This window comes from Erpetoichthys calabaricus, chromosome 2 (genome assembly GCF_900747795.2).
Source record: "Erpetoichthys calabaricus chromosome 2, fErpCal1.3, whole genome shotgun sequence".
NCBI lineage: Eukaryota > Metazoa > Chordata > Cladistia > Polypteriformes > Polypteridae > Erpetoichthys > Erpetoichthys calabaricus.
The window spans coordinates 86,417,135-86,671,259 of NC_041395.2; the positions used below are offsets into that span (position 1 = coordinate 86,417,135).

The following is a 254,125-nucleotide window of genomic DNA, read 5'->3' on the forward strand; positions in this document are numbered from 1 at the left end:
GACGCCTAGGAGGACCGGAGGAGGGCTTGCGCCTCCTCCAGACCACAAGGGGGTGACCACCCTGGTTGCTTTGGGGACCGTGGTCACCGCCAGGGGGCGCCCCAATGCCTTGGTAGCCCTGGACCTCAGCACCTCCGCCACACCTGGAAGTGTTGGGGGGAAGAGGATCAGGGACATTCCAGGTGTGCAACCGGCACTTCTGCCACACTTGGGAGTGCCAGCGGAAGATTGTCGGAAGTCACCTGGAGCACATCCGGGTGGCTATAAAAGGGGCCACCTCCCTCCATTCGATACCTGGAGTCAGGTGGAAGAGGACGGAAGTCGAAGGAGAGGAGTGGAGGTGGTTCAAAGATAGAGAAGGCAATGTATTGAGGGCCTGGACTGGGGTGATTGGTGCTGTGGCACTGGGGTTTGTGCGTGTTCTACTTGTAAATAGTTGTAAATAAACATGTGTTGGGTGACAAAACATGTATGCCTGTCTGCGTCCTGGCCAGGTTCCACAACATTTATGTAGGTAGTTGTTCTTAGCTATAAAAAGAGGAAAAATCATTCCACAGCAAAGGCTTTTTTGTTGAATTCAAATTTTACCTCTGTCATTTGAGTGAGTAAAACCATGTGAAGTAAACAGTTTAAGTTCATTTTCATAGCAGCCATCATTATCCTAAAAAACTCTTTTTCCTGTATATTACATGCACAGTTGATCATGGCAGGTTAAAACTGATCACAATCTTAACTCTGTAGTTAAAATGCTGCATAGTGTCTTTAATATGCCTATCAATCAGTCTTCTATTCCACGTTCATATCTACTCTGCTTCCCCATCCTGTCCACTTTAGGGGACACTCATTTTCTGCAGCTAAGCCTTTGTTGTTGAAATGCTCTTCTGTTTACAAAATGAACAACAGGCAGCTAAAGTTGAGCTAAGTCTATTTAAAAGAATCTACGAAATCTGTTATCACTTTTTTTCTCTACTGTGCACTTTAATCCTATCTACTGGGAGAAACTCCACCTGGAGTAGAGCTGTAAAAATGCATGTATCCTGTCTGCTGCTTAAATAGTGAACATTGGGCAGCTAAAATTCAAAATGTATTTAAACGATTGTAAAATGCTTTTTTACCACTTTCATGTCTACTGTGGCCTTTTGCCTCATCCCCTGTCTTCTTTGATTTTGCTTCATATTGTAGCAGCTATTGACAGTTGTGTTCTCACAATCACGGGGATATCAGACAGACCATTAAGGAATGGAAAGTTGAAGGAGTTTCTGCAGCACACTGGGCTAGAATCACTTGCTTAGCATAAAAATGTGGTGCCCCAGGATAACACCCAGATCTCACACAGACTGAAAACTAAAAAACAGGGAAAGTAAGCGAGTACTACCAACACAGACATTACCTTTCAGAATTCCAAATCAAAGGTGCAAGTCTCACCTACTTTAGAGATAACCTTTGTGACGGATGGCCAGAACCCTTTCATGAAAAGACCAGGGGAGAGACTGTGAAAGCGCAACCCCATCAGAAGGAGCATCCTGTATGTGAACTACTTTCACTGTTTGGAGTTATTTATTTAACAATATTTTAGTAGGAAATAAATGTGTTTTGCGCATTGTGAGCATATGACTGAATGACTTGGCAAGTGGATTATGTGACACGATGTGAGATTTTTTCATGGAAGTTTTTCTTATTGTTTGCTATTTGTCCTGTATTGGTCACTATAGGGTCTCATTCTATTTGAAACTTTACTATGTCCATTCTCCACAAAAACAAGAGATTAAACATTTTTCCTGGCCATCACTACACTACACTATCACTACATATAAAAATATCTTTTTTGGGTGGAGTATTTCTTTAATTTATTGTCTCAGATTTCTCAAAAAAATAAATCATGGTCTGCATATTTAGAAGAGATGAGTAGGTCATTACTGGTCATCATGACTTCCCTATCAAGACAGCCAAGTCACACTGTGACATCATGTTTCATTTTGAAACACTAAAGTTTCTGAGAAGTACAGTATATGGGAGATATTTTCTGCAAAAAAAGGAAATGAAAATGAACATTATAAAATACAATCTCTCTTTTTCCATTTATTTTTCAAAGTCTACACGCAAAGAGGTGTCCAAAATTAAAAATAAAATGAAGTAATACTTGCAAGTTCATTTTCCACATACATAAGAGTCATTTGTGAAAACTTTTGTCATTTTATTTTCCATCCCATCTGGGTGTGTCAGTGTCATAATTAAAATGAAAATGCAATCCCCACTTTAGATTTGCTTTTCCTTCATGACATGCCCCATAGGAAACTTATAGTGCTCAAAGGTTGAACTTAAAACAATTTTTCATTTATGTTTCATTTATGAATCAACTTTGTCACAAATGTTTCTCTTAAAATTCCTTAGAAGAAATAGCATTAGACAAAAAGGAGACATGAGATACAACTGAGGTAAAAAGAACTCAAAACTGAGAAATTGACTTGAAAAGCATGTTATACTTTGTGTAACCTCTTGTTTTAATCTTTTTCAAGACTTCCTATTTTTTACTTATTATTGGACTGATGCCATTATACACTGTGACTTACAACATTTGAGATACAATCAGTTACATTTCATTTGTTTTTCCAAGGTAAGTAACAGATAAAAAAATATTAGCTACGTTCTGATAGGAATTTTTCATGAGATGTGCTTTCCCTTAGATCAATTGATCCAGTTTAAAATTAAGTAAGAAATCAAATTTGTCATTCATTAACATATTCGTCTTATCTTTAACTTTTCTAATCTGAAGACATCATTATTATCTGAATCTGGAGTGAATACTGATAAGAGAATAATCTCGGGGATTATACTTCACAGTTTCAGTTGGACAACTTTTTGATGCTATGCATCAGCCTAGGTTTGTTTCCTGGCTTATGTTTATTTTCAATTTTTTTATGTCAATTTCATGTGTTTTTTGTTTTAATGTAATGTTTGCAAATATTGTTTTATGTAAAGATTATTTAACTCTTATGTGTTGTATATTGCTGCATGTAGGCTTCATTCCTTGTGCTTTATCGGTGGAACCTCAAATTATATGTAATAGTCTATATTTATGTGTATTTAATGTTGTTAGTTTTCATATCTGTATATATTTACTGTCACAGTAAACTTTTAATTATGTCCTGTTCCTTTAATTCCACCTCTTTTCCTTGTAACTTGTGGATGGTGCCCACAGGAGGCCGGGGCCACATGGACACTACCAATCCTGAGCCCTTCTTCTGGCTGTTTAGCAAAGATTGAAGGTCCATGTTTTCATTTTATAATTTCTTAAGGATCAGGCAGTAATAATATACAGCTTAATGCCCTATCCAGAAGGTCTGACGGAACCAAATCACAACCCAGGAAAAGTTCTTGGCAGTAAACAGTACTGAATATTCTGTAGACTTGTTGACAACTATACAAGGAATAATTTCATTAGTGTTTTCTAGAATGGCACATTTGGGGGTCTAAACATCAGGATGGCAGCTTTCCCATAAACCCTGTTTTTCTCTTCTGAATTATTTTGATCATTTCTCATATTAATGGTTTCATTTTTCTTAATGTTTATTGTTATTGCTTATTATTAAAGTCACCTTTTTATTATATCACCGCAACATCATTTTGTATGTGTGTTTTAAGTAGCGTTTGCCACCATTTTAATGCTTGAAGTTAAAACTGCCATGCTTTTTACAAGTCTGTGTTCAATGTACAGTAGCTGCTGAACAACACAAATAACGTGTAATGGCATACAACATATATGAGGTATTTTGAATTTTTCCAAACATTTTGAAAACAATTTTGTATATACAAAATGTTTCATCTTTTCTGTAATTGTAAATATAAAGCCTGTGAAATGAGAATATGCTATTCAAAAAAAGGGTTCAACAATGAAGTCAGCTAACATTAACTTGATCACCAATAGCTTGTGCCCACTTGTTAGAAGTAAATGTAAAGATCTGTGGTATATGCTAGGTGCTTGGATCTAAACTTAAATGTTTAAATGTCTATGTACCCAGGGCCTATAAACAACTCTGTTGATTATCAGTGTATTTTAATTCTTCTGATTTTGTTAACTTTTAAACCTTAATCTAATTGAGGATGCATGTTAAATCTGACTCTAACCGCCCAAGAAACAGAGAAGAGAATGGGAATGCATTATTAAGAGGCAGAGACAATATGACAAATGACAGCATTGACAAACAATGGATGGAAGAGAATACTACAGCAACGCCTGGGGCATCATGTATAAACGGTGCGTACGCACAGAAATGTTGCATATGAACGTTTCCACATTCAAATCGCGATGTATAAAACCTACACTTGGCGTAAAGCCACGCACTTTTCCACGGTACCTTATACCCTGTCGTACGCAAGTTCTCCGCTCGGTTTTGCTGACTGGCGGCACCCAGCATCAAAGCAGTGCTACTGTTCCTGTGTGGTTACCCTTCCTTAGATCCACATCCACGACGGCGGCTTTATCAAAAACACTGAAATTAACCGTATATCGTTCATAAATTTAATACATCTGATTGTAATTAACCTGTAACAATATAATGGTCCACAGAATGGTCAGACTATTCTAAATACCATAACTGCTTTAGCGTTGTTACTGTCACTGCACCTTCTACTCCTTCTGTCAGCTGTTCCCATTAGGGGTTGCCACAGCGGATCATCTTTTTCCATATTACTCGTACTGCACCACTCGGAGTATTTATATCACTGTATCTGAATGTGAATCACAGATCTACAGCGATTGGAAAGAGAATTATCGGTATACAGCATCAAGCACTCGCTGCCTCAGCCATTCGCTATTTGAACTGCTCTCATCTGACCAACGCTTCACAGCCTTTCCTGTTTGGACCTCGCGGTTCACAAACAGTTTCATCCCAAGAACTATACACACACTCAATCAGTCCATCAAGTGCTCCTTGTAGAACTGTTTGTACTTGCAAGTTACCGTGAGGTAATTGTATTTATGATACAGTTATAATATTGCACAATCTGAGCCACTTTATAAAGTGCATATTTACATATGATGGGGATATCATTTTTAAGATGAAATGCAGCAAAATATGTTGATTATACAGTATTATACAGATAAAACTTTAACTTTAACTACACGGTGCCGCAGCACTAGCGAGCTTGAGCTTCGTTCACGGTTTGTTCCTGCCTCGCGCTGTATTCATGCTGTGGCTGGTGTGACACTGGAAGGAAAGATGGATAGAATAATTAAACATTACGAAGATATTTCGATGTTCCTTAAAAGTTTTGAAGAATCGGTGTTCTAAGCTTACAGATGGCTTAACGTCTATTACAGAGCTGATTGTGTGACGATTGGGTATTTGGAGAAAGAAAAGTAAGGAAAGGAAAATAACGGAACAGTGAAAAGAAATCGAATATATTGTACAGATTTAAATGGAGATTTGTTGATCGTCTAATTCGTGTTGCCATCAGGGAAAATAGTGTTTATTCCCAATGAAAACTTGTATAAGGTATCATTTTATTTATTATTGTTTATACCATAAAGCCATTTTGTTTGTTTCCTTATGAGCACAACCAATTTGTTGTTATGCATGTTGCCATCATGCGGCCAACGTTGGCATCACATATTTGCATCATTTCACCAAGCATATAAAAGATGGCAGCATGCACTATTAAGTGTTCTAATCAATGGACTTAGAATCTCAAACACCTCTGTCAAAACAAAAGACTTTTTAATTGAACCTTTGCTTAGTGAATACAAACCTGTTTTGATATCAACTTTCTTTAACACTTGTGTTTTGTGTCTCACTCTGCCTTCCTTTCTGATTATTTTTCCTAAAATAATGGAGGTACAGTTTTTGGGGTTTTAGAAGTCAAGAAATTTAATGAGCTGGTCTGTTTTTTGATTTATGACGTTTTTGAAGATGTTTATTTTGAAATATGTATTCCCTATATTTATGTAATGCAAGGTGGCCAGGCTGATGTTAGACAAGATGTCAGAGAGTGTGTGACGCATGAATTAATTACAGTGATGGTATAAAAGTCAGTATCAAACACTACTTTATTGTCTTGAGTTTGTAACTTTTTACATGAAACTCACGCTATTGTTTTAAAAATCTCTCTTGCTATGAATTGATTTCTGTTCTTCAACTTTATGTCTTCTTACGTCTTTGGTGTTTTGGCTTGGGTTACTTAAAATACTCTGGTTCTTGACACTTTCTCTATGTCTACCTACTTAAAGATTTTGTGTCACGTCCTGGCCATTGTTTATTTATATCACATTCTCCCATCTTTGACGTCGGCGTGTTATTACTATCACATTCTATCTACTGATTCCATCTTACTTAAAACTGCTGCCGCCCTGTGCAGTCACAATTTGAAACAACACTGAATAACAAAGTGAAAAAATGCCATTGTATCAGAATCTTAACAATATAAAGAAATGCAAAGCAATAGAAGACTTTGACCAAACTTAAACAAATACTCCATCTAAAAATAACATTTTTTAAAATGTTTTTACCACATCTGGTTTGTAGCAATGGCCAAGTATAAATTTAACCCGATATTTTCATGGAAAAATATGTATCTCTGGAGACCAACACTGAATAGCAGCAAGCAATTTCAAAATGTTCATAAGCAGAAACAAATATCAAAAACATTCATGAAAAAATCTCACAATGATCAAAGCAAGTCATCCAGTCATATGCTTACAAAATGGGAAAATATCTATCTACTATATAATAAAACACTAAGGTCTGTGTGTCCAGTCCCTGTGAGCAATCTTTTTGGTTATTTTAACTTTGGTGACACAACGAGAAGGAAGTCCAAGAATTAGACAAGAATAGGAGTAAAGGTGTATGAAGCATCCTGAGAGAGAGAGAAGACAAGTATAAAACCAGACAGGAGGTGAGGAAGGTGCCTCAAAAATAATGTCAGAGTCCGAGAAGCAGGCCTTACGGGAGCTTACTCAAGAGAGTGAGCACCGGGTAACCGACACACACAACAGAGAAAAGGCACTGACATTACACAAGTGGTAAGAGATAGCAAATATTTTGAAATTATTCTGTTACCTGTCTTCAACAGGTACTGTAGCTAGTCATTAAATAAATACTTTTGGAATATCAGAGAAGTGCATGAATAGCCCATTTATATGGGATTGTTCTTTTGAATTGAAGACCTACAACTATCAAAATTATAGGTCAGGAGTCCTGTCTTCAATTCAAAATTTCAAGCCCATTTTAAGGTGTTCTCTGACTGTATAATACTTTTATCTTCCAGATGTGTCTATTTAACAGTTAATGCATGTGTTTTGCATGTTTTGAGCATAAGACTGGAGAACTTCACATGTGGATTATGTGATATAATTAATGTGACATTTTTTCATGGATTTTTTTTTTTTATATATATATTTGCCATTGTACTTTTTCAGGTATAGGTATGCTGAAGTCAGAATCCATCTTAGAAGTGTTATCAGCAAGCCACAAACTGGGAACAAACCATGCAGACTCACACACTACATGACATTCAACTATCTCTAGCCAATTCAGCAATGCCACTTAACCAATCATGTGTGTTTTGGATAAAGCGGAGAAGTGAAATGCCCAGAAGGAAAGTCCACATACACTCTAACAGTACATGCACATTACGCACAAGTTTTTTCTTCTTGTTTGACAATACAGTATAACCCAGGTCTGTGGAGCTGTGAGAAAGAAGCCATACCACAATGTCATAAAGCTAACTTCAATGATAAAGGTCTCTGTATCCATTTTACAATCCACCTCTTACTCCAATTAGTCATGGAGCATCAGGGCTTCTCCAGTAGTATACTTTATATCAGCAATGTATCCAGGGCTGGATGCCAGTCTTTTGCAGAGAGGCAAAAAGATACAATATAAAACTGAACTTAATCAGTGACTGTGTAATTAAACATTTTATTAATAAACAGTATTCTGTTATTCTGAAGGCATAAAAATAAAGGATAACACTACTGTGTAATATTAATACTAACAGTTGTTTCTGTGCATTAGTTGTTGTAGTGATATGTTTAAACAGAGGCAGATTCTGCATATCTGTGTATTTCTCATTAAGAAAACATATGACCAACTAATCATTCTGTCATTAAACATTGTTATTAGAAATAGAGCCGAATTTACATTTTTAATAAATGATATTGTCACAATTATCATTTGGAACATCAGAATAGAAACAGATTGCATTTTCTTGAAACGCTTCAATAGCTGTAATGTAAAATATAATATAACGGTTCAAAGTTCAGTGAAGGGCATTTAATATCCACAGGTCCCTGGGATTTGCAATTTTATCAGAGCCTGAAAGCAAAATAAAGTTTACTTACTAACAGAACAAATGTTCCCAGAAACTCTGCTAAGCATTCCTTCAGAAGTTTGTTCTTCAGTCTGAGAAGATGTCTTAGTTTCTGCATTCTCTAAATCCACAGAAAGAATAGACCTCACAGTGGTGCAGAAGCCACGCTTCTTTGCTTTATATCCTGGAGAAAGTCACTATCGAATCAATAACAGAGGGGGAGCTAATAGAGCAATAGCATGCAAACTTTACACACCAATAAAAAACAAGCAAATTCCTTGTTTTTGATAATGGAAAGAGCCTTCATAAAATACAGAAGTGATTTCACAAGGCTGTGGTCTGCTTATCTTAGTTTAAATGAATTTACATTTTCTGACTAGCAAACTCATTTGAAACCAAAATAGACTGGAGTTGTGCAAAAGTAAGACTGGATTTGTCATCCAAAATTTAGACTTTGCAGGATGATCGCCTACTTGCATGACTTTGCAGAATATGGACAGGAATGGTCAGCATGTTGAAAGGTTTCACAAGTGCACAAAAAAGACCTTTCACACAGATACAATACAAGGTCAATATTTGCCTAGCAGCTTTTGTCCATTTACACGTTGGGGTATAATCTGCTGTTAACCGTTTCTATTTCAAGTTCAATATCTTGAAATTTTTGGACCTAGATCTGTAACACTATGAATAGGTAAGTAATTACAAATCAGAGTAGACAAATATGTACTGAAAACAATAATTATACATTTCTTGCAAGAAGAATTACTTTGCAGTTCCCATAATTCCCTTTTGTGAAAGTAGAACCTTTTAAAACAAGCCGATTGCTATAAAATAATGGGAAACAATCCGAGAAAAAGAATCTTTTAAATTTTATGTAGTCATTTACACTACAGCAAGCGTAGAGTACTGCTTAAATTCAAAGATGTTTTCTGGATTTCTTGATCATTGAAGTGGAACACCCACAGAAAATGTGCCTGTATTAAATTTACTCCTAAAGTGTTAAAGTAACCCTTTAAAATCTCTATTTCTTTTTATATATACAATTCAAGTGTTAATATTTTAACATGTGTAAATGTTTGTCCTCAGTTGTAGTACATTCCTCTCAAAGGTATTTTAAATGTCTAATGGCAAAATGGAGGTTATCATATCATTGGCAGCAATGGGCATTTCATTGTCATGTTATTCTGCTATTGACCCCACTGAGAATTTAGCACTACATAAAAATTATGAATAAGATGTTCAAAATAGTATGACAGGCAAAAGTGTTGAGTGAGTCAAAAATCCTGAAAAAGTCTGTTTAATCACCAAATGGCCTGCAAGCATGCACAATTAAAAAAATTTTTTTACAAAGAAACTTAACTTCCAGATGAGAGATGCTCACATGCCAATTTACATGAATATGTACATGGGGTTACAAGACCAACTCCTCTCAGCATGAATTCCTTGCTCACACGTCCCATTTGAAAAATAAATGTTTCAGGTCAAAGACCTATTTCTCTTTTAAACACTGATGTCAAGGTTCTAACAAATACACTCACAAAGCCATCAAAAATGAAGGTTTTCAATTTTCTTTTTCTACCAGAAGTTATTAAGCACTAGAGCAGGACAAAATTCACTAAAACTATTTTAAAAATCTATACCACCAATGAACATTTATATTAAATATATTTATTAAACTAAATTGAATACAAACAAATTATCACAGGTTAATCAACAAAATTACAAAGGACAAGGGCAAACAGAAACAAGCAAACCAAGAAGATAAGAAAATACTCTTAATTAACACAGCCAAAATGATGTCCAAAGGAGGACTCTAAAGAAGAAATCTAACAAAATATTACTATCCAAAATCCAACATGACAAAAATCTAAAAGGAGGAAATTTTATATAAATCAAAAAGTAATCAAAAAGGCAAAACCAGAAAACACACAACTTCAACAACACATCCCTACACTGGGAGTTGAGAGCTGAAGGCAATGTGATAACATGGAGCTGAGAACAATTAAGACTGTTTTTAGTTTTCTTAGGTGACTGCAGCAGTTATTGATGAAGCACACTGATTTCCCTGTTTCTTTTGTCTCTACATTAAATTTGAAACAATTAATAATTACAATGGAAAGGAACTTGGGAAAAACAAAAAAGGAAAATGTGTTGTGCTTTTCTGGCTCAGCTATACAAAATATACAAAATAGATGCAACACTAAGGCCTAAATTTCCAAAATGAAGCCTCCGATTTTCCTACCTGGAGGCTTCAAGCATAGAATGCCAAATTGAGCCTTTGCCTCACAAATCTAGCTCCCTTTTCCAAGATCAGAAGACACAGAAAGGGGGAATTTCAGACTTAAAACAATCCTTTACAATCCTCAATGAATATTTAAAGTAAGAGACAAAACCATAATAATCTCTGGTTCAAAAAATTAATAAAGATATTTGGAAATCATGAAGGTGAATTGCAATGAATATGCCTAAAAAGCAACCCAGCGCAAATTCAAACCAGTCCATTATTCAAATCCTTAATCCTCAAAACACAGCCAAATAATCAGAAAAGGCAGAAAAATCAATTACTTACAAAGTGATGTAAAGAATATCCAACTCAATGCGGATCTGGAGGCCTGAACCTGTGAATGGAGTTAAAAAGCAGAGGGCAGTCCAAGAGGCATGGTGGCCATGCCCCTTAAAATTCTACACTAAAAACACTAAAGCATAGCACATAAATAAACAAAAAAATATTAAAACATAACACACAAAAGGGCAAAAAGATGAAAGAAAATTAAAATACACATAACAAAATGGTGGAGGCAGGCATGAAGCAGATGAGATACCAACACAGCAAGAAAATCATCCTTTAATATTTGCCATCTATGTAACATAAATTATACCTCATCAGTGATAAGGAATCACTCTGTCCTGACAGATAAACGTTTGGAGTAGCACCTGAAAATCAAAATTAGAAAATGAAGCCAATACATGAGACATAATGAAAGTCAAAAGAACAAGCAATTGGTCAAAATGAATCACACAAGAATATTCAGAGCAAGTCTTTTTTTTTTTTTTTTTTGTAGAATTTTGGTATCTGCAGATTGGATAAGGAAATGAACCCCTAGCTGTCCTTTTATCCTGTCGCACCAATTATGAACTGGTCACGACCTTTGAGGCCACGCCCCTAAAATGCAGGGAAGGGAAAATATAGACAGCAACTCAAAATGGTAAAAAAATGACAGAAACAGAATCCTTGAACTCCCAATTCAAGTGTTAGATGATATGTAATACCAAATCCTGACACTATCTATTTTAGCATTCAGTGGGACTTCTAATTTGCCTCACTGTGGAAGTTTGTAGTTGGCCTTAATATCAGAGCCAGACTGAAATTATTGCACTGTAATCCTAGTGCTTCAATTCATTCAAATAATAAAATACAGTATATACAGTAACATAAATTTAAACATATGTGCTCTTAAGTCAGTGTTTCTCTATCCATGTGTCATTGGATGTCCTAGATGGGTCGTCAGCTTAAGCTAAAAAGAACTTTAATGTTTTAATGGGGCCACTGATTGAATATTTCAGTTCTGCATCCGAAGGGACATTTTGCTAATGAACACTGAGGAACTGAAACAACTGGCATAATAGTTCAGGTATGAGCAGTTGACAACCTATATATACCACATACTGCATGCTTCATTAAAAAAGATAACAAACATGGACAAGTTCCTCAAATGCCCCATAGCATCACCTACTCCAAAATCTTCCAATTCCATAACAACCTCACAATATTCAACCCAAAAACCTGAACCAAACAGGAATGTTAAAAGAACATACAACCCAGATTTTCTGAGGTATAGATTTACTTTTACTGTGGAGCATGAAGAGCATCAGCCATTGTGCAATATCTGCAGTGTGGTACCACAAGAGGAAAGCATGAAGCTTTCTCAACTTTAAAGATATTTAGGAAAAAAGTGTTCTACTTATAGAAATAAACAGTTCAAGTTTTTTAAATGAAAAAATTCAAATGTTGAGTCTTCACAAGAAATATTCTAGCAGAGAGGTGGGCAAGTGCGGCCTTCGAGGTCTTTTTTTGTGGCCGTCATGAAGGTATCAATGAAACAAGTGATTGCGGCCTTTTGTCTTGTTCACACTAGCTGAAAATGTTCAACGAAACAAACAACGTAAACGAAGATTCGTTTGGTCTCTGCGTTCATACCTGACGGAATGGTCAATGACAGCTAACAAAATACAGCCAAACTGAATGCAAGTTATGCCAATAGCAGTCAAGCTAGATATTTACTGCGGATAGAGTGCATGCGCACTGTAGATTTTCGCGAGTACCGTGGTAACTAAAGTGGCCAATCAAATGGCACCGAGAAGGTTAAAGTTCAGCATGCATAAATTTCAACAAAAGTAGTCAGCTCCATCTTTTCCTCATCTGATAATTATCGTTGTGTTTTACTGGCCATATAATGTAGTTACCGCCGTCAAAGAAATCCAGACATGTAGACGATGAAAATCGACAGTTCAACAGTGAATGGGAGTTGGATTTCTTCATGTTAAACCAAGGAAACTCCATGATGTGCCTAAGATGCAAGACGCAAATAAGAACATTAAAGAGATCAAATGCAAAACGGCACTATGACAGTTGTAAGTCACACATGAAGTACATCAATTTAAAAGATGAGGCCAGAAAGCAAGCGTATGATTCCTTGAACAAGAGCCATACAAAAGAAACATCCATGTTCGCAAAATTCAAATCATCCTCTCACAATCCGGAAGTTGAGGCAATATTTCGAGTTGCCTTCAAATTGGGTGCCGCTGGAAAACCATATACTGATGTAGAGCTATTCAAATCATGCATGCTTGAAGTTGTTCAGTGTCTCGAACCATCTCATCTTCAAAAATTTAAAGATTAATCACGAAGGACAATTCTGAGGCGCCAAGGTGAGATAACGGTTGACTTAAAAAATCAACTGAACAAAATATGTCTAGAGTCCAATACTTTGTATTCTGTAGCGTTGGATGAATCCTGTGATACAACAGATACGGCACAACTGCTTATTTTCATCAGAAAAATGTCACCAACATTTGACATCCATGAAGAGTTGTTGTCCCTAATCAGTCTCAAATCAACAACAAAGGCACAAGATATTCTCACAGCATTTAACAACACTCGTGTAGAGAAGAAATTGGATCTAAAGAGACTTGTTGCTGTGTGTACAGATGGAGCTCCTGCAATGGTAGGAACAACGGGCAGTTTTGTGACTCTACTTAAACAACAAATACACTCTCAATATTCGGAATCTCCCACATTATTGTCACTGCATTGTATTATACACCAACAAGCTCTATGTGCCAAGTCTGCAACCTTGAACAGCACATTGGAAGATGCCGTTGGTATTGTGAATTTCATTCGAGCTTGAGCCCTCGATCATCGCCAGTTTAGAGAACTCCTCCAAAATGATGATTCAGCTGAGAAAGAGGACGTTTTATATTACTCAAACGCTCATTGGTTGTCAAGAGGATCTGTTATAAATAGAATTTATGAACTGCAAGGCGCTATCAAAGAGTTCTATGCATCCAAAGGAGTGGTTTGTAAACTCGATGACATCAACTTTTACATGAACCTGGCTTTTCTCAGCGATCTTTTGAGTGAACTCAACAGTCTGAATAAGCAACTCCAAGGCAGAAATCAAAGTGTCTGTGATCTCTGGCGGAGTATAAAAATTTTTCAGCGCAAGTTGAAATTGTTTCACGGCAAGTTCCAAAAGCAGCAGCTCTCAGAATTCTTTCCATGTCTGAGTAATTTTGCCAGTGACAACCCATCTGTAAAAATACATTTTGATGAGTTCTGTGAAGTGCTCGGTTCACTAGTCGCTGAATTTGAGGCTCGATTCTCCGATATCCGTGTCAATGACTATGATTTACAGCTGGTTTCAGAACCACACCTGATGGAACCTGACAATGTGCTAGAGAAGTTCCAAATGGTATTGTTGGAACTTAGTGAAGATCCAAATACTCAACACAAGCTATCCCAAAATTCTGTGGATTTGATTTCATTTTGGCATGATGCTCACATCTACCCCATTCTGCGCGAACACGCTCAACGGGTGTTAACATGCTTTGGAAGCACGTACATTTGTGAATGTACATTCTCTCATATGAAGTACATTAAAAATCGATATTGCACAGTCCTGAAAGATGACCATTTGGAAGGCCAGTTACGTTTAAGAACAACAACTTTTGAGCCAAGTTTTAATGAATTGTCAACCAACAAACATACTCAAAAAAGTCATTGAAAATTACAGAATTAATTTGTGTTATGGATTATTCTTACACTTTTACACACCTTGGGGTCAGTATAAAGTTTACTAATAAATAATTAATAAATGCACACCTATATATGTTGTTAATGACTTCATAATGGTGCAGCCTTGTTCGAGTTAAAGCAGTCGTCAGTGGCCTTAGTGCGACAAAAGGTTGCCCACCACTGTTCTAGCAGGTTTATACAGCAAGCCAACTGGAACTCTGAGAATCATCTCATTTTACATTGAATTTCCAAATATATGAAAGTACAAGCAATTAAAGAACAGCTCATCTTGCCTTGTGCAATAGATGTGTGCACTGAAATTCTAGATGAGTCAGCCACCTGCAAACTTAAACACATTGCTTTCTGCACTCATTTAATGCTTAATTACAACAAACTGGTGAAAATCAAACAGGTTACCAATTAAATTCAAAAGGACACTAAATTTCATTCAGCATTAAGTACACATGTATCAAGTTATATTTGAATAAACACCATGCATATTTTATCCTAAAAACATTTTCATTTTAAATATGCATATAATGTTATTTTGTTAATATGTGCCATTCTGGGAAAAATGCTGGCTAATTCACATATAAATTATTGCTTACAAGGAATCATCACTAATATACATATATATTATCTATATATATAATTCACTAAGCCACCGACAAGTAGACACCCATGGAAAGCACGCAAGACAGCCACGCCCACCAACTCTAAGACCATTGGATACGACGACAACTCGCAGAGCCACGCCCACCAACTCGGACGCGACGCCTCGGAAAACACACCGTCATTTCTGTTCGTCTGTGCTACAGTCCACTGCACCTCTGAGCCACGTTGACTTTTCGGTTACGACGCACAACCGCACGCACCATCGCAAACTGTTTTACACGTTACATACAGCAATTCGCATCCGCGACAAACATGAGTCTTCTTAGATGGTCCTGCAGGAACACGGAAAACGTTTCCCCGCCCACCAACACTCCTTATTCCCCGGCCCGCGTCCACCCTCGCTCTCTAGGCATTCAAACTGCCTGCTCATGTGCCCGGACAAAACAACTCACCGACCACCCCGTAAGTCGCTTTTGTCTGTGCTAGGAGTCCACATACACCTCTGAGCACATGTTGACTTTTCATTATTCTTTTTGGTTACGACACCTGACCGCGTCCACCATCGAAAACCATGGGAAAGGAACAACGAAGCCCCACCCAGAAACTCTACCCCTCCTCCCACGTGATAGGGAACGCACCTCAGAGCACTGCCCGCCAACTCGAACAGCTCATCAAACACATACTCACTCGCTTTGGTCTGCGCTGCGGTCCAAATCCAGCTGTGAGCCACGTTGACTGTTCATTTGCCCTCCATGGCTACCGCTTCAAATGTATTTCATGGAAACAACACTTCTTTCAATGTTATAGAAATTCCTGCATCAGGTAACTGTTTGTTTCTATCAGTCGGGTTTTTCTGGAAAAATGTCATTGACGAAACTGTTGCTCTCAAACTTCGCAACATGGCTGTTGCCAAAAACACAACACTAACTGAATGATGCAATGTGAACATTGCCAGCAATGCTTCAAAACAACTCACGCTCTTAAGAAACAGTTACGAACTCATTCCACTCTCACCTTCAATTGCACTTTTTGTAACGAGGACTTCACAGGTGAGATGGATCTCCACAACCATATGCCGATCCATTCAACACAAACATTTGTATGCAAACTTTGCAACAAACACTTTCACGCACGCAGATACCTTACTAACCATCTCAAACCACATTCCCTGATGAATTCTTTTCAGTGTCAACACTGCTCCAAAACCTTCACGCGCCAGAAATCTCTCAAAGCACATTTAAACACACACTCCACTGAAGCAACGCATTCCAAACAGATCTTCCAATGCGCGATTTGTTCAAAAACGTTCCGAGTGCAGAGATGTCTCAACATGCATTTAAAAACACACTCCACTGAACGAATTATGCAATGTGAACATTGCCAGCAATGCTTTGAAACAACTCATTCCAATTCCCTTCAGTGTCAACACAGCACTAAATCATTCATGCACAAACATCGCATTCAGTTTTCTGCAGCTTTTCAAGAAGATACCGCCATTCACGTCCAAGAACATAACATTGGCCTACCTACCGTACTATGTGCTTCTTGCAATGCTCTTCATTGGCCAGCAGAGGTCAACAAATCCGGACATTACACTAAGTGTTGTCATGACGGTAAGGTGTCTTTGCCACCACTATCCAAACCCCCTCTTTTTTTAGAAGACCTCTTGACTGGCATGAACCCGCTGTCCCGAAATTACTGTGATCATATCAGGGAATACAACTCTGCTTTAGCTTTCATGTCAATGGGCACACACATCGCTCAACCATCTGGACAAGGACTGTATGCTTTCAGAATCCACGGTCAAATTTATCACCAGATCTCTCCTTTATATACCAATCCTGACACGTCACCACAATACGGTCAGCTATATATCTTCGATTCTGCTGAGGCTACCAGTCAACATTTGCAAAAGGAATGTAATAGCGCTTGCAGTGACATTTTGTTGCTTCAACTAGACAACATGATACGACAGGTTAATCCCTTCGCAAAGTCTTACATGCAAATGCATGACATTATCACTCATGGTAACCATGTTACTGCTGTACTAATGGTGTTCATGGAAAATCCAAGTCTGGTTATGAGAAGGTATAACGCCCCATCCTATCAAACTGATGTTGCTGCTATCTTTGTAGGTGAAGACGGGGAACCTCCTGCACAACGTGACATTTGCATATATCCAAGGGGAGATGCTTGCAAGCGTATCTCTGTTCTCAATATGAACTGTGACCCCATGGTTTATCCACTGCTATTCCCTTACGGAGATCCAGGCTGGCACATACAATTGACCCATGTTGAGGAAATGCGAACCGCGAAAAGAATGCGAGTCACACAGCTCCAATTTTATGCTTTCAGGCTTGCCATGAGATCTTCATTTACTGGACACGCACTACACTGAATGGATCAACGTGTGTCTACCCGGCACAGAGAGGCGTGGGTAAGCCATTAAACCCCATTCGTGCTGGAAACCGGGGCTTGCAATTGTTCCCCACGAACGAGGAATTCCCAGTAAGTGCGGGTCATATGCTCGCACTGATTAAGTCCCTGCCCTTTGTACACACCCCCCCACTACCATGGTCGGGTGACTTGGTGGATTATATATAGAAAAGAAGCCAGAACTGCAAAGAACAATGAAAAGTCTACGTGACTCACAGGTGCATGTGGACTGTGCAAAGACGAAAACGACTCAGGTGACGAGTTGGGGGTGGGCACATCAGCAGGAAGTGCATACTGAACGGAATGTGCGTCCTTCCCCTCTCCTCCCGTTCCACCCTCCGCGCCCGAGCGCCGTCCACCCCCGTCCCTTGCTCTGGGAGGAGAAGGCGCGACAGCGGTCCTCCAGTTGTCAGTCACGGACAATTGTATGTTGGTTCGTACCGTGAATTGTTGCAATGTTACTTTTCTTGGTGGTTTATTAAATTACAGATTTTTCAAATGTTAATTTTTTTCCCTGTGCTTAAAAATCATTAAAAAAGCGGCCTGATTATGCGGCGTGCTAGTATATATATATATTATCACAAAAGCACTTGGAAGGCAGTCTCAGGGCTTAACTGGGAGAAAGACACAGAGACTGGGGTTGTTAAATGGTGCTAATACCTTTTCTCCCTCTTCAACAGACCAGCAGAAGGAAAGCTTGCCTAACACTCCACCTACTTCCGCCTCCAGTGAGACCTTACATCCTGCCGTGATCCCACTCCTTCATGTCATCTCTCTTTATAACCAGAAGCTTTAATCCTCTTATTTAGTCCGATTGTGACTCAGTCTTGAATTACTACTTTTTTTTGTGGTTTCCACAGTTTATGGGTTGGAGTTCCCAAATCTTTATATTTGTTCCTTGTGCTTTTTGTCACAATATATATATGTATTATGTATATTAAACTGGGTCCCAAGGCCTAAAAGGTTCAGAACCACTGTTCTAGATAATTGTAAAAGACAATGGTGTCATGTCACCTCTGCTTTTTACCATGCCATCCAAAACTGCTGTTCATCACTTTACACAATAGTGTGTATTCGTACAATGCACTCAAAGGTTTCTAAGTGTGCTACACTCAGTTGGTGATCATCAAAAATTAACACTAATAAAGCATATTATTACTATTGCAATTTGAAGGGTTTATTTTCATAGGAAATGCTATAGTGTCTCATGTATTGGTTTTTAGTTAAATAGAAAGACAATAATTCATACTTTGTTTGTTGAAAATATGAATTACAACTCTTCTCTGATATCATTTAGCACAAACATGCATCTGTTTAATGTTAACAAGTCAGGTCTTTATGCGAGACACTTACTCTAATCCAGTAAATACACACAATCTCTGAATGTTAGCTAAACTCATGATGACATCCCTGCCATTATTATCTTTATCATATAAGTATTGTCCATATTTTGGTATTTGCCCATTATTTTATTTTTATTACATAATATCTATATAAATGTTCAGATTCACAAAAGCAAACATTACTCAAGTTCTGTTACAGAAGACATATTACTACCAAATTTTCAATTATTCAACAGAAATATTGCCTTTAATGACTGTGCAAAGCACATGGTGGATTTCAGTGTGCATAGATATTTCACCCATTTCTACACTCTCTGGGTACTAATAATGAAGACCTTCCTTTTCTTGACTTTGAAGAACTTTGGATTGCTTTCAAAAATGATAACTAAATGCATTGCTATTAAAGGTAGGATTCTCATTGATAAGATTTATGACCAGAGGACATGGAAACCTGGTCAATCAAAGGTATGTAACTTCAGCAATTAAAGTTAGCAAAACTGTAAGCAAGGTAGAATATAGTAAAAATGATAGGCTTTAAAGTCAAAAACAATTATATCAAAGAAAAAACATTAGGCAGCATATAGTGGAGCAATGTAACAAAACCCAATAAAAACAATAATTAATAGACTGAAACTACAAAACGGCACTCTGAATCCATGAGAGATTTAATGACTAAGCCAAGAGTGAAGGTCAAGATTCTGTTTACACATACAGTATCAACTGATAAGAAAAATGGCTTCAGGTAACTGACAGATAACCGTGTGTGCAATGGGACTGGGCAAAGCATTATAATGATATACTGTGTTTTTAAATAGTAAAATAAGGTGTACTGCATGTATACTGTAAGTGATCTTTAAAAACAGAAACAGTTCAGGCTACTGACTACCATGGAAAATGATTCTAGCGGTTTAATGAATGTGTCATGTTTCAGCCAGGATTTTACCCACTGGCTGAGGTACAAATGCTGTTATGTTTATTTTGTTCATATTCTCTGTTAACAATATTATTATTTAATTGCTTTATGTCCAGGTGTATTCTGTTGAGTTCTGTGTGTGATGTAGGTGGTTCCCCAAAGGTTGTGCCACATGCCAATCATTGTTAAGGGACTGCCCTCAACCCTATAAAGGCAGGGACAACCCATAGTCACTTACAGTTCATTGAATATGCACATGATGGTGGTGTGATATTGACTTTGTATTCTGGATTTGTGATTGGTACTTGTTTGCCATGGATTGCCATTGCCTTTTCAGGCATTCCATACTATATTTTCTGTGCTCTTCAGAACTTTACTGCTTAACCTTCACATTCAGGAATAAAGAACGTCATCTACATCCTAAATCAACTGAAACTTTGATAACATCAAACTGTTTCTACTAAACGGGTTGCCTAGGTAAAATGTAGATACATACTACAGTGGAACCTCGGTTCACAAACACACACACAGGCAGCGCGCGCAAGAGAGAGAGAGACGCGCGCACACACACAGGCAGCGAGAGAGAGGGGGCTGGACGCTTAAGGTAGGAAGGCAGTTAAAGAATGCACTGGGCTTGATTTTGTTTTCACTTCTGTTTACAGCAATCGGTTCGTAGTATGCATTGTTGCAATGTTACTTTTGTTGGTGGTTTATTAAATTACGGATTTTTTCAAATGTACATTTTTCCCTGTGCTTAAAACTCATTAAAAAAAAGTGTTTTTAGCCAGCGGTTGGTAGCGCTATAGCACGAACTATTGCAGTGTTAGTTTTCTCTGTTGTTCAAGGTTTTCTCAGTGTTATTCAATGTTTTTACATTTAGTTTACTATTACGCTGTGCATTCTATGGTTTAATTAACTATATTTGTGCTTAAAAACTTAAAAAATATATATATTTACATACAGTTTGTATGGTCTGGAACGGATTAATTGTATTTACATACAATCCTAGGGTGGCACGGTGGTGCAGTGGGTAGCGCTGCTGCCTCACAGTTGGGACACCTGGGGACCTGGGTTCGCTTCCCGGGTCCTCCCTGCGTGGAGTTTGCCTGTTCTCCCCGTGTCTGCGTGGGTTTCCTCCGGGCGCTCCGGTTTCCTCCCACAGTCCAAAGACATGCAGGTTCGGTGGATTGGCGATTCTAAATTGGCCCTAGTTGTGTGCTTGGTGTGTGGGTGTGTTTGTGTGTGTCCTGCGGTGGGTTGGAACCCTGCCCAGGATTGGTTTCTGCTTTGTGCCCTGTGTTGGCTGAGATTGGCTCCAGCAAACCCCCGTGACCCTGTGTTTGGATTCAGCGGGTTGGAAAATGGATGGATGGATACAATCCTATGGGGGAAATTGCTTCGGTTCACGACCAAATTGGTTTACGACCAGAGTTTTGGAACGAATTATGGTCGTGAACCGAGGTTCCACTGTATATGTATTTATTTATATATTAATTAGATCTGGTTGTTCTTTTGTCAACCTTAATGTATAAATGTAGAAATATTTTAATTAGAAAACCTTTTTCTGATAAGAGTAAAGGTTTGTTTTGCACTTTAGTGGTTACATTTTGCTTAACAATACCTGGTTGATTTTGTACTTAGTATACTTACGTTTATTAGAAATTATCATAGTATTAATTAATTATAATAATCCAAGTAAATGTGGTATATCTTTGCTTTTCTTGATTAATCTGTGGAAAGCCCCTTGAGTTGCATGTAAATGTATGATAAGGTGTGTGATAAGAATGAGTCGGAGACAACATAAAGAGTTGGGATAGCCACCCGTATATTATTTTCTCGGCTGCTAAAGTTGCTTTTGTTTAGTAGCACGATGTGCTTAGGTCAGAGTTCAGAACAGAACTGCCTGTATGGAGACAAGATGACGGTTTTAACAGCTTGTAAAGGAAATGACATCGTCGGTGCAGGAACTGGAAGTAGCGTCCTCGTGCCCAGAAGTGACGTCATTCTTGGGGCTGGCAACAGGCGGGATTTCCCGGGAAAGGTCTGCAAGGGACCGAGAGAGCTAATCAGTACAATCTGCTGCCCCCTGGCCTGGCATAGAATTACTAGTGTTTAGACCCTTCAGCTGTTTCCCATGCGAACGTGTGTGACAGGTGCTATATAAATAAAGTTATTATTATTATTATTATTATTATCATCATTATCATTATTAACAGAGCCTTTTCTTAAAATAAATCTTTTATTTATAAAGATTCTACATTTGTTGTGAACTTCAGTATTTCTAAAACAGAAAGTCCCAAAATACTTCCAAAAATGCCCACTAGAGGGGAAAACCATCAAAACCAGCTGTCATTCTTCACAAGAATGCATTGTAACAAAAGAAGTTCTGTGGAGCACAAAAGGCAAAAAAAATTGCCTGAAAAGGCAAAGGCAATCCAAGGCAAACAAGCCCAAATCACAAATCCAAGAATAGTCAAAATACTATTCAAACAAACTGCAAGGAACTGTGGGTTGGCCCCGCATTTATAGGAGAGATGGCAGTCTCTTGCGTTGATGGTCAGGTGTCCCTGCCTCATGGGGGACCACTCATAAAACATAACACATATAACAAAGGCATAATGGGGATGCATAAAAAGCAAAATTAACATAAACAAGGGAATCACAATTAAACCAGAAAGGCATAAAAATAGCACTTGAACTCCATACAACAACATTGCCCCTTGTGTGACTAGCCGGGTTTTTGATAGTATTTCACACTCTAATGTGCATTTAATGTATTTTTGAGACTTTCGTGTTTAGAAACTCTCTAGGACATAACAACAAGGTGAGGGAACAAAAGTTGGAAGGATATGCTTTCAAGAAACTACTGTGAGCAGAGTGGGATTTAATCAGATTTTGCTTGTCACCCTGGATTATTGTGAGTTTTGCTGGGAGGTTCAGAATGCTTTGCCAGAGAATCATCAAAAGGAATGAGCAATAAATCAGAAGCCAAAAAGCCAGTGGAATACCCATTGACCAAAACAAAAAATTAAAATGGAGAGTTGTAAATTGGAAATCAAAAGAACTGATCACCACCTAACTACCTGATTTTCTAACTTGAACTGACTACAGATTAAGGAATAAAGGCTTGTTTTATCCACCAAGGGATGTTGCACGTTGCTGGCACAGTAGTATTTAACCCACAGGTAGATAGCTTGATCCCTGGGTTGACCCATGAAATGCAAAAGATTCCACCAATTGGGGAATGTGATGCACTGTGGCGCCACTGTAACCATGAGTCAAAAATGGATCATTTAACATGCATTCTGTTACATGACATGTAAACTCCAAAAAACCAAACCTAAAAAAATACCTTTAAAAACCTCATAGATGCATTTGATATATAGACTAACAGATATATTTTCTCAAGCACACCCCAAAAGTTGCCAGATGTTTCTTCAAATGAAGAGAGAACATTTTCAAGTGAAGTATCACTGGTGATGCTTCTGCCATTAGCAATTTAATTTAAGTCACCATCCACAGGAGCTTAAAACTTTCATTGGCATGTGTAGGGAGAAGGCAGAAAGACAGAGAGATACTTGCAGTAAGGTAGTCAGAGGCCTAAGGTGCTCAGACAATCAAAGAAGAAACATTCCTCCTTCTGACACAGAGGCCCTGGGTTTGTGGCTAATCTCTCCATCGAATGTAAAAAAGAGACGGCCAATACCCTGTGAGATTCCTCACTGGTAACAACATAACTGCTAATGTTAAGCTGACTAATGCTAAACTCACTAGACATTAGACATTTTAGCAAGCCTCTACACTGATATTAGGTTAAAATAGGCCAAGGCAGAGTGGACAGTTATACAGTAATTTAGAAGAGTAGCAGAGATCAATCAACCAACCTACTTAGGGAAAGAACTGTTATTAGCACAGAATGTTATTACATTTTACCAGAATCAAAAAGATGAAAACAGAGTTGTCTAAACTAAAAAAAGTAAACAACAAAATGTGTTTCTTTTTAAATAAATATTTATTAATACACAATTGTTTAGTTAATTAAGCAATGGCGGTCTCTTGTGAAGCTATTACCCTAATAATCTTGGAATTTGATGCTTCTCCCAGCTTGTGTCCATCTTGTATACCAGAAGCACCATGACGTCGTCATGAGTTGAGAAGCTGCAAAGGAAACATATTATTAGGAGTGAAACTGTGTGATGGTGAAAAAAAAATTATGAAAGCATTCTTGCAGATGAGATAACCTGATGCTAAAGTGGAGTCACAGTCTCCCTGTTTTCAATCATCACTCTATTTTGAAGTAACACTTCATAGAGATGACTTGTAGTCTAAGTACTTGCAATGTTCAATAGATACAGTGTTCATTAAATTGGTCTTCTACTGACTTACTTGTATAAGTGAATCTTTCTTTTGTGATTAAACAGTAGTAAGTAATAGTAAGCTGATTGCTCCAGATCAGCTGCCTTAGTGTAGCTGTGATAATATTTTTCAGGTTGTGCCTTAGGAGACATGTGCGGCTCTTTAAATGTAAAATGTAATTTTTCAGATATCTATTGGCTATTTGTTACAATAGTATTAAGTGAGTCTTGAGATAGTGGACGATCAGAAGAACTGATCAAATGTTACCTTGGCATATGTTGTTATCCAAAACAGAATGAAAAGGCATTTCATCAAAAATGTGTTATTGTTATTAGGGGCTCAAGCTATTTAAAGTGTCAGTTATTATCATAGATTTATGAAATTAAATAATCACCAGGAAGCTAATGGGGTGGTAAAAGATAGATAGATAGATAGATAGATAGATAGATAGATAGATAGATAGATAGATAGATAGATAGATAGATAGATAGATAGATAGATAGATAGATAGATAGATAGATAGATAGATAGATAGATAGATACTTTATTAAGAGGAAATTCACATTCTCCAGCAGCAGCATACTGATACAAAAAAAAATATTAAATTAAAGATTGATAATAATGCAGGTAAAAACAGACAATAACTTTGTATGATGTTAACGTTTGCAATTGAAGAGTCGCATAGTTTGGGGGAGGAACGATCCAAAAGGCTTAGTTTGCAGTATTGTTCCTTTTTGGTTTTGTTTTCTTGTTAGTACTGTTGTGGGTTTTTTCTTTCTTTTTTTATTTAAACTGATTAAACTATGGAATCCCCTATTATACTGTTTGCTTTGATTTGAAATATTGATGTTTATTAACAGTCGTGATTTTGCATTTGTAGTAAAGGACTGGTAATTCATTTGTGCTGCTGTTCTGTTACAGGCAAAGGAAGTTTCATTCCAGGATTAGAAAGTCTGTGACATTCTTTTATCATATATATTAACCTGTAAAGAAGAATATGCACACTACAGCAAGAAAGGCTGAGAAAAAAGCGACACTATGATAACAGTCTGTGTACACATTTTAGTGAGGCACTTGAACAGCAGTTAGCAGAAGCGATGTGCTTGAGCACATTCATTGAAGGGCAGATATAACTCTGAACCAAATACCCCAGTGTCATACAATGTTCTTTACTATGTGTCAGGAGACAGAGGACACAAGGGCAAGTAATAAGGACGGGAAGACGAAGATATTGTAAGTCTGAACTCTAGCAGTAGTCAAAACTGGGAATCTTAATACATGAAAGCTATTATGTCAATTACCAATAATCCTTTTGAAAGTGCAAGAGAAAACTCTTTAGATTTTATTTATTTATTTATTTTAAATAACAAATGCCACAGTACCAATCTAAATAGCATCTTCTTTATGATGTCACAAACCATGATTTTTGGGAAGCATGTTGTTAGCAATGGACATTAGTATAATATCAATTGTTGGTTAAAATAAGCCAACTGGTGATGAAAAATAACAAAATGATAATAGCAAAATTAAATTTAAAAAAGCCAAAGTCCAAATGAAGAATCAAAGCAAAAATCTCCACAAATTATAGTTCCATAAAACAATTAACAGAGCTCAGAAAAAAATGTGATTTTTTTTCCAAAACAAAACTACCAAAAAGAACAGAAACTTGACATTCAGTAGATGAAACATTTCTCTCATGATTAGCAAACAAATATTTATGGCATCTGCATAACTTGATAAGAGAAGAGTCAAGAAGATGCAGACAAACCTATGATTGACTCTTGATCCTGCTCTCTCATTTAAAAAAAAGACATTTGCAATACTCATCAAATTACATATTTATTTGAGCACTGTAACAAAATAGATGAGAAATCAAAATAAAGAGTTGGTGTACCAGCTTGATAACCATGTTCTGTTGCCATCAGTCATGGGATCTTAATAAACCAGTTCTTCTGCTAGCCTTCAGATCTTTATAGTGGACTCCCAGAAGGAGCAGGACTTCTTGGGCAAAGCAGAAGTGATGTTAGTTGTCCTTCAGTCATTGTCCCTATGACATGTGGGTGTAAAAGGAGAGGTTGTTAGTGACAGCGCCCCCTCTCCACTCAGTGTGGTATTGCTCATCTCACTGGAACCCTAAAGATACTGCCTAAGAGTTTGTGTGTGACAACACATTTCCAATATGTATCCTAAAAGTCAGGAAATAGTTTTGGATAGAATGCTATTTGACCACATGACACATATGCATATCCCTTTGCTCACTAATATTTGCCACAATTAAGTTGAATGTGATATGGCTAGCTCTTAGACTTGTTCATTATGAGATTCTTGGCTTAAATTACATTTAAAAGTAACTGGTGCAAAGTTTGAGAAACACAAAGATTAGATAGATAGATAGATAGATAGATAGATAGATAGATAGATAGATAGATAGATAGATAGATAGATAGATAGATAGATAGATAGATAGATAGATAGATAGATAGATAGATAGATAGATAGATAGATAGATAGATAGATACTTTATTAATCCTAATGATTAGACTCCAAGGCAAAGAATATGTGCTAAAGAGCAGCTGTCAGAGTAATGGGCTCCGGTGTGTGGAAAATTAATCAACCAATGGACAATCAGCCGAAAGCACAATGCATACAACTCTGTTCTTCACAACCAGAAAGTGTGGTTTTCTCCAGGCTATTCAATGTATCTTCTTGTCACAGACAAAAGCTGGTGTTTGGTTGTTCCTTAAGTTGTTTGTTTGCTTTTTCACGGGTCACCAATTCTTATTCCAGTTTGCTCCACACTGATTGGCTGCCAAAAAGTGTCAACCTCATGAGACTTTGGAAATTGCAATAGGAAATTTGAAACTGTGCTGAGAAACTGTGAGAGTGCCATGTAATCTATCATTCCCCACGATTTCAAGTTAGTGATCCAGAAGGCAATGAGATCCAGGAAGTGCATTCACTGTTCTGTCATAGATTAAATTTGGAAGGGGACAATAGCAAGAGGATAAAGATTCAGGACAAGAAATCTTAACTAAAGAAGCAACATGGTTCAAAACTAGGATAAAAACTGTGTTAGAGACAAAGCTCAATATGGAAACTAAAAATCTAATTTTTGATATCTACCCTGGAATTAAATAACTGACTCAGAAGCACCTGCAAAGTGTTTCAGAATGTATCCACAAACTTGGACACTGATCACCTTGCAATGCCAGATAAAATAATGCTGTGTTAATGAAATCCTACAACATGACTGCTGGTCTAGATGACAGATAGCCATGTCTTATTACAAAAGATGGCACCCAATAACAAGTAAGATGGCATCATAGTAAACAAAAATATAACATCACATATAAATGTGGCTTAAAACAAAACAAGAGCACAAAATGAAAGCAACACTAAAAACAACACAATTCCAAACATAATAAAATATACTAGTCTTTAAAGGATTTATTAAGCCAACAAAAATTAACAAAGTCAAAAAATTTACAACACAGCTTACATCCTAAGGTGTAAACTTCAGGCATTGGGAGGATTACGATGGAATTAAACTCATTAAAATATATTATTTTCATTTACAATGTCATATTAATAGTGATTCTCATTTCTTGTAACTCTTCAGTATATAAAAAGCCCAGAGTTATAGTTTTCACATAATCATATATTATAATAGCTCTGTCCCATCAACAACTTGCCACTAACTCCTCTTCTGACATAACCCTTTATGTACTGTGTTGATTTAGGAAGAGCTGCCTACTGTCCAACATTAATAATCTATTTAACATCTATCACTTCAACTTCCTTGACAATAATCTCTGGAAATAAAGATGAAAAAGAAATCTGTTTGAATTGTACTAAAGTTTTGAGGGCAAGCAAAATGGTTTGAAGGTCTCAGAACTTCTGAGGGAAAACCACCAGGCAATCCAGGATGAGTCTCAATGTCTAATATGCCAGCTGTTGGCAAAAGGAACATATGATTCATATCATGAGTCCAGCTGAAACAGTGAAATACCAGTATGACCCTAAAATCTTGAAATAATTCTTTCACAGATAAATTAGAGGGAGGTGGCTATAAACAGTTCAAGATGTTTTCTTAAACATCACTCCATTAGCATTAATTGGCAATGTTGAATGTTTCTTTACTGCGTAAATGTAAATATCACAGAGGAAGTGGATTGAGGTCTATTATTAAACGGCAAGTACTGTTGGTTGCCTGAACGCAGGTATTAAGACATCAACAACAGATGAAGTGGTAAATGACAAAGCAAAAGAAACTTCTTGCTATTAAGAAAAGCAGTCTGTGAGTGTAATGGCAAAGTGGCTGCCTGCAGATATGATTTCAAAAAATCTTTGCACCTCAATCACCACTTTCTGACATGGACTGTGTGGTTATGACATGAGTTCTAAAGGTGCAGTACATACTTTTGCCATTTTATTTTTTGATTGGTAGGGGTGATAGGATTTGATTTAGGCAATGATAAGATCATCTATTTTTGGCCACCAACCAGTACTCTTTTTCCTTGGGACTCTCATGTGCTTGGTCCACTATAGCTTGTCTCAGTTTAACTAACACAATTATTTGATCCTAACCTTTGAAAACAAAGTCATCTTTGACAAATGGGTTACACCTACTGACAGAATGAGGCAAAAACACACAGAGGAGACTAGTTTGATATATACAGGCCATCTTGTCTGAATGAGATCCTGAAAAGCAGTCAGCTCTGGACATAATGCAGAATTAGCTGCAAAATCTGCAGCAGTTGCTTCCTTTGTGACTGACGAGAGTAGGGAGACATGGTCTGGCCCTAAGTCATATGGTGTATCAGGACTAAATAAGAGGAAGTGAAATGAACAATGTGCTATTTAAATTCTGAGCCACCTGGTTGAGGCAGTAAATCATACTTGGAGAAAATTCTACAGATTACGAGATTTCACATGGTTTGTGAGACTATCATGGTTTACCTAGGTAAAGGCATTAACAGATTCAAAGTTAAGTTAAGTAGCACAGTTCAGGAAAACAGCCATCTTCAATGAAACTGGCAAGCACCTCAACCTCTTTAGTACTGCTGGGATTTCAGACTGAATACTCACCTTCTGCACAAAACCTTTATCTCACCCTATCACTGTGCAGGGAGATGGAGAGAACTGTAGAATTGAGACTGGTGGATCAGATTGAAGAGTAAGCTTTGTGTTGCCCGTGATGCTCAATATTAATATTAGAAGCCAATGCCCAGTTATGGGGCAACAGCTTGCATGATAAAGTATCAGACACTGTGATAGGTTTAGCTTTAAAAAGGGCATTTAAGTATTTGAATTAAACATTGCAGACAATGTAAAAGTGCCCAAATATGTTCTACATAACCTGCTGGGTACAATGGATACAGATAGGTCAGTATCTACAAGGAGTCACAGAAGAAATATTAACAGGCATCATTGTTTTTACAAATATTTTGATCATGTTGCACATACTGTACTTGCAGTTTCTGGAATAGCAGTCCTTTGGTCTTGTTGTGTGACACAATGACACATTCATACATATGCAAAATGTTCAGGTTGTCCACAGATTTTCTACATGGCTGATAAGGTAAGACATTTAGAAGCATTTGGAAGATATGCAATGGACACAGAAAAAAAACACGAGCGAGTCCTCCTGGATTTGACAGCATTTCTGGGTATCGTGTCATGTAGATAATTCCATCTTTTGGACTCTGTTGTTTAAAGCCAAGCAAAAATCAGCAAAACACTCCAACTGATTCTTAGCAGCCTCCCTTTGCTAATTGAGTGTTCTTGTCCAAATAATTGCTCGACGCAGACACATGAGCAAACAGATTTTTCTGCTTAGTGGTCCCCAAACATTTCATCAGCTTTATCTTTGAACTTTCAGTTATAAGCAAGAACAAATAATGCAGAAATGTATTGAGATAGAGCTTCATCCAGTCACTGAGGATTTGCTATGAAGTTTGGCACTCAACAACTGCAATATACTTGTGCAGGAAATGCAGCTTCCACTTCAGTGTTTGTGTTGCTTGAGGTTGGTAATGTGTAGAAAGATTTGTGCCCCCTCAGTTCCCAAGCAGTGCTTATTTTCTTGCTTGTTCTGTCCAGTTGTCCTCACTGGTACCAGTAGCTCACATTCTAAAAGTTCCATCCATGTATCAAACAGAAAGGTAAGTTCTACTGAGTAAGAAAGAAAAGCAGCCAACAGTTTGACAGAAGATACATCCATCCTCAGGAAAAAGACTGCTCATTTCTAGTTTGTGGTATTGCCTCAGTTTATTAAAAAAAACACATGGATTTGTTGTGTTCTTTATTATAACAAGTCTCAAACAAGTTGTTATTCAACACCACACCACTAGCTCCTTCACAGCAGCACCCATCTTTCATATGTTCATTTAAGCAGTGCCACCTACTGCCCAATATTAATAACTCTCTTTAACGTCTTTATCTTGCTTGATAAACATTTTCAAGACAGGCCTTGTTTTTTGATAAAGACACACAGACGTAGCTGACACTGAATAAAATGTTTCTCCTTTTGTTTTTCAACATTCATTATATTTAATTTCCCAATTGTATCATAATTACTTTACAAATAAATCCAATATTGGTTAAATTTAGGATCTATAAGGTTAAACTGGACTTTCAAGTAATAACAAAATGTAATCATTATAAAACTACATTATATGTGGTGAACAGAAAACATCCTGAAAAGAGTGTGAAGATATCACAACAATGCAGTTACTCACCATTAAACTATGGGCTGGAAGACTGGCTGATGGTCAAAAGTAAAAGAAAGTGAAAATGTTGCAATAATGTGAAGAGAGTTAGCCGATGTGTTGTGTATGAAGTAAAGTAAACTATCTAGCTATACAAAGCTGTGCTTCTTAGCTTGAAGATTTACTCTCTTTGACTTTTTTTTAGACCTATAATAATCCCAAAAGCCAAGGAAACCCCTTCTACCATCCCATATGCACAAAAAACATTTTGCAAGTCATGTGGAGATGTTGCTGTCCCACCTTCAATTTTTTGCTTCTGTGATTTTTACTACATAGAATCCCCTTGTCATTTAATTTGTCATTTCAGATCAGATGAGATGAAGCCAGTAAAAGAGAACTACCAGTGGTTAACTAATAATCCTTTATTGCCTTCTATGGAAAATTACAGCCTTCTACTGAAATCAGAATTACGGAGAAATACACAAGTTGGAAATGCAAAGCCTGTTTAACGTCAGCAGTGCAGCATGAAACTTTAAAGCAGAAGTGTGCAGCCGCAATGGTGTAAGGAGTTATGTACAGAGAGACACATTACTATCTACAGCAGTGTTTCTCAACCCTTTTGCTGTTATGACCCACTTTTTCCCATGTAAGTGTTGTGGACGCTAGGTGGCCTATTTCCCCTTTAAACCCAACAGACAGACATGCAGGACCTTAGGCACCAATAAGATATTTTCATTATTTTCTTCTTTAACAGTGCTTTTTAAGCACTACAGCCACAATACACAGGCGCGTAAATCAATCACAATACACAATATTCTTCTCTCCTTTCTCCTCCAGACCACCCAGCAAACATTGTCCACCTCCTCCCAACTCAGGCTCCCTGCTGGGTTCCCAACAGTCCTTTTAAATAGTCCTTGATCCTGAAGTGCTTCTGTTCTTCCTCCCATGTGACTTGCTAGCACTTCTGGGTCAGATGGAGAACCCAATTTCTTTAATCAGCCAGGAAGTACTTTGGGGCTTCCGTCCTCGTGACTTCCTAGTTTTTCCGGGCTATAAGGGAAGCATGACCCCCCAGATCCTTTCACAGCACCCCCTGGTGGCACCTACGCCATCCAACAGGGCTGAGAAACCGAACTCCAGGTCCCAGGATGCCCTGTGGGAATCTGGGTCACTGTTACACTACAGGGGAGCAGCCATCTAGCATTTTGAGGGAAGCAGTGTCCAAAAGTCATTGCCTTCCCCCATCCTTCCATTACAGGGGCATACCGGCAGGGCAGAGCTGCCGGGCAATCTCTCACAGTGTCTTCACAATCCACCGGAAGGTGGAATGGAGGTATGTCATCAGAGCATGGTCGAGGAATTGTGGTCCCCCCCTTGGTGAATATAGTGTGTGATGGGAGGGGGGCATCTGGGGGCTCCATTGTTATCTTCACAGCAGCGACCCACTGAATGACCCACTGTGACCCACTACCATTATAAACAATAGAAACTGAGGTCACTATAGTGGTTAAGAAACACTGCTCTACAGTATATCTAGTGTAAGGTATGCAATATGATTTTATAAGAGTAAGTATTTATGTGTTTATTTATGTGTGTAATAAAATTGATTAATCAAAAATTAAACATAATCAAAATGAAAATAAAATTTCAAAATGTGTGTAAAATTGCATAAAGCATTAGAAGCTTCAAGAAGTCTAAACAAAGGAAGAACCACACTTGTAAACTGAATGAAGCCTTAGTCAATATCAGTAATAAGCTCCATAATTTTTGTTTCTTGTTTTCCAATGCTGCTGTCATAATCTCCAACAAATTACATTTTTTTAGCATTTAGAATTGGTGTCCTTTCCTGGTCTTTTACAAATCATTTTTATTTATATTTCATGTCTGTTTGTGTCTTGTCTAGATGAGGTCAATCAGATTTGTTTCTCACTTGACATGGGCATCTCTTTCACTTCAGGGCTGACAGTGCACATGCATCAATTTTGGATGCCAGTGGACAATGCCTGATCTTCACTTAAAAATAAAGTTTCACAAAAGAACAAAACATGTTTAAAAAAATAATTCAAATTTTTGTTTAAGGTGTACTCTTCATTACAGTTCTTATTTTTAGATATTGGTTCTGACAGAAAATGAAAAAACAGCATTCTTCTCTTGTCAGAAAGGCATTCTCATCGGTCACAGCTAACACCAGATTTTTTTGCTTTTCTTTCTAAACACTGTAATTCAATGTTGGATCTTTTCTTTGTTTAAATAAGAAGACACAATAACCCACACACTTTTGTACAACATGGCACATGTGATGTTATGTGCCATCAGCACTCTAATAGTCATAATAGAGTGGCACCCATCCAATAATGTCATTTGTGGGCAATGCTCTAAGTACAGAATGGGCACAGATCAATCAAACAGCACAAAACATTGTAGTACTCTCAAAGCCTGTTAAAGACCACTCATCCGATGTCATGGTAAGCACACTTATTACGAGAGAAGGTCTATGGACCTGATGCAGCTAAATTTGGACATGATGTTCCCCCAAAGGGCCTGAGAAGCAATCATCATAACACCTCAACAAGGCACTACAAAACGAGCACAAAACCTCAGTTCAATGAGGATCTATCTATCTATCTATCTATCTATCTATCTATCTATCTATCTATCTATCTATCTATCTATCTATCTATCTATCTATCTATCTATCTATCTAAAATCCACTAGAAACCATGAGTTTCCATCTAGAAATTTGAAAATGAGGGTCCTAAGTTTCAATGGCCAATGCACCTAAGGGCTAGCTTCTTCAGTGTCATCTTTTGTTTTAAAATTTAATTAAAGACCAGACTCTTGAACAATTTGAAATTGTAGATAGCTGTGGCAATTTTTGTGTCAAAACATTTATAAGTCACTATAACCCAGTGCATTTGACCACCAGTTGCCTAGTCAAAAGTAAAATTGTATGCCACTAGGCTGATCATATACCAGCTAGTCTAATTCTTTGATTAAAAAGAATAGAACTACACCAGAGTGTACCTTGAACATTTATTCTGATATTTGCTACAGGTACATTAATATTATAAAGGCTTAGATCAGTGTTTCCCAACCTCGGTCCTGGGGACCCACTGTGGCTGCAGGTTTTTGTTCTAACCAGATTCCTGATCAGTGACAACACCTGATAACACTGATCTCATTTAATTAGCTGGTATTATTTTTCTTTTATTCTACATTCAGAAAAGCACAGCAGCATGACTTTTACATTTATAAGACATTTATAAATATTTTTGTTTTTGCTATAGATTTAAATGCTTAACTCTCTTTTGTTGATTTCATTATATTATAATCTCAACACGTGTACAGGAACATCGCAACGCCGTCAGAAGAAAGGACGCACTATCTTTGATCTATGCACATACTAAATCGACAGGACACACATTCAACTGGGACAATGTAAAAGTAAAATTTAAGGCCAGTACTAAAAGTGCCAGAGAGTTGGCCGAGTCTTGGCTATCAGATGAAAACGCCATCAACAGACACCTGGACATAAATCCAGCATATGCTAACTTAAGAAGAACATGTACATAATAAATAAACTATACAAACCCCCCCCCCCCCCCCTTGATAATATGGACTTAGTCACCTCCATCCAAACCCCCACTTAATGTGTTGCTATATATTGCCTTTGATTCTTGTAAGTCTAAGCATTATCCTCTGATGAAGACCCCTGGTAGGGGTTGAAAGCTCAGGAATAAAAACTACTTTATGATACGTAATTCATTTTTTCTACCTTCGTAGATCTCCAGCTGCAAATATGCAAACCGTATCACAGACCTTCTCTTCCATATATATATATATATATATATATATATATATATCTATATATATATAATTTTTTTTACTAAACTTAGTTTTCTAATTTCTATATTGTTCTCAAAACACAAAACTTGGGAAATATCACATCACTTAATTAGCCCAGGAGTCAAAAACAGAAGCTGGTTGGAACAAAAACCTGCAGCCACTGGGGGGCCAAAGGACCAAGGCTGGGAAACACTGGCTTAGACAATACAATATGTTGATATGAGTGTGGTTTACAAACAAAAATAAATAAATTCATTAAACATATAAATAGAAATGTGGTGCAATATAGCTGCATACATGAAAAATGAACATGTCAAAACAGATAAACATTAAAAGTCACCCAGGAACAGTGATTATAAAAAATAATTTCACATAAAACAAAATATCACTGAAGTCACCCAGTAGGTGGCATTATTTGTACTGAGAGCAAGATAGCAGTATGAGGTTTTCTTTGAAGAAAAGGGTCAGAAAAGGGCCACACAGTGTTAAAGCCAAAACAAGAAGCAAAATTTAACCCAAAAATACACAAACAAGAGTCAAAACCAAAATAATGATAATAATAATAAACAGAGGGAATAACTAACCACAAAATCGAGTGTCAAAAAGTTTTTTTGGAAGCCGAAAACTAAGATAGGGACATGGATGATGTTGTGATGTGAGATTTTACATATAACTTGATGAATATTTTGTACTGTATATCTTTATTTGTAATTTAGACAAAGCAGTGTAATTTAGTGTTTAACCCCTCCACCCCCCCACCCCCTTAGGAATGGGTCTGTTTGAATTTTACGACAGGATTTGGGGGATGTGTGTTTTAAACCAGTTTGGCAAGCGTTTCCTTGCTAAAGTCATTTCTACCCCCGCAAATGGGCTAAGGTGTACTTTAACATATGGTTTGGGGGCAGGTGTTAAGATGTTCTATTTCCCCCATTGGTCTGAAGTATGGCTGTTTGGAATTGGCTTGGTTCAGAGGCCTTTAAGTACCATGATGTCCTATTGGCTCTCGGGATTGGACAGAACATCTATAAATGTATGTGTTTAGCCTCACACTCTCTCTCTTACCAACCAACATATGATGAAGAAGCATCTCTCTTGCTAACCTGAAGAGAACACAATGAACAGCACAGCTCAGCAGCCATTTTGAACAGACATGTGGCTGAAAGCTGAGCATCAATGATGCCTTAACTAGAGACATTTAAGTAACCAGAAGACTGTGTGCCACCTGAACTACATATCATCATTTAATCAGGTTGTATGGTTGCCAATATTCAAATGTACTTTGCATTTTGTTATTATTTATGAATATTATCAATAATACTAATACATTGTTTAAACTGTAACTTAACTTCTGCTTGTCTTTTACTATTTCTAATTGCCTAAGGTTATAGATATAGAAGGGAAGGTGGGGATAAGTTATATACAATAATACCTTATAAACAGTGGTAAGTCTGTGAGATTAGGCATTCTAAGGCTACATATTAATAATACAATAGGGGAAAGTAGAGCAATATATATTACTCTACCAAGACAAAACAATTGGCGTAGTCCGGCAGGATTTTGCGGTAACCATTGTTTTGCACCTTGTCAGACAAAACAGATTACCTTTGAAAACACTGTCAAATTATTAACACAGGTCATGACCTCAGAGGACACACCCCTAACAACACCGGAGCTACCCTAACAACTGGAAGTAGTGATCGTAAATAACCAACATGGCCCTGGAAACCGCAGAAAATAATTCATAACAACAAAAGTAAATCATAAATTTAAAAAAACTAATAGAAGATTCAGGATCTAAGGTACAGGAACAAGTGCTCAGCTTTGTAAATTGAGGAGAAAAATGAATACAAAGTTAATAATGGACCCATTTATAACACTCTTAAAACAGGATTCAGAATTCAGCCACTGCTTGAGGCTCAAAACTGTGTTCTCATAATTTTCTTTTTATCCCCAATAGCCATTCTATTATTTTTGTACTACCTTAGTAGTTACTTGCTTGTTGCACATACTTCCCCTTGTATTCCACTTTCTGTCTGTTGTGAATCTTGGTTTTGTCCTCCAAAGATTTATATTTATGTTTTAATGATTATTTGATTGACTTTTTTCTTAAAAATATTTAATTTTTCGACAGTAATTTACTCATCTTACCATTTTGTGATGTCATTGCTATTTTAATTGACTTGCAGAACAGTTACCACCAAATTGTTTATAGCAACAAGTCCCATTTGCTTGTCATGCATCTTCGATGTTCCACTTTGAAAATGGCTGATCCTTTTTCCTGTATCCAAGCTTTGAGTTTAATAATTAAGTTCCCTACAAAATTCTCACAAATACACATTACATAGGGAATGGACACAGCCAGAGACTAAGATTTTAGGCATTTTGGCTATTGATGTTCCATGTATTATTTTAGGTTTTGATTTTAGCCTATATTTCTGATGACAGTCCCTCATAAATTCCCTCAGAACATCACTTGCTGGCTTTTTTAGCTATTATCTTTGGCAGGAAATTCCTATGGTCACAACGCTATCATGGTGAAATTTCTATTCCCTGCCATTGCCTATTTCTGCATCACAGAAGCAATGCGTGGTTACTAAATCTGAAAAAAAATATGATGATCCCTCAAGGCTGTATCTAAAAATTACATGAATTGATATTGCAAATTGTTCCCCAGACATCCATTAAAGTGCCATCAATTTTGCTGATGCAACATAAAATGTGAAGTCGTGTATCCTTTAGCTACAGCCAAAGTACAGCAGTGGTGCCAGGAATTGTCTGATTATGAATGAGGGATTCTTCAGTTGTGTCTTAAATTACACTATAAATAAGAAAAGAGTATAACAGGCTTACTTCTTCTCATATTAAACTGTAAGTCTTGGGCCTTTGTGTGATGTCTTGGCGCTTAGAATGCTTCAGACAGAGCTGTGAATACTTGCTGCATGCTTGTACTTCAAGTTCAGCTTTACAGTCATGTGTACACAGTACTGCCATTACAGCAATAATATATGTGTCCAAAAACACATACAGTATTTGTTCAGTAACCTTACAGCCTTGAAGAAGAAACTCTTTCTGAATTGACTGAGGCAATTATGAATGAACTTGTGTCATCTGACAGATGGAAGAAGTGAGAATAGCAACTGTCCAGAATGGCTGACATTCGATTACAACATGAATCACATCATAAAATTTGCAGACGACACAACAGTAGTGGGCCTCATCAGTAATGACGATGACTACGCATACAGAGAGGAAGTTAATCAACTCATTGCCTGGTGTGGAAAAAACAACCTGGCACTGAATGCCAGCAAAACAAAAGAGATCATCATTGATTTCAGGAGAAAGCACATGCCACACCGGCCACTTACAATTCATGGAAACAGTGTGGAGTCAGTGAGAAGCACCAAGTTTCTGGGAGTGCACATCACAGATGACTTGATATGGACCACAAATACCATTTCTCTTGTCAAGAGGGCACAACAGCGACTTCATTTTCTCCAAAGGCTGAAAAGGGCAAACCTCCCCTCTCCTGTCCTCACAACTTTCTACAGAGGCACTATAGAAAGTATATTGACCAGCAGCATCTCAGTTTGGTATGGTAGCTGCACTGCCGCTTAACAGAAGATACTTCAAAGAGTGGTGAGGACAACGGAGAAAATCATCGGGTCCTCACTCCCATCTGTTCAAGAATTACACTACTCACGTTGGCAGAGCAGGTCCATTAAGATCATTAAAGATCCCACACACCCGGCACATGGGCTGTTTGAACTTGTGCCCTCTGGAAAACGTTACCGCAGTATGCACTGGAAAATGACCAGATTTAACAGGAGCTTCTTCCCCCAGGCCATCAGAATACTAAACTCTGTTAAATAACCCTTGACCTTTTGCTTTCTTACTTACTGTGCATTTTATTACCACAAATAGGTCTTAAGTTTACATTAAATTGTATTGTAATATTGTACAATATTATATTGTATATATTGCATATATTATGTATAAATATTGTATCCATATAGTGCAATAACACAATCACTGTGAAATGATGTGCAATATTTTCACTCATATTTTATTTTACCCACTGACTGGCTTACATTTATATATATCTTTTGTATTTATTGTTTGTACTGTGCTGCCTTGTGCTGTCTTACGCTGTTTTACCTACTTTCTGTGTAAGAAGTGAAATGTTTGTAATGTCCATATGTTGTCTTGCGTGCACTTGTCTTTATGCACTGTCTTTTATGTCTACACATTGAGCCTGGAGAAACGCAATTTCGTTCAGCTATGCATCCATAGTTGTACTGTTGTATGGTATGAATGACAATAAAGTTCACTTACTTACTTACTTACTTCAATAGTACGTTTGCCTTTCTAAGGCAGTGTGCGTTAAATATGTCCTGAAGAGAAGGCTGATGGTTGTTAGTAATGCCACCACCAAGATGTAATTTATCTAATAAGAAAGGACTCCAGAGCAAACTGCACTCTTAAAGATGCTGGTTCTTTAATGGCACTTTGTAGTTCTTTACTGGGTTGTGTGGTTCTTCGAAAAACTATAGCTTGACAAAACACCCTTTTAATTCTTGGCAGGTTTCTTTGCATTTGAAGTTGGTTATTGTACTTTGAAAAACTTCCTAATATGCAGAAAAAAACTGAAATCTTTAAGATACTAGAGGGCTTTGCCCCCTGCTAGCTTTGCTTACTCCCCCCTTCCCCCCACCGCGCCTGCACTACGTGCCAACCACTTTGCTTCTCTGCTGCTCGCATTGTGAAGGGGGGGGCTGAACGCACCCCAAGGAGACGCAATCACACCCCCTCTTAAACAGTGATAAATTGGGAAACACATACAGTTTTTTTTGCCTCCTCTTTGCTCGATCAGCTGCTGGATTGCTGCTGTTGCCGTGCCACGTGATCTGCATTTCACACGGCACACTTCTGTCATATCACCTATGTCCATATATTCGATCTCTTTTCACTTTTACCTTTTCATCAACATCACATTGAATTTTGATTCCGTGTTTAGAATTACATCATTACAATGCAACGTATAACTGCCTGTGAGTGAATATCATTTCTTTCCCTCTCCAAGAAATGTGTCTGACATAACCACACAGGACTTTTCCAAATCTCTTTGCATAAGCTCTTGTCTCGCGGGGCTTGGACGTGATTACATCACTTGGCACGAAGACTTGTCTCACAGGACAGGAAAGTGTCTCTGAGACAATCATGTCTCGTCTCCTTCCAAGATTTTTTTTATAATAAAGAGATGTTAGACTACCTAGCGGGACACTAACAGATGAAGAAAACCTGAACTTAACCTGGACGATTGTATGTAGCAAGAGACATTTTAAAATCATGACCCATGACTTCACAAATCTGTCACCATCTATTCCTGGTTGTTTACTATAAGGAGCCAGTTACATATTTAAATAAATTAAGGTTTTTCTGGGGCCATTCATGTGATCTTTGGATACCAAAAATGGTTCCTCTCTGTCACCTTCTTGTTTTAAGAGTGTGGTAGAACTTTGTGAGAACTGATGGAGAAATCTAAGCTTTACTGAGGCATCTGATGAAGCAAAGACACTGAGCAGCCTTCTTGAGAACAGCCAACATGTATTGTGCCCACTTCAGATCATCAGTAAAGATCACACCAAGAAGTTTAAAGCTGCTTACCCTTTCAACAACTCCCTCTCTGATGTACATGGTCTACTTTCAGCTCCCTTATTTTTATTTCAACATCAAATGAAATCTTGGAAGAAGAACGAAAACAGTTCTTTTTTAGAAAAGAACAAGAAAAGGCTTAGAAAAGAGAATGCACTCTAACAACAGAGCAAATGAGAAAATTGTCAGTCTCCTCCACTCAAGTTAAAATGGGCAAAACCACCATTAAAATACATAAACAAACAAGCTTACAAACAGCATGTTTCCTTTATTTTAATATCATTAATGGTATTTGTGTCCTTTTTTTGTGATGATGACTGACTTATAAGGTGATTTAGGTGTCCTACAGCCATCCCCTTGGAGTTGTATACTGAATTAGAGCCTGTGTTTGATGACCTGTGGAAGAGATGGAGTATTAGGCTGGAACGGGAGAACCAGCAAGATGCAGGTCTACTCCTGTCTTGATTAAGGACCCTGTCCACAATAGGAGAAGGATTTCCTCAATGAAAGAAGAAACTCCTCATTCTGAGTGCTTCATTACAGAAGTCAACCTCATCACCGCAGAGGCGGTGTAGTGTATGGAACTGTGAAGAGTTTTTAGTTTTTTTTAGTAGAGAATTTAACTGTGTGAGTCAGTTCACTTGTAATATGCAGAAGTCCCAGAAAGCTGTTAGCTGATATCTAGAAATAGCAGAGCTGTGATGAAAAAGTCAACTGTAAACCTAAGAGATGGACAAAAACTAGTAAAATCATGAATTAACACATGTATCAAGAGGCAATACCAACACAATCATCAATATATCTATTGTACAGGTTCGGTACAAAGCCAAGGTAGGAAGAAAACAAACACTCTTCCAATCAGTTGACAAAGATGTTGGCATAAATGTAGTGAATAGCAAAAATCCATTCAGTCAGCCCAGTGCTACAATATCATTTTCATCAACAATTATTTTTATTAGATTTAGAGGGTTTTGTGCAATGGTTACCTGACAGCTCTAGTGTCAAGGGGTTTGAATTCTGTTCTAAAATTTAAACTGTCCCTATATGAGTGAGTATGCCAAGCAATGAACTGGTTCCCAGTGTTGACAGAATAGACTTCCCAGGACTCTAAGCAGAATAAGTGAGTCAGAAAATGGATGGATCTTTCCTTATTTGGAAGAAATGTTTAGATTCACTGTAACGTCAAATCTTGTAATCAACTTACAGGTTAGTCTTCTCTCACTTAGTATCTGTTGTGATATTTTATAACATACTTATTGTCTTTTAATCCTTCAAAACTCAGGGAGAGTGTCTTATCTGATTAAAATCAGGGGAAAATAATAATTTTTTAACGGTCTAAAGCATTTTGTAAATTTGATAAGAATTTAATAATACTGTTCCAAAATAAACTCCAGCACCTGAGATTTTTGGTGTGTCGGTATCTACTGTATAATTAACTACTGATCACATAGATCTCCGAAAATGAGAAGGTTGGGTGATATTAAACATAAAAGTATAGGATGTGGTACTCTTTGTATTCTTGAGTTGAGACACGATGACTATAATGCCATTTATAAAGTCAAAAAATAAACAAAATAGATGAATCGATAATTTAAATACAATACAACAATACATTAAACATTTCAATAAAGATACAAAACAATTTTCTTTGCATAAGTGTTGATTTCAGTTTCATGTTTTATTCTCGTGTTTATTCACTTTGCAAGACTTGCAATAAGTATAATACAAGACTTTTGACCACATAATACATAATAGCAAATTCAGCTTCAACACACACCAAATCAGTGAATCCATTTTGGTGTTTTCTCTGAACGATAATGAAAGGTTAACAGAGGCTCAGCCTGCTTACGGAAAGACATATTGAATAAACTCTTGCCACGCTCTGTTGCCTCGTCTTTCTTTTTTTGCCATGTATTTTAGCTGATGCACTATGTGACTATTCAGTGAATGTTTAGCTGATAAAAATGGAGAGATGATTTCCATGCAGCAATTTTTTGACAAGAGTTGAACAGTTCATTCGTGTTATGCTGCATATAGCATCTTGATTAAGTGACAGATTTTCCCAGAACATTAACAGTCTGAGAATGAGGAGTAGACTTATTATACTTTTAAATATTTGAAAAAAAAGTTTTTACAATAAAAATCAAACACTGAAAGCTGAAGGAGCAGCCAGTGCTGAGCAACCAAATCCTCCAGCTGATTTTCTATGGCTGAGGCAGTATGATGGCACCGTGGTTAGCACACAACTCCAGTAGTCTGGTTTTCAATCCCGTGTCGGGTTACTACCTGTGTGTCTTGTAAAGTCTGCAGAGGTTTCTCTTCAGGCAATTTACAACCAGGCAGTGAAGCAAAATAATTTAAGAGGGTTTCATAGTGCTGATTGTGTCAACAGTTATTACAATTAAGATGTGTAGTGCACTGGAGAGGCCAGAGCTGCATACAGGTACATTCTGCTTATTTGAATAAGGCTATAAAAAGGAAAAAAATGTGCAGCTATCACATATATTCACAGACTGTGGCATAGCGGCTATAGGAAAAGATTGAAGCAGTTGAATGTTTTTAGTTTAGACCATTAACAAAAAGATGCAAATGTTTTAAATGCAATGCCTATAAACAGTATAAATCCCCTTGTAAATTTTCACATTTTGTTGTTATACAACATTGAATGACAATGGACTTAATTTGGCTTTTCTGATACCGATCAACAGAAAATGACTCTTTAATGTCAAAGTGAAAGCAGACATCTGTAAATTGGTCTAAATTAATTACAAATATAAAACAGAAGAACAGATTGCATGAGTATCACTTCCTTCTAGTTTGTATTTAGCAGATGCACCTTTGGCAGCCATGACAGCCTTGGGTCTGTGTGCACATTTCTCTATCAGCTTTACACATCTGGACATTGCCATTTTTTCCCATTTCTTTGTAAAACTTTGCAAGTTCGGTCAGGATGCATGGGAATTTTTCATGTTCTTCAAGCCAAGCCACAAATAAACAATGGATTGAAATCTTTACTCTGGCTCAGCCACCCCAGGACATTAACATTATTGTTTTTAGGCCATTCCAGTGTAGCTTTGGCTATATGCTTGGCATCATTGTCTTGCTGGAACACAAATTTTTGCCCACGGCATAGGTTTCCTTACAGACTGCGATGGGTTTTCCTTGTATTTTGCTGTATTCATTTTATCTTCACAAGCCGTCCAGGCAGTGCTGCAGTGAAGTGCCTTCACAACGTGACGTTGCTATCACCATGCTTCATGGTGGAGATGGCGTGTTTCTTGCATAATGCTCAGTGTTCAGAAAAGATCTTTTAGTCAAATGGCCAAAAAGCTCAATTCTGGTCTCATCACCCCATTGAACCTTCTTCCATCTGACTTCAGAATCTCCCTTGTGCTTACTGGTAATCTCTAGATGAGATGTTATGTGCATTTTTTTTCTATTTGCCATTCCTCCATAAAGTTGAGACTGGTGAAGCACACTGGTAGCAACTGTAGTCTCATAGTCACTCCAACCTCATCCACTGTAGTCCTTCAGTTCTCATTGGTCTTTTGGTGGCATCCCTCTTTAGTAGTCTTCTTGAATGATCACTCAGATAGTCTGCTCTTGGCAGATTCGCGGCTGTGTCATACTCTTTCCATTTCTTAATGGCTTATTTAACTGGACTCCAAGAGATATTCAGTGTCTTGGATTTTTACTTGGCTTCATCCCCTGACTTATGATTTTATATCACCTTTTCATAAAGTTGCATGGAAAGTTCTTTTGTTATTGTGTAGGTTAGGCATTGATTCTGACTCAGTTCAAGTTGGACTGAGTAGATGTATTTATACTAAAATCAGTTGAAACAAAGGACAGGTGATCTCCTTTTAAATTAGTATGTGACTTTTAAAACCAGTTGGCTGCACCAGTGATGGGGGTGAATATGGGGGTGAAAGGGGGTGAATATTTATATGATTGATTAATTTTCTGTGTTGTATGTGTAATTAATTTTGACCTCTTTTGGAAAAATCCGTTTTTACTTTGACATTAAAAATATTTTTTCTGTTGACCAGTGTCAGAAATGCCAAATTCAATCCTCTGTGAATCAATGTTGTATAATAATAAAATGTGAAAATAGGTAAATAGTTTTTACAGGCACTACACGCTATTTTAAGATATATCCATCAACAAGAATAATGAGAAGCATGGTTTTGGGTACATTTTGCACAAATGTTTAAAAATATTTCTTGAAACAAATAAATTATGAATGCAAGAAACAAACTACTAAGTAGTGAGATGAAAAGTCCAACATATATTTGCAAGGCCCAAGTAAGCAAGGGTTGACATGCTCTGTTAGGCTAACCTCTCCATCCTTGTCACATTTACGTTTCATATTTTCCAACAGAAGGAGCCTGCAGGCTCACATAGGAAGTGGAATGCAGCTTGATGACCAAAATGTACTGATAAAACAGCCTCTGACACACCTCTGACAGATCTTATCCTACAATAAATGCTTCCTTGATGTTTGTGCCTAGTACCCTTTATGAAAAAGTTAAGACACATCATTAATACATATTTATGACACAAGAAGCCTGAAGAAATTTGCTGAAAGGATGTTCCTCATAAGTCCATGTTTAAAACATCTCTGAAGTCACATAAATGTTCTGTAACCATTAAAAAATAAAAAGGATATTTGATGGGGAAGAAAGATTCACGGATCTTAACTTTGCAGATGATGCTGTGATCTTCATGGAGTCAATGGAGGCTCTAATCGGGGTGCTAGAGAGACTGAGCGAGGAGTCTGAGTGTTTGGGCTTGAAGGTGTCCTGGATTAAAACCAGGATCCAGGCCTTTAATGACCTCTTAGGCACAGCTATCAGCAGTGTGTCTGTTTGCGGAGAGAGTGTCGACCTTGTTGAGAGGTTTACTTACCTTGGCAGTGACATTCATGTCTCTGGTGACTCTACCTATGAAGTCAGTAGATGGACTGGGAGACCATGGGGGCTCATGAGGTTACTGGAGAAATGGGTTGTGTGGCGCTCCTGATATCTATGCAAAAAGAAGAAGGTCCAAGTCTTTTGAGTCCTGATGTTTCCTGTCTTGCTATATGGTTGCGAGACATGGATGCTATCCAGTGACTTGAGACGAAGACTGGACTCCTACGGTACTGTGTCTCTTTAGAAAATCTTTGGGTACCACTGGTTTGACTTTGTGTCGAATGTCCGGTTGGCAGGGCCGGATTTATATGAAAAGAGGCCCTAGGCTATTCCACTTATGAGGCCCTTTCACCTTCCATTTTTAAGTTTGTAAATTACATGAGAGATAATAAAATTTTGCTAACAATTTGAATGTAGGCCCCTCTTGATCTTGAAGCCCTAGGCTGCAGCCTAGTTAGCCTATAGGAAAATCCGGCCCTGCCGGTTGGTCACAGAGTCTCACATGAGGCACATTACCTGCATTGTGAGGGAGTGTCATTTATGGCACTGCAGCCTTATGGCGTGATTCCTTGAGGGTGATTCAGCTCACAGGATCATAATTGTTCAGGAGCCAAGTGGCTGGACCAGGCCAAGGGGATGCCCACATAACACTTGGTTGTGGCAGATAGAGGGTCATTTCCAGATGGTGGGACTGGACCTGGGGGGTTGCAAACCACGATCCCAAGCTGTTTTGTCATGTGGTGGGTGAGGTAACACGCTGTACCAGTGCATGCTCCCCAACCTGACGTGACCCGATCTGAATCTCACAGTAACTAATCTTTTGCAAAACTGATACTATTGCTGTCATTTAACATTTTGGCAGTCTTTAAGGGTGTCTGTTTTTAATGTCCTTATTAAACAAGAATCAGGCACTACAGGCAGTCCTGATTGTTTTGCATGCAGGACCCCTTTGCTGCCTGACACTGCTGCTTCCTGAACAATTCTCCAACCACATGCTGCTGAAGTAGAAGGAGATGACTTTGAAATAAAGTTGTTAAAAAATTATGCTGGTGTGAAAGTAGCAAAGTACAGTTATTAGCGTTGCTGCCTCACAGACCCAGCATCATGCCTCATAGCTGTCTGTATGGATTTTACGCATTCTCCCTGTGTTTATGTGGGCTTTTCTCCAGGTCTTCCTGCTTTTCTCCCACATCCCAAACGCACGCTGAGGTTAATTTGTGACACCACATGTGTTCCCTGCCCCACACAGGTGCCTCATCCATTGTGCATTTATTCCATTTGCTGTAATTGGATGAGAGCACCCTATACACTGAAATGAATTAAGAGAGTTTGAGAATATTATGTTTTAATGTAAAAGTCATAAACTTGTCAAACAGCATAAATAAGGACCCAGTAAATATAGTTAATTTTAACATCACCATTTCCCCGCATAGCACAGTAAACACATTGATAAGGACATGGGTGGAATTCCAACCCTGACTCTGCCATTGTCTATGTGAGGTTTGCAAATCCTTTCCCGTTCCTTGTTAGTTTTCTAAAGTTTATTCCAAAGACAAGTATATATATCAGATCAGCTAGGATCACTAAGATGGCCTAGTATAACTGTGGGCAGACGTGTGAGTTTCCTTTATGGCCAAATGGTCAGGGCCAATTGCTGCCTTGTATGAGAAGCTGACATGATTGCTTAGGGCTTTCTGATATGAGACAATGGGAGAAATAAAAATACAGGGCATAGAAAGGTGCCAAATGATACAACTAACAAACCCTAATGGAATGGCACATGAAAATTGCCTCTGAACAGGAATCATGTATGTGACAGTACTTCAGTGTAGAACAACATGTGGTAAGTTAAATGTGCTAAATAAAAACACCAAAGGCAGTAAAGATGGACTCTGCTATCGCCACTACCCAGAGCTGTCTCAAAGTGGTAGTGGCTGCCCAATGTCCTGCACTTTGGACCAAACACACTTGTCAAAACTCCCTCCCCACTCCATAATCTACAATCCCTCCTCACACATGCATGAAATTTAAAATCTATCTGGAAACAGATCCATTATTCATAACAGTAATGACATCAGGCCAGCGCTAATTACATCATCAGCTGCAGGTCAAAACTTACAGCATAATGTACATCATGCCTAAACAAACTTGCAAAAAAAGTTAGGAAGTGGAGAAAAAGATAAAGACAACCAGAAAGAGAAACAAATTACTACAAAAGGAGAGAAAAGAAAAAAGGAATCAAGATGGAGGATGCCATTATGGTGCTTAAAGGGTCTTTTGAAAGATTAGTTGTAAAAGCCTGGAGCAAAAATGAAAGGACATGTGTGGTGATCTGCACAACAACCATTAGCAACAACTACACAGGGCATTTTCATCACCTCACCACTGCTTCTTGCCATCGCTACTCCACACAAGAATGTTGCAACACTTGTCCTGCGACAACACACCACCATGAGACCAGTCTCACCCTGTGCTCCACCGACCCATTGACATGGCCCTGCCACCAACAATCTGGAGCGGTTATTAGGCAATACATTAGCAAAGATAAATGACACAAAACACATAAGATACTGCAGCCCCACAAGTGGGGATTCGTAGTGGCATACGCTCTTTGCAGCTGGGTGCCTACAAAACCTCATTTTAGAGGTTGTGGTAAGTAGCCCGGACACAGACAGGCGGACAGCGATGGTTCACGCAACACACGTTTATTATACATTGCTATTTACACGGTGCTGCACACAACCCCAAAACTCCCCCAAAGTTCAGGCCTCACAATGCCTCTTCCTCTCTTCAGGCTGCTTCCTTTCCTCTCCTCCTGAGCTCGTTCCTTCTCCACTCCCGACTCAAGTCACTGAACAGAGGGAAGCGGCCCCTTTTATAATCACCCGGATGTTATCCAGGTGCCTGCCGATAATCTTCCACCGGCACTCCCCAGTGTGGTGGAAGTACCGGCTGCACACCCGGAAGCACTCCGGGTGTCCCTGGTCGTCTTCCCCACAGCACTTCCGAGTGTGGCGGAAGTGCTGAGGACCAGGGCTCTCCAGGCATTGGAGCACCCCCTGGCGGTGACCACGGGCCCCTATAGGGTTGAGCTTCCAAGCTCAGTTCCCGTGGTCCCCAAAGCCACCAGGGCAGTCACCCCCAGGTGGTCTGAAGGAGGCGTAAGCCCTCCTCTGGTCCTCCTGGGCGTCCCAGCTGGGTACCACCCCCAGCCACTCGCCACAAGGTCTATGTGATGGATTCACGCCTTTGGTAACAGATAGTGTTCTTATTCTGCCAAAATCTCTTATAACATCTGACACCAATATTTGGTTTGAATTCAAATGGAGTTTATCAAATGCAAATCATTTATAATGACCCTTGGCAAGTGAAAGTAAGAACTCCTCAAGGAATTCTGTTCAGTCTTATAGATAGATAGATAGATAGATAGATAGATAGATAGATAGATAGATAGATAGATAGATAGATAGATAGATAGATAGATAGATAGATAGATAGATAGATAGATAGATAGATAGATAGATAGATAGATAGATAGATAGATAGATAGATAGATAGATAGATAGATGTGCTCAGGATTGGGTCACTGCTTTTTGCAGATGATGTTGTCCTGTTTGCTTCATCAGGCCGTGATCTTCAGCTCTCTCTGGATCGGTTCGCAGCCGAGTGTGAAGCGGCTGGAATGAGAATCAGCACCTCCAAATCCGAGACCATGGTCCTCAGCCGGAAAAGGGTGGAGTGCCCTCTCAGGGTTGGTAGCGAGATCCTGCTTCAAGTGGAGGAGTTCAAGTATCTCGGGATCTTGTTCACGAGTGAGGGAAGAATGGAGCGTGAGATCGACAGGCGGATCGGTGCGGCATCCGCAGTAATGCGGGCGCTGCATCGGTCTGTCGTGGTGAAAAAGGAGCTGAGCCGCAAGGCGAAGCTCTCAATTTACCAGTCAATCTATGTTCCTACCCTCACCTATGGTCATGAACTATGGGTAGTGACCGAAAGAACGAGATCACGAATACAAGCGGCTGAAATGAGTTTCCTCCGCAGGGTGTCTGGGCTTTCCCTTAAAGATAGGGTGAGAAGCTCAGTCATCCGGGAGGGGCTCAGAGTAGAGCCGCTGCTCCTTCGCATCGAGAGGAGTCAGATGAGGTGGCTCGGGCATCTGATCAGGATGCCTCCTGGACGCCTCCCTGGTGAGGTGTTCCGGGCACGTCCAACCGGGAGGAGGCCCCGGGGAAGACCCAGGACACGCTGGAGGGACTATGTCTCTCGACTGGCCTGGGAACGCCTTGGGATTCTCCCGGAAGAGCTAGAAGAAGTGGCCGGGGAGAGGGAAGTCTGGGCATCTCTGCTCAAGCTGCTGCCCCCGCGACCCGACCTCGGATAAGCGGGAGACAATGGATGGATAGATAGATAGATAGATAGATAGATAGATAGATAGATAGATAGATAGATAGATAGATAGATAGATAGATAGATAGATAGATAGATAGATAGATAGATAGATAGATAGATAGATAGATAGATAGATAGATAGATAGATAGATGTGAAAGGCACTATATAATTAAACAAAGAATGCATTTTACACATATATCACTTTTCTTATGATAGATGCTTAGATTAGCATATTAGAACAATTTTGACTAGAAGTGGTCATTGAGTTCAACAAGCTTGTCTCCCAACCCTCAACCTCTCCTATAGTCCCTCGCTGGCAAAGCCCTCTGTAATGATTCAATTGATTCCAGATTATCTGCCAGGTGTTCTTCTTCCGCCATGCAAAGCGCTTTTTGTTATGACCAAATAACTCAATTTTTGTCTTATCAGTCCAAAGCACTTTGTTCCAAAATGAATCTGGCTTGTCTAAATGAGCATTTGAATACAACAAGCGACTCTGTTTGTGGCGTGAGTGCAGAAAGCTCTTCTTTCTCATCACCCTGCCATACAGATGTTCTTTGTGCAAATTGCGCTGAATTGTAGAAAGATGTACATATACACCATTTGCAACAAGATGTTCTTGCAGGTCTTTGGAGGTGATCTGTGGGTTGTCTGTAACCATTCTCACAATCCTGTGCATATGCCGCTCCTGTATTTTTCTTGGCCTGCCAGACCTGGGTTTAACAGCAACTGTGCCTGTGGCCTTCCATTTCCTGATTACATTCCTTACAGTTGAAACTGACAGTTTAAACCTCTGAGATATCTTTTGTATCCTTCCCCTAAACCATGATACTGAACAATCTTTGTTTTCAGATCTTTTGAGAGTTGCTTTGAGGATCCCATGCTGTCACTCTTCAGAGGAGAGTCAAAGGGAAGCGCAACTACCTTTTCTAATGGTTGGACACACCTGTCTATGAAGTTCAAGGCTTAACGAGCTAATCCAACCAATTTGGTGTTGCAAGTAATCAGTATTGAGCAGTTACATGCATTCAAATCAGCAAAATTACAAGTGTACCCAAATTTTTGCACATCCAGTTTTTCACATTTGATTTAATTTCATACAACTTAATACTACTTCACTAAAAATCTTTGTGCAGAAAACACCTCAGTACTCAGATGTTCCAAGGAAATGAAAGACATACCACTGTTATCTTTTTTGTTGAAAGTAGAGTAAATTATTATGCAGGCTGAGTGGAGTTCCCAAACTTTTTCATATGACTGTATATAGATACATGAAAATTACTTCCTTCATTACAGAACTGTTGCCACTTCTTAGGCTACATTCACATTACAAGCCTCATTGCTGAATTCTAAAATTTAGCTCAGATTGGATTGGTCTATCCTGACGGTTCACAAGTGGCCTGTATCTAACAGTAATATGAAAATATCTGTCCTTCACACTCATGCACCCATTGATATATTTGTATACGAGTCGTCTGCATCAATAACAACAAAAAAAAACATCATATTAGTGAGATACTTCATGGTATTAAAACCAAGAAAATGGACCCACTAATAGCTAGTGTATGCATCGCGTTTTGCTCTGGAGGATGGCAAACAGTTTGTCAGCTGTACATGATGAGGTCAAGAAGGTGAAAAAAACAGATGGCTAAACTTTTGCTGTTTTTGGAGCAATTGCTGGCACTGCTGCACAAAGAGATGTGTGGGTACAAAGAAGGAGCAAGCAGAGATGGGACCATGACAGTTGCCGCAGCTGTAGCTCTCCCCTATCATTGTTTTGCTGTGCTGCTGGTGCTGGCTGATGATGGCAGCTCTCAGCTAATGTGTGACTGTTTTCCTTCATGTCGCAATGCCATGAATCAGAAACATGTCTGATCTAGGACCACATATGAAAGTAACTCACATCTGATTTGAAAAAATCATATTTGATCCTGGTAATTGTGAACATAACTTAAATGCTCGGAAGTCTGTTCACTTATGGTGCAGGTGTCTTCTTTGGATTTTTCATGTTCAGGTTGGGTAGATGTGGCATTCCTCTAGTTATTCCTTAGACTCCTTATACAGTCTAAAGACCTACAGTTGGACTAACTGGTTGCATTCAGGCAGCTACATTTGTGGGTGAGCATGGCCTTCAGTGGACTGACATCCCATACGGTGCATCTTCGTGTATTGTGTCTGTCAAAAAAGAACAAACCACACTTGGCCCTCAGGCTACAGTAGTTAAAACTGTGATTAAGTGTGGGTTATACTTGTGACAATAAAGACTGATAAAGCACTTTTATTTGTCTCTTTCTCAATCTTTTCCCTTTTATTTTAGTTAGCAACAAATAATAATAACATAACAGATACAACCATTTACTTAAAAAATTAATCTAAAAGAAGAAAAAAGGAAATGCAAAAAACAAAAGTAAGATTCAATCCCCACCCAATGTGAATGCTTTTCTTAAAAAAATAAAGTGATAAACCCAAGTCTACCAGGATACCTCAAGCTAAGGCTGTTACACATAATATGAGTTACTGCTACCTTTATTCAAAGGATTGTAGACTTCTAGATTAAAGACATTCTCCCTCCTCTAGTGGTGCCACTCACCTGAAAGGATTCACACAAGCGATTATTTACATTTCTAATCTGGGTTTTAACAGGGTAAAAACAAAAATTTTAAGAATTAGTAATGACTAAAGAACACAGGTGACATAGATACCGAGTGCGAGTGAGCTATGTGAGCGAGCAATTAGCAGGCACTACAAAAAACAAACAGTTTTACTTTCTGAAAAAAATTTTAAAAAGCAAAAAGTTGTTTTGCTGTTGACAGGTGATTAATATTTAGAGCACAATGTGTACCAAAGTCAAGTAAAGAAGTAGTCAAGATTCAAGAGTTTTGAGGTCTAAAGGACAAGAAAACGGGTGGTCTGGAGTACATCACTCATCAATCTGCAGTGAAAAATAGAGGTTGCTGCTTCCCAGGTGTATTGTTTGGCCTAACAGCTCTATTGGACTTTCTGCAAACTCAATGCTTTACATTCCTGGATGTGTTAATGAGCATTATGACCAGAAATCGATAACATAATTAACAATGTTGACTGTTTCCGTAGATAATGGTAAAATGTTGTTGTGATGTGAGATTTTACATATAACTTGATGAATATTTTGTATGTCTCAATTTGTAATTTAGGCATAGCAATGTAATTTAGTGTTTACCATCCCCCCTCAAACCCCAACCCCCCATAGGGAATGGGTCTGTTTGAATTTTACGACAGGATTTGGGGGATGTGTGTTTTAAACAAGTTTGGCAAGTGTTTCTTTGCTAAAGTCATTTCTATCCCCGCAAATGGGCTAAGGTATACTTTAACATATGGTTTGGGGGCAGGTGTTAAGATGTTGTATTCCCCCATTGGTCTGAAATATGGCTGTTTGGAATTGGCTTGTCTCAGAGGCCTTTAAGTACTACGACGCCCTATTGGCTGTAGGGGTTGGACAGAACATCTATAAATGTATGTGTTTAACCTCAAAATCTCTCTCTTACTAACCAACATCTGAAAGAAGCATCTCTCTTGCTAACCTGATGATGAAGACCACAAAATGAAGAGCACAGCTCAGAGGCCATTTTGAACAGACATGTGGCTAAAAGCTGAGCACCAATGATGCTTTAACTAGAGACATTTAAGTAACTAGAAGACTGTGTGCCTGAACTACACATCACCATTTAATCAGGTTGTATGGTTGCCAATATTCAAATGTACTTTGCATTTTGTTATTATTTATGAATATTATCAGTAATATATTATTTTATGTGTAACTTAACTTATGCTTGTCTTTTTACTACATCTAATTGCCTGAGGTTATAGATATAGAAGGGAAGGTGGGGATAAGTTATATACAATAATACCTTATAAACAGTGGTAAGTCTGTGAGATTAGGCATTCTGACAAAGGCTACATGTTAATAATACAATAGGGGAAAGTAGAGCAATATATTACTCTACCAAGACAAAACAATTGGCTTAGTCCGGCAGGATTTTGCGGTAACCATTGTTTTGCACCTTGTTAGACGAAACAAATGTATTTGTTAAACTTTTCGGAGTGAAACAAATAGCACATGTACTAATTATTGGTGCAAACCGGTGTTAAAACTCTGCTACTTAAATAGATTCAAAAGCAGATGCTTTCTTCTCTTCAGTCGTGATCTGGGTTCTGATTTTCATTTTTTTCCCAACTGCTCCTTGACCTTCATCCATCCACCCCATAACATGACCACTTGCAGTTGGATGTTAACTCTAAGAATTATTTAATCATCATTTCTGGTGGTTTGGAGACTAAGGAATCTCTCAGTTATATTTTTTCCCTGTTTTATTTTGGTTTTGGTAATGTTAAAAACAAATGTTCTCGGTCTTTTTTTATGGACATTACAATTTTGGGACCGCTTTGTTGATGATCACTTTCTGTTTTTCTACGATTAAATTCATTTAAAAACATTCACAGTTATTCTTTATAGTCCATTTCCTAGTCTTCACATATTTAATGCTCTTTTATTAAAGGTAATGCCTAGCAATTTCTCTCTGGTTAGATGGTTTTTGTTTTGGTTGTGACCACAATTCTGCTGCACGTCCTGAGCTTTGTTTACTTGACTTTAGTCTTAACGGTAATCACCTTAGCTTGAATTTTGACTTTTTCAAACCATGTTTTGATTCCATTTTCTTACAAAACTGCTGCAGCCTTTCAGGGTCAGAACATCTTGAACAAATAAAAGTACTGCATCTTCTCACTGACTAAATCACTAATGCCACCACCAACACCAAGCAAACACAGCACAAGACAGGGCTTAGCATTACGTTTACCCCAGGAAAAATGAACCAAAAACACAGAATTTTTTCAACAAGAAAAATGTTATTATGTGCAACAAAATCGTGTAAATACCAAAATGTCAACAATAAAGTACAGTGCCCACTGCTGTACTGATGCAGATTTAGTACACGTCCTATGTGTGATACGTTTTGAGACAGTCACCAATACACACCCCACTGTTCTAACTGGGACACAAGAAGACATTTCTTTGTGCCCAAAAGAAATTATACAGTACAGTATTATACAGTACTTTCCTGTTACTCAGGGTCACAAAAGAAAGAAAGAAATTAGTTCCGAATTTTTCACTTTATTGTTGCAATAAGGAAACTGCTAAGAGCAACTCTGGCACCAAATTGAATTTGAAAGCCTTGGTGATACGTTTAAGTGAAGTTGTGGCTCAGGAGCTGCGCTAGTATGTTCAAGGTTGCTGGTTCAAATCCAGTTACATTCAGAAAGGATCATACTCCATTGGGTCCTAGAGCACAGCCTTTAACCTGAAAATTGCTCCAGAGGCACTGACCCTGTGCTCTGACCCCCAAGGTCATGCCAAAAGACCTTTGATTCACCTATTAAAAATCAAGGTTCAGTCTCCAGCTATAATTCCAAATTACAATCAAATGTACTTCATAAACATAACAGGATGTGAATAAAGGTTTCTGCTAAATAAATAATAATTTTGATATTTTTTGACATTTCTAATATTTCCGTGCACATGTCAAAAACTTGCTAAAGAGGTCCTGAAGCTCAAACAATAATTGTCAAGGAGAAGCACTTGACAGGACAGCCTTCAAGCTACGGTTCATTTTACATCCATAGCTAGTCTTATGCAGAGGCATATAAAACAATATTCATGCCAAATAATGTTACATTAGGGAATTATTTAAGTATATATTTTAGGAAATGAACTGTACAGTGCTTTTGATTATTATCCCTGCCACAACGAGTGCTTTTATATTTTGTTTGCATATTTAAAATCCTTGAATTCTTTGAAATTTGGCATGTACTGCAATTAATGTTTTTGTCTTGGATGCTAAGTAAAACTGATCAATTAAGAAAGTGTTGCATTTTGTTGTGTTACAGTATCTTGTACCATATGATATTATACTGCATTGTATCATATCATATGGTGAAGAATTCCTGAGAAAATTATTATATCGTATTGTTTCTTCAAGTTTGAATAGAGCAGGTCCAGCTTGCTGTGCCAACAAAAAGAACATGTGATTTAAAGTCTGTTCCATCTAAAGCTGCCTGATTGAAGACACCAGCATCAGAATGGCTCATCTTTACAGTGCTCGTAATGGAGTGAATAACTTCCTTTGCAGAGCTTCAAAATAAACATCATATGAACATTCAACTCCCTTCTAGCTGATAACATGAATGAATTCACACTGCATTTCGAAGTCTGGATCACACATTTCAGCTTTAATTGTAATATGCTCGCTTTTTTAGTACATCTTATTCGCAGAAGTCTCCAAATCCCCTCTTGCCTTTTCCACTTCATCATATTGTATTGTATATATATATATATATATACGTATAAGAAGAACATCAGAAGTTGGACAGATGAGGGCAGCCTATTTAGTCCATCAAAGTTATTTGGTTAGCTAATGTCCAACTGCCTTAATATCTCAACTTCAAAAAGTTGTCAGGGTCTTCCCTTTAACTGCACAACTCTGTAGTTTGACCCAGATTCCCAGAACACTTTGTCTGAACACTTCCTTCGTTGCTTCTGTCTTAAAATTCACTTCCCCTTAATGCCCACAAGTTTCTTTGATTGAGTACCCTATTAATATTTCTTACATGACATCTTGCTATTTTAAATGTTAAAAACAAAATCAAAAATATAAAATAGCAGAAAAGAATTCCTTTTATTGAGGTGCCTTCTTCCAGTCTCGAGTTTGGCACAGCAGCTTAAACGGTTTAGGGCTGTGGCTCAAACCCACAATGCCTTCTAGGTCTGCTGGGGAGGCATCATCTGGCCAGGAGAACTTGAGGTGCTGTAGAAGACTGCTGAAGAAGATGAAAAGCTCCACACGGGCAAGCTGCTCTCCTGGACACATTCGCATTCCTGTCAGAATCAGCAAAATAAGAGGATTATATACTATGGAAAAATAAGCCACTCAAATGGTTGATCTTATATAAAGATTCTGAAAACACAATACAAAGCTTGAGCATACATAACTGTGAAACATCAACATAGCAGCAGAAAGCAAAAAAAGCATAAGCATGGTAGCACAATGAATTTTTGTCAGGAAAACGGTTCAGTCCTAAAATGGATTAAGACATTGCACCTTGGTTGTGTTTGGTTATTTAAAATGTGGTCTCCAGGCTTGGTACACCAGTTATGTCTACCAGAAGGCCCCATGATGTTCTGGCCTCAAGTGTTGTAGAGTGTCCATCCTGGAAAGCTCTCTTTAGATCAGGGGTGGGCAAAGTCATTCCTGGAGGGCCGCAGTGGCTGCAGGTTTTTGTTCCAACCCAGTTGTTTAATAAGAAGCACTTATTGCTCTAGAAACACTTCTGCTTCATTTTAGTTATCTCCCTCATTAAGATTTTGAACCCTTATTGCTTATTTAAGTCTTAAACAGCTGCATTCTCGGTTTTTAATTGCTCCTTATTAGCAATAAGATGCAAATGCCAAAAGAAACCAGCAGTTATCCATTTTGCTTGTTACCCTTTACACCTGTGTGTATTTATCCTGCACTATTTGGTTTAATTAAATACTTGGAAGGAAAGAGAAGAGAAAAAAGTGAAGGATTGAAAATTACCCATCCTTAGAATGGAAAAAAAATATAGAATATGAGAATGACTTGACATAGCAGAGTTAAAGCACTAACAAGCCATGAAATGTAATTATTGACAAGGATTGTTTTCTAATTAAGCAACTGGGTTGGAACAAAAACCCGCGGCCACTGCGGCCCTCCAGGAATGACTTTGCCCACCCCTGCTTTAGATCCATCTATGATGTTCCATCCATCACATTATTCTGTACACAAAATCAGTGATCCCACTTTTTCTTCCCTGATACTAGGGCTGCAATGATTAATCGACGTAGTTGACGATGTTGACTACAAAAAATCGTCGACGCAGATTTTTTATTGTCAACGCGTCATAAACAGAACCTTCAATTGAGGCTCCAGTCACAAAGAACCACATTGGTTTTTGTAAATGCAATGCACTACATGAACGTCTGGAGGCAGTATCGTTTGTTATTGTTTGTCAAGACTGCACACAGTCCTACCAACGAAGAAGAACGTCTGAGGAGAATAGGAATGTAGAGGAAAATAAATGTGGTTGCAATGGCAAGTTGGATAGAGGAGGGGGAAGTAGATGGAAAAAAATTGAGACATAAACTTTCTAATGTGTGGGCACACTTCACAGAAAAAGAAATAAAAGTTGAATGCAGATTATGTAAAGCAGAGCTTTCTTTTCACGGCAGCACCACCGCGATGCATGAGCATCTGAAACACAAGCATCCTGGAGCTGCGATGCCGCCGTCTCTTGAGAATTTATGCTGGTGCTGTTAGTTAGCTAGTTAGAGTCAGATCAGGAGGGGAGGGAGAGCGTGAACGAGACTGAGAAAATAAAAGTGAAAAAAGCTAACTTTTACAAGTAACAAATTTACACCCGATCTGTTCTTTTTCAAATAATACTGCATTAGTGCGATGATGTTTTCTGATTGGTACCATTCAGGTCATACAATGATTTCTTCAAAATGTCACATATCTGTCTCTTTCTTTTTTTTCCCGGTGCTGTGCGCCGACACCAGAAGGCGTGAGCTTACTCAGTGCTAGCAGGTGCATGCAGGGGGCCGGTTGCTTGTGCAATAACAAGTTTGACCTGGCGGCGATCAAAGCACATGTATTGTGCAAGGCATGTACAGGGTCAACTGAGAAAAGAAGAGCATTCATGACTCACCTTGCAGAGGAACATTCTTTCCTCTTCATGTCCTGGAGTCCTGTGCAGACTGGGCAAAGTCGAGGGAAAAAAAAAATGCGGTCACTGATTACAACGCAAGAAGGTACGCGAATGAATATGAATAATATGAATAATGTTGCACCCGTGCCACAATGTTTTCCGAAATGTACTATAAGGTCATAAAATGAATAATTCCAAATATCATATATGCAAATGTCTCTGTTTTTTTTTTTGTCAGTGTGGCTTTGACATCACGGGCCATAAGGTGCATACTAATTCAGCGTAAGCAGGAACACTGAATAAAATTGAATTAAAAAATCAAGTGACAATGAGATACGAATAAGGCAGACTTGCCAGCGTTTGAGCATCAGCTTTTATCCATCCAGATCAGAGAATTTCCAGTTCGATTGTCTCAAAACACCACTCACATCTACAGTCATTCCCAGTTTCAGATAAAAAGTAACAGCGTCAGATCCCTGGGCGGGTTGGGCTTAGCATGTATCGTGATGGTGACTGAGAGAATAAAAGTGAAAAAAAGAAAACGGTAAGTTTTACAAGTACTATACATTTACAGTGGCTGTTACATACACAAATCAAATGTATGTGTTTATTGTATAATATTAACAATAAGAGCAACTCACTACTTAAAACGGTAAATATACGAGGCAGTCAGAATCGAACCAGGGGACTCTTGATTATAAGTCAGAAGCTATTGTATCATCCTTGAACCTTTTGTGGAAGTGTTTATTTGATCTTTGGACTTCAGGCTTCACACATCATACAGTATAGTTTATGTTTACATTTTGTCATTTATTACTAAAATATGAAAAACATTTCTGTTTTAACAATGCATTTTTTGGTTAAGTTAAATGCACTTCTTTTGTTTAAAGACTATGTGCACTTTAGTTTGTATTATTTAATGTATTTCTTTTTTATTGTGATGGTCACACTAATATAAAAACATCTGATTATTTTCAAATTCATATGTTTCACTGGTTGTTATTTTAATTTGATTATTATTAATTTTAATCGTGTTAATGAAGAGACATCAGGGTGACATTCACAGGTGGATAGACGTGAGCAGATGAGGTAAGACATGCACTGGAGCCCAGAACAGGATGTGCAACCACAAGTCGCAGGCTTCAAAATAGTCAGGTATGAAATAATCGTGACTAATCAATAAAAAAATTCAACGATTAGTAGACTACCAAAATAATCATTAGTTGCAGCCCTACTCGATACAAATTCTGATACCTGACCTCAGGGCATGAGCCAATACTGAGTATCAATATGACACCAGTCATCAATTATCTTCTTCAATTTAAAATCCTTATAATTCCTTATGTGTCTGTCTGCGGAGTGAGTGTCGACCTTGTCAAGAGGTTTACTTACCTTGACAGCAACATTCATGTCTCTGGTGACTCTTCCTATGAAGTCAGTAGATGGATTAAGAGAGCATGGGGGGGGGGGGGGTCATGAGGTCGCTGGAAAGGGGTGTGTGGCACTCCCAATATCTGCGCAAAAGGACAAAGTCTAAGTCTTTAGAGTCCTGGTGCTTCCTGTCTTGCCATATAGTTGCAACACATGGACGCTATCCAGTGGCCTGAGATGAAGATTGGACTCCTTCGGTCCTGTGTCTCTCCAGAGAATCCTTGGGTACCATTGGTTTGACTTTGTGTCGAACGAGCGGTTGCTTATGGAGTCCCGAATGAGGCACATTACCTGCATTGTGAGGGAGTGTCAGTTATGGCACTACAGCCTTGTTACACAATTCCCTGAGGGTGATCCAGCTCGTAAGATCCTCATTGTTGGGGACCCGAGTGGCTAGACTAGGCCAAGGGGTTGCCCATGTAACACCTGGCTGTGGCAGATAGAGGGTGGGACTGGACCACATATCTGCCTAGGGGGTTGACAGCTGGGATCCCGAGTTGTTTCGTCATGTAGTATATGTGGCAACGCACTGTACCAGTGCATGCTCCCCAACTTGACGTGACTTGATAATTCAGTGTGAAACCATATCATTCTTTTATTTGTAAGGTGACATAACTGTTACTACAGACCCTCCCTAACTATGAAAGAATTAAAAATAAACACATAAGAAAGGAAATAAATGAATTGATGACTTTATGTGCACAAGTACAAAACAGTAACAAGACATTTATATTAGAATATTTTAACTGTTTTGTACAATTCATTATTGGAATTGTTTTAAACAGAATCTATAAAAATATGAAACTAATATGTTTATGTCCCTTTGTACGTCTGACAAATTAGTCACACAAAACTGAACCTTATAAAAATATTATTCTGATTTTTAGCAACACTTTGCTTTCAACTAAACTTTTGTATCCAGCAGAGGGTGCTCTTTCTCCCTGGGATGTGTTTCTTGATGCAGAACTGACTAGAACCAATACTAACCCTTCTGTACTCATGGTGGAAAATAATTACCAGAGAGAAATATGGTACAAGAGATATATATATTTAACTTGCTTTTGAATATAACATTCATTCCCAGAATATAATGCATAATCCTGTATGTATACATATTCAAGCCGGAGAGAAACTAAGAGACATCACAGGCAAGTGGGAGAATGCTGACACACAGATGTCCCATCCAGCAACAAGGAAAGTCAGTGGCATAGTGAGACGCTTCTGATGTTGTGCTGGATCCTCGTCATTATAAATACTCACTTAATTACATATTCATAGAATTCATGTAAGATATGGGCGATTACCAGAAGAACTGGCTGGTTATTAATACCTTCGTAGACTCTTGTGTTTTTTAACCAAATTGGTCAAGCAGATATCAGCACCTTTTAAAATAACTTGCTTATGTCCTTTTCTGCCTGTCTCCCTAACCTGACTTACAACTGTCATTTTTCAGTCTCCCTGGCAGTCTCTCTCTCAGCTGAATTGTGAGGCTTTGTGAAATAATTTCACAAAATATATTTGGCACAAATACCTTCTTGCTTTTATTACGACCTGAATGCACTAAGCATATACTGTATTATTCACCAATTCTTTTGAGTTTGAACCGAATCATTACCCAAGAATGAGTCACACAATTCTGTTTCATTTGATTCATAAAGTGAATCACTGAATCATACCTGAGAACAAGTCGCACAATTCTAGTTTACTTATGATTCCAGAACTTACTGGCTAATTTTAATTATGCATTATCACTATACTGTAATTAGGTTTGTGTGGTATGCATGTACTTAAAAGTACCAAAAAACCCTATTTTTAAAACAACATGGTAAAAGTATTTTTGGAATTTTGGTATCAGAAATCAACAGAAGTTTTGAAAGACCTTGTTTTCAGCTCTTCATTCTTCTGCTCACCAAAGTGCTGTAGACTCCTTGGAGGGGGTGGGGGTGGGGGGGGGGGGGGGGTTGGGGGTATTAAACCCTTCCTGCCCATTTCAATACACTACAGTAGTGGTTCTTAAACTATAAACTTACAAAGGTTCAGAGTGTGAAGTCTGTGCTGAGTGATATGCTTGTCATTCATTATTAGCTGCACTTTTTATTGTGGCAGTATGTGAAACAACGTCATTGATGAATCACACAGAGCTTTTGCTTCTGTGGCATAAAAATATAAGTTTTCCTCAATTCCCATCTCATAACCTATAAAACATTCAATTTGGGAAAACCGACAGCAAAGATGTATATAAGAAAAGGATAGAGAGGAGGAACTGACAGACGAGCTTGTGAGGTAAAGAAACTGTGGTGCTAGATTGATAAACAAGAAGAACATTTTCCAACGTAGCAAATACTAAATAGTTGCTTTCCAGGGAACTTGTGCTGCTTCCCTGTGTGCATCTAAATTGCATTTTATAAAGTTTGAATGATATATATATATGCGTAAAAGGCAAATTATTTACCTGTGCTACAACTTCGCAATAAATCCCATGGCCGACTCTGATAATGTTATAGTGAAAAATTCTGAGCTTCATGAAAATCAGATTGTAAATAACTCAATTGACAGCCTCTAATCGATGTTCATTTTCAGTAAAAAGGAGCACAATCCGCAGCAAAAGTAATAGCAAGGCACTAAACGTACATAGTGAATGGGTGTAGAATGCAGCCATATTCACAGCATTATAGGACAGAGAGAGAAATGAAAGCACAGTACAGTAAAGCAAATTTATACATGTACACACACACACATTTACTTATATATGTACGTATGTATTTAACTATGTTTTTATTATTGAGTTTGTTTGATGCAAGATGCACTCCGATTGCTATGTACAACTTAGAATCAATCCTCTTACAAATGAACATAAAGCTAAACACTTTTTTATTTAAAGTGCCCCTTTAACATTTGCAGTGTTTTCATTTATTAACAAGTCGAACACCGCCAGTCATGTAAACTTTCAACTATAATCAGTGTATTATTGTGACACAGGGGAAAGTCGCTGTGGCTCCTTAAAGAATTTCTTTTTGAAGGAATCCTGCATACGCTGTTAGTTTTGAAAGCACATGAGAATCTGATTTTCAATGGGCTCTGAATTTTTCCCTACACAGTCCCTTTCTGGAGTTTGCCATCGTGGTGTGCATGACTAATGTAGGAAAAAGGCTATAACGTGTGTTTTCAGGCATTTCAGTATGGACAGAGATTCTTTTGAAAACGATACAAAAACTCCAGTGTGGATTGGGATAATTTTTGTTTAAAACTATAGATGTGGTTATGGGGAGTTATCTGCTGTTTGCTTCAGTACAGTTTCTGACCTGGTACTGGTCTAAAAATTGATATATTGATACAGAAATCAATATTTTAGTACCAATCCAAGCTTTTTGCTTTCAAAGAGGTTAATATTATAAAATATGAATTACTAGCCTGTTTAATAGCTAATTTAATAAATTTAAATTATACTACATATCATGATTCAAGAAATAATAATTAATATGCAATTCAAGGGTGGAACTCTGGGAAATGTTCTGGTTTTATTATTGATGAATCAATCAAATCAAATGAATCGAGTCATTAAATCAGGTAGTTTGAAAGCACTGAATCAGTAAAGTGAATCAAAATTCCCATCACTATTTTTTCACAGACTTATATGGATTTTGCAAGCCATATGTTAGGCACAGTTGGTTATCTATTCTGATATGATTCTGATTTCTAAACTATAAAAGATATTTTTTCATTACAGCTGTATGCAAAAGTAAAGTGTATCTGCTTTCTTTTGATGCATAAACTGTAAAAAAATTATTTGACCGACACCAAGAAAAGCCTCTTTCTGTTGACAACAGCAACTAAAGTCCCAGACAGCCTGGCAAACTGGGAGAGCTTTATATTTGCATTGCTTGCAATTAATTCTAACTGGTGTAACATTTGAAGGCACGTTCGAAAGCTGAGAAGTTATCTTAGTTTAGAAAAATCTGATTTGGATATAAAAACAGACTGTCAATTAACAACAAACACGGGCTTATATGCATTTATTGACAAAAAAGAATCATATTATGCAATTGCTGTGTCTCACAGAGAAAAGGATACACACACTGGAAAGGCACTCCAGTCCATTAAAACAAAAGTGATAATAGTTACCACGAGCAAAATTGGAAATCCCTCCACACCATTATTACTGGCACTCATATTAGTCAAAGACAAATAATAATGGTCAGCTCACACTAGAATAATATGTAATGTCTCTTTCAAAAGCTGATGGGTTCTGGATTTTAGAAATCTGACTGGACAATGATGTGGATGTCCCTTTGATATTAAAACAGGCCTAAATGCATTTCAGCTCATCTACAGACTCCTACAATGAGGAAGTGGCATATGGAGAAAAACAGACTGTACATTCATTCAAAAACTAAACTTCCACCATTTTTACTGAATAAAAGTCTGTCTTGTAAATCTAAGACAATCTTATGTACTGAATGACAACCTAGCCCTCCTCTCCCCAAGGTGAGCTGTGCAGTGATCGTACGTGCAGGCTGTAAAGACAATGAGAGTGGTAGAAAAGTATGGAATATAGCATATTAATGGGAAACGACTGACCTTAAAGTGTAACAGTTTTGCATTTGTTTCATTTACCCTGGTGTCGCACACAGGGCCAGATGAATGCGGGGCTAAGTCCAGAGAAGCAGCACCACTTATGGATCAGTCACGTCTGGACGATACATAATCTGATTACTAAGGTCAGTATCAGTACCTGTGTAATCCAGCATATACAGTAGCATTGGTTCATCCCTATCTCTTATTTGTGATGTGCAGTTTATGTAATAGTTTAAAACTGATTCACTGCTACATTTTCCTAAGGTCCCTATTCATTTTTACTATCAACTGAGGTTTTCATGTGTATTTAGTTCACAGTTTTACATATTGATCAGATTCCTGTACGTTTACAAGCTACCAGGATTAGCTTTGGCCCTCCATTACCCTGAATTGGATTAAACAGGTTACTTTATGTTAACTAATAACTTTATGTAACTTGCAAGCTGTGTTCAATCATTTAAATGTATCTCTTAAACTCATTTAAATGTAGTAAAGACTTTCTTGTTATCTTGTGTTTCTGCTTTGACTGAAAATCGACATTAGATGGTGATTGATGGTGAAGGTTTAAAAATATACTTTCATTTCTTTTGCAGTGGTTTATAATAACATAACCTTCCATGATATGTATTTAAGGGGGAAAAAAATGGGACACAAACTTGTTAACCAGGTGTTTGGTAGGAAGTATGACAGGATAGTAGACCAAAATAATCCTGTTTTTTATTGGCTGAAGTAGTGCGCACATATAATTTAGTCATGGCACAGGTTTTTGCAAAGCTTGGCTTGATTTGCTCATCTATCTTATTCTGACTTGCTAGTTTGGGAAGACAGGAAGTTTAGATGAGGAACACTCTTATGTGGTGGGGAATATCATTCCAAGTTGTGTTTTATCCTATTCTTACTGTTATGTGATTGTATTGTTCAGGATTTATTTTTTCCATGCCTGTCCTTAAACTTTAATAAATCCATCCATCTTCTAAACCTGCTTTATCCTGAGCAGGGTGATGAGGAGCAGGAGCCTATCCCAGCAAGCATATGGTGCAAGGCAGGAACAGTCTCTGGACAGAGTTCCAGTCCATAATAAGGGTGAACACACTGACACACATATACACACACGTTTAATTTAGCATCACCAGTCCACCTAACCTTCAGGTCTTTGAACTGTGGGAGGAAACCCACACGGACATGTGGAGAACATGCAAATTCCATGTAGTAAGGACCAAGGACATCAAACTTGGCCTCCTTACTGTGAGGTAGGAGGGCTAACACTGCACCACTGTCCCACCCCTGCATTTGTAAATATTTTTCTCATTTTATTTCAAAATTGTCTCAAGTTCAAAATAGGGAAAATACAACATACAAAACAGAATGCCACTAATCCTCTTCACAGAGCTAGATGGCCAATCTGCCATTGCTACCTCAGAAATACAATATAATAATGCAATATAACTACATGTAATATACACAGTAACTGCACCTTATTTGCAATGGGACAAATTGTGCTTACAGTGCAGATATTGTTATCAGTCACTTTACCTTAACCATTGACACATTCAAATGTAAATCTACTTACCTGCAGAAAAAGGAATGAACGGTTCTGGCCTGAAGAAATTCCCTTCATCATCCAGAAAATTCTCTGGGTTAAACTGGTCTGGAAACTTCCAGATTGATTTGTCATAAAAAACTGAAGACATGTTAATAAACACCTGGGTCCCCTAGGTAAGAGTAAACATATTTTATATATTGTTTCAGGCAAACATTCGCAAGAACAAAAATATGCAATTTTTTTTTTACATGCAAAATTATCATCTGCCTAGCATTTTCACCACAAACACCATATTTTAGGTAAAATTTATAATGCTTAGATGGAATTTGTTTGCAACAGAGACATACCTGCACATATTATTTCCCAAAGAAGGTATGAAAGAAATGATACACATTTACTTTGATACTTATGATTCCCATTCACAATACTGAATTTTAATGGCACACTGCAATTTCATTCATTATATTCCAGGCCTCACGTACACCCACATTGCGATTTAGTGTTTAAAATGTATATAGCACTGGGAATAAGAAAGTGATTAACTCTGTTCAGGGAGAGAGGGTTAGATAATGGCTGTCTTTGTCTGTGAGGAAACGCTCTTCCTAATCCCATCCATCCATCCATTATTCAACCCGCTATATCCTAACACAGGGTCACGGGGGTCTGCTGGAATCAAAACCAGCCAACACAGGGCACAAGGCAGGAACCAATCCCGGACAGGGTGCCAACCCACCACAGGACACACACTAACACACCCACACACCAAGCACACACTAGGGCCAATTTAGAATCGCCAATCCACCTAACCTGCATGTCTTTGGACTGTGGGAGGAAACCGGAGCGCCCGGAGGAAACCCACGCAGACACGGGAATACCATGCAAACTCCACACAGGGAGGACCCGGGAAGCGAACCCAGGTCCCCCCGGTCTGCGCTACCGTGCCGCCCCCTTCCTAATCCCATGAAAGTAAAATATTCAGCGATTAGATCATTTGCTTATAAAGTTTTTGATTCCTTGATTCATCTCACCTTAGGAAGGAAGTAGCCTCGTAATTCAGTATCTTTTGTCACTTCCCGTGGCACTCCAAAGGGAGCGATGTTTCCCATACGTTGAATCTCATTGATAGTAGCCTCAACAAATGGCAAGTTAATCCTGTCCTCATACGAGGGGAGCCGGTTAAATCCAACCTTAGAAATAATCTCCTGGAAGCACTTCTCTGATATCAGGAAAGAGTAAAATTTATTAAATATCCTTTATAGTCAGTGTGTTAAAAATATTACATTTTAAGAAATGAATTGTTTTGCTTAAGGCTTTTGTGAATTCTGATGTCTTAAACATTTTGGTAAAGGATCATGACATTCTACCTGGTATTGTGCTGGTTTTTAGGTTTTTCCCTTCCCTCTTCCTCCACAGATCCTACACTAGTTACAGTGCATTTAGCCTTTTTGCAACATTTCCATACTAATTCATATGCTATATTATATCAAGTATGGTCTACTAATATTGTTAAAAGTCTTCTGATATAATAGACTGTCTTTTTCAAAGATGTCTCAGATGAGTTTACTGAAGGTATGCTCGACGTTGTGAGCTCATCATTAGATGCAGGGGTCTTCCCAGGTTGTCTAAGCAGTTGTTAAACCCCTGCTCATGGAAAATAATCTAGACTCTCCTGTCTTTGACAACTTTAGACTTAGTTGTAGTCTGCATTTCTTAAGTAAAATTCCACAAAAAGCAGTTTTTCAGCAGTTAAATGATTACTTGAACATTGTATTTTTCATACGTTTCAATAAGGATTTAGAACAAATCATAGTACAGAAACTGCACTGACAAAAGTAGCAAATGACTTGTGAATTAATGAGGACACAGGCCACATATCAGTTTTTGTTCTCTTAGACCAGAGAGCAGCATCTGACACCACAGACTAAGCAGTATTCTTATACATCATCTTAGACCAGTGGTTCCTAAACTTAATCCTGGGGACCCCCTGTGGCTGCAGGTTTTTGTTACAACCAGATCGAGTTTGGGAACCAATGCCTTAGACAAAGGGTGGGTCTAGCTGGTAGTGTCTTAAGCTGTCTTCAGTCTTATTAAACAGGTAGAAACTTCTTAGTTAACTGAGGTGATTGCAGTTCAGAGGTACATCATATTTTACATAATGTGCCACAAGGATCTATATTAGGCACACTGCTATTTTCAATCTACATGCTTCCATTATACTCGATTAACTCAAAACACAAGGTGAACTACTACAGCTATCCAGATGACATGCAGTTTTACTTATGTATAGTACCCAATAACCCTGATACTCTGTATTCTCTGATTCAATGTCTAACCTGAATTTCTGAATGGATGAGTAGAATCTTTCTCAAGCTAAATAGGGAAAAAACAGAACTCATAGTAGTCACCAAAACTGGAAATAATGAGGGTATTAAAAATAAACTTCACCCCTTAGCATTAAAAGTCAATGTGGACATAAAAGAATTTAGGTGTAATCATGGACTCTGACCTAAACTTTAAATCACATATTAACCAGATTACAAGGACTGCATTTTTTCACTTAAGGAACAGTGCAAAAGGACCTCTTAACACTGCAGGATGCTGGCAAATTAATTCATGGTTTTGTATTTAGTAGACTAGATTACTGTAATGCACACTTAATTGGACAGCCTAAGAAAGAAATCATTTGGTTTTAAATAGTTCAGAATGCAGTAGCAAGAATCTTAACTGGAAAAACAACATCTAAGCAATTGTTACATTGATTAACTGTGTCCTTTAAAATTGAATCTGAAATACTACTAATGATACATAAGGATTTAGATAATCTTGATCCTTCCTGTATGTCAGATTGCCTCTCACCCTCCATTCCAAATCGTAACTTTAGAGTCTGCTTATTATTCCAAGAGCTAATCATAAAAGAAATGGTGAGGCGGCCTTTTGCTGTCATGCACCAAAGCTCTGGAACACTTTAATACTTTACAAATAGAGATATGCCAGGCTGATACTGTGGAACATTTTTTAAAAACTCCTAAAAATCCACTTTTTTAATTAGGCTTCTGTATAGCTACATTTTAGTTGAACTCCTAATAGACTATACATGCAGGGATTATCAAATTCTTTAAGGATTTGCAATCTTTACTAATCTCAGTTTTTCTCTGCTTTCCTTTCCGTTTTCTCTGTGGTGATTTGCGCCACCACCACCTGACTGAGACACTGTGCAGCCACCTGAATAAAAGTGAGAGCTCCAGCTGTTCATGAGACCCATTGCATCGAATCCTGTGCGCCGTAGCCTGGAAACATTGAGGAATGACTGAAAGACAGCTATGTTAGGCAGATTGCCCAGTGGGGCTGGGCCGACTTTTAGTGTTTGGACCCCTGCAGATTTTGTGCTTTATTTTTCACCAGCTTAACTGGAGTTTTTTTTTTTGTTTTTGTCCTCCTTGTCATCTGAACTTATTATCATACTCATCTGTAGAGACTTATATATACAGTAAGTAGTAGAAAAACAGTCTAATACAGTATATAATACCAGTAACGGCGCACTGCACAATAATGTGCAGTGAATACACTTGACTTAAGCATTCCTAGTTTTCCTCCTCTTTCTCTGTACGTTTAGCATTCGTTTGCTCAGAGGTTGATGTGCTTGCTGCTTCCTGAGCGGCTCTTCTTTACTCCACCCTAGCGGCCCGCTGCTTCTCTTCTTTCTTCGGCATCTTATCGCGTTAAAACTGATTAAATTACTTTTTGGGTTGCAACTATTATGTTTTTCTTAATTTTTCACTTAATCTGGTACTTAAGTCTTCAATCTGCCTAAAGAATGATTAGCGAAGCTTGTAGGGAATAAGAGCGGCGCCTGTACGCATGCGCTGCATGGCCGCCCTGCTGCGCACTGCCGAGAGTTGATTCTATAATAAAATAAAATAAAAATAAAAAGAGTAATAAAATTATCACCCCGAAAGCGGATAGTAGACGTGACATAATATATGTGTACTGCATTTCAAGTCAATAGGTGAAACGGTTTGCAAAACAACAGGTGATTTAAAATCCTGGACAGACAAACAAACAGCCACGGTAGCGTATTATAGAAGAAGATTGTATTTTACATTTTGTAAGCTGTTATGAATTTATTTTTTATTACTTATTATTCTATAATAAATATTATTATTTTATTATTATTATTCTTGTTTAATTTAGCTTGTTTTTCTTTTCTTGTAACCATTTCTTTGACATCTTGTAAAGCACTTTGAGCTACATTACGTATGAAAATGTGCTACAGAAATAAATACTGTTGTTGTTCGTATCAGACATGGGATATTTTAGTATAGTCTTCTTATATAATATGCTATCATGGCTGTCCATTTGTCTGTCCAGGATTTTAAATCACCTGTAGTTTGCAAATCATTTGAACGATTGACCTGAAATTTGGTACACATATACAACATGACGTCTACGATCCTCTTTCGGGGTGATAATTGACCTCCAGGGTTATTCCTCTTTTTATTATTATTTTATTTTATTGTAGAATCCACTCTCGGCAGAGCCCAGCAGGGTGGCAGTACAGCGCATGTGTATAGGCGCTGTTCTCATCCCTACCACCTTCGCCGTCACTTCCCCTACCTCTTTATATTTTAAATCATTCTTGAGGCAGATTGAAGACTTAAGTGCCAACTTAAGTGAAAAATTAAGGAAAACGTAAGTAATTGCAACACAAACACTGACTCAATCATTTTTAACGTGAAAAGATGCAGACGAAAGAAGAGAAGAAGCGGGCCGCTTGGGTGGAGAAAAGAAGAGCTGCTCAGGAAGAAGCAAGTGAATCAAGCTCTGAGCAAACAAATGCTAAACATACAGAGAAAGAGTTTGAAAACTAGGAATGCTCAAGTCAAGTGTATTCATTGCAAGTTATCATGCAGTGCGCCATTACTGGTATAATATATTATGGTACTTGATTGTTTCGTACAATCTAAAGCATGATAAAATTATAGGTTTATAGCTTTATATGGTCAATATTGTAATATGTGGAGTACAATGACATTCTTACTTAAATGTGCTCATTAACACATGTGGTGGTCGGCTGGGGGCTGTGCCCAGTCACGACACCTGGACGGACCAGGAGAGGGACTGTGCCTTCCCCAGACCACGAGAGGGCAGCCGTCCTGGTTGGTTTGGAGACCACAGGAATAGAGCATGGAAGATCAACCCTATAAGGGCCCATGGTCACCGCCAGGGCGCAACCAGACAAGTAAGGAGCCCTGGACATCAGCACTTCAATACCAGGGACACCTGGAGTGCTTCCAGGTGCTCATGCGGCACTTCCACCACACCAGGAAGTGCTGCAGGAAGCTCATCAGGGGACACCTGGAGCACGTCCGGGTGGGAATAAAAGGGGCCGCCTCCCTCCAGTCGTCAGCCGGAGTCGGGTGGAAGAGGACGAAGCTCAGAGGAGAGGAGTGGAGGCGGTTAAGGCAGGACTTTTGAGAGGCCTGGACTTGAGGGTGTTTGGTGATTGAGACACTGGGTTGAGTGCGGGACTTTATTTATTGTAAATACTGTAAATAAATGTGTATGGTTTTGAACCATCTGTGTTTGCCTGTCTGTGTTTGGGCTGATTCTCCACACACACAACATGTCCCCACTCTCCGGTGATCACTGAGTATTACTACCTGACCTCGAAAGGTCATCCTTCCATACAGTACCTAGACATTTCTGTATTCTTAATCAGAAATTACTACTTTACCTCAAAAGATCAGCCTTGCTTAACCTGAAAAATGTACAAACAATAGGATTCTGCACAACTTTTTAATAATTACTTTATGATTTAGTAAAACAGACACTTGAAAAACTAAGCTTTGTCTGACTGTGAGTCTTAGTTTTGAGCATATGTGAAAAATCATGAAAACAACTTCACTATATAAAAACTGTAAATTAAATAAATCTATAAAATAAATATATATTGTTATATATGTGTGTGTTCTTAAGAGATGAAAGCTGCATTCAAAAACAAGTTAAATGTATTCTGCTGTATGTACCCTAATTTTCTTTTCTTAATGCCGCCACTGTGGCTACTGTTGAGGGATATGTACAGTATATGCTGTGCTTGTGTCCTTTTTGTTTAATTTTACTTCTTCTTCTTCTGGGGGCTGTCTTATGTGTCTTCAGCGCACTACAGCTTGTTTCATTTGCCAGGGCAACTTTTCATGGTTGGGGGCACATGGCACCCAGGTTCATCACCTGCTAGCAATTGCAGCTGTGGGTTGAAATAGTTGCCCACTTCACTGTGTCTTTATCTGACCGGCGGATAAAAAAAAATACCTTTGCAAAACCTATTGCAAATATATCTTGCTTTCTGAATTGATCTCTTGAATTCCTGACTTTCATTTTGTCCTACTAACCTTGTATTTCATCATGATCTTTGACTTTATTGTTTCAGCACTTACTGATCTCCCAGTTTTTATCCTTTTCTATTTTGTGTTTCATTCCTGATTTGCACTTTAATGAAAGAAATTGCAAAAAGTTTCACATTCCCAGAAAGCATGTGCCTGCTGTTGGATATGTTTGCGTAACTGGCTTTAATGTGCAGCTCATGTATTTTCATTATACACTTTCTTAATTGAAGCCCAATGTCACGTTTAAACAGATTTTGCTAAATTAACCACTGGTTTCTGTTCTGTTTAGATTATTGCATTGCACTGTACTGCATTGAATGTTATCAGGTTAAGTGTCAAGCCTCCATAAACCTAAGATGGATTAAGTAGGATTGGTAATGGAAGGAAGCATGCTTGGATTTTAGCAAGGGCATAGTAGCCCAAGGCCCCAAAAAAGCATTTTTCACAGCAGGACTGGCGCATTAAGTAACACCAGTGTAATGCCAGCCAGTGATCAAAAGTAATAATAAATATATGTAAAATGATAAAAATGATTAGCTTTAAAACAAAAAATACAAAAAAATTGGTATTAAAAACAATAAAATGTATAATATGAAATTGAATGCAAAAAGAAACTCAAGCCCAACAGTACAGGTGGACTTGAGATGATATAATTGGGGTTTAGCTCGGGCAAATGACCTCCTGGAGTCAGAGCTGAGAGGGTCGCTGGGTATGTCATATTAAATGTCTGGTATACGGGACTGCACCGCCAACTGTATCCAACTTGCTAAGGTTATGTACATCAGGCTTGTCAAGCTCACTACCATTGGTAGGCCGCTTCGACTGCCATACGTGCGTCAGTGGGCAACACTGTAACAAATAATATTATACAAAGTTACTGTGGCTTCCTTTCCAATACTGAAAACTTTAAAAAATGTAACACTTAAAGTTTAAAGTTTAAAGAAAAGCAATTTATTTCCATACAATCTCCGTACAACTGTATACAATTAGAGTCTTAGTCTCTTAGCTAGGTCCTTATATTATTATATTATATTCATTATATTATATTCATTGCTTATATACAGTAGGAGTCTTGCAGTGTGAGATTTATTTCTTTTGTCCCAACACTTGGCATCTCTTGTTAGTAACCAGTTTGTCAATATCAGGCTTGAAATCTTGTGCAGCTGCAACTTTTATGAGGGATGAAAGGAGCTCGACAGTAAGTCTTGAGTGATGTGGGGTTTTGGTAGCTTTCATTAACGAAAACAATTGCTCACAAAGGTAAGTGCTTCTGAACATAGACAGTACTCTCGATGCCAACTTACAGATCTGCACATACAAGGGTGGCAGGTAAGCATACAAGCCTGGCACACCAACTTTGTTGTATTTTGCCTTCAGAATAGAATCTGACTGCAGTTCAATCAATTCCATTTGGATATTCTCAGGCGCATTCTCAACGTTGTAAGAGTATGGTGACGTAAACAGCGCAAAGTCCTGTTCGTGTGAACTGAAATCACGAAAACGCTCACTGAATTCATTGCTCAGTATTCAGGTTTATATTGTAAAATAAGCCGATATGCAAAAATCACAAAAATTTGTTAATAAACAACTCACCAACTTCCACTTCAGATCTTCAGCTGTAGTCTGCACTAACTGTTCGTTACAATACTAACACAAAATTACATGAAACTAGAGCAAAAAAATGTGAAAATATGCGAGCTATTACTACTCGTGATGGTCGGTTCTGCCCAGTGGCCAGTCTCAGCAGCCCAGCCAGTAGTGTAGCCTGCCAGGGCCGGCTCTAGGCTTGTGGCGGCCCTGGGCAGAGAAAGAATCTGTGGCCCCTTCGCCCACCAATGTCAATGCGGTATCTTATGCACGGCGGATGGCCACGTCCGTTGCGGACACTGCATAGCCGCCTTGTGCTCATGACACGCTTCTATATGCGTGTGTCCGTAACTTGAAAATCAAGTGGCGGCCCATGATGTTCTCATTACAGCAGAACGTTATAATACTACATACTGTATAGCTTACTGCTCCGACTTGAGCGACATTAGTAAATACAGCGTACTAATTAACAAGAAACACAATGTTTTTCGGCCACATTGCCGTCAGCTGTGTCGTTGTTTTCTCTTTCTGTTTTATATTCAATATATATTGGTGTGGCAGCCCTGTGCAGGTGCACAGTTTGCACATGCCTAAGGCCGCCCCTGCTGCCAGGCTGGTGCAGCCTAGCACTTCAGTTGCGACGTCGCGGCTCATTAACTTTGGACAAGGCTCATGGCTACACTAGCAGATGACGTTTCCATTACCGTAATGCCATGGGAAAACGTGCTTTTGTCAGAAGGCAGAAGTAATAAAAGTCAATAAGTAACGCCAAAGATGCAGAATGATTCAATCAGAAACGATAGTCATCATTTTGTACAAGTTTAGTGCTAACTAGGATCTGTTATGTGGGCCGCACAGATTTCTGTTGCGGGCGGGGCCGCGTGTTTGACATGCCTGATGTACATGAAAGCTATGACTGAAAAAAATTGATGGAAAAGCAGCATAATGTGAAATAGCCTTTAAATTAAAAACCAATGTTATTTTTAGATTCCTTCAAGTTCAAAACCCCTATTTGGACTGATACTTATTGAAAATCCGCCCAGGAAAAGCTACAAAATATTAACAAAGACTAAGCATAACACTGATCCCTTGATTCAGAGGCCGTTACTACTGATAAAAGACACAAAGACAGAAACATTTTCACTTATTGCTTGTCTGTAGTCATTTGTTGCATTTTGTTTGTAGTTATTGTTCAGTCTGCATCTTTTTTTTGTTTGAGGCACAGTGGTTAGCATATGGTCCAGATTAGAGAATTCATAAGCACTAAAGGCATTTCATCCACTCAAGAGCTTTAACAGTTTCTTAGACAAAAACACTTGCAGAACATCTTCCCAAATGTAGACACTGATTTCAGGCTTTACAAGCAGAGAGTGATCTTTCTCCAACCTCAGGATAGTGAAGAATAGGCTCAGATCCACAGTGGGACAGGAAAGACTGAATCATTTGACTCTGATGCCACTAGAGGAGAGTGATTTGGTTTATTGTCATCTGTGCAGTAAGGCCTATTAAAAATATAGCTTTGAGACAGCATACTTTGTATCTTATAATTTCAGAGAGTAAGCCCAAATTTTTCCTGTTCGTCAGATTTTTTTTCCCATTTATTTTAAAGCTAACACTCTGTACTAATCACACACTTTAGTCTGTGTTACTCTGAGAATTTGAAGTTGATGTGTATGGCATTCATAGTATTTTATGTAGGTAGGGCCCTAAAAATGCCTCTAACCCTGGGGCACCCACCATACTTAATCTGGCCCTGGATGGAAGGACGGAATATTTCTTTCTTTCTGTTTTCTCCAATAGCAAGATATATATCCCTATTAAGAACAAGTGAATATAAATATCAAATGAACAATACCTTGAATTTCAGGATGCTGTGTCATGTAGAGCAATCCCCACCTTACTGTGGTGGTAGTCGTGTCTGATCCGGCAAGGAAAAGGTCACCAATGGTTATGATAAGGTTCTCGTCAGTGAACATGAAAGCTGGATTAGACCTTTGCTGTAAGAAACAGAAAGGCAACTTTGAGAAGGACATATAAGAAGAGATTGAATTTTGCTATGTTATGTACACATGACAATAACCTTTACTATTTTTTACCCAATGCCCTTTCTTGGTAATATATATAATACAGTTTGTTAAAACTGCTAAAAAAGGAGTGCATATTCTTAATTAATAAGTCCCAGTGCATTGAGTACTTTCTAAAAGATGCTCACTTAACCTAGCACATCTCATGGTTAAATGTCAACGTTTGCACCTACTAAAGTAATTTTATCCTTATCATTGCTGTGTGTGCTCAGGCTCAGACTTAAACGGAATTAAGTAATCTTTATACCACCTGTAAGGAGGAGTTCATTTTACAGGTAAACCTCGATAACTGTAAAGATAGATAGATAGATAGATAGATAGATAGATAGATAGATAGATAGATAGATAGATAGATAGATAGATAGATATGAAGAAATAAGTGGCAGAAAAGTTCTTGTAGCACGGTTACTTTGCCATCAAATTAACCTCTACTCTGGTATGCCACCATGAAAGGGTTATACTAGACTGTGGCAGACTCACACTTTCCTCAAGTCTTACTACACCTTACTTGTCATTCTTGTTAATACTGTAAATAAAAAGCAAACAGCACACCATCAACATTAAATATTTATCAGTATTGTTCAGAGCTTACCAAACAAGAGCTTTTGAGCTTTTTAAACAGATCATCTTTACAGACTCATTTACTATTCTTAATGAATACAAGGAGTCCAAGACTGCCCAAGACCAGAAATTTCACAACAGACCATCACTTTCTTTTAGTCTAACAAGAAACAGACAGCTTGTTGTAGGGTGCCCGAGGTTTGGTGAAAGCATGGGTATGGCATTAAGTATTTTTTGTATTGCATAATTATCTTCAGTGGACATTTTTGGTCAAAAAAATCCTTTTGTTATACTGAAATGTATATTTCATTAAAATGTAATCCGTTAAACATGATGTTGTATGAACGTTTGTCCAGGCCAACAAAAAGCATTTGTTATTCTGAATATTTTGTTGCTTCAGTATTCGCTATAACAGGATTTCACCTGTATTAACCACCTTTAAAATACAGTAATTGTTCATGTATATGACTTTGTGTAACTCCATCTTGAATAGGACATCTAACTTCCTAAATGGCTTCAAAATGGATGAAAATAAATACTGTAAATAAAAAAACTATACAATTTTTTAAACAATTCTTAGGAGCTGTTGCCCGAGACCAAAACTATACACACCTTTCATCCATTATTATGCAGCCATTTCCAGAAATGGTAACAAATGTTCTGATGAAATTACAATGATTGTCTGGTGGAAGACCTGATGAAGTAGCCATGAACACAAAGAACACACAGTGGACTTCAGAAGACCAACAAAAATCCATCCCAGCCATCATCAAATGAAGGACAGTGGAAACCGTGATAAACACAAATTGACCCACAACACTATGATCATGATGGAAATGGTGATTAAGAAAATGTGGGGCAATTCAAAGGATATTTTTCTATTTTTACACTGCAGAACAGAAAATATTTTAACTTTTGGGAGTATTATGTGATATTTACATTTTATTGTTGTAATATAGTCATGGAATTGTAAAAATGGAATTCTATTGCTATCCAATTTGCAATATTAAGCAAAAAAGTTACATTTCTACAGTAATAAAACTGGATACTAAAATTAGAGTATGTAATTTAGACAAGCTAATCATAAAAAAATATTAAAGCTTTACAGATTTTTTTATCTCTTCAGATTTTCATTCAATGTCCCCAGTGATGGCTTCAAAAGCAAACTGTGCTGCACTGCTTTACCTACTATGTATTAGTATTTTTGAAAATCTGATGAAATAGTGGAGTTTACCTTTAGAATTGTTTAAGGTATTCTGGTTAACGTTTTAAATGTTATGGTCTAATTTTGTACATCTTCACTGGTATTACAGTACATTATGGAATATCCACATCAAACATGGAGTTGGCAAGTTTATGTTAAGGCAGAAGGGCACAAGTCAAGTCAAGTTGGGGAGCATGTACTGGTACAGTGCATTACCGCACCCACTACACGACGAAACAACTTGGGATCCCAGTTGGCAACCCCCCAGGCAGACACGCAGTCCAGTCCCACCCTCTTGAAATGACCCTCAATCTGCCGCAGCCAGGTGTTACGTGGGCGACCCCTAGGCCTGGTCTAGCCACTCGGGTCCCCAACAATGAGAATCTTACGAGCTGGATCACCCTCGGGGAAACGTGTCACATGGCCGTAGTGCCGTAACTGACACTCACTCATAATGCAGGTAATGTGCCTAATTTGGGACTCCATGAGCAACCGCTCATTTGACTCAAAGTCATACCAACAGTACCCAAGGATTTTCCAGAGAGACACAGTACCAAAGGAGTCCAGTCTTCGTCTCAGGTCACTGGATAGCATCCAAGTCTCACAACCATATATGTAGCAAGACAGGACGCACCAGGACTGTAAAGACTTGGACCTTGGTCCTTTTGTATAGATATAGGGAGCGCCACACACCCCTTTCCAGTGACCTCATGACTCCCCATGCTCTCCCAATCTGTCTACTGACTTCGTAGGAAGAGTCACCAGAGACATGAATGTCACTGCCAAGGTAAATAAACCTCTTAACAAGGTCGACACTCTCTCCGCAAACAGACACAGTGCTGATGGCTGTGCCCAAGAGGTCATTAAAGGCCTGGATGTTGGTTTTTATCCAGGACACTCTCAAGCCCAGATACTCAGACTCCTCGCTCAGTCTCTCCAGTGCTCCGATCAGAGCCTCCATTGACTCAGCGAAGATCACAGTATCGTCAGCAAAGTCAAGATCCGTGAATCTTTCTTCACCAACAGATGCCCCACAGCTGCTGGACCCCACAACCTTGCCCAACACCTAATCCATACAAGCATTGAACAGAGAAGGAGCAAGAGCACACCCCTGACGAACCCCAGAATCAACTGGGAAAAACGCAGAGGTCCTGCCTGCACTCTGCACAGCACTCACAGTACCAGTGTACACAGGCCAGCCATGATATCCAGCAACCTCGAGGAGATCCAGCAAACCCTCAGCATGTCCCACAGGGCAGCTCAATCAACTGAGTCGAACGTTTTACGAAAATCGACAAAGGCTGCAAAAAAACTCTGCTGATATTCGTGTTTGTGCTCCATGAAAACCCTCAGTGCTAGGATGCATTCGATGGTAGACTTGTGTAAAACCAGACTGTTCTGGTCACTGGTAGGTGAGCAAGTGATCACGGATCCTATTGAGGACAACCCTAGTAAGGATCTTACACGACACCGAGAGTGGTGTTATCCCTGTCACACACGTGCGCATGGGAGGCAGCTAAAGGGCTTGAGTGACGGCAGTTCTGAGATATGCCGGGAGGTGGCAGAGTGCACTGACTCTTTTTCTTTCTTGCCTGCAGACCATTCCCGGGAGATTCCACCTGGCTCTCATGACATTATTTCCGGGACCAAGCCAATAGAAGGAGTCCTTACTGGCTCCGGCCCCTCTGACGTCACGTCCGGGCCCGAACCAATGGAGAACGATCATGTCCCTGATCCTTATGACCTCACTTCCTGTCTCCCCCCTTTAAAACCCTGCCCTTTGTCCTAATTCCTCAATCTTGTTTTGGACTCAGTTGTATGCACACTAGTGCTGTTTTTTTACATAAAACGACTTTTGCAGCCAGGTTTCCAGATTATACGGGTGGCTGCCCCAAACCTTTATTTGAGTATGTCTCGTCTTTGTGACATCCCCCTGTAGTTGCTGTAATCCAGGCGATCACCCTTCACTTTCCAGATAGGGACAAGTCCCGTTTTCCAGTGGGCTGGGATGATGCCAGTCTCCCAGATGGAAGCAAAGATTGCTTGCAATGCCAGAAGGACAACCTTACCACCTGCCTGGAGAAGTTAACCCCAGATACCACAGATCCCTGCAGCATTTCCTCCCCTCTGCTGGTTTACCACCTGTGCAATCTCAGTGAGATTGGGTGGTTGACAGCTAATTTGAGAAACAGCCTCAAGGACCAAAGGACACAAAGGATGAAAATATAAATGCAACTCAAAACAGGTTCTATAGTACACCATGGCAATACCCCGTGACACCATGGTGTACTGCTGTTTTATCTAGGTTACTCCTTCTGAGTAATACAATGAAATGCAACAAGTAGCATGGGTTCAATTATACCTGAAGAATGAGCATCATATCTTTTCATTTATTAATACAGTATATACTTGCAGCATTCACATGTATAAGTTTCAATGTATTGTATTTTTCCAAAACCATTTTATATTACCAACTGTATACATGAACTCTGATCAGGGATCTTCAGGGAAAGAACAACAAATTGCGCTGTCTTGATGCACTGAAAAGCCTTGTAATTATGAACTGTTTTTGAATTCAAAAATGAAACTTAATATGAAAACATTACTTCTATTATGGGTGCATCATCTGGAAATGAACAATGTAGCATTTCTAGTCTTAAAGATCAATAGTAAAATATACTGCCTCCTCTCACCTTCACTGAGTATGGAAGAAAAAGGCTGAATTGGACTGATCAAGCATTTTGCACTTCGGAAACTTGCATACAAGTTACAAACACTTCAAATTCTTTTGCACATTTACTGACATATTGTGGTGGAGATTTTATTCCAACACTGAAGTCAAACATTACATGAGAACACATACAGTTTAAATAAAGAGAAGAATAATCCTATCGAGCTATAGTCTTAGCTAAATAAGGGACTGAGTTAACTTAATGTAAATGTTAAACCACACACCACGGCAAGGAAGTCTACTTTTACAACATAGTCGCTGAAAAAAAAACACATTGTTTAGCTCCAGTTAATTTGAATGTGTAGTGGACATACTTTCTCTACCCTAAGTGTTTCCACTAAGTGTTCTTCATTTATTACTTTAAATTTTATTTATTACTTTAAATTTTATTCTTTGTTTTGATTAACCTCTGGCTGCCAGCAATCCTGATAAAGATGGCTGGGTGGATTCTTTTGAATCAATTCTTTGGTAAATCATCAAAATAGTTAGTGCTTTGCTTTTTCATATATGTTAGGATTTGTACATTTATTTGTTTTGTTTTATTCACAACAGCATGCATCCAGTATCTAATAATATACAAGTAATCTTTTGGGAATAATGGAATATGGAATCATCTATATAAATTTCTGAATTTTAAATAATAACCTTAATTCATATGTTAAAAAATACATTTTCAGAAATGTTTAACTACACTCAAGTATTTCAAGTACATGAAACAGAATTTCAACATAAAATGGGTGAAATAAATGCAAAGGCACACTTTAACATAAGTTTTTATTAAAAATTGTAGAACCCACCTTCTCTATTTCCACAAGGTAGGCATCTACAAAGTCCCTCAGATTGTCTGGGTCCAGTGTTTTTCGATGCTCTTTGACAGACTGTTGCACAAACTCAAGTATTTCATCAGCATTCCTGAGAATTTTCTGAAGTGGTCCAGGAAAGTGTCTGAGAATTGGAAAAAACTGAAACAACTGCAAAGAAATAAATAATACATATCTGTGTTTAGAAGGGTCTACTGTTTGCATCTTATGTCCTAATGATTTCAATTTCAAAAACCCTTAAATATTTAATTCTAAGAAAGGAAACAACAGCTGCCTAATACCGTTTTCAGTCATGCACTGTACATTATTTTTAATTAAACTACTAAATAGTGGCTTAAAAAAATCTTGTTTGACCTGTTTTGATGCACGGCTTTCGTTCTAATTAAAATGTATTAACCACTAAAGATTTTAATTGATTTAATTTTAGTTCTATTTCTATTTTGTATTTCAGGCATAATAAAAACAATAACAACTAACAGCACACAGATGTGAAAAACACACAGTAATTGACAAGGAACATACATGACAGTTAGTGTTGGATACATTGGTCAAGTACTGTATGTATGGTACTGGTACTGTATGTACAGACAATGTCAACATTTTCAATATTCATTAATTTTTAGAACAGTTCTTTTTGTATTTACACTTTAAAATGGACTCTACTATTGCTTACTGTTCTGAAGCCTCCCTGCTTTCTAAAGACTTTGGTTGTTGCATTGTGCATTATTCTCAGGTCTTTTTAAAGATCAATACAACTCAAAAATGGATCTAATTTTATTCTGCTTTTACCGTTTATCTTTCAGAAATATAAGTAATCAAAGTAGACTTCACGGTTTTTATTTGATACATAGGTTATCCATTTGGTCTGCTATAACTATACATACCGATCCCTTTTCCACATGGCAGCCTTTTCCTCTTTGAATTCTGACACAAATTTTCACTGCTTCCTCTCACCGTCTCTCATCAAACTGACTACACTTATAATCAAAGTGTTTTACTGGGAAAATGCAGTGGTGGTTGCTACATCATTGGACTGGTTTGGCATATCTAGTCTAGTCATGTTGAGGCTTTGGTTTCCCAATGTCAGCATCCTTCTATCTTGAAAGATAATGGTGGCATCTTGGATAGTCTTGATCAGTCCTGTTGCAGGCAGCACGTGGAGTGTCTCAATAACCCAATCCTGGCATGGTAGTCTTTCCCACAGGTGCTGCAGACAAAGGCTGAATGTGTTTCAAAGGTCTGAGTTTGCATTGAATGCCTTGGTGAGATTGATGAAGGCAATGTATAAAGGCATCTACTGCTCTCAACATTTCTCTTGGAGCTGACGTAGAGAGAAAATCATATCAACTGTGGATCTTTCAGCCCTGAATCCATATTGTGATTCAAGGTAAATTCGATCAACAAGAACATTTAGACTTTGCCCACTGTGCTTAACAAGGAAATGCCTCGGTAGCTGTTGCAATCTGAGTGGTTACCCTTGTTTTTATACAGAGTGATTTTCTTGGCATTGCGCATATCCTGGTGTACCTTGCCTTCTCTCCAGTAGAGAGAATTGGTTTGCTGAACTCTTCCATCATGGGATCAATGTCCAGCTCTTTCAGAACAGGTAGATCTTCGATACTGTTGAGAGCTTCTTGGGAGACAAGAGTTTTCTATGGAATAAAGCTCCAGGTAGTGTTCCACCCATCGTCTCATTTGCTCATCTTTATCCTTGATCACTTCCCCTGTCTTTGATTTCAGAGGCACAGACTTCTTTGCTGGTTTGCCTACAGCTTGCTTGATGCCTTCTTAAAGTTGCTGATGTCTGATTCTTGCTGAATGTTATCCCACAATTTGAGCCAGTAGACATTTACACAGCTATGTGTAGTATGTTGTACCTTGCTGCAAGCTGCTTTTAGTGTTTTGTGGTTTTGAAAACTCGAATCATGCTTATACCTTACTTGTGCATTGCACTTTGTGTTGATGACAGCCTCGAACAAAGGGATGCTGGCCTCAAACCAGATTAAACTTGCATTTTCCTTTTTGCCATAAGTCTTGACTGTAGCACCATAGAAGGTATTTCGAATAAAGTTCTATCTACTGTATCTTCAACACTTTGTGTTTTGTCATTGGAAAAGGGCTTCTCGAGCTGCTCAATGAACTCCTGGTTTTTGTCTGGGTTAGCAGTCTTGCTGATGTTGATTCTCGGCGGAGGTTTCATTTTAGAATGGTAGATTTTCTTCAGTTTGATCTTTACTTTTGAGGCAATCAGGGAGTGGTCAGTGTCGCAGTCAGTACTGTGATAAGCTCTGGTGTTGCAGACAGTGTGTAGTGAGTCTCGTCTGGTAATTACCAAGTCCAGCTGATGCCAGTGATTGGACCTCAGATGTCTCCAGGAAACTTTATGGTATGTCTTGCTGCACTCAGGTCCAAACCAGGTGGTTCATTGTGGTGGATGCAGCAATTTGTTATCAATGCATGCTCCCCACCCAATCTCCTTGTTGTGAAAGTAGGTGTTCGTCACACATCACAGGGTTCTAAAAGTCTCTTGCCGTTTTCATTCAAAATCCCTATGCCATGGTGACGTAACATGTTTGGCCATGACTCATGCCATCCTAGCATTGAAGTATCCCAGAAGGTAAATATGCTCTGATGTTGGGATTTTATGGACAGAAATGTCTAGCTATTCGTAAAACTGGTCTTTGACTTCTGTTGTGACTTGCATTGTTGGTTCACCAGGCCTTCAAGTGTGGAGTGAAGTAGTGTGAGGAGTCTTTCTGTGCTGTTGGGGTTTCAGTCATTGGGATTAGAGTATTTATGATGACAAAGCCAACTCTGTGTTCCCTGGTTTCCTCAGGACCTTCCCTTGCCATCGGTCATTCACCACTATGCCAATCAAGCAGGGACTTGTGACCCATAACGGCTATCTTTCTTGTTGTATTCTCACCTGGTGGTGAGACTGGAGTGGCCTCTCCAGGGCGCAAGCCTGGGCAATGTATATAGAGGCCTTGTGCTGCCCAGACAATAAAGCCCCATGTTGGCCTTACCAATGGGGTCCAGGGGAATACAGAGCATTATATTTGGATCTGACTTGACTACAGAAGTTGCCAGAGAGAAGTCAATACTGACAACCAACCACCTTAGGGGCTCCACTCCAGATATTCTGTCTAGATTTACAGTACTTCTATAGCCTTTTCTAAATGTAGATATGCCCACAAGGTAGTGAAAGTTTAGAAACAGGAGTTTTCCTTCCCCAGGAGGCTTTTTGTCTGACCCCCGAGACCAGTTTGCCTTGGGAGACCCTACCAGGAGCTTCCGCTCCAGAAAATATAGCTCCCAGGGTCACAGGGGTACACAAACTTCTCTACCACATTAAGGGGACAATTCACAGAGAGGCTTCACAATATACGGGTTGATTTATTTTAATTTTCACTTATCCATTGCCCATTACACAAATGTATCAGTCACTCGCATTACAGGTACAGGAGAATGTGTCTATCACTCTGCTGTTGCTAGCATATCTGACCAGACCAGGCTGATAAGACCATTTTTTTACCTTTCTTCTACAAGTTTTGCCCATTTTTACAATTTTCTTCCTAACCCTGGCATCCAGAAATAAACACTGACACTTGTCCTTTTATTAAGGTGGATTCATTTTGTAATATCGAAAAATAAATTTTAAGCAGCTTGTGATTAAAACATTCTGGTAATAATACTATAAATTCTTTTTTTTCCATAATGCTTTGAAGTCCATCCTTTTATAACCTTTTTATTTTTTTTTTTTCTGTTTATTAATTTTTATTGTAATCATTCCATACAAATAGATCAATTCATAACCAAACAAAATTGAAGACAAATCAAACCCCACCCCTGAGAAGGAGAGCTTAGCCAAAGGAGAATTGCTTAGGGCTTTTTAATAAGACAACAATAAATAAAAGAAAGGAAGAAATAAATATATAGGTAAATAAGAGATGGAGAAGGGAATTAAATGCGGTAATAGTTATTTCTCTTATTCTAAAATAATATTGATTAGATCCTGCCAGGTTTTGAAAAAATTTTGTACAGATCCTCTAACTGAGAATTAGATTTTTTCCAGTTTCAAATAATATAAAACATCGGTTTCCCACTGACTTATCAGAGGAGAGTTAGGATTTTTCCAATTTAACAGAATAGGTCTGCGTGCCAAAAGTGTAGTGAATGCAATCACCGTTTGCTTGTCCTTCTCCACTTCAAGTTCGTCTGGAAGAACACCGAACACAGCTGTTAATGGGTTAGGAGGAATTGTGATACCAAGGCTGTCTGAAAGGCACTTAAAAGTTTTGGTCCAAAATGATGTTAGCTTGGTGCAGGCCCAGAACATGTGACCCAGTGAGGCAGGAGCTTGGTTGCAGCGTTCACAGGTTGGATCTTGCCCTGGAAACATTGTGGATAGTTTTAAGTGAGACAGATGGGCTCGATATATAATTTTTAGTTGAATAATTCTATGCTTTGCGCATATGGAGCTCGAGTGAATTCTCTGCTTTGCTACCTTCCACTCCTTTTCTGATATATTGATTAAGAGATCTTCTTCCCAATGTCCTCTTGGATCTTTGAAAGGTAGGGACTCTAATAGGATTTTATATAATGCGGAAATGGTGTTTAATTCCTCGAAATTGAGCAGTAATTTTTCCAGCATTGTGGAGGGTGCGAGGTGGGGGAAATCGGGCAATTTCTGTTTAACAAAATTTCTAATTTGAAGATAGTGAAAGAAATGTGTAGCTGGGAAGTTGAATTTTGAGCATAATTGTTCAAAAGATGCAAATATGTTGTCTATATAAAGATCTCTGAGCATTTTAATTCCAAAACTTTTCCAGGTATTAAAAACTGGATATGTTTGCGAGGGTTGAAAGAGGTGGTTCTCTTGCAGAGGTGCCACAGATAAAAGATTTTCCATCTTAAAATGCTTTCTAAGTTGGTTCCATATTCTGAGTAAGTAAAGCACAATTGGGTTATTAGTATATTTGCGATAACTTGCATTTATTAAGAGAGCTGAGCAGGGAGTATAAAGAAGTACTACAGGATTTTACTTCTATTGCAGACCAAGCCTGGGTATGTTCATTTATTTGTGTCCAGGTTTTTATGGCTTGTATGTTTGCTGCCCAGTAATAAAACTGAAAATTAGGTAAAGCCATGCCACCTTCTGCCTGAGGTCTTTGTAGGGTCGCTCTTCAGATATGTGGGTGTTTTGAGTTCCAAATGAATGAGGTTATTATTGAATCTAACTGTTTAAAAAACGATTTATTGATATATATTGGAATGTTTTGAAATAAGAAAAGAAGTTTAGAAAGGATATTCATCTTAACAATGTTAATTCTTCTGGCTAGAGTGAGATGAAGGGTTGACCATCTATGCAACTCTTGCTTAATTTTTTCCATACAGATGGCAAAATTTTGTTGATAAAGAGCTTTATGTTTACTTGTGATATTTACCCCTAGGTATTTAAACTGATCTGCTATGGTAAAAGGTAGGGTGTCTAATCTAATATTATATGCTTGGGGATTCACTGGAAAGAGTATACTTTTATTCAGATTAATTCTAAGACCAGATATCTTTTGAAATTCTGTTAGTGCTGTTAAAACAGCAGGGACAGTTTTTTCTGGGTCTGATATATATAAGACCATATCATCTGCATATAGAGAAATTTTCTGTTCCAGTCCTTCTCTGACAATCCCCTTTATCTGATAAGAATTTCGGCAATGAACCGCCAGTGGTTCAATGGCGATTGCAAACAGCAGTGGCGACAAGGGACATCCTTGTCTGGTACCACGTTCTAGTTTAAAGTAGTCTGAGCAAATGTTATTAATACAAACTGAAGCTTCTGGATTGGTATACAGTAGTTTGATCCAAGCACAAATATTCGGGGCAAACCCAAATTTCTCCAATGCAGTGAAAAGGTAGTTCCATTCAATCATATCAAATGCTTTTTCTGCGTCTAATGATAGTAATATTTCTGGGGTGTTTGATGTTGCTGGTGAATATATAACATTAAACAAGCGTCGGAGATTGGAAGATAAATGTCGGCCTTTAATAAATCCAGTTTGATCATGTGATATTACCGAGGGCAGCACTTTCTCCATCCTTCTAGCTAGAATATTTGAGAGTATCTTAACATCATTTTTCAGGAGTGAAATTGGTCTGTATGATGCACATTGTAACAAGTCCTTATTTTGTTTAGGAAAGATGGTGATTAATGCTTGACGAAATGTTTGAGGTAGTATTTGGTTGTCTCTAGCTTCTGTAAATGTTGCCAATAAGAGGGGAGCTAGCTGAGTGGAGAATTTCTTACAAAATTCTACGGGGTAACCATCAGGGCCTACTGATTTCCCGCTTTGAAGTGACTTTATAGTAATTCTGTTAGCGTTAGAGGTTTATCCAGTTCCTCAGCACTTATAGCATCTATTTGTGGTGTCTGTAATGTATCCAGAAATGCATTAGATTGTGTGTTGTCTTCTTTGACCTCAGTAGAATTTAAGGATTTATAATAATCTCTAAATACGTGCATTATATATTTATGGTCAATAATTTCTTCTCCATTCGTGTTGGTGATTACTGGTATTGCATTGCGAACTTCTTGTTTGTGAATTTGTTGAGCTAAAAGCTTATTAGCTTTTTCTCCGTGTTCATAGTAATGATGTCTAGACTTATAAATAAGTTGTTCAGTTTCTTTAGTTGTTAAGATGTTAAATTCTGTATGCAGGGCCTGCCTTTTCCTGTGAAGAGCTTCACTTGGACGCTTGGCTTGTTCTTCATCTATTCTATTAATTTCGCTTCTTAGCTCTGACACTTTCTTGGTTTCTAATTTATTTCTGTGGGAAAGATATGAAATAATCTGTCCTCTTAAGAAGGCTTTTAGAGTTTCCCAGAGTGTTCCTGTAGAAACCTCTGTGGGCGTGTTTGTCTCTAGGAAGAAGCTGATTTGTTTGGATATAAATTCTGTGCAGTTCTCGTCTGCCAATAGAAGAGGGTTAAGGTGTCATCAGAGAGTTTAGTGTGAGGGGCTTATTGATTTTAGCTCCAAGACTACAGGGGCATGGTCGGAGATAACAATTGTGTCTTATTTGCATGATTTAATTGTAGGCAGGAAATTATTATCTATAAAAATATAATCAATTCTTGAGTAGCTATAATGCACTGGTGAGTAGAACGAATATGTTCTTGAGTTTGGGTTAAGAAACCTCCAGGGGTCTGATAAGTTGTGATCATTTAAAAACTGTGTAATTGTCTTTTCAGTATTAGATGTCTGCCCCCCCCCCCCCCCCCCCCCCTGTCACAGGAGTCCTATCTAAAAGTGGATTTAAAATACAATTAAAGTTCCCAGCCTGCGGTGGGTTGGCACCCTGCCCTGGATTGGTTCCCTGCCTTGTGCCCTGTGTTGGCTGGAATTGGCTCCAGCAGACCCCCGTGACCCTGTGTTCGGATTCAGCGGGTTGGAAAATGGATGGATGGATAAAGTTCCCAGCCATTATAATTTTATGAGTGTTCACATTGGGAATGGATGCAAATAGATTTTCCATGAATTCCTTATCATCGACATTGGGTGCATAAACATTTATCAAAATCATTTTACTGTTATATAAGTTGCCCATGACCATCACACATCTCCCTTCAGGGTCCAATACTACATCTGATGCTACAAATGGAACTGTTCTGTGTATGAGAATTCCCACCCCTCTACTTTTCTTTATAAAGCTAGAATGGAACATTTGGCCAGTCCAGTCTTTTTGTAGTCTGACCTGATCCTTGCTTAGTAAGTGGGAAATTGTTTGTCTTACTTTTCACCCAATCTTGGGAACAAATTAAGGTAGATTTTGGACTGCATTCTTTGAGAATAATGTAGAGTTATTGTCCATTGTTTACTTTACCCTGCAGAACAACATTAACCATGTTGACTCCTGCAGCACATTCTTATGTGTAATAAGCATTGCCTAGACTTGTGTTGTTACCTACCATTTCTATGATAATAGCGAATGATTTACCAGTAAACTAAACATATCCAGGACCCACCCTTTGCTGCCACGTCACCACATAATACTGAACTGGCCATGTTGGCTTCAGCTCTATTTTGAGTTCTTGTTCTGCAACTTTCTGCAGGTATATTTTTGCTTTCAGCTCTTGTAATTATATGGGGTCCCCAGCATGGTGCCCCAGCTCTCTGAAGTTGTTTTGTCTCCTCTTTACATGTAGTAGTCCACATTTTTCTAGCATTGTAAATATCAAAGTAAAGATTTCATAATCTTAATCCACTGCATGTGCTGTTGTCCACTGTTCTTATACCCTGAAATCTCCAATTCAAATAATTGTTATTACTAGTAGAGTTTGTTTTATTTATTCATTTACTGATTTAGCCTTTACTATGCTGCAATCTACAACATGATCAAACAAAAAAAGTTCAGCATCTCAAGACAAAGAAAACCTGTTTTTTGCTGTTATACGCTTAAACCATTTTCACAACTAAAAGTCAACTGGGAATTCAAAATGTCCTGATTGCCCCTGAGTGGAATGACATGATTTTGGAAAGGGCAAATGAATGTGTAGAATGCACATAATGGGACAACATACTTTGTGTAGAATTCATCAGAACTTCTGTATGTAGCAGAATTTAACTGAAAGAATCCAAATCTGCCTCCTACAGTCCAATTATGAAAATGTTATTTACTACTTAAAATTAGATAAAATTAAATTTACACAAACATCAATAATTTAAAAAATTTTCAGCATATGGTACCCCAACATTAAGGTTATCCACAACAAGCAATCTTCATAGAAATCACTACACAAATACAGCCATTTCAAATCATTCACCCTAATTTTTCTCCATAATACCTTTTACAATAGTCTCTTCTGCTCTTGTTCTATTATACTAATTTGTCCTGTTAAGAATTATTGTATATCTTTTGAATTGTATATGGTAGGTTTCATAGGTTTGTAGGGTCATTATTGTTATGTGTATATTTTATGGTGACTTGTTAACATTGAAAATTTGTGAAATATAATTAAAATAAATCTTAATCATCTTATTTTATATAGTACTTCCAATATAATGCAATGGGACTAAAGATTTGTATTTATTTATAACCTGTGAAAGGAAATGGACACATACAGTATTCCTTAAATTGATCATTTTATTGTGTTTCAAAGAATACAACTGTATAATTTATATTTTCAGATTTAATTTTACACAGTTGTACTTACTTTGGAAACCAAAATAAAATGCAATAAAATATATACTTAAGAATTTTAAACAAAAGTGTAGGATTTTTCTCAAAACTCTGTACTCCATGTTGTGGATGGTTAAGACACTGCACTGTAAGCTAAAGCGAAGAAGCTTGCAAGTGTTAGGAATATGCCACAGAGCAGGTCTGATAAGAGTTATGGATGGGTGATACTGTGCATCTACAATCTAAGAGTCTTGCAATGTGAAACAAATGACCCAGCATCAAAATATCATGTCTAACCATCACTAGATATGTAATACAATTTAATACAATGTGCAAAAAAATGTCTGATACTGGTGTTAGAAATTGAAAGGTATGGCACATGTAAAGTTATTATGGCACACATATATAATAAGCTAAAAATAAATGAAAAAAACTTCTTATAATTGTAGGCACGATTCATGTCTACTTAAACAATCATCAGTTTCTCACACAATTAGCAAATATGCTAACTAATAGATCCAGCCTCAGGTATATTAAAGGATAAGTTCAGTATTTTTCATGTTGAATTTATTTCTTCACAAACATGGTATACAGGCATTTTCCATGTAAAATTGTGTTCAAAAGTTAAGCACTTTCTATAAATGTTACAAACCATCTTGCTTGTGCTGCCACTTTACAATGGAGGGTATGAGGCATGAAGGAAAAGCTTAAAAACTTACAAACATGTGTCAGAAACACAGAAGGCACGGATCAATACTCAACAACTGTCTTGGGTTGAAAAATGGACGTGTTTGGTGACAACAAAAGGGCTCTAGAAATAATCATTTTATCACATATTCCAGGTACTATTTTTTTTAGGTAAGGATACATTTTCTATTTGCTTGTGTGAGTTTTCATATAAATTCGTAAGTATATCATAACAAGACCGACCATAAGGCACAAAGCATTTATTGTGATTTGGTCTTTTGCAAGGAAACCATCCCCAAACTAGTGAAAAGTTGTTGCACAGGAAGACTGCTAGGCTACCATGCATGTATGGTCTTCTTTTTAAAACGGCTGAATCTAAAAATATTGCTGTTTATCTGCTCAAATGTACATGTTTAAACTATTTTACAATGTGTTTGTAATCGCAAGACACAAAAAATACCAAACCTATCCTTAAGGACTTGAAAACTAAAACCCATGAGATGTTGTTATTATGTATGCCCAATTACACTGAATAATCATCTAGACCCCCATATTTATTCGAAAGCCTTACAATCAAGCCTCCTACATCACTCCTCTTTGCATCTTTCCATACGGACAATTGATAACTTTTAAAGCCAGCCTTCTTAATATTATAATTCCATTCTGCAGAACTGTCTGCAAATGCTTATTCATGATTATAGCATTCACTTTATGGAACTCTAAGACTCCTTTAGATTTGTTAGTATGCTAGCTAGTGTATCTTCATAATGTACATTTCTGGAGATTAAAGGTAGAGACATTGCAAAATGAACAACGGACAACTGCAGACCTGAGCAGCCGGAGAGCCAGCATTCTGGACATTGAAATTCACAAGGCGTAGGAGGTACTTGAACTTCTCATCATTGTAATCAAATCTGTTCCCAAAGACAATGGAGCAAATGATATTGGACACAGCACTGTTGATGGTGGAATGAGGATCAAATGCTTTGCCTTTAAAATAGAAGGACACCAAGAACAAAAATACATTCACTTATCATATTACATCTGGCAAATATCCATCAGAACTATTTTTAAAATAAGTCTTAAAAATTGGTTCATTAAAACACTTAGGAGGACGTCTGTCATTATAGCTGGTGCACACATTTTAATAATTTGTCTTTTTCAGGGTGACATGGAGGTGCCTGGTCATTGTCTGTGTGGAGTTTGCACATTTTCACAGTGTGGGCAAGGGGTTTTCCTGGGTACTCCAAAGATGCATGTATTAGGCAGAATATAACACCCCATACGGTTAGCTGTGCATGCAAGTGGGTCCAGCAATGGACTAGCAACCCATCCAGGGTGGGTTCCTTCCTTATTCAAAATATTTCATTGATTTTTGCTATAGACATGCAGTATGCACAGGGAGGATGGAGAAGCTTCTTTAACTAATATTACTTTACAGGGGCTTCCTTTTTTAATTTTTAATTGAGTTTCAATTAGAAGAATAAAGAAGTTGAATTTTTAAAATATAAGCATCTGCTGTATGATCTTGAAGGACAAGCTACCCAACTTACCCTTCTCAAAAAAACAGCACGTACCATTCCCAACTCCAAACACACTGTATTACTATATTTAGATTTTAAGGATGCAGAGTTTATTTTTCTTTGTATTGTTTTTCTTTGTTTTGTTATTCATTAAATGAAGCACAGCACATTTGCCTATGAATGGTTTGCACCAAATATAAAGCAAGGTCAATGCTACATAATTAACTTTATTTTAAAAAAAAAAGATATCAATATTTTATGTAAAGGTGACATCTTGATTTGAACCTGTCCAAGTGAAGGATGCATGTTCTCCCCATGTCATCCCACCACTTTTGGATTTTAAGTATTCCTATTTTCCTTCCATTTCCCAAAGATATAAATGATAGATACATTTTATTTCTGATTTGGCTCAGTGAGAGTATGGATTGGTTCCTGCTTTGAGAATGATGCTTCTCATGATCCTGAACTGGATTAAGGAGATTTAAGTACGTTATTTTAATGAGAAAGAAATGAACATGCATTTGCTGCACTGTAAATTGTGGCAAATTACCTTTTTCCACTTCTTATGTACAGCAATTGTAGCCTTATTGTTGCACAAAATCTGTATTTGATTGCTATGTTTTATGATGTATTCGAGCAAACTTTCTTATGTTATAATGCACTGTTTCATAATTTTGTTGTATTATTGTACCTTCCTAGTAACAGTGTCCTGGATTCAGATTTGATTTGGGATAGAACGCCTGCTGCGAGTATGTCCTCTTATCTACATGCCTAGAATGGGATGTATGCTACTTTGGCCTAGAATGGAATTTAGAAGGCTAAAGTAGCATATGGACAGATATATCCGTGAGCACACTCACATAAACACTCACTCTCACTTTGGACCAATGCTGTGCCATTAATTAACTTTGGGGACATGCAAAGAAAACTTGTGCATCCAGTGAAACAAGCAGGCAACAAGCAAAACATGCAAACTTCACACTGACAGTGTCTGGCTAAGGAGAATATGCCAGTCTCCTGCAGCAGTGAGGCAGCAGCAACAACCACTGCACCACTGTCCATCCATGAACATTTAAAGCAGACTTTACTAATTTCTGTACTACATTTGTGTACCTTACAGTAAAATCTTCATTGCTCTCCACGTTAAACTGATTCTCCATAATATTTTATTTCTCTTCCATTCAGTGTCAGTCCTTTCACCCTAGTCCAGACAAACGCAATTCCCAGCCATATAATAGCGCTGCACAGAGCTGTCAGAGAGTGAATGACTACTGTGTTGTTGGCCAGTTATACTTCCTTTGTATTAAATACTATTTACTATTGGTTTAACAGGTGCACCTGATTTTTATGATCATATTTTTCTAACATAAAAATATGACACTGGGACACTTTAAACACTCTGTCTTATTTTACTGACATACTGGAATGAAGTTATGTACCATCTAAAATCAAAAATATTTAACCAAATGTAGTGAATCAAACAGCAGCACTAAAATATAAACAAAGACATATTTTTCCTGAAGAAAAACCAATATAATTTTAATTAGAGCAAAATGAAAGTGTACCTGACTCCTTTTGCAATTCCTTGATTAATAACACAGCCTCTTCAGAAATTCGTTCCTCCAGTGATTTCTTTCCAAGGCCAAAATTCCGCAAGGTTTGGAGGGCAAATTTTCGCTGTTTCTTCCAAGGTATGCCATAGGGTGCCATAAATATACCTGAGGAAATAAGAGATATTTTGGTGTCTAGTGAGTTTTCATTTTACTACTATTTACTGAAACATATTACGCAAAATAACAGTTACTTAATGCTAATCTAATTTAGTAAACTACTGCTTAGGAAAGGAAGGCACTACCAGTGCTGCAGCACCCTCTACTGTAGAGCACACTATCTGAAAACAATGAATGTTAATGTATGATGGCCTAAATATACAATAGTCAGCCAGTACAGTAAAGTCATAAGGACATCCAATGATAGTTTAAAGATGATGTAAAATCAGTGCCAATTATAACAATAGGGTGATGTTATGCGATTACAGAATTTGTTGAAAGAAAGAATAGATGTGAGTAACAGATAATCACATAATGGACCTGGAAATAGTGTGCCACTGGCTAGAAATCTATTTCTTTTTTTACAAATAATATTTACTTATTTTTTAAAAATTTGCAATTTCTAAAGTGAAAGCATTTGGATACAGCTGTAGATCAAGCATGATTAAGTGTAATTCAGAAAAACAACAAGCCAACAAAATAATACTGGAAAACCACAAGCAGGGTCCTTTCAAGAGAGGCATCAGGTTTTAGATAATTTAATCAAAATTTCCATATGTGATTCCAGAGACAGTGTACTGCTTTTGTGTGTTCATCACTGAACTGTTCTTTTTAGGATGCTTTTAAAAACTGAAGGCAATGCATACATAGTAAGCATGTCTAGCACCTCCATATCAATTTGATCAATCAAATCAATTGATTTGATATCAATTGTGGCCTGACATTGAGTGCTACTGAGCCAAACTCAAATGTTGCCTGTGAGATATAAAATAAATAAAAAGAATAGAGATGCTGAGTATATTGGGAGAAGGATGCTAAGGATAGAGCTGCCAGGTAAGAGAAAAAGAGGAAGGCCTAAGAGAAGGTTTATGGATGTGGTGAGAGAGGACATGCAGGTGGTGAAGATTTATTCCTTTACACAAGAATTTTACTGTGTTGGCAGGGCCGGATTTATATGTAAATAGGCCCTAGGCTATTCCACTTATGAGGCCCTTTCACCTTCCATTTTTAAGTTTGTAAATTACATGAGAGATAATAAAATTTTGCTAACAATTTGAATGTAGGCCCCTCTTGATCTTGAGGCCCTAGGCTGAAGCCTAGTTAGCCTATAGGAAAATCCGGCCCTGCGTGTTGGTAAGATTGAATGTCTGATGCCTCGATATCTATTACATAGGACATTCATTTTACATGCTAGTTTAATACTGTTTTTGTGAATTACAATGTATCTTCCATCATGCCTCAATATATATATTCACGTAGAGTGAGTTGTGTATGGGCGAATTAAACACGTGTGTGCACTAAAGTGAACGTTGGGACAGAAAAATGTATTTGCATTAAGTCAGCTTGGCTGCTGCACGCCATGACCAGATTCTGTCAATCGCCAGTAGTAGTCACACCAAAAGAATAAATTCTAGAAAAAGCAATAGTTTTTCAAAAATAACACTTCCACTACTTTGGTTCAAAATCGCCTGTCCCGAGTAATTCTTTGTAATTAGCTGACACACCTCTGCAATATGAGACTCTAAACTGTGCAACCTTTATGTGTAACTTGGGGCTTCAATAGTGTATTGATAAGGCAGTTCACACATTTTCTTCATTAGATGGTTCATTGAGTACCAGCGCTCTGCTTCTAAAGAGAAAATTTGAGTCCTGTAGAGAATGAATGCTGTGACAAGCACCAGAATGAAGGACATGAAGCACTGATTTTTTCTGCCTAAAGACACTTATTTTATTTTACTGTGGCCGGAGCCTTGATCCCTATTCTAGGGCAACAGAAGTCACCACTGAAATAGCAAACTACAAGATCACTGGCTGTCCCTGCAATCTCCTTTTCTATTTCTCTCACTCTCTCTCTCCCACTCCCACAAGTCCTCTCCACACCCAGTCACTCATTCAAATCCACCCGCTCACAACACTGTCACCAAGCAGCCCTTTTCATTTATCTACTGAAGTTCTCGGAGAGCCCTGTGAAGCTGTTCCTTTATGCTTATCTAGCCTGGGTGTTACACTATGAAAACAAAAACATTTCCATCTGCTAAACTGGACTTTGCTCTTTATATCATCTACTAACAGAAACTTACATTTTACTAGACTCTCTCCCTGACATGTTTTTGTAATGTTTATATGATTCATGTATGCATGGTATGATATGTAACTAATCAAAATGATGCCAGAGTGTATTTTTGCAGAACTTATACACTATTTAAACACGTTATAAAGTCATAAACTGATTTTTTTTTTTAAATCAGCTTCTCTAAAACATTCTTCCGTGCCTCTGCTGATGGACTACCACATTTAATGAAATATTCCCCAAAATGGAAAATTATATAATATTCTTCAAATGTATTTTCATTTAAAAGTTTTCATCTGCTTGCACAGAGATCTAACAAATGTACTTCACTAGATTTTATATAGAGAAGCCCTTATTGTACCACACGCGGCTATGACTTCCACTGCTTATACTTGTAGTCTTTCAAAAGACATTGTTGACACACAAAAACAGAAGCATTAAAGTACAAAGAAAAAAAGGAAGGAAAAAAGTGCTCAGAGTAACAAAAAACAAGAATTTCTGGAAACAGTATGTCTTTCAAACACCATGACATACTGTACATCTTTAAAATGGACATTTAATTCTTTACTATGATAACTGACTTCACTAAAATAAAGTCATTGAGCTTTGTTTACAGTGACACCAGCTTCAAATAAAGCAGTAATGCATGATGCCACACTTTATTTGTATCTTCGCTTTGATATTTTAGTACACAATGCTGCTGCTGATTCTTATCTTATGAAAGTCTGCAGCAAAAATTAAAGTAAGAAAAGAATTCTGCATGCGTGCAACTTTGTATAATATGTTATTAGTGCTTAAAGTGTATACGAAAAGGTTCAAAAAGTTTCCATTTTTAATGGCACATTAAAAACATTGACAGGCTGGTCAAATTCTCACATCAGCCAGCAAACCCAACCATCTGGCTGTACTAAAAAAAATAATCCTAAAACCATTAAATTCAGCTCTCACTCACTATTTTCTTTATCTATTTAGGCTAAACTGTCACAATTAATCAGAAGCTCCCTGCCAGTGGCTTGCATGAGATTAAACTCAACCTTGGACAGGATGGCACTCAATACTCATACAAATCTACAACCTGCTGTATCATTTCTTTGTGAATGCTTAACATTCAAGCATATACTGTAACTCAGCATATACTGCACACAATATAAATTGTTCAATCACTGCAATAGTATTGATCTTATCAGACTGCTGAAATAAATGGCTAACAAATGTAATGACATTTTCCAACATTTTCTCCTTTTTATACCAACTACAAGTGATAAATTGTTGCATCCCTGCCACTGCAGCGATTTACTCATTGATTTTCTTTATTTTAAAAACTGGACACTTCAATATTTACCATTATTGTACTTGTAATTATTGATGCTACTATAATTCACCAACATTTGTGGCTTTAAATAGTGACAACTACACACTATGCGTTTTTCCTGTAGAAGTGCAGAGAAAATTAAAAGAACGTACAAAAATTAAGGGTCTCTCCAAACTAGTTGTTAGATCTTGGAAGTCTGAAATTTTAAAAATAAGGACTGAAATGTTCACATACTCCTTTCTAGCTGTGAACTTGCATTTCTTTGTGTTGAAGAGGAAAATTATTTTTAAACTATATGCAAAAACATACTTAAAAGTACAGGTGCTATCAAATGTCTTTGTTTTAGAGAAGTGGTCTCCAACACCAGTCCCGGGGCCTCATGTATAACACCATGTGTAGAACTCACACTATAACATGGTGTAAGCACAAAAGCAAAAATGTTCGTACTGTGCAAACGCCAACTTCCACGTTCTTCCTCTACATAAATCCCGGTCAGTGTGAAAAGTAATGCACGTGCACGCGCCTGCTGTCCCGCCCCGTCACCTCCCAGAAGTATGCCTCTTTGAATATGCAAATCAATATAAATAGCCCTTAAGTTCAGTGTTCTGTGAAAAGGCAATGGCAAAAGCACGGGGGGACATAGAAGAATTTCAGTGAATACCAAGTGGAGGCAAGGAAAATGTACTATTTGTTGGTTTAAACAATGGTATAAACAACAAAAGGAAGTTGATCGAGTGACATAGAGTGTCAGAGAAACTCGAAAGCTCAAGTTCACAAAGTCGCACAAACATAAAAAAGAAGTTGTCAGATATCAAAGGCGAGTCGTAGCCCACCGTCTGAGTGTAAAAGCTTATTAGGGTACAGAGAAAAAAAAGTAGGCACGCAGTGGGAAAAATGTCAACTTTAATCTCTAAGTTTCCACTTTAATCATGTAGTTTATTTTGTCATTAAAGTAGAACATCATAAACTTAATCTTAAAATTGTTTAATTTACTAGTTTCACAAATCCATCGTAACTAAAGTAGCACGTTAAATGCTTTGTTTTGTATTTGATCTCCTATGTGCTCTATGTGTGTGAATCACTACGTGCTTCTTAAACCGGCTTTCTCTTCCTCCGACAGGACACAGAATCCATTACATTCGTGATATTACAGCTGTCTGAATAATTAAAATACTGAGATGTATACGTGATAAAATTTTCATGATGATAGGAGTTAAAGCATTGGAACATGGTGACGCAGTGATTGTTCATGCCTCACGCAGGATGCTTGCTGCGCCATGCGCAACCTTCTATGAAATAATTTATTGCAGCAGTACTGTCTCTCTCAAACGTACTAACCCCCAATTCCTGTCCTTCCTTTTCTTTCTCCAAATACCCAATCACCATGCAATCAGCTCTGTAATAGACGTTAAGCCATCTGTAAGCTTAGAACAACGATTCTTCAAAACTTTTAAGGAACCTTGAAATATCTTCTTGTACATGTTAAATTATTCTATCCATCCAGTGTCACACCAGTCCCAGCAAGAATGCAGGAACAATCCATGAACGCAACGCCAGCTCCTTTCTAGCGCTGCAACACCGTGTCCTCACATGTTTATTTATTAACAATATAGATTATTTAAATGAAGATAAAGTGTTATCTGTATAATATCTTCTTCTTCTTCTTCTTTTGGCTGCTCCCGTTAGGAGTCACCTCAGCAGATCATCTTCTTCCATATCTTTCTGTCTTCTGCATCTTTTTCTGTTACACCCATCACCTGCATGTCCTCTCTCACCACATCCACAAAAACCTTCTCTTGGGCCTTCCTCCTTTTTCTTTTGCCTGGCAGCTCTTTCCTTAGCATCCTTCTCCCAATATGCTCAGCATCTCTCCTCTGCACATGTCCAAACCAACGCAATCTCGCCTCTCTGACTTTGTCTCCCAACCGTCCAACATGAGCTGACCCTCTAATGTACTCATTTCTAATCCTATCCATCCTCGTCACCCCCGATGCAAATCTTAGCATCTTTAACTCTGCCAACTCCAGTTCTGTCTCCTGCTTTCTGGTCAGTGCCACTGTCTCCAACCCATATAACATAGCCGGTCTCACTACCGTCCTGTAGACCTTCCCTTTCACTCTTGCTGATATCTGTCTGTCACAAATCACTCCTGACACTCTTCTCCGCCCATTTCACCCTGCCTGCACTCTCTTTTTCATCTCTCTTCCACAATCCCCATTACTCTGTACTATTGATCCCAAGTATTTAAACTCATCCACCTTTGTCAACTCTACTCCTTTCATCCTCACCATTCCACTGACCTCCCTCTCATTTACACACATGTATTCTGTCTTGTTCCTACTGACCTTCATTCCTCTCCTCTCTAGAGAATATCTCCACCTCTCCAGGTTTTCCTCAACCTGGTCCCTACAGATCACAATGTCATCAGCAAACATCATAGTCCATGGGGACTCCTGTCTAATCTCGTCTGTCAACCTGTCCATCACCATTGCAAATAAGAAAGGGCTCAGAGCTGATCCCTGATGTAATCCCACCTCCACCTTGAATGCATCCGTCACTCCTACCGCAGACCTCACCACAGTCACACTTCCCTCGTACATATCTTGTACACTTCTTAAATACTTTTCTGCCACTCCCGACTTCCTCATACAATACCACAGCTCCTCTCGAGGCACCCTGTCATATGCTTTCTCCAGGTCCACAAAGACGCAATGCAACTCCTTCTGGCCTTCTCTATACTTCTCCATCAACACCCTCAGAGCAAACATCGCATCTGTGGTGCTCTTTCTTGGTATGAAACCATACTGCCGTCAACTAACCATCACCTCCCTTCTTAACCTAGCTTCCACTACTCTTTCCCATAACTTCATGCTGTGGCTCATCAATTTTATCCCTCTGTAGTTACTACAGTCCTGCACATCCCCCTTATTCTTAAATATCAGCACCAGTACACTTCTTCACTCCTCAGGCATCCTCTCAATTTCCAAGATTCCATTAAACAATCTGGTTAAAAACTCCACTGCCATCTCTCCTAAACACCTCCATGCTTCCAAAGGGATGTCATCTGGACCAACGGCTTTTCCATTCTTCATCCTCTCCATAGCTGTCCTTACTTCCTCCTTGGTAATCCATTGCACTTCCTGATTCACTGTCTCCACATCATCCAACCTCTTCTCTCTCTCGTTCTATTCATTCATAAGCCTTTCAAAGTACTCTTTCCATCTGCTCAACACTCTGTCCTCGCTTGTGAGTACGTTTCCATCTTTATCCTTTATTACCTTAACCTGCTGCACATCTTTCCCTACTCGGTCCCTCTGTCTAGCCAATCGATACAGGTCCTTTTCTCCCTCCTTAGTGTCCAGCCTCTCATACAACTCATCATACGCCTTTTCTTTAGCCTTCACCACCTCTCTCTTCACCATGCGCCTTATCTCTTTGTACTCTTGTCTACTTTCTGTATTTCTGTGACTATCCCACTTCTTCTTTGCCATCCTCTTTCTCTGTATACTCTCCTGTATTTCCTCATTCCACCACCAGGTTTCCTTTTCCTCCTTCCTCTGTCCAGATGTCATGCCAAGCACCCTTCTTGCTGTCACCCTTACTACATCTGCTGTAGTTTCTCATCTGTCTGGTAACTCTTCACTGCCACCCAGTGCCTGTCTCACCTCCTCCCTAAACTCAACCTTGCAGTCTTCCTTTTTCAACATCCACCATTTGATCCTTGGCTCTACCCTCACTCTCTTCCTCTTCTTCATCTCCAGCATCATCCTACAGACCACCATCCTATGCTGCTTAACTACACTTTCCCCTGCCACCACTTTGCAGTCTTCAATCTCCTTCAGATCATCTCTTCTGCATAGGATGTAATCTACTTGTGTGCATCTTCCTCCACTCTTGTACATAACCCTATGTTCCTCCCTCTTCTTAAAATACGTATTCACCACAGCCATGTCCATCCTTTTGGCAAATTCCACTATCCTCTGACCTTCTTCATTCCTCTCCTTGACACCATACCTACCCATCACCTCCTCGTCTCCACTGTTCCCTTCACCAACATGCCCATTGAAATCCGCTCCAATCACCACTTTCTGTCCCTTGGGTACACTGTTCATCACTTCATCCAACTCACTCCAAAAATCTTCTTTCTCATCCATTGCACACCCAACTTGCGGTGCATATGCACTAACAACATTCATCATCAAACCTCCAATTTCCAGCTTCATAATCATTACTCTGTCTGACACTCTTTTCACTTCCAAAACACTCTTCACATACTGTATCTTCAGAATAACCGAAGAACAGAATCCAATCCACCTGGCCTTACTCCCCTTCCATTTAGTCTCTTGCACGCACAATATATCAGCCTTCCATCTCTCCATCATATTGGCTAACTTTCTCCCCTTACCAGTCATACTGCCAACATTCAAAGTTCCTACCCTCAGTTCCACTCTCTTTACCTTCCTTCTCTCCTCCTGCCTCCGGACACGTCTCCCCCCTCTTCTTCTCCTTCTTCTTCTTCGGCCAACAGTAGCCCAATTTTCGTTGTCAACCCGGGGCTCGACCAATCCAGTATGGAAATTTGTATTGTTGTCCACATATTGATTTGGCAAAGTTTTACACAGGATGCCCTTCCTGACGTAACTCTCCCCATTTATCCGGGCTTGGGACCAGCAAGAAGAAACACACTGGTTTGTGCATCCCCTGTGGCTGGGTTTTTTATCTGTATAATATAATAAACATATTTTGCTGCATTTCATCTTTAAAATGAGATCGTCATCATATGTAAATATGTGCTTTATAAAGTGGCTCAGGTTGTGCAATATTATGACTGTATCGCATGTTTATAGTGAGGTAATTGTACTTACAAGTACAAACAGTTCTACAACGAGCACTTGATGGAGCACTTGATGGACTGATTGAGTGCGTTTATAGTTCTTGGGATGAAACTGTTTCTGAACCGTGAGGAAAGGCTCAGAAGCGTTTGCCATGTGAGAGCAGTTCAATAGACAACATTGCTGAGGCAGTGTGTGCTTGATGCTGTATACTGAATACTGATAATTCCCTTTCCGATCAGCTGCTGTACAGCTGTGATTCCCTACTCAGATACAGTGATATAAATACTCAGAGAAGAGCAGTGAGAGTAATATGGAAAAAGATGATCTGTTGTGGCAACCCCTAACAGAAGCAGCTGAAAGAAGAAGAAGAAGGTGCAGTGAGAGTAACAACGCTAAAGCAGCTATTGTATTTAGAATAGTTTGACCATTCTGTGGACCATTATATTGTTACAGGTTAATTACAATCAGATTCATTAAACTAATAAACAATATGCGGTTAATTTCAGTGTATTTATAAAGCTGTGTCAGGGATGTGGATCTAAAAAAGAAAAGGAAACCACACTGGAACAGTAGAACTGCTTTGATGCTGGGTGCCGCCAGTCTGCAAAACAGAGCGGAGAACTTGCATACACCAGGGTATGAGCTACCATGGAAATGTGCATGGCTTTATGCCAAGTTCAGGTTTTATACATCGCAATTTGAACCTGGAAACGTTCGTACACAACATTTTGGTGCATACACACCGTTTATACATGAGGCCTCAGGACTGGAGTTGGAGACCCCTGTCTTAGAGACTCTATATGAGGTATACAAATGCAAAGTAAAGTGGGGCTCTGCATCCAATGGCATCAGTTCCATAAGAATTGGCTCAATTCCACTCTTACGCTGCATTGGATTAAGCAGGTTTGAGAATATTATTAAGTAAACTGAATGTTAGGTATCACTGTAAAATAGGACACAGGGTACAGCAGAAAGATGGTGAAAACTAAATTTTGCATACATTTTCCAACATACTTCTTCTTGCAGAGAACTGCAGGCATACAGTATGGTACATGCTACCTAACTGTGTAATTGAACATAGCACCTTTGGGACCATCACATTTCAAAATAACACATTTTGGACACAATGGGCAAAGAATGAATTATTACAGTGGTCTGAATGTGTTTTTTTACATAATGTCTAAGGACATAACCTTCCAGTGACATTTTTCACTTATCTCATAGAGTGCCTTTCCAGTTCACTTTCATTAATGCCTCCTTGTTACAGGAAAGGTCTTCCTATATGATGTGCAAGAATATGAGAGACATCAGTGATGAAATATCATTGAGTTCCTGCCAGTTTATATTTGTGTTATTTTATTAACCTCTCTAGCATTCAATTCATTTCATCTGCGTGACCACAAATGACATTAAAGGACTTTAACAATAGAAAGCAATGTAGGAGGCAGTTGGGTCAGGATCATTTGAAAAAAATGTTATGCTTAAGAGCTAACTAAAAAAGTTTTTTTCAGCCTGAAAGGCAATTATTCATTTGTAATTTCCATTCCTACAATTGTCATGCATTTTTCAACATACCTAAACCATGGGTGATCAATTCTATAATAGCCATCTCTGGTCTACCGGCAAATTCTGCTCCAGAGTGTATCAACACATCTTTCATGACACCAAACTCATTTAGTATAATAACAGGTTTCCATCCTAAAAAGATACATGAAATGTCTCCATATTTCTCTTTCATCTAAAAAATAAACAAGTAAATAAAGATCAACAGTGGTGTAGGCATGTCAAAACATGATAAAGTGAAATCTGACACACACAAAACAAGTATTATAGTCAGGACACTCACATTACAAGTCTGATACAATTTTCTTAAAAAGAAAGCAGATAAAAAATTTAGACACTACACTAAGTCATTTTTTTCCACCCACAATCCTGAACAACAAAATAAAAACATAAAATAATTTTTCAGTTGAATAAAGCATTTTTCAATTCAATTCAATCCTTTATTGTCATGTGTACAAATACAAGTACAATGAAATGCTTGCTTGCATCTCTCTGCCTATCCCACTTTTTCTTTGCCATCCTCTTCCTCTGTATACTCCTGCAGACAGTGACAATAGACAAAAAACAAAAAAAAAACACACACACAACAAATAAATGAATATAAATAAGTAAATAAATAAAACCAGAATCCTTGGAATAAATACAGACAGTGGCAGAAGTATATGTACAAATAGCAGTGGAGGTGACACAAGGTTACTGATTGTTCATGAGTCTGATTGCAGTTGGGTAGAAACTGTTCCTGAACCTGGAGGTGCAAGTCTGAATGGACTTTAGTCGCTTCCCAGATGGGAGGAGGGTGAAAAGTGACCGTGCAGGGTGGCTGAGGTCCCACCTGATATGGTTCACTTTCCTGAGACAGCGTGTAGTGTGGATGTCATGGATCACATGGAGCTGTGTGTCCGTGATCTGCTGTGCTGTATTCACCACATGCTGTAGAGCTCTGCAGTCCTGAACTGAGCAGTTGCTGTACCAGGATGTGATGCATCCTGTCAGGATGGATTCCACAGTACACCTGTAGAATCTGCACAGGGTTGTGGGGGACATCTGGGCTTTACTCAGTCTCCTGAGGAAGCAGAGGCGTTGTTGGGCTTTCTTGACTATGTGTGACTTGACCACTTAAGATCATCAGTGAGGGTCACTCACAGGAACCTAAAGCTGCTGACCTGCTCCACAGCCTCACCTCACCTTACCTGTAGATGGGGCTGTGCTCTGTTGCCTGTTTACGGAAATCCACAATCATCTCCTTAGTTTTGCTAATGTTGAGGGTGAGGTTGTTGTCCTGACACCATTCTGCCAGGAGTCTGACCTCCTCCCTGTTGGCCATCTCCTCATCCTCGCTGATCAGACCTATTACAGTGGTATCATCAGCCAACTTGAGGATGGTGTTAGAGCTGTACTTAGTTACGCAGTCATGGGTGTAGAGAGAGTAAAGCTGGGTGCCTGTGTTGATGGTGATGATGGAGAAGGTTTTTCCATCAATACGCACTTGCTGAGGTCTGCCGGTGAGGAAGTCCAGTACCCAGTTGCACAGTGAAGAGCTAAGCCCCAGATCCAGGAGTTTAGCGATGAGCTGGGATGCAATGATGGCGTTAAATGCAGAGCTGTAGTCCACAAACAGCAGCCTGGCATAACAGTTCTTGTTCTCCAGATGAGAGAGGGTGGTGTGAAGTGTTATGGAGATGGTATCCTCAGTGGACCTGTTGCAACGGTAGGCAAACTGGAGGAGGTCCAGACTATCAGGGATGATGTCCTTGATGTGTTCTAGCACCAGCCTCTCAAAGCACTTCATGGCTATTGGAGTAAGTGCTACTGGGCTAAAGTGACCAGAATTTTTTGGGACAATCCGGGGACATGGGGGGAGGGCTAGAATCTACAGATCACGAGTAGGGGACTCTAAACACTACAGAGTACAGAGCGAAAGCTTATCACGTGATTTCTCGTCAAAGTTGCAGGATGCGATAAAGCATAACCTCTGTCAAAACACCGCGCACGCGCGCCGAGTTCAAATTATCGTGGTGATGAGATACATTCAAAAAAATGAACCAACTGAAACCGGGGACGAAATCTTACACCGGGGACAAAACGGGGACATGTTTCTGAGTGGGTACAGTTGTCCGAAAAAGGGGACAGTAACTGGGCGGTAATCATTAGAACAGTCTACTTTATTTTCTTTGGGACAGGGATGATGGCTGTGTGTTTGAAGGAGGTGGGGACAGATGAAACTCTCAGAGATTTGTTAAAAATACATGTATCCGTAAAGACAGCAGCTAGCTGGTCGCAACATGTTTTTAAAACGCGACCGGAGACTCCGTCTGGGCCAGGTGCTTTGCTGATGCTGAGTCGGGAAAAAGTCCCAGTCTCACGTCATCCTCGGAGAGCCTCAGGCTGGAGTCTTGCGGCGCTGTGGGGGGTCGCACGGGCCTGTCAGTGTTAGCGAGCTCAAAGCGAGAGAAAAACACGTTCAACTCATCCGGGAGTGAAGCGGCGGTAGCTGTGGCCGCATGTGTATGGGGTTTGTAGTCTGTGATCAGCTGAATACCCTGCCACATCCGACGAGCGTCTGCTGTGCCATTAAACTGAGAGTCCAGTTTGTGGGCGTACTGGCGCTTTGCGTATTTAAAGGCTTTTCGGAGATCATACCTGCTCTTTTTGTATGCCTGTGTATCTCTAAAGTCAAACGCACTGCTGCGCTCACGGATCCGCCGGCGTACTTCAGCACACATCCAGGGCTTCTGGTTGGGAAATACGCGTACAGACTTTGCGGGTAGGCCGTCATCCACACATTTCCCGATGAAGCCTGTGACAACTGCGGCATACTCGTCCATATTCTCTGAGGATTCTTTGAAAACATCCCAATCCACAGATTCACAGCAGTCCCTAAGTTTCTCCTCCGCTTCCGGGGTCCAACAGTGCACCTCTCGCAAGACCGGCTCTGCGCGCTTCAACTGCTGCTTGTAAACAGAATGGAGCAGCACAGAGCAGTGGTCTGACTGCCCGAGGTTCGGCCGCGGGAGCGAGCGATACTCATTTTTGTGTGCGGTGTAGCAGTGGTCCAACGTATTTGCACCCCTGGTGGGACAGGAAACGTTTTGGTAGTACTTGGGGTAAACAGACCTGAAGCTGAAATAAAAATGGACGTTTACAATAAATAGCCAGGAGCTTAAAAAATATTTCAATTACATCTTAGTAGAGGATCATTTTTGAGCATTCCGGAAAAAGGCCAGAAACATCCATCCAATCCACTCATCCACACATTTACTTAACTCATTTGATCCATTACAGGGTTGCAGAAAGCCAATGCCTACTGAGATGCAAATAGAAGCAAGGGAAGCTGTCAAACACCAGGCACAATTACTGACATCAGAACAATTGTGTGACACCAATCAACTTAACATGATAATCTTTGGGACATGAAAAAAACAACCAACAACACAGTGGAAGAACATGAAATCTTGGGTCTCAGAAACTCTTCATTAACATGCCATCCAGGTTAAGAAAAAAAAACAGAACTTTTCTATAAACAGGTAGCTCCTCTCAAACAGCACCCTAATGGTGTTTAGAAATTCAGCGTCTGAAGCTCCTGCTCATGGAACACTTTGAATTTGTAAAGCTGCTGGTTAACTTTATCCAAGACCGAGCTATTTATCTGTAAACTATACAAAAATATAAAAATATTTAAAGAGGGCCATTGAGTTCTTATTGTTCCATCCACCCATCAGTTTATTCCATTTTTTTAAAGAATCACTGGTGGAAAGCTAAATCCCAGCAGAATGGTATGTAAGGCTGGAACTGATCATGGACAGGGCACTGGTCCACTGCAGAGCACAATTACACTCATACACTACCATAATCACTCATGCCAGTCGGCAATCAAAATAAGCTTCACATCTTCACGATATTACAGTGGATTCAGAAAATATTCAGACTCCTTCATTTTTACAGCACTTTGTGCTGTAGATTGATTTTTAAATTGATAAACTTGCAAATTTTTGCCCGTTACTCTACACTCAAAAACCCATAATGACAAAAAGAAAACATATGTTCAAATAGGTTTGCAAATTCAATAAATCAAAAACTGAAATCTCTCATTCATATAAGTATTCAGATGGCTTGCTGTGGCACTACAAATTGTGGTCAAGTGCATCCGGTCTTTAATTATTCTTAAAATGTATCCCAAACTTGATTCTAAACTGTGACAAAATTAATTGATTGGACATTGTTTAGAAAGGCACACACACATATATATATATATATATATATATATATATATATATATATATATATATATATATATATATATATATATATATATATATATTCACGGCATTCGAAGTCTGTGTCACAATCTGTTAGTGTGGGTGGTTACCTACCAGGTAACGCTTTGTGGTTGGCCAGCAATCTGCTAACATCCGCCACGGTGCCCTGATTGCTGGCCAACCACAAAGCGTTACCTGGTAGGTAACCACCCACACTAACAGATTGTGACACAGACTTCGAATGCCGTGAATGTAATTACCCCGATCTACATGCTGTCAAATAAACGAACCACACACCGTGGCGCAACGTTAGGGGCATCGCCTTTGACGCTGACGTCCGAGGTTCGATTCCCGAGAGGGAGTGCAGTGGAGTGTGTACACCTGATGAGCCCAGAATGAGGGCGAAACACGTGTCGTGTACTCTTTGCATTTATTTGACAGTAAACTATTGCAACCATATATATATATATATATATATATATATATATATATATATATATATATATATATATTATGGGGTGCCAAACAAGCAATTACAATGATTTTCGGAATATATAAAGTCAGCGTCGGAATATATAAAGTCATTCCTGAATATATAAAGTCAAAACTTGAATATATAAAGTCAGCATCGGAATATATAAAATAATTCTTGAATATATAAAGTCAGCATCGGAATATATAAAGTAATTAATTCTTAAATATATAAAGTCAGCGTTGAACTATATAAAATCATTCCTGAATATATAAAGTCAGCGTCGGAATATATAAAGTCATTCCTGAATATATAAAGTCAAGACTTGAATAGATAAAGTCAGCATCGGAATATATAAAGTAATTCTTGAATATATTACATCAGCATCGGAATTTATAAAATAATTCTTGAATATATAAAGTCAGCGTTGGAATATATAAAATCATTCCTGAAAATATAAAGTTAGTGTCAGAATATATAAAGTCATTCCTGAATATATAAAGTCAGCATCGGAATATATAAAGTCACTCCCGAATATATAAAGTCAAAGCCTGATAATATAAAGTCAGCGTCAGAATATATAAAGTCATTCCTGAATATATAAAGTCAAAACTTGAATATATAATGTCAGAGTCAGAATATATAAAGTCATTCCTGAATATATAAAGACAGAATTAGAATATATAAAGTCATTACCGAATATATAAAGTCAGCATTGGAATATATAAAGTCATTCCTGAATATATAAAGTCAGAGTTAGAATATATAAAGTCATTACTGAATATATAAAGTCAGTATCGGAATATATAACCTCATTCCTGAATATATAAATTTAAAGTCCGATTATATCGATATTGATTGAAACGACTCAGGCACATTTTTAGTAAACTCAATGAGTTCCTAATACAACATAATGAAATAAGTTAACAAAAACATCTTCAGAAAAATATTTTTTAAAAAACCCACTGTTCAGTTAATTCATTCAAAATGATGTATGTGCCCAGCATTTTGAACACTTTATTTATTCTTTTTATATGGGCACATTTTTGGACGAACCTCACAAGACCAATCGACTCTGAGTGGCTTCTATCGAAGTTTACCTTTCACTAGTACGACTGAAATGACATGCACAGAAATTTAATATATTCAGGAATGATTTTATATATTCCAACACTGACTTTATATATTCAAAAATGACTTTATATATTCCGACACTGACTTTATATAATCAGGCTTTGACATTATATATAATTGGGAATATTTTATATATTCCGACAGAGACTTTATATAATCAGGCTTTGACATTATATATAATTGGGAATTATTTTATATATTCTGATGCTTGACTTTATATATTCAGGAATGACTTTATATATTCAGGAATGACTTTATATAATCAGGCTTTGACTTTATATATTCGGGAGTGACTTTATATATTCCGACGCTGACTTTATATATTCAGGAATTACTTTATATATTCGTAAATGACTTTATATGTTCAGGTTTTGACTTTATATATTCAAGAATGACTTTATATATTCCGATGATAACTTTATATAATCAGGTTTTGGTGTTATATATTCAGAACACTGACTTTATATATTCCGAAAATCATTATATTTGCCTGTTTGGCACCCCATAATATATATATATATATATATATATATATATATATATATATATATATATATATATATACACAGTATATATAAGGTCCACAATTCATGCAGGACAATCACCATGCCATGAAGTCCATCAAAGTCTCTGTAGACATCTGCATTCAGATCTGTGTTTAGGCACAGATCAGGGAAAGGGCAGAAAATCATCTCTAATACTTTGAGTGCTCAATAATTGTGAAATGGAAGACATTTGGAACCACCAGGACTCTTCTTAGAGTTGACCATCTCACCAAACTAAGTAAATAGGAAAGAAGGGCATTGGTCAGGGTGGTGACCCAGAACCCAGTAGTGACTCTCTTAGGGTGTCAGAAGTCTTTTGCTGAAATGGGAAAATCTTTCAGAACCTCGACCATCTCAGCAGCACTCCATTAATTAGGCATTTATGGTAGAGTGGTTGGATGAAAGCCATTCTTGAGTAAACAGCATTTGTCAATCCAATTGAAGTTTATCAAACAGCATTTAAGGATTCTCTAGTCTGATGAGACAAACATTTAACTATCTGGGCAGAACAACAAGCACTGTGTCAGGCGAAAACCAGCTCATCACCTGCCTAATACCATCCCTCCGGTGAAGCATGGTGCTGGAGACTTAACCAAGAAGACTCAAATGTGTAATTCTGCCAAAGGGGCTTCTACAAAGTATAGGAATTAAGGGTCTGAATACTTATATGAAGAAGAGACTTCTATTTTTGATTTCTAATAAACATGCAGACTTTTCATTATGGGATATTGAGTGTAGAATAATGGTTAAAATGAAATCTACAACACAATAGAAAGTGAAACACTTAACTACAGAAAAACAAAATCGCGTGCTGAAAACCCATATAACAGGTAAAGAAACAATAGGACAGGTTGAAAGGTGCAGTAAGCAGGAAGTTGGGTAGCTCACCTGCAAGAATGTCCTCATAGGATCTATGAAAAACTGAAGATTTCCAATTAAAGGCACTGCCGTTGGACCTGGAGGTCTCTTATACTTCGGAAACCAAAGCCTAAAGACTTCATAAAGCAACAAAAATGCGGCTCCGAACACAAGAGCAGCTGTAACGGCTTGATATGAATTGCCCGCGGGAATAAACTCAGCGAGTGACAACTCCATGTTTCTCAACAGCAGCACCGCACTTCTTTCCTTGTTGAGGTGACAAAAATGAACTAAATATTGGGTGTGGCGGATGACCTTCAAGTACTACATTCGTGTGACGTCATGGCTTTTGCCTGTGTCCCTGAGTGGTCAACCTTCAAACTGTTGGTTTACTTCTGATATCAGCAAACGGTTGCAAGAAGTAACCGTTCTGGTCTTGACACGTTTTTAGGTCCATCAAGTAATACTACATTTATTATTTCTCATAGTTTACAAGATGAAAATCAGAACTGTGCACAAACGCTTTTTCCTTCCCACAATGCATACATTTAGTACAGGTGAGCGCTCTTTGATCCGCATAATCCAATTCAAGTGCGGATACCAAATTGGGGTGATGGCAGTGGGTCGGAATCTACAAGGGTGGCACGGGACACAGCGTGGGGAAAAAAAAAACGGACAAGGCGCCAGTCCACTTCTGGGAAAACACATACACACGATCAGTGACGAGACTGAAGTTGGCTACTTATTCACAGCCCTTTATTCGGCTGGCTACTTATTTGCAGATCAGTATTCTAGTGACAGTACCAGACAACAGTACAATTTTTTAAAGGGCTCTTTCCGACTTTGTTTAATCAAATACGGATTTGCGCAAATGGACAATTACGGCATGTAAGTTTTAACGGCGTCTCCCTTAGCTGCTCCGTTACACTTCTAAGTGATTAGATGATGGCAGTGGACAAGGGCACTGGTTAGGAATACACAGGACGTCTGCACCACCACATTCTCACTGTGCCGCCGTGCACGAGTAAGTGCGTAAGAGCTTAGCTTTAGACTGACACCAACTTAGCTTGCTCCATTCTAATAGGAGAAGCAGTCAAATTGTGCCGTCAGAATTTGTGGGGAGCTACATTCCTGGACAGAGCAATGCTAGAGAAAAGCAAAAGGGTCTTGCTCTAGACCTATAATGACAGGCTACTCTTGTGACTTTTTTAGCCACAGGACCTTGTGTTATCCATTCAGGGGAAGCTGTGGTAGAGGTCTGCGCGAGACTGATTTTTTAAACCCGCTCGCTTCCGCATACACCTAACCTCCTTGTCCCGCTCCCTCCCGCAGATCCACATTGCTTCCATTAAGGAAAAAGTCATGTGTGGTTGACAAGCCTGTTTAACTTGATGTATAAGGAGATCGCTGAAGGTTTCCCCTCTTTGTCCCAGTTGTCCTTTTCATATTTTTTGCGAAGAGTCTGCTTCATCATTATTTAATACATATCTTCCGAATGGAATTAAATAATAATTTCTGAGCACAAGTCCCCACCTCTTTTTCACAGAAAGGAACAAAAATGAGTAGTGTATAAGTAACATGCGTTATTAAAGCTTTGTAAGAAGGCAACCGTTTACTGTTCTATGTTGAAATAAAGTACGATCTGTATACAGGTGTCTTTATATATCTTAATGTTTGTCTGTCCAGGATTTTAAATCACCTTTTGAACTATTGACCTGAAATTTGGAACACATATACTACGTGACGTCTACTATCCGCTTTTGTGATAATGATTGGCCTCCAAGGTTATTACGCTTTTTATTTTTATTTTATTTTATTGTAGAATCAACTCTCGGCAGCGTACGGGCGCCGTTCTCATTCTTTCGCCGTCAATTCCCCTACCTCTTTTTTATCTTGAATAATTCTTGATGCAGGTTGAAGACTTAAGTGCCAGTTTAGATGAAAAATTAAAGCAAACGTACTAATTGCAACACAAACACTGCCTTAATCAGTTTTAACGCGAAGAGATGCCGACGAAAGAAGAGAAGAAGCGGTGAGTGGAGAAAAGAAGAGCTGCTCAGAAAGCAGCAAGCGCATCAACCTCAGAGCAAACGAATGGTAAACGTACAGAGAAAGAGTTTGAAAATCTAGGAATGCTTAAGTCATTAAGTGTATTCACTGCACATTATCGTGCTGTGCGCCATTACTGGTATGTTAATAATTGCTATACATTCCACACGACACGGAAGGTAGGTGCTGCCAAGTACAAGTCGCAAATATAAGTTTTGCTTAAAACATAAACTTTCCTAGTCGTCATATTACTTGCAGATTAACAAACGCTCTCCACGTTCTCACAGTACTTTTTTCTTATCAATACAAGCAAACTGTAACCAAGCAAAGCACTCTGAACGTACAGGCATCTCCTCGTCTACTCGCAGGCTCTGAAATGAAAGAGGGAGTTACCAGCTGAAATGAAAAGAAAGAGGCAGCTGACCAGTGAACTTCACTGCACTCTTTGATTTACTGCAATTGCATTACAGATTATTACAAATCTCTTCTGGTCCCTGCGCCTTTATGATCTTCTTAAATAAAAGATACAAAGACAGAAATATTGCTCCTTTGTAGATATGGTGACCATCCGTCCCCGTTTTCCGTGGACAGTCCACTTTTTCGGACAAATGTCCCCGTTTTGTCCCCGGTTTAAGATTTCATCCCTGGTTTCAGTTGGTTCACTTTTTTGAATGTATCTCATCACCACGATAATTTGAACTCGGCGCGCGTGCGCGGTGTTTTGACGGAGGTTATGCTTTACCGCATCCTGCAACTTTGACGAGAAATCACGTGACACGTGATAAGTTTTCGCTGTAGTGTTTAGAGTCCCTACTCGTGATCTGTAGATTCTAGGCGAACCCCTCCCCCACCCCCACGCCCACCCCCACCCCCAAACCCCCATGTCCCCGGATTGGCCCAAAAAAATCTGGTCACCTTATTTTAGAGTACAGTATGTGGATAAGTGTTCTGCGGTGGGTTGGCACCCTGCCCGGGATTGGTTCCTGCCTTGTGTTGGCTGGGATTGGCTCCAGCAGACCCCCGTGACCCTGTGTTTGGATTCAGCGGGTTTGAAGATGGATGGATGGATGGATAAGAGTTGGTGCTGAACAGTTTGGTGACAAGTTTTTTCGGATATCGTAACATCTGATTCTAAATCAGTTGTCGCATCATTGAATGGTTTCAGAAAAGAGTATGTTTTAGTTGATGTGGTCAATAGTCAAATTCCTGCAACACTGAATCAGCACTATATCTTCTCTCCACAGGCTGTTTGAGTGGCTACTGGGAGAATCGTATTAAGAGTGTGGCCACTACAGTTTAATCTGGTGTAGCCGCGCAAAGCATTGATCGTGCTTGAGCCTTGGTCAGTTACCCGTCAATTCCAAAAACTCAAACAGTAAAACGCAAACACCCATTTAAATCATGCTGGCTTCAAACGGAGTCGCAAAAAGCACCCTTTGACACAAGACTGTAGCTCTCATTAATGTAATGGATTGTAACAGATATGAAAGAGGGTTTCTCAGTGTTTTCGGTCCAAATATCAGTTGTTACAGCACACCCATAATTATTGACGGTCTCTAGCATGTCACATACAATATCCTTTCTCAGTTTTTGGCATTTTCTACCACGTGCCGCGATACAGTAGTCGGATTGGGGCAGACTCTCTTTAAACCTCAGACTTCCAAATTTTGGCTGCCGTGTCCAAGTACTGCTCAAGATGAATGCAGCCCTGTTGAAAAGCCCAATATCCTTGCAAACAAAATTCGCTCATTTATCCTGTGCGGAGTACCCAGAGGAAACCCACGCAGATAACATGCAAACTCCACGCAGGGAGGACCCGGGAAGTGAACCCGGGTCTCCATACTGTGAGGCAGCAGTGCTACCCACTGCGCCACTCATATTTATTCATTCAGCATTTTTTCTTATGCTGTAGCAAAACATTTCCAAAGTCAAAATAAACCATTTTATGTAGACATTTAATTGAGGAAGAAAATCTCCAAAGTTAGTGTTTACATAAGTATTTAAACCTCTGTGCTTTGGAAGCTCCAGGTTTACACCAATGACAAATTAATTACAAAGGTGGAAGTCATTTGACAGTCATAATTAAATATAATGAGGTGCTACTTGTGAGTTCTTTCTTTCTCTCTGGATATAAAAAGCCCCCTTCGTAGGGGCCGTAGTCTTTGCTGGACAGTCACTGAAAAAATGAAGAGAGAGGCGCATTCTGCTGATGTGAGAAACAAAGTTATTGAAATGCACAAGGTAACAGGAAATGACTATAAAAATATCAGAGTTTGAATGTCCCATTGTGCACTGCTGGATCCATCATCAGAAAGTGGAAGGTTCATCACAGCACCCAGACTCTTACTAGAACAGGCCATCCCTCAAAACTGAACATCAGAGTCAGACATCAACTGGTGGGAGGGGAGACTAGAAATCCAACCGTCACTTTCAGATGTTTGCAATGCTTTTTGGCTGAAACTGGAGTGAAGGTGCAGGGGTCCACAATTTCAAGAGCTCTTCATTAAACAGGCCTCTACAGGAGAGTGGCAAGAAAGAAGCCATTCCTTAAGATGGTCCACATAAAAGGTCATACGGCGTTTCCCAGTTAAGATGTGGGGAGAAGGTTTTATGGTCAGATGAAACCAAAACAGAACTTTTTGCTCAGACTTCAAAGAGGTACAGAATGTGTGGCATAAAACAAACCCATGCCACAAGAAACACCAGACCTACAGTGGAATATAGTCGTGGCAGCATCTTGCTCTGGGGATGTGTTTCATGTGCTGGGACTGAAAATTTTGTCAGAGTTGAAGGGACAATAGATGGGCACAAATACCACACAATATTGCAGGAGAACTTGTTCCAGTCTGCTATGAATTTAAAGCTCGGGAGAAGATTCATCTTTCAAGATGACAATGACCCTAAGGATTAGGCCAAAGTGACACCAGAATGGCTCAAAAACAGATAGGTGAATGTTTTGGAATGGCCAAGTCAAAGCCCTGATCTTAACCCTGTTGAGAATCAGTGGCACTGTTTGAATACTGCTGTTCAGAGACACCATCCCACCAACATAGACGGTACCTAGAAATCATGCCAAGAAGAAGAAGGGAAGAATCACACCTGAGCAATGTGCAGAACTGGGGCATATTTACATACCCCAAAAGAATGAAGGCTGTTACTGCAGCAAAAAGGTTCTTAACAAAGTATTAATGTGTTGGGCTTGAATACTTAGGCAAACAATCACTTTGGAGTTTTTCTTTAGTTAAATATGTACAGAAAAGGGTTTATTTGAAGTTTGACAATGTTTTGTTACAGCACAAGAGTTCACATTAAAAATACCAAATGGATAAATATGTGGACAAATCTTTTGTCATGCAGAAAATTAGGATGACTTTTAAAGTGATTGAATATTTTTGCACGTCACTATATGTTTGTGAAAGGGCTTTTTGGTAATTATTTTTACCAGTATTTTCCCTTAATTCTGAAATGATCACAGGGCTGAAGTTAGGTACCCATTTGGCTGGCATTTTATTCACTCCTTGCTACTCCCGGTATATACTTGCAGTCAGCTACTTATTCACACAGCTTTTGCAAACCAGCTTATTATTCTATTATAACAGCAATGCAAAATATTCTACAGTGTGTACATTAATCGGCATCATTACAAACTGATCCATTATTTGAAAAAATAAATATTCCACATTTTGGTCCTGCACAGGTCAAAAATGTTAAACTCTAATTTAACAAAGGAATCTGTCCTGGACAAGTTTATATTATGCCAATGTCACAAAACTATGAAAATCAAGGTGGTCCAACATGATTTAACACTTTACAGTGCCCATTAAATATCGCAGTAAATCCCATTTATCTGATATTGGAGTGGGAATACTTTGTCAGTTTCACCCCAGTACTCGCACTGGGCAGAGCAAAACTCTGCTGCATCTTAAAAAACGCATCTTCCTTGTCACAAAACTGTGAAAGGTAAGGTGGCCCAATGTGATGTAACTGACCCATGCAGGTCCTAACTGTTAAATGTTTAGCTTTTCAAAGAATTGACACATTTAGTCAATTAATATACACATTGTAGATGTGCAAACATTGCGCTTAGGGCTTTGCACTTTCAACCCTTTGTTTGTGGGTTCAAGTCCTGAGACTGACATTGTGTGACCATGAGCAAGTCACTTCACTTGTCTGTGCAGCATGGTGTGGGGTCGCCGGGCATAATAAATCTAACTAGAAGTAACTAAATGTTATGTTGCATAAAGACGTCAATCGTAAATGTTGAATATTTTGCCTTTAGAATATGTAACTGCTTTGCAAACGCTGTGTGAAAGTACAGCTGCGGGTTGCAAGCAAGCATGTAGAGGGGACCGAATAATAAGACGGCCGAATATGTAGCTAACTTCAGCCTTGTGTTCATTACAGACTCAAGGGTAGATTCTGTTAAATAGTAATAATAACCACCAAGTCCTTTCACAAACGTATTGTGCAGAAAACATATATGGTGCAGTTTAAACACAAATGTGTCTCCTAGACACTTCTCTTTACACTCCATGACTCTGCAGCCCTTGTGTTCCTGTTTCTTGCCACTTGCCATCTTTCCGCTGAAGATCACGTGAACAACCAATATAGTTGCACGCAGAACCGATATAGTTCATACACAGAGTTGTGATTGGGTGCGAACGCATAACCAATATGTTTCATACGCGAAACCGATATAGTACACGCATACAACCAATAGAGTTCAAGCGCAAAATCGACAGGTTACCCACATCAAACCAGTATAAGATGTGCATGAAACCAATATAGTGCATACGCAAATCCATTGTTAGACCGACACAGAACGCAACCCAATATTGTTCATACGCAAACCGATAACATGCAAGCGTAAACCAATACACTTCATTATTATTATAATTAATTAATTCATACACAAACCAATAACAAACGTACTGGAACCAGTGATACACACACGCAAATAAATATAGTTCATATGCAAACCAGTGGTATGCACGTACAAACGGATATAGTTCATGCACAAACCGATAATATATAGACACGAACCAATATAGTTCATATGAATGAAACCAGTATTGTACACACGCAAACCAATGAAGTATGCACGCAAACCGATAGTAAATATTCATAAACCAATAGTGTTCACACGTAAACAAATAGATTACACACAGAAATATATGACTTATGGCCTGTTTGGCCCCTCATACTTTTGAAGTCAATGCCGTTCATTATTTATTAGGTTTCTTTACCAGATCTTATGTAAAACGTGTGTCACCATGTTTTTTTTATAAGTTTTTTTCCAGCATTTGCCAATCTTTGTAGATAGCCAAGTAAGTTTCAAAGGTACGTTTCAAAGTATAACATCATCTGATGGAAATATAGTATATATAATAAATTGGGAAAAGCAGGCTTTCAAATACAGTACTGTGCAAAAGTTTTAGGCAGGTGTGAAAAAATGCTGTAAACAAAGAATGCTTTCAGAAATATAAATAATGATTGTTTATTGTTATCAATTTACAAAATGCAAAGTGAGCGAACAAAAGAAAAATCTAAGTCAAATCAATATTTGGTGTTCCTACCTTCTGCCTTCAAACCAGCATCAATTCTTATAGGTACACTTGCACAAAGTCAGGGATTTTGTAGGATTATACTCAGGTGTCTGATCAACCAATTATACCAAACAGGTGCTAATGATCATCAATGTCACACGTAGGTCGAAACACAGTCATTAATTGAAACAGAAACAGCTGTGAAGGAGGCTTAAAAGTGGGTGAGGAACAGTCAAACTCTGCTACCAAGGTGAGGTTGTGGAAGACAGTTTCATGTCATGGCAAGATTGAGCACAACAACAAGACACAAGGTAGTTCTACTGCATCAGCAAGGTCTCTCCCAGACAAAGATTTCAAAGCAGACTGGGGTTTCAAGATGTGCTGTTCAAGCTCTTTTGAAGAAGCACAAAGAAACGGGCAACGTTGAGGATCGTAGACGCAGTGGTCGGCCAAGGAAACTTAGTGCAGCAGATGAAAGACACATCAAGCTTATTACCCTTCAAAATTGGAAGATGTCCAGCAGTGCCATCAACTCAGAACTGGCAGAAACCAGTGGGACCCAGGTATACCCATCTACTGTCCGGAGAAGTTTGGCCAGAAGTGGTCTTCATGGAAGAGTTGCAGCCAAAAAGCCATATCTCCGACGTGGAAACAAGGCCAAGCGACTCAAGTATGCACGAAAATATAGGAACTGGGGTGCAGAAAAATGTCAGCAGGTGCTCTGGACTGATGAGTCAAAATTTGAAATATTTAGCTGTAGCAGAAGGCAGTTTGTTCGTCGAAGGGCTAGACAGCGGTACAATAATGAGAGTCTGAAGGCAACAGTGAAGCATGGTGGAGGTTCCTTGAACGTTTGGGGCTGCATTTCTGCAAATGGAGTTGGAGATTTGGTCAGGATTAATGGTGTTCTCAATGCTGAGAAATACATGCAGATACTTATCCATCATGCAATACCATCAGGGAGGCGTATGATTGGCCCCAAATTTATTCTGCAGCAGGACAACGACCCCAAACATACAGCCAAAGTCATTAAGAACTATCTTCAGCATAAAGAACAACAAGAATTCCTAAAAGTGATGGTATGGCCCCCACAGAGCCCTGATCTCAACATCATCGAGTGTGTCTGGGATTACATGAAGAGACAGAAGGATGTGAGGAAGCCTACATCCACAGAAGATCTGTGGTTAGTTCTCCAAGATGTTTGGAACAACCTACCAGCCGAGTTCCTTCAAAAACTGTGTGCAAGTGTACCTAGAAGAATTGATGCTGTTTTGAAGGCAAAGGGTGGTCACACCAAATATTGATTTGATTTAGATTTCTCTTTTGTTCATTCACTGCATTTTGTTGATTGATGAAAATAAGTGATTAACACTTCCATTTTTGAAAGCATTCTTTGTTTACAGCATTTTTTCACACCTGCTAAAACATTTGCACAGTACTGTATAATATTTACCTGATAATGACATGAGTATTCGTTTAATAATCTTTCAGATCAGATCTTCATAAAAATACCAATAAAGAAAAGCATTGAACAAAAATAAATTAGAACACCTCTTTGCAATTAGCCAAGAACAAAAACCAACTATCAATGCTGCGCGTTCAATTAGTGCATAAAAATGCCGTATACAATTTTACTCAGATAGCTTTCAAAGTAAAATTTGTTAACTTTTCATTAATAACAAATGCTCATATCTCTGAGCTTTTTAATGTTGTCTAAACGAGTTTATTTAGTGAAAAATGGGGTGAAATTAACCACATTTGTATTTTCTAATTAATAAACACCAATGGAGTCAATAACTGGACCAACTGGACTGCACTATATATTTCAGTAGTAGATGGCTGTGAAGGATCGTCTGTAAATTTGGAGCAAGTTTAAGTGGAAAAAAGAACAAAACAAACAACATTTTCACTATTTTTTTCAACAAAAAATGTGTATGTGAGCAAACAGGCGAAGACCAACAGGGGAATGGGACAAGAGTGGAGAGTAGCTTGCAAATATTTGAGCAAACTGTTGTGCAAAGACTGGTGATCATATGCGATTTAAAATGACTTGCACCAATGAAATCTGAAATTATTGTGTAATGTGAACCATCCTTAAGGCATCATAATATATTTTAATAAACTGATGTGACTGAGACATGTTATGAGAGCATTGGGAGGAGTTTTTTATTTTTGATCCTGCCAGTGAATGCACATGAGGAGCTTCACACCGCCTTCAAGATGCCTGTTTACGATTTTGCTGCAGATGCCTAAGGTACTCACACAATTGCCCATATGGTTAATCCTGCCCTGCTTTGAGAAGATTCACCAGTGCTGGATCTATCATATGTAGAACACTGTTGGAGAGAGCAGAACTGGTGGGAATGAAATGTAGATGGGCTGGATACAAATATTGGTCTGACAATTTCAGAACAACAAGGGGGGCATTCGATTATGGTAACATCATAAAAACATAAAAATGTTTCAACAGGCTGCACCAATTTACAAAAAAGGTAGCTCTTTATTTAACCCTTTAGCCTAATAGGTATTGTACAATGATAGTGACTGTCATGAATATGAAAAGCCCCTCAAGTGAAGGATGACCAGAATCTTTGGCTTGTGCACAGAAAAGCAACAAAGAAAAGGGTCTATTTTCAGAATCTCAAAAATTCAAAGGTTCACAAGAGCAGAAAATCGGTACAAAGGAGTTGCCAAAAGGCAAGCCAAAGGCAAACAAGTCCTAATATGAAAATGCAGTAACAGAATCCAATAATTAGAGCAAAGTAAATAAAAACTCCAACAGACTTCAATGTGTCATGTCTGGACTCTCCTCTGCTTTGATCTAAATAATTTGAGGGAAGACACAGATATGTTGATATCATGGTGGCCCCGCCTCCTGGGGCACCACCCATAAAGAACATGGAGCGTAAGTAAATTTAAAGAGATAGTATATAATTATAAAAAGAAAATACATCAAAATATAACACATAGCAAGTCAGAAACAGCAAAAACAACAGTAAAATACATAAACATATGTTATACCATAAAGTGAAAGTACAATTATAATCTTATTTTAGCAACCTTCCCTGTGAGTAGAAGGGCACAGAGGACATAGACTTTATCAACAGGTTTTCTGTTGGCCAATCTCAAATAAGAAATCAGAACAGTGCAATTTAAATTGATTACAGAATAAATACTTCATTGGACTGTTTACAGTCTAAACTAACACCTCTCCTTTGCTAAGGCCACAGAGAACACCCTAACTAAATGGGCTTTGGTGTTTTTGTTTGCCCACAAAGTATACCATAACTAAAGACTGTAGATCGCACCAACTTTTTACCAGACCCACAGTGTGCAAACTTTCACTTTGGGTGGGTGTTTGCCGCATGACTGCTAACTCAGTTCCATTCATCTCTCTCTGACCCAACCTGTGGCTTAGCATCTCTCACTCCTTCATCACTTTGAATAAGATCTCAATAGTGCAGTGTGTTAATGCTGCTTCAGATTTTGCTTACAGCTGTGCTGAGTGTTTAAATGTCCATGGAGGCTTGGTGGCTCTTGTGTTTTCTGAAGTGCATCCCTTCATTTCACTTTCACTTGACTGCCAATATAATTCCAGTGCTTGCCACCTACAAATATTTTCAGCTGTCTCGTTCATTATAGGCTGCGTTAATAATGGAGTCAAGTCAGAGTACAGAAAACTTGTGGAGGACTTTGTCTTATGATAAAGGGAAAACCACCAGCACTCAGCATCAGCAAGACAAAAGAGCTAGTGGCAGACATCCAGTGAAGCAAAGAGCTTCCGAGACCAGTCACCAATAAGGAGGAGGATGTGGAAGTGGTGCAGCGCTACAAGTACCTGGGGGGTTTATATGAACAGCAAACTAGAATATTCTGACAATACAGTGGCACTGTACATGAAGGGACAGAGCAAACTGTACTCCTTGAGGATACTCTGTTGATGTACGCAGTGAGATGCTGGAAATGTTTTATCAGTCAGTAGTAGCCAGTGTGGTGTTCTATGCTGCAGTCTCCTGGGGAAGCAATTGAGCTCAAAAAATGCACAATGCCCAAACAAACTTATCAAGAAAGCCTGCTCCATCACAGGGCAAACCCTGGACACACTGGAAGCTCTTGTGGAAAACAGGATGATGGCAAAATTGGATGCCTAATGAATTCCCTTCATTCCCTCCAGGAGGTGCTCTCTTGGGTCACTTTTGCCCACAGGCTCATTCCATGATAGTGTGCTAAGAAGTGCCTTGGGTGATCTTTTCTGCCAGCTGCTATCAGGCAATTTAATGCTTCCTCTCGACACCACAAACTAAATTCTGATACTCATTTAAGTTCATTTTGCAATTTTATATTCAGTTTGCTGTTTCTGCACAATATACATTATTGATTGATTGGTTGATTGATCGATTGATTGAATTATTTGTCCTGGCAGACAAATCCTGTTTTTTTTTGTTTGTTTTTGCTGCTGTATGCATCTGAATTTCCCCTTGGGATTAATATAGTTCATCTAATCTAATCTAATCTTTCATAGTTCACAATATTTCTGATGTCCTCTTGTGGGTGATTCTCCAACTGGTAGAAGATCTTGACTGCTTTTTCATGGATTATTTGTATCATGGTAGGTGATGTAGTGTCTCTGTGGATCTGAATACTGACTATAAACTAGAGCAAGTTTTAATGTTTTGTTCTGTATTCTTTGGAGAGCTTAGATGTGGGTGTTTGCTGCATATGTTTGATGCATTTTGAACTTCTGCTGTTGGGGACAATTTCATTGCAGCTCTTTTTGACTTTAGCAATCTTGGACCTGATGTGTTGGGTTCAATATTACAACAAGGTATTTCATTGAGTTCAACAAGAGGATGCTCTTATTGAATATGGTGTCTTTACCTTTTGAAGAGTGTAGTCTTTTGATCAGTAGGATTTTTGTCTGAAATGATCACAATGCATCAAGTCTGGAACCAAGTTAGTAAGGCATTGATTGCTTCTTACAGTCTTTTAGTGATAATCCTGGTTTGTCTAGATTTGTAAAGAATTTCCATGTCATCTGTATGTTGAGTCATCATGATCTCTTCTGATCTGGGTATGTCACTGACTCATTTTTTGACATGAAAATAAAATTAATTCAACACAGTTTAACTATTTCATATTAAACATTGTAGCTTTTCTCGTCCAATTCAACAAGAGTGTGACTGGTTTGCCAACTGATATGTGCTTCCATATTGAACTGAACAAAACTCAAATGAAACAAACTATAGTAATGTATCCTTTGCATTATTTGTCAAGTTTAATGTCATGTGTCAGTGTGTACCATTTAAACAACTAGATCTTCATGTCACAACAGAACCGCACAAATAAGCAGCAGAAAAATATCGCCAAACTCATCCTCATCAGAAATCAGTTGACAGTGAAGAAGAGAACAGGGAAAACACCAGTAAATAGTGTCCCTCCTAAGAACTTAATTTGAGTTTCTATAAAATTGAATCCACCTAATCTGTGTTTTTAATGACCTTACAAAGCCTGCCCCTGTGAATTGCAAGGCAGGCCTACTAAATTCAAATGGATCAAGCTCAAGTCCAAATAAGACTCAGACAGCTAGAACAAGGAGAACATACAAACTCCAGAAAGATAATTGACAAGTCACGTAATTCAAACATTAAATTCATATACTATATAGTAAATAATAGAAATGAGTGGCATTGTTGATTATTGGTTTTTCATGATGGCTCAGAGTCCTGAGTTTAATCCCTGGTCCAGATACTCCCTGTGTGAAGTTAATACAATGTCACTGTGCCTGAATGGGCTTTGCTCTGGGTACTCTGATGATCCGTGGTAAATATGTATCAGACAGATTAAGTGGCGACTTTAAAATGGTTCCATATAACTCAGAGTTGGTGTGCATTAGTTAACCATGTGATGGATTGGTGCCTCATCCAGGGTTGTTTTCCAACATGTACCGCATGCTATTGCGATGGTCACTGGCTTCGTTCTCACCCTAATTAGATATGTGAGTTAGAAAAGAGATGGCTGGCTGGATGGATGGGTAAATGCCTTCAAGAATAATCTGCTGAAATCCAAATGAAAATGTAACACCATATTTGTTATGCTGGCACTTACACTTAAAAGTAGCTGTATAGATAATGCACTTTATCAATCCATATTACCTTGTTGTCTAGTTCAGGTTCGTAGATAGACAGTTTCTATATCGGCAGAATAATTAAAAGATAAAAACACAGTACAAATTAATTTAAAAGTAACCTCTCAAACAAGTAGGTATGGAGCCCCAAGGGAATGTGTGATGCTGGAGTCCATCTCCCGGGAGAGAGAAGAAGGGAAAAAAACAAGTGCAATTCATTACTTTTTAAAAACAGAACTCAGTACACTCTGTAAGTTCATTTTTTACCTCTTTTTGTTTGTTTCTATTCATTTTGAAATATCTCTGAACATATAACAAGCATGTGCTTGCTAACTAGGTTTCAGGGGACATTGTTAGACAGACACACTACTGCCTAGTTAATCTATCAATTTGTCCATTTTTAGAATTTGACAGGAATTATCTGTAGTCCTACAAAAACAAAACAGACTGGTGACAATCACTCCAGTCATGATGACATTTTTCAGAGATTGGGGCAGGGACAAATTATGGATGAGGATGTTACTGTTACCAAGGATGTTACCACAAGAGCCAACCAAAAGCCCTGGATGATGAGAGAAGTGCACAAGCTGCTTAAGATCAGAAATGCAGCCTTCAGATCTGGAGACAAGGCCGCCCTCAGGGTGGCCAGAGCTAACCTGTCTCGCGCTATAAGAAGAGCTAAGTGGGCATACGCGCAGAGGATTAACAAACACTTCAGCAGCACCAGAGACACATGTCATATGTGGCAGGGCATTCAGACAATTGCAAACTACAAGCCCAACCCACACAGCAGCAATGGTGATGCCTCCCTACCGGATGAGCTGAACAACTTCTTTGCACGGTTTGAGGCACAGAACAAAGAGCCTGTGAGAAAAGCAACACCTCCCTCCACTGACCAGGTACACTGTCTCTCCATAACTGACATGAAGAGGACTCTATCCAGAGTCAACCCACGCAAGGCTGCAGGACCTAACAACATATCTGGTCGTGTGCTCAAAGAATGTGCCAGTCAACTGGCTGGTGTCCTTACAGACATCTTCAACACATCTCTGAGCCAGTCGTCAGTCCCAGCATGCTTCAAGTCGACCACCATCATACCAGTGCCAAAGAAGTCATCAGTGACATGCTTGAATGACTACTGACTAGTTGCACTCACGCCAATCATAATGAAGTGCTTCGAAAGGTTAGTCATGTCACACATAAAGACTAATCTCCCTGCCTCCCTTGACCCTCTTCAGTTTGCATACCGCTCAAACAGGTCAACTGAGGATGCCGTATGCTCTGCCCTTCACCTCTCCCTGACACATCTGGATAAAAAAGACACATATGTCAGGATGCTATTCATAGACTTTAGCTCCGCCTTCAACACAATCATCCCTCAAAAGCTAGTTGTAAAACTGAGCAAGTTGGTCCTGAACACCACCCTCTGCAATTGGATCCTGGACTTCTTGACAGAGAGGCCCCAGTCAGTTTGGATGGGCTGCAACACTTCCAGCATCATCACACTGAGCACTGGAGCACCGCAGGGCTGCGTGCTTAGTTCACTGCTCTTCACCCTGCTGACTCACGACTGCACAGCCACGCATAACACCAACCACATCATTAAGTTTGCAGGTGATACAACAGTGCTGGGACTGATAAGCAGGGATGATGAAACAGCATACAGAGATAAGGTGGAATGGATGTCCGCATGGTGTGAAGACAACAATCTATCTCTCAATGTCGACAAGACAAAAGAGATAATCGTGGACTTCAGAAAATCACATCATGCCCACATCCCACTTAGCAGCAACGGTTTAGATGTGGAGACTGTTAGGAGTACCAAGTTCCTCAGTGTGCACATAACTAAGGAATTTATGTGGATGCATAACACCTCATCACTAATCAAGAAAACCCAGTAGAGACTACACTTCCTGAGGCGGCTGAAGCGAACAAGTCTTCCCCCTTCCATCCTCACCATGTTCTACAATGCACCATTGAGAGTGTTCTCACCAGCTGCATCACTGTCTGGTATGGCAACTGCAACATATCCAACCGCAAGTGCCTGCAAAGGATAATGAAGACAGCAGAGAACATTATTAGGGTGCCTCTCCCTTCACTACAGGACATATTTTACAAACGCAGTGTCCGCAAGGCCTGCAGCATTGTGCAGGACCCCTTACACCCCTCACATGGACTTTTCACACTTCTGCCATCCAAGAGAAGACACTGCAGCATCAGAGCCTGATCTGCCAGGCTGCAGGATAGTTTTTACCCCCAGGCTGTCAGACTCCTTAACACCAGGCTGCCCCCTGGGACCTTCCACACGGCCTCAACCACCTCTAAAAACAGAACTTTTATACATGCAAGCCACTTTCCTGTAAAGACGAGTATGCATGTAGAAAAGAACTGAAAATCTCATACTGACTTTTAAGTATTTTGACTTTTTTTTTTTATTATTTCACCTTATACAATTTCTTGTATTAGGAATTTGTTAGTTTTCGCATACCCCTTGGGGTCAGAGTGCAGGGTCAACCATTGTACAGCACCCCTAGAGCACAGCACAGATCCTTAGCCTCAGAGCCACCACTCCACCCTGCTCTGCTGTGAAGCATTCTGACCTGTCATTGTTTACACATGTCTTAAACAACTATTATCATACACTGATCTATATCTATTATTTATTTATTTATTTATTTATTATATTACATATCTATTGACTATATTTATGTATCTAGATTGCAAATACCATACATTGCATCAATGCTCACATTGCTTACTACACATCAATATTGCTGCTACTTCTTTGTCTTGTCTTTGCACAATGTCTTGTCTTGTTTGTGTTTTAATTTTAATTCTATTTTTAATTTATTATTTGCACTTGATGTTGTTACACTGTGGACTCTGAGCTTTGCAATTTCATCTATCTGTATACTTGTATATGTTTGAGATGACAATAAAGTTCGCTTTGACTTTGACATTAAACAGAATATACCAGATAGTCATGATTTCCTCTAGTTTGCATATCACTGCTACTAGTTCACAGTGGATGCCATATCTCTTGAACATCCCGGAACATCCAGATAATAAAAACCATCGTGCCAGAGTCCCATTGATAGACCTAACTCTGTTATACCTTCTGCAACTGGTATTTGGACTTAACAGCTCTCACCATGTGTGGATTATCAGTATCAAATCCTCTATAGTGATCCTCAACACAGGCACTCCACAGGGTAGTGTGCTGAACCCCCTTCTGTAGTCCTTGTTCATCTCTGACTGTGTGGTTGGACACAATTCCAAACTCCATCATTAAATCTGCTGATGACTCTATCACAGGCCTGTTCACCAACAATGACAAAGCAGTTTACAGAGAAGATGACTACTTACTCCACTGTTTTTTAAATTATTTTTTAGTTTTTATTTGTTTTATTTTTTATTTTTTTATTTAGTTTTAGTTTTTTTCCATCTTCTAATTTTAGCTTTTATTTTTTCGTAATTTTTGCTTTGCACCCTCCCCCTCTATAATCTATTGTCTATGGAGGGGGAGTAAAAGCTTTAGATTCATCAAAAATTTCAATCTCTGATTTTTGAAGGATCTCAACATTTTAGGGTCCCCTGATACCAAAAACATAGATACCTTGATGATGGGTATGTGTCTGTGTGTCACAGTTTCTTGTGGAAAGTCTAGAGCAGGCATGTCCAAAGTCCGGCCCGCGGGCCAATCACGGCCCGAGATCGGATTTTATATGGCCCGCGCCTTTTGTCTCAAAATGTGTTATTTTTGGCCCGCATGCACAAACAGAATAAATAAATCATACCGATTCAACATGCAGTTTCTCTTTTGAACTCATGGTGGCAGCACTTTATAACAGAGTCTGCCAACTGCCATAAAACCTCAAACAGAAAAAGATTGAATGATGGACCAATCACAGCTCTCGCTGGACGCGATGCTGTGGGGCTTGGGAGGGTTTAACACCGAGGTGTACACTGCAGGTGTACACTGCCAGTTTGAAGGTACACTGTATGGCTGTGTAAAATTTGCTGTGACCCTACAACTGTCATGGCTACAGCAAGTAAAAAAAGGAAAGTTGATAATGAAGGACGCCGCTTCCAGGCAAGGTGGAAGTTACGATATTTTTTCACTGAAAACCGAAACAACTGTGTCTGCCTAATTTGACTGTTGCTTTGTATAAGGAATATACAGTGGGTACGGAAAGTATTCAGACCCCCTTCAATTTTTCACTCTTTGTCATATTGCAGCCATTGGCTAAAATCATTTAAGTTAATTTTTTTCCCTCATTAATGTACACACAGCACCCCATATTGACAGACAAAAAAAAGAATTTTTGAAATTGTTGCAGATTTATTTAAAAAGAAAAACTGAAATATCACATGGTCCTAAGTATTCAGACCCTTTGCTCAGTATTTAGTAGAAGCACCCTTTTGAGCTAATACAGCCATGAGTCTTCTTGGGAAAGATGCAACAAGTTTTTCACACCTGGATTTGGGGATCCTCTGCCATTCCTCCTTGCAGATCCTCTCCAGTTCTGTCAGGTTGGATGGTAAACGTTGGTGGAGAGCCATTTTTAGGTCTCTCCAAAGATGCTCAATTGGGTTTAAGTCAGGGCTCTGGCTGGGCCATGTGATATTTCAGTTTTTCTTTTTTAATAAATCTGCAACAATTTCAAAAATTCTTTTTTTTGTCTGTCAATATGGGGTGCTGTGTGTACATTAATGAGGGAAAAAAATTAATTTAAATGATTTTAGCAAATGGCTGCAATATGACAAAGAGTGAAAAATTGAAGGGGGTCTGAATACTTTCCGTACCCACTGTAATGTGAAGAGACATTACGAGACAAAACATGCTAGTACATATGGCAAGATATCAGAGATTGACCGTGCTGAAAAAGTGATGCAACTCGAGGAGAGCTTAGCCCCCCAGCAACGGTTCTTTACGCAGGCCCATGAGTCAAATGAAAACATCACCAAAGCTAGCTATGAAGTGGCTATGTTAATTGCTAAACATGGAAATCCTTTTACAGAAGCCGAGTCTGTTAAAAACTGTGTCATGAAAATAGCAAAACACATTTGCCCTGAAAAGAAGAAAGAACTTTGCCAACATTTGCCTCGTTCGTAACAGTGTGGCACGGAGAATTGAAGAGCTGTCATCAGATGTTAGAAGACAGCTGGGAGACATGTCAACAAATTTTGATTTCTTTTGTTTAGACTGCGATGAAAGCACAGATGCATCAGACACTGCTCAGTAACTGATTTTTTTGAGAGGTGTTGATGGTGACATAAACATAACAGAAAAGATGCTGGACCTCAAAAGCCTCAAAGGCCAAACAAAAGGAACTGATTTATTCCGTAATGTTTGTTCATCTGTTGATGACATGAAACTACCATGGAGCAAACTTAGTAGGATTATTACAGATGGAGCGCCTATCATGGCTGGTGAACGAAGTGGATTGTCCATGCTAATCTGTAACAAAGTCAGCGACGAAGGAGGCGACGCTGTTAAACTCCATTGCATCATTCATCAGCAGGTTCTTTGCGCCAAACATCTAAGATTTGATCATGTCATGAATCCAGTGGTAAAGGCAATTAATTTAATCCATTCTTAAGCTCTATACCAGGGGTAGGCAACGTCGGTCCTGGAGTGCCACAGTATGTGCAGGTTTTTGTTCCAACCCAGTTCCTTAACGAGAACTCAATTATTGCTGATGAAGCACATATTGCTTAAGTGACATTTTAATGCTTCATTTTAGTGGTCTCGCTTGTTAAGGTTCTCCAACCTTAATTGCTTATTTCAATCTTAAACTGCTGCATTCATTGTTTTAATTGCTCCTTATTAGCAATAAATGTAAAACAGGGGTAGGCAATGTCGGTCCTGGGGCCTCATGTATAAACGGTGCGTACGCACAGAAATGTTGCGTACGAACCTTTCCACGCTCAAATCGCGATGTATAAAACCTAAACTTGGCCTAAAGCCACGCACATTTCCACGGTAACTCATTCCTTGGCGTACGCAATTTATCCGCCCGGTTTTGCAGACTGGCGGCACCCAGTGTCAAAGCAGTGCTACTGTTCCTGTGTGGTTACCCTTTCTTAGATCCACATCCACGGCGGCGGCTTTATCAAATACACTGAAATTAACCGCATATTGTTCATAAATTTAATGCATCTGATTGTAATTAACCTGTAACAATATAATGGTCCACAGAATGGTCAAACTACTGTTCCTGTGTGCTCATCCTTTCTTTCTTAGCTCCACATTCCTGACGCGGCTTTATAAATATACTGAAATTAACTGCATATTGTTTATTAGTGTAATGCATCTGATTGTAATTAACCTGCTGCAATATAATGGGCCAGGGAATAGCCATAGTATTCCAAATACCAGAACTGCTTTAGCGTTGTTACGCTCACTGCATCTTGTTCTTCTTTTTGCTGTTCCCGTTAAGGGTTGCCACTGCGGATCATTTTTTTCCATATTACTCTCACTGCACCACTCGGAGTATTTATATCACTGTATCTGAGTGTGAATCACAGCAGCAGATGATCGGAAAGAGAATTATCGGTATACAGTTTCAAGTACACACTACCTCAACCACGGCAAAAAGCGTCAAAGCCTTTCCTGTACCGACCTCGCGTTTCAGAAACAGTTTCATCCCAAGAACTATAAACGCACTCAATCACCTCACTGTAAACTTGCACTACAGTTATAATATTGCACAACCTGCGCTACTTTATAAAGCGCGTATGATGACAATATCATTTTTAAGATGAAATGCAGCAAAATATGTTGCTTATAGTATACAGATAAAACTTTAACTTCATTTAAATAATCTGTATTGCTAATAATTAAACATGTGAGGACACGGTGCCGCAGCGCTAGCTAGTTCACGGATAGCTCCTGCCTTGCGCTGTATTATTGCTGGTGCTGACGCGACACTGGAAGGATAGATGAATAGAATAATTAAACATGCACTACGAAGATATTTCAATGTTCCTTAAAAGTTTTGAAGAATCGCCGTTCTAAGCTTACAAATGGCTTCACGTCTATTACAGAGCTGATTGTGTGGCGATTGGAGAAAGAAAAGTATGGACAGGAATTGGAGGTTAGTACGTTTGAAAGAGACGGTACTTCTGTAATAAATTATTTCATCGAAGGTCACACATGGTGCAACAAGCCTCTTGCGTGAGATATGAACAATCACTGCGCCACCGTGTTCCCATGTTTAATAACATGCTTTCATTCCTATCATCATGAAAATGATATCACGTATACATCTCAGTATTTTAATTATTCAGAGAGCTGTAATATCTCGAATGTAATGGATTCTGTGTCCTGTCAGAGAAAGAGAAAGAACGGAAGCACGTAGTGATTCACACACATAGAGCACATAGAAGATCAAACACAGAAAAAAGCATTTAACATGCTACTTGAGAAACTAGTAAAATAAACGCTTTTAAGAAATTTCGAGATTAAAGTTGACATTTCGTGCTTTTTTCCCACTGTGTGCCTATGTTTTTTGTTTGTACCCTAATACGCTTTCATATGACACTCAGACGGTGGGCTACAACTTGCCTTTTCACAGCGACTTTGATATGTGATTTCTTTTTTATTTCGGGCACTGTGCGACTTTGTGAATTTGATCTTTCGAGTTTTTCCGACACTCTGTCACTCGATCAACTTTCTTTTGTTGATTATACCACTGTTTAAACCAACAAATAGTAGGTTTTTCCTTTGCCTCCACTTGGTATTCGCTGAAATTCTTATATTTTCCCCTGTGCTTTTCCCATTGTCTTTTCACAGAAGGCTATTTATATTGATTTGCATATTCAAAGAGGCGTAATTCTGGGAGGAGTTGGGGCGGGACAGAAGGCGCGTGCGTTACTTTTCACGCAAATCGGGATTTATGTAGTGGAAGAACGTGAAAGTATGCGTGCGCACAGATTCCTGCATCTGGATTTTTCTGTGCGTACGCACAATCCCGCTTTTGTGCTTACGCCATGTTATAGTGTGAGTTCTACGCACGGCGTTATACATGAGGCCCCTGGTGAGCCGCAGTGGCTACAGGTTTTCATTCAACCCAATTGCTTAATTAGAAACCAATCATTGCCAATCTCAGACCTTATTTAATTTTATGGCTTGTTAGTCTGTGCAATGTAAGGCTTTTATATCGTAGATTTTTTTCCTTTCCAAGGATATCATCCAAATGATTTGAAGCCTAAAACAGATCATTTTCAGTCTGTCACATTTTTCTATTAAGTGTTTTATTAAATCAAACCGTGCATGATGAACACACACAGATGTAATTGGAAAAAAGCTAGCTGGAGAACTGCTGGCGGCTTTGTCTTTTACATCTTATTGCTAATAAGGAGCAATTAAAACACTGAATGCAGCAGTTTAAGATTGAAATAAGCAATTAAGGTTGGAGAACCTTAACAAGCGAGACCACTAAAATGAAGCATCAAAATGTCACTTAAGCAATATGTGCTTCATCAGCAATAATTGAGTTCTCGTTAAGGAACTGGGTTGGAACAAAAACCTGCACATACTGTGGCACTCCAGGACCGACGTTGCCTACCCCTGCTCTATACCACTGCCAATTCCAGCAGTTCCTGCTTGACATCCAGGCTGAATATGGAGATGTAATATATCACAACAATGTGACGTGGCTCAGCAGGGGACCAGCACTGCAGTGATTTTTCTCTCTTAAAGGGGAAATTGAACAGTATTTGGCTGAAAAGAAACAGCCAATGCAAGAACTGTCAGCAGGGCCGGATTTTCTTATAGGCTAACTAGGCTTCAGCCTAGGGCCTCAAGATCAAGAGGGGCCTACATTCAAATTGTTAGCAAAATTTTATTATCTCTCATGTAATTTACAAACTTAAAAATGGAAGGTGAAAGGGCCTCATAAGTGGAATAGCCTAGGGCCTCTTTTCATATATATCCGGCCCTGACTGTCAGATACTGAGTGGATAACAGACTTGGCTTTTTGAATCTGAATGCGCTGAACGTTAGCCTTCAAGGACAAAACGCAGTAGTGAGCCAACTATATTCACACATAAAGGCCTTTAAAATGAAACTGCAACTTTTCCAGAGACACTTGTCACAAACAGAGCCCTGCACCACACATTTCCCAGCTTTGTGGGATGTCATGGTTGGTAATATGGGTGTGCAAATAAAGAGGTATGCAGTAATCGTCGCATCTCTTGCTAGCGAGTTCAACGACTGCTTTCGAGATTTTGCCGCAATTGAAAAGGACTTGTTGCTATTCTCTTCTCCCCTCAGCGTGACCCTGATGAGGCTCCAGAACACCTGCAGCTAGAGCTGATTGACCTTCAGTGTGACAACGAGTGCCGTAGCCGACAGCAGCAGTTCTCACTTGTGTCTTTTTACCGGCAGATGGATAAAGGCAAGTTTCCAGAAATGCAAACATTTGCAAAGAATATGTTGAGCTTGTTTGGCTTTACATTTTTGTGTGAGCAGACTTTCTCTGTTCTGAACTTAAACAAGAACCGCTTGAGATCAAGACTTAGTGACTCCCACCTATGTGATATTTTACGCATGTCTACTACTGCTCTCGAACCAGGCCTGGCCTGTGTACTTAAATCCAGATCTCAGTTTCACCCTTCACATTAGTGTCGATAGCTTACCTGTTGCTCTGTTATCAGAATTAGACACAGCTGTATTTTACAGAGTTTCTGAATGTTTTCAATTTCTGCTAAATTCAGATAACTTGTATGCTGTGGTCATTATATTTAAATGCTTACATTTGCATATTTTTTTCTTTTGCTGTGTGAAAATGACAACATTAAATAGCAGAATATTCATATGCATCTTTTATTGTTTAAAATAATGTCATCGGGGCTGTTGGCCCTCAAGCACTTTCACATTATCAAATCTGGCCCTCCTTGAAAAACGTTTGGACACCCCTGGTCTAGAGGAACCCTCAAATACAGTAATTCTGCAATTAATTATGAATTCTTCTCATCAATTTTTATTATAATAACCTATTTTATGATCAGAAAGATCAGCATCAGAGTGGTAAATGATTACTAAAATGTTGTAGAATAGTTCGGGTAACTTGGTTCCTAGGGCGCAAAGCCTATTGATGCACACGTCCGAATTTTTTTGTTTTTATTTAGTTTTAGTTTTTCAGCAATTAACTTGAATTAACTTAAATTTTATTAGTTTTGTATTACTCACCAAAATGCCCATACAGCCACAGTTTTCCAAATGTAAAAACACGGTTTTCTTCATAGTTGTCAAATTGTATATTATTCATATGTACCTGTCAACATAATACGCACAATATTACTGATTGTGACAGAACTCTAATTCCTTTTGATAATGTGATAGTTCAAGGCTTTTAGTATAATTTAAAATGCAAGAATCAAATAGCAAGTGTGCTCTGATGTCATTTTTTTCTTTAACCTGCAACAAGTTTAAGCAAATGGTTATTTAATTTCAAAAATGCTTTTTCATTTTTGAGATTCTCATTGTGAGCAGCAAGATCATGGCACACATATACTCTTATTTTATATTTATAATATTATTTTGATATTTCCTGATGCTAATGTTGTTTACCTATTTTGAAACTTTGAGAGTGTATTTTTTCAGGAAATTCTTCCTAATTTTTGAAACACTGTTGAAGTAGCTACTTGAACTGAGTAAATAAGAGAAGTAGCAGAAACAAAGAAGTTTTTCCATGTACATGGTGCATTTTTACCAGCATATTATTTGCATTAATACTGAACATCTGTTATAGCAACATCTCAGAGCATTTACTTAATAAGCAATATGCAAAATCTGATGAGCTCTATGTGAGCCTAAACTGGGAGGATGTAATTTAATAACACATATAGGAATAAACAGATTTTAGCAATTGAGATTGCTTAAGGACGCGCTAACTAATATCCAGCCATTAAACAATATCTGAAGTTATGCACACTCAGCCCACATACACATGGGGAGAACATGCAAGCTCCATACAGGTACTGACCAGGATAGCAATCCAACCTAAACTCATGGCACTGTAGTAATAATGAATAATAATAATAATAATACATTTTATTTATATTTCATGTTCCACATGCTGAAAGCACTTCATAAATATTAATAGAAATTCAATAGGAATTCCAAAAACTAGTTTTGTTTTCATTTTTATTTCATCATATTCATTTAGTTCTAGGTTTCAGATATTTTTTCATTTTTATTTTAATGTTAGTTGATGATCTGATTTACATTATCAACATCTTTCATTTAGAGTTTTGGGAATAGGAGGAACACTGCTGCTGACTCAATGGTGTCAAGAGAAGAATCTCTTCTTTAATGTCAGAAAATCCATGGTTACAGACTTTAGGAAACATAAAGATGACCACGGTGTCATCTACATTGGAGTGGATGCTGTTGAAAGAGTGAGCATCTTTAAATTTCTTGGAATTACTATCACTGATGAACTGAAGTGGGCAAACCACATTTTTTCAAAAGACTCACCAGGTCCTCTACCTTTTAGATGTCTGAGGACAGCTCACAATACTCTGTCTGTTCTCACAAGCTTCTCCAGGTACACAGTTGAGTCCTTCCTCACTGACTGCATCACATCCTGGTACAGCACCTATACAGCCCAAAATTATAAAGCACAGCAGCAGGTGGTAATGGTGGGACAAAATGCCTTTTGTTCTGTACAGCTGTTTCTTTTCATTCCTTCCATCTCCTGAGGTGGTTGTTGCAATGTGCTGTATCTTCCTTCAATCTGGCAAATGATACAGAACCATTGTTATTCAAATCAGTAGTTGTAAGGTTTGTGAGCAGTCATAAGAAGAAATATTGTAAAACAATAAACAGCGTATATTTAATACTAGCAAGTATATATTGTATATAATTTATATATATGGTATATATTGCATTGTTTTGTATATATATTTATTTAATTGTATTTTTGTAAACCACTCTGAGGCTTGCAAGTAAGAATTTTAATAATTATGTCCAAAGATAATTAACTTGATTTTGACCTTGAAATGTCAGTCAAGAAGGTGTCCTTGCTGTAATTGCATGTGATAAACTGCATGTCATTTACAAAAATGTAGACGACTTCATTGTTTTTTATTGTTTTTCATAATAAAACAGAATTAACCACAAATGTTGTTCTATTTAATTACTAGTTAATTAATTTGGTCATACTAATTATTCATGACTGAATTAATCAACCTAATACATGATGTAGCTGTTAATAATGATTATGGGGATTAATTGCAAAGATATGGAAACAGACACCTTTACTAAACGTTTTAACATGCATGTTTAACCCAGAAGAATTAAAAAAAAATGTAAAGGTCCAACTTACTCTCACAGTGACACACTACAAATAATTACTATTATTATTGCTGATATTAAAAATGTAAAATGTCACTGCTAAATTATGCTCCACTTGTTCCTACTCATACCAGAACAGTCACAGATTAAAACTAGAACAGTGTGACACCAATACAGTATTCAAAATTTATGGATACTGTGTAAACTAAAACTTATTTGTGAAGAACAATATAAATCAGCTGCGGTGGGTTGGCACCCTGCCCGGGATTGGTTCCTGCCTTGTGCCCTGTGTTGGCTGGGATTGGCTCCAGCAGACCCCCATGACCCTGTGTTCGGATTCAGCGGGTTGGAAAATGGATGGATGAATGGAAATAATAACTTTTAAGATTAAATTTATTAAGTGCTCCTTAGAGAACTATTTTATTAATGTTATGTAATTATGATCAAAGTCTGGAATCTAAGATAACACCAAGATTCCTTACTGCTGCAGAAGGGGATGTAAAAATACTTGGAACACACAGACTACAACACTTTATCATCCTCAGGAGACTTGAAAAAGACAGTAAGAAATATTTCAGTTTTATCAACATTTAGCCTTAAAAGTTTAGATGCCATCCAGGTGTTTATTTCATGTAAGCAGAGCAAATTATTAGAGGTTTATACTGTATATGAGAAGGTCTGGTATGTACTGTATATTAATTTATGTTTCATCTTCATAATAAATAGAATTTAATTCATGTCAGCAAATAATCAGCCAAAGGGGGAGTGTATAAATGCTAAACTATAAAGAAACTAGTACAAAATCCTGTGAAACACCGAGAACAAATGAACCAATGGTGGACATAAAACTAAACTACCAATGGAAACAAAGTGATGCCTGTCAGTTAGGTAGGACTTAAATCAGGCAAGGGGTGTTCCAAAACGTATTCAAACGTGTCAGTCAGTCTGTCATTTTCCAACCCGTTATATCCTAACACAGGGTCACGGGGGTCTGCTGGCCCAGCCAACACAGGGCTTCCATGCAGTTTTAAAGTATATTTTGATTAGTTGTATTAAAGGCAACTGTTAGGGCATGAAGTATAATAATAAATAAATGGCCAGAGGCAACAGCTACCTATTTAATAGTTTAACCAGAGCAGGTTTGTGCAGTGTTTTGAATGAGAACTGGAATTCTTCAAACAGCTTATTAAAACCCATATGAGACTGAATTTCCCTGGCATTGCGCATTCAAGAAACTTTGCAAGAATAAACCGGCCTACAATTTTAACAATCTTCCATATTTGTCTGGTCTTTTTGGGAACAGGACCAAACGCTACAGTTTTAAAATCAGGGGGAAAAAGTGAAGTGATGTGGACTGAGGGGGGAGAGATACAAAATGTAACTAAATATGGCATACCAGCATGTGCATTTAGGCAGCAGTAAAGCAGCAATGAATGAGTGGTATGTGGAACTTAACTAGTGAAAACTGGGCCCAATACACCTTTCTGAAAATCTTAAAAATTCAAAAGTGTAAATGTTCAGATCCTAACATTATTATATCGGACTCCACCATTTTTTTTTATCATATATATATTTTATTCATTCTACATTAACATTTCTCAAAGACAATTAATTTGTATGAAGTAGAGTAGGATAAGACAAAACACTTTACTAGACTACTACTGCCTACCAGTTATTTTTCTTTTGGGTAAAAGTAAAAAATCTCCAGACCTTAGTGGTTATGTCCCTTTTACATAATTTTCAGGATTACCATCCTTTTCTCCAGAGCTGATATGTCTGAATACTACCAGCCTAGGAAATTAACTAGTCGTGCTACATGTCAAACAGCAAAGCTGAATATTTTTTTTATTCTTTTCTTCTTCTTTTATCTGTTAGAGAGTTGTGGAGGTTGGCAGACCAACATAAATGCATATTACCACAACAAACACTGTAATGGAGTGTGGTGCAAAGTTTATGATAAAAAAAGCAATTAAAAGAAATTAAACAGTCCTATCATATGTGAATAATGAAAAATACTCTTCCTAGGATGGTTGACCTGGGAGTAGGCTGGGTACTATTTGAGATGAGGCTCTAGATTCACAATATGCCTTTTCCCCTTTTAGATGTTCCATGACCATAAGAGGTTTCTCAGCGTGGTCATGTAGATGCTCCTTATACATTTTTAAAATGAAAAATGCATGCAAGAAAGGCTATGTTGTCTATGTTATATACTGTAGTCTGAATCACTATCTCTAAACTACCAAATGAATGCAATAAAAGCCAGGATGTGTATGTTAAGACTCACTGTAATCTAATTAAAGAGGACACCTGGGGATTTTGTGTTTTTGCTAACAATGTTTTGAATTATACTGTAAAGAGGCAGTTCGCCTTACTTTAACACAGATGCAAGGACATGTTAAGGACTTGTATTTTAAGTGTAGAGGATTTGATGTTGATGTTGAGATATTTAATAATGTCCTTTGGTGGTTATACAGCATTACAATATGTTGCTGGGTTTTCACTTTCTGTTATTTTTTTATGGCATTATTCGGCTGATATTTTATCATCACTGGTGCTTGTATCCTAATACATTGTGAAGTACAGTGTCCCTCTCTCTCTTTCTCTCTTTCTCTGTTTCCCTTGCTCCCTCATGTGAGGCTTATTAAAAGCCCTCTTCTTCCTCTGCCACATTCCAAGACTGCTGCCACCACACCTACCACCACTGTTGCAATACATTTTTTTTCTACCACAACTCCTGCCTGCATATTCAGGCTACAAGCTCTACCTCACACTGCTTACTTGGAATGAGAGGCAACACAAAATACACTCATTTTTCCCAACTATGTAAGCCAATCCAAGTAAAGATCTGCAAATCATTTTTCCAATACCTATCCACTAAGCATCCATTGTAAGACAGAATCAACTATGGATGAGAAGGCATTGGATGTGGGGGATAAACCAGAGTTCTTGGAGAAATATATGTGCATATTATACACAAACAATGTCTGAGCTGGGATTAAAACCCATAGAAGTAACTATGTGACAATAGGGATATTATATAAGGTAGGCTATCTTACAGGTGTGTCTACATCCTGAAAGACATTGTACCATGTAAAGATTATTTCCAAATAAACCTTCTGACTGGACATAATGGCAAAGGGAGTAGAGAAGACATGTTTGCAGCACAGCCTTATAGCCTATGTTTACTCACTTCATTAAAAAAGAGTTGATAAAACATTATAAGTTACCATTAAGAATGATTATAATGCTATATTTCTCCCCCTCTTACTAACAATGTTTTCTAGGCTACACTGTTCCATCCTTGAAGGAACATGGTTTCCAAGCCGAAGAGGAATATAATTCTGACCTCACCCAACTTTTGCATGATGACCAGTCACAAAACTTGGCATATGTACACCATTGTAATATGCTCTCCTATTAAACAAACCTGAAATGGAAGAGGTCTTTGTGAGAGATCATATTTATTGTCCTGCATCATATAATCATATTTTTGGAGCTTTCATTTTCTGTCTGAAAACATCAGTAGTGATGCATCTCACAGAAAGAGCAATACATGTGTAAGGTCCCTGTTCTCTGAGACACGGTTTTTCACCAGTTGAAGTCAGTGGAAAGCAATCATGTGATTGTGATTAAGGTATCCCTCCTAATCTTGGGCTAGGACCTTAAAGTGAAAGTGTTATTTGTTGTGATGGATCCCTCCTCAAAGGCTTGTGATGTTCTGCCAAAATTGTAATTTTCTCGTGCTATGATGCATTACAGAGTGCATGAAGTGGAGCTAATATATGTGTATATAATGTACATACACATATACATACACACAGGTTTAATGATGCTGCCTCACAGATTCAGTGACTTGGGTTTGACTCTCTGTGTGGAGTTTGCATGTTCTTCCAAAAGTTGGGTGGATTTTATTCCAGGCAGTTAGGTTTTTCTGTTATATCCCATGAGACACATATGGTAGGTTTATTGGTAATTTTATATTATCCTCTGTGACTGTGTGTGTAAGAGAGCACTGAGACAGACTTGCATGAAAATGTTTAAGCACCCACACATGAATTGGGTTAAGCAGGTTTGAGAATGTTATGTTATGTTATGTTATGTTATGTTATGTTATGTTATGTTATTTTAAAGCTGCTGGGCACTCAGCAAGCCAAGACAACAATCTCAGAATATAATGTACAAATATAGCCACACTGGTGGCCTAATATCTTCTTTTTTTCTTTCAAATTAAATTTCCTCCTTCTTCCCCAGTTAAAGGAATACTCCACCCAAAAGTGATATTTTTTTATATGTACTTACCCCACATACTGTAGTTTGCAGTAATGGCCGAGAAACTTTTTTAATCTCATGTTTTATTTTTTATAAAAAATGACAAAAAAGTTTATAATATAATGTAATGGCATCCCATTCTGTACAACAACAAACAATGTGAAAAAAGAAAACAATCTCATATTACTAATTGTCATATAATCCACATGTCCATTATCCAGTCAGATTCTCAAAACATGCAAAATGCAAACATATTTTGCTAAAATATTATTAACAGATGCTTCCAGAAAAAGCAGCATATACCATAAACAGGAAAATGCATTCCAATAGTTCAGTGCTGTTGAACTGAAGACCTGGATCTACCCTTCATTCATTGGTCAAGAGTCCTGTCTTCAATTCAAAAACACACTGTTATGGAAATGTGTATTTATGAAGTAAACTGCTTTTTCTGGATGTAACTGTTAATAATGTTTTACTAAGAAATGCATATATTTTGGACATTTTGAGCATACAGCTGGATCACTGACATGTGGATTATGTGAGATGAGTAACATGCTATTTTTTTCTTTTTTCCATGGAGGTTTTTGTATCATTTGCCATTGTGCAGCAGGGGTCACTGCCAAGTTCCATTATATTATAAACCTTTTTCTGTCATTTTGCCTGAAAGAATGAGATTTGGAATTTTTCTCTGCCATTACTAAAAACTACATGGAATTAGTAACACATAAAAAAACATTATTTTTGAGTCAAGTATTCCTTTAACACAATGGAGAATAATTATTTAAAAAAATATTACCTTAGCAAATTAACAGAAGTAAAGTTATAAAAGTGTGATTGCCCCCAAATAAACAGAGTAAGTCCATTCGCAGTTGTGCGAATATTATGCTTCTCAAAAAAAAAGAAGTCCCAGAGGCTTTTTATACTCAGTCTGAGGATCATATGACCAGAACAGACTGATGTTACCTGACTTCCCTCTTGACCTTCATGTGTGTCCTTTGGCCTCCATAGACTATCTGCTAACCTTTACAGCTGTATTCGGTGTAACCAAAGCCTTTATCCCTCCTGCAAAGGAAGCATATTAGTACTGTGAGGCATCTGGAGTTTTCTAATTCTGGGATTCTCAAAGTTTCCTGCATGCTTTGCCCAAGGACACATCAAACTGTAATGATATAGACATGCATTTGAGTGTATTTACATTTTTACATGGAGGTTTTGTGTCCAGCCAAATGTTTTATATTATTGTTGTATGTACTTGTATTACTTTAATTGTACTTGAAATATTTTACAGGACACTGAGTTCTATAAGCAATAGTTTACTTTATAAGGTGTGACAGTTTAAGGCCTCCATGACCCCTTGAACCCTCAGACCAGACGTCAGACACCAGATAAAAGTCCAAATAATAGTATTTATTATAATAATAAGTGCACAAAGCACCCTCCACTCCACAATACTCACTAAATCAAAACAATAACCAATAAACGATCCTCCACTCCCAGACACTTAGCCACCCTGCCTCCCAACTCAGCTCAGTGTCTGGGATTTCCCACAGTCCTTTTCTACCCCCTGACCCGGAGGTGTTCCTGTCCAACAATCCACAAGTCCTTATGACTTCCGGGTCAGGGTAAAAGTCCTTTTCCTCAACCCGGAAGCACGTCGTTTCTTCTTGTCATGTGATCATGACGCACTTCCGGGTTATAGGGCACGTAAGAGTCCCTGCAGCGTCCTCTGGTGGGCCCCACGGTGTCCAGCAGGGTTGGGAATAAAAACTCCATTGTCCAAAATTCCCTGCTGGTCTTCGGGGCACTTCCATGCTACAGGGAGGGCTCCATCTAGCGGCCTGGGGGTATTAGCCGGGGTAAATGGCTGGCCATCCCTCACAAAGGATAAATTATATTTGATTATGTGTATAATTGTTTTGTATGATTTATTTTGCTTTGGCAGTAAAAAATTATCAATTAGGATCTTATACATTTCTTTAGATCTCCATGACCTAGCAATGGAAAAATCAAGTTCTGAAAACAGATACACAGGCTTAAAAAGGAATACTCTGGACACATTGCTTTCATGCTTGTGCTGACCACATGCAGTCTTAAATATGAATTCTGCCTTCTTGGTTCAGTTTTTTTTCTCCTTACTTTTGGTAACAAGCTTTTCTTAGTAAAGAAAATACAAGGCTAAATTTTACATTTACAAATTAGAAAGTGTAAAACTTGTAATAACATTGTGTTTTATATCCAGATGATTTCATTAAAAGAAGTATGTGAATAATTTTACATATTCACACTCGTGAATTAGTCTTCTGTTTCACATAATCCTACAACCTACTGTACTTTTGATCAGCCCAGTTTCAGAATGCAAAAACCGGCATGTTAAGCTGCTTGACTAAAGGAACACTGCAGCAGTCTGGAAAAGCCTCGTTTGTTTTCCTCAGTATGCAATGATGTAATTGCTCCATTCATTTTCAGCTGGGCTACAGTCTTCTCCAGAGGCGTGACCAGAACATCATGTGTGGGTGGGCATTTGGCTTGTTTGGGGGGGCAAAAAATATCCATCCATCCATCCCCATTTTTGTAGGGGGGTCAAATAATAATAACAACATAGTTTTATATAACATATAAAAGCAAAAATTGTGGCATAAATCATAACCTATTGTTCAATAAAATTAACAGAGGCAATAGAACTTGAATTATTAATTTTTGTGAACAAATATAGAACTACATCTACAAGGTAAATATCAATAAAGTCAAATATATACAACATATGAGAGCAAGAACAGAAACGTGGCTCATTGTAGTCATTAGGGAGGCTATAGGATATCAGTTTCCAGTGCTTAACCTGGATATTATCTACAGGACCAGTCTGCCATTAGTCTTGGCAAATTCTGAAATAAATTCATTCATGTCTAGATTTTCTGTGATGTTTTTCTCATGTGCCAGAATGACTAAATTTCTTTTCCTTGAATGCAGCATTGTTGGGTGGAGTGGAGTGAGAATGCGGTTTAAAGTAGAGAAAGAGCTTTCGCATGCATGAAGACACACCAATGATGAGTGCTGTGACATATGTATAGCGAATGCAACATAGGGAAGGCCTCTTTGTACTGCTGAATTCATTTGCATGCTTCAGAGAGATTACCATCAGCTGGCAGTTTACTGATCAACATTGCTTTTGCCACAGCAATTTCATTTTGCAAGCTCATGCTATTTTTCTATGTGCCTGCAAGTGTCTGAAGTGGTTTCAGGAGAGAATGATCAAGAAATAATTCTTATTTCAGCAGGAGAAGCGATGTGGCTCTCAATAATTCAACATTTCTCTGAGAGAATCTTGTCTCCATTTCCACAATAGCTCTATCAAGAATGCTGAACATAGCCCTTTTAAAAGTCTGATTAGGAGCAATTTGTTCATCAGAGTCACCATGCCCAAGCGTAGACACGACAATACTGTCATCAAGCTGTGAATTAACCTTCTGTTTCCTTTTGAGCGAATTGGTAGGCCTACTTTCACACTGAGAGAAATGCTCCTCCCAGAATGAGTCTCATCTCATCTCCTTCAGTGTGGCCAGTGAAGCTGTCACCACCTCCCCAGCAGTGCACAAATCCACTGCATGTGCCTGTAGAATTGCATTGGCTGCTTTCAGCACACCAAGCACATGAAGGAGGAATTTTCCTGTATTGAAGAAATTCTGTTTTTTTAATTGGGTCAAAAGACCACATGCCTCCATGCAAATGTCAAAAGGGGTAATGTCAGCCTCTGCTACCTCTGAGAGAAGCCCCCTTATAGCTTCCTCATTGTTGACAATGGACTTTGTGACATCATAATGACTGGTCCATCGTATTTCTAGAACTTTTTTCATAGTGGGTGTATTGTATGTGTGTGAAACATAATGTCTGTGACAAAATGTGTTCAATGAATTTGACCAGTCAAAGAACTTCTTAGCCAGAGGTTCTGATTCCATTGCATGTATCACTGCAAAATGGAGCTGGTGGTTGTAGCAGTGTACATATGGAATGTACTTACCAACTTTGTTTTGTAACAAAGCCTGGACACCACCCCTTGCCCCAGACATGACAGAAGTACTATCAAAACACTGACACACTAAATTGTCTGGGCTGTAACCTAGCTCAGAGAGATGTGACAGAATTTGGTTACAAATATATTCAGCATCAAGCTGATTCAGTTTAATTAAGCCAATCAGGTGTTCTTCAGGGATGGACAAATCTAATCACTACAGACAAATTCTCAATGTTACAGCGATCCCTGGTACCATCACTTTTAATGCAAAGTCCAGGATAGTCAGCTTTTTCATATTTGGTCCTGATATCTTTTACCACCATTTTGGCAAGAGTCTCCATTATTTCATTTTGAATTACATTGGATGTGTATTTTGCGTTGTCTGGGATGTATTTTACAATTTCTGCAAGTTTGGCATCTTTTTTGATTGTGTAATCAAAGAACTTAAGGAAAAGTCCCTCCTCCCCACTTTCATGATTGTGACCACGCAGAGCCAGTTCATTGACTGCAAGGAACTGAACGGCCTCCCCAATGCTTTTCACATAATATCTATTCTTTTCTATCTGGGTTGGACCCAGTAGTTGAACTATGCTTTCACCGATACTCTTGCCATGCAGACATGGCACTGACGTGCAGGATACTAGATGCGTGTTTGTGGAAGCCAACACCGTCTATTTCTAGAGCTTTTTTCCAATTAGTGTAGCCGTGTTTGGTGAAAATGTCCTCGCGGTCCGAATTGGAAACACTAAATTTGCGGCAGGCAAAGCAAAAGCTGGCATCTCGGACAACAGAATATTCAAGCCATGGTCGAGACTGATACCAGCTTGCACTAAAACATCTGAGTGTCTTTCAATTCAATTCAATTCAATTCAATTTTATTTGTCATTCAGCAGAACATCCAAGATGTGCTGCAGAACGAAAATACGATGCATAAGACATTAATAAAAACACATAGTTAAAATCAATTACATTCAATTAAAAGTGCAGAAAGATTCTGATTAAAGATGCACAAAAATTCTGATTAGAAGTGCATAAAAATTTCTAATTAAAAGTGCATAAGAGTCTAAATTGAAAATACATAAAATTCTGAATTAAAAATGCCTACAATAAAATACTAAAATGCTTCATTTAAAAGACGAACGGCAGTAGGAAAAAAACTGTTTTTAAACCTGGTAGTTCTACATTTCAGGCTGCGGTACCTTCTGCTTGAGGGCATGAGGGAAAAGAGTTCAGAGGCAGGATAAGTAGGGTCTCTAGAAATCTGCACAGCTCTGGCCAGACAGCGTTGTTTTGCCAAATCTTGTACATTAGGCAACGGGGCTCCAATGATCCTCTCCGCAGCCCTCACCACTTTCCTCAGTGCTTTCCAGTCCGAAGCGCTGCAGCTCTCCTGCCACAGAGAGCTGCTGCTGGTTAGCACGCTCTCTATGGTCCCTCTGTAAAAAGTGGTGAGGACTGACTTACTGAGATGGGCCCTCTTTAGCCTCCGCAGAAAGATCAAGCGCTGGTGAGCTTTCTTGATGATGGAGGAGGTGTGCAGGGACCAGGTGAGGTTGTTCGTCACATTGACTCCCAGGAACTTAGTAGACTGCACAATTTCCACAGCAGTGTTCTTAATGTAGACTGGGATGTGTATCAGCTGTTTCTTCCTGAAGTCGATCACCAGTTCTTTTGTTTTTTCGACATTCAGTATCAGATTGTTTTTATCACACCATTCCACAAATGACTTCACCTCCTCTCTGTAATCCCCTCCCTGTCACCTCGAATGAGACCCACCACTGTTGTGTCGTCCGCATACTTAATAATTTGGTTTGTGCTGAACTTGGCACAACAATCGTGGGTCATGAGCGTGAAGAGGAGGGGACTTAGAACACACCCCTGTGGAGAACCTGTGCTCAAGGAGATGGTATCTGATTTATTCTTTCCTACCCGTACGTACTGTGGCCTATCCACTAGAAAGTCCAATATCCAGTTTTGCAGAGGTATGCCCAGTCCCAATGGGCCCAGTTTGCTGATCAAATTCTGAGGGATGATTGTATTAAAAGCCGAACTAAAATCAACAAACAGCATGCGGACCATAGCGTCTCTATTCTCCAGATGTTCCAACGAAAAATGGAGTGCAATAGATATGGCATCCTCTGTGGCACGGTTGGAGCGGTAGGCGAATTGGATTGGGTCAAATGAGGAGGGTAGGACAGAAGTAATGTGGTCCTTGATCAGCCTCTCGAAACATTTCATCACTATTGATGTTAAGGCTACAGGGCGATAGTCATTCATGGTTGTGACTATGGGTTTTTTCGGAACTGGGATGATTTCTGAGGTTTTAAAGCAAGATGGCACAACAGCCTGACACAGAGAGATGTTAAATATATCCGTAAGGACATGTATCAGCTGCTCCGCACATCCTTTGAGTACACAACCTGGTATCTGGTCTGGTCCCGCAGCTTTCCTTGGATTAATTCTCCTCAAAGTCCGTAGAACATCATCCGGTTCCAGACACAGTGCCTTCTCATCAGGATGAGAGGTGGCCTTCACTGGTGATGTATCATTCAATGCTTCAAACCATCCAAAGTACTTATTTAGGTCATTCAGGAAGTTGAAGCTATCATCACAGGGGTAGGAAACTGTTTTATAATCTGTCACAGATTTAATCCCCTGCCACAATCTTCTGCTGTTCCTGTGATCTTGAAAATGACTCTCTATTTTCTTTCCATGAGCCCTTTTAGCTCTTCTAATAGCTTTATTTAGGTTGGCTCTTGCTGTTCTAAGGGCAGCTATATCTCCAGATTTAAAAGCAGAGTTTCTCACTTTCAGCAAAACTCGCACCTCAGCAGTCACCCACGGTTTATCGTTTGCCAATGACAATGATGTTTTTGGTGACGCAGACATCCTCCATGCACTTATTTATGTAGCCAGACACAGCCTCTGCATATTCATTTATGTCTATCCTTTGATCTGTGGTAGCTGCCTCACTGAACACAGACCAGTCAGTGCACTCAAAACAATCCTGTAGTGCATTCATGGCTTCTTCTGGCCAAACTCTCACCTGTTTGAGTGATGGTTTTGATGTGATGAGCACAGGTCTATATACTGGGATTAGCATAATAGAGATGTGGTCTGATGAGCCAAGATGGGGACATGGGGATGCTTTGAATGCTCCTTTAATGTTGGTGTAGACATGATCCAATATATTGGTTCCTCGAGTTGCAAAGTCCACATGTTGGTAAAAATGGGGTAAACCTCTCTTCATGGTTGCCTGGTTAAAATCCCCAGCAACGATGACTACTCCCTCTGGATGTGTGGTTTGCAAATCGTTGATATAGTGGCAGAGTGTGTCAATGGCTGCCTTGGTGTCAGCGTCAGGGGGAATATAAACAAATGCGTGCTTGGGATAATTAATTAAAATGGGCTGGGATGGGCTATCCATATTTAAGTCCGGCAGACCGGACTGTATATTTTGTTGAAGGCAGAGGTTTGGAGTACCTGACACGGGCGCAGAGCTGGAGGATTGTGTAGGCTTATCTACATCTTTTGGAGTTTCAGTTCCCGACATGGGTGCGCTGTGCTCCGTGTTGGTAGCAGCGGTGCTGGGCTCAACCGTGGAGCCAGCAGCTTGCGGAGGGACAGAGGTTGAAGATGTCTGCTTTTTAATAAGCCACCTATGCATAGCCTTTGGTGTTACCAGCCAGAAAATAAAAGAAGAATGGAACGTATACGCTGTTTTAATCAAAGAATGCGGTCAACAGGTTCAAAACGTGCTGCAAAATGTGCGGTGAAGTGAACTGTGAGCAGCATGGTGCCTGTCTAGTGGAGGAGGCACTAACGGATACGCCCCAAATTCAAACGGGCCAATTGGAAAGCAACTCAGTTTTGAAAATCAAATGTTATTCTTCTCCAGAGTTTTCATTGGACAGACAGAGCATTTCGCAGGGGGGGGGCACGGTTTGTCTCATGGGGGGCGGGTACGCCAGCCCCCCCGTGGTCATGCCTCCGAACAATCTTTGTTTTCAGATCTTTTGAGAGTTGCTTTGAGGATCCCATGCTGTCACTCTTCAGAGGAGAGTCAAAGGGAAGCACAACTTGCAATTGTCCACCTTAAATACCTGATATGATACACACCTGTCTATGAAGTTCAAGGCTTAACAAGCTTATCCAACCAATTTGGTGTTGCAAATAATCAGTATTGAGCAGTTACATGCATTCAAATCAGCAAAAATTACAAGGGGACCCAAATTTTTGCACAGCCAGTTTATTCACATTTGATTTAATTTCATAGAACTAAATACTGCTTCACTAAAAATCTTTGTTCAGAAAACACCGCAGTACTCAGATGTTCCTAGGAAATGAAAGACATACCACTGTTATCTTTTTTGTTGAAAGTAGAGTAAATTATTATGCAGGCTGAGAGGGGTTCCCAAACTTTTCATATGACTGTATATAGATACATGAAAAATATTTCCTTCATTACAGAACTGTTGCCACTTCTTAGGCGACATTCACATTACAAGCCTCATTGCTCAATTCTAAAATTTTGCTCAGATTGGATTGGTCTATCCTGACGGTTCACAAGTGGTTTGTATCTAACAGTAATATGAAAATATCTTTCCTTCACACTCATGCACCCATTGATATATTTGTGCACGAGTCGTCTGCATCAATAACATCAAAAAAAACATCATATTAGTGAGATACTTCATGGTATTAAAACCAAGAAAATGGACCCACTAATAGCTAGTGTATGCATCACGTTTTGGTCTGGAGGATGGCAAACAGTTTGTCAGCTGTACATGATGAGGTCAAGAAGGTGAAAAAAACAGATGGCTAAACTTTTGCTGTTTTTGGAGCAATCGCTGGCACTGCTGCACCAAGAGATGTGTGGGTACAAAGAAGGAGCAAGCAGAGATGGGACCATGACAGTTGTCGCAGCTGTAGCTCTCCCCTATCATTGTTTTGCTGTGCTGCTGGTGCTGGCTGATGATAGCAGCTCTCAGCTAATGTGTGACTGTTTTCCTTCATGTCGCAATGCCATGAATCAGATACACGTCTGATCTAGGACTGTTATACTATGTGTTTTTATTAAGTTTAATGTCACTATTCTCTGTGCCCACTGTTATGGACTCATTCATATGATATGGTACACAGGGCACAGCATCTTCATTTAGAATTGCCGAGCCAAGCACAGGACTAGATAGCCACAGACAACTGGACAATTGAATAGTCAGCCTACAGACAGACCAGTATATTTTTGTCTTCTGTCAGTACACTATTTTCTTTCCTTGTTGGGAGAATGAGAACTATATATAGGCATTGTGCTATTCCTGTATTTTTTGAAGGTGGGGCTGGAATCCTTCCTGTCCTTGTTTGGAACCAGAGAAACGCACCCTGCACATGGAACAACTGAATATAAGGATGGACACCTACGGCCAACACTTTGAAGCTTCCGGGAGGAAGAGTTTATCTTCTGTCCGAGGCCAAGCAGAAGATTATGTCTTCTGTCCGGCTAAAATCCTTTCAGAGTGGCAACGAAAAATGACGGACTGCACAGATCAAGAGTCCCACGGCTTGATATGTCTGTCATAAGCTTCCCGTGTGTAATGCCGCGTGAAACCATCAATAAAGAGCTAGAATTATCCTAACTTATCGTGTAATCTTGTAACCGTCATTTTGCATGCTGGGTGGGATAATACTTTTTTATTTAAACTCAGGTTATTAAAACGCCGCAATTGAAAAGAACACATTTCCAGAGAGCTAATGCCTCTTAAGGAAACAAGGACCACATATGAAAGTAACTCACATCTGATTTGAAAAGATCAGATTTCTGTGTCCATACAGCCCTGAAAACAGGATTTGTGTCACATTAAGGCAAAAAAAAATCATATTTGAGCCTGGTAATTGTGAACATAACTTAAATACCCAGAAGTCTGTTCACTTATGGTGCAGGTGTCTTCTTTGGATTTTTCATGTTCAGGTTGGGTAGATGTGGCATTCCTCTAGTTATTCCTTAGATTCCTTATACAGTCTAAAGACCTACAGTTGGACTAACTGGTTGCATTCAGGCAGCTACATTTGTGGGTGAGCATGGCCTTCAGTGGACTGACATCCCATACGGTGCATCTTCGTGTATTGTGTCTGTCAAAAAAGTACAAACCACACTTGGCCCTCAGGCTACAGTAGTTCAAACTGTGATTAAGTGTGGGTTACACTTGTGACAATAAAGACTGATAAAGCACTTTTATTTGCCTCTTTCTCAATCTTTTTCCTTTTATTTTAGTTAGCAACAAATAATAATAACATAACAGATACAAACATTTACTTCAAAATGAATCTAAAAAAAGAAAAATGGAAATACAAAAAACAAAAGTAAGATTCAATCCCCACCCCATGTGAATGCTTTTCTTAAAAAAATAAAAGTGATAAACCCAAGTCTACCAGGATACCTCAAGCTAAGGCTGTTACACATAATATGAGTTACTGCTACCTTTATTCAAAGGATTGTAGACTTCTAGATTAAAGACATTCTCCCTCCTCTAGTGGTGCCACTCACCTGAAAGGATTCCCACAAGCGATTATTTACATTTCTAATCTGGGTTTTAACAGGGTAAAAACAAAAATTTTAAGAATTAGTAATGACTAAAGAACACAGGTGACATAGATACCGAGTGCGAGTGAGCTATGTGAGCGAGCAATTAGCAGGCACTACAAAAAACAAACAGTTTTACTTTCTGAAAAAATTTTAAAAAGCAAAAAGTTGTTTTGGTGTTGATGGGCGATTAATATTTAGAGCACAATGTGTACCAAAGTCAAGTAAAGAAGTAGTCAAGATTCAAGAGTTTTGAGGGCTAAAGGACAAGAAAACGGGTGGTCTGGAGTACATCACTCATCAATCTGCAGTGAAAAATAGAGGTTGCTGCTTCCCAGGTGTATTGTTTGGCCTAACAGCTCTATTGGACTTTCTGCAAACTCAATGCTTTACATTCCTGGATGTGTTAATGAGCATTATGACCAGAAATCGATAACATAATTAACAATGTTGACTGTTTCCGTAGATAATGGTAAAATGTATTTGTTAAACTTTTTGGAGTGAAACAAATAGCACATGTACTAATTACTGGTGCAAACCGGAGTTAACACTCTGCTACTTAAATAGATTCAAAAGCAGATGCTTTCTTCTCTTGAGTCGTGATCTGGGTTCTGATTTTCATTTTTTTCCCAACTGCTCCTTGACCTTCATCCATCCACCTCATACCATGACCACTTGCGGTTGGAGGTTAACTCTAAAAATTATTTGATCATCATTTCTGGTGGTTTGGAGACTAAGGAATCTCTGAGTTATATTTTTTCCCTGTTTTATTTTGGTTTTGGTAATGTTAAAAACAAATGTTCTCGGTCTTTTTTTATGGACATTACAATTTTGGGACCGCTTTGTTGATGATCACTTTCTGTTTTTCTACGATTAAATTCATTTAAAAACATTCACAGTTATTCTTTATAGTCCATTTCCTAGTCTTCACATATTTAATGCTCTTTTATTAAAGGTAATGCCTAGCGATTTCTCTCTGGTTAGATGGTTTTTGTTTTGGTTGTGACCACAATTCTGCTGCACGTCCTGAGCTTTGTTTACTTGACTTTAGTCTTAACGGTAATCACCTTAGCTTGAATTTGGACTTTTTCAAACCATGTTTTGATTCCATTTTCTTACAAAACTGCTGCAGCCTTGCAGGGTCAGAACATCTTGAACAAATAAAAGTACAGCATCTTCTCACTGACTAAATCACTAATGCCACCACCAACACCAAGCAAACACAGCACAAGACAGGGCTTAGCATTACGTTTACCCCAGGAAAAATGAACCAAAAACACAGAATTTTTTCAACAAGAAAAATGTTATTATGTGCAACAAAATCGTGTAAATACCAAAATGTCAACAATAAAGTACAGTGCCCACTGCTGTACTGATGTAGATTTAGTACACGTCCTATGTGTGATACGTTTTGAGACAGTCACCAATACACACCCCACTGTTCTAACTGGGACACAAGAAGACATTTCTTTGTGCCCAAAAGAAATTATACAGTACAGTATTATACAGTACTTTCCTGTTACTCAGGGTCACAAAAGAAAGAAAGAAATTAGTTCCGAATTTTTCACTTTATTGTTGCAATAAGGAAACTGCTAAGAGCAACTCTGGCACCAAATTGAATTTGAAAGCCTTGGTGATACGTTTAAGTGAAGTTGTGGCTCAGGAGCTGCGCTAGTATGTTCAAGGTTGCTGGTTCAAATCCAGTTACATTCAGAAAGGATCATACTCCATTGGGTCCTTGAGCACAGCTTTTAACCTGAAAATTGCTCCAGAGGCACTGACCCTGTGCTCTGACCCCCAAAGGTCATGCCAAAAGACCTTTGATTCACCTATTAAAAATCAAGGTTCAGTCTCCAGCTATAATTCCAAATTACAATCAAATGTACTTCGTAAACATAACAGTATGTGAATAAAGGTTTCTGCTAAATAAATAATAATTTTGATATTTTTTGACATTTCTAATATTTCCGTGCACATGTCAAAAACTTGCTAAAGAGGTCCTGAAGCTCAAACAATAATTGTCAAGGAGAAGCACTTGACAGGACAGCCTTCAAGCTACAGTTCATTTTACATCCATAGCTAGTCTTATGCAGAGGCAAATAAAACAATATTCATGCCAAATAATGTTACATTAGGGAATTATTTAAGTATATATTTTAGGAAATGAACTGTACAGTGCTTTTGATTATTATCCCTGCCACAACGAGTGCTTTTATATTTTGTTGCATATTTAAAATCCTTGAATTCTTTGAAATTTGGCATGGACTGCAATTAATGTTTTTGTCTTGGATGCTAAGTAAAACTGATCAATTAAGAAAGTGTTGCTATTTTAAATGTTAAAAACAAAATCAAAAATATAAAATAGCAGAAAAGAATTCCTTTTATTGAGGTGCCTTCTTCCAGTCTCGAGTTTGGCACAGCAGCTTAAATGGTTTAGGGCTGTGGCTCAAACCCACAATGCCTTCTAGGTCTGGTGGGGAGGCATCATCTGGCCAGGAGAACTTGAGGTGCTGTAGAAGACTGCTGAAGAAGATGAAAAGCTCCACACGGGCAAGCTGCTCTCCTGGACACATTCGCATTCCTGTCAGAATCAGCAAAATAAGAGGATTATATACTATGGAAAAATAAGCCACTCAAATGGTTGATCTTATATAAAGATTCTGAAAACACAATACAAAGCTTGAGCATACATAACTGAAAAACATCAACATAGCAGCAGAAAGCAAAAAAAGCATAAGCATGGTAGCACAATGAATTTTTGTCAGGAAAACGGTTCAGTCCTAAAATGGATTAAGACAGATTTTTACAGGCATTGCACCTTGGTTGTGTTTGGTTATTTAAAATGTGGTCTCCAGGCTTGGTACACCAGTTATTTCTACCAGAAGGCCCCATGATGTTCTGGCCTCAAGTGTTGTAGAGTGTCCATCTTGGAATGCTCTCTTTAGATCCATTTATGATGTTCCATCCATCACACCATTCTGTACACAAAATCAGTGATCCCACTTTTTCTTCCCCGATACTAGAGCTGCAATGATTAGTCGACGTAATCGACGTCATTGACTACAAAAAATCGTCGACGCAGATTTTTTATTGTCAACGCGTCATAAACAGAACCTTCAATTGAGGCTCCAGTCACAAAGAACCACATTGGTTTTTGTAACTGCAATGCACTACATGAACGTCTGGAGGCAGTATCGTTTGTTATTGTTTGTCAAGACTGCACACAGTCCTACCAACAAAGAAGAACGTTTGAGGAGAAGAAGAATGTAGAGGAAAATAAATGTGGTTGCAATGGCAAGTTGGATAGAGGAGGAGGAAGTAGATGGAAAAAAATTGAGACATAAACTTTCTAATGTGTGGGCACACTTCACAGAAAAAGAAATAAAAGTTGAATGCAGATTATGTAAAGCAGAGCTTTCTTTTCACGGCAGCACCACCGCGATGCATGAGCATCTGAAACACAAGCATCCTGGAGCTGCGATGCCGCCGTCTCTTGAGAATTTATGCTGGTGCTGTTAGTTAGCTAGTTAGAGTCAGATCAGGAGGGGAAGGAGAGCGTGAACGAGACTGAGAAAATAAAAGTGAAAAAAGCTAACTTTTACAAGTAACAAATTTACACCCGATCTGTTCTTTTTCAAATAATACTGCATTAGTGCGATGATGTTTTCTGATTGGTACCATTCAGGTCATACAATGATTTCTTCAAAATGTCACATATCTGTCTCTTTCTTTTTTTTCCCGGTGCTGTGCGCCGACACCAGAAGGCGTGAGCTTACTCAGTGCTAGCAGGTGCATGCAGGGGGCCGGTTGCTTGTGCAATAACAAGTTTGACCTGGCGGCGATCAAAGCACATGTACCGCGTGTCTGCCTAGGGGGTTGCCAGCTGGGATCCCAAGTTGTTTTGTCGTGTAGTATATAACTATGTTTTTATTATTGAGTTTGTTTGATGCAAGATGCACTCCGATTGCTATGTACAACTTAGAATCAATCCTCTTACAAATGAACATAAAGCTAAACACTTTTTTATTTAAAGTGCCCCTTTAACATTTGCAGTGTTTTCATTTATTAACAAGTTGAACACCGCCAGTCATGTAAACTTTCAACTATAATCAGTGTATTATTGTGACACAGGGGAAAGTCGCTGTGGCTCCTTAAAGAATTTCTTTTTGAAGGAATCCTGCATACGCTGTTAGTTTTGAAAGCCTATAAAGCACATGAGAATCTGATTTTCAATGGGCTCTGAATTTTTCCCTACACAGTCCCTTTCTGGAGTTTGCCATCGTGGTGTGCATGCCTAATGTAGGAAAAAGGCTATAACGTGTGTTTTCAGGCATTTCAGTATGGACAGGGATTCTTTTGAAAACGATACAAAAACTCCAGTGTGGATTGGGATCATTTTCGTTTAAAACTATAGATGTGGTTATGGGGAGTTATCTGCTATTTGCTTCAGTACAGTTTCTGACCTGGTACTGGTCTAAAAATTGATATATTGATACAGAAATCAATATTTTAGTACCAATCCAAGCTTTTTGCTTTCAAAGAGATTAATATTATAACATATGAATTACTAGCATGTTTAATAGCTAATTTAATAAATTTAAATTATACTACATATCATGATTCAAGAAATAATAATTAATATGCAATTCAAGGGTGGAAATATTTTGGTTTTATTATTGATGAATCAATCAAATCAAATGAATCGAGTCATTAAATCAGGTAGTTTGAAAGCACTGAATCAGTAAAGTGAATCAAAATTCCCATCACTATTTTTTCACAGACTTATATGGATTTTGCAAGCCATATGTTAGGCACAGTTGGTTATCTATTCTGATATGATTCTGATTTCTAAACTATAAAAGATATTTTTTCATTACAGCTGTATGCAAAAGTAAAGTGTATCTGCTTTCTTTTGATGCATAAACTGTAAAAAAATTATTTGACCGACACCAAGAAAAGCCTCTTTCTGTTGACAACAGCAACTAAAGTCCCAGACAGCCTGGCAAACTGGGAGAGCTTTATATTTGCATTGCTTGCAATTAATTCTAACTTGTGTAACATTTGAAGGCACCTTCGAAAGCTGAGAAGTTATCTTAGTTTAGAAAAATCTGATCTGGATATAAAAACAGACTGTCAATTAACAACAAACACGGGCTTATATGCATTTATTGACAAAAAAGAATCATATTATGCAATTGCTGTGGCTTACAGAGAAAAGGATACACACACTGGAAAGGCACTCCAGTCCATTAAAACAAAAGTGATAATAGTTACCATGAGCAAAACTAGAAATCCCTCCACACCATTATTACTGGCACTCATATTAGTCAAAGACAAATAATAATGGTCAGCTCACACTAGAATAATATGTAATGTCTCTTTCAAAAGCTGATGGGTTCTGGATTTTAGAAATCTGACTGGACAATGATGTGGATGTCCCTTTGATATTAAAACAGGCCTAAATGCATTTCAGCTCATCTACAGACTCCTACAATGAGGAAGTGGCATATGGAGAAAAACAGACTGTACATTCATTCAAAAACTAAACTTCCACCATTTTTACTGAATAAAAGTCTGTCCTGTAAATCTAAGACAATCTTAGGTACTGAATGACAACCTAGCCCTCCTCTCCCCAAGGTGAGCTGTGCAGTGATCATATGTTCAGGCTGTAAAGACAATGAGAGTGGTAGAAAAGTATGGAATATAGCATATTAATGGGAAACGACTGACCTTAAAGTGTAACAGTTTTGCATTTGTTTCATTTACCCTGGTGTCGCACACAGGGCCAGATGAATGCGGGGCTAAGTCCAGAGAAGCAGCACCACTTATGGATCAGTCACGTCTGGACGATACATAATCTGATTACTAAGGTCAGTATCAGTACCTGTGTAATCCAGCATATACAGTAGCATTGGTTCATCCCTATCTCTTATTTGTGATGTGCAGTTTATGTAATAGTTTAAAACTGATTCTCTGCTACATTTTCTTAAGGTCCCTATTAATTTTTACTATCAACTGAGGTTTTCATGTGTATTTAGTTCACAGTTTTACATATTGATCAGATTCCTGTACGTTTACAAGCTACCAGGATTAGCTTTGGCCCTCCATTACCCTGAATTGGATTAAACAGGTTACTTTATGTTAACTAATAACTTTATGTAACTTGCAAGCTGTGTTCAATCATTTAAATGTATCTCTTAAACTCATTTAAATGTAGTAAAGACTTTCTTGTTATCTTGTGTTTCTGCTTTGACTGAAAATCGACATTTGATGGTGATTGATGGTGAAGGTTTAAAAATATACTTTCATTTCTTTTGCAGTGGTTTATAATAACATAATCTTCCATGATATGTATTTAAGGGGGAAAAAAATGGGAAACAAACTTGTTAACCAGGGGCCTCATGTATAACGCCGTGTGTAGAACTCACACTATAACATGGCGTAAGCACAAAAGCGGGAATGTGCGTACGCACAGAAAAATCCAGATGCAGGAATCTGTGCGTAGGCAAACTTTCACGTTCTTCCGCTACATAAATCCCGATCAGCGTGAAAAGTAACGCACGTGCATGCGCCTTCTGTCCCGCCCCAACTCCTCCCAGAATTATGCCTCTTTGAATCTGCAAATCGATATAAATAGCCTTCTGTGAAAAGACAATGGGAAAAGCTCGGGGGAAAATATAAGAATTTCAGCAAATACCAAGTGGAGGCAAAGGAAAAACATACTATTTGTTGGTTTAAACAGTGGTATAATCAACAAAAGAAAGTTGATCGAGTGACATAGTGTCGGAGAAACTCGAAAGCTCAAGTTCACAAAGTCGCACAGTGCCCTAAATATAAAAGAAGTTGTCACATATCAAAGTCGGCGTGAAAAGGCGACTCGTAGCAGACCGTCTGAGTGTCATATGAAAGCTTATTAAGGTACAGAGAAAAAAATAGGCACACAGTGGGAAAAAAGCACGAAATGTCAACTTTAATCTTGAAATTTCCACTTTAATCACGTAGTTTATTTTGTCATTAAAGTAGAACATCATAAACTTCATCTTAAAATCGTTTATTTTACTAGTTTCTCAAATCCCATCATAACTAAAGTAGCACGTTAAATGCTTTGTTCTGTGTTTGATCTTCTATGTGTGTGAATCACTACGTGCTTCCGTTCTTTCTCTTTCTCCGACAGGACACAGAATCCATTACATTCGTGATATTACAGCTCTCTGAATAATTAAAATACTGATATGTATACTTGATATCATTTTCATGATGATAGGAATGAAAGCATGGTATTAAACATGGGAACACGGTGGCGCAGTGATTGTTCATATCTCATGCAAGAGGCTTGCTGCGTCATGTGTGACCTTCAATGAAATTATTTATTACAGAAGTACTGTCTCGTTCAAACGTACTAACCTCCAATTCCTGTCCTTACTTTTCTTTCTCCAAATACCCAATCGCCACACAATCAGCTCTTTAATAGATGTTAAGCCATCTGTAAGCTTAGAACGCCGATTCTTCAAAACTTTTAAGGAACATTGAAATATCTTCATAGTACATGTTTAATTATTCTATCCGTCTATCCTTCCAGTGTCGCGTCAGCACCAGCAATTATACAGCGCAAGGCAGGAGCTATCCGTGAACTAGTTAGCGCTGCGGCACCGTGTCCTCACATGTTTAATTATTAACAATACAGATTATTTAAATGAAGTTAAAGTTTTATCTGTATACTTTAAGCAACATATTTTGCTGCATTTCATCTTAAAATTGATATTGTCATCATACGCACTTTATAAAGTGGCACAGGTTGTGCAATATTATAACTGTAGTGCAAGTTTACAGTGGGGTACTTGTACTTGTAAGTACAAACAGTTCTACGAGGAGCACTTGATGGACTGATTGAGTGCATTTATAGTTCTTGGGATGAAACTGTTTCTGAAACGTGAGGTCCGTACAGGAAACTCTTTGACGCATTTTCCGTGGCTGAGGTAGTGTGTGCTTGAAACTGTATACCAATAATTCTCTTTCCGATCAGCTGCTGCTGTGATTCCGCACTCAGATACAGTGATATAAATACTCCGAGTGGTGCAGTGAGAGTAACATGGAAAAAGATGATCCGCTGTGGCAACCCTTAACGGGAGCAGCTGAAAGAAGAAGAAGATGCAGTGAGAGTAACAACGCTAAAGCAGTTATGGTATTTGGAATACTATGGCTATTCCCTAGACCATTATATTGCTATAGGTTAATTACAATCAGATGCATTACACTAATAAACAATATGCAGTTAATTTCAGTGTATTTATAAAGCCGCGTCAGGAATGTGGGTCTAAGAAAGAAAGGGTAACCACACAGGAACAGTAGCACTGCTTTGACGCTGGGGGCCGCCAGTCTGCAAACCCGAGCGGAGAAATTGCGTATGCCAGGGTATGAGGTACCGTGGAAATGTGCGTGGCTTTATGCCAAGTTTAGGTTTTATACATCGTGATTTGAGCGTGGAAATGTTCGTAGGCAACATTTCTGTGCGTACGAACCGTTTATACATGAGGTCCCAGGTGTTTGGTAGGAAGTATGACAGGATAGTAGACCAAAATAATCCTATTTTTTATTGACTGAAGTAGTGCGCACATATAATTTAGTCATGGCACAGGTTTTTGCAAAGCTTGGCTTGATTTGCTCATCTATCTTATTCTAACTTGCTAGTTTGGGAAGACAGGAAGTTTAGATGAGGAACACTCTTATGTGGTGGGGAATATCATTCCAAGTTGTGTTTTATCCTATTCTTACTGTTATGTGATTGTATTGTTCAGGATTTATTTTTTCCATGCCTGTTCATAAACTTTAATAAATCCATCCATCTTCTAAACCCGCTTTATCCTGAGCAGGGTGATGAGGAGCAGGAGCCTATCCTAGCAAGCATATGGTGCAAGGCAGGAACAGTCTCTGGACAGAGTTGCAGTCCATAATAAGGGTGAACACACTGACACACATTTACACACACGTTCAATTTAGCATCACCAGTCCACCTAACCTGCAGGTCTTTGAACTGTGGGAGGAAACCCACACGGACATGTGGAGAACATGCAAATTCCATGTAGTAAGGACCAAGGACATCAAACTTGGTCTCCTTACTGTGAGGTAGGAGGGCTAACACTGCACCACTGTCCCACCACTGTATTTGTAAATATTTTTCTCATTTTATTTCAAAATTGTCTCAAGTTCAAAATAGGGAAAATACAACATACAAAACAGAACGCCACAAATTCTCTTCACAGAGCTAGATGGCCAATCTGCCATTGCTACCTCAGAAATACAATATAATAATGCAATATAACCATGTAATATACACAGTAACTGCACCTTATTTGCAATGGGACAAATTGTGCTTACAGTGCAGATATTGTTATCAGTCACTTTACCTTAACCATTGACACATTCAAATGTAAATCTACTTACCTGCAGAAAAAGGAATGAACGGTTCTGGCCTGAAGAAATTTCCTTCATCATCCAGAAAATTCTCTGGGTTAAACTGGTCTGGAAACTTCCACATTGATTTGTCATAAAACACTGAAGACATGTTAATAAACACCTGGGTCCCCTAGGTAAGAGTAAACATATTTTATATATTGTTTCAGGCAAACATTCGCAAGAACAAAAATATGCAATTTTGTTTTTACATGCAAAATTATCATCTGCCTAGCATTTTCACCACAAACACCATATTTTAGGTAAAATTTATAATGCTTAGATGGAATTTGTTTGCAACAGAGACATACCTGCACATATTATTTCCCAAAGAAGGTATGAAAGAAATGATACACATTTACTTTGATACTTATGATTCCCATTCACAATACTGAATTTTAATGGCACACTGCAATTTCATTCATTATATTCCAGGCCTCACGTACACCCACATTGCGATTTAGTGTTTAAAATGTATATAGCACTGGGAATAAGAAAGTGATTAATTCTGTTCAGGGAGAGAGGGTTAGATAATGGCTGTCTTTGTCTGTGAGGAAACGCTCTTCCTAATCCCATGAAAGTAAAATATTCAGCGGTTAGATCATTTGCTTATAAAGTTTTTGATTCCTTGATTCATCTCACCTTAGGAAGGAAGTAGCCTCGTAATTCAGTATCTTTTGTCACTTCCCGTGGCACTCCAAAGGGAACGATGTTTCCCATACGCTGAATCTCATTGATAGTAGCCTCAACAAATGGCAAGTTAATCCTGTCCTCATACGAGGGGAGCCGGTTAAATCCAACCTTAGAAATAATCTCCTGGAAGCACTTCTCTGATATCAGGAAAGAGTAAAATTTATTAAATATCCTTTATAGTCAGTGTGTTAAAAATATTACATTTTAAGAAATGATTTTTTTTGTGTAAGGCTTTTGTGAATTCTGATGTCTAAAACATTTTGGTAAAGGATCATGACATTCTACCTGGTACTGTGCTGGTTTTTAGGTTTTTCCCTTCCCTCTTCCTCCACAGATCCTACACTAGTTACAGTGCATTTAGCCTTTTTGCAACATTTCCATACTAATTCATCTGCTATATTATATCAAGTATGGTCTACTAATATTGTTAAAAGTCTTCTGATATAATAGACTGTCTTTTTCAAAGATGTCTCAGATGAGCTTACTGAAGGTATGCTTGACGTTGTGAGCTCGTCATTAGATGCGGGGGTCTTCCCAGGTTGTCTAAGCAGCTGTTAAACCCCTGCTCATGGAAAATAATCTAGACTCTCCTGTCTTTGACAACTTTAGACTTAGTTGTAGTCTGCATTTCTTAAGTAAAATTCCACAAAAAGCAGTTTTTCAGCAGTTAAATGATTACTTGAACATTGTATTTTTCATATGTTTCAATAAGGATTTAGAACAAATCATAGTACAGAAACTGCACTGACAAAAGTAGCAAATGACTTGTGGATTAATGGGGCCACGGGCCACATATCAGTTTTTGTTCTCTTAGACCAGAGAGCAGCATCTGACACCACAGACTAAGCAGTATTCTTATACATCATCTTAGACCAGTGGTTCCTAAACTTAATCCTGGGGACTCCCTGTGGCTGCAGGTTTTTGTTACAACCAGATCGAGTTTGGGAACCACTGCCTTAGACAAAGGGTGGGTCTCGTTGGTAGTGTCTTAAGCTGTCTTCAGTCTTATTAAACAGGTAGAAACTTCTTAGTTAACTGAGGTGATTGCAGTTCAAAGCTACATCACATTTTACATGATGTGCCACAAGGATCTATATTGGGCACACTGCTTTTTTCAATCTACATGCTTCCATTATACTCGATTAACTCAAAACACAAGGTGAACTACTACAGCTATCCAGATGACATGCAGTTTTACTTATGTATAGTACCCAATAACCCTGATACTCTGTATTCTCTGATTCAATGTCTAACCTGAATTTCTGAATGGATGAGTAGAATCTTTCTCAAGCTAAATAGGGAAAAAACAGAACTCATAGTGTCACCAAAACTGGAAATAATGAGGGTATTAAAAATAAACTTCACCCCTTAGCATTAAAAGTCAATGTGGACATAAAAGAATTTAGGTGTAATCATGGACTCTGACCTAAACTTTAAATCACACATTAACCAGATTACAAGGACTACATTTTTTCACTTAAGGAACAGTGCAAAAGGACCTCTTAACACTGCAGGATGCTGGCAAATTAATTCATGGTTTTGTATTTAGTAGACTAGATTACTGTAATGCACACTTAATTGGACAGCCTAAGAAAGAAATCATTTGGTTTTAAATAGTTCAGAATGCAGTAGCAAGAATCTTAACTGGAAAAACAACATCTAAGCAATTGTTACATTGATTACCTGTGTCCATTAAAATTGAATCTGAAATACTACTAATGATACATAAGGATTTAGATAATCTTGATCCTTCCTGTATGTCAGATTGCCTCTCACCCTACATTCCAAATCGTAACCTTAGAGTCTGCTTATTATTCCAAGAGCTAATCATAAAAGAAATGGTGAGGCGGCGTTTTGCTGTCATGCACCAAAGCTCTGGAACACTTTAATACTTTACCAATAGAGATATGCCAGGCTGATACTGTGGAACATTTTTAAAAACCTCCTAAAAATCCACTTTTTTAATTAGGCTTCTGTATAGCTACATTTTAGTTGAACTCCTAATAGACTATACATGCAGGGATTATCAAATTCTTCAAGGATTTGCAATCTTTACTAATCTCAGTTTTTCTCTGCTTTCCTTTCCGTTTTCTCTGTGGTGATTTGCGCCACCACCACCTGACTGAGACACTGTGCAGCCACCTGAATAAAAGTGAGAGCTCCAGCTGTTCATGAGACCCATTGCATCGAATCCTGTGCGCCGTAGCCTGGAAAGATTGAGGAATGACTGAAAGACAGCTATGTTAGGCAGATTGCCCAGTGGGGCTGGGCCAACTTTTAGTGTTGGGACCCCTGCAGATTTTGTGCTTTATTTTTCTCCAGCTTAACTGGAGTTTTTTTTTTCTTTTTTTTTTGTTTCTATCCTCCTTGTCATCTGAACTTATCATCATACTCATCTGTAGAGACTTATATATAAGTAGTAGAAAAACAGTCTAATATATAATACCAGTAACGGCGCACTGCACGATAACGTGCAGTGAATACACTTGACTTGAGCATTCATAGTTTTCATCCTCTTTCTCTGTACGTTTAGCATTCATTTGCTCAGAGGTTGATGTGCTTGCTGCTTCCTGAGCTGCTCTTCTTTACTCCACCCTAGCGGCCCGCTGCTTCTCTTCTTTCGTCGGCATCTTATCGCGTTAAAACTGATTAAGTTAGTTTTTGTGTTGCAATTACTTAGTACGTTATCTTTAATTTTTCACTTAATCTGGCACTTAAGTCTTCAATCTGCCTAAAGAATGATTAGCGAAGCTGGTAGGGAATGAGAGAATGATTTACTTCTTCTTCTTCTGGGGGCTGTCTCATGTGTCTTCAGCGCACTACAGCTTGTTTCATTTGCCAGGTCAACTTTTCATGGTTGGGGGCACATGGCATGGCAGGTTCATCACCTGCTAGCAATTACAGCTGTAGGTTGAAATAATTGCCCACTTCACTTTATCTGACCGGCGGATAAAAAAAAATACCTTTGCAAAACCTATTGCAAATATTTCTTGCTTTCTGAATTGATCTCTTGAATTCCTGACTTTCATTTTGTCCTACTAACCTTGTATTTCATCATGATCTTTGACTTTATTGTTTCAGCACTTACTGATCTCCCAGTTTTTATCCTTTTCTATTTTGTGTTTCATTCCTGAGTTGCACTTTAATGAAAGAAATTGCAAAAAGTTTCACATTCCCAGAAAGCATGTGCCTGCTGTTGGATATGTTTGCGTAACTGGCTTTAATGTGCAGCTCATGTGTTTTCATTGTACACTTTCTTAATTGAAGCCCAATGTCAGTTTTAAACAGATTTTGCTAAATTAACCACTGGTTTCTGTTCTGTGTAGATTATTGCATTGCACTGTACTGCATTGAATGTTATCAGGTTAAGTGTCAAGCCTCCATAAACCTAAGATGGATTAAGCAGGATTGGTAATGGAAGGAAGCATGCTTGGATTTTAGCAAGGGCATAGTAGCCCAAGGCCCCAAAAAAGCATTTTTCACAGCAGGACTGGCGCATTAAGTAACACCAGTGTAATGCCAGCCAGTGATCAAAAGTAATAATAAATATATGTAAAATGATAAAAATGATTAGCTTTAAAAAAAAAATACAAAAAAATTGGTATTAAAAACAATAAAATGTATAATATGAAATTGAATGCAAAATGAAACTCAAGCCCAACAGTACAGGTGGACTTGAGATGATATAATTGGGGCTTAGCCCGGGGAAATGACCTCCTGGAGTCAGGGCTGAGAGTTTCGCTGGGTATGTTATATTAAATGTCTGGTATACGGGACTGCACCGCCAACTGTATCCAACTTGCTAAGGTTATGTACATGAAAGCTATGACCGAAAAAAACTGATGGAAACGCAGCATAATGTGAAACAGCCTTTAAATTAAAAACCAATGTTATTTTTAGATTCCTTCAAGTTCAAAACCCCTATTTGGACTGATACTTATTGAAAATCCGCCCAGGAAAAGCTACAAAATATTAACAAAGACTAAGCATAACACTGATCCCTTGATTCAGAGGCCGTTACTAGTGATAAAAGACACAGAGAGAGAAACATTTTCACTTATTGCTTGTCTGTGGTCATTTGTTGCATTTTGTTTGTAGTTATTATTCAGTCTGCATCTTTTTTTGTTTGAGGCACAGTGGTTAGCATATGGTCCACATTAGAGAATTCATAAGCACTAAAGGCATTTCATCCACTCAAGAGCTTTAACAGTTTCTTAGACAAAAACACTTGCAGAACATCTTCCCAAATGTAGACACTGATTTCAGGCTTTACAAGCAGAGAGTGATCTTTCTCCAACCTCAGGCTAGTGAAGAATAGGCTCAGATCCACAGTGGGACAGGAAAGACTGAATCATTTGACTCTGATGCCACTAGAGGAGAGTGATTTGGTTTATTGTCATCTGTGCAGTAATGGCCTATTAAAAATATAGCTTTGAGACAGCATACTTTGTATCTTATAATTTCAGAGAGTAAGCCCAAATTTTTCCTGTTCGTCAGATTTTTTTTCCCATTTATTTTAAAGCTAACACTCTGTACTAATCACACACTTTAGTCTGTGTTACTCTGAGAATTTGAAGTTGATGTGTATGGCATTCATAGTATTTTATGTAGGTAGGGCCCTAAAAATGCCTCTAACCCTGGGGCACCCACCATACTTAATCTGGCCCTGGATGGAAGGACGGAATATTTCTTTCTTTCTGTTTTCTCCAATAGCAAGATATATATCCCTATTAAGAACAAGTGAATATAAATATCAAATGAACAATACCTTGAATTTCAGGATGCTGTGTCATGTAGAGCAATCCCCACCTTACTGTGGTGGTAGTCGTGTCTGATCCAGCAACGAAAAGGTCACCAATGGTTATGATAAGGTTCTCGTCAGTGAACATGAAAGCTGGATTAGACCTTTGCTGTAAGAAACAGAAAGGCAACTTTGAGAAGGACATATAAGAAGAGATTGAATTTTGCTATGTTATGTACACATGACAATAACCTTTACTATTTTTTCCCCAATGCCCTTTCTTGGTAATATATATAATACAGTTTACTAAAACTGCTAAAAAAGGAGTGCATATTCTTAATTAATAAGTCCCAGTGCATTGAGTACTTTCTAAAAGATGCTCACTTAACCTAGCACATCTCATGGTTAAATGTCAACTTTTGTACCTACTAAAGTAATTTTATCCTTATCATTGCTGTGTGTGCTCAGGCTCAGGCTTAAACGGAATTAAGTAATCTTTATACCACCTGTAAGGAGGAGTTCATTATACAGGTAAACCTCGATAACTGTAATTGTAAAGATAGATAGATAGATAGATAGATAGATAGATAGATAGATAGATAGATAGATAGATAGATAGATAGATAGATAGATAGATAGATAGATAGATATGAAGAAATAAGTGGCAGAAAAGTTCTTGTAGCACGGTTACTTTGTCATCAAATTAATCTCTACTCTGGTATGCCACCATGAAAGGGTTAATTTAGACTGTGGCAGACCCACACTTTCCTCAAGTCTTACTACACTTTACTTCTCATTCTTGTTAATACTGTAAATAAAAAGCAAACAGCACACCATCAACATTAAAGATTTATCAGTATTGTTCAGAGCTTACCAAACAAGAGCTTTTGAGCTTTTTAAACAGATCATCTTTACAGACTCATTTACTATTCTTAATGGATACATAGAGTCACATCTTATTTTGAATATTTTGGAGACCCTGTATGTGACAGAACTTTCAAACTATCATCAACTACAAATAGAAGGCACTGAAATCACCACCATCAGAACCTCATTTTAAGATAAGCTGAATACATTTTCCATTCATTTTGACTATCAAAAGAGAGAGCCTTCCATTATGCCAGCCAATAAAATTTGGGGGTTGAGCATTACACGTCCATGAGAATAATGTGTGTTAGAGATTAAAAAAAGTAAACATTTGGCCAAGGGTCTCATCCACAATGTTATCCCACATTCTCAGAATCTACATTGATCAGCTCACCCTTGTATTTGCAAATATTTTTAGACTTCTATTGCTCCAGTCACACCGCAATGTCAGAGTGAACTTTATAAACCCTGAATTGGAAATTCAACTCTTTATAATTGAATAACAAACAAAAAAAAAAAAACATGTTTGTGTCTAAATAGTAAACTACTTTATGGGCAGTTCTCTTGCCTAAAATAAAAATCAAATGTGGCACATACATGCATGGCTTTGATTTGTTCGGTAAAATTAGTAATGGTTTATAGCTGCACCACTAATTCAGTCTCCCTAAACTGAGACAATCGCAATAGCAGTTCATAAGATGATGTCCTCTGCAAGGCCCTAAACAATGTTGTTCAGTATCTCGTCTGACACATATGAAATTTATGGGACCATAAAGATATTTCTTTATAAAGGAAATTTCATTACAATGAATATGGGTAAAAAACATATACTATTGTGACTGGGGTTGCTGGTGATTCGCCATCTCTAACAGCAGCAGCACAAGGACAGCTCCATATCTGCTCTTCTGCGTCTGGTAAACAGTAAACCAATGGCAAAATGATTGGTTGTGCGCTGCAGGATCAGGCATACTATGTAACATGCTTGTCACATGGTGTTTAGAACATTTGACAATAGGCTTTAACCTGCTCTTCCTCACACTCTCCTTGTCTGCCACAGCAGTGATTCTGAGCCACTGGTGTTCTTCTAATCTGAAGATGGAAGCTAAAGCAAGACAATTGTCCCTGTGTCGCAGCTCCTATCTCGTGTGTTTGAGTACTGAAATAACAGCTCCTATTTTGAAAGAAGTCTTGTGACTGTACCTGCCTTCTCTATACAGTAATAAAGTACTTGTATTTTTCTTGGAAACCTAGACTCACGTTCCTGTCTCTTGTGCTACTCTGTGACCCAAGCTTAACAATACCTGTATAAAAAAACAGTGTTTCTTAAACTGTAAAAAGCATTTTATTTGAAAATGAGATTTTAGATTTAACCTTTATTTTTATAGAAATGCAAGATATGAATACAGAATGAAAATGAGACCTTAGATGTAACTTTTTCTTAGCGTAAACTGATGCTGTTTCTCACTTTTTGTGTTTATTGCAAAGAAAACTTTGAGAAGTGCTATGAAACTTGAACAGTACAGTATCTGCACAATGCAGCTACCCACGCAGACAATCAGTGGAGCACTGACTGGCTTTGCCCGTATGATGTTGAACCTATGCCCAAGACTAGAAATTTCACAACAGACCATCACTTTCTTTCAGTCTAACAAGAAAGAGACAGCTTGTTGTAGGGTGCCCGAGGTTTGGTGAAAGCATAGGTATGGCATTAAGTATTTTTTGTATTGCATAATTATCTTCAGTGGCCATTTTTGGTCAAAAAAAAAACTTTTGTTATACTGAAATGTATATTTCATTAAAACGTAATCCGTTAAACATGTGTAACAGATTGAGGCTTTGTCCACCTCTTGAACCCTCAGGTACCACTCTGAACACGAGGTAAAAGAATAACAACTATTTATTTTGTTATTAAACTGTGCACAAAGCACCCTCCACTCCACACTCATATAAATCACAAATACTCTTTCAATAAACCAAACCTCCTCGCCCAGACACTTCGCCACCCTACCTCCCAGCTCAGCTCAGTGTCTGGGCTTTCCCATAGTCCTTTTATATCTCCCGACCCGGAAGTGATTCCTGGCATAACCCACAAGTCCATTTCCTTCTGGGTCAGGGTAAACAGTCCTCTTCTTCACCCCGGGAGCACGTCGTTTCCTCTGGTCACGTGATGATGACGCACTCCCGGGTTATAGGGCACACAAGAGCCCACTAGCCCCCCTACAGCGACTCCCGGTGGTCCCCAAGGTATCCAGCAGGGCTGTGTATAGAAACTACAAAGTCCATGAGGCCCTACTGGAACTCGGGGCACCATCATGCTGTCTGGAGGGCTCCTCCTAGCGGCCTGGGGGTGGCGACCGGAGTCTGTAGCCGGTCGTCCATCACACATGATGTTGTATGAACGTTTGTCCAGGCCAACAAAAGGGATTTGACCTGTATTAACAGCCTTTAACATACAGTAATTGTTCATGTATATGACTTTGCGTAACTCCATCTGGAATAGGACATATAACTTCCTAAATGGCTGCAAAATGGATGAAAATAAATACTGTAAATAAAAAAACCATACAATTTTTAAAACAATTCTTAGGAGCTGTTGCCCGAGACCAAAACTATACACACCTTTCATCCATTATTATGCAGCCATTTCCAGTAATGGTAACAAATGTTCTGATGAAATTACAATGATTGTCTGGTGGCAGACCTGATGAAGTAGCCATGAACACAAAGAACACACAGTGGACTTCAGAAGACCAACAAAAATCCATCCCAGCCATCATCAAATGAAGGACAGTGGAAACAGTGACAAACACAAACTGACCCACAACACTATGATCATGATGGAAATGGTGAATAAGAAAATGTGTGGCATGTCAAGGGATATTCTTCAATTTTTACACTGCAGAACAGAAAATATTTTAACTTTTGGGAGTATTATGTGATATTTACATTTTATTGTTGTAATATAGTCGTGGAATTGTAAAAATGGAATTTAATTGCTATCCAATTTGCAATATTAAGCAAAAAAGTTACATTTCTACAGTAATAAAACTGGATACTAAAATTAGAGTATGTAATTTAGACAAGCTAATCATAAAAAATATTAAAGCTTTATAGATTTTTTTATCTCTTCAGATTTGCATTCAATGTCCCAGTGATGGCTTCAAAAGCAAACTGTGCTGCACTGCTTTACCTACTATGTATTAGTATTTTTGAAAATCTGATGAAATAGTGGAGTTTACCTTTAGAATTGTTTAAGGTATTCTGGTTAACGTTTTAAATGTTATGGTCTAATTTTGTACATCTTCACTGGTATTACAGTATATTATGGAATATCCACATCAAACATGGAGTTGGCAAGTTTATGTTAAGGCAGAAGGGCACAAGTCAAGTCAAGTTGGGGAGCATGTACTGGTACAGTGCATTACCGCACCCACTACATGACGAAACAACTTGGGATCCCAGTTGGCAACCCCCCAGGCGGACACGCAGTCCAGTCCCACCCTCCGGAAATGACCCTCTATCTGCCGCAGCCAGGTGTTACGTGGGCGACCCCTAGGCCTGGTCTAGCCACTCGGGTCCCCAACAATGAGGATCTTACGAGCTGGATCACCCTCAGGGAAACGTGTCACATGGCCATAGTGCCGTAACTGACACTCCCTCATAATGCAGGTAATGTGCCTAATTTGGGAGTCCATGAGCAACCGCTCATTTGACTCAAAGTCAAACCAACAGTACCCAAGGATTTTCCAGAGAGACACAGTACCAAAGGAGTCCAGTCTTCGTCTCAGGTCATTGGATAGCGTCCATGTCTTGCAACCATATAGCAAGACAGGAAGCACCAGGTCTCTAAAGACTTGGACCTTGGTCCTTTTGTATAGATATAGGGAGCACCACACACCCCTTTCCAGCGACCTCATGAACCTCCATGCTTTCCCAATCTGTCTACTGACGTCGTAGGAAGAGTCACCAGAGACATGAATGTCACTGCCAAGGTAAATAAACTTCTTAACAAGGTCGACACTCTCTCCACAAACAGACACAGTGCTGATGGCTGTGCCCAAGAGGTCATTAAAGGCCTGGATCTTGGTTTTTATCCAGGACACTCGCAAGCCCAGACACTCAGACTCCTCGCTCAGTCTCTCCAGCACTCCGATCAAAGCCTCCATTGACTCAGCAAAGATCACAGCATCGTCAGCAAAGTCAAGATCCGTGAATCTTTCTTCACCAACAGATGTCCCACAGCTGCTGGACCCTACAACCTTGCCCAACACCCAGTCCATACAAGCATTGAACAGAGAAGGAGCAAGAGCACACCCCTGACGAACCCCAGAATCAACTGGGAAAAACGCAGAAGTCCTGCCTCCACTCTGCACAGCACTCACAGTACCAGTGTACAGGCCGGCCATGATATCCAGCAACCTCGAGGGGATCCCGCAAACCCTCAGCATGTCCCACAGGGCAGCTCAATCAACTGAGTCGAACGTTTTATGAAAATCGACAAAGGCTGCAAAGAAACTCTGCTGATATTCGTGTTTGCGCTCCATGAAAACCCTCAGTGCTAGGATGCATTCGATGGTAGACTTCTTAGGTGTAAAACCAGACTGTTCCGGTCGCTGGTAGGTGAGCAAGTGATCAAGGATCCTATTGAGGACAACCCTAGTAAGGACCTTACATGACACCGAGAGCAGTGTTATCCCCCTGTAGTTGCTGTAATCCAGGCGATCACCCTTCACTTTCCAGATAGGGACAAGTCCCATTTTCCAGTGGGCTGGGATGATGCCAGTCTCCCAGATGGAAGCAAAGATTGCTTGCAATGCCAGGAGGACAACCTTACCACCTGCCTGGAGAAGTTAACCCCATATACCACAGATCCCTGCAGCCTTTCCTCCCCTCTGCTGGTTTACCACCTGTGCAATCTCAGTGAGATTGGGTGGTTGACAGCTAATCTGAGAAACAGCCTCAAGGACCAAAGTGCACAAAGGAGGAAAATATAAATGCAACTCAAAACAGGTTCTATAGTACACCATGGCAATACCCCGTGACACCATGGTGTACTGCTGTTTTATCTAGGTTACTCCTTCTGAGTAATACAATGAAATGCAACAAGTAGCATGGGTTCAATTACACCTGAAGAATGAGCATCAAATCTTTTCGTTTATTAATACAGTATATGCTTGCAGCATTCATATGTATAAGCTTCAATGTATTGTATTTTTCCGAAACCATTTTATATTAAAAACTGTATACATGCTCTCTGATCAGGGATCTCCAGGGAAAGAACAACAAATTGGGCTGTCTTGATGCACTGAAAAGCCTTGTAATTATGAACTGTTTTTGAATTCGAAAATAAAACTTAATATGAAAACATTACTTCTATTATGGGTGCATCATCTGGAAATGAACAATGTAGCATTTCTAGTCTTAAAGATCAATAGTAAAATATACTGCCTCCTCTCACCTTCACTGAGCATGGAAGAAAAAGGCTGAATTGGACTGATCAAGCATTTTGCACTTCGGAAACTTGCATACAAGTTACAAACACTTCAAATTCTATTGCACATTTACTGACATATTGTGGTGGAGATTTTATTCCAACACTGAAGTCAAACATTACATGAGAACACATACAGTTTAAATAAAGAGAAGAATAATCCTATCATGCTATAGTCTTAGCTAAATAAGGGACTGAGTTAACTTAATGTAAATGTTGAACCACACATCATGGCAAGGAAGTCTACTTTTACAACATAGTCGCTGAAAAAAAAACTCATTGTTTAGCTCTAGTTAATTTGAATGTGTAGTGGACATACTTTCTCTACCCGAAGTGTTTCCATTAAGTGTTCTTCATTTATTATACTTTAAATTTTATTCTTTCTTTTGATTTCAGAATAACCTCTGGCTGCCAGCAATCCTGACATAAAGATGGCTGGGTGGATTCTTTTGAATCAATTCTTTGGTAAATCATCAAAATAGTTAGTGCTTTGCTTATTCATATATGTTAGGATTTGTAAATTTATTTGTTTTGTTTTATTCACAACAGCATGCTTCCAGTATCTACTAATATACAAGTAATCTTTTGGGAATAATGGAATACGGAATCATCTGTATACATTTCTGAATTTCAAATAATAACCTTAATTCATATGTTAAAAAATACCTTTTCAGAAATGTTTAACTACACTCAAGTATTTCAGATTCCTGTAAATAAGCAAGTACATGAAACAGAATTGAAACATAAAATGGGTGAAATAAATGCAAAGGCACACTTTAACATAAGTTTTTATTAAAAATTGTAGAACCCACCTTCTCTATTTCCACAAGGTAGGCATCTACAAAGTCCCTCAGATTGTCTGGGTCCAGTGTTTTTCGATGCTCATTGACAGACTGTTGCACAAACTCAAGTATTTCATCAGCATTCCTGAAAATTTTCTGATGTGGTCCAGGAAAGTGTCTAAGAATTGGAAAAATCTGAAACAACTGCAAAGAAATAAATAATACATATCTGTGTTTAGAAGGGTCTACTGTTTGCATCTTATGTCTAAAGATTTCCATTTCAAAAACCCTTAAATATCCATATTACTAAACGAGAATGGTAAACCGGATGGATGCAGGGACATCCGGCCATGGGCCGTGGACGCAAAAGACGTACTGCGCAGGCGCCCCCACAAACCCCCCCCCTCCAAGCAACGGAAACCAGATGGAAAGCAACGTAAAATAAGACATGAGGCGCCGAACGGAACACACACAAAGAAGAGGATCGAGACCCACGACACACAAAGCCCCCCTCCAGTAACTGAAATAAGAAATGAGGTGACGCGCCCCTAGAAAACCAAAAAGAAAGGAGTCAGACGCAAGCGCCACATAGCACACGAAACGGTACGCACACAAAAAAGAGGATTCAGACCCACCACACACAAACACCCCCTCCACTAACAGAGATAAAAAAAAGTGAGGCTACGCGCCAAGAAAAAACGTCTCGGCTCCAAAAACGCAAAGCTCAAATAAGCAAGGGTTCAAAACGAAACACCTCGAGTCTCACAGATTAACCGACATACAAAAACGGGCAAGGCTCAATACAAACAATGAACGCCGTAAACTGCAACGGGCTTCTCACACAGCACAGGCAAATCCATTACAGCTCCAGAATAGCACGTAACAAATCCTGCACATACAACGACGCGCCTCTCAAACGGCACAAGCAAAACATACACGTCAAGGACATCAATGACAGACACCTGCTAAATGATTGCGCCAGTTAGCTGACAACGCGTTCAATAATAAGTCCACTATTCATGAAAATTCATTGGGATTAATGAATGTCATTTGCAATCATTGTCATTCACTTAACTTCCCTGAAGAAACAACTGGCAATACAAGTAATGAATTTACACGTTGTTGTCAAAAGGGTCAAATTAGACTGCCTCCTTTACATTCATATCCTGCATATCTACAGAAGCTTCTAACTAACGAAGTACCTGAAACTAAAAACTTTACTAACTGCATAAGATCCTACAATAGTTCATTTGCTTTTGCATATACCGGAGTATATATCAGGCCACCAGAAGGCAATGGCCCATACTGCTTTCGCGTATGTGGACAAATATTACATCACATTGGAACAGTGCACCCTGAAACAAATCAAGAACGCAAATATGCACAAATCACGTCGGCACCTACAACAAGCTTCTGAAACCGCGGAAGAAAAAATGTCTCGGCTCCAAAAACACATGTCACTCCTTATTCAAAATACCGGTCCCAATCACAGAAACATCGGTATCCACTATGAAAATGAACAGTAACAATGCACGTGACATCCGTCTTGCCACACTATTAATTATAGATGAATTTACAATGGCATCCAGTCACTTACTCAACACCATTGATAAACTTCTACAAACGTTGATAAATAATAATACACTATTCCCTTTGGAGGAAAGGTACTGTTATTAGGAGGAGATTTTAGACAGTGCTTAACTATTGCTCCACATGCAATGCACTCAGCTATTGTTCAGTCCACCTTAAAATATGCGGACAATTGGCATTGCGTTGATGAATAATCATTTTCCCTTTGGAGGAAAGGTACTTTTATTAGGAAGAGATTTTAGACAGTGCTTAGCTATTGCTCCACATGCCATGCGCTCAGCTATTGTTCAGTCCACCTTAAAATACGCGACGACGTCATACATAAACAACAAGAGAGCGAACTACAATACATATACAGGCGCGAGACCTGATTGGTGATAATACGAAGAAACCAACAGTCCGCATATTAACAGTGAGTGTGATCCTCCTTATTACTTATCCATATTCCTAACAATACAGATCAAACAAGTCATCAATTCACGATCACGGGTACAAAACTAGACAGCTCGAGTAACGGGACCACAAACACGCACCCGCATCAAAAAAAAAAAAATTCACGTCACCTACAACGCGCTTCAAAAAAATGTTACGCGGACAATTGGCATTGCTTTCAAAAGATACACTTAGTACAAAACATGCGATGTCCAGATCCCGAATATAACAATTGCTTATTACAACTGAGAGATGGTACACTCACCAATACAGATGTACTTCACCCAGATATTATTACAATTCCTCAACCCTTTATCTGCGACGACTTACTTACAGAGATATTTGGAACAGCAATCTCATTAGACCAAATACCCCTTTTAACACAACGGACTATATTCTGTCCAAAAAATATTAATGTTCATCACATTAATAACCAGGTCATTTCATTACTTCCTGGAGAGGCACGGCTCTTTCTAAGCTCTGACAAACTTGACTCTGATGACGACAATGACCATCTTAATTTCCCCTTAGAATATTTGAACACTATTAACCCAGCCGGATTTCCACAACACAATCTTAGCCTTAAAAACGGAACAATAATCATGCTATTAGGAAACCTTAACACTACACAGAGTTTATGCAATGGTACACGTTTAGTCATCAACACCATGACACACAATGTTATTCAAGCAACAGTTCTTACAGGATCACATGCTAACAATACTGTTCTAATTCCTAGAATTGACCTTACAAGTTCTAACCTGGAATTACCTTTTAAACTTAAACGGCGACAGTTCCCCATTACACCTGCCTTTCCCATGACCATCAACAAATCACAAGGACAAACCATGGACAAGGTTGGCATCTACCTCTCTGAGCCCGTTTTTGGACATGGGCAACTTTATGTGGCCTTCTCACGAGTTCGACGTTCATCTGACGTTAAAGTTAAGGTCATAAATGCTCCATGCCAAGGAATACTCATTCAAGGACAAGACACCATCTTTTCTACTAATGTTGTGTACAAAGAAATTTTCCGATAAACCTTTACATTGTACCAAACACTGAATTGTTTGCTTCCTATATGCGTCATCTACACCTTCACACTATGCTATATCTCATTCATACATCACGCTCTTTGTAATTTCCCAACACCAGGGGTTGGCGAGCGAAGCGAGCAGGGGGCGGAGCCCCCTAGTTTAATTCTAAGAAAGGAAACAACAGCTGCCTAATACCATTTTCAGTCATGCACTGTACATTACTTCTAATTAAACTATTAAATAGCGGCTTAAAAAAATCTTGTTTGACCTGTTTTGATGCACGGCTTTCATTCTAATTAAAATGTATTAACCACTGGTCAATCATGAAATGTCATTAAAGATTTTAATTGATTTCATTTAGTTCTATTTCTATTTTGTATTTCAGGCATAATAAAAACAATAACAACATAGCAGCACACAGATGTGAAAAACACACAGTAATTTACAAGGAACATACATGAAGATACATTGGTCAAGTATGTATGGTACTGGTAGTGTATGTACAGACAATGTCAACATTTTCAATATTCATTAATTTTTAGAACAGTTCTTTTTGTATTTACACTTTAAAATGGACTCTACTATTGCTTACTGTTCTGAAGCCTCCCTGCTTTCTAAAGACTTTGGTTGTTGCATTGTGCATTATTCTCAGGTCTTTTTAAAGATCAATACAACTCAAAAATTGATCTAATTTTATTCTGCTTTTACCGTTTATCTTTCAGAAATATAAGTAATCAAAGTAGACTTCACGGCTTTTATTTGATACATAGGTTGTCCATTTGGTCTGCTATAACTATACATATCGATCCCTTTTCCACATGGCAGCCTTTTCCTCTTTGAATTCTGACACAAATTTTCACTGCTTCCTCTCACCGTCTCTCATCAAATTGACTACACTTATAATCAAAGTGTTTTACTGGGAAAATGCAGTGGTGGTTGCTACATCATTGGACTGGTTTGGCATATCTAGTCTAGTCATGTTGAGCCTTTGGTTTCCCAATGTCGGCATCCTTCTATCTTGAAAGATAATGGTAGCGTCTTGGAAATTCTTGATCAGTCCTGTTGCAGGCAGCATTTGGAGTGTCTCAATAACCCAATCCTGGCATGGTAGTCTTTCCCACAGGTGCTGCAGACAAAGGCTGAATGTGTTTCAGAGGTCTGAGTTTGCATTGAATGCCTTGGTGAGATTGATGAAGGCAATGTATAAAGGCATCTACTGCTCTCAACATTTCTCTTGGAGCTGACGTAGAGAGAAAATCATATTAACTGTGGATCTTTCAGCCCTGAATCCATATTGTGATTCAAGGTAAATTCGATCAGCAAGAATATTTAGACTTTGCCCACTGTGCTTAACAAGGAAATGCCTCGGTAGCTGAGTGACTTTTTTGGCATTGCGCATATCCTGGTGCACCTTGCCTTCTCTCCAGTAGAGAGAATAGGTTTGCTGAGCTCTTCCATCATGGGATCAATGTCCAGCTCTTTCAGAACAGGTAGATCTTCGATACTGTTGACAGCTTCTTGGGAGACAGAGTTTTCTATGGAATAAAGCTCCAGGTAGTGTTCCACCTATCGTCTCATTTGCTCATCATTATCCTTGATCACCTGCCTTGTCTTTGATTTCAGAGGCACGGACTTCTTTGCTGGTTTGCCTACAGCTTGCTTGATGCCTTCCTAAAGTTGCTGATGTCTGATGCTTGCTGAATGTTATCCGACAATTTGAGCCAGTAGTCATTTACACAGCTATGTGTAGTAAGTTGTACCTTGCTGCAAGCTGCTTTTAGGGTTTGCAGTCTTGCTGATGTTGATTCTCAGTGGGGGTTTCATTTTAGAATGGTAGATTTTCTTCAGTTTGATCTTTACTTTTGAGGCAATCAGGGAGTGGTCAGTGTCGCAGTCAGTACTGTGATAAGCTTTGGTATTGCAGACAGTGTTTAGTGAGTCTCGTCTGGTAATTACCATGTCCAGCTGATGCCAGTGATTGGACCTCAGATGTCTCCAGGAAACTTTATGGTATGTCTTGCTGCACTCAGGTCCAATCCAGGTGGTTCATTGTGTGGTGGATGCAGCAATTTGTTATCAATGCATGCTCCCCACCCAATCTCCTTGTTGTGAAAGTAGGTGTTCATCACACATAGGTTGTGATGACAACAGGGTTCTAAAAGTCTCTTGCCGTTTTCATTCAAAATCCCTATGCCATGGTGACTTAACATGTTTGGCCATGACTCATGCCATCCTAGCATTGAAGTATCCCAGAAGGTAAATCCCATTGGGATTAATAAAGTATCTATCTATCTATCTATCTATCTATCTATCTATCTATCTATCTATCTATCTATCTATCTATCTATCTATCTATCTATCTATCTATCTATCTATCTATCTATCTATCTATCTATCTATCTATCTATCTATGCTCTGATGTTGGGATTTTATGGACGGAAATGTCTAGCTATTCGTAAAACTGGTCTTTGACTTCTGTTGTAGCTTGCATTGTTGGTTCACCAGGCCTTCAAGTGTGGAGTGAAGTAGTGTGAGGAGTCTTTCTGTGCTGCCTGTTGGGGTTTCAGTCATTGGGATTACAGTATTTATGATGGCAAAGCCAACTCTGTGTTCCCTGGTTTCCTCAGGACCTTTCCCTTGCCATCGGTCACTCACCTCTATGCCAAGCGAGCAGGGACTTGTAACCCATAACTGCTATCTTCCTTGTTGTATTCTCACCTTGTGGTGAGACTGGAGTGGCCTCTCCAGGGCGCAAGCCTGGGCAATGTATATAGAGGCCTTGTGCTGCCCAGACAACAAGGCCCCATGTCGGCCTTACCAATGGGGTCCAGGGGAATACAGAGCATTATATTTGGATCTGACTTGACTACAGGAGTTGCCAGAGAGAAGTCAATACTGACAACCAACAACCTTAGGGGCTCCACTCCAGATTTTCTGTCTGGATTTACTTCTATAGCCTTTTCTATATGTAGATATGCCCACAAGGCAGTGAAAGTTTAGAAGGAGAAGTTTCCTTCCCCTAGAGGCTTTGAAACGCTTTTTGTCTGACACCCGAGACCAGGTTGCCTTGGGAGACCCTACCAGGAGCTTCTGCTCCAGAAAATATAGCTCCCAGGGTCACAGGGGTACACAGACCTCTCCACCACATTGTTAAGGGGACAATTCACAGAGAGGCTTCACAATATACGGGTTGATTTATTTTTTTTTCACTTATCCATTGCCCATTACACAAATGTATCAGTCACTGGCATTACAGGTACAGGAGAAAGTGTCTATCACTCTGCTGTTGCTAGCATATCTGACAACAAACTAGGCTGATAAGACCATTTTTTTTTTACCTTTCTTCTATATGTTTTGCCCATTTTTACAATTTTCTTCCTAACCCTAGCATCCAGAAGGACACACAGACACTTGTCCTTTTATTAAGGTGGATTCATTTTGTAATATTGAAATTTGTTTTTAAAGCAGCTTGTGATTAAACATTCTGGTAATAATACTACAAATTCTTTTTTTTCCATAGTGCTTTGCAGTCCATCCTTTTATAACCTTTTTATAACCCTTTGAAGACACTGTTTGCAGTCATCATCATTTCAAGAAGTACTCAGCTATGCAATTTACTGCTCACCAGTCATCACTATATATATAAAATCCAACAGAGGTCTGTCTGTCTGTCTGTCTGTATGTCTGTCCGCTTTTCATGAGAGAACTACTTAATGGATTTCCACACAGCGGGCTGAAGGGATGGGGGCAGGGCCTTCCTCACTCACCCGCCAGCCTCTGGGTGTTCCTTACCTCCACTTTACATTCCAGTTGATTTTGCGACTTCTCACATTGTGCTAAGAATCATAGTTCACTTGTAGGAATGATATATTTGCGCTAATCTGAGATAGAGGCTGCGGGCCTAGGGGAGGGGGAAGCATGACATCAGGAGTAGGAGGCCAGGCAGGGCCCTCCTCACTGTCCTGTTTCACTACTACTCATGCAGAGCTGCGGGGAACAGCTAGTAAGGAAATAAAATTATAAAGGATGAAGAGTAAAAAAGCTGGCAACTCATAAGTATTAGGTCACATTAGGTAACATTTTAAGTTAAAAAAAGAAAATGCTTCCATGAGCAGAAGGTGAATATAAATTCTTAAAACAGGTAAACAAACAAGATGGCCTTAAATTGGCTACATCGTAGTATACACAAGGATAAATTGTCCTTGGTTATCTTTTTACCTGCAGAAATGATGCTGGAACAAAGCAAGAATGTAGAAATTAACACGGAAATTGTTTGTCTTACTTTTCACCCAATCTTTTGTTCTTGGGAACAAATCAAGGTAGATTTTGGACTGCATTCTTTGAGAATAATGTAGAGTTATTGTCCATTGTTTACTTTACTCTGCAGAACAACATTAACCATGTTGACTCCTGCAGCACATTCTTATGTGTAATAAGCATTGCCTAGACTTGTGTTGTTACCTACCATTTCTATGATAATAGTGAATGATTTACCAGTAAACTAAACATATCCAGGACCCACCCTTTGCTGCCACGTCACCACATAATACTGAACTGGCCATGTTGGCTTCAGCTCTATTTTGAGTTCTTGTTCTGCAACTTTCTGCAGGTATATTTTTGCTTTCAGCTCTTGTAATTATATGGGGTCCCCAGCATGGTGCCCCAGCTCTCTGAAGTTGTATTGTCTCCTCTTTACATGTAGTAGTCCACATTTTTCTAGCATTGTAAATATCAAAGTAAAGATTTCATAATCTTAATCCACTGCATGTGCTGTTGTCCACTGTCCTTATACCCTGAAATCTCCAATTCAAATAATTGTTATTACTAGTAGAGTTTGTTTTATTTATTCATTTACTGATTTAGCCCGTACTATGCTACAATCTACAACATGAGCAAACAGAAAAAGTTCAGCATCTCAAGACAAAGAAAACCTGATTTTTGCTGTTATACGCTTAAACCATTTTCACAACTAAAAGTCAACTGGGAATTCAAAATGTCCTGATTGCCCCTGAGTGGAATGACATGATTTTGGAAAGGGCAAATGAATGTGTGGAATGCACATAATGGGACAGCATACTCTGTGTAGAATTCATCAGAACTTCTGTATGTAGCAGAATTTAACTGAAAGAATCCAAATCTGCCTCCTACAGTCCAATTGTGAAAATGTTATTTACTACTTAAAATTAGATAAAATAAAATTTACGCAAACATCAATAATTTAAAAAATTGTCAACATATGGTACCCCAACATTAAGGTTATCCACAACAAGCAATCTTCATAGAAATCACTAAACAAATACAGCCATTTCAAATCATTCACCCTCATTTTTCTCCATAATACCTTTTACTATAGTCTCTTCTGCTCTTGTTCTATCCTTTTAGCAGAAAGAAGAATTTGAAAATAATTATAAAGCACTTATATTACAGTTCAGCATATCAGCTACAGTTATGTGAATTGTTATGTTAAAATTAATAATAAAAAATAAAAAACTATAAATACATTTAACTATTCATTAGCCTGTATTGTGTGCTACACAACAAATACAAACTTTTAGAAAATATAACATGATAGTTCTCTGAATAATCCAATTTATATGTACATTTATTGTAATGATCACTCTGATTGCACAATCAGAAAACTGTTAACATTATAATCACAACAAAGATGAGAGGTGATCCAAATTAAATTTCAGCTGGAAAGAGAGTTCAAATCTGTCATATTCTTGTCTTTCATGCTGAGAATGTCACACTGATGCGAGTGAGCAAATGCACTAGAACAAATGGAAAATACACTACTTATTGATTCATTACATATGCCTTATTAATGGAACCAAATTGAGCTTGTACTGCTTTATGGCAAAAATCATTGTTTAACATAAAGTATATGGAAGACTAGTTACTGTTTTGAACATAAGTTTATGGAAGCATATGGAGGCAATTCCTTTATCATATTTATCACTTGGCAGCTGTGAATGACAATACAAAAAATAAGATTTTTTTAATTAAAAATGCATATTACTGAAGTAGTTTAGATAATTGCAGCTGATATGTATGTAAATGAAACAGTATTTCAAAGTGCATTGAAAGCAAAATACAGCAAAAGTATTTAGTGTCTGTGATGGTAAATGAATGCACTGCAGGTAGCCAGGGTAGCAAAGAAAATGGTCAGAATTGAGCAAAGGCTTATTGTTAAAGAGAAAAAGAGAGATTCCAGCAATGATGAGGATGCAGGTTGTCCTAACAGGATTAAGAAATGGTCTGCCAGAAGGTAGTAGAGGTTGAGGTGATTGGTACCATTTGGCAGGGGCATCAGCTAAATACAGAGAGATATCTGACATGGCCATAAGCTGGGTAGTCTCCCCCAGGGTGCTAAGTGGCGTGTGCCCCATCATCTTTTAGGGTTGTATAACCCTCTAAGGGAGAAAGAGAGACCAGAGAAGAAATGCCAATGAAATCTATGCCAACAAGAGGCATACAATAACAGGAGAAAACAGAAAGGGTCTCATTGTCACTCTGATAACACAAGTGAAAGATGAGCTACAATAGGAACCATGCTCTTCGAGAGTATTGGAAGGCTTAGGCAGCACAAGGTTGAGCTGGTTCAAGATGAAAGTTAAGCAGCAGCACAAGGGCCACTAGAGAGGTTCAGCCTGGTGTCTTTTGAGCAAAAGGAAGACTGCCCTGACTCTGGAAGTTATTCCATGGCCTATCCAAAACTGAAATGGAGTTTAAGGATACAAAAATGCTTTGGTAAAGAGTACAGCTGGGAGGAGAGCTTGTGACAGGCATTTTTATGTACCAAAGAAAGAGAAAGGTGAAGTGAAAAGGCCATGAACAGGAAAAAGAAGTGATAAAGATAGAATTACAGAATAGAGGTTAGTAGAACTGGGGTTGACTGGTGTGAAAGAAATAAACCCTTCACTGTTAGACAGAACAAAACCTGTTTAGTTAGGGTCAGTCGGGTTGAATGATTGTTTTTTACTTGTTTATTTGCTACTTGCTTTTTCCCTTAGTTTATTCCTCTGTTATATTTAGATAAGGAATTAAATACCTGTTCTGAATTCTTAATCTTACTGTTCTCTAACTCAGCTCAAAGGTAACGTAATAGTAAAAATTGAGGCATGTGGGTCTCAATGTTAGTGCCCCCTCACTGTTACACCACTTAAACAGAAATGTTATGTTACACCAAAGGAAAAAAGCCTAATGCATTTGAATATACTACAGTATATGTATTTGCTGTAACTGAATTAATAAATTAATGTATAATTTGCATAGCTCCTTTCATAACGAAAAAACTAAATACTTCAGTATATTATGCATTTATACTATTTTTAGCATCTGCACAAATTTTTATTTCTTTACAGCAATGAGTAAGCTTTAAATAACGTCTGAACCAAAATATGCTTAATGACTGCATTTCGTTCCATTTCAGGAAAGCCAGAATTGATCCATGCAGCGTCAGATGCATGGCAGGGAAGAGACAGATGGATGGACAGATGAGCAAATTTATATTACAAAAAAATCTAACAAAAGATTTAACAGACAATTTGGAGCACTCAAGTATCTGTCTGACTGTTTTCTTAATTCATCTGTTTTGATTCAGATTCATGGGATGCTGGGGTCTTTCCTTGCAATAACAGAATGAGGCAAAAACCCTTCCTGGAAAGGGCATTAGCCCATTAAAACAAATACACACACACACACATACTACCTTTGGTTTTCCTTTGTAACACTTATAAGGTAATCTGCAAATGTCAGTTAATTCCACACAAGACACTACAGACTTTCTCCACTACCTGCAGAATCTGAGACTTTTAACTAAAATCTAAAGTTAAAAAGAAAAGAGAAAACAGTTGACAACAACAAATATAAATTCAAGATTGGATTTTACTGTGTTCAAAGGAGAATGGATACACAAATGGATACAAATTTGTCCTGTTAAGAATTATTGTATATCTTCTGAATTGTATATGGTAGGTTACATAGGTTTGTAGGGTCATTATTGTCATATGTATATTTTATGGTGACTTGTTGACATTGAAAATTTGTGAAATATAATTAAAATAAATCTTAATCATCTATTTTATATATAGTCTTCCAATATAATGCAATGGGACTAAAGATTTGTATTTATTTATAACCTGTGAAAGGAAATGGACACATACAGTATTCCTTAAATTGATCATTTTATTGTGTTTCAAAGAATGCAACTGTATAATTTATATTTTCAGATTTAATTTTACACAGTTGTACTTACTTTGGAAACCAATAAAATACAATAAAAAATACACTTAAGAATTTTAAACAAAAATGTAGGATTTTTCTCAAAACTCTGTACTCCATCTTGTGGATGGTTAAGACACTGCACTGTAAGCTAAAGTGAAGAAGCTTGCAAGTGTTAGGAATATGCCACAGAGCAGGTCTGATAAGAGTTATGGATGGGTGATACTGTGCATCTACAATCTAAGAGTCTTGCAATGTAAAACACATGACCCAGCATCAAAATATCATGTCTAACCATCACTAGATATGTAATACAATTTAATATAATGTGCAAAAAAATGTCTGGTACTGGTGTTAGAAATTGAAAGGTATGATACATGTAAAGTAATAAATGAAAAAAACTTCTTATAATTGTAGGCACGATCCATGTCTACTTAACCAATCATCAGTTTCTCACACAATCAGCAAATATGCTAACTAATAGATCCAGCCTCAGGTATATTAAAGGATAAGTTCAGTATTTTTCATGTCGAATTTATTTCTTCACAAACATGGTATACAGGCATTTTCCATGTAAAATTGTGTTCAAAAGTTAAGCACTTTCTATAAATGTTGCAAAATATCTTGCCTGTGCTGCCACTTTACAATGGAGGGTATGAGGGATGAAGGAAAAGCTTAAAAACTTACCAAACACGTCCATTTTTCAAGCCAAGACAGTTGTTGAGTATTGATCCGTGCCTTCTGTATTTCTGATGCATGTTTGTGACAACAAAAGGGCTCTAGAAACAATCATTTTATCACATATTCCAGGTACTATTTTTTTAGGTAAGGATACATTTTCTATTTGCTTGTGTGAGTTTTCGTATAAATTCGTAAGTATATCATAACAAGACCAACCATAAGGCATGAAGCATTTATTGTGATTTGGTCTTTTGCAAGGAAACCATCCCCAAAGTAGTGAAAAGTTGTTGCACAGGAAGACTGCTAGGCTACCATGAATGTATGGTCTTCTTTTTAAAATGGCTGAATCTAATAATATTGGTGTTTTTCTGCTCAAAATTTACATGTTTAAACTATTTTACAATGTGTTTGTAATCGCAAGACACAAAAAATACCAAACCTATCCTTAAGGACTTGAAAACTAAAACCCATGAGATGTTGTTATTATGTATGCCCAATTACACTAAATAATCATCTAGACCCCCATATTTATTCGAAAGCCTTACAATCAAGCCTCCTACATCACTCCTCTTTGCATCTTTCCATACTGACAAACGATAACTTTTAAAGCCAGCCTTCTTAATATTATAATTCCATTCTGCAGAACTGTCTGCAAACGCTTATTCATGATTATAGCATTCACTTTATAAAACTCTAAGACTCCTTTAGATTTGTTAGTATGCTAGCTATTGTATCTGCTATACAGTATTCAAATTTATTTCTGCTTCAAGCATCCATAATGTACATTTCTGGAGATTAAAGGTAGAGACATTGCAAAATGAACAACGGACAACTGCAGACCTGAGCAGCCGGAGAGCCAACATTCTGGACATTGGAATTCACAAGGCGTAGGAGGTACTTGAACTTCTCATCATCGTAATCAAATCTGTTCCCAAAGACAATGGAGCAAATGATATTGGACACAGCATTGTTGATGGTGGAATGAGGATTGAATGCTTTGCCTTTAAAATAGAAGGACACCAAGAACAAAAATACATTCACTAATCATATTACATCTGGCAAATATCCATCAGAACTATTTTTAAAATAAGTCTTAAAAATTGGTTCATTAAAACACTTAGGAGGACGTCTGTCATTATATCTGGTGCACACATTTTAATAATTTGTCTTTTTCAGGGTGACATGGAGGTGCCTGGTCATTGTCTGTGTGGAGTTTGCACATTTTCACAGTGTGGGCAAGGGGTTTTCCTGGGTACTCCAAAGATGCATGTATTAGGCAGAATATAACACCCCATACGGTTAGCTGTGCATGCAAGTGGGTCCAGTAATGGACTAGCAACCCATCCAGGGTGGGTTCCTTCCTTATCTATATTACTAAACAAAGGTTGTATATATGCACAGACACAGGACGCCGGATGCCAGACGCCAGACGCATCGAAGCGCATGCGCACTGCGACTCAGCGCCCCAGAGTCAAACCCAGCGGCTTCCCAGACTCAGTAGGTACCGCCCAAACAACACAGCACAACCTGTAAACTAAACTTCAGGTCACAATACAACCGCCGCCCGAATGCGCATACCACCGCATATAAAACCTTCGTTTAGTAATGTTTACGAAGGTTGTATATATGCACGGATGCCAGACGCAACCCGTGCCAAAAGCGCACTCGCACAGCGCCCAAGAGTCAAACCCAGCGGCTTCCCAAAATCAGTAAGTGGCGCCCAAACAACACAACCTGTAAACTAAACTTGAGGTAAAGCGTGCACGCCAACAAGTTGCCATGGTGACATATTTAAACATAGACATAGAATAACTAGACACCTCATGACTAGCAGAATCGTACGTCAACATCGCCGCCATATTGTGAGTGGCATTGCTGTGGAGTGAAGTAATGAATAATGTGCTGCTTGGGATTGTACTAACCGCTGTACGCTCCAAACCAGATCCCGGGGGATTACATTTCATAGGTAAGGCTGAATAATTGTTTTGGTTATATTTGGCCGTTAGAAAATCCCGTTTTATAATCTTTACCTTAGCCAAGCCAGGCTAAGCTAGCAAAGCTATGCATTTATGTGCTTAAGTGAGCCTCCAAACAACGTTTTGGCTAAACGTATTTAGTCACTATGTAGATTGTTGTTAGCTGTTAACATTTCTCAAACTTGATGATGTTTTTTCTCAAGGAGCACATTAGAAAACACATTTTGATAACTGACAACCATCATTTTATGCTCATGTCTTTAGTTGTGTCTGTCTTCCACAAACTAAGGCTGCACCATATTGCCAGACTGAATACTCTCAAATTACAAGATCTGAGTGAGCGAGAGGAGTGTAAGTCTGGAGGAGATCAGTGAGGTTGTGGAGCGCTTTAAATGTTAAGAGCGGTATTTAGTATTGTATTCTGTAGTTAACAGGGAGCCAGTGAAGTTGAGAGAGAATAGGTGTAATATGTTCAGTGGATTTACAACAGCAGGATATTATCCTGGCAGCAGAATTTTGAAGAAGTTCTAAGCGATGGATACGTTTTTGTGGGATGCCAGATAGAATAGCATTACAGTAATCTGTACATGACGTGACTCGGGCATTAAACAATACTTCAGTACTGTGTTGCATAAGAACAGGACAAAGTCTGGAAATGTTTCGAAGATAGAAGAAGGCAGTCCCCGAAATGTTACTTATATGGGAGGAATGGTTAATAATAATAATTATCTATATATATAATTCACTAAGCCGGGAGACAAGTAGCCACTCATGGAAAGCACGCCGGAAGGGGCGTGGATTCACTAAACCGCCGACAAGTAAGACGCCAATGGCGCACGCAGGAAGAAGCCACGCCCACCAACTCTTAGACCATTGGATACGACGAAAAAATCACAGAGCCACGCCCACCAACTCGGACGCGACACCTCGGAAAACATGCCATCATTTCTGTTTGTCTGTGCCACAGTCCACTTGCAGCTCTGAGTCACGTTGACTCTTCATCACACAGAGGCAGCGCCAGAGAGACAGAGGCAGCGCCAGAGAGACAGAGCCGCACACACACACAGAGGCAGCGCCAGAGAGAGACAGAGGCACACATTTGCAGCGCGAGAGAGAGAGCCGCGCACAAACACACAGAGGTAACGCCAGAGAGAGACAGAGGCACACACAGGCAGCGCGAGAGAGAGAGCCGCGCACACACACACAGAGGCAACGCCAGAGAGAGACAGAGGCACAAACAGGCAGCGCGAGAGAGAGAGACGCGCGCACACACACAGAGGCAGCGCCAAAGAGAGACAGAGGCACACACAGTCAGCGCGCGAGAGAGAGCCACGCACACACACAGAGGCAGCGCCACAGAGAGACAGAGGCACACACAGGCAGCGCAAGAGAGAGCCGCGCAATCCTTTAAAACTGAAGTTAAAACACAATGAAGGAAGCAGTCTTTAAAAACCACTAAGCCCTGTGCCTCTTTTTCATTAGCGTCTCACCTGCTTCAGGCCCTGCAACAGTCGAGACGCTCTCTCTGCAGCTGACCTTCTCTGTGCCTGACTCCACTACTGTCAGTCGCCTGATTAAAAATGGCCTTTTGAAGGGGAGCAATGGACCCGCTATACCACAGGAACACATTGCCTTCGAGCCTGCTCTCACTCACTCTAACGTACCGGCTTTCTCTCTCTCTCCTCACTCGCTCACACGCTGCACAGGGGAGAAATGCCTGCAGCATGAGTCTACCCGGAAACCGTTTCAGCCACACTTCCACGCCCCTCGCTACACTATGAGTGCGATGATTATTTATTTAAAAATGGGCTTTTGAAGGGGAGCTGTGGACCCGCTATACCACAGGATCACCTGTGACATTGCCTTCACATTGTTTTCCTTTTATTTATGATCCTGTTGAGCAGATCAGACACCCAGGCAAACAACACTGAATAATCAATAGCTGCAACCACTTTGCCCGCCCCAACTCCTCTCCTGAGTCGGTTTCGTCTGTGTTCAGCAGTGTTTCCCAAACTCGGTCCTGGTGAACCCCTGTGGCTGCAGGGTTTTGCTCCAACCAGATTCCTAATCATTAATGCCGGTGAAACTCATCCGGGATAAGTCGGTTTTTCAAACGCAGCCGTGTAGCAGATTAGTCTAGCAGGATGTAATAATCCGAGATGAATGCGCACCCTCGCGCTGAGTGAAAAGCCAATATATATTGAGTCTACAAAACATGATCAGCAAGTCTTTGATAGGCTGCAACAAAATGATGAAAGAACAGGCGCATTTTTTTCACACAAGCTGGGTGGGTGGGTATTAGTTAATTAGTTACTTGAAGGATTTCAAGATTTAATATACACAAGCGGTAACACTGTAAAAGCGGCCCAAACCAGAAAAGACGGCTAGCAAAAAGTGGCTGACAAAATAAACGCGTGTGCATTATACTTACTGAAAGCAGCGTTACGGATTTTGCAAATGTTCATTTTTTTCCCTCTGCTTAAAAAACATTAAAAAAGCAGCGTGATTATGCGGCGTATACTACACCGCGAGTTGGTATGCAGCGTGTAAAACAGTTTGTCGCGGATAATTTGCCTTTTACTTTAAGACGAAGACAATTTCCTGTTAGACTTGCTTTTGCGATGACAATTAATAAGGCACAGGGCCAAACTTTCAAAAACATGGCTAGTGGCTCATACGCTCGCACTGATTATGTCCCTGCCCTTTGTACGCCCCCACTCAGTACTACCATGGTCGGATGACTTGGTGGATTATATATAGAAAAGCAGCCAAAACCGCAAACAACAATGAAAAGTCTACGTGACTCACACGTGCATATGGACTGTGCAAAGAGGAAAATGACTCAGGTGACGAGTTGGGGGTGGGCACATGAAATGTTACTTTTCTTGGTGATTTAATACATTTCCGATTTTTCAAATGTTAACTTTCTCCCTGTGCTTAAAAATCATTAAAAAAGCGGCCTGATTATGCAGCGTAAGGTACGCCGTGGGTTGGCTAGTTATAATTATTATTATTTAATAATTGCCATTATTAATGTATAAATGGATATAAATAATTGCATTTAAACGATTCGCCAAAATCTGTTGTATGTAAACGATACTGTTTTAAACGTTATTGTTTTTTCATCAGAAAACCCGGTTTCCACGTCTACCTATATTAGTTTAAATGGCACTTTTGCCACTCGCAATAAGGCTGATGCGCTGACGTATCGTGTCTACTGGGAAACACAGTGAATGCACCATCTATCTATATATGTCTATGTATTTAAACTTCAGGTAGTGGTGACTACTGACAGTGCCAGCAGTCAGCTACTCCACAGTGCCACCGGTCAGTGTTCTGCACTCCACACTACCAGCAGCTACTCCACTACACAGTGCCACCAGTCAGTGTGCTCTAATCCATTGTGCCAGCACTCAGTGTGGCAGCTGTCAGTGTGGCTTATTTGAATCACATTAGGGTAATTCAGTGTTAAAAGTAAGTTTAATTATGATTTCTAAGAGCAAACGACTTCTAGCTAACAACACACCCATAGAAAAATAAAAACGAGACTGCATGGATAAAAACAATGAACGAAGGTGCCTACAACGCGCTTCTGAAACACCAGAACCAAAGGAGTCACAGCTCCAAAAAGAAACAGCTTTACTACAAATATATTTATTTAATTAAATGACAACTTTCCCAGGATGCTCCCACCCTCCATGATTTTTCATCCCTACAAAGATTGGAGGGAACAGAAAGTAAATGCCATATTAAGATTTGCAATTCTTTAGAGAATCAGGGGTTTACTGGTTCAAAATATTTCATTGATTTTTGCTATAGGCATGCAGTATGCACAAGCAGGATGGAGAAGCTTCTTTAACTAACTAGGGGGCTCCGCCCCCTGCTCGCTTCGCTCGCCAACCCCTGGTGTTGGGAAATTACAAAGAGCGTGATGTATGAATGAGATATAGCATAGTGTGAAGGTGTAGATGACGCATATAGGAAGCAAACAATTCAGTGTTTGGTACAATGTAAAGGTTTATTGGAAAATTTCTTTGTACACAACATTAGTAGAAAAGATGGTGTCTTGTCCTTGAATGAGTATTCCTTGGCATGGAGCATTTATGACCTTAACTTTAACGTCAGATGAACGTCGAACTCGTGAGAAGGCCACATAAAGTTGCCCATGTCCAAAAACGGGCTCAGAGAGGTAGATGCCAACCTTGTCCATGGTTTGTCCTTGTGATTTGTTGATGGTCATGGGAAAGGCAGGTGTAATGGGGAACTGTCGCCGTTTAAGTGTAAAAGGTAATTCCAGGTTAGAACTTGTAAGGTCAATTCTAGGAATTAGAACAGTATTGTTAGCATGTGATCCTGTAAGAACTGTTGCTTGAATAACATTGTGTGTCATGGTGTTGATGACTAAACGTGTACCATTGCATAAACCCTGTGTAGTGTTAAGGTTTCCTAATAGCATGATTATTGTTCCGTTTTTAAGGCTAAGATTGTGTTGTGGAAATCCGGCTGCGTTAATAGTGTTCAAATATTCTAAGGGGAAATTAAGATGGTCATTGTCGTCATCAGAGTCAAGTTTGTCAGAGCTTAGAAAGAGCCGTGCCTCTCCAGGAAGTAATGAAATGATCTGGTTATTAATGTGATGAACATTAATATTTTTTGGACAGAATATAGTCCGTTGTGTTAAAAGGGGTATTTGGTCTAATGAGATTGCTGTTCCAAATATCTCTGTAAGTAAGTCGTCGCAGATAAAGGGTTGAGGAATTGTAATAATACCTGGGTGAAGTACATCTGTATTGGTGAGTGTACCATCTCTCAGTTGTAATAAGCAATTGTTATATTCGGGATCTGGACATCGCATGTTTTGTACTAAGTGTATCTTTTGAAAGCAATGCCAATTGTTCGCGTAACATTTTTTTGAAGCGCGTTGTAGGTGACGTGAATTTTTTTTTTTTTGATGCGGGTGCGTGTTTGTGGTCCCGTTACTCGAGCCGTCTAGTTTTGTACCCGTGATCGTGAATTGATGACTTGTTTGATCTGTATTGTTAGGAATATGGATAAGTAATAAGGAGGATCGCACTCACTGTTAATATGCGGACTGTTCGTTTCTTCGTATTATCACCCATCAGGTCTCGCGCCTGTATATGTATTGTAGTTCGCTCTCTTGTTGTTTATGTATGACGTCGTCGCGTATTTTAAGGTGGACTGAACAATAGCTGAGCGCATGGCATGTGGAGCAATAGCTAAGCACTGTCTAAAATCTCCTCCTAATAAAAGTACCTTTCCTCCAAAGGGAAAATGATTATTCATCAACGCAATGACAATTGTCCGCGTATTTTAAGGTGGACTGAACAATAGCTGAGCGCATTGCATGTGGTGCAATAGTTAAGCACTGTCTAAAATCTCCTCCTAATAACAGTACCTTTCCTCCAAAGGGAATAGTGTATTATTATTTATCAACGTTTGTAGAAGTTTATCAATGGTGTTGAGTAAGTGACTGGATGCCATTGTAAATTCATCTATAATTAATAGTGTGGCAAGACGGATGTCACGTGCATTGTTACTGTTCATTTTCATAGTGGATACCGATGTTTCTGTGATTGGGACCGGTATTTTGAATAAGGAGTGACATGTGTTTTTGGAGCCGAGACATTTTTTCTTCCGCGGTTTCAGAAGCTTGTTGTAGGTGCCGACGTGATTTGTGCATATTTGCGTTCTTGATTTGTTTCAGGGTGCACTGTTCCAATGCGATGTAATATTTGTCCACATACGCGAAACCAGTATGGGCCATTGCCTTCTGGTGGCCTGATATTTACTCCAGTATATGCAAAAGCAAATGAACTATTGTAGGATCTAATGCAGTTCGTAAAGTTTTTAGTTTCAGGTACTTCGTTAGTTAGAAGCTTCTGTAGATATGCAGGATATGAATGTAAAGGAGGCAGTCTAATTTGACCCTTTTGACAACAACGTGTAAATTCATTACTTGTATTGCCAGTTGTTTCTTCAGGGAAGTTAAGTGAATGACAATGATTGCAAATGACATTCATTAATCCCAATGAATTTTCATGAATAGTGGACTTATTATTGAACGTGTTGTCAGCTAACTGGCGCAATCGTTTAGCAGGTGTCTGTCGTTGATGTCCTTGACGTGTATGTTTTGCTTGTGCCGTTTGAGAGGCGCGTCATTGTATGTGCAGGATTTGGGACGTGCTATTCTGGAGCTGTAATGGATTTGCCTGTGCTGTGTGAGAAGCCCGTTGCAGTTTACGGCGTTCATTGTTTGTATTGAGCCTTGCCCGTTTTTGTATGTCGGTTAATCTGTGAGACTCGAGGTGTTTCGTTTTGAACCCTTGCTTATTTGAGCTTTGCGTTTTTGGAGCCGAGACACTTTTTCTTGGCGCGTAGCCTCACTTTTTTTATCTCTGTTAGTGGAGGGGGTGTTTGTGTGTGGTGGGTCTGAATCTTCTTTTTTGTGTGCGTACCGTTTCGTGTGCTATGTGGCGCTTGCGTCTGACTCCTTTCTTTTTGGTTTTCTAGGGGCGCGTCGCCTCATTTCTTATTTCAGTTACTGGAGGGGGGCTTTGTGTGTCGTGGGTCTCAATCCTCTTCTTTGTGTGTGTTCCGTGCGCGCCTCATGTCTTATTTTACGTTGCTTTCCATCCGGTTTCCGTTGCTTGGGGGGGGGGGTTGTGGGGGCGCCTGCGCAGTACGTCTTTTGCATCCACGGCCCATGGCCGGATGTCCCTGCGTCCATCCGGTTTACCATTCTCGTTTAGTAATATGGATATTACTTTACAGGGGCTTTCTTTTTTAATTTTTAATTCAGTTTCAATTAGAATAATAAAGAAGTTGAATTTTTAAAATACAAGCATCTGCTGTATGATCTTGAAGGACAAGCTACCCGACTTACCCTTCTCAAAAAAACAGCACGTACCATTCCAAACACACTGTATTACTTTATTTAGATTTTAAGGATGCAGAGTGTATTTTTTTTGTAATGTTTTTCTTTGTTTTGTTATTCATTAAATGAAGCTCAATACATTTGCCTATGAATGGTTTGCACCAGATATAAACCAAGGTCAATGCTACATAATTAACTTCATTTAAAAAAAAAAAAAAAAAGATACCAATATTTTATGTAAGAGTGACATCTTGATTTGAACCTGTCCAAGTGAAGGATGCATGTTCTCCCCATGTCATCCCACCACTTTTGGTCTTTAAGTATTCCTATTTTCCTTCCTTTTCCCAAAGATATAAATGATTGATACATTTTATTTCTGATTTGGCTCAGTGAGAGTATGGATTGGTTCCTGCTTTGAGAATGATGCTTCTTATGATCCTGAACTGGATTAAGGAGATTTAAGTACGTTATTTTAATGAGAAAGAAGTGAACATGCATTTGCTGCACTGTAAATTGTGGCAAATTACCTTTTTCCATTTCTTATGTACAGCAATTGTAGCCTTATTGTTGCACGAAATCTGTATTTGATTGCTATGTTTTATGATGTATTCGAGCAAACTTTCTTATGTTATAATGCACTGTTTCATAATTTTGTTGTATTACGAGTACCTTGCTAGCGACAGTGTCCTGGATTCAGATTTGATTTGGGATAGAATGTCTGCTGCGTGTATGTCCTCTTATCTACATGCCTCTGGTTTCCTTTCTCAATTCAAAGAATTCCATTACATCAATAGCCAACTCTAAAACTGCTTTAATGCAAGTGTGTTTGCAACTGAAACCCCCAAGAGCTAGCTAGCTTCCAGCCTAGAATGGGATTTAGAAGGCTAAAGTAGCATATGGACAGATATATCCATTAGCACACTCACATAAACACTCACTCTCACTTTGGACCAATTCTGTGCCATTAATTAACTTTGAGGACATGCAGAGAAAACTTGTGCATCCAGTGAAACAAGCAGGCAACAAGCAAAATATGCAAACTTCACACTGACAGTGTCTGGCTAAGGAGAATATGCCAGTCTCCTGCAGCAGTTAGGCAGCAGCAACAACCACTGCACCACTGTCCATCCATGAACATTTAAAGCAGACTTTACTAATTTCTGTACTACATTTGTGTACTTTACAGTAAAATCTTCTTTGCTCTCCACATTAAACTGATTCTCCATAATATTTTATTTCGCTTCCATTCAGTGTCAGTCCTTTCACCCTAGTCCAGACAAACGCAATTCCCAGCCATATAATAGCGCTGCACAGAGCTGTCAGAGAGTGAATGACTACTGTGTTGTTGGCCAGTTATACTTCCTTTGTATTAAATACTATTTACTATTGCACCTGATTTTTATGATCATATTTTTGTAACATAAAAATATGACACTGAGACACTTTAAACACTCTGTCTTATTTTACTGACATACTGGAATGAAGTTATGTAACATCTAAAATCAAAAATATTTAACCAAATGTAGTGAATCAAACAGCAGCACTAAAATATAAACAAAGACATATTTTTCCTGAAGAAAAACCAATATAATTTTAATTAGAGCAAAATGAAAGTGTACCTGACTCCTTTTGCAATTCCTCGATTAAAAACACAGCCTCTTCAGAAATTCGTTCCTCCAGTGATTTCTTTCCAAGGCCAAAATTACGCAAGGTTTGGAGGGCAAATTTTCGCTGTTTCTTCCAAGGTATGCCATAGGGTGCCATAACTATACCTGAGGAAATAAGAGATATTTTGGTGTCTAGTGAGTTTTCATTTTACTACTATTTACTGAAACATATTACACAAAATAACAGTTACTTAATGCTAATCTAATTTAGTAAACTACTGCTTAGGAAAGGAAGGCAATCCCAATGCTGCAGCACCCTCTACTGTAGAGCACACTATCTGAAAACAATGAATGTTAATGTATGATGGCCTAAATATACAATAGTCAGCCAGTACAGTAAAGTCATAAGGACATCCAATGATAGTTTAAAGATGATGTAAAATCAGTGCCAATTATAACAATAGGGTGATGTTATGCGATTACAGAATTTGTTGAAAGAAAGAATAGATGTGAGTAACAGATAATCACATAATGGACCTGGAAATAGTGTGCCACTGGCTAGAAATCTATTTCTTTTTTTACAAATAACATTTACTTTTTTTTTTAAATTTGCAGTTTCTAAAGTGAAAGCATTTGGATACAGCTGTAGATCAAGCATGATTAAGTGTAATTCAGAAAAACAACAAGCCAACAAAACAATACTGGAAAACCACAAGCAGGGTCCTTTCAAGAGAGGCATCAGGTTTTAGATAATTTAATCAAAATTTCCATATGTGATTCCAGAGACAGTGTACTGCTTTTGTGTGTTCATCACTGAACTGTTCTTTTTAGGATGCTTTTAAAAACTGAAGGCAATGCATACATAGTAAGCATGTCTAGCACCTCCATATCAATTTGATCAATCAAATCAATTGATTTGATATCAATTGTGGCCTGACATTGAGTGCTACTGAGCCAAACTCAAATGTTGCCTGTGAGATATAAAATAAATACAAAGGATAGAGATGCTGAGTATATTGGGAGAAGGATGCCAAGGATAGAGCTGCCAGGTAAGAGAAAAAGAGGAAGGCCTAAGAGAAGGTTTATTGATGTGATGAGAGAGGACATGCAGGTGGTGGGTGTGACAGAGTAAGATGTAGAGGACAGGAAGAAATGGAACAAGATGATCTGCTGTGGCAACCCCTAATGGGAGCAGCCGAAAAAAGAAGAAGATTTATTCCTTTACACAAGAATTTTACCGTGTTGGTAAGATTGTATGTCTGATGCCTCGATATCAATTACATAGGACATACATTTTACATGCTAGTTTAATACTGTTTTTTGTGAATTAATTACAATGTATCTTCAATCATGCCTCAATATATAGATTAACATAGGGTGAGTTGTGTATGGGCAAATGCATTAAACACGTGTGTGCACTAAAGTGAATGTTGGGACAGAAAAATGTATTTGCATTAAGTCAGCTTGGCTGCTGCAAGCAATGACCAGAGTCTGTCAATAGCCAGTAGTAGTCACACCAAAACAATAAATTCTAGAAGAAGCAGTAGTTTTTCCAAAATAACACTTCCACTAATTTGCTTCAAAACCGTCCGTCGCGAGTAATTCTTTGTAATTAGCTGACACACCTCTGCAATATGAGACACTAGACTCTGCAACCGTTATGTGTAACTTGGGGCTTCAAAAGTGTATTGATAAGGCAGTTCACACATTTTCTTCATTAGATGGTTCATTGAGTACCAGTGCTCAGCTTTTAAAGAAAAAAATTGAGTCCTGTAGAGAATGAATGCTGTGACAAGCACCAGAATGAAAGACATGAAGCACTGATTTTTTCTGCCTAAAGACACTTATTTTATTTTACTGTGGCCGGAGCCTTGATCCCTATTCTAGGGCAACAGAAGTCACCACTAAAACAACAAACTACAGGATCACTGTGATCTGTTCTCACTGGCTGTCCCTGCAATCTCCTTTTCTATTTCTCTCACTCTCTCTCTCCCACTCCCACAAGTCCTCTCCACACCCAGTCACTCATTCAAATCCACCCGCTCACAACACTGTCACCAAGCAGCCCTTTTCATTTATCTACTAAAGTTCTCAAAGAGCCCTGTGAAGCCGTTTCTTTATGCTTATCTAGCCTGGGTGTTACACTATGAAAACAAAAACATTTACATCTGGTAAACTGGACTTTGTTCTTTATATGATCTACTAGCAGAAACTTACATTTTACTAGACTCTCTCCCTGACAAGTTTTTGTGATGTTTATATGATTCATGTATGCATGGTATGATATATAACTAATCAAAATGATGCCAGAGTATATTTTTGCCAGAACTTATACACTATTTAAACACGTTATAAAGTCATAAACTGATTTTTTTTTAAAATCAGCTTCTCTAAAACATTCTTCTGTGCCTCTGCTGATGGAGTACCACATTTAATTAAATATTTCCCAAAATGGAAAATAATATCCATCCATCCATCCATCCATTTTCCAACCCGCTGAATCCGAACACAGGGGTCTGCTGGAGCCAATCCCAGCCAACACTGGGCACAAGGCAGGAACCAATCCCAGACAGGGTGCCAACCCACCGCAGGACACACACAAACACACCAAGCACACACTAGGGCCAATTTAGAATCGCCAATCCACCTAACCAGCATGTTTTTGGACTGTGGGAGGAAACCCACGCAGACACGGGGAGAACATGCAAACTCCACACAGGGAGGACCCGGGAAACGAACCCGGGTCCCCAGGTCTCCCAACTGCGAGGCAGCAGCGCTACCCACTGCGCCACCGTGCCGCCCGGAAAATAATATAATATTCTTCAAATGCATTTTCATTTAAGTTTTCATCTGCTTGCACAGAGATCTAACAAATGTACTTCACTAGATTTTATATAGAGAAGCCCTTATTGTACCACACGCGGCTATGACTTCCACTGCTTATACTTGTAGTCTTTCAAAAGACATTGTTGACACACAAAAACAGAAGCATTTAAGTACAAAGAAAAAAAGGAAGGAAAAAAAGTGCTCAGAGTAACAAAAAACAAGAATTTCTGGAAACAGTATGTCCTTCAAACACCATGACATACATCTTTAAAATGGACATTTAATTCTTTACTATGATAACCGACTTCACTAAAATAAAGTCATTGAGCTTTGTTTACAGTGACACCAGCTTCAAATAAAGCAGTAATGCATGATGCCACACTTTATTTGTATCTTCGCTTTGATATTTTACTGTAGTACACAACCCTGCTGCTGATTCTCATCTTATGAAAGTCTGCAGCAAAAATTAAAGTAAGAAAAAAAAAGAATTGTGCATGCGTGCAACTTTGTATAATATCTTGTTAATGCTTAAAGTGTATATGAAAAGACTCACAAAGTTTCTGTTTTTAATGATACACAAAATATTGACAGACTGGTCAAAATCTTGCATCAGACAGCAAACCCCACCATCTGGCTGTACTAAAAAAACAAACCTAAAACCATAAAATCCAGCTCTCACTCAGCTATTTTCTTTAATGTAAATGTAGTATTTGTTGGTTTAAACAGTGATATAATCAACAAAAGGAAGTTAATCGAGTGACATAGCGTGTCTGAGAAACTCGAAAAGCTCAAATTCACAAAGTCGCACAGTGCCTGAAATAAAAAAAGAAGCAGTCAGATATCAAAGTTGCCGTGAAAAGGCAAGTTGTAGCCCACCGTCTGAGTGTCATATGAAAGCTTATTAGAGTACAGTAAGAAAAAAGCTCGAAATGCCAACTTTAATCTCGAAATTTCCATTTCAATCAACATCATAAACTTCATCTTTAAATCGTTTAATTTACTAGTTTCTCAAATACCATCGTAACTGCAACACCATGTCCTCACATGTTTAATTATTAACAATATAGATTATTTAATTGACATTAGCATTTTATCTGTATAATGTAATAAACATATTTTGCTGCATTTCATCTTAAAAATGATATCGTCATCATATATCTGGTCCTGTTCAGCCTATATACATCGGACTTCCAATACAACTCGGAGTCCTGCCACCTGCAAAAGTTCACTGACGACACTGCTATTGTGGGCTGCATCAGGAGTGGGCAGGAGGAGGAGTAATGAACCTAATCAAGGACTTTGTTAAATGGTGCGACTCAAACCACCTACACCTGAACACCAGCAAAACCAAGGAGCTGGTGGTGGATTTTAGGAGGCCCAGGCCCCTCCTGGACCCTGTGATCATCAGAGGTGACTGTGTGCAGAGGGTACAGACCTATAAATACCTGGGAGTGCAGCTGGATGATAAATTGGACTGGACTGCCAATACTGATTCTCTGTGCAAGAGAGGACAGAGCCGACTATACTTCCTTAGAAGACTGGCGTCCTTCAACATCTGTAATAAGATGCTGCAGATGTTCTATCAGACGGTTGTGGCAAGTGCCCTCTTCTATGCAGTGTTGTGCTGGGGAGGCAGCATAAAGAAGAAGGATGCCTCACACCTGGACAAACTGGTGAGGAAGGCAGGCTCTATTGTAGGCATGGAGCTGGACAGTTTGACATCCGTGGCAGAGTGACGGGCACTCAGCAGGCTCTTATCAATTATGGAGAATCCACTGCATCCACTAAACAGTGTCATCTCCAGACAGAGGAGCAGCTTCAGCGACAGACTGCTGTCACTGTCCTGCTCCACTGACAGACTGAAGAGATCGTTCCTCCCCCAAACTATGCAACTCTTCAATTCCACCCGGGGGGGTATACGTTAAGATTATTCAAAGTTATTGTCTGTTTTTACCTACATTTTTATTACTCTTTAATTTAATATTGTTTTTTTGTATCAGTATGCTGCTGGAGTATGTGAATTTCCCCTTGGGATTAATAAAGTATCTATCTATCTATATGTAAATATGCGCTTTATAAAGTGGTGCAGGTTGTGCAATATTATAACTGTATCACAAGTTTACAGTGAGGTAATTGTACTTGTAAGTACAAACAGTTCTATAAGGAGCACTTGATGGACCGATTGAGTGAGTTGATAGTTCTTGGACTGAAACTGTTTCTGAACCGAGAGGTCCGTATAGGAAAGGCTCTGAAACGCTTGTCGGATGAGAGCAGTTCAAATAGCGAATGGCTGAGGCAGCATGTGCTTGATTCTGCATGCTGATAATTCTCTTTCTGATCAGCTGCTCCGAGTGGTGCAGTGAGGGTAATATGGAAAAGATGTGGCAACCCCTAACAGGAGCAGCTGAAAGTAGAAGAAAAAGGTGCAGTGAGAGTAACAACACTAAAGCAGCTATGGTATTTGGAATAGTTTGGCCATTCCGTGGACCATTATATTGTTACAGGTTAATTACAATCAGATGCCTTAAACTAATGAACAATATGCAGTTAATTTCAGTGTATTTATAAAGCCGCGTCAGAGATGTGGATGTAAAAAAGAAAGGGAAACCACACTGGAACAGTAGCACTGCTTTGATGCTGGGTGCTGCCAGTTTGCAAAACCGAAAGGAGAACTTGCATATGCCAGGGTTGGAGTTACCGTGAAAATGTGCGTGGCTTTACGCCCAAGTTTAGGTTTTATACATAGCGATTTGAGAGTGGAAACGGATTTACGCAATATTTTTGTGCATACGCACCGTTTATACATGAGGCCCCTGGAGAGCTAATGTGGCTGCAAGTTTTCATTCTAACTCTTTTCTTAATTAGTGACCAGTTTTTTCTGTTAATTAACTATTTCCATTTATTTTAATTGACATTTCTTGAGACTCTGACCACTGAATTGATTCTTTTTCCTTAAATGTCACTTAAACATAAATTTGATGTGAAGTGAGCCAACAGATGACCAACTAAGTTGGAGCCTCAAACTCAAACCTTCACCGAGTTTCTTAACTTGAAGTCAATTCTCGTTGCTAATTAAACCCGTTATTTAATTCCATGGCACTCATTCTGCCATGGCAGACATTTCCAGAACGGTTGATTTTCTTTTTTAAGAGAGCTGTCAAAATGTTTTGTGGACCTGAGCACATCAACATTACTGAGGCCTTCACCTTTCTTTATTTTCAGTTATTGTGTGATGGACGCAGGTTGTTGTTTATGTGTTGGCACATTTTGTGTCTTAATATTGTTTGGTTGCTAATTAAGGAAAAAAGAAATAATTAAGGGGCCTGCGTCTTAAGTTGTACATCAATTAAAATTAAGGCAAATAGTTAATTAGTAGCAAAATCTGGTCAATAATTAAGAAAAGGGTTAGAGTGAAAACCTGCTGCCACCGTAGCTCTCCAGGATTGGAGTTGGAGACCCCTGTCTTAGAGACTCTATATGAGGTATACAAATGCAAAGTAAAGTGGGACTCTGCATCCAATGGCATCAGTTCCATAAGGATTGGCTCAATTCCACTGTTACACTGCATTGGATTAAGCAGGTTTGAGAATATTATTAAGTAAACTGAATGTTAGGTATCACTGTAAAATAGGACACAGGATACATAAGAAAGATGGTGAAAACTAAATTTTGCATACATTTTCCAACATACTTCTTCTTGCACAGAACTGCAAGCATACAGTATAGTACATGCTACCTAACTGTGTAATTGAACATAGCACCTTTGGGACCGTGCGGCATGGTTTGCTTCCTGGGTCCCCCTGCTTGGAGTTTGCATGTTCTCCCCGTGTCTGTGTGGGTTTCCTCCCACAGTCCAAAGACATGCAGATTAGGTGCACTGGCGATCCTAAATTGTCCCTAGTGTGTGTGTGTGTGTGCCCTGCGGTGGACTGGCGCCCTGTCTGGGATTTGTTCCTGCCATGGAAGCCCTGTGCTGGCTGGGATTGGCTCCAGCAGACCCCCGTGACCTTGTTTTAGGATATAGCGGATTGGAAAATGACTGACTGACTGACCTTTTGGACCATCGCATTTCAAAATGACACATTTTAGACACAATGGGCAAAGAATTAATTATTACAGTGGTCTGAATGTGTTTTTTTACATAATGTCTTTCCAGTTCACTTTCATTAATGCCTCCTTGTTAGAGGAAAGGTCTTCCTATATGATCTGCAAGAATATGAGAGACATCAGTGATGAAATATCATTGAGTTCTTGCCAGTTTATATTTGTGTTATTTTATGAACCTCTCTAGCATTCAATTCATTACATCTGCGTGACCACAAATGACATAAAAGGACTTTGACAATAGAAAGCAATGTGGGAGGCAGTTGGGTCAGGATCATTTGAAGAAAATGTTATGCTTAAGAGCTAACTAAAAAAGTTTTTTTCAGCCTGAAAGGCAATTATTCATTTGTAATTTTCATTCCTACAATTGTCATGCATATTTCAACATACCTAAACCATGGGTGATCAATTCTACAATGGCCATCTCTGGTCTACCAGCAAATTCTGCTCCAGAGTGTATCAACACATCTTTCATGACACCAAACTCATTTAGTATAATAACAGGTTTCCATCCTAAAAAGATACATGAAATGTCTCCATATTTCTCTTTCATCTAAAAAATAAACAAATAAATAAAGATCAACAGTGGTGTAGGCATGTCAAAACATGATAAAGTGAAATCTGACACACAAAAAACAATTATTATAGTCAGGACACTCACATTACAAGTCTGATACAATTTTCCTAAAAAGAAAGCAGATAAAGAATTTAGACATTACAGTAAGTAATTTTTTTCCAACCCACAATCCTGAACAACAATATAAAAACATAAAAGAATTTTTCAGTTGAATAAAGCATTTTGTGAACTAAAATAAAAATGGACATTTACAATAAATAGACTGGAGCTTAAAACATATTTCAATTACATCTTAGTAGAGGATAATTTTTGAGCATTCTGGAAAAAGGCCAGAAACATCCATCCAATCCACTCATCCACACATTTACTTAACTCATTTGATCTATTACAGGGATGCAGAAAGCCAATGCCTACTGAGATGAAAGTAGGAGCAAGGAAGGCATTAACCGTCAAGAAGATGCCACTCAAACACCAGGCACAATTACTCACATCGGAACAATTGTATGACACCAACCAACTTAACATGATAATCTTTGGGACATGAAAAAAAAAAACAACACAGTGGAAGAATGTGAAATCTTGGGTCTTAGAAACTCTACATTAACATGCCATTCAGGTTAAGAAAAAAAACAGAACTTCTCTATAAACAGGTAGCTCCTCTCAAACAGCACCCTAGTGGTGTTTAGAAATTCAGGGTCTGAAGCTCCTGCTCATGGAACACTTTGAATTTGTGAAGCTGTTGGTTGACTTTTTCCAAGCCCAGCTATTTATCTGTAAACTATACAAGAATATCAAAATATTTTAAGAGAGCCATTAAGTTCTTATTGATCCATCCACCCATCAGTTCATTCCATTTTTTAAAGAATCACTGGTGGAAAGCTACATCCCAGTAGAATGGTATGTAAGGCTGGAACTGATCATGGACACGGTACTGGTCCACTGCAGAGCACAATTACACTCACACACTACCATAATCACTCATGCCAGGCCAATTCAAAGTCGTCAATCAAAATAAGCTTCATATCTTCACGATATTACAATGGATTCAGAAAATATTCAGACTCCTTCATTTTCTTTGCACTTTGTGTTAAAGATTGATTTTTAAATTGATTAACTTGCAAATTTTTGCACATTACTCTACACTCAAAAACCCATAATGACAAAAAGAAAACATACGTTCAAAAACTGAAATCTCTCATTCATATAAGTATTCAGATGGTTTGCTGTGGCACTACAAATTGTGGTCAAGTGCATCCAGTCTGCTTTAATTATTCTTGAGCTGTATACAGACCTTGATTCTAAACTAACTGTGACAAACTGAATTGATTGGACATTGTTTAGAAAGGCACAGACCTATATATATATATATATATAAGGTCCACAATTCATGCAGGACAAACACCATGCTATGAAGTCCATCAAAGTCTCTATAGACATCTGCATTCAAATCTGTGTTGAGGAACAGATCAGGGAAAGGGCAGAAAATAATCTCTAATACTTTGAGTGCTCCCAGGGGCACAGTGGCTCAATAATTGTGAAATGGAAGACGTTTGGAACCACCAGGACTCTTCTTAGAGTTCACCATCTCACCAAACTGAGTAAATAGGAAAGAAGGGCATTGGTCAGGGTGGTGACACAGAACCCAATAGTGACTCTCTTAAGGTGTCAGAAGTCTTTTGCTGAAATGGGAAAATCTTTCAGAACCTCGACCGACTCAGCAGTACTCCATTAATTAGGCATTTATGGTAGAGTGGTTGGATGGAAGCCATTCTTGAGTAAACAGCATTTGTCAATCCACTTGAAGTTTATCAAACAGCATTTAAGGATTCTCTAGTCTGATGAGACAAACATTTAACTATCTGGGCAGAACAACAAGCACTGTGTCAGGCGAAAACCAGCTCATCACCTGCCTAATACCATCCCTCCGGTGAAGCATGGTGCTGGAGACTTAACCAAGAAGACTCAAATCTGTAATTCTGCCAAAGGGGCTTCTACAAAGTACGGAATTAAGGGTCTGAATACTTATGTGAAGAAGAGATTTCAATTTTTGATTTCTAATAAACATGCAGACTTTTCATTATGGGATATTAACTGTAGAATAATAGTTAAAATGAAATCTACGACACAATAAAGTGTGCAGTGAGTGGAAGGGGTCTTATATAGAAAGTGGGAGTCTCTGGGAGAAACACCCAGACAAATAAGATAAGAATGTGACATCTCCACACCCACTGGGTTGGGGTGTGATTCGAAACCTACCTCTTGAAGATTAGTGATGGGAAGTTCGGATCATTTTACCGACTCGGACCTTTGAGTCTCGTTCACCAAAATGAACGAATCCTTTTTCGAGTCATTTCGTTCATTTTAGCAAAATATAATTAAAATGTTACCTGTTACCTCCCTAACACATCTACTGCTTACACAAATGTTGATCACACTACAAACAAGACAAAACTATAATGCTATAAGAAACAGAAAATATTAATTCATTGTTTACCTGGGTCTTTAGTTTATGATTCACTCACCTCGCCTCTTATCTGACAAGTTTTCGGGTTTGAGTCGTTCGTTCATCACGTGACAGCCCAATTAGCTAACCAAGGCAGTCTGTGCCGGAAAAAGAATTGATTAGTTCATCTCTCGAGTCTTCGGGTTTGAGTCGTTCGTTCATCACGTGACAGCCCCATAAGCTTTACCTATGCAGTCTGAGCCGGAAAGAGAATTGCTTAGTTCATCTCTCGAGTCTTCGGGTTTGAGTCGTTCGTTCATCACGTGACAGCCCCATAAGCTTTACCTATGCAGTCTGAGCCGGAAAGAGAATTGATTAGTTCATCTCTCGAGTCTTCGGGTTTGAGTCGTTCGTTCATCACGTGACCGCCCCATAAGCTTTACCTATGCAGTCTGAGCCGGAAAGAGAATTGATTAGTTCATTCCTCGAGTCTTTCGAGTCGTTCGTTCTTTTGTCACGTGACCACTTACCGGCTCAGTACCTCAGTCAAATACTAACGTAAAATTCCATTTGTTGTATGTTGGATCATATTTAGAAATTATCATAAAATTATCAAAAATATCTAAAACGCATTTTCTTATAAATAAAAAAGGTCTGTCAATTTCTGTCACTATGATTTTGTTACTGTTTCTTGAGGATCTGTGGTGTGTTATTTTATAAATAAATAATCCTCTTACAAATAAATTATTGATTAATTTGTCCTTTCATTGTCTTTGTCTATCAGTAAACAAACACTAGGCTATATAATAAAATAATCCAAGCCTCAGCAAAGCATGTTTTTAAAGCTTACTTCTGCTTAACTCCTTAGACAAGGATTAGTACAAGGGAACGAAGAGAACATTCATCTTCCACATACTGCATATACTTCTCTGTTAAAAATAAGGTTATAGACGAACATACATCATAAGAGACTGAGTTTAAAATGTGGTTTTAAAATGAATAATAATAAAATATATTGGATTACTTACTTTTCTGCACTCACTTCAGTGGTGACCTCCTCAAATGGCTTAATAATGTCCAAAATTTCTCTGGACATTTCCCATTCGTCTGGCGACAAGTTTGGCAGAGATGCATTAGTTAGTGCCAGAGTGGAGATGATTGGATCTTTGATTTTTGTAAATCTTTTCAACATGTAAAATGTTGAATTCCACCTTGTGGCCACATCCTGTTTTAACCGCAACTGTACTTCTATGGAAGTATTCAACTATTGTCTTGACCTTCTGCAATATTGCTTGGACCTTCTGCAATGCAGCTCTGACAATCAGGTTCAGCATATGGGTGAAACAAGGTGTGTGGTCCCAGTGGAGATGGTCTTTCAGGGCTGAAACAATGTTGCTGGCATTGTCTGTGACACAAGCTACAATTTTGTCACCCACACCCCATACATTTGTAACCCTTGTCAGCTCCCTTGCCAGGTGAGCAGCAGTGTGTCTGTCTGTCAAAGCAAAGCAGTCCAGGAGATAGGAGGCGACTCGAAAGACTCGAGGAATGAACTAATCAATTCTCTGGCTCAGACTGCATAGGTAAAGCTTATGGGGCTGTCACGTGATGAACGAACGACTCAAACCCGAAGACTCGAGAGATGAACTAATCAATTCTCTTTCCGGCTCAGACTGCATAGGTAAAACTTATGGGGCTGTCACGTGATGAACGAACGACTCAAACCTGAAGACTCGAGAGATGAACTAATCAATTCTCTTTCCGGCTCAGACTGAGTTGGTTAAGCTTATGGGGCTGTCACGTGATGAACGAACTACTCGAAAAACCGAGAAGGGTCCGGCTGCAGGTCGCAGACTTGGCCTTCCACGCCCCTGGCCTTCCACGCCCCCGGCCTTCCACACTTCCTGCCTTCCACAGTCTGCCCCACAACCACCTATAGTCCGTAGAAAGAGAAGAAGAGCTGCTGTACAGTTTTTCCAATTCGAAAAAGAAAAGGAGCTGAAAACATTTTCTGACACGGAACAATGGCACAACAGAACCAGGTATGGACTCACAGAATAAAAAGCTCAGTATATTTAAAGAAACTTTAGATCCATTAAACAAAACTAATGAGATGTACGATTATATACTGGGGTGGCATGGTGGCGCAGTGGGTAGCGCTGCTGCCTCGCAGTTGGGAGATCTGGGGACCTGGGTTCAATTCCTGGGTCCTCCCTGCGTGGAGTTTGCATGTTCTCCCCGTGTCTGCATGGGTTTCCTCCGGGGGCTCCGGTTTCCTCCCACAGTCCAAAGACATGCAGGTTAGGTGGATTGGCGATTCGAAATTGGCCCTAGTGTGTGCTTGGTGTGTGGGTGTGTTTGTGTGTGTCCTGCGGTGGGTTGGCACCCTGCCCAGGATTGTTTCCTGCCCTGTGTTGGCTGGGATTGGCTCCAGCAGACCCCCGTGACCCTGTGTTTGGATTCAGTGGGTTGGTAAATGGATGGATGGATGGATTATATACTGTATAGCGAATCCAAGTGTTCTCTGTTTATCGTCATTACTGACATATCCTATTTTTAAGCATATCGTTTTAATTATTTTTTACCTCTTGTATTATTTCTTTTTAATATTTACCATATTATTTCATCTATATTAACTTTTACACTTATTTATGAGATGTTATGTAGAGAATCTGCAATGTTAGTGTACAATATGAAAGGTATTTATGTTTATCGTCTGTATGTTAAATATCTTATCTTAACTTAGTCAAGTTAGCTATTTATAAAAGCACGTTAGCGCTTTCTGCCAAATTAGCATTACATATTATTTTTGTCTTGATTTCCACAGTCACATTTCTCCATAAAGGCAGAGAATATAAAAACAACTTTGATAACATTGATTAAATATCCAAATGAATCCAAGTGCCCTCTTTGTATAAAGCACAGAGACTACAGCATCCTGCTACGTCACCTTCAGAGTAATGAAGGCCACATTGTCAAGTATGCAGGTAGTATATGTATGCTAAGAGTGTGTGCTTGCAAACAATACTGACGTTTAGATTTCTGAACTGGAACTTTTTTAAATACAGGTTAAAAAGCTGAGCATTTTCCGTTGTTTGGCAGGTTTTACTAATTACAGATGTAAAAAAGGGTGTGTCCCAAGTGACCAATTCCATTGTTGTTTTTGTTTAAAAGTCATTGTCAACAGTTTATTGTATGTCAGTATTTAATATTTTTCTTTGATTAAATTTTTTTACCCCTTGTATTAGGGCCTCCCTAGTGTGTGCTTGGTGTGTTCGTGCGTGCTTGGTGTGTGTGCGCCCTGCGGTGGACTGGCACCCTGCCCAGGTTTTGTTTCCTGCCTTGCGCCCTGTGTTGGCTGGGATTGGCTCCAGCAGACCCCCGTGACCCTGTAGTTAGGATATAGCAGGATGGATGAAGGATGGATGGATGTATTAGGGCCTTCCAAGTCAAATGAATAGCCATGGCTGTGGAATTTCCATTTTGATGGTATGACCACTTCATATTGTAACTATCATTTTTTGTATGTCTGTATTTAATGTTGTGTCCAGGTTTCCAAAGGACCATTTTGTGGTGTCTCTGTATTTCATCTTCGAGGTCCCCTTCAATTTTAATGAGTTGTGTCTCAACTTTAGTCCTCCCTTCTTTCATTGTAGTATTTGTAGAGGGAGGATTATATCTGGTTGCTGGTTCCCATTTTTGTCACCTTCTACAATTTGTGTTGGATATTTGTGTTATGTTTAACTTATTTTATTATATTTGTTTTTTTTTTTATTTCAACATACTGTCCATAGCGGTTTTGAAGTTCCAGAAACGCCTACCTTTCAAAATCCAGATCATTTAAATGTATGTTTAATGGTTTGTATAAATATTTTTGTAACATTAAACTCCTTTTAACAACGTGACTCTGCTCAGTCCTCTTTAGAATGACATGCTGGCTTTGTGGAAGAGCTGGTGTAGAATGTTACTTGAGAACTCCAGCACCAAGGGGTAAATGAAATTTAAATTTCCTTTAATAACTCTAATTTAGTTCTGCGGCAATGTGGCAAATATACTTAGCCATATTGTAAATCAAAGACAAATAGTCCAAATGTTTACCAGTATAAACTTAGTGCTTCTTTTTCAAATCACTGAAGTAACTGCTCACATCAGACTGAGCGAGCAAACGCCTTTCTAAATGAAGACCAAGAACCAAACAAAAAATTAGAAGGTACAGAAACAATGAACAGCCAGGACAGGGTCATTTTTTGTGCTTGTTCTTTTGGTTCTTTTTAACATTTCCTTAGGTAAATATTGTTTTCTATGTTTTTAGGTTTAGACTGTATTGAGCCATTAATGAGAAGACAGAGTAAAGACTTGGCACTACATCTGAAATGAACAAATGTCTTGCTATTCTGTTCCATAGCACTGCATTCTGCAGATTTCAGATTTTTTCTTTCAGAAGAAACGTCAGCGTCCCTTCTCCAACATCCAGCACAGGGCACTGATGAGCAGGTACAGACACATCATTTTATAAACTTCCATAAGAAAGATAAATTACATTTTGTTGATACTGGCTTACAATGCCTGTGGTGTAGTGAATAAAATGTATAAAAAGACTTAATGCTTGTCTCAGATGCCGACTGTTAATCGTTAAGCAGTAGGAGTCAAAGCCCAAAAGACTAAAAGCCTGTTTTATATCTTCTGACAAACTGTAGTACTAGTACAACTCTTAAAGGCCTTAAAACATTTGAAATGCATTGTGTGCTGTATTAATAATAGTGTATTTTAAGAAACATTGAAGACTTGTAGAATCTGTGATCGAAAGCAGTAATGTTAATAATGTATAATAAATTAAATTTACTGTACATTTTTTTTTTACTTTCCTTACATTCCTTGTAAATGTGGAGGAAAAGGCTATGAGCTTTATGATGACCATTTAAAGAATTTTCTTTCTTTCTTTTTTAATATAATGTATTACAGCAGCATGGAATCCTTCAGCATTTCACCGAGGCACAGAAGTGGTGTGCTGAGAACATTTCTGTGTTCAGAGGGCGAATCTCACTCCCTGCGTTACTGTCAATGGACAAAGACGACACTGAGGAGGCCCTTCAGAAATTTGATTTGCTATCTGAATTTCCAGAAGAGGAGAGGGAATATGTCTTTCGACATATTTTTTTCACATATGGAAGACATGCATCTGTTTTTAGATTAACGTGAGAGGAAAAAGGAAAATGACTGAGTTTTGTGAGAAAATGTAACAAACATACATGTCCCTCATTGTTCAGTTACAACCTACAATTCTTGTTCTATATTTTATATATTCTTTAACTTTTTTGTAATAAATGTTTCAAACCAACTTCATCTTTACAGTCCATTGTCTTAGTGTTATGTATTAAAATAATGTTTTATAAAGCAGGGCAAGGCAATATTTATTTATAAACCACATTTACAACAGCAGCCAGAACTGAACCAAAGTGCTGTATGTATACATCACAAAACTGCAAGAATAACTAGCCATTACATAAAAGATAAACTTAAAATACATATATACATATTTATAATCCTGAATGTACGTGAGCCAACATATACAAAAATGTCAACCTTTTGGAGGGTCAAATGGCAGCAAGAAGAAATAAGACTTTAATGATGACTTAAAAATGGCCTGTGATGGAGCAGACCTAATATAATAAGGAGAGCCATTCCAGAGTAAAGGAGTAGCCACCACAAACACCCGATTCCTCCTTTGCTTCAGCCTTGACCTCGGCACAACTAAGAGCATCGGGCTAGTAGACCACAGGGATCTTGTTGGCACATACAAGTGAAGAGATTCCAAGAGGCAAGATGGGGCTGATCCACTCAAACATTTGAAAACAAGAAACAGAATTTTAAAATCAATTCTGAAATGGACCAATAGCCAGTGAAGTGAGGTCAGTATTGGTGAAATATGGCCACACTTACAAGAGCCTTCAATAAGTGAACAGCAAAGTTGTGGAATAGTTGTAGGCGTCGTAACAGGGCTTGACCAATACCTACATACAAAGAACTGCAATAGTCCAAACGAGATGCTGTAAAAGCTTGGATGGCCTTTTCAAGATCACAGAAAGAAAGAAAAGCCTTTACCTTAAAGTCTCAGCTGGAAAAAGCTTCATTTAACTTCACAATTTATCTGTTTGTCGAGTTTGAATGAGCTGTCACAGATCACACTTGGGCTAACTGAAGCTTTATGATACGTATATGGAAAGGGGTCCAAGAACAATATCAGAGACACTCAAACTTTCTTAACTCTTGGACACCATGATCACAGTTTTATTATCATTTAGTTTAAGAAGATGCATTGCCATCCAGGTTTTAATATCATTCAAGCACACATGGAGGGTCTGCATTTTCTCGCTTTGATTTTAGTGGCAAATATATTTAAGTGTCATCAATATAGAGAAGCCATACTTGTTAACAATGGAGCCTAAAGGTAACATGCCTATCAAAAAGATAGCTGGTCCAAGGATGGAACCCCACAAGTAAGAGGAGCTGCAGAGGATGAGAACTCACCCAAATGAAAAGAAACGCTCCTATTTCTTAGATAAGATTTAAACCATTTCAGGGCATTGCCTTGGATGACTACATACTGTTCAAGGCAGGATATAAGAATCATAAGATCCACAGCATCAAAAGCTGAGGTAAGATCTAGCAGTACAAGAATGGCAAAATCTCCAGGATTAGTAATTGGGAAGAGGTCACTGTTAACCTTTAACAAGGATGTTTCAGTGCTGCAAGAACATCTGTATCTGGATTGGAATTTTTCCAGAATACTATTTTCATCTAGAAATGTTTGAGGTAGGACAACTTTTTCAAAGACTTTAGATAAAAAAGGCAGTTTAGAAATTGGCCTGAAATTTGACACATTAGAGGGTCCTTATTTTGTTTTTTATAATACGTTTCTGCACCACAGCGTGTTTCAAGGCAGCAGGAACACAACCAGAAATCAAGCTAGCATTTATTAAGGTAACAATACTTGGTCTGACAGAATCAAAAAAACCTATTAACTAATCAAGAGGGGACACTGACCAGGGGGCACTTTGTAGGATTCAGGCGTTACACCAAATCAGACAACAGAGACGATGACACACGCAGGCACAAAGTGGTCAAAGACAGCTGAACACACTATGGGAAGAATCCTGAGCAGGCAGTGACACCGATGACCTAATAACGGTAATCTTATTTACAAAAAAGTAAATCTCCGTTTGGAGAGTAAGTTGGGGTATGAAACAAATGACAAATTCCTAATACAAGAAATGGTATATGGCGATTAAATGATTTAAAATCACTAAAAAATTGATTTGTAATTATTGTATCGACCCAAACAAAACATTTTTAAAGTTAAGTTTAAAATCTGTTAGTTCAGTTCCAAAATAAATAAAAACGACGGTTTATGGAAGTGCAACTTTCAATAATGCAAATGTTTGCATTTTTTTAGAAAAACAAACGATATAATATCTGTTAAGCAATTTGAGAGATTTGCTTCACTTTTTTTGATAAGTACATATTTATACGTTTTAATTATGCATTAAAATTAAGAAAACACAATTCAAGACAAACAATGGAAATGAAGGTATGAACTGTATTAGTAAGCTGGATCATTTAAAAAATTGTTCAATATAAACAATTTTAAAAGTTTCTTTTAAAGTCGAAAGTTTAGACCTTCATTTTCATGCCTGTTGATTGCTTCGTTGTGTTATTGATCATCATTTATTTTGTAACATAATAAATTAATGTCATTAACGGAATTTTCCTTTATTGAACGAGGTTCCAGAAATAATGTCAGACATGCCGTTTAGTACAAAAGTACCATAAAAATAATTTCAAATATTTTGAATGATAGAATTCACTATAATAGCAGTTAGAGCATCCACATTTAAATTTAGTATGGGGTTTCCTTAATCTAAAAATATGTTATGCCCTCTTTCTTTAAACTATCGAATCCTGACTCATAAATTATAAAACTGTTTTTTGTTTCTAAAAGTAAACACGACAGTAATACCATAAAGAGAAACTCGGATTCTTGCCTCGTGATTGCAGGAAGTCATATTAATATCGTCTTTTAGGGTTACATGGTAAATCAACGTTACTAGTTTTTCAACGAAAGCGATGTTACAGAGGACGGACGCGAATGCTGGGGGCGTGGTGTGGAAGGCAGGAGGCGCGGAAGGCCGGGGGCGTGGAAGGCCGAGTCTGCGACCTGCAGCCGGATACTCTTGGGGGGGAAAAACCCGAAGACTCGAAAGGAAGTTGCGCAAATGCGCATGCGCGACTGAACGAATCACTGCCACGAGACGACTCGTTCTTCCCGAGTCACATTAAAGATTCGTTCAACGAATCGTTCAAAAACGACCCATCACTATTGAAGATCTGAGGCCAAACACAGCAGCACCCAGGGTGGCCAATAAAAACTCTAATCCATGTACAGGAAATAACAGTACACAGATGACCCCATCAACCACACGTTTGCCAAAGTCGTTACTCTTTGGTGCCACTTTCCGTTTACAACTGTGTCTGAGTGCGTTTATCTCCTAACAAATCTTTGAACTCCTGATTCCTGAGTTCATTCCTTAAGTTCCAATTTGTCAATGAATAGTGGAGCTTGCCACTCCGGAAGTCTAGCGAGTTGCGAAACACTTAATTACAGAAAAACAAAATCGCGTGCTGAAAACCCACATAACAGGTAAAGAAACAAGGAGAACGGGTTGAAAGGTGCAACAGTAAGCAGGAAGTGGGGTAACTCACCTGCAAGAATGTCCTCATAGGATCTATGAAAAACTGAAGGCTTCCAATTAAAGGTAGCGCTGTTGGACCTGGGGGTCTCTTATACTTCGGAAACCAAAGCCTAAAGACTTCATAAAACAACAAAAATGCGGTTCCGAACACGAGAGCAGCTGTAACGGTTTGATATGAATTGCCCGCGGGAATAAACTCGGCGAGTGACAGCTCCATGTTTCCTAAAAGCAGCACCGCACTTCTTTCATTGTTACAGTGACAAAAATGAGCTAAATACAGGGTGGGCGTGGCGGATGGCCTTCACGTCCTACATTCATGTGACGTCATGGTCTTTGCCTGTGCCCCGGAGTGGTCAACCTTCTTTCTAACTGTTAGGTTTTTCTGATATCAGCAAACGGTTGCAAGGAGTAACCGTTCTGGTCTTATACAAGACTGGTCACATACACACGGTCAGTGACTAGGCTGAAGTTGGCCACTTATTCACAACTCTTTATTCGGCTGGCTACTTATTTGCAGATCCGTATTCTTGTGACAGTAGCTGACAATAGTATAATTTTTTAAAGGGCTCTTTCCTACTTTGTTTAAGCAATATGGATTTGCGTAAATGGACAATCACGTCATGTACGTTTTAACGGCGGCTCCCTTAGCCGCTCTGTTACACTTCTAAGTGATTAGTGTGATGGTGGTGGACAAGGGCACTGGTTAGGAATACACAGGAAGTCTGCACCACCACATTCTCACTGTGCCGCCGTGCACGAGTAAGTGCGGAAGAGCTTAGCTTTAGACTGACACCAACCCATACTAGCTTGCTCCATGTTAATAGGAGAAACAGTCAAAACGTGCCATCAATATTTGTGGGGAGCTACATTCCTGGACAGAGCAATGCTAGAGAAAAGCAAAAGGGTCTTGCTGCAGACCTATGATGACAGGCTACTCGATCTTGTGATGTCCATTCAGGGGAAGTTGTGGTAGAGGTCTGCGCGAGACTGATTTTTTAAACCCGCTCGCTTCCGTATGCACCTAACCTCTTTGTCCCGCTCCCTCCCGCAGATCCACATTGCTTCCATTAAGGTAAAAGTCATGTGTGGTTGACAAGCCTGTTTAACATGATGTATAAGGAGATCGCTGAAGGTTTCCGCTCTTTGTCCCAGTTGTCCTTTTCACATTTTTTGCGAAGAGTCTGCTTCATCAGTATTTAATACATATCTTACGAATGGAATTAAATAATAATTTCTGAGCACAAGTCCCCACCTCTTTTTCACAGAAAGGAACAAAAATTAGTAGTGTATAAGTAACGTGTTGTTAAAGCTTTGTAAGAAGGCAACCGTTTACTGTTCTATGTTGAAATAAAGTACGATCTATATACAGGTATCTTTATATATATTTATATATAAATCGCTACCGTGGCTGTTCGTTTATCTGTCCAGGATTTTATATCACATGTAGCTCGCAAACCGTTTGAACTATTGACCTGAAATTTCGAACACATATACTACGTTACGTCTACTGTCCGCTTTCGGGGTAATGATTGACCTCCAAGGTTATTCCGCTTTTTATTTTTATTTTATTTTATTCTAGAATCAACTCTCGGCAGCAGACAGCAGGGCGGCCGTGCGGCGCATGCGTACAGGCGCCATTCTCATCCCTTCGCCGTCACTTCCCCCACCTCTTTTTTATCTTAAATTATTCTTGAGGCAGGTTGAAGACTTACGTGCCAGCTTAACTGAAAAATTAAAGTAAAATACGCGTACTAATTGCAACATAAACACTGCCTTAATCAGTTCTAACATGAAGAGATGCCGACAAAAGAAGAGAAGAAGCAGGCCGCTAAGGGTGGAGAAAAGAAGAGCTGCTCAGAAAGCAGCAAGCGTATCAACCTCTGAGCAAACGAATGGTAAACGTACAGAGAAACAGTTTGAAAACTATGAATACTCAAGTCAAGTGTATTCCGTGCAGTGCGCCATTACTGGTATGTTAATAATTGCTATTCATTCCACACGACACAGAAGGTAGGTGCTGCCTACGTATAAGACGCAAATATAAGTTATGCTTAAAACATAAGCTTTTCTAGTCGGCATATTACTTGTAGCTTAACAAACGCTCCCCACTTTCCCACAGTACTTTTTTCTTTTCAATACAAGCAAACTGTAACAAAGTTAAGCACCCTGAAGGTACAGGCATCTCCTCGTCTACTCGCAAGCGCTGAAATGAAAGAGGGAGTTACTAAGAGCTGATCAGTGAACTTCACGGTACTCTTTGATTTACTGCAATTGCATTAAATTGCGATTATTATAAATTATTACAAATCTCTTCTTGTCCCTGCGCCTTTGCGATCCTTTTAAATAAAATATACAAAGACAGAAATGTTGCCCCTTTGTAGAGTATGTGGATAAGAGTTGGTGCTCAGTGTGGTGACAAGTTTTTTCGGATATAGTAATATCTGATTCAAAATCAGTTGTCGCATCATTGAGTGGTTTCAGAAAAGAGTATCTTTTAGTTGATGTGGTTAATGGGCAAATTGCTGCAGCACTGAATTCAGCACTATATCTTCTCTCCACAGGCTGTTTGAGTGGCTACTGAGAGAATCGTGTTAAGAGTGTGGCTACTACAGTTTAATCTGGTGTAGCCGCGCAAAGCATTGATCGTGCTTGAGCCTTGGTCAGTTACCCGTCAATTCCAAAAACTCACACAGTAAAGGGCAAATATTTTCACCCATTTAAATCGCGCTAGCTTCAAACGGAGTCGCAAAAAGCACCCTTTGGCACAAGACTACAGCTCCCATTAATGTAATGGATTGTAACAAATATGAAAGAGGGTTTCTCAGAGTTTTCGGTCCAAATATCAGTTGTTACAGCACACCCATAATTATTATGGTCTCTAGCATGTCACATACAATATCCTTTCTCAGTTTTTGCCTTTTTTACCACATGCCGTGATACAGTAGTGGGATTGTGGCAGACTCTCTTTAAATTTCAGACTTCCCAATTTTGGCTGCTGTGTAAGATGAATGCAGCCCTGTTGTAAAGCCCAATATCCTTGCAAACAAAATCCGCTCATTTACAGTATCTTGTGCTTTGCTTTTAAGTTGTTAGTTGTTTGGCAAGAATGTCAGTCTAGTTTAACCCTATGCTACTGCACACGCCTGGCGCTTTAAGCCTGGGGTGTCTGATTAGTGTCCACTGTATGTTAGCACATTTATTGCAGCAAGCAAATGGCACTTGGTTGCCATTGCCACAACAATTGAAAATGCCTGCCAAATGACAGACTTCGAGTTCTGCAGACTTGTACTATCCTCTTTTAATGTTTTTTCCACCACTGTGGATGTAAGGCTTTATCCGGTTTCTGCCATCTTGAAAAGGCTGTGCGCTGACACTATATACATGAGATCCGAACTGCTTAGGCAAATTCATTATATGAATTAATTAATTATATATATTATATAATACAATACAATACAATACAGTTTATTTTTGTATAGCCCAAAATCACACAGGAAGTGCCGCAATGGGCTTTAACAGGCCCTGCCTCTTGACAGCCCCCCAGCCTTGACTCTCTAAGAAGACAAGGAAAAACTCCCAAAAAAAACCTTGTAGGGAAAAAATGGAAGAAACCTTGGGAAAGGCAGTTCAAAGAGAGACCCCTTTCCAGGTAGGTTGGGCGTGCAGTGGGTGTCAAAAGAAGGGGGTCAATACAATACAATGCAGTTCACAGAACAGAACAATTCCTCAATATAGTAAGAAATAAAAAATACAAATTTTAGAAGTACAGAGCAGAATTTAACAGTAGATGATATATCCCATGATAAGATTTGGATTATATATATAAACGGCTTTTGACTCAGATAACCCTCCTACAACCTTAATCTTCATCACAGTGTAACGGGGCCCAAAAGTTAATCATAGTCTAATACGATGGGTGTTACGTGACTGAGGTTGAGAGCGTTTTGTGATGTTGCTGCGAGTGGATACTACTGGAGCAAGCAATTGCATCGGGTCCCGCGAGTCCTGCGATAGTCCCGTGGGAGTGCAGACCTCTACCTTGTGGCTGAAGGTGATAGTTCCGTAGGTTTGGAAGGTCTGCCTTCTGTTAGAAATGGAAGTGATGTTGATGTTCAGGGCTTTTGAAGTCAATGCCATTCATTTTTTATTAGGTTTCTTTACCAGATCTTGTGTAAAAAGTGTGTACACCATGTTTTTTTTTATAAGATTTTTTGCAGCATTTTCCAGTCTTTGTAGATAGCAAGGTAGGTTTCAAAGGTGAATTTCAAAGTATAACATCATCTGACGGAAATGTAGTATATGTAATAAATTGGGAAAGCAGGCTTACAAATATAATATTTACCTGGTAATGACATGAGCATTTGTTTAATAATCTTTCGAATCAGATCTTCATAAAAATACCAATAAAGAAAAGCATTGAATAAAAATAAATTAGAACACCTCTTTGCAATTAGCCAAGAACAAAAACCAACCCTCAATGCTGTGTGTTCAATTAGTGCATAAAAATGCCGTATACAATTTTACTCAGATAGCTTTCAAAGTAAAATTGTTAACTTTTCATTAATAACAAATGCTCATATCGCTGAGCTTTTTAATGCTGTCTAGATGAGTTAATTTTGTATAGTGAAAAATGGGGTGTAATTAACCACATTCATATTTTCTAATTAATAAACACCAATGGAGTCAATAACTGGACCAGCTGGACTGCACTATATATTTCAGAAGTGGAAGGCTGTGAAGGATCGTCTGTAAATTTGGAACAAGTGTGAGTGGAAAAAAGGACAAAACAAATGACATTTTCACCAACATAAAATGTGCATGTGAGCAAACAAGCGAAGACCAACAGGGGAATGGGACGGGAGTGGAGAGTAGCTTTATTTATTTATCTGGTTTGTACAATGCTATATACTGTATACCCTGCCATTCTTTCGTATATTCTGTAAGTGCCTTGAGCATGGGAAAGGCGCTATATAAATAAAATGTATTATTATTATTAGCTTGCAAATATTTGAGAAAACTGCTGAGTAAAGACTGGTGATCATATGCAATTTAAAATGACTTGCACCAATGAAATCTGAAATTGTTGTGTAATGTGAAGCATCCTTAAGGCATCATAATATATTTTAATAAACTGATGTGACTGAGACATGTTATGAGAGGATGGGGGGGGGGGGGGGGGGGGGAGCTTTGATCCTGCCAGTGAATGCACACGAGCAGCTTCACACTGCCTTCAAGATGCTTGTCAGACCAGTGTTTCCTGTTTATGATTTTTGCTGCAGATGCCTAAGGTACTCATGCAATTGCCCATATGGTTAATCCTGCCCTGCTTTGAGAAGATTCACCAGTGCTGGATCTACATAGAACACTGTTGGAGAGAGCAGGACTGGTGGGAATGAAATGTAGATGGGCAGGATACAAAATATTGGTCTGACAATTTCAGAACAACAAGGGGGGGATTCGATTATGGTAACATCATCCATCCATCCATTTTCCAACCCGCTGAATCCGAACACAGGGTCACGGGAGTCTGCTGGAGCCAATCCCAGCCAACATAGGGCACAAGGCAGGAACCAATCCCGGGCAGGGTGCCAACCCACCGCAGGACACACACAAACACACCCACACACCAAGGCCAATTTAGAATCGCCAATCCACCTAACCTGCATGTCTTTGGACTGTGGGAGGAAACCGGAGCGCCCGGAGGAAACACATGCAGACGCGGGAAGAACATGCAAACTCCACGCAGGGAGGACCTGGGAAGCGAACCCAGGTCCCCAGATCTCCCAACTGCGAGGCAGCAGCGCTACCCACCGCACCACCGTGTCGCCCTGGTAACATCATAAAAAACATAAAAATTTTTCAACAGGCTGAACCAATTTACAAAAAGGAAGCTCTTTATTTAACCCTTTAGCCTAATAGGTATTGTACAATGATAGTGGCTGTCATGAATATCAAAAGCCCCTCAAGAGAAGGATGACCAAAATCTTTGGCTTGTGCACAGAAAAGCAACAAAGAAAAGGGTCTATTTTCAGAATCTCAAAAATTCAAAGAAAGATTCACAAGAGCAGAAAATCGGTACAAAGGAGTTGCCAAAAGGCAAACAAGTCCTAATATGAAAATGCAGTAACAGAATCCAATAATTAGAGCAAAATAAATAAAAACTCCAGCAGACTTCAATGTGTCATGTCTGGACTCTCCTCTGCTTTGATCTAAATAATTTGAGGGAAGACACAGATATGTTGATATCATGGTGGCCCCGCCTCCTGGGGCACCACCCATAAAGAACATGGAGCATAAGTAAATTTAAAGAGATAGTATATAATTGTAAAAAGAAAATATATTAAAATATAACACATAGCAACTCAGAAACAGCAAAAACAATGGTAATATACATAAACATATGTTATACCATAAAATGAAAGTACAATTATAATCTTATTTTAGCAACCTTCCCTGTGAGTAGAAGGGCACAGAGGACATAGACTTTATCAACAGGTTTTCTGTTGGCCAATCTCAAATAAGAAATCAGAACAGTGCAATTTAAATTGATTACAGAATAAATACTTCATTGGACTGTTTACAGTCTAAACTAACACCTCTCCTTTGTTAAGGCCACAGAGAACACCCTAACTAAATGGGCTTTGGTATTTTTGTTTGCCCACAAAGTATACCATAACTAAATACTGTAGATTGCACCAACTTTTTACCAGACCCACAGTGTGCAAACTTTCACTTTGGGTGGGTGTTTGCCGCATGACTGCTAACTCAGTTCCATTCATTTCTCTCTGACCCAACCTGAGGCTTAGCTTCCTTCACTCCTTCATCACTTTGAATAAGATTTCAATGGTGCAGTGTGTTAATGCTGCTTCAGATTTTGCTTGCAGCTGTGCTGAGTGTTTAAATGTCAAGAGAGGCTTGGTGGCTGTTGTGTTTTCTGAAGTGCATCCCTTCAATTCACTTTCACTTGACTGCCAATATAATACCAGTGCTTGCCACCTACAAATATTTTCATATGACTTGTTCATTATAGGCTGCGTTAATAATGTAGTCAACTCAGAGTACAGAAAAGTTGTGGAGGACTTTGTCTTGTGGTAAAGCCACCAGCACTCAGCATCAACAAGACAAAAGAGCTAGTGGCAGATGTCCAGTGAGCCAAAGAGCTTCTGAGACCAGTCACCAATAAGGGGGAGGATGTGGAAGTGATGCAGAGCTACAAGTAGCTGGGTGGTTTATATAAACAGCAAACTAGAATATTCTGACAACACAGTGGCACTGTAAAAGAAGGGACAGAGCAAACTGTACTCCTTGAGGATACTCTGTTGATGTACACAGTGAGATGCTGGAAATGTTTTATCAGTCAGTAGTAGCCAGTGTGGTGTTCTATGCTGCAGTCTCCTGGGGAAGCAATTGAGCTCAAAAAATGCACAATGCCCAGACAAACTTATCAAGAAAGCCTGCTCCATCACAGGGCAAACCCTGGACACACTGGAAGCTCTTGTGGAAAACAGGATGATGGCAAAATTGGATGCCTTATGAATTCCCTTCATTCCCTCCAGGAGGTGCTCTTTTGGAGCACTTTTAGCCACAGGCGCATTCCATGATAGTGTGCTAAGAAGTGCCTTGGGTGATCTTTTCTGCCTGCTGCTATAAGGCAATTTAATGCTTCCTCCCAACACCACAAACTAAATTCTGATACTCTTTAAGTTCACTTTGCAATTTTGTATTCAATTTCCTGTTTCTGCACAATATACATTATTGATTGATTTATTGATTGATTGATTGAATTATTTGTCCTGGCAGACAAATCCTGTTTTTTTTTGTTTGTTTTTGCTGCTGTATGCATCTGAATTTCCCCTTGGGATTAATATAGTTTATCTAATCTAATCTAATCTTTCATAGTTCACAATATTTCTGATGTCCTCCTGTGGGTGATTCTCCAACTGGAAGAAGATCTTGACTGCTTTTTCCTGGATTATTTGTATCATGGTAGGTGATGTAGTGTCTCTGTGGATCTGAATACTGACTGTAAACAAGAGCAAGTATTAATGTTTTGCTCTGTATTCTTTGGAGAGCTTAGATGTGGGTGTTTGCTGCATGTGTTTGATCCATTTTGAACTTCTGCTGTTGGGGACAATTTCATTGCAGCTCTTTTTGACTTTAGCAATATTGGACCCGACGTGTTGGGTTCAATATCACAACAAGGTATTTCATTGAGTTCAACAAGAGGATGCTCTTATTGAATATGGTGTCTTTACCCTTTGAAGAATGTATTCTTTTGATCAGTAGGATTTTTGTCTGAATTGATCACAATGCATCAAGTCTGGAACCAGGTTACTAAGGCATTGATTGCTTCTTACAGTCTTTTAGTGATAATCCTGGTTTGTCTAGATTTGTAAAGAATTGCCATTTCATATGTATGTTGAGTCATCATGATCTCTTCTGATCTGGGTATGTCACTGACCCATTTTTTGACATGAAAATAAAATTAATTCAACGCAGTTTAACTATTTCCTATTAAACATTGTAGCTTTTCTCGTCCAATTCAACAAGAGTGTGACTGGTTTGCCAACTGATATGTGCTTCCAAATTGAACTGAACAAAAGTCAAATGAAACAAACTATAGTAATGTATCCTTTGCATTATTCATCAAATTTAATGTCATGTGTCACTGTGTACCATTTAAACAACTAGATCTTCATGTCACAACAGAACCGCACAAATAAGCAGCAGAAAAATATCACCAAACTCATCCTCATCAGAAATCAGTTGACAGTGAAGAAGAGAACAGGGAAAACACCAGTAGACAGTGTCCCTCCTAAGAATTTTATTTGGGTTTCTATAAAACTGAATTCATCTAATCCGTGTTTTTAATGACCTTACATATGCACCGCAAGTTGGGTGTGCAATGGGTGAGAAAGAAGATTTTTGGAGTGAGTTGGATGAAGTGAACAGTGTACCCAAGGGACAGAAAGTGGTGATTGGAGCGGCTTTCAATGGGTATGTTGGTGAAGGGAACAGTGGAGACGAGGAGGTGATGGGTAGGTATGGTGTCAAGGAGAGGAATGAAGAAGGTCAGAGGATAGTGGAATTTGCCAAAAGGATAGACATGGCTGTGGTGAATACGAATTTTAAGAAGAGGGAGGAACATAGGGTTATGTACAAGAGTGGAGGAAGATGCACACATGTAGATTACATCCTATGCAGAAGAGTTGATCTGAAGGAGATTGAAGACTGCAAAGTGGTGGCAGGGGAAAGTGTAGTTAAGCAGCATAGGATGGTGGTCTGTAGGATGACGTTGGAGATCAAGAAGAGGAAGAGAGTGAGGGTAGAGCCAAGGATCAAATGGTGGAAGTTGAAAAAGGAAGACTGCAAGGTTGAGTTTAGGGAGGAGGTGAGACAGACACTGGGTGGCAGTGAAGAGTTACCAGACAGATGGGAAACTACAGCAGATGTAGTAAGGGTGACAGCAAGAAGGGTGCTTGGTGTGACATCTGGAAAGAGGAAGAAGGAAAAGGAAACCTGGTGGTGGAATGAGGAAATACAGGAGAGTGTACAGAGAAAGAGGATGGCAAAGAAGAAGTGAGAGAGTCACAGAGATACAGAAAGTAGACAAGAGTACAAGTAGATAAGGCGCAAGGTGAAGAGAGAGGTGGCAAAGGCTAAAGAAAAGGTGTATGATGAGTTGTATGAGAGGTTGGACACTAAGGAGGGAGAAAAGGACCTGTACTGATTGGCTAGACAGAGGGACTGAGCTGGTAAAGATGTGCAGCAGGTTAGGGTGATAAAGGATAAAGATGAAAACATACTCACAAGCGAGAAGAGTGTGTTGAGTAGAAGGAAAAAGTACTTTGAGAGGCTGATGAATGAAGAGAATGAGAGAGAGAAGAGGTTGGATAATATGGAAATAGTGAATCAGGAAGTGCAACAGATTAGCAAGGAGGAAATAAGGACAGCTATGAAGAGGATGAAAAATGGAAAAGTCGTTGGTCCAGATGACATACAGTACCTATGGAAGCATGGAGATGTTTAGGAGAGATGGCAGTGGAGTTTTTAACCAGATTGTTTAATGGAATCTTGGAAAGTGAGAGGATGCCTGAGGAGTGGAGAAGAAGTGTACTGGTGCCGATATTTAAGAATAAGGGGGATGTGCAGGACTGCAGTAACTACAGGGGAATAAAATTGATGAGCCACAGCATAAAGTTATGTGAAAGAGTAGTGGAGGCTAGGTTAAGAAGTGAGGTGATGATTAGTGAGCAGCAGTATGGTTTCATGCCAAGGAAGAGCACCACAGATGCAATGTTTACTCTGAGGATGTTGATGGAGAAGTATAGAGAAAGCCAGGAGTTGCATTGCGTCTTTGTGGACCTGGAGAAAGCATATGACAGGGTGCCTCAAGAGGAGCTGTGGTATTGTATGAGGAAGTCGGGAGTGGCAGAGAAATACGTTAGAGTTGTACAGGATATGTACGAAGGAAGTGTGACAGTGGTGAGGTCTGCGGTAGGAGTGACAGATGCATTCAAGTTGGAAGTGGGATTACATCAGGGATCGGCTCTGAGTCCTTTCTTATTTGCAATGGTGATGGACAGGTTGACAGACAAGATTAGACAGGAGTCACCGTGGACTATGATGTTTGCTGATGACATTGTGATCTGTAGCGATAGTAGGGAGCAGGTTGAGGAGACCCTGGAGAGGTGGAGATATGCTCTAGAGAGGAGAGTAATGAAGGTCAGTAGGAACAAGACAGAATACATGTGTGTAAATGAGAGGGAGGTCAGTGGAATGGTGAGGATGCAGGGAGTAGAGTTGGCAAAGGTGGATGAATTTAAATACTTGTGATCAACAGTACAGAGTAATGGGGATTGTGGAAGAGAGGTGAAAAAGAGAGTGCAGGCAGGGTGGAATGGGTGGAGAAGAGTGTCAGAAGTAATTTGTGACAGACAGGTATCAGCAAGAGTGAAAGGGAAGGTCTACAGGACGGTAGTGAGACCAGCTATGTTATATGGGTTGGAGACTGTGGCAGTGACCAGAAAGCAGGAGACAGAGCTGGAGGTAGCAGAGTTAAAGATGCTAAGATTTGCACTGGCTGTGATGAGGATGGATAGGATTAGAAGTGTGTAAATTAGAGGGTCAGCTCAAGTCAGAGAGGCGAGATTGTTTTGGTTTGGACATGTGCAGAGGAGAGATGCTTGGTATATTGGGAGAAGGATGCTAAGGATAGAGCTGCCAGGCAAGAGAAAAAGAGGAAGGCCTAAGCGAAGGTTTATGGATGTGGTGAGAGAGGACATACAGGTGATGGGTGTAACAGAACAAGATGCAGAGGACAGAAAGATATGGAAGAAGATGATCCGCTGTGGCAACCCCTAATGGGAGCAGCCGAAAGAAGAAGAAGACAAAGCCTGCCCCTGTGAGATGCAAGGCAGGCCTACTAAATTCAAATGGATCAAGCTCAAGTCCAAATAAGACTCAAACAGCTAGAACAAGTAGAGCATACAAACTCCAGAAAGATAACTGACAAGTCATGTAATTCAAACATTAAATTCATACAGTATACTATACACAGTGCATCTGGAAAGTATTCAGAGCGCATCACTTTTTCCACATTTTGTTATGTTACAGCCTTATTCCAAAATGGATTAAATTCATTTTTTTCCTCAGAATTCTGCACACAACACCCCATAATGACAACGTGAAAAAAGTTTACTTGAGGTTTTTGCAAATTTATTAAAAATAAAAAAACTGAGAAATCCCATGTACATAAGTATTCACAGCCTTTGCTCAATACTTTGTCAATGCACCTTTGGCAGCAATTACAGCCTCAAGTCTTGTTGAATATGATGCCACAAGCTTGGCACACCTATCCTTGGCCAGTTTCGCCCATTCCTCTTTGCAGCACCACTCAAGCTCCATCAGGTTGGATGGGAAGCGTCGGTGCACAGCCATTTTAAGATCTCTCCAGAGATGTTCAATCGGATTCAAGTCTGGGCTCTGGCTGGGCCACTCAAGGACATTCACAGAGTTGTCCTGAAGCCACTCCTTTGATATCTTGGCTGTGTGCTTAGGGTCGTTGTCCTGCTAAAAGATGAACCGTCGCCCCAGTCTGAGGTCAAGAGCAGTCTGGAGCAGGTTTTCATCCAGGATGTCTCTGTACATTGCTGCAGTCATCTTTCCCTTTATCCTGACTAGTCTCCCAGTCCCTGCCGCTGAAAAACATCCCCACAGCATGATGCTGCCACCACCATGCTTCACTGTAGGGATGGTGCCAGGTTTCCTCCAAACATGACGCCTGGCATTCACACCAAAGAGTTCAATCTTTGTCTCATCAACAACAACAACATTTATTTATATAGCACATTTTCATACAAAAAGTAGCTCAAAGTGCTTTACATCAGACCAGAGACTCCAGGTGGGATGCCATGTGCCTTTTACTATGGAGTGGCTTCTGTCTGGCCACTCTACCATACAGGCCTGATTGGTGGATTGCTGCAGAGATGGTTGTCCTTCTGGAAGGTTCTCCTCTCTCCACAGAGGACCTCTGGAGCTCTGACAGAGTGACCATCAGGTTCTTGGTCACCTCCCTGACTAAGGCCCTTCTCCCCCGATCGCTCAGTTTAGATGGCCGGCCAGCTCTAGGAAGAGTCCTGGTGGTTTCGAACTTCTTCCAATTACGGAAGATGGAGGCCACTGTGTTCATTGGGACCTTCAAAGCAGCAGAAATTTTTCTGTAACCTTCCCTAGATTTGTGTCTCGAGACAATCCTGTCTCGGAGGTCTACAGACAATTCCTTTGACTTCATGCTTGGTTTGTGCTCTGACATGAACTGTCAACTGTGGGACCTTATATAGACAGGTGTGTGCCTTTCCAAATCATGTCCAATCAACTGAATTTACCACAGGTGGACTCCAGTTAAGCTGCAGAAACATCTCAAGGATGATCAGGGGAAACAGGATGCACCTGAGCTCAATTTTGAGCTTCATGGCAAAGGCTCTGAATACTTATGTACATGTGCTTTCTCAATTTTTTTTATTTTTAATAAATTTGCAAAAATCTCAAGTAAACTTTTTTCACATTGTCATAATGGGGTGTTGTGTGTAGAATTCTGAGGAAAAAAAATGAATTGAATCCATTTTGGAATAAGGCTGTAACGTAACAAAATGTGGAAAAAGTGATGCGCTGTGAATACTTTCCGGATGCACTGTAGTTAATAATAGAAATGAGTGGCATTGTTGATCATTGATTTTTCATGATGGCTCAGAGTCCTGAGTTTAATCCCTGATCCAGATACTCCCTGTGTGAAGTTAATACAAGGCCACCGTGACGAATGGGCTTTGCTCTGGGTACTCTGATGATCCGTGGTAAATATGTATCAGACAGATTAAGTGGCGACTTTAAAATGGTTCCATATATCTCAGTGTTGGTGTGCATTAGTTAACCATGTGATGGATTGGTGCCTCATCCAGGGTTGTTTTCCAACATGTACCCCATGCTATTGCAATGGTCACTGGCTTCGTTCTCACCCTAATTAGATATGTAAGTTAGAAAAGAGGTGGCTGGCTGGATGGATGGGTAAATGCCAGCCTTCAGGAATAATTTGCTCAAATCTAAATGAAAATGTAACACCATATTTATTATGCTGGCACTTATATTTAAAAGTAGCTGTATAGATAATGCACTTTATCAATCCATATTACCTTGTTGTCTAGTTCAGGTTCGCAGATAGACAGTTTCTATATCGGCAGAGTAATTAAAAGATAAAAACACAGTACAAATTAATTTAAAAGTAACCTCTCAAACAAGTAGGTATGGAACCCCAAGGGAATGTGTGACGCTGGAGTCCATCTCCAGGGAGAGAGAAGAAGGGAAAAAAACAAGTGCAATTCATTACTTGTTAAAAACAGAACTCAGTACACTCTGTAAGTTCATTTTTGCCTCTTTTTGTTTGTTTCTCTTCATTTTGAAAAATCTCTGAACATTTTTCCAAATGTAGCTTGTGCTTGCTAACTAGATATCAGGGGACATTGTTAGACAGACACACTACTGCCTAGTTAATCTATCAATTTGTCCATTTTTAGAATTTGACAGGAATTATCTGTAGGCCTACACAAAAAAAGTAAACTGTCTGAACAACTACAGACTGATGACAATCACTCCAGTCATGATGACTTTTTTCAGAGATTGGTGCAGGGACACATTGTGGAGGAGGATGTTACTGTTACCACAACAGTCAACCAAAAGCCCTGGATGATGAGAGAAGTGCACAAGCTGCTCAAGATCAGAAATGCAGCCTTTAGATCTGAAGACAAGGCCGCCCTCAGGATGGCCAGAGCTAACCTGTCTCGCGCTATAAGAAGAGCTAAGTGGGCAAACACACAGAGGATTAACAAACACTTCAGCAGCACCAGAGACACATGTCGCATGTGGCAGGACGTTCAGACAATTCAAACTACAAGTCCAACCCACACAGCAGCAATGGTGATGCCTCCCTACCGGATGAGCTGAACAACTTCTTCACACGGTTTGAGGCACAGAACAAAGAGCCTGTGAGAAAAGCAACACCTCCCTCCACTGACCAGGTACACTGTCTCTCCATAACTGACGTGAAGAGGACTCTATCCAGAGTCAACCCACGCAAGGCTGCAGGACCTAACAACATACCTGGTCGTGTGCTCAAAGAATGTGCAAGTCAACTGGCTGGTGTCCTCACAGACATCTTCAACACATCTCTGAGCCAGTCATCAGTCCCAGCATGCTTCAAGTTGACCACCATCATACCAGTGCCAAAGAAGTCAGTGACATGCTTGAATGACTACCGACCAGTTGCACTCACACCAATAATCATGAAGTGCTTCCAAAAGTTACTCATGTCACACATAAAAACTAAACTCCCTGCCTCCCTTGACCCTCTTCAGTTTGCATACCGCTCAAACAGGTCAACTGAGGATGCCATATACTCTGCCCTTCACCTCTCCCTGACACATCTGAATCAAAAAGACACATATGTCAGGATGCTATTCATAGACTAGCTCTGCCTTCAACACAATCATCCCTCAAAAGCTGGTTGTTAAAGTGAGCAGGTTGGGCCTGAACACCACCCTCTGCAATTGGATCCTGGACTTCTTGACAGAGGGGCCCCAGTTAGTTCGGATGAGCTGCAACACTTCCAGCATCATCACCGCAGGGCTGCGTGCTTAGTCCACTGCTGTTCACCCTGCTGACTCACGACTGCACAGCCACGCACAACACCAATCACATCATCAAGTTTGCAGATGATACAACAGTGCTGGGACTGATAAGCAGGGATGATGAAACAGCATACAGAGATGAGGTGGAACGGCTGTCTGCATGGTGTGAAGACAACAATCCATCTCTCAATGTCGACAAGACAAAAGAGATAATCGTGGACTTCAGAAAATCACATCCTGCCCACATCCCACTCAGCATCAATGGTTTAGTACCAAGTTCCTCGGTGTGCACATAACTGAGGAACTTATGTGGATGCATAACACCTCATCACTAATCAAGAAAGCCCAGCATAGACTACACTTCCTGAGGCGGCTGAAGCGAGCAAGTCTTCCCCCTTCCATCCTCACCATGTTCTACAGAGGTACCATTGAGAGTGTTCTGACCAGCTGCATCACTGTCTGGTATGGCAACTGCAACATATCCGACTGCAAGCGCCTGCAAAGAATAGTGAAGACAGCAGAGAACATTATTCGGGTGCCTCTCCCTTCACTACAGGACATGTTTTACAAATGCAGTGTCTGCAAGGTCTGCAGCATTGTGCAGGACCCCTTACACCCCTCATATGGACTTTTCATACTTCTGCCATTCAAGAGAAGATACTGCAGCATCAGAGCCAGATCTGCCAAGCTGCAGGATAGTTTTTACCCCCAGGCTGTCAGACTCCTTAACACCATGCTGCCCCCTGGGACCTTCCACACGGCCTCAACCACCTCTAAAAACAGAACTTTTATACATCCAAGCCACTGTCCTGCAAAGACGAGTGTGCATGTAGAAAAGAACTGAAAATCTCATACTGACCTTTAAGTATTTTGACACTCTTGATAACCTTCTGCTGTGAAACATTCTGACCGGTCATTGTTTACACATGTCTTAAACAACTATTATCATACACAATTTCTGTATTATCTATATCTTTTATTTATTTATTTATTAATTATAATACATATCTATTGACTATATTTATGTATCTAGATTGCAAATACCATACATTGCATCAATGTTCATATTCCTTACTACATGTCAATATTGCTGCTACTTCTTTGTCTTGTCTTTGCACAATGTCTTGTCTTGTTTGTGTTTAATTTTAAATTTAAATTTTAATTCTATTTTTAATTCTATTTTTAATTTATTATTTGCACTTCATGTTGTTACACTGTGGACCCTGCGCTTCGCAATTTTGTCTATCTGTATACTTGTATATGGTTGAGATGACAATAAAGTTTGCTTTGACTTTGACATTGAACAGAATATACCAGATAGTCATGATTTCCTCTAGTTTGCATATCACTGCTACTAGTCCACAGTGGATGCCATATCTCTTAAACATCCCAGACTATCCAGATAATAAAAACCATCATGCCAGATTCCCATTGATAGATCTAACTCTGTTATACCTTCTGTAACTGGTATTTGGACTTAACAGCTCTCACCATGTGTGGATTATCAGTATCAAATCCTCCATAGTGATCCTCAACACAGGCACTCCACAGGGTAGTGTGCTGAACCCCCTTCTCTAGTCCTTGTTCATCTCTGACTGTGTGGTTGGACACAATTCCAAACTCCATCATTAAATCTGCTGATGATGACTTCATCACAGGCCTGTTCACCAACAATGACAAAGCAGTTTACAGAGAAGATGACTACTTACTCCACTGTTTTTTAATTTATTTTTTAGTTTTTATTTAATTTTATTTGTTTTATTTTTTTATTTAGTTATAGTTTTTCACCATTTTCTAATTTTAGTTTTTATTTCTTCATAATTTTTGCTTTGTGCCCTCCCCCTCTATAATCTATTGTCTATAGAGGGGGAGCAAAAGCTTTAGATTCATCAAAAATTTTGATCTCCGATTTTTGAAGGATCTCAACATTTTAGAGTCCCCTGATAACAATAACATCAATATCTTGGGTGTGTGTCTGTCTGTGTGTCATAGTTTCTTGAGGACAGTCTAAAAGAACCCTCAAATACAGTAATTCTGCAATTAATTATGAATTCTTCTCATCAATTTTTATTATAATAACCTATTTTATGATCAGAAAGATCAGAATCAGAGTGGTAAATGATTACTGAAATAGTCTAGAATAGTTCGGGTAACTTGGTTCCTAGGGCACAAAGCCTACTGATGCTCATGTCTGAATTTTATTGTTTTTATTTAGTTTTAGTTTTTCAGCAATTAACTTTAAGTTTTTGAAACATTTTATTTTTTTTGGCATTACTCACCAAAATGTCCATACAGCCACAGTTTTCCAAATGTAAAAACACCGTTTTCTTCATAGTTGTCAAATTGTATATTATTCGTATGTACCTGTCAACATAATACGCACAATATTACTGACTGTGACAGAACTCTAATTCCTTCTGATAATGTGATAGTTCAAGGCTTCTAGTATAATTTAAAATACAAGAATCAAATAGCAAGTGTGCTCTGATCTCATTTTTTTCTTTAACCTGCAACAAGTTTAAGCAAATGGTTATTAAATTCAAAAAAGCTTTTTCATTTTTGAGACTCCCATTGTGAGCAGTAAGATCATGGCACACATATACTCTTATTTTATATTTATTTTTGATATTTCCTGATGCTAATGTTGTCTACCTATTTTGAAACTTTGAGAGTGTATTTTTTAAGGAAATTCTTCCTTATTTTTGAAACACTGTTGAAATCACTACTTGAACTGAGTAAATAAGAGAACTTGCAGAAACAAAGAAGTTTTTCCATGTACATGGTGCATTTTTACAAGCATATTATTTGCATTAAATATAGCAACATCTCAGAGCATTTACTTAATAAGCAATATGCAAAATCTGGTGAGCTCTATGTGAGCCTAAACTTGGAGGATGTAATTTAATAACACATATAGGAATAAACAGATTTTGGCAATTGAGATTGCTTAAGGACACGCTTCTAATATCCAGCCATTAAACAATATCTGAAGTTATGCACACTCAGCCCACATACACATGGGGAGAACATGCAAGCTCCATACAGGCACTGACCAGGATAGCAATCCAACCTAAACTCATGGCACTGTAGCAATAATAATAATAATAATACATTTTATTTATATTGCATGTTCCACATGCTGAAAGCACTTCATAAATGTTCATAGAAATTCAATAGGAATTCCGAAAACTATTTTATTTTCATTTTTATTTCATCATTTTTATTTAGTTCTAGTTTTCAGATATTTTTTCGTTTTTATTTTAATGTTAGTTGACAATCTGATTTACATTAACAACATGGGATGAATATCATCACTGGCTGCAGCTCAAAGCGGGGTGCCACCATCGAGAGAGACGCGGAGAGAGCAAACCTGATGAACAACTTCTTTAACAGGTTTGACCACCCTAACCCACTCTCACCTCAGAGTACTGCACCCTCCACCCATTCTTCTGCTGATACCAACATAGGAGAGAGTTTCCACCCACCCACAATTACAGAAGCCCAGTTAAGCAGAGAGCTGAGGAGACTTCGTGCCAGCAAAGCAGTGGGTCCAGACGGAGTATGGAGCTGGTGAATCCTCTACAGCATATCTTCAACCCTAGCCTAGAACAGGGGAGAGTCCCGAGGCTTTGGAAAACATCTTGCATCACCCCAGTCCCAAAGGTATCACGTCCTAGTGAGCTGAATGACTTCCGGCCTGTCGCTCTGACGTCACATGTGATGAAGACCATGGAGCGGCTGCTTCTTCATCCCCTGAGACCACAGGTCCACCACGACCTCTGCAGTTCGCATACCAGGAGAAGGTGGGAGCGGAGGATGCCATTATCTATATGCTACACCGATCCCTCTCCTACTTGGACAGAGGCAGTGATGCAGTAAGAATTATGTTTCTGGACTTCTCTAGCGCCTTCAACACCATCCAACCTCTGCTCCTCAGGGACAAGCTGACAGAGATGGGAGTAAATTCATACCTGGTGGCATGGATCGTGGACTATCTTACAGACAGACCTCATTATGTGCGTCTCGGGAACTGCAGGTCTGACATTGTGGTCAGCAGCACAGGAGTGCTGCAGGAGACTGTACTTTCTCCTGTCCTGTTCAGCCTATGTCCATCGGACTTCCAATACAACTCGGAGTCCTGCCACATGCAAAAGTTCCTTGACGACAATGATATTGTGGGCTGCATCAGGAGTGGGCAGGAGGAGGAGTATAGGAACCTAATCAAGGACTTTGTTAAATGGTGCAACTCAAACCACCTACAACTAAACACCAGCAAAATCAAGGAGCTGGTGGTGGATTTTAGGAGGCCCAGGCCCCTCATGGACCCCGTGATCATCAGAGGTGACTGTGTGCAGAGGGTACAGACCTATAAATACCTGGGAGTGCAGCTGGATGATAAATTGGACTGGACTGCCAATACTGATGCTCTGTGTAAGAAAGGACAGAGCCAACTATACTTCCTTAGGAGGCTGGCGTCCTTCAACATCTGCCATAAGATGCTGCAGATGTTCTATCAGACGGTTATGTCAATGTCAATTTATTTATATAGCACATTTAAAACAACATATGAATGCTGTGGCCAAAGTGCTTTACAATAATAGAATAAAAGAAAAACAAACAAATAGCATAAATAGAAATAAAAATATATGTTGTGGCGAGCGCCCTCTTCTACGCAGTGGTGTGCTGGGGAGGAGGCATAAAAAAGAGGGACGCCTCACGCCTGGACAAACTGGTGAGGAAGGCAGGCTCTATTGTAGGCATGGAGCTAGACAGTTTGAAACCGTGGCGGAGCGACTGGCGCTGAGCAGGCTCCTGTCAGTCATGGAGATTCCACTGCATCCACTGAACAGTATCATCTCCAGACAGAGGAGCAGCTTCAGCGACAGACTGCTGTCAATGTCCTGCTCCACTGACAGATTACTTGAGTTTTGGGAATAGGAGGAGCACTGCTGCTGACTCAATGGTGTCAAGAGAGGAATCTCTTCCTTAATGTCAGAAAATCCATGGTTACAGACTTTAGGAAACAGAAAGATGACCACGGTGTCATCTACATTGGAGTGGATGCTGTTGAAAGAGTGAGCATCTTTACATTTCTTGGAATTACTATCACTGATGAACTGAAGTGGGCAAACCACATTTTTTCAAAAGACTCACCAGGTCCTCTACCTTTTAGATGTCTGAGGACAGCTCACATTACTCTGTCTGTTCTCACAAGCTTCTCCAGGTACACAGTTGAGTCCTTCCTCACTGACTGCTTCACATCCTGGTACAGCACCTATACAGCTCAAAATTATAAAGCACAACAGTGGGCGGTAATGGTGAGACAAAATGCCTTTTGTTCTGTACAGCTGTTTTTTTTCATTCCTTCCATCTCCTGAGGTGGTTTGTCATGAGGTGGTTGTGGCAATGCGCTATATTAGCACATGCTGCTAACTTCCTTCCATCTGGCAAATGATACAGAACCACTGTTATTCAAATCAGTAGTTGTAAGGTTTTTGAGCAGTCATAAGAAGAAATATCTATATTACTAACCGAGAATGCTAAACCGGATGATGGACGCAGGCACATCCGGCCATGGGCCGTAGCTGCAAAAAGACGTACTGCGCAGGCGCAAAAAGAGTCCGCGAGAGTCGGCTGAGGAGCCGAGAAAGGCGGACAAAAGAGGGCGAGAGAGGCGGATGAGGGTCCGCGAGAGGCGCAGGCACAAAAAGAGTCCGCGAGAGTCGGAGAAAGGCGGACAAAAGAGGGCGACAAAGGCGGATGAGGGGCCGCGAGTGGCGGACAAGACCACAGAAAAAAGGAGTGAGCACATACAAAAAGGAGTCACACAAGCACCGAAAAAAAGGAAAAGGCACATAAAACAGTAGTCAAACGCGGGCAAAGCACAAAACACATTGCACACGAAACTAAACACACCAAAAAAAAAGAACAGACGAGCGCACAACAGCAAGGCACGACCACACACCCCCACCCCCACCCTACAGGCACGGGATGGGACACACACCAAGAGGGGGATTCAACAAGCCCATGGAAGACAAAAAAAAAGAACACAAAACCACCCCACAGACCCTACAAGCAAGGGACGGGACACACACAAAGAGGGGGATTCAAACAAGACACAGGAACACAAAAAGAAAGAAGACGCTCGCGCAACAACAATCCCCCCCACACATCCATAAGAAGTGACACCCAAAGCCACATCTTCTAAAGTGAACGTCGACACCTTCACACTAGGCAGCATAGGTGTCAAGCCCATGGAACACAAAAAGAAAGAAGACGCTCGCGCAACAACAATCCTCAACCCCCCCCCCCCCCCCCCAATCAATAAGAAGTGACACCCAAAACCACATTTCTAAAGGAAACGTCCATATTAAACATACGTCATCTGAACACCTTCACACTAGGCAGCATGGGTGTGAGCATAGGTGGATCTCCTTACAATAAAGCACTATTAACTGTTCAACTGCAGAAAAGGCTACATATTAACAGTGAGTGCGATCCTCCTTATTACTTATCCAATGCACGACGTAGACTGAAACGGACTTTTCGCAAAGCGGTGGCAAATCAATTAAAACTACAAAATAGCACGTCACAAATAATGTGCATGCAACAACGCGGCAGTCAAACGCCACAAGCAAAACATGCCCGTCGCGGACATCAACGCCAGACACCTGCTAAATGCTTACGCCAGTTGGCTGACAACGCCTTCAATAATGAGTCCACTATTGAGGAAAATTCATTGGGATTAATGAATGTTATTTGCAATCATTGTCATTCACTTAACTTCCCAGAAGAAACAACTGGCAATACAAATAATGAATTTACACGTTGTTGTCAAAAGGGGCAGATTAGACTGCCTCCTTTACATATAATCACCACGGACCAAGTGTCATTGAAACAAAACCAGAATAAAGCACGGTCAGAAATTAAAGACAGAGTAGAAAGGAAAGTAAAACGTCATAAACAGGTTGAACAAGGGGGCCACGCACATGGACAGCAGGTTACAGATAATGAAGACCGGAATTCAAAAGCTTGAAAAACATGAGCTCGACTGACCACAGATACAAACTGAAACGAGAAAAACTACGGGGTCCGCAGTAGTCCACAATGCACCACGTAATGGTACGGACGAAGCTCTGTATTACCGGTGGGGGACTCCAGAATGACACGGGCAAACGCTCCGTATTAAACGTGCGTCATCCGGACACGTAGCTGCCCAGCGGGCATGGGTTCAAAACGCCGGGGGTAGGCGAGCGAAGCGAGCAGGGGGCGAAGCCCCCTTGTTGTAAAATAATAAACAGTGTATATTTAATACTGGCAAATATATATTGTATATAATTTATATATACAGTATATATTGCATTGTTTTGTATATATATTTATTTAATTGTATTTATGTAAACCACTCTGAGGCTTGCAAGTAAGAATTTTATTAATTATATGCAAAGACAATTAACTTGATCTTGACGTTGAAATGTCAGTCAAGAAGGTGTCCTTGCTGTAATTGCATGTGATAAACTGTATGTCATTTCCAAAAATGTAGACGATGTCATTGTTTTTTATTGTTTTTCATATTAAAACAGAATTAACCACAATTGTTGTACTAGTTAATTACTAGTTGATTCATTTGGTCATACTAATTATTCATGACTGAATTAATCAACCTATTATATGATGTAGCTGTTAATAATGATTATGGGGATTAATTGCAAAGATATGGAAACAGACACCTTTACTAAACTTTTTAACATGCATGTTTAACCCAGAAGAATTAAAAAAAAATGTAAAGGTCCAACTTACTCTCACAGTCACACACTACAAATAATTATTATTATTACTGCTGAGACTAAAAATGTAAAATGTCAAAGCTTAATTATGTTCCACTTGTTCCTCCTCATACCAGAACAGTCACAGATTAAAACTAGAACAGTCTGAAACCAATACAGCAATTAAAAATTTATGGATACTGTGTAAACTAAAACTTATTTGTGAAGAACAATATAAATCAATTGACATATGACAGTACAACGTCTCTGAAAGAGGAACTAGATAAAGCAACTCCTGTCAAAACAAAGCTGACTATGGCACAAAGAAACACACTTTTGTTTCAAGATAACAGTCGTGCTCCTAAACTGGAAGCCTGAAAACTAGACCATATATGGAGAGCAACAAAATAACAAGTATCCTGGACAGAGTGTAATGACATTGTTAAAAATGCTGTCATGTTCCAGAACAGTTCATACCTTGAAAAATGGAAAATCTAGCATTAGTAGCATTCATTTTGTTTTTAATGATAAAAAAAGATCATAAAAGACTCCAAATTTCAAAGTCATGTCATAAATGTATTATTTTGGTGTCAAACATGACCCATTCTTGTGCAAACTGCCATAGTAAATCCAATTTATTAACATAAAAGGAAATAATAACGTTTACCTTTAGGATTAAATCTATTAAGTGCTCCTTAGACAACTGTTTTATTAATATTATGTAATTATGATCAAAGTCTGGAATCTACGATAACACCAAGATTCCTTACTGCTGCAGAAGGGGATGTAAAAATACTTGGAACACACAGACTACAACACTTTATCATCCTCAGGATACTTGGAAAAGACAGTAAGAAATATTTAAGTTTTATCAACATTTAGCTTTAAAATTTTAGATGTCATCCAGGTGTTTATTTCATGTAAGCAGAGCAGATTATTAGAGGTTTATACTGCATATGAGAAGGTCTGGTATGTATATTAATTTATGTATCATCTTCATAATAAACATAATTTAATTAATGTCAGCAAAAAAATCAGCCAAAGGGGGAGTATATAAATGCTAAACTATAAAGAAACTACTACAAAATTCTGTAAAAACACCCAGAACAAATGAACCAATGGTGGACATAAAACTAAACTACCAATGGAAACAAAGTGATGCCTGTCAGTTAGGTAGGACTTAAATTAGGCAAGGGGTGTTCCAAAACTTATTCAAAAGTGTCAGTCAGTCTGTCATTTTCCAACCTGTGATATCCTAACACAGGGTCACGGGGGTCTGCTGGCCCAGCCAACACAGGGTTTCCATGCACTTTTAAAGTATATTTTGATTAGTTGTATTAAAGGCAACTGTTAGGGCATGAAGTATAATAATAAATAAATGGCCAGAGGCAACAGCTACTTATTTAATAGTTTAACCAGAGCAGTTTTTGTGCAGTGTTTTGCATGAGATTCTAACTGGAATTCTTCAAACCGCTTATTAAAACCCATATGAGACTGAATTTACCTGGCATTGTGTGTTCAAGAAACTTCGCAAGAATCAACCGGCCTACAATTTTAACAATCTTTCATATTTGTCTAGTCTTTTTCAGAACAGGACCAAACGCTACAGTTTTAAAATCAGGGGAAAAAGTGAAGTGATGTGGACTGAGGGGGGAGAGATACAAAATGTAACTAAATATGGCATACCAGCATGTGCATTTAGGCAGCAGTAAAGCAGCAATGAATGAGTGGTATGTGGAACTTAACTAGTGAAAACTGGGCCCAATACACCTTTCTGAAAATCTTAAAAATTGAAAAGTGTAAATGTTCAGAACCTAACATTATTATATCAGACTCCACCATTTTTTTATCATATATATATTTTATTCATTCTACATTAACATTTCTCAAAGACAATTAATTTGTATGAAGTACAATAGGATAAGACAAAACACTTTACTAGACTAGATAGATAGATAGATAGATAGATAGATAGATAGATAGATAGATAGATAGATAGATAGATAGATAGATAGATAGATAGATAGATAGATAGATACTTTATTAATCCCAAGGGGAAATTCACAGATTACATAGTCTACTACTGCCTACCAGTTATTTTTCTTTGGGTAAAAGTAAAAAATCTCCAGACCTTAGTGGTTATGTCCCTTTTACATAATTTTCAGGATTACCATCCTTTTCTCCAGAACTGATATGTCTGAATACTACCAGCCTAGGAAATTAACTAGTTGTGCTAAATGTCAAACAGTAAAGCTGAATATTTTTTTTATTCTTTTCTTCTTCTTTTATCTGTTAGAGAGTTGTGGAGGTTGGCAGACCAACATAAATGCATATTACCACAACAAACACTGTAATGGAGTGTGGTGCAAAGTTTATGATAAAAAAAAGCAATTAAAAGAAATTAAACAGTCCTATCATATGTGAATAATGAAAAATACTCTTCCTAGGATGGTTGACCTGGGAGTAGGCTGGGTACTATTTGAGATGAGGCTCTAGATTCACAATATGCCTTTTCCCCTTTTAGATGTTCCATGACCATAAGAGGTTTCTCAGCGTGGTCATGTAGATGCTCCTTATACATTTTTAAAATGAAAAATGCATGCAAGAAAGGCTATGTTGTCTATGTTATATACTGTAGTCTGAATCACTATCTCTAAACTACCAAATGAATGCAATAAAAGCCAGGATGTGTATGTTAAGACTCACTGTAATCTAATTAAAGAGGACACCTGGGGATTTTGTGTTTTTGCTAACAATGTTTTGAATTATACTGTAAAGAGGCAGTTCGCCTTACTTTAACACAGATGCAAGGACATGTTAAGGACTTGTATTTTAAGTGTAGAGGATTTGATGTTGATGTTGAGATATTTAATAATGTCCTTTGGTGGTTATACAGCATTACAATATGTTGCTGGGTTTTCACTTTCTGTTATTTTTTTATGGCATTATTCGGCTGATATTTTATCATCACTGGTGCTTGTATCCTAATACATTGTGAAGTACAGTGTCTCTCTCTCTCTTTCTCTCTTTCTCTGTTTCCCTGGCTCCCTCACATGAGGCTTATTAAAAGCCATCTTCTTCCTCTGCCACATTCCAAGACTGCTGCCACCACACCTACCACCACTGTTGCAATACATTTTTTTTCTGCCACAACTCCTGCCTGCATATTCAGGCTACAAGCTCTACCTCACACTGCTTACTTGGAATGAGAGGCAACACAAAATACACTCATTTTTCCCAACTATGTAAGCCAATCCAAGTAAAGATCTGCAAATCATTTTTCCAATACCTATCCACTAAGCATCCATTGTAAGACAGAATCAACTATGGATGAGAAGGCATTGGATGTGGGGGATAAACCAGAGTTCTTGGAGAAATATATGTGCATATTATACACAAACAATGTCTGAGCTGGGATTAAAACCCATAGAAGTAACTATGTGACAATAGGGATATTATATAAGGTAGGCTATCTTACAGGTGTGTCTACATCCTGAAAGACATTGTACCATGTAAAGATTATTTCCAAATAAACCTTCTGACTGGACATAATGGCAACGGGAGTAGAGAAGACATGTTTGCAGCACAGCCTTATAGCCTATGTTTACTCATTTCATTAAAAAAGAGTTGATAACACATTATATGTTACCATTAAGAATGATTATAATGCTATATTTCTCCCCCTCTTATTAACAATGTTTTCTAGGCTACACTGTTCCATCCTTGAAGGATCATGGTTTCCAAATCCAAAGAGGAATATAATTCTGACCTCACCCAACTTTTGCATGATGACCAGTCACAAAACTTGGCATATGTACACCATTGTAATATGCTCTCCTATTAAACAAACCTGAAATGGAAGAGGTCTTTGTGAGAGATAATATTCATTGCCCTGCATCATATAATCATATTTTTGGAGCTTTCATTTTCTGTCTGAAACCTTTATGGCCCATAAATTACATAAACTCAGCCACGTCTGCCACTTGTCAGTGTATAGATACAAAATAGCAAGATATTTCTGGAGAGTTGCAGCTGTGTCTGAACAGCCAGTATATTCCTCAGAGATCATGTTGCTAATAAACATAATTAGTTCCCTTGAAAAAATAATTCATGTACTGCTCATAAGAGGTAGCAAGGGAGCCTACTGTGACCGCTGGAGAGCAATTCTGTAGCCATTAAGTTTATCTGGTGAATTATAAGTTAAATGAAAACATCAGTAGTGATGCATCTCACAGAAAGAGCAATACATGTGTAAGGTCCCTGTTCTCTGAGACACGGTTTTTCACCAGTTGAAGTCAGTGGAAAGCAATCATGTGATTGTGATTAAGGTATCCCTCCTAATCTTGGGCTAGGACTTTAAAGCGAAAGTGTTATTTGTTGTGATGGATCCCTCCTTAAAGGCTTGTGACATTCTGCCAGAACTGTTGTAATTTTCCTATGCTATGATGCATTACAAGGTGCACGAAGTGAAGCTAATGTTTTATATACACATATACGTACACACAGGTTTAATGATGCTGCCTCACAGATTCAGTGACTTGGGTTTGACTCTCTGTGTGAAGTTTGCATGTTCTTCCAAAAGGTGGGTGGATTTTACTCCAGGCAGTTAGGTTTTTCTCCTATATCCCATGAGACGCATATTGTAGGTTTATTGGTAATTTTATATTATCCTCTGTGACTGTGTATGTAAGAGAGCACTGAGACAGACTTGCATGAAAATGTTTAAGCACCCACACATGAATTGGCTTAAGCAGGTTTGAGAATGTTATGTTATGTTATGTTATGTTATGTTAAGCCACCACCATCTACTCAAAGTACCGTGATGTTCCAACAATGATGGATGGATTAAAAGCCAGAAGTCTGTATGACCATCAGCATCAAGTGACTCCGTGAGAACCCTAACTACAAAGAGGACTATTTAATTTATGTTAGGTAGAATGCCCAGAGGGGACTGGGCGGTCTCGTGGCCTGGAACCCCTACAAATTTTATTTTTTTCTCCAGCCTTCTGGAGTTTTTTTTTTGTTTTTTCTGTCCACCCTGGCCATCGGACCTTACTCCTTTTCTATGTTAACTAATGTTGCGTTATTTTAATTTCTTATTTTGTCTTTTATTTTTCTTTTCTTCATTATGTAAAGCACTTTGAGCTACTTTTTGTATGAAAATGTGCTATATAAATAAATGTTGTTGTTGTTGTATGTTATGTTAAAGCTGCTGGGCACTCAGAAAGCCAAGACAACAATCTCAGAATATAATGTACAAATCTAGCCACACTGGTGGCCTAATATCTTCTTTTTTTCTTTCAAATTAAATTTCCTTCTTCTTCCCCAGTTAAAGGAATACTCCACCCAAAAGTGATATTTTTTATATGTACTTACCCCACATACTGTAGTTTGCAGTAATGGCCGAGAAACTTTTTTAATCTCATGTTTTATTTTTTATAAAAAATGACAAAAAAGTTTATAATATAATGTAATGGCATCCCATTCTGTACAACAACAAACAATGTCAAAAAAGAAAAAAATCTCACATTACTAATTGTCATATCATCCACATGTCCATTATCCAGTCATATTCTCAAAACATGCAAAATACATATATATTTTGCTAAAATATTATTAACAGATGCTTCCAGAAAAAGCAGCATACACCATAAACAGGAAAATGCATTCCAATAGTTCAGTGCTGTTGAACTGAAGACCTGGATCTACCCTTCATTCATTGGTCAAGAGTCCTGTCTTCAATTCAAAAACACACTGTTATGGAAATGTGTTTGACTATTTATGAAGTAAACTGCTTTTTCTGGATGTAACTGTTAATAATGTTTCACCAAGAAATGCATATATTTTGGACGTTTTGAGCATACAGCTGGATCACTGACATATGGATTATGTGAGATGAGTAACATGCTATTTTTTTCTTTTTTTCCATGGAGGTTTTTGTATCATTTGCCATTGTGCAGCAGGGGTCACTGCCAAGTTCCATTATATTATAAACCTTTTTCTGTCATTTTGCCTGAAAGAATGAGATTTGGAATTTTTCTCTGCCATTACTAAAAACTACATGGAATTAGTAACACATAAAAAATATTATTTTTGAGTCGAGTATTCCTTTAGCACAATGGAGAATAATTATTTTAAAAAAATATTACCTTAGCAAATTAACAGAAGTAAAGTTATAAAAGTGTGATTACCCCCAAATAAACAGAGTAAGTCCATTCGCAGTTGCAGGAATATTATGCTTCTCAAAAAAAAGAAGTCCCAGAGGCTTTTTATACTCAGTCTGAGGATCATATGACCAGAACAGGCTGATGTTACCTGACTTCCCTCTTGACCTTCATGTGTGTCCTTTGGCCTCCTGCTGTCATTTACAGCTGTATTCGGTGTAACCAAAGCCTTTATCCCTCCTGCAAAAAAAGCATATTAGTACTGTGAGGCATCTGGAGTTTTCTAATTCTGGGATTATCAAAGTTTCCTGCATGCTTTGCCCAAGGACACATCAAACTGTAATGATATAGACATGCATTTTTGCATGGAGGTTTTGTGTCCAGGCAAATGTTTTATATTATTGTTGTATGTAATTTTATTACCTTAATTGTAATTGAAATATTTTACAGGACACTGAGTTCTATAAGCGATAGTTTACTTTTTAAGGATAAATTATATTTGATTATGTGTATAATTGTTTTGTATGATTTATTTTGCTTTGGCAGTAAGAAATTATCAATAAGGATATTATACATTTCTTTAGATCTCCATGACCTAGCAATGAAAAAATCAGGCTCTGAAAACAGATAAGGAATACTCTGGACAAATTGCTTTCATGCTTGTGCTGACCACATGCAGTCTTAAATATGAATTCTGCCTTCTTGGTTCAGTTTTTTTCTCCTTAATTTTGGTAACAAGCTTTTCTTAGTAAAGAAAATACAGGCTAAATTTTACATTTACAAATTAGAAAGTGTAAAACTTGTAATAACATTGGGTTTTATATCCAGATGGTTTCACTAAAAGCAGTATGTGAATAATTTTACATATTCACACTCGTGAATTAGTCTTCCGTTTCACATAATCCTACAACCTAATGTACTTTTGATCAGCCCAGTTTCAGAATGCAAAAACCGGCATGTTAAGCTGCTTGACTAAAGGAACACTGCAGCAGTCTGGAAAAGCCTCGTTTGTTTTCCTCAGTATGCAATGATGTAATTGCTCCATTCATTTTCAGCTGGGCTACAGTCTTCTCCAGGGCCGGATTTTCCTATAGGCTAACTAGGCTTCAGCCTAGGGCCTCAAGATCAAGAGGGGCCTACATTCAAATTGTTAGCAAAATTTTATTGTCTCTCATGTAATTTACAAACTTAAAAATGGAAGGTGAAAGGGCCTCATAAGTGGAATAGCCTAGGGCCTCTTTTCATATAAATCCGGCCCTGGTCTTCTCCCACTTAAATTCACACCCTCTATTAAAACTATGCAGTTGCAGGTAAGCTCTATTTATGACCAATAGACAGTGATATTGGATGGACATATGAGGCAGGTGAGAAAACCCTGTTAATATATTAAGCGTCCCCCAATTTGCTACACGGAAGTATTGTGGGGCTGGTCTAGTACAGCCTATAGGGCACTCCATGGCGGACGTCTGCACGGGACTGATTTGTTTAACCCGTGCTCGCCCACTCCCGCATACACCTGGTCTCATTTGCCCCGCTCTCGTCCGCAACCTAATGGTTTTGTCCCGCTCCCACCCACGGAAACAGATTGCTTCCATTAAGGAAAAAAAAGTGAAATATGGTTAATAAGCCTTTTTAACATACTCTTATACAAGCAGGTGGCTGAATGTTTCCCCTCTTTGGCCCAGTTGTCCTTTTCACTTTTATGCGATGATTCTGCTTCATCAATATTTAATACAGATCTTCCGATGGGACGTCAGTTGTTGCATCATTGAACGGTTTCAGAAAAGAAACCTCAGTAGTATTTGTCTGTTGGTGCGGTCAATCGGCAAATTGCTGCAGCATTGAATTCAGCACCGTCTCCACAGACTGTTTGAGTAACCTCGTAAGTTTGCCTTGTTGTCCAGGGTGTTTGGAATATTGACAGAATTGTGTTAAGAATGTGCACATGGCCACAACAGTTTAATCTGGTGTAGCCTCGCAAAGCAGTGGTAGTGTTTGCTCCTCAGTCAGTAAAGCTGTTAAGTTTTTGAAACAGTAAAGCACGAATATTTTCACCCGTTTTAATCGTGCTTGCTTCAAATGTAGTCGCAAAAAGCACCCCTGACTCAAGATTGTACCGCTCCTTAATATAATGGATGGTAGCAGATATTAAAGATGTTTTCTCAAAGTTTTCGTTCCAAATATCAATTGTGACAACACACCCATAATTGTCGTATACAATATCCTTTCTCAGTTTTTGGCCTTTTCTGCCATATGCCGCCATACAGTCATCGGGTTGGGGCAGACTCTCTTTAAACTTCAGACTTTCCAGTATTAGCTGTCATGTCAAGGTACAGCTCAAGATGAATATAGCCCTGTTGTAAAGCCCAGCGTCCTTGCAATTAAAATTTGCTCAATTATCCTGTGCTTCGCTTTTAGTTGTTAGTTGTTACTTTTGACAGGTTTGGCAAGAATGTCAGTTTATTTTACCCTTCGCTACTGCACACGGATGGCACTTTAAACCTAATGTGTCTGACTTGTGTCTATTGCACGTTAGTACATTTATCTCAGCAAGCAAACAGCACTTGGTTGCCATCACCATTGATAAAAATTGAAGATGGCTGCCATTTTACTCCCTTTTACGCAGTTTTGTAGTCTTGTGCTCTCTTTTTTTAATGATGTCTGCTGTGAATGTACAGTAAGGCTGTATCGAAGCTCTGCAATCTTGTGAATGCAGCATGCGAGACAATATATGCATTTGTCCTAACAGTTTAGGTAAATTAATTATATGAATTCATGAATTATATATACTGTATATGATACAGTACCTGCCAAACAATACAGGTGTACACACCTTTGCATCCCCGTACGACAAAATCCATGAACTTTGGATGTTGTGCCATGGTGGCAAGTTCACTTATTTGACCAGGTGAAGATCAGAGTACAGTATTACATTCGTAGGTCTGATTATATGGATGGTAACCTATATATATACAGTATGGAATGAATGCACAGGTCAGGTCAGGTTGGGGAGCATGCACTGCGTTGCCGCACCCACCACACAGCTCGGGATCCTGGTTTGTCTCACCCTCCGAAAATGACCATCTATTTGCCGCAGCCAGGTGTTAAGTGGGTGTCCTCATGGCCTGGTCCAGCAGCTCAGGTCCTCAACAATGAAGATCTTGTGAGCTGGATCACCCTCAGGGAATCACGCCACATGGCCATAGTGATCATAATGCAGGTAATGTGCCTCATTCAGGACTCCATGAGCAACCACTCATCCGACACAAAGTCAAACGAGCAGTATGGAATGAGTCCAGTCTTCGTCTCAGGTCACTGAATAGTGTCCATGTAGCTAAACAGGAAGCACTAGGGCTCTAAAGACTTGGACCTTCCACCTTTTGCAAAGACATCGGGAGCGCAACACACCCTTTTCCAGTGATCTCATGACCCCCCATGCTCTACCAATTCATCTATTGACTTCATAAGAAGAGTCACCAGAGACATGAATGTCGCTGCTGTAAGAAAACTTCTCAACAAGGTCATCATAGACAGACAGAATGCTGATGGCTGTGCCCAAGAGGTCATTAAAGGCCTGGATCTTGGTTTTTACATTCACAAGCCTAGACACTCAGATTCCTTGCTCGGTCTCTCAAGAGCCCCAATTAGACCCGCAAAGATCACAGTATCGTTGGCAAAGTCAAGATCAGTAAATTTTACTTAACCAACATTTACCCCACAGCTGCTGGATCCCACAACCCCGACTAACATCCAGTTCATGCAAGAACTGAAAAGAGTAGGAGCAAGAACACACCCCTGACAAACCCCAGAATCAACTGGGAAAAACAAAAGAGTTTCTGCCTCCACTCTGAACAGCACTCATAGTACCAGTGTCCAGGCCAGTCATAACATCCATCAACTCTGAGGGGATCCCGCAGAGCCTCAGGATATCCCACAGGGCAGCTTGATCAAATGAGTCAAAAGCTTTACGAAAATCAACAAAGGCTGCAAAGAAACTTTTTTCAGATTCAGAAGATGTAATATATTCATCTATTGATTACCAAACCCTCCTAATCCAGTTGAGGTTCATGTAGTGCTTTAGCTTATGCCAGTAGCACTGCATGATGCAGTCCCACACAAGGTACCAGTCCATTGTAGGATCACAGCAGCACAATAAATGAAACACTCATTGACTAAGGCTGGGCCAATTTCAAGTTGGCAATGAAAACACATGCTAATTTGGGACATGGAAGGTAACAGGAGTAACCTAGAGAAAATGCCATATAGAAAGACAGAAAACAGGCAAACTCCACACAAGCAGTAACCAGGTATGGCACATTTGTTTATTTTTTATTTTCTTTACTGTTTTATTGTGTTCTCCTACTATATTAATTTTTTGTACTTGTATCATGTAATTAAACATTTTTGATGAATTAAGTCATTGTTTTATTGTATGTCGATTTCAGCATAACACCATCTGGGATTTTTAATGGGTGCTGGTATATGGTTTATTGTTACTATGACTATCGTCAGTCAGGTCATCACTGATGATGGGGTATGCAGTGTCATCATAGCCTGTCATTATAAGATAATGACATGCTTCAGACTGCATCCGAGTATTTGGTTAAAAGTGCAAATGTCTATATGCAGTACTTTTGTTCCTCTATGTTTTTGCTTCTTGGATGTTTTGACTTTTTTGCTAACATTACTAACTTTCAGCTTTGCTTTTCATTTGGTCATTTCCTGATCATTTCTGAACTGTCCTTTTGAAGACAAACATCTGTTTTTTCCCTCTATGGAACTTTATCAACAGTTTCAGGATGCTTGTTTCTAAACAACTTAGCTAAGTGATTGTTTTAAACAATCATAACAGCTCTGGCATCTAAATCAGCTACATGTAAATGTGGCTGTGTGCAAGTTAATCCTGCAATGGCATGATGCCAGGATGGTTTGCAAAACATTAATGGATAAGTTAAGAAAGCTTTAAAATTTTCTTGACTAATGTAAGGTGCAAATCAGGGAGAAAAGAAATAAAGAAAAGTTGCGGTACCAAGTAGGCCTCCCTGTTTACTGCCAAAATCCAAAACACAGAACAAAAAATTAGCATGCGATGGTATAACAGAAATAAAGTGTAACAAATGCCTTATTAGCCTAGGTGGCTTCTCAAAACCTTTGGTTATCTCAAGCAGGTCTAGGTTAGGGGGCTCTATCATGTGGGACTGCATTCATCAGACTGAGATGCCTTCTTCCTAACAGCCTCAAATTTTTGTTGTCCCAGCTGGAAGAGGCGTGGTTTATCTGAACAGAGGTGTGGCTTAGGTGTCCTTACTGGCGACTTTTCTGAGCTATGTAGGAGAAAAGAGATGAAATTGTTCGTTTTGGGGCCCCTCTTGACCCGCTGGGGTATTGCATACCTTGTCTGAGCCTAGAAGGTGATCCTCAGGCGCCCATGCATGGTACTATTGAATATTTACTTAATTGGATATTTTGCACCTTTCCAACCTTAAGCTCTAAACAATGTGTACTTCAAGTGAACTGTCATGTTGCTCGATATGTTGTGTCTAAAGCTACAAGGATAGAATTTGGCCATGACCCCTGAATTGGATTAAGTAAGGTCAAAAATGTTGTGTTATGTAATTTTTGTTGTATTTTATTTTTTACAATAAGGCATATAATATCCTTGTTCATTCATTTATCACATCCATTGTTTCAGTACAGGGTTGTGAGATTGTTCTTTCTATCTTAGTCATTTTTCTTTGTTTGTTCTAATGCCTGCAACATAATACTTTTTACATATTTCATCTGCTTTGTGTTAATTTCCGCTCTTTTCAACTGCTCTCTACATTGGTCATTTTTCTGTTTAATGGTAGCAGATGTAAGATAATTATGGGGTGACTCCTGTCACATGTACAGTGTACAGCAGAGTTCTTACCAGAATGTGCTAATCAGCATGCCACAGTAATTAGAAGATGACATTAAGTGCTTAATGTCAGAATTCTAACACAATTCCTTAATGACTGTTTACAAAAACAAAATTTTAAGTGAGTAATATGAGCTGTTAAACAATAATGAATGAAAAAATGCATTATGTATGAAAAATAATGTGCAGTTTTAAAAAGGAAATGTTTAACATTTCTTTAGTCTTCTTTATTTGTCATTCTTCATAGGTATATCAGAATTCAAGCTTTTGAATTCCCTGCTCTTCAATATGTCACATAAGAACAACAACATTTATTTATATAGCACATTTTCATACAAAAGTAGCTCAAAGTACTTAAAAATGTGCATAAAAAGCAGTGAAGCAAATATCAGCATGAACACCATTTACAATATTTATTATAATATCAGATTGAACAGTAAAGAACTACACAGAGAATGACACCATTGGAACAAGTTGTAACAAGTAAAAATCTTTCAGGCTCTCAAAGCTTGTCAGCACTATTTGTGTAATTTCTCTGATATGATATCAAGTAAACTTTTCAAGGCCTTTAAAGTTCTGTTATCTACCACACCACTTGATAACTTATTTTGTGCTTCTTTCGTTGAAAGAAAGCCTTTATATTGTTTGGTGGAATTTGCCCTTAAAAGTTTTCCTTTTTGTGTCATCATGTTCTTGCTGTGGAACTAATTTTAAAACAACAGCTAGGATGCACCCTGCTAATTCCCCACAAATCTGAACACTTCAATCACGTCACCTCTAAATCACTGCTTTCTTAGACTGAATAGGTTTAAATAAGTTCCCTGCAGTCCTGGAATTCATCCAGTCTCTCTTCTGTGGGCTTTCTGCTACGGGTTTATTTAGACAGACAGACAGACAGACAGACAGACAGACAGACAGACAGACAGACAGACAGACAGACAGACAGATAGATAGATAGATAGATAGATAGATAGATAGATAGATAGATAGATAGATAGATAGATAGATAGATAGATAGATAGATTTTCATTTATCCCAACTGGGAAATTGAACTTTAAAAAGCTGGATGAATGAATAAATGAATGAATATAACAAACAACAACACCCCATACACACACACACACACACATACGCACATGCACACACACACACAGGCGAATTACTAAAAAAGAAAGGACAACTTTTTGACTTTGCCAAAGTGGATAAAGGTAATGAAGAGCTCTCTGTCATTCCTAGGTGCTTCTCATAAATGTTTACACCTCTCATTGTTTGCTCAAATGTAACAATTTCTATCTCCTATGTGTAATACTTTGCAATCTCCTATGTTAAATTTCATTCATCACAAAAGCCTGAAATTTGTTCAGGTTCAGCTTTAACTATTCAGTTTGTGGTACAGTGGTACTGCCTTCCAGTAAGGAAACTGAGGTACACATCAGGGGTCTTCCCTGTGTGGAGTTTGCATGTTTTCCCCATGTTCACATAGATTTCCTCCGGGTGCTCAAGTTCCTCCCATAGTCCAAAGACAGGCAGGTTAGGTGGCAAAGCTAAATTAGCCCCAGTGTATGTGTGATGTGTGCACCTGTCCAATATATATTATCTTATATATTTTATCTTAAAATAGTTTTTTTTCCTAAGCTTTCAACAACCTACCAGGTGTCAAGGAAAATGATTAAATATACAGGAATCAAAGGCAATATATAGCAAATGAAGGGGTGGATCAGTAAGGTGGGGTTCGGAGGGTGATGGTCATAAATTCTTATATTATTTTGGTGTCCTTCTTTTTAAGCCTACATATGCTGGGTTCGTGGCCAAATGTCTGTTAATGGTGTTTACATTTGAGATCCATGATTCAGCCGCCTCTCTAGCACTTTTGGTATTAGCCTTGAATTTTACTTGCACCTTGTCCCAGTTAAACATGTGTCTGGTTGAACGTATATGTGCATATATCAGAGACCATGGGTTCTTCCTTCTGACAGTGCTATGATGTTATTGTATTGCGTGTTGTGAGTGTTTTAGATGTTTGTTCCCACATGTACAGCAGTGATATTTTCATATCGAAAACGAGAACTAGAACTAAAAATATTGTTTTTCATTTTACAAGAACGAGAACTGAAATAAAGACAAACAGAGAATCTAAAACTAAATAAAAATTAGTGATATGTGAACGAACTAAAACAGGAACAAAAACTGAGTAAAAATGAAAAAAAAGCAATAGCATTTTCGTTCAGTTGTTCAGAGGGGTTGCTTGTAGGTCGCCCTGAGCCTTCAGTTACATTGCGCTGTTCACTATGCAGAGATCTTGTAACTTGGGCTTACTATAGTCACGTGGCACATCTTCTGTAAAGGACCGTTGTTTGTTTGTTGAGCACATTTGGCTCATCAGGTTGGAGCAGTAAGCACGTGTGGTTGACGATGGTGAGTTTTGTAGTAATGTGTAACGTGTGAAAATACTTTAATTACAGCGCAGATGATAATAAAAGCAACTATAGCGTGCAAGAAGAAGAAAACAGTCTCAGAGTTTCAGTGCAGGACCAGCTGGATCAGTACTTAGTGGAAGTCCAGCACTTCCCTGGCACCATGACTGCACATCAGGGCAACAGAGTGAAGCTGCAGACCGCAATATCTCTGACGTAAAAAAAAAACTAATAATGATAACATAAAACAAATGTGTCCACTGGTCTGTGCTATAAATTTTTTTTCTGTATGATTCCAATAACTTTGATAATTTTTATTGTCAAAATTGCTGAATTGGTGCATTTCCTGTTCAAATACAGGGGAGAAATGTGAGATGCGGCACCTTCGAGCCTCACCTCACCTTGGACTGCACTCTCCCTCACACACTGGGTTGATGCATGCAATTGGTGCGTGTTTGTTGCTGTCTCTCTGTATGTCGCCAATATAATGTTTGCAGACACATTTATTATATACCCTGACATTCCACAGTCTGGCTATCTTTAATGAATGTGTGTGACATATCTAGTCTTGCTTGATCGGCCATAAAACCGCAGTGAAAAGGCACAAGGCGAGGCAGATGGTACCGTGCTGCATTGTAAGGGGTGCATGTGAGCCCAACAGGTTCTTGCTGCTGCTGTTCTTCTACGTAGTGGCTCTAGGCGTCAATAGGTTAGCAATATCAGAAAGTCAAGAGACTTGAGACTGGAGAAGGACAGGCTCATGGAATCCATTTACAAATAAAGGTAAGACCATAAACTGTTTTCAGTTTTATAAAAAGAGGGATCAGACTAAGAAAAAAATCCAATAATTAAAAATTCAATTTTGACTTTAAAATATTCTTTAGGTTTTCTTGTTATCCTTTTGTTGAACAGTCTGTGTTAAAATTGCTTAAAGCATCAGAATTAAAAGCTTTTAAAAACAACTAAATATTTCAATTAAGGTCAAAATTGAAATCTG

General features: G+C 38.9%; 3 protein-coding genes and 1 long non-coding RNA gene across 4 annotated transcripts in view; 1 reads left to right on the forward strand and 3 right to left on the reverse strand.

The window, feature by feature from the left end:
- The window catches only part of LOC114646052 (aquaporin-10-like), a 62,111-nt gene extending 53,337 nt beyond the window's left edge, over nucleotides 1–8,774 (reverse strand). The window contains exon 1 of the mRNA XM_028794036.2: nucleotides 8,339–8,774. Coding sequence (XP_028649869.2) covers nucleotides 8,339–8,425 — 87 coding nt within the window. The 5' untranslated portion in view covers nucleotides 8,426–8,774. The remainder of the gene's footprint in view (nucleotides 1–8,338) is intronic.
- A 47,651-nt stretch (nucleotides 8,775–56,425) lies between these two features.
- On the forward strand, nucleotides 56,426–155,117 carry LOC127526748 (uncharacterized). The gene is made up of 2 exons (XR_007934178.1): nucleotides 56,426–56,573; nucleotides 155,010–155,117. It is a non-coding gene; the product is annotated as an uncharacterized LOC127526748 (long non-coding RNA).
- Nucleotides 56,470–111,934, reverse strand: LOC114645290 (cytochrome P450 2B4-like). The gene is made up of 9 exons (XM_051923288.1): nucleotides 111,688–111,934; nucleotides 104,405–104,567; nucleotides 94,408–94,560; nucleotides 92,149–92,309; nucleotides 81,433–81,606; nucleotides 75,911–76,052; nucleotides 67,114–67,301; nucleotides 66,113–66,254; nucleotides 56,470–56,686 (listed from the first exon to the last, which is right to left on the reverse strand). Exons 1-9 carry the CDS (start codon nucleotides 111,892–111,894, stop codon nucleotides 56,487–56,489), a joined length of 1,530 nt encoding a protein of 509 aa, XP_051779248.1. The 5' UTR covers nucleotides 111,895–111,934; the 3' UTR covers nucleotides 56,470–56,486.
- Nucleotides 153,496–215,994, reverse strand: LOC114646055 (cytochrome P450 2B4-like). Its single transcript, XM_028794037.2, has 9 exons — nucleotides 215,717–215,994; nucleotides 204,327–204,489; nucleotides 197,019–197,171; nucleotides 187,369–187,529; nucleotides 174,596–174,769; nucleotides 167,453–167,594; nucleotides 162,634–162,821; nucleotides 161,983–162,124; nucleotides 153,496–155,122 (listed from the first exon to the last, which is right to left on the reverse strand). Exons 1-9 carry the CDS (start codon nucleotides 215,921–215,923, stop codon nucleotides 154,923–154,925), a joined length of 1,530 nt encoding a protein of 509 aa, XP_028649870.1. The 5' UTR covers nucleotides 215,924–215,994; the 3' UTR covers nucleotides 153,496–154,922.
- Between the last annotated feature and the right edge of the window lie 38,131 nt (nucleotides 215,995–254,125).

Excerpts from the sequence above, each read along its gene's own strand:
- LOC114645290 (XM_051923288.1), bottom strand. The coding sequence starts at position 111,894 with ATGGAGTTGTCACTCGCTGAGTTTATTCCCGCGGGCAATTCATATCAA. Across the intron at positions 81,607-92,148 it reads CTGGCTCTCCGGCTGCTCAG|TTGTTTCAGTTTTTTCCAAT; the intron begins GTCTGCAGTTGT and ends ATTTCTTTGCAG. Across the intron at positions 67,302-75,910 it reads ACAGCATCCTGAAATTCAAG|AGAAGTGCTTCCAGGAGATT; the intron begins GTATTGTTCATT and ends TCCTGATATCAG.
- LOC114646055 (XM_028794037.2), bottom strand. The coding sequence starts at position 215,923 with ATGGAGCTGTCACTCGCCGAGTTTATTCCCGCGGGCAATTCATATCAA. Across the intron at positions 162,125-162,633 it reads GAGGCTACTTCCTTCCTAAG|GGGACCCAGGTGTTTATTAA; the intron begins GTGAGATGAATC and ends ACTCTTACCTAG. Across the intron at positions 155,123-161,982 it reads GTTCATTCCTTTTTCTGCAG|GAATGCGAATGTGTCCAGGA; the intron begins GTAAGTAGATTT and ends TGATTCTGACAG.